The sequence below is a fragment of the Plectropomus leopardus genome, chromosome 7 (assembly GCF_026936395.1).
Source record: "Plectropomus leopardus strain MGB_pleo_1.0 chromosome 7, ASM2693639v1, whole genome shotgun sequence".
Classification (NCBI taxonomy): Eukaryota; Metazoa; Chordata; class Actinopteri; order Perciformes; family Serranidae; genus Plectropomus; species Plectropomus leopardus.
The window spans coordinates 21,635,844-21,924,201 of NC_142182.1; the positions used below are offsets into that span (position 1 = coordinate 21,635,844).

At 39.3% G+C, this 288,358-nt stretch overlaps 3 protein-coding genes and 1 long non-coding RNA gene across 8 annotated transcripts; 2 read left to right on the plus strand and 2 right to left on the minus strand.

Moving 5' to 3' along the window:
• The first annotated feature begins 53,123 nt into the window (after positions 1-53,123).
• On the plus strand, positions 53,124-184,029 carry LOC121950658 (alpha-1,3-mannosyl-glycoprotein 4-beta-N-acetylglucosaminyltransferase C-like). 3 transcript variants are annotated; one of them, XM_088080198.1, is made up of 7 exons: positions 53,126-53,699; positions 76,136-76,223; positions 108,807-108,877; positions 120,614-120,697; positions 175,214-175,365; positions 175,968-176,115; positions 177,730-184,029. In XM_088080198.1, exons 5-7 carry the CDS (start codon positions 175,237-175,239, stop codon positions 178,884-178,886), a joined length of 1,434 nt encoding a protein of 477 aa, XP_087936324.1. In that variant the 5' UTR covers positions 53,126-53,699; positions 76,136-76,223; positions 108,807-108,877; positions 120,614-120,697; positions 175,214-175,236; the 3' UTR covers positions 178,887-184,029. The 3 variants fall into 3 exon arrangements, with proteins under 3 accessions (XP_087936322.1, XP_087936324.1, XP_087936323.1); XM_088080196.1 differs by lacking the exon at positions 120,614-120,697 and having other exon boundaries at positions 53,124-53,699; XM_088080197.1 differs by lacking the exons at positions 53,126-53,699; positions 120,614-120,697 and adding an exon at positions 69,351-69,583.
• A 20,017-nt stretch (positions 184,030-204,046) lies between these two features.
• nts (neurotensin) lies at positions 204,047-211,613 on the minus strand. Its single transcript, XM_042495491.2, has 4 exons — positions 211,350-211,613; positions 209,927-209,988; positions 205,992-206,195; positions 204,047-204,422 (listed from the first exon to the last, which is right to left on the minus strand). Exons 1-4 carry the CDS (start codon positions 211,408-211,410, stop codon positions 204,279-204,281), a joined length of 471 nt encoding a protein of 156 aa, XP_042351425.1. The 5' UTR covers positions 211,411-211,613; the 3' UTR covers positions 204,047-204,278.
• A 2,593-nt stretch (positions 211,614-214,206) lies between these two features.
• rassf9 (Ras association domain family member 9) lies at positions 214,207-229,177 on the plus strand. The gene is made up of 2 exons (XM_042496728.2): positions 214,207-214,441; positions 226,078-229,177. Exons 1-2 carry the CDS (start codon positions 214,395-214,397, stop codon positions 227,330-227,332), a joined length of 1,302 nt encoding a protein of 433 aa, XP_042352662.2. The 5' UTR covers positions 214,207-214,394; the 3' UTR covers positions 227,333-229,177.
• A 22,644-nt stretch (positions 229,178-251,821) lies between these two features.
• On the minus strand, positions 251,822-285,506 carry LOC148189182 (uncharacterized). Of its 3 annotated transcripts, none has more exons than XR_015777011.1 (5): positions 285,430-285,506; positions 283,922-284,067; positions 281,218-281,372; positions 277,367-277,452; positions 251,822-252,520 (listed from the first exon to the last, which is right to left on the minus strand). It is a non-coding gene; the product is annotated as an uncharacterized LOC148189182 (long non-coding RNA). The 3 variants fall into 3 exon arrangements; XR_015777009.1 differs by lacking the exon at positions 251,822-252,520 and adding an exon at positions 275,866-276,287; XR_015777010.1 differs by lacking the exon at positions 251,822-252,520 and adding an exon at positions 275,866-276,287 and having other exon boundaries at positions 283,922-284,064; positions 285,430-285,477.
• Positions 285,507-288,358: the final 2,852 nt, after the last annotated feature.

Here is a 288,358-nt window from a genome sequence, read left to right on the forward strand (position 1 = left end):
TCATAGGGACTCCTTTCAATTATTTTGGCAGCATTTGAAGAAGGAAGCTGCCATGCTGTCTAGTCTCTGCCTGTGCTTAGAGATTGTTCTCATACTGCGTTGTTACACAGCCACCATGGCACATTTGAATTTCAAAGTTTGCTCTTCCCAGGGAAAGTTTCCAGAGTGACTTTCACAAAAAAGCTGTGGAAAGGTATCTCTTTTTTTTTTTTTTTATTATTATTCACTCTTTGAATCTCAAGAGACATTGTTTGTCAGTGCCAATTTAGAGTGAGTCCCCTCACATATGGTGCTTTAAAGCAGCAGAGAACTATTCAAACTGATCTACCATCCAACAGAAAACGATTTTGCAATAACACTTCCATACTGTACAGATGCAGCACACTACCATACATTGCCGAATATATCAATTAATCAGTCATAAGAACATATTGGCATTGTACATGTCTGCAAACCACGAAAACATCACATTTGTATGTTTTATACATTTATCAGCATTTCCAAAGTGATGTAATTACATGAATATGAGCAGACTTTGTCATCAGGAGGTGGGGTGGGGGAACGAGGGCGGGGGATGGTTGATGGCATGATACCCAAGACCAACTGCTGTCAAGCTGCAGACTTCTATTTGAGAACAACAAACAACACTTGTTGATTTTCAATTAGCCATTGCTGCATTTTCAGCAGCAACTGTAGCACCAAATCCAGGTGTTTTAAGCCACACGTTAACCACAGCATGGTGAAACCTCAAGAAACTTAAAAGTCAACATATTTGAACATTGAAAGCATTGTCAAAGTGGCGGTATTTTATGAGTTCATAATAAAAATGGGCTGTAAATGCTGTGGTTTGCCAAAACATACATATTCTGGTGATTGGGTTGAATTAATACACACCATTTCACTGTTAGCAATACATTATGTGTGTAATAATGCTTTCATTTTAGTTCAAAGACAGTTTTCACCATGTAATTTAAGTTTAAATGAAATGAAATTATATATCAGTCTTTCTCATGCATATTGGTAATCATGTTGGTAATAACATTTAAGTTGATTTGACATTTTTGAGTTGTATGAGTCATTTTTATATGGATGTGAGAGTGATGCTCTTTAAATGTTTTTCTTTTGAGATTATTTTTATTAAATAATGAGCTATTAAAAAATGTTAGTGTTAGTTTAAATTGTCCAAAGCTAAACTGAAATTAATTGAACAGCGACTGCAAAAAGGGGTTTTTGATTCACATTTTGTTAAATCTGAGGATGGCACTGAATCTGCTATTGAGGCCCAACCCAGACCTGGCAACATCAAAAGCCTTGTGTTGAATGTCAGCGGCTAAGCAAAGGGCTTATATGCACCACTGACTAGGAGCAACATTTGGCGTAATTGGGAAAATAGCCCTGCATCCTCACACCATGAAGCCCCATTGATTTTCTATTTATTCATCCCTCTGTTCCTGAAATTCAGCATCTGCAGAGGAGAAGCAGCTTTGAGAATCCCTCAGCTCCTGTGGGAGCAGCTGTGTTCTGAGGAGGCGATGTTTCCAATGTGAGGCTGGTGTGGATGCGTGTTTATTAGTGCGTACTTGTATATATGTACCCTGGCTTCATCTGTCTTGCTCTTCATGTTAAGGGCAATGACTCACGCTACGGCAGGGGACAAAAGACAAACATGGCCTAAGTTGGAGACCACCTGCTATGGAAAGCAGGGCGAAGGGGAAGTGGCTCCCTCTGACATCCATCTCGGCTCTGATTCATTATTGTCTTTATATGAGCAAAAGGTTGCCGTCTGTGGATTCTGTGGAAAGAGTATGTGATGCATTTGTCCGTCTACTATTCCCCCAAGGCTCAGCAACCCTTCCCTTCCTCGCTGCCAACTCTAAGCACTGTTATTTAGAGTGATGCATCTCCCTCTGCCTTCCTGCTGGAGTAGACTCTCCATCACCAACACAAACACAAACTCATACACACCAACAGGAGGGTTGCACAAAAACACACACACACACACACACACACACACACACACACACACACACACACACACACACACACACACACACACACACACACACACGGATGCTAACACAAACGGACACACTAACACACACACTTCTGCCACTAGTGTTTAGCGCAGGAATTGGAGCGGATACGTCACAGTATCCAGGGGCAGCAGATCCTCTCCTGTGCAGCACAACTTTATTTTCGACAGGCTGCCACTTTGCCGAGGCAAAAAAGCAGAATTCTGCCACTCTGACTCTGACTCTCTCAGGCTGTGTTCACACTGAAGCAGAAAATGTTGCAATTCAGATTTTACGCAAATCTGATAAATAAATTGCATGGGAATAACTTGTTTTTTCAATTTTCACTCCAAATACACGGGTATGTAAAATTAAATCAGACTCTGATGTATTTTAGTATGGTAGCAATATAATAGTACACTCATATTGTTCTGTGGTGCATGGTTAACTTCTAATGCTAGTGACTATTGCCAGTGCAGGAAGTAATCTCTTTGATGTTGCAGAATGGGAAGTATGGTTAATCTTGGCTCTTTTTTAAAACCATTACAACAATATTTCCCCAATTGCTTAACCAAACCATAGATATAAATTATTTTCCATGTGCAGAGATAAATATTTTTAAAAGGTTGACTTTGAACATTCCAAAATATTGTGAACATAATCCAGGTTTTCACAGAATCCTCCACTATCAATTTAATGTGACAGCAACATTTGTAATAATGAAACTAGGATTTGGCTGTAATAAAACTCAAAAAAGTTGCTCCTGATGCACCTATGGGCTGACACTGTCTTCCCTGAGGACGACCGATCTACAGTGGAAATATGCTGCAGTCATGATATTAATCTTTAAGTTTTTGTCCATAAAAATGTCAGTGTCTTTAAGTTTTGGTGAAATACATGTTTTTTTAAGTGGACACTGATGAAACTCTATCTATGTAATAACTATGTATATTTACTTTTCTTAACATATTGTAACAACACACAAAATAGAGCACAATATCAAACAATCTGAAAGAGCATCAGATAAAGGAGAGGAAAATGATGATAAGGACCAAGGGGAACCTCCATGGCTGAAAAACTAATCCAACACTTAAGTGTCAAAAACTGCAAGTTCCTTTGATGTCCACATGAGGCTGGCTTCATGAGAGAGTCAATCCCCATAGAGCCCCATGTTAAAAAAACAATTTAACAGCAGAAATAAACAAGTTTACAGTTTTGGCCCTTGAGTTAATTTCCTGTTTTATGACAACTGCTCTGGGGTGAATTTTAATATAACTCACCCATTTACATTATATTAAGCCTATATAAGAAGCACATAATTAAGAGGGTGGCCACGTTGAGCAACAGGTGGGCTCTGTCTGTTGAGAAGTGCTAAAAACAATGGTTAGGTAACATAATTCACCGGCCTAGCTGTTGCTATTTTAGTGTATTTTCAGTTCATGAAAGTTAACTGTAACATTTGGGTTGTCCAAAAGATTCTTTTTCAGCCTTTGGTTGTACTAAATGACTTTCTAAGAAGTTGGATACTCAGTTTTTTTTTGTACATTTACATTAATAATTTTCCTTTTTTTTGTACAAGTACATTTTGTTTAAATTGTTTGAAGTCTGTTTTTGCTAGTGAAAACTAACATCAGCAATATCAGAGTTTACTATAGCTGTCATGCTATGTGCTAACCAAGCTTGCAGCTAGTGTTAGGGTTAGTTCCACCCTGTCATCCAAATATGGTTACTTTTGACACCAAACATTCAAGATGGTGATGGCTAGAAAGCTAAATTTGTCCACAAACCAGGGGGTGATGTCACAGTGGCTCCATACATAATTTAATATAGTCTATCACCCTGTTTAGACCTGGCATCAACATATGTCTCAGGGGATCTGATCACAGCTGGATAGTGCTTAATACAGGTATAAATGGCCACCAAGACGCATCTCTGATGCAATTACTGAAGGCACTTGCTGAGGTGGTCTTGGACTTGCAGATGCTAACTTGATACTTGATACAGCGCACCAACACTCTGTAACAGATCAGATCACCAAAATGCATGCTAATACCAGGTCTAAACAAGCTCTTTGGGTTAACCTGACACTTTAGTTTGGAGATTCCCAACTTTGGGACCCTTCAGAAAGCTGTGGTCACCCCAAATCAGCATGAAAGTTGGAGGAATAACATGGACACCAGGTTGTAAGAAACTAAGACTGATTTTCACCTGAAATTGTTTGTTATTATTTGGTGTTTTGGTCGAGGTGAGCTTATGAGCTCTGTAACAAGAAGCAGTGACAGAGTGGAAATACTTCAGTTCAACTAAATCTCAAGAGTACACAGAGAAACCAAAGTGTGCTTGAAAACAGCAGTAAGAAGTGTGGGTCCAAAAACAAATATGACATCTTTGATTAGTGTCTCTCTCAGCCTTTTCAACATTGCTGTCAGCTCATATTGGTCTCGGCTATGGTTTGCATCCTAAAAAAGAAATGGACAGTCACAGAAAGAATTCAAATACGAGTGGGAATTTGGAGCTGAGCATGAAGTCCTGCAGACTGAATGTCTGTGTATTTGTTCCACTCTCACACTTTTCCGTTACCCATCCTTCCAACATGTCCTGAGGATCCTCACATCTCCTCAGCAGGCTCTCCTAACCATATGGACTCATCTGCATTTCAGGGTCTCTGGCAGCCAGTGAGACACTCTGAGGATCCTCCTTTAATGTTTCAGCGTTCAGCAGTCCGGCTCCGTAATTTCTCAGCTGGCGTGGCCAGGGGAGCTAAAGCGCTAAATTGCTGTCTGGAGATACTCGGCTCAGCTCTTAAAAAAAGCAACCCACTAAAATGTTCTTGTGCAGGACTGCACAACCCAGTGCATATTTAATCCCTGGTTAATCAGTGGGGGTGATAGCGCGTGTAAGCAGATTAGTCCGACCCTTATTCATTCATAACAGGGCAGATCAATGTCCATCCATTTTGTTTGAGGAGACCATTGACGTGTGACTGGCTATATAGTCATTTAAATGCCAAGAAGATAAAAACAATTAAGTCCTGTGTACTTTAATTCTATTCTGCCATTATTGAAAGTCTCACTTACAGCTGCAGACTTGGTGCATGCCACCTGATTCATTTTAAGACATCCTTTCTGTCTCAAGGGCACATTGTTTCTCCAAAATCTTTTCAGACATGATAATAAAGAAGTAGTCTGACCTCTTTTTTCACCTTTGACAAAACCTTGTTGGTCCTGAAATGGTTTCAAAAGAGCACCAGGTAAACACCATCCAAAAATCCATCATAGGAGCTGAAACCGAAGGGTTTTCACACAATGCCAATGATATGAATGGTGACAGCAAGGCTGTTGTCTCATCTATGTCCTAGACTGTCCTCTTTTGTCTCGCTGTCCGTGTGTCATGTTCAGCAGTGTGTCTTTGATGTCACTTTGACTCCACATTGAAAAATAACAAGACTGGGACTGTTCAAAAGAACACTTCAACAGAGGAACTTTGCCCTCTGTCCACACAGTCTCTGTTACATCATACACATTTTGGTATCTTGTCTTTGTTCATTTTCTGTCATTGTGATAACTGGTTTCTCACAGTTTTTATATATAGACAGAAAACCATGACCTGAGGCATGAAACTGTCAATAAAATTAGTCTGTGTGTAATTATTCAAGCTCTGGCAATATTAAAACAAAAAAACTTTAGTCTTCTTGGTGTTGTTTTACGCAGTATCATTACGCATAACACTTGAAAAACTTGTTACATCTTTTACTCCAGCGTCCAGAAGTCAAGGATGTACAAAAGCTTTAAATCCTGTTTATTCCCAAAGTTGATCCATTCGATATGATATAATTTCAAAAGTCTAGAAGTGCTTTACATTATGATCATTTTATCCCTAATTAAGTAATTAAGTAAATGGAATGACAAACTGGAGGTTTAACCGTTTGGCCAGCAGAAGTTACCCACTCAGCCACATTTGACAGTCGGTTGGCCACAGTAAATCTCCAGTGTGCTTGTTCGATGGGCTGCACAGTACAGCAGAGGTGGCGCTCATACCCGGATCTTTCGGATAATTTTATACAAGGCAGTTTGTCTTCATGCCCCATGCTCTTACAGGAATTAACAGTTTTCTGCATTCAACACATCCAGTTCTTCAAATACATCCATGGACTTTAGCCTAATGTTTTCACTTGTGATTGCATTCATGCTTTAAAAAAATCACAAAATTATCTTTTTTGTCTAAGTTTCATATACTTTTTTGTTTACCATCAAGGTTATTTTCTGTAGTAATTCAAAACCCCATGGAAAAATCCCATGGGAGTTTTGGTGAGAAAACCAGGGTTTCACCAACTTCTGCATCAGCCTACAGTAAAACGTCAGCCTACAAAACCTGTCACGTTCATTGTTTGAATATTTGAGTAACAGTTTTGCAGGTATAAATGAAATGAGTCATTTCGTTTGTGTTGTCTTTGGATGATTAGGTGCCCTGAGACAATCAGTCAGTCCATCACTGAAGATAATTAGATTTAAAGCAACAGAGCTAAACAAAACATTTAAACAAATTAAGCAATAAGCATTTCATACATGTTACAAATGTATACATTTTCAGGGCATTTTACGCCGTTATATGACAGTAGAGAGATGGCAGGAAATGAGGGGGAAAAGAGCTGTGTATTTCCTTGTCCCCATTTTATTGAAAAGGTGTTTTTTGTCCACAGTTGCTACAATTTCTGATTGCAGTACAGTTAAGCACAATGCTATGATATGTGAAAATAAGGGTTGTTGTTTTAAAATGTGTTTCCAATGAAGAACCCCTGTCAAAGAAAAGAAGGGGCAAGTGAATATGTGTATGTCACTGACATTACCGGATAATTCACTGTCAGTTTTTTTTTAATGGAGCTCATAAAACACACATAATGGTTGGCATCTGGTTAAAGAGCCATTTGTCTGGTCTCTCAGAGACTTGGATACTCTTATTTGTTTCTCCCAAAGCCTCCAGGGTCCTCAGACCACACGGAGCAGACGATGAATGTGCAGAATGCTGCCAAGTTCCTTTATTCCACTCTCATGCCTCTTTTGTTTCACTGTTACCAAAAATAGAGCCGCTACATTTCTATATTTGGATGTTTTCATCCTGTAAAACAGACCAACATGTTTCACAAATAAAAAGAGCAACCTTGAGTGGTGTGACGCCACTCCGCAGAGATTATAACCGGCGGATGAAGCGCAATATGCAGGAATATGATTAAAACCAATGCAAGTAGCCGGGGTCAGAAGTCGTTTCACTTGGCAACTGAATATTCATCAATTTCACCCTTAAACCGTGCAATGATTAATTGAACCTCCAGTGTGATTAAAATATGAATGAGCTCCTTTCAAAGCCTTAACTCTCAGGGACGGCACATCCAAACTGAGCGCTTCATGTTTAATGCATGAATCACTTATTGGTTTATCTTGGTAAGACCACTTTCTGCTGCCAGGTATTATTTCCTCACTGCACGCCTTTGTGAACGCTCAGCTTTAAGAGCTCCAAGAATTTTTTTGAGACAAACATCCAAGCTTTTAAAGGAGGTTGCTGTTTCTGTTTGGTCATACCATTACTTAAGCCCCTTTTACGCCACCTGTTCCATGCAGGAATATCCCAGCTCCGAACATATTATATAACAGCTCCGAAAAGGGTGTCTATGTAAAAAAGGGACAGCTGGCAGGATGAGGCTATGGGCGGGACATGTGTGACGTTTTGATGGCGTGTTGTGTATGCCACACATTGGGGGATTTAAAAAGCAGTTGATAGCAGTTAGTAGGTAACTCAGAGCAGAAGAAAGGGCTGTGAATGTCCGCAATTTGGAAAAACAATGAGATCTTGGAGATCTTTACTTTCCGTGCAGAAGACCGGTTCTGTCTGGCCGTGTTCTCAACTGACGTCTTCCTGCTGGTTTAATGTGGACATGAAAGTTGCGATGTTATGCCAAAAACACTGTGAAAGTGGCAGTATTTTAAGAACAGGCTGTTTATTTCGACCGCCCGCCAGGATTAATCTTGGAACACAACTAAAGCCGAGTGGGTGACTGCCCATGCAGCTGGAGCAGCAACTTACACTCATGTCTTTCCCCAAAACAGGGAAATTTGGGCTTCAAAAAAATACACAGATATATAACGAAAGAAAGAAAGCAAGGGGAAAGAAAAGAAAGTAAACTCACTTTGAAAAGTAAAAAAGGTGTGTCACAGAGACAAAAATCAAGAGAGGAAGAGTGGGGCAAAGCCCAGAAATTGGTGCTGCGCCCCTGGAGATGTGCCGCCATAAAACAGGGATGGTAAATTATTAATGCCAAGTTATGCCATTGTTATGGTTTATAAAGCTCTGCTGATGCATATATTATATGTCACACTAGAAGCCAACGGTGTGCTTCCGCGATGCTGGCATGCTGTCTAAAATCAGCATGCCAGTGGCATGATGCCACTGTTGTTTGGATCTATGTAAAAATACAAGGAGACATAAAGATGGGACTTCGTAGTGGCCCTGTAGTGTGATCTATGTGTGTAAAAGGCTTCCATTTCTGCCCTGGTCTTTTCAAAAGAAAAAAAACAAGAGAATTAGTGATGCTAATGAGAGCAACAGCATGCCATTTTCGCAAGAGCACAGACTCTCCTTCATTGCCCTGGGCGTTGTGTCTCAGCCCAGTTGTGCAGCCAACCAACCTGTGGTTCTGACCCACTTTCTGGCCTCATCCGTCACACTGAGACTCCTGGAGACTCTGATTCATTTCCTATGAATTCCATTTATTCCTCCCAGGCCGTTATGTCATCATTACAGACTTACCTGCTCCATCGTGCTGGAAGCAGGCAGCCCGCATTTGAATATTTCATTATAGCAGGATAATACTTTAAATATGCCACAGGATATGATTTATACAGGTCAGAGAAGACGTTCACACACTTCTGTACCTGAGTATAATTGCTGCAGGTTGTGATCAATGCCTTGACATGTGAATGTATCTTTATATGATGAATTATCAACAGCTAGGAAAGGGTAAATTCGACAAAACAGCCTGTTCTTTTTGCAGACAGCTGGAGTAGAATATGTGTGGATGTTTTAAACTCTCAAACCTGCAGCTTTAATTTGGATTTAGTTAGTAAAAATGGGCCTTGTGTTAGTTTTTCCTCCTTTTCCAAATTGATTAGTGGATCAGGGGGCTAATTCGGCCCTTAAGGAGCCACACTTAGACACAGACTCCCCGAGAGCCCCAGACTAAGTCATCCATAAACCACACATCACCCAGCGGTTAGCCAGCCTTTCCCCTCGCTCTGTTCACGTCAGCTGCAGCCCGCTGTGGAAAGAAATGGACCTTGAGGTAATTGAATGCTCTTAAATTCCTCAGAAGCTGGACAGAAAAAGAGGGAAAGATGAAGTAAAAGATGATAATAAGCAAAATCCAATTAAATACTTTGTTGTTTCAAAAAAAAGATATGTTTGTTGAATTGACTTTTTCTTTAAAAGTAAAATTATTGATTTTACCTCAAAAAAAGCAAATCTGGATGTCGAGTGCGCTGTCGAGTGTGGCTAACTTCCGCTGTTGCTACATTTACTTTAGTAAAAGATCTGAGTACTTCTTCCACAGCTGTATGTTTGTATATTGGAATTTTAAATGGGTTTTCTTTCACTCATACACAATTTTCAGACACAGCTCATGCAGTGTAGTGCGTGCACTGACTGTTCACCTCTCCATCATCTCTCTCTCTCTCTCTCTCTCTCTCTCTCTCTCTCTAGTAAATTTAATATATTCTGTACTAGGTTAGTTTGTTTTGTTTTGGATCGTAACATTATGCAACGTGACTTCTGACAGAAAAGTTAGTTAATTCTATGTGTTTGGGTCATAATTTAAACAGAAGAGTTAATACACTCCTGTGAGAATTGACCAGAATCCCTTTGAAAAACATGTAGTTTTGTGAGTTGTTGAGTTAGGGGAAACTTTAAAAATGTTCCCAAGTGCTGTCAAAAAATTCAAAATTTTGTATCTCCTGTTGTATATTCAATATACCTGCGGTACAATTCCACTTCTGGCCACTCTGTAAAATTTGCTTCACAGCCTGGGGGCTTGGGTTAAAAAGGTTGCTGTAAATTGACTGTTGTTATACTGCACATATATATATACTATATATAGAAATATCTCTGAAATATCTTCCATTATTGTGAATAAACCCTTAAGTCAACTGTTCAACTGCTACCACAGCCTCCAGGTTGACTTAAAATGATGATAGGGAGATGGATACATTGTTGGCTACTGATTAGTTGGGGCAAAACAAAAGAAAATACCCCCTCCTGTATCCCCCAACACGAACACCATCCTGCTGTACAGCAAGTTGGAAGTAATGCACACCCATCCTTCGATCATTTTTCACAAATAAAACAAGAGAATACTTCCGTCCCCAACTAAAAGATTATACAGAACGGACACCAAATTTTAAAGCCAAAAAGTTCAAACAAATGCTTCAAAATTTAATTACTGATGCTTTAATTTAGTCAAATAAACAAATGGCTGTAATATTTTTTTGTATGAGAAATACTATTATTTACTATCATTTCCAATTGCAAACATTTAAACTGAGATGTGTATTTAGCATCAGACTTAGCACGTACATCGTGTCATTTTTTAATACACAACTCAAAAGATGCACTCCCCCATCAGCTTGCTCAGAAGTGTAATTTTTTAACATTAAGGCCAATAATGTCCATTTAAATCTTCTAAAGAAGAGAATTTGACCAGCTGTATAATAATGTCTGAGTCGATATTCTCTCTTGCTCATTAACTTGACTCACTTGGAGTCGAAATGTGTTGACCGTTAAGCAACTGGTGATAGAAGGAGCTGGGACCCTGAGGGAAACTTGGGGCATCAGCTCAGCGAGCAGGAGAAGGTTCATTGGTCTCGCTCAAGGACACTTCAACATGACAAATGGCTGCTGATAGATGGATTATTGGTTTTTGTGCGGGCCAAACCTGAAACATTTGGGTTACCGAGGCTCGGTCTGGCTGAGGTTCCAGGCTTGAAAATTAACTGCTTTTTCCAATCAAAAGTATCAGATGATTAAAAGGAATGATTCCCTATTGATTTCCTGTTGGAAGCACTCAAAGACATGTTTTGTTTATTGCTGTTCTGCAAATCAGCGGAGCACAGCGGGAAGAGAGAGCAATTACAAATGCAAATTCCCAATAAGTGCCTGGAAGGTATGTTGAAAGGTCCTCCGAAGGATATAATTACAGCCTGGCTTGATTACATTTAAAGGGAGATGAGGAGGAAATCTATCTAAATTATTCAAGCAAACAAAAAACACCCTGCAAGCATGCGAGGAGCAAAAATTAGTATCAATCTGATGAGATTCTCGCTCCATCTTCACTCAAGAGATTGACATCACAGGGGGCCAAAAAAGAAAAAAAATGTTTTGTTTGCCTGCCTAAAGCATTATGAGTGATTTCTCTAAAAACATTTGCAGTTCTTCATCAAAATCCTATTTCCACTATGTGACAATAATATCCCTTTTTTCCACTTAATGAAGCGGAGAATGGAGATTGTGTGAGGGCAGCGAAGCACATTATACATTTTTGATTAGCAGCCTCTCTGACATTAGCTGAGATTAATGTGGAGTGGAGTCATTGATTAAACTGCATTCTAACTGGTCAGATGTCACCGTGAACCTGCTGCGCCGCTCTTTCAACAACTGGATCAAGTGAGATGGTGAGACGGGATGAGAAGTGATGCATTTACCATCGCAAGGAAAATCCACTTTCGCGTAACCTGAACCACTCACAGCACCTGACAGAAACGTTAGCTGTTTCAAGGGGTGGAATTTAAATTTTCAGTGTGTAGGAGACAGTTAGTAGAGGTACAAATCTTCAAAAGGACTTTAACAACCATGTTCTTTTACCATAATTTTAATATCTCCTTCATGAAATGGATGGTCATGACAAAAATATTTTATACAAAAAAGTTATTAAATTGAATTATATATGAACTTGTCCCATAGATGAAAAAGTGCAGAATAAAAGCACTCTTAAAATGGTCGGGGTACCTAATCTCATGCAATTTATTACCTATTGCTTTGATTCTGTTCCAGTTTGCACCATTTGCCCTGATATCTGCCCCACACCTCAAAGAAATGTGAATATCAAATCATGTATTTATTATGAAACTAAAGTCTAGAGGTGTACAAGTTTGGCAGAAATATTACCCAGACTTTTTTTCAGTTAACTTGTGCTTAAGCTGTTGCACTAAAACAGTAAAGCTGTGTCTTAAGTGAGGAGTAAAATGGATTTAAAAAAAAAAAAAATAAAAAAAAAAGATATTTGACAAAGTATGCACAACTATTTTGATCTTTTATTCCTTTGGAAATAAAACAAATATTTAAAAGACATGCTCCATGCTCCACCATAGTAAATACTGTTACCGCTTTTAGAGATTTTAAACAGACTTTTGAAATTGTAAGTTATTCTCATTTCCGTACTCTCTGCTCATTCTCTGTGTAATTTTCTACAACTTATAGGACACACACAAACACCATTCCAAATTCCACATCTTATTTTATTGAAAAAAAAAAAAAACAACTCAAACAGAAGTAATCACTCTCAAATCCCACTTGACCCACTAAAAATGTGTGTGGGTAAAATTTTCCCTTTATTTTCTTATTTTCTGTGCATGGGACTTTTAAGGGCATGTACCCCCACAACACTCAAGTGAGGTCAGGATTTATAAAAATGTAGTGACCAGGTGCCAGACCATATGCAGCAGGCATCCAAGAGACACAACGCAGAGACGAAATGCAAACATAATGAGGTGAACCACTGAACAAGAATGAATCTGTGATTGGTATTCACTTGCACTTTTGCTTGTGAACAACAAATTATGCATTACACAGCTTTTATTGTAAAAAGTTGGGGTTCCAATTTACATGTCCCCTGTAAATTAAGCCATTTTATCATCTTAATAGTATAGCCCGCATTTCAAAATCAGTAAAAATGTAGTATGTGAAATTTAATCACATAAAAACTGCCTGCAGAAACCCTGCAGAGCACAGATGAAAAAAGGTGCCGAAATATGTCATCCTTAACCAAAACTGCTCTAACTTTTTGCAGAAATGTGTGTGAACATGCTTCTTACTGTTATTCATAACACTCAAACCCTGATGGGTACCTAAAGACAACACAACTGTATACAGAGAGGAGGGGAATGAGGACCTTCTAGAGGTCTACAGTAATCCAGCTCTGTCCCTCGGGTTTCTGTTGTGACCCCTTTGGAGGATCTTGATCCCCAGTTTGTGAATGACTGTAGCAGTTATGTGTAAAAATCTAAAGTATGTAAAATGCATATAAATGTAACAGTAAACAGTTGTTTTGTGTTTAGTCTGAAAGGCTCACAGCAGATTGTCAGCGTGTTAGAAAACAGTTTTAAAAAAAAGGTATTTTGACCTGCAGTTAGTCCTGAAATCTCTGCATGAAAGAAATGAGAGGTGACATAAAGTCATATATTCCCAAGTGTTTTACTCATTCATCTTTAAGAAAATGCCTAAAAACACGTGCTCGAAAACATCTTAATCAGGATTTCGAAAAAATCAGTGATAAGAGTTACAAAGTACCTGCTGAGTTGTGAACTGTAACATTTTAAACATTTTATATTTATCACACCAAAAGTGGAGCTCTGATCGCTTCTTTGAACCAGAGGAAAGATGACACGGCCCTTCTTTTATACCCATTTTCCTTTGACACTGTCACCAGTGTTGACAGAGGAATCAAAGCCGTGGTTTAAAGGACTTTGACTGCCCAGGGGAAATTCAATTACAGAGAAAAAACTAACCACCTTCCAGTTATATTGCAGAGCGGGAGATAGCTGCCTTTAATTTCTGCTCTTCACTTGTGCTCAACAAAAGGAGGCATCCAACACTGATGAGGAAGTGGGAAAAGATTAATCTCTGTGACTGTGTGACCCATTTGGAGTAGTGTGTCTGTCTACACGTAACTGGAGAAATCAGTGTGACCTTTGACGTAACAATATGAATGCAGATAATGATACTCAGCGGGGAGCCTGCAGTGTAAATTAGGGCTGTTTTTCACTTTGTTATGGAGCATAATCAAGACTCGGCTTTGACGCTCTGGATGGAAATTAGCTGGAAGGAAGCAGTGAACCGTGAAGGGCTGGGGCATTACGAGGACAGGTGCTTGCTCATACAGATAAACTAACTCACTGATAGACTTCCCATGTGCACGCAGACACGCTTTTTCTAGTTAAAATATGCACATATGCACTTGACCTCTTTTGTGCGGCAGATGTGTTCATCCAAAGTACCTTCCAGTCCTTCTCTGTGCAAATATGTTAAGTATGGTGCAAGATTAAAGCAATAACCAGGGCAGCGTTTGTGTCTCTCTACACACTGAACTATACAGGCGTACGGTCACCTCTAACCAGCTCTATTCAGTTATCAGCACAACACAACATGTCAAAGACATCTGCACACAGAATAAATCATAATCAGTTTCCATGAGGAACAGCAACCAGCAGTGACCTCCCAACTGGAGAATCACTCCTGCCAATTCAATACTGCAAAATCTGTTCAGCTTCTGTACGTTGTCTCTTTTCTTCAGCAAGAGGAAAGTGAAATGATGCTTGTTCAACAACAAAGATGGCAGAGCACCTAGAGAATGGAGGCTTTTAGAGAGCTGGATACAATGTGGCAGGGTCAGCCAAGGCCCTCAAGACCGCCCCTCAACCTTGCTTCCCATTTTTCCCAATGGACTCAGTGTTAAAAAAATCTCCTGCAGCCCAAAAAGCAATTTCTCTATAGACTAAAATAATAAAAGAGACATCTGTTAAACTGTTGAGGACACTTAAAAACTGCAAACAATGTAAATTATGACTCTATTATGAGCTTTTGCTCCATCGAGGTTTTGTATTTGTCAAAATTTCCTCAAGCAGAGAAATACGATTTAAAACTGTGATGTCATCACAATGTAAGGTCTATAGAGAACCCCAGGAACCAGTCCTAAAACCTGAAATTCAGCTCGCATTTCAGCACCTTCGGTTCCCTTAGCTAAAAGTCAATGGGTTTTTTGAATGTGTTTTTGGCTAGAAGCCTGAAATAAGGTCTGTGGTCAACACAAGCTGACGAGATCTTCACTTGTCTGAAGACGTAAAATATGTCAGTAAATACCCCATTCCTGGACTCTGAAGCTTTTATGTGTCTTAAAAAGGCAGTTGCCAACAAGTGGCTAAATGAGACTACAAAACGTTATCAAGCCAAACTGCACTGAACACAACTTTACAGCCTGGTAGTGGTGGAGCGCTTTAAACCTGAGCGCTGCCTTTGATACGTGGATCACAGGATCCTTTACCGTGTGGGAATTAAAGGTAGAGCCCATAAATGGTTCTCAGTTCGCCTCGGGGAACACTCCTCAGATGGGGCCGAATTTACTCCTGGGGTTCCTCAAGGCTCCATTTTGGGTCTTAATAGACACGACATTCCTTTTCATTGCTTTGCCAATGGTGTACAAATGTATTTGCCTATAAGAACAGTTAGTTAGATTCTGTTCACCCTTTGCTAAAATGTTTATACGTACAATGTCAAAACACAGATGATATTCTCAATCTAAATAAAAATAAGACAGAGATTGTCATGTTTGGACAACCCAACCTATTGGATGATATTGATATCCTTGGTTCTTTAGCATTGTACAGCAAACCTTTGGTAAAAAAAACAACTTTGGTGTGATTTTTGACAACTCCTTAAAATTTTACAGAAAAAAAAATCGATATTTGATCAATTTAAAAAAATTGATAATGTGATAATGGAGTTTGAGAGTTTCAGTGAGATACAAAAAAAAACAGGGACCAAGTTATAAATCAACCACCAAATAACTTTTTTTTGCTGTTCTCTCCCACCTCAGGTACTTGGCAGTGGACTGTTTGTCAGCTTCTCGTTTGCAGCCAAACTAATACATGCACCTTACTCACAGGTGATGGACCAATGACATTTACACAAGCATCTCTCCGACTCTACATTAAATTGAACAAATTCCAGGGACCTTCTCTAGCTTCTCTCCAGGCTGTTATTCAGCTTACTCAAATTTCTCTTGGAGAATGTTACAAAGGTCAAGGCCATCTTACTACAATTTATATGGTCTTTGAGAGGATGTAATCCTCCTTTGGGTTTTCGATTATGCTGCTGTTGAAAAGGAAGATTAATGTTTAGAAATTACAAACAGGTTATGTAAACCTGGTTCAGCTGCATAAACACATAACTGACTTAAATTGGTTTCTTGGACTCTAGAGGCCCGAAACTGTCTCTGTTTTAAATGTCCGAGTAAACTGTCAGTACACATTAAATGTGTGTATCCCAGGTGTGGAAATGCTGAATCATATGAATATGAAGCAGGGCATCACCAGTTGAGACCACGTATGCTCAGCTGACTTTTAAAAGGATAAATAAAGCTTAAGAGTACCACAGACAGGATGATAAACCAACAGAATTAAATACAACACAGTCACTCACACACATCACTTCCTTCTTATCAGCTGCCAGTCAAGCGCCTAACCCCCCTCCTTGATCTGACACAGCCTTGCCAAGGATCAAATGTGCTTACAAGCTGTCCTGCTTTCAGCACCCATCATGTCTGCGTATGTCTCAGCATCTGACACCAGACCTCCAACCCCCTGAGCTTCTGTTTTTACACGGCACACGTCTACACCACACCAACCGCCAACCCCCATATCCCCCATTCCAATTCAAACCTGTTATATTGCTAATTCGGTCAACTGCTAACTGAGCTTGAAAAAATTTCTGTTGCAGGGTCACAAATGCCCATCTGCACCATTTTGTCATTCACATGCAAGAGGGCTGATTGAGAATAAGGAGGTGCACTCTGCTGATGTTCACTCATACTCAGCATTCTGGTCTCAAGCAGTGGACATGGTTTATCTGCCTGCCCTGCAGCGTGTTTCTCAACGAGGACCTTGGGATGTTGTGTCGCCTAAAGTTGTGTATGAAGCAGTTTCCAAAAAAACAAAAAGACAGTTCTTTTGTTTTGGCTATATTCTTAATCTCTTGTAGAGATAGTAAAGCAGAACAAGACACAGAGCAAAAGGAGTGAATGTTAATAGAATTTGCCAGCATGTGGGTCCAAAGGTGGAGATATTACATAGGCTAGTGGATTAAGAAAAGGCCCACATGCTGCCTAGCAAAAAGGTTAAATATAAACACCTGTATGTAACGCAATGCGATAGAATGACCCATTAAATGATGTTTTACCTAAAATGTCTCCCCTATGACCCGTGCTGTAGGGAAATTCCAGCCCTGTATTATGTTGTCAACAGCTGTTTTTGAAAGTGACGCCCTCCAGTGGCATAAAATACTGCCACGAAAGGTGCCTTTTTGCGGCGGTGTCTGACACTGAAATCACAGAACAAGCGGCGGTTGTTGACAGGTTTGAGATGAGATTGGACTGGTGTGACCCGCGATTTGTGTAGCTTCCTCTTTGATGTGGTTATTTGGCACCTGGTTGCTACATTTTATAAAGTCCTGACCTCATTTGTGCACTGTGCCGAAGAACGTCCCGAGCACAGCAGTATGAGAAGATAGTAAGAATAGAGAGGCTGAGGGTTCATAAGTGATGTCTGAGAAGACTCAGTTTTCTATCAGTCCATATTTTGGTTTAAGGAAAATACTGCATTGCCTTTTCAAATCAGAGTTCTTCATTTGCCAGGTTTGCCACTTCCCTTTATCTTTCAACCAGTGTGATTATTTGTCCTGAGCAGAGCTGCCTCAAGAAATGTTATCTAAACCTCCATTTAATCCTCCAGCAACACTCCTACACTCTCCTAATGTGGAAACTCTGGACAGGAGAGCCTTCCTCCCCTGACATCCTCAGCTCCATCATAGTGTTCCTTCCTAACACCACTTCGAAGCATTAGCATTTTCATTTAATGGAATAATTACTGAGTACATTTTACAGAGCTGACAGCATAATACATTTACAACAAAATGGTCTTGTAGAAAAATTAGTGAAAATGAAAAGCTTTAATTAAACACAAAAACAGAGTTGTTTGGTGTATTGAATCAAATTTGTTAATGAGAGCACTGATGTGGAAGTGATTGAATAGATGGTTAGCATTCACTGTGACTTAATTGTAAAGCCCTCCTTATACGCACTGACTTATTTACCTATATCCATCTTATTCTGTAACCTTTACAAGATTTCACAGAATTAGAATTTACATCAAAGAACACAAGTGTCAGACAATTATTTCTTAGCCTCAGAGGCTAATGACTTGTTTTTCTGTCTGGGCCAAATGCAGCATATTTATCTTCCATTGTAGAAATGTCCTCGATCCATTAATTACAGGTGGCCATAAAGTGTATTTGTTATGTGACACATTCATTAGTATGTGCAGTGCAATCTCCAGTTTTCAGACAAAAGACTCGCCCTCGAGTGGAAGGAGGACAAATAAACAAAGTTGCTCAAAACACTGCAGACTTACATTCACACATGCAAGTTGTAGCACATGTAAACACTGAAACGTGACGTACAACTGCAGGCTAAACACACAAACACAAGTATATCTACCTGCTTACGCGTACGTTTCTCTCTCTCTCTCCAAAACACACACTTCAGTGAAGGGAGCTGTGAAGTGTGAGCAGATTTGGAGGAACGGGTCATGGGTCAATGGGTCGGGAGAGATTGCTTCTTAGCTTGAGGTGAGCTGAGATTTTGACTGTGACTGTCAACACTGCAGCCATCACAAAAATATCTGAGTCACACTGCAGCGCTCCGGTCGACCGGCAACATTTTTATTCTGGGGTAGAAGTTGTGTTACTGTATGGACACTTATATATACTTATATAGGTTTAAATTCTATACTTAAAATGTGAAGGTAAGATCTTGTATTTTAATGTATCTTGTATCCTTCAAAATAAAAGCACAAATATTTAGAACTTGGAAAATGGGCCTGTTGCTACAATTGCAGATCAACTCCTGTGCATTGTTAAAGGAAGGATTTGAAATCCTACAACTACACACAAGACACAGTGGGTTTTTAAGGCTAAGAGCCAAAATACATGGGGCATGGTTGCGATATGTCGTGTAGGCAGGGCAGAGCAGGTTTTTTCACGTGCTACAAGGACTTTGGCTTTGTGTGGTCGCTGCCAGCTTCACTGTGGGTGTATTAACTTCTGCCAAGCGATCATGCAATTGGTTATGCAGAGTTTGCAAGTGTAGGCTACATCAACTGGTACTGCATGAATTTACTGGATTGTTTAAACCACATGATGCATTGATTTGATTGATTATTTTGATGTGAAGTGTAAACACACCAACCCAACAGCCAGAAAAAATGTGAGTGTGGTTAGATTTAGGCACAAAAACCACTTGGTCATGGTTAGGAAAAAATCAAATATGTTCTCATCACAACTCTTCACATGTTGCTTTTTTGCAGTGGACTTCTGCGTCTACATGTAATGTTTTTTGGTAACCCTCTGCATCTGCTATATAAAATTATGGGATGCTGCTACTGAGATGTCACCAAACACACATGGTGGGATGACATTGCATGTGGTTATATTTAAACAACACGAGCACATGGCAACCAACTCGATGTGCATACAACAGATTCCATCAGGCTGCGTTCTCATTTGATGCGTCCAGCAGCGTTTCATGCGCTAGCGAGAGGTGCCTTTTGGTGTTTCACACTTTTGCCAAAAGCACTGTCAAAGTGGTGCTATTTTCCACAATTGCAACAAACAAACAACAAAACAACCAACCAAACAAACAACAACAACAACAACAACAACAACAACAACAACAACAACAACAACAACAACAACAACAACAACAACAAAAACAACACATTTTGTGCATTAAAATCTGCCGGAAACACAGCAGTTACTAGCTAAATAACAACTAGTTTTGTTGTTTGTTGGTCTTGTGCAGTGGTCCATCCACCATCCCTTTCTCCTCCTGATGACAAAGTCAACTTATATACTACATCAGTTTAGAAACTTTTATATGATACATATGAAACATGCAAATGTGATGCATTTGTGGTCTGCGTGCCTACATTTTTTCTGGCAATTGGGCAAAAGAAAAGCCCTACAAGGTTGCTCCTCTGCATCACATTGCCTCTGGTAGAACTGCAATAATTTTTAAGCAGACTGCTATTAATCTTTTACAGTTTAATGTAGATTTCACCTGAGTTAGGGCAAACTTAGAGCCAGGTGATGCCTGCACAGGTTTATGCAGCTGGCCAGCGTAGCTCCTTCAGCTGAGCATAATAGATGCAATCTGCTGCAGGCATGCTGTGGCAGATGTGTCCGTGCCCCATCTATTTTGGTCATCCTTATAACTTAATATCTTCAATTTTTACAGTTTGAGTGTGGCTAAGTCTTTGAGACCAGCATGTAGGGAGACAGAAATAACAGAAAATAAAACTGAAAATTGAATGAATAGAACAGATAAAATAAGGAACCTTTTGTTTATTGTGCCGTCCATGGGAGTTACAGTATTTCAAAAATTGTGATCATGGTTCTAATTACACAAAATTTTACCACAGTGACAAATGTAGGTAGCTGATGGGTTCGAAAAAACACTTTACAGAGTTGTTTAGGCATGAATGACAAATAAAAAATGTCTCTTTTCTCATTTGTTAAAACGATACTTCTCTTATTAAGATTATGTGTTGTAATATTTAAGGGATGTTGGACACATAAGTAAGCTGCTGTGATAATACGCAAGATAACTTACTGGAGCAGAAATTGGAATTGGATCAAACCAAACCTCATAATCACCTGCCATTATCATGTGTTTGCATTCCCAAAATGAGGCCATGTTCTTTTTTCTAAATTTGAAACCCTTCTGCAAAATACAGTATTTTCTTTGATTCAAACACAGTATGTGCAATTTGTTTTAAGGGAATGGGATGCTGCTACAAAGAGTGCAGATAAAGTTTTCTTGTCTTGCACAGTACACAATGGAGATCTGCTGTCTGTGTCAATTGGTTTTAACATGAGCATTTATATAACATGACTACACTCTAACCTTTAAATAATTTGTTTTAACAGTCACAGCTATTTCTCCATGGTATGATGAGGGACATGTTGTGGGGTTATATATGTGCGCAGACATCTGTGTGCATGCGTGTGCGCAAGGGAAACACCCTCATATGCTATTGGCCTCGACAACTCTGGAGCAGAGCCCAGCCGTGAGCCACGTTAACCGATGTGTCAGGTGTTGGCATCATTTTCGGACTGTCTTGCCTTGGTTCAGATCAGCAGATAAGTCAAGCCACACCGAGTCATGCCGGACCAGGCCTTTTCCGCTCTACTGCTTTCAGCACACCAGCTGCTGAACTAGCTCTTTGTCAGAGCAACGACTGTTCTCAACAGCTTATGTTTTGGGCCTGCCAGTAGAGCTCAGGGGAGAGCTAAAAATGGCAACAAGTTGGACAAGTTTCACTCAGCTGCTGAGTGAAAGATTGGATAGAAACAATGTTAATTCAGCCCTGCGCATCAGATTGATTGTTGGATGTTTGATAAATCATTTGGAAATTAACATTTACAGCCAAATATGGAGAATATAGAAATAACAAAATGGTCAATCAAAACTGACTGATTCTAACCCTTAGTTACTGTTAAATCAGATAAGTTTGATAAAGAGAAACATGTCAATGCCAATTCTGCTTAACTAGGTGCAGCCACAAATATTAGTGTTTCCTCGGGTGTGTCAGTATGACACAGCCAACAGCAATGACTACTGTATGCGATGAAAGTAAAAAAAATCACAATGTTAACTTTCATGTAGCAAAACAGTGCAAAACAGTGAAGCGTCCTGTCTCAACAAAAAATGAAGAAAGAGAGACTGGCAATGACAACATTCAGTCAACATTGCTCTGAAACTGCTGGTGATTTGTCCCACTTTGAAGGGGCACAGTAATGTCCTTTTATGTAGGGGAGAGTGGGGTCATTTGGGACAGTGGCTTTTTTTGCAAAATAGAAAGCAACTATGTCATTCAGTATGCTCATACTCAGCTACACCCTATTCACTTTTAACCCCAAAGTGGAGGCCTTCTGAATTTTCATCACATTTTTTTTTCAGTTTTAAAACCTACAGCATGCAAGTAATTTTTTCTCTTGTTATTTTTAGTTTTCTGTACAGGTATGTCACATGCTAAAAAACCAGCCCATTCTCATTCCGCACTCATAAAATCATACCGCTTTTTCAGTGTTTTTGGCGTAAGTGCACAGCGCCAAAAGGCATATTTTGCATGCGCATGATACCCCGATGGATGGCGTCAGCAGAGGAAGCAGCAAGTCAGAACCAGTCACGGTGTGTAATTATACACAAGTGGGCGGCCGAATGGCACCTGCTGTATCCACATCGTGCATGGGTGCTGTCACTTAAGACCGAGGCTGAGTGGAACCTGTCATGTGTGCATGAAACACGTCAGGATGGCGCCAGGTTTTAATGCTGCCATTAACAACGTAATGGGTGCCTACAGAGTGGGTGAGGAATGGATCCAACAAACCCTGGACTTCTGTGCAAAAGTCCAGTGTTGCCCCCCTGCGTGAAGGCAATGCTTTTTTCTACATCTTACCACGTGCATCCCTCTCAAAGTCCCTTGCCAGCATGCGCTGTTGTTGATGTTCTGGCATTGGTTGCTGTGTGCTTTTGTTGCCTAAACACAACCCCACCATGTGCTTGTGTGGATGTCACGGTAGCGTTATACTGTGTGTCAACAGCATATACAGGAGGACACCTATGGCATAAGCAAAAGATCGTGAATGTTTATTGCATGAACTTAATATTGGCCTACATTTCATCCCCCGAGCACAGATCTTTATCTTTAGTTGTTGTTACTGGCTTTTTTATTGTTTGTTGTCGCAAAAACCAACTCAATGGCCTGCATAAAACTGTTGCCTAGATGTAGCCTATGCTAACCACATTGTGCTGATAGGTGCCAGCAAAATGAAGACTTGAAAGATCAGCAAAATTCCATCTCAATTATTCATGAAAATAAGCAATTTTATTTTATTTTATTTTTTTTATTTATATTTTATTTATTTATTCTTGGAACCTTGGTGCTATCTAGCAAACCAAACAGATGAACTGTAATTAAGAATGCATAATCAATGGAAATGGACAATGGACAAAATTAAAAATACGTGTTTTTACCCAGAAAATAATCATGGGCCATTATTAATGAGACCACTGTACACTCATTTTTCCTGATGATTTCTTACTTGACTTGACTCCATTGTTAATTTCTTTGTCCTCTCTTGCCAACCTGTAGAATATGACACATCCACTGATGTAATGGTTCAAACTTCAGGCCAAGGAAAAATAAAAAAACATAAAGAAATTTTAAAAAAGGGAATTCTTTGGTTACAGCTGAGAACTTTAGGGATCTGAACCAATTTATTTTGGTTGAAATGCTCTGGTACAAAATTAGGTGCAGGAACCAGAACAGAACCGGTTCCATGCTGGTGGAAAATGGGTGTATGTGATTAACTTAACTGCTGGTTATTAAAAAAACAAAGTGTTCCATTTCTACACAAACAGAAGCACTCTCATTTTAGTGTGGAGTGTTTGATTGGATTGTAAGTGCAACAGGAAAGGGGAAAGTTAATGAAGGTTCGTATTTCAGATTCCTTTTTAAAAAAAAAAATTTCATGTCGTTTTCATTACACTTCCATACACAAAGAAAAACTAAATTATGTTTCCCCCAAAAGACTGCTGTGTACCAGGCTTGCTCAATTGTTATTCGAGCCCAGAATGAAAAGCAGTGGGACTTAAGGGGGCTAATTGATTCACTCATTGGATTTTTTCCCCAAGTACAGCCACAGCTCAAACAGACAGGGCTGATTTTATTGCTGTACAAAGACAAATCTAGATCCTGTACATGTAGCATCCATTACAGCTGTATCAAGTGACTGCAGTCTTGAAACGATCAGTATAACAGCATCATTCAGGAGCATTCAGGAAGGACAATTCCACTCTATTGTATGGCTCTAACTACAGCATTGCCACACCACGGTCCAGTGCTTTCTTTCCATTCATAAATGGATGAACAATTGTAATATTCAGCTGCTTTGCACACAAATTGCAGCGGAAAGAATCCTGTTTCACAAAAGGTTGATTGGCTGCAAGCTGCAAATATGTTCCAACACTGCAGGTTATCACACTTCTTTCATAGGTGCAGTGAAAAAATGATTAGGAAGAGGTAATGAGGAGGAAGAGAAGGAGACTGCCTGCCTGAATTTTTACATGGCAAAGGGTGTTTGAAGTATTTCAAAAATCCAAGCTAAAAATAATTGCTGCCATGTGCATGTCAGCTCTGCTGGCATCATAAATACTGTAATAATAGACCCAGTTGGTGCAAGTTAAATGGCTCCCGGACCTTCACAACTCCCCCACCTCACCACCTCAGCATGGTAACCATATATGACAGGCCCATAAGCACACCTACTCACTGAGTCAGCTTTTATTTGAAGTTGTTTATATTCACATGGATGAACAGTGTATGAATTATGTCCTTTTTTCTAATAAAGTCCCAAAATGTTGGCAACAGAAAGTAATTGGACAAGTTGATGCTTTTTCATTTTTGCTTCTTGCTTGGCTCTGATTTTGAGCAGTAAAACCGTGTGATTTGTGAAGTTTCTGGTAAAAGTAGCTTGGACTAAAAAGCATAGGGGTGAAGCAAGATAAAGCTTCTTTGGTTTTTTATTAGAAAACAAGTCGGCAAGAGAAACCACGAGCAGGCAGAGAGACAGAACAGAGACGTGAAGTGAAAGAGACAATCTGGCAAATGGCTGCAAGTGCTAAGAGGCAGGCTTATATACACACTGCGGTTGACTAAAGGCAGGTGTTGACCTAATTTGGGAATGAGAAGAAGGTGTGTAGGTGGGTGTGGAGATCAGGTGATTGGGAAAGGCAGGGAAGTTCAAGAAAATGTGCCCTTGTGACATAACATGATTCAGGTCAGCCGAGTGACCTTTTTTGACCATGTGGCTATGAAAAACTCCTTGGTTAACTCATCTATAGGTTTAGCATAACTATTCCGCTTCTTCATCATAACCACTGAAGAACTATGCAGCAGCTTCTCACTTATTAATGTACCAAGCAAACACTAAAAACGTTTTATGTAACACATTTCACTCCGGATGGAAACACGGCGTACTGCACAGAGTGCCAGGTACATGTTCGAGGCATAAAACAAAGACCCCAGCTGACAATAGAAGTGAATCAGATCTATTAAAACTAAAAAAGAAAAACTCTAATGATTAACAAGAAGAATAAACTGATAAAAAATACAAAGACTTGTGAGTTAGAACTGAAACATTTTTTCATTTTTGCTTCTTGCAGGGTGGTGCTCAGGATTGCTCTGATTTTGGGCAGTAAACCGTGTGATTTGTGAAGTTTCTGGTGAATGTGGCTTGGAATGAAAAGCATAAGGGTTAAGCAAGATAAAGCTTGGTCAGTTATTTTAAGAAAACAAATCAGCAACAGGCAGCTGCTGAGCAACACAAACCACAAGCAGGCAGAGAGACGGAACAGAGATGTGAAGTGCAAGAAACAATCTGGCAAATGGCAATAAGTGCTGAGAGGCAGGTTTATATACACACTGGGGTTGATTAGAGGCAGGTGTTGGCCTAATTTGGGAATGAGAGGCAGGTGTGTAGGTAGGTGTGGCGATCAGGTGATTGGGAAAGGCAAGAAACTGTACCCTCGTGACTTAATATGTATGATTTTGGTCAGCTGAGTGACCTTTTTTGACCATGTGGCTATGAAAAACTCTTTGCTTAACTCATCTATATGTTTAGTATGAATGCTCTGATACTTTGTTCTGATAGCTTGTCATAAACACTGAGGAACTATGCAGCGGCTTTGCACCTCTCACTAAATATACCGAGCAAGCAGAGGTACAAGTTTCAGAAAAAACAGAATAAAACAGAGCTGTCAACTGACTATAAAGGCAAATTGAATCCATTAAAACTAAAAAGAAAAACTCATAGAATAATAATTAAGATGAAGAATAAACCAGTAAAAGATACAAAGACACATGAGTGTTAAAATAAAATAAAACTACAAGTAGACCATTGGAAGAGGGTAATACATAATTAAAATTAATAAAAGAACTAAAACTAAAATAAAATCAATAAATACACCAATAAAAAATTGTAACACACGAGTGAGACCAAAAAAATAAGACCACATAATAAACCAGTAAAAGTAAAAACACGCCTAAGTTAAAACCAATAAAATAAATAAAATAAAGTAAAAATAAGAGCTGAAATAGTCAAAAAAGACTTCTAGACCAGATATGGATGTGAGCTCACTCAATTACATGTGAACGTCAGTATTTTAAATCATATAGTCTTTTTGTCATATCAAGTGTGCAGGAAGACAATAAAAAATGTATTACTACTAAAACTGCACCGAATATATTGTGTACATGTACTCTCATTGTGCTTCCCAATATGCAACTGTTTCTGCTAAAAGTGTGTTAAGACTGAAGCACATTTTAGAGGCAGTATGATTGCATATGAACTCAATGCAAAGACCAGAGTGGATGCAAACAGACACACCTCCTTTTTAAACTTGGTAACAAACTTGGTAGCTTAGGATACATTGTATGTTTAATTTTTTTATTCATTCATTCATTCATTTTCCGTAACCACTTATCCTCACAAGGGTTGCGGGGGGCAGGAGCCAATCCCAACTATCATCGGGCAGAAGGCGGGGTACACCCTGGACAGGTCACCAGACTATCGCAGGGCCGACAAATAAAGACAGACAACCTTTCACGCTCACAGTCACACCTACCGGCAATTTAGAGTCACCAATCAACCTGACCTGCATGTCTTTGGACTGTGGGAGGAAGCCGGAGACCCCGGAGAAAACCCACGCAGACACGTGGAGAACATGCAAACTATCTTTTTGTTTTTATTTTTAAATTATTTTTTTTTAAATGCTTTTGGAATATACATGTTGTTGTACAAATCTTGCCAACCTATGCTATTCTTAACTCCAAGATCCTTCAGTCTTACCTTTATGGTAATTTTGGTTGTAGTTATTATTTTAATTATTAATCAGAGTTTCAAACTAAGAGTTTAGTATTGATTTTGCAAAAAAAAAGCACCCTACAATATGAAGAAGCAAAAACAGAGTAAATTGCAATGCACAAGTTGAAGGAGCTTACAGGATCATATTTCACTGGAGCTGAACCCTGTATGATTTTATGTTGCAAATAAATGATTGATTTATAGTGTATTTAATGAGACTAAATTTATTAATTGGCCATCATTTCCCTTTTTGAAGGACAGTGCCCCAAGGAACTTTAATATTAATTAGTTTTATTCAATTTCATTTTTCATCATTTCGGCTAGCCATTAGTGCTTTTAAGCTCTTGCGTAAAAGCATTAAAATGAAGGAAAATAACTGAAAGAACTGGAGTTCCTGGGAAATTTTGAGATCAGAATCAATAAGCAAACACTGCAAAAAAACCCCCCAAAACTCCAGCACTCACAAGGCCAAATTGTGCTTTTTGATCAAACTGAGGTGATTAGACTGTCAGATTACTCAACAAGGCATCAGCTGTCAAAACCTGAAGCATTTTCTTTTCCACTGATGATCCATTTCCAAAGTGCACATGCATGTACCTACACACACAGACTCTCAAACACCCAGCAAACACTCAGACCCACAGACCCGAACGCGCCCCCTCATTAATCTTTCACCATCATGAATACAGAATGCGAACACAAGCACGCTGACACACACTCATTTACAGTCCCGCCGTTCTTGTAGATGATTCGATGTCCTGAGAGCCTATCATTAGATACACAGCTTCATCTGAACACAGTCCTGGGGATGAATAATGATGCAGCAGAGCGAGCACTTGCTGCTCAGAGCAGCAGCAGCAGCTCGGCTTACTTTCAGAGAGCGTGTTAGGGTAGTCAGCATTTATCTTGTCACTGGACCACCCTGCTCTTAACACACACCAACACTTGTTTGCATTAGTATACATGCGGGGACCTTTCCTGACTCCATTCACTCCTTAAATGCTAACCCCTTAATGTTTCTCTTCATCAGTGCATTCCCAAACCTAACTATTGTGCTAGACTTTGTCCATCGATTGTTTTCATTGTTTATCTGCCAGACTTTTAACAGTTTGTTTCAAAAATTGGCAGGAAGTCTGTTTCTTGCTGGTAAACTTAGACAACTTCAAGGTGCAAAGTTAAGCTTTAGTGTCACATTTTGCAAAATAAAATGGAGAAGCAGATGCCTTCATGCTACGCATACAGATACAAAGACGATTAAGATATTAGAATAGATGGGAATTTATGGGCAATTAAATGATGTAGATATATATTAAATAACAACAGCAATTATGAAGCAAAGTTTGAGGAAGCTATCCTCGTTCATAAACTACTTCTTAGGTTCTCTGATTGTTAAATATCCTGTGTTAGCAAACGGCAAAGACAAATTTTTGTTGCTTTTTGTTTAAACAGCTCATTCTCATTATTTGGTCTGTTTTTTATATCAAATCTAGCCAAGTTGTTTTGCTGCCTAAACCTAACTGCCACCCTCTGACAACTTCACCACATATAACGAGTTTCATTCAGGAAACAGCTGTGCATCACAGAGAGATGTTCCAGGGTGCATGTCTTAGAGATACATAGGAGGATGCCGTTTGCATCAGTATCACAAGCAAGCCACTCTTGGATGAGAACACGTTGGTTTTAACCAAAACTACACAATTTAGGTAAATTGGAGCAGTGATTCACAATGGGCAGGCCTTGACCCAGTACCTGGTTGCCCACTGCTTTGGGCTACAAAATTGTTATCAGACAAAAACACACATCGTTTATCTATATTCAGCATGTACAGAATCACCCAGGTGTTTTCTGGCTGAGCCATTTCCTCACTGGCTTCCTCATTTCTCCACATTTAAAGGTTTTAAGCGGTTAGCTGCAATTGTTGGGGTGAAGGGTGAGACTGAAGTATAGGATCTGACTCAACATGTGTTTTTTGGTCAGGCAAACCTTAATGGAAAGAGAACGGCATGACAGCGAGACTGAATTTTCATTTTGTGGTGGAGTATACCTTAACTTTCACTCTACCCATAACCTTCACATATCCTTATTCTGTCCAAACTGATCTCACTTTAAAGGTTGAAAACTTAAGTAGGTTCTCAAAGGGTACTGAGCAATTACACACACACACACACACACACACACACACACACACACACAAACACACACACACACACACACACACACACACACACACACACACACACACACACACACACACACACACAAACACACACTGTGTCTGTCTAACCTGGACTCAGTGGGAGCCAGGTTTTGAAGATTTCTTATTTGTATTTCAAGGTTGCGCCCTGCTCACATTGCTGGAGGGCAATGTCTTTGTGTTGACGACACAGCGGAGCTCACCGTGGAAACAGTGGAGCCACTCTGGTGCAAAATGAACGCCAACATGAAAAGCAGCTGTTAGTAATGGATGTCTACTGTGAAATGCAGATAATTCTTGACACTTCTGTAATGAGCGAAGGACATCTGCTACAGAGGACTTCACCACAAAGTTTGCTGCTTAAATTAAAAGTTAAGCCACGTTATTACCTGGGAGATGTGGGATGGTTTCCAGTTATTGCAGTCAGTTTCATTTTCAATATTTTTTTAGTCTTTAGAAAATCTTCCCAGGCAATAATTCAAGCAATGATTTTATTATTACTTCCCACATTGAGGATAAACGTTGGTTGGTAACTCGGTAAAGTTGCTGTTTTTGCCACTTTTTTTTACATTTTCATATTCTCCTTTAGGCAACAGAAACAGCTGCTGTGGTTGAGGCTATAGATGAAAGACAAACTTCAAGTTTTAATTTGGCAAAACAGGAAGTGACAAATGTTTTCGGGGCAGCAAATTTCATTATCTTGTACAAACAAAACATCATGGTTTGAGGGTAATTCATTAATTCCATTATGATACTTGTCTGCAAATAGAGCTTTATTAAACTTTTCAGTTATGCCAACTTTTCTAATATTGTAGAAATGTTCCAGATGCAGTAAACAACATCAATCTTGTCTCTCCAAGCAGGTTAAAGAAAAAAAACAAACATCTGAGGCCAGTAACAGCAACAATCATGTCTGCATCCAGTGAAACAAAAACAAAAGAGAGAAGTCTGGATGTTTCACTGTGTGGTGCATCATCTGGTTCATTCTGCTACGGGTATTTGCTCAAGTTACTTTGTAACTTTTAAATGTGCCACAGCTGTTGAAGCTAACAAAACTCTTCAAGTGTGTAAAGAGGTGATTAAATACACTTGTCTTCTTTATAAGGCTCTCCAACATGAGACTAAGTTCATCTTCATTCATTGATCCCTGGGGTCGTTTAAATGAAAATGTTGAAAATGGGTCATTATGGCAGCAGAGACATGAATAACAAACTGAGGAGGAATAAAATGCGATTTAAGGAAAAGGGTTTCTATGATGTTAATAAAACGTTAAAGGTCTTTCTAATGGAGAAATGACTATTGCTGTATGTTCTACTTATTTAATCACCAAGAATGTATTAGAACTTATTATTTGAACTTAAAGTTACAATTTTTAATGATACTAGAACTGTGCAAGAGGCATATGTGGAGAGTGTATATCAATGTGTGGGGCAGGGGCATAATAATGATTTCAATAGAGCAGTTTGTGTGCAGTTAGTGCAGAGTTGCAACTAGTGCAAGTTGTCATATGTATATATACGTATATAGTAAATGATGGTTACGTGAAGAAAGGGCATAAGCAGACCTTTTCCTCTGCAAACACAGAACACAGTTGGAATGAGAACCACAGCACCTGCAGGCTGACTTTCAGATCTGGCTGAGGTTTAGTTGAGATTTTGTCAGAGGAAACAGTCTCTTAATGAACTTGAATTGAGATGGTGATGTCAGCAATTGAGCTTTTATAAACAGAAAGGGAATTAATGCTGTTAGGACAATAAAAAATATGTTTTATTCACACCCTCCAATTACATAATGAAGAAAAAAAAATCTTGTTCTTAGAAAGTTCTTAGACTCTATGTTGCATTGTTAAATGTAGTCAATGATAATTTGTCAAGATTGTTTTAGGAATGAAATCGCATTGTGACAGAGTGCTCAAAAAGACTTTGTAACTGAAATAAAAGTCACTCCCTTCGTATTTGCCGCACGTCTTAGTGAGCCTCACAGTCTGCCAGCTACAGATAGTGAGACTTTTTAATTGTTTTCTCTGTGTTTAATTGGCACAACTTATTGGAATTTTGTGCTGAGAAGAAGAAAACAAACATTAGTCCACAATCAATTACAAAGGGGTGTAGGTTTTGAAGCCCAGTGAAAGTGACAAAATTACATTTTTAATACCTTCACAAGAATCTTTCCCCAGTCCAACATGAGCGTATTTCTGCACTGCTTGGCTGTATCTGTCATGCAGCAGCCAGCCAAAGTCATGGCTGACTTCTCTTTTTGACACAGGTCAACCAGAGGTCACTGGAGCAGCAGCATTGCCATAGTAACTCATTCTGCATGATATGAAACAAACATGGCCACCCTGGCCATCCATCATCTCTCTAGTGAGGCCCATCCATCATCGCAGAGGCATGCTGACATCCACTTTGCTCTGGTTCCTCTCGGCTGGACTGTGATTGGTCGGTGATAGGGAGCCCAGTTGCCTAAGCACAGGGGTGCTTTCACGCTTGCAGAGCAGAGAAACGCCCAAACTGTACAACCTGACAGAAACACATTGATTTCAAAATCTATAGAGATGGGATTCATCAAGCTTTAGGCTCGGTTCATGAGAAGGTTTTCTTTCCCCTTCAAATAGAGAGCAACATAAGGAGCATCAAGGTGGACAAAAAAAGGCCAGAGGCATCTGTTAAAGTGTTGTGGTCTGATACACAGCAAGGTGTTGTCAAAAGGAATTGAGAAGTTGGTCTGACTGCACTTCAGGTGAGAAACCTTAAAAGACTAGTTTAGTCTCGCAGGTCATGGCAGGTTTTGGCTCAAAGGAACACTCCAGTGAAAATCTTTTGCGTGTCTTTTGAGAATTCCCGGAGAGTCATCCCTGAGAAACATGTCAAAATGTATCTAAACGCTCATAACTTCTCAAAGCACTTAAGCAGCCTAATGCACTTCTCTGCCCTTGAGCTATATGTTCTTGGGAGTATGCTGGAAAAAAAGTAGTTTGTGTGTCAACTGACCATGTCAAAAGGCTTAATGGCTGATCTGAGTAGCCACATTTATAAGCCCGCTGCAAAGACATGCTTTCATCATTTAAAGTATGGAGATAATGCACACACTTTTTGATCTTTCCTGGAAGGTATTCACAATGATGCACTGGGTTGTTTACAGAAAAAGTGCCAGAAATAGTCTTGTAAAGAATAAAAAAAGAGGGTTAGAGAGAGAAGAAGCTTTCTCACTTTGTCACCTGCACATAGTTTTCCAGTCACTCCTTGAGGTGGGGGTGATTGTCAAATTGTCAGTCACAGAAACTTTTTTGTTCAAGGATAAAATGTTGGCATTTCCTGTTCCTGCAAACAGCAGATACATCACATTCGTATGTGTCATATGTATCATATTAACATTTCTAAAATGACATAGTAAATGAGCTGATTTTGTCCAATAAATAGCTTCAGTGCTATGAGGAGGCAACAGCATGACACGGAAGTATGTGAGCTAATAGATAAATGGATGATGCAGAGTGGTTTGATCCATTTCTACCCATTTGGACACTTTTTTTCCATGATTGAATTTCAGTGGGTATTCCTTTAAAATATATCAATCTAACGCCACTGACGACGGGAGTTGAAAGGCTGGTATTAACTTAGACGTTACAATTAAAATGAAACATTGTCAGCTGCAGATCCAGGGCCAAAATTTAATGTAGTTGTCACCAGACATCTATTGCTGTCTCACAGCTGGCTCCATGAGCAACTTACATTATTCATCTGGACCATTTCTGGTAAAAAAAATAAAAATACTGATGCTGACATTTCCTCATCCGACAACAGCGCAAAGTGCTTTTACTTTTCAACTTTCAAATACAGTCTTTTTCATCCGAGATGAAAGCAGCATGACTGGACCAGAACCCATCGAGAGATCCAGATAAGATCCAGCAGGAGATAAGTCGCAGCTGAGCCCTTCACACAGTACTGAAAGGAGAGAAAAGCTTCAGTTTCTAAGGTCTTTCTTTGAGATTCTGCAGAATAAAATGACATTTGAATAACATAGTAGTTATCTGCAGCTTTGAGTAGGCTGGATTGTGAAGTCAGTTTTATCATGCTTCATTGTTAAAACTACCTCAGTGAGATGAATACACAATACAGAAAGCTTGCTATGTGAAAAAGGCATCTGTCTTAAATGAAACGGTATCCTGATGGTGCGTTGTTTAAAACCATGAGAGAGAAACTGTTCAATGGGGAGATAAGATGAGAGGGCCTCTGTGTTTGTGATGTAGAGCGCCAATCAATTAAGTGGATAAGATGCAAATGATTACTCTTACAGAGTGGCAACTTAATAGCGACATAGATTTCTGGCAATTACGTTAATTACTTCATTTAATTTACAATGGTTTGTTGCAGACGCTGCATTGTCATCATGGCTAACCAACTGGAATGGAGGACAGGCAGTGAAGTGAAGAAAACATGATCAGACCCTTTTTGATCTGAAACTTTGTGGATGAAAGTGAACACAGTGTATGATGGGTGAATTTGCTTTTTTACACATCCTCTACATCTTTGCTAAATTCAGCTTAGACTCTGTAGAAAATTAAGGGGTGTGAGATGCACAATTGGAAGGTAACGAGTGGCATTTTTAACCCCTGGTTCCTTTATGGGGCACTTTTTCTATAAAAGGGTTTGTGTTCAAAATTGCATATGGACATCCTATTCATATACCCATGTGGGATGGGTCATACAAATAACCAGACATGTTGATCAAAATATTCATTCATTCATTCATTCATATAAAGTATGACATAAAAGTGAGTATGCAGTGTGTTAAAACTGTGTAGTTTATGGGAAAACAAGACAAATTCACCATTGTATACTAGAATTAGACAAATGAGATGTGAGCTTCCTGGACATACTCGACTCCCTAAAATGCATTGCGGTTTTTCAGACTGCCCAATGGTGGACTGCCAGGCAGACGGTTTGAATGAACAACTGCTGGATAAAATAATTGGCCTTAAAATAATACTGGAAAAAAAATTTAAGGTATGCTATGCAGGATTATCGGCTACTATTTATAAACACTCTCACCAGCGAAAGTGAAAGTAAACGCCAACCCCAGATTCTAACCCATTCTCATTCCGAAGTCATGAAATACTGCAGCTTTTGCATTGATTTCAGCATAAGATCACGACTCCAAAAGCCAGTTTTTGCATCTGCCTGATAGCCACTGGACAGCATCAACTAAAATACAGCAGGACAGAACCATTTGCGGTATTATAGGCTGCTGGCTGGATGGCCAAACAGCTGGCCAGCTGGATGGCACTTGCAGTGGCAGCATGATATGCAGACGGGCAACATCAGTTGAGAATGCAGCCGTATTGAACCTGTCACATACGCCGCAGGATGGCATCAGGTTAAAATGCTGCCGGTAACGACATACTATAAAGACAATGGTCAATGGCGGGAGGAGAAGTGGCTCAAATGAACAAATGTGATGGTTTTTTTTCCCTTGCTGCCTAATCCTAACCATATGTGCAAGCATGTGTTTGTTGAAGTCCTGGCATTGGTCGCCATGTGCTTTTGTTGCCTAAACACAATCGCATGCAGCATCATCCCACCATGAGCTTGTGTTGACATCACAGTAGCAGCACCAGGGAACGTTATCAGCACACACAACAGGATAACTGGAGCGTGATGTGGACGTCCACTGCAAAGTGGCAATATGTGATGACTTGGGATGAAAGCGTGTTGGTTGATCTTGTGACTTTGACCGAGACAACACAGGCTTAAGCCCACTCTAAAACCACAGCTAAACTAAAGACAGATCAACAGTCCTTCTCAGTCTGTCTCTTCCTCTAATGGACTCAGGGATGACCTCAAAGCTTTGACAAAATCAGGATTATTGCCATGTGTTGGAATAAATTGCTCATACAAACCCTGATAGCATCATTGTCAAGGCCCTTAAGTACAGAGAACATCTTTGCTGTTTTTCTTTTCTTTTCAATCATAGGTCTGGTTTATCCATTCCCCTTTTGCAATATATTTAAAGTGTTCACACATAAATCTTGTAGTGGTCTGTAGAAAACTTGTTAAAAGGTTACCTATCACATTAAACAGATGTGTTTGAAGGTCGCCGTCCTTGCAATCATAATCATCATCACCTTAATTATTATCCCATTATCATAGTCTTCAGCATCATTATCACTATAACCTCAGCCTCCCCGTCATCATCGATCTAATCTCTCCAGTCAAAGCTTTAAGGAACTGTACTTCGTATCCTGTGCACTTCCCAAGTCAAGTCATAAATATTTAATGGATTTCATGGTCTGTCTTACTTGCCTAATTTGCTGTGGAAGTTGTTCGGGAAAAAAACTTTTGCAATTTGCAGATTGTGTAGTTTAACACATATAGCAGCTGTGGAGGGGTAATGACTAGTTCTTATCACACCTCAGGGGCTGCACTCAGGACATTTTGTAGGGGCTTAACTGTGCTAATACAGATAAAAGATCCCGCATACATCCTAAATCCCATTAAGCTATACTGTAATGAGGGTGCCAAATATCAGCTATAGGTAGTGCAAGACAAGATTTGAGTACATTCAGTCACAGGTGTTTAATGCATTTCAGTCGATTTACCACATGAATGTGTATTTCTTCATGCACCCACTTGCCATTTTGTTGCTTGTGGTCCAAAGCACACCTGCTTTTCAAATGTTTTTTAAAAATGTTTGTAACACCACAAGCTGAGTGCTACCTAGTACAATAATATTGGAGAGAAAGCAGACATCTCTACCAGCGATGTCTCCAACAATTGGCAACTCTCACCAACACTGATTTATAAATAGCACTACAGGTAAGAGAAAAACTTTCAACACATTCGCATCCGAACTCATCAAATACCGCTGCTTTGTCAGTGGACCTACAGTACATACCAGAAAAATATGCACTGGGTACCCCCCTGCTTCAATTTTGGATGTTCACCGATGGTATGTCAAATTATGCTAGTTAACTGTATTGTGTCCTTTCAAAATGCACTTCCCATTTTTACAGGAAGTGTAAAGTTTTTGCTTGTCAATGAATACAGTCTTTTTCTAAAAAAAAACTAACAACATAGGTAAATACTTTACTTTTTCAATCTACTTCCTTAAATCCAGGCAAAAAAAGCAGTTTAGTTAGGTAAGGAAAAAAGCATCATGGTTTTGCTTAAACTAAGTAGGTGGTTACCTACACAATGTAATGTGATGTGGCATATGTCACCAGTGTATCTGCTACACATACTAGCACACTGCGTTGTTGTTAACACAACTCCACTGACTTTTGATTCCACACAGGAAACAAACAGTGGGCTGGTGGGTGACAGTCCAGCGTTTGTTTGACCCATTCACCTATCCTCGCACCTATTACTGTATATAAGGACTTTCTTTCCCTTTATGGTATAGTCACCGGGAGCAACACAAGCTGCTGCCACCCGGTGACTATCAGATGGCCACAAAGAGTGCCTCTGTGCATCATTGTCTAGTGTTCACTGCTTAAGTGGCAATATTTGATGCTTCAGGTTTTGCCTGCTGTGTTAGAAATGGCCACCGCCCATTGTATATCACACCACCGCAAAGGTTCCTCTGTGGATGGGTGTCTGATGCCAAGACTGACAAAACTGTGCTATTTGAAAAGTTGGGTGTGGGAACTGGTTAAAAATATTTAGTTTTGATTTTGTGGTGCTGTCCCTATTATAGAGTCATGATAGTTCTTCTGTTAATACGTTTTGGACTAAGACAGGTTACAGACAGTGTTAAAGCCAACTAGTCAGTTCCAGGAAAAATTGCTTTGATTTTACAAGAAAGACAAGTTAATTGCAGTCTGCATCAGGTCTCCCTGCTGAAAGATAATGAAGGCTTAGACAATAATGATACCTCTATCACCACCGGGTCAGCCAATGCACTTGGTTTAAAATTGCTCATTTGAGTCTTATTGTGATTGACAGAACAGAGATTGATTTACCCCACTCTCAGGCAGTGAACTTTAACACTGGCACAGACAGTCCACCACAGTGTGATGCAAATGCACGCCTGCACAGTGTCACCCCAGTGGACAAGCGTCAACATTTTCAGCAGGTATTGATCTTGTGGTGACACTGGATTTAATATGCTTTAGACTTGTCAACAACCACAAGGGACGCAGGTCTCCTCTTGGCTCTCTGTCTGTGATTTGACGAACGTTTGGCCTTAAAGTGAGGATAGAAAATCCTGCAGAGGATTTTTAGGGATGCAGAATGCAATCGCATCGCCTGAGCTCACATTGAAATGACATTTTTCATTTTCGTTATTTCAAGCAGAGATACGCTGATGCCACTTTTCCTCTCATGATACTGATTCTGAAACATAAGTTAAGGGGTTTGGCCAATAGCAGCCGTTTTTTCCTTTTTCAGTTTAATATAAGTATGTGTGGGACTGATAGGATCACTCCTCTAAATGAAAGGTAACATAAAGCTGTAATCAGGCAACAGCTCTGAACTATAAGTGGAGATGTTTATACACCGTCCTTTTCAGATTTTTAAAAGTTAATTGTGTTATGAAAATGACACTGACTCATAAATAACATTTTATATCGATCAGCCATGTCTGGTCAATACTAGTGCCTCTAATAAGGTCACTATTGGCGCCATTACTGGTGCAATATATTGGACTTGTGTATTACTATTTTCAAGGTAAAAAATGTGACATTTTCAGATGTCAAAGTCAATTTTGTTATTCTATATCTGTCTTTAGCCTGTCCATTAAAAATGTACCCTTGTAGGTCATCTTACTTCATCAACAACATGCATTGGTTGTATGAATACAAATGTAAATGAAATTATACATTCTTTGTATTCATTAGTACCATGTCAAAGAAAAGGAAAAACTGACTTTTTTGTTTAAAAAACAAAAAACCTAAGCACCCCCTAAGCTGTAGGCCAGCAAGTTTACCAGGTAGATGCAAGATCTCATCCCAGCTCATCAAATACTCTGGCTATGACTCCCTGGGTACTCCTTACATCAGGTTTGAATATATGGGGATGGCATGTTACATGCGCTGTGTCTTTTCAAAATAGCATACATATTTCGGTTCCTTTGTTTTTAAGTTGGTTTCCTTTGGTTTAGACACAAAAGTCTGTGGTTAGGTTTAGAAAAAAATCATGGTTTAGCTTAAAATTAGTACGGTTTTTACCAACGTAATGTCACGTCATGTGACATGCGTCATGAACATAGCATGTCACACATACTCGGACACTATATTATTATTAAAATATTATTATTAAATAGACATCTTTGGAACAGTAAAGTTTCATTTCAATCACGTCATGTAACACCACTTTCTAAACCAAACAGCTGAGTAGTGGCTTGATACAGTTCATGACACAGCTCGCCTTCTGCACAGGAATACTGAAGTTGAGAAAATGTAGTGCCAAAAGAAAGGGCCGTGTGATGGTGAGGTAAAGTGGTGAAAACACTCTAAATATACCGTCCACTGATAGTTTTTTTTAGGTAGACCATTTTTTAAATAGGTTTTCATATCAGCCCCACACCACAGCAGTGTAATGCCGAGCTTTGGGGTGTTTCTGCAAACAGGGAGCGCATTGACTGCTATCTACTGTATGTAACACACTGACATCAATCAGTCATCATCAATCAATACATCAATTTCTAATACAACCCTACTTCAAATATCCCGAAGTATCACTTTAAGGGACAGATGTTGGTCTCAAGAGCTGATGGAGAGAAGAGAAGAGCGAACATTGTCATGATATCCATCAGGCGGACAGAAACATGGCTCTAAATCAATGCTAATGTTGCTCCGTGTCAGGTGGATGTGAGTGTTTGTTAGCATGTTAGTGTTATGGCACTGTGTGCCTGCTGTTGCCTCGAAGTTTCTGGGCTAAAACATGAATTCATAGAGCTTTAGAAAAAATGACACTTTCATGGATTCAAAAAGACACACACAGACGCAGTATAGCTGATGCCTAATCAGTTCTACTGTGTAGCTGCAGCAGGTAAATATCCTTTTTTCAGCTGCTTCGAGCATAAATGACCAACATGTGCTCCTTTTTCTTTCCTCTGCTTTGTCTCTGTCTCACTCACTCTGCCTGTACACAGTTGTTGAAAGCGCCTTCTTTGTTTCAGCGTATTATATATTCATGTGCAAATGCCTCTCTCTCTCAGTGCGAGCAAGTTAATGTGAATCTACATTATTTATCCCTGAGCTTAATGAACAGTCCTAGCCTTCCCAAATCACTGGAATATTATACATCTGAAAGTGTCAACACAAGCTGGGCTGTCAACATAATTACACCATGTGATGTGACAGCCTTACTTCAAGCCTCATTCATAGTTTCCACTTCGCTTTCCTTTCTGTCATTGTATCAAACAGCAAATGTGAATATCCTCTCTATATGCTGGTGGCAGCAACTGATGCTTATCTAAAGTTGTCCCCTTACATGCTGAAGGATTTCTATTTATTTATAGCACCTCCCAAACCAACAGTTACTGCTGCGGGTGGTGGTAAAATTAACCAAGCATGGTGGGTGGTGATTGTTGGCCGCATTGCTAATCAGAAGTAAAAATCTCCACAGATTAAAGCGAACACTCGCAGCGGCCTCGCTGTGTCGATGCGCTGTCAGCTCAGCGTGATGATAAATGTTTACGGCACTACATTAAGAGGAAATTACCTCTTTTTGCTAGAGGCCAGATCATTCATTCACAGGCGTAGCATGCCCATCGTCGGCCCTGTCGTAAATTAGTCTGCACCTTTCAGTGGGAAGAAAGGTGGGGAGGATTAGGGAAATCAATCTTTTAGACGGGCAGTTAAAATCATTATTTGGCTTCCTGCAGGACACAGGTTGTGCTACAGAGTGACAAATTGTCCCACGCTGTTCTAAACATCCATGCGGTATGGTGGCTTTGTGTCTCTCTGTATGGAGATGACCAGACTGACAGACGAGAAGAGAGCATGCTGAGTTAGTGAGGTTATTAAGGCTGCAGGACCTCTACAATTATTCATAAGAAGCCACCATAACAAGCCCACAGTGACTTTCGCCAAAGATTCACGGTGTGCTCAAAAAAAAAAAAATCCAGCATAGAGTCTATTATTTTCACTCCCTCTCCTCCATCAAGGTTCAGAGCTGAAAGCAAGAAAAGTAGAAAGCAGAATCCTTCCTCAGGCGTGGCATCCACGCAAAGTATCCGCTTTGTGTGTCAAAACTGTCCAAAAATAATCACAGATTGTCTCATTTCAGGGATGTAAAATGCCCTTGTCATGCTGTGACTGACATTGTTTACATCTGTGCTCTAACGTAAGGAGAGATTTGCATTTTTAACAAGAAGAGATCTAAACAGAGTTTTCACAGCGACATGATTCAGACCCACAGCAATCAGCGCTCGACCGCATCATCTGCTGCTAATCCAGTTAATCTTTCCAGTGGCGACTGTTCCAGGATGGCTGTTTCCCTGTTATTTTAGGAGAACGATTACGCATTGTGGAATTAACAATGGTTTAACCTCTTCACAAGATTTCTTTACATCCTGCCTGCAGAGAGCTTGGGCAAAAAAAGATTCAATGGGGAGCTCTGCTGCTCTTGCCTCCTGTGGAAAACACAATGTGAACCAAGATGTTCGCATCAATTATTAGATATCATTCATTGCATAAATGATACTATGAGAAAGAGGTACCTGCTTCCTCATTTGTGAAAGCCTTGAATTTTTGCTCATCATTTCAGTGGGATGATGTGAACTACCCGACTGTCTTCTGAGCAGATAATACCCCCTGTTACCTGCCCTGTGAGATTTTAATGAGGCAGAGGATTCCTGTAAAAAAAATCACTTTTTAATTACCGGTAGGACCCATTTCCTTCTTTCTAGTCCAGTAATGTCCAACTACAGGAAATCAATTTAGTGCTGTACTGCAAGAGGGAGTAGCCACATTTACTCTTTGGGCTGAAAAATGACCAGAAACTGTGCAAATTTTGCATAAAAGCCTAAAGTCATAAATTCAAAATATTGCATGGGAGCTGCTCAAAACTTTTCTTAAAAAAGTGTGCAGATAAAACTGACACAGTCTTCATTCATTTCATTTTGTTCTGTGCCAGTTAGGTTATAGATCTTTGGCTGCTGAATATGTACAGTTTATGATGGCTCACACTGTATGAGAGACACTGCTGTCTTTTCCACATGTTGCCTGGATACCATATTATGCCTGGATACCCTTTGTCTCAGGTTAATGTGATTATTTTTCACAATCTGTGACCTTTACACAATTTCTTTCTTTCTTTTTTTTTTTTGCAGATTCCTCTTTTCCGCTGACTTCCACTATAGCCAATTTGTAACAATATGTACTGTATATTTTAATCAAATTTGGTGACTTTCATGTGGTGTTCTGATACATTTACAATTCACTGGAAGTATAAATCAGCAATAATTATTTAGGATTAAAAGGCATATTGCTGCTCTGCTATTTTCACATGATTTATGTCTTAAATAAATGTTTTGTAGATATTTTTCTTCCATGTTAATCCTTTGTATACATCACAAAATACAAAATTAAGTTGACAAAATGAAGTTGACTTGACTGAGTTAGTCAAAAGTAGTGCTATTTTATACAGAAATGTTGCCATATTATTTTTAGTAAATTGAAAAGGTTTTTATTATGCTATTTATTCCATGCACTTATTTTCTATATGTATATGTAATTATCAAAATAAGCTTAATTCAAAACAAATGATATAGAAAATGGTGTTGAGTGTATTTAATATAACTGAGTAAATTAGGGCTGCAGCTAACGATTATTTTGATAATCGATTAATATAATAATCGGTTGATTATTTTTTCGATTCATTGAATAATCAGTTTTTTAAAAATAAAAATAATAGTAAAATAAGCATTTTTTTTCTCCCATCACTTTGCTCAAACACAGATTATCACTGACAACAATGCAAAAAGTGCAGTGCATAAACAGATGGTTGCTTCAACATCCCTGAGCTGTCAAAATAATATCAAATTAAAAATAATAAATAACTCAAACATGAAACAATTCAAAAAATAAATGTTGACAGTTTTACAACATACCGTTACGTTTCCTTACGTTAAAACTGTACGTGCGTCGTTTTTTGTCAACTTACCTGCTGTTCAGCTCTCCTCCTCCTCCTCCTCCTCCTCCTCCTCCTCTTTCGCTTTTGTTTTAGATGTTGCATCATAACCGTCGTGCTCGCGTGCCATGTCACTTTTGGATATTTTGCAGCTAACACACTTCTTTGTTTTGCATAACGTGAAGTGCTCCCAAACTTTTGAAGTTTTCGTAGGAAACGTCCTCGTCAGTACCCGATCTGTTCCGCCTGCCTGATCCGTTCCCGCATGCGCAATCACTTCGCCATCGTGGCTACCTACGGCAGCCTTACTTTGACAAACAGGTGCGTCAGTACCTGATCCCTGCCTCATAACTGCGAAGTTTATGTGGTGAGAAATAATGCTTAAAAACTGGTTTCCATGCTTAGAGAGCTTGTCTCTGCAAAAACATGAAGAGTACGAAAAGCAAAATGTGCATAGAATATAACTGATAATTAATAGATGAAAACAACTTATGATTAAAAAGATGTTTGCAAGTGAGGAGTTTCACAACAAATATTTTATAATGACGAAATGAATATAATAACATACAGTAATTACATATATATAATTATTATTAGGCCTATATTATCAGCGACTGCATGGCCAATTTTGACATTTTATGGGTGCGTTTGGAGGTTATTGAGGATGCGGAATCCATTTCTGATATTTTCAAAATGTATGTTTTAAACTAGAAGTCTGCATATTCTAACTGTTGGGATGTATTTTGATTCAATTTAGACATTTTAGAAAACATAATGAATTGCCAGCATGAGACAGGTAGCTTACTCTGTATTATGTATTTGAAATAACTGAAATAACTTTGAATCAGTTATAAATTGTACTATATTTATTTATAAACACATGAATAGAACATCTTTAAGTCTTCTTCTTCCTCTGCCTCTGTGTCTCTACAAGTGACATTTTTTTCTCAAAACTTTATTTATACCAAAGAGGCATAACAATAATAATTCATGCGAAATATACAAAACGGTAGTACAACCTTTGAACAAGTCAGGGGTCTGATGTCCATAGTTCTTCCTCTGTCTCCGCAAAAGTTGCTAGTTTGACCGAGCATGCTTACATCTGATGTGGCAGCGTATAAAACATGATAAAACACCTGTTTGTCTAAGTGAGGCTGCCATAGGTAGCTGTCCAAGATGGCGGACTGCTTGTGCATGCAGGGAACGGATTGGGCAGATGTAACGGTTCAGGTACTGACATTTCTCTATGCCTCCGCCACGCCTCAAAACGTCTGCATGTGACGTAAACAGTCCCGCGACACAGCGAATGACGAAATAATAGCGCGACACAACGAATCGATAATTTTGTTCTTTGCCAAAACATTCAATAATCAATTATAATCAATTTTATCAATTTGTTGTTGCAGCCCTAGAGTAAATACTTACTTACTCAGTTTAGGTGATTCACTTGCATTACCAATTTAATTAACCCATACTTAAATTTAGTACATTTAAATAGGCTTTATAAATAGAATTCATTTAATCTAAAAAAAGGATACATTGATTCAAATCAATGAAATTCATGCAAAATGTTCCCATTTTTTTTAAGAAAGTAGTTTTCACACTGTATAGTGTCAAGATGTTTGAGTTTCTTTGTAACATTATTGTTCAGTGCTTACTAATAATTCATTAGATTTTCCACTCTTGTGATTTTCTTATTATTTTTTAGCCTACTTTCTGCAAATTAGACAACATTCCTCAACATCTTGGGCTGAAACTGTTTTCTGTCTAACACACAGTCTGTATGAGTTCAATAAAATGAGACTGAATTGTTGTTTGAAACAGTATCAACACTCACAACATGTTTGTTATTAGTTTTTCAGCACTGTCTATGCACTCCCAAAAGTAAGAAGCCAAAGAAAACCAACAACAACAAAAAAAATCGATCATTATCAACTATAAAGTTATGGTGGGGCAATTTGACATTTTTTCTGTTTTGGATGTATGCCCATTACCATTGTCATGAATTCAAGAATTCAAAAATTATTGCCAGAATAAATGCTGGCATTGCACATTTCTGCTGACCATGAAAATGTTAAATTTGTGTGTTTCATAAGTAGCTGATATGTTGATGATATGTTTATTTACATTTCAGTTTTCAATTCCATGTTGTGACGATGCTGTGGTTAGGTTTAGGTGCAAAAACCACTTGGTTAGGGTTATGAAAACAACGTGTTATGAGATAAAATACCCAGTTTTGTTGCTTCAAACATGGCTGAACATGTCGGTGGTCTCAAACAGTGGTCTGTAGCTTCACAGCATCTCACCAAAGAGTCCCATCATTCACCATCCTCTCCTCCTTCGGATGACAAACTCTGCTCTTATACATTTCTACATCACCTTAGAAATGTTTATATTATACATGTAAAATGTAACATGTCTGTGGTTTGCAGCAATGCAATATGCCAATATTTTATTCTGGCTCCTCGGCTGAATAATTAAACTTAAACGCAAGATCATATAGTGTTCGGGATATGAAGCCTCCTCAGTAGTCTGCAATGAATTTTAAAGCTGTTTAATCATGACAAGCTGTAAAAACTTGGCAGCCTGTTGTAGCATGGTGGGTAGTAAAGCTGTCATAGGTAACACTAAATTAGTCTATTTAATTAAAGTTAACTTTAATCAAGAAGAACCAAATAAATCCACAACTTTTGAAGCTAAGAACAAATGACACTGGCTTTTTTCTATACAAAGATATATTCATCACATATAGTTGTTATTCTCAGTGATGGAAGTACTTCTGTTTCTGTTTCAGTAACATACAGTATAAAAGTACAGTCTCATTATTGATCCTCTGTAACCATTCATCCAACAAGCCTCATGCTAGCCCAGGTTTAAAAACACTGTTGTGGCTACTCCTCAGAGAAATGGGATTAATTCACAATTGGAATTCTGTCACTTTCAACTTTGCAAGGCGTAAACGAGATGCTGATTGGACAAAACTTTGCAGGTGACCTCTTTGAGGCAAAATTGTGGTGTGGTTCAACCAGACACACAGCTGCACGCTTGAGATGAATCACATCCCCAACAGGGTCAAACAATGTATCAATAGATTGTTCAAGCGTGGAGCCGAGAGTCTTCAAATGTTCATTTCCATACATGTTCAGAGGCCGACTGAGACCCATCAGAAGAGCTGTGATCAATATTATGCATTCGTCTCTAAGGAGGCGTAAAGCTGATGAGGCCAGTTTGTGTTGAGTGCTTCCTGCATAGCAATTTACTAACTGTGTGTGTGTGTGTGTGTGTGTGTGTGTGTGTGTGTGTGTGTGTGTGTGTGTGTGTGTGTGTGTGATGTTAAGGGCAGGTCTCTATGTATGCATGCTCATATGTAATATATACATCTATCCATCTAAGTAAGACAAATAATGGCAATTCCCTGCAAGGAAAATAGGAAGGTTGCAGCAACGAAGGTAAAATGAGGCCCAAAGAAACACAAGCAAAGGGCTAGAATACATCAGAAATAAATGCAATAGAAAATAAAAAGGTATATCAGTTAAAGTAAAAATTAAACCAAGTAAATGGCCAATAATAGATTTATTTCACAGTTTTTACCACTTAGACAGTCAGCCCAGTCACCAGAAGACATTGTTGGCAATGTACATTTCGGCAAACGACAAATGCATTTGTATTTATATATGTCACATCAACTTTTCTAAGATGACCTAACATATGAGCTGACTTTGTCATCAGAGGTTGGAGGAGATGGTGGATGGCATGAAACCTACACAAGAGACCACTGCAGACTGCTGTTTGAGACCAAAGATCAACATAACTGCATATTTTTCAGTCATTGCTGCATTTCTGGCAGCTTTCAGCCCCTAAACATGTTTTTTTTAGTAACCCTTGGCTCTTTTTTAGCGACCCATGGCTTATTTTCCTTCTGCTTTTTGGTTCCCAAATGTGGTTATTGTTTAGCAACCCATAGCCGTCTTTCCAGTGGCTTTTTAGCCCCTAAATGTGGATGTTTTTAGTCACCTGTGACTCTTTCTTCTGGTGGCTTTTTAGCCCCCTGACATGGGTGTTTTTAGTGACCCATGGCTGTTTCTCCAGTGGCTATTTGGCCCCCAAACTTGGGTGTTTTTTAAGAGATCACGACTTTTTTTTTCACCTGGTTTTCAGCCCCCCCAAAAGTGTGTGTTTTTTTAGCAGCCATCAGCTTTTTTTTCAGCGGCTTTTCAGCTTCCAAAAGTGGGTGGTTTTTAGCAACCTGTGGCTCTCTTTCCAGTGACTATTCAGCCCCCAAACATTTGTTTTTAGCATCCACTGGTTGTTTTTGTTGTGGCTTTTCAGCCCCCAAACAGGTGTTTTTAGTGGCCTGTGGCTCTTTTTCCAGCTGCTTTTTAGCCCCCAAACATGGTTATTTTTGAGCGACCACTGGCTCTATATTCAGCAGCTTATCAGCCCCTAAACATGGGTGTTTTTTGTGGTTTATATCTGTGGTTTACAGAAATGTAAAATGGCAACATTTTCTCTAGCTATTGTGTTATGACTGAAACGAATATGACAAAGGAAACATCTGTTGTATATGTCTGTATACTGTGAATGGATGAATAGTTAAAAAAGATAAATTTTTACATATAATCTTGGCAATGTATATTTTTACCAATCATATAGTATATCAGCATATACAATGTCGAGAGCAGTGAGCAGGAAATGGAAATTTTAGGATACTTAAGAGAAAAATCTAACTTAAAATGACAGGATAAATGTAGCCATGAAAATCCCCACTTTTTGAGTTTGAGTAACCTTTGGTCCCTGTAATTCATCCCTTTGATGCAAACCCTCAAATGTCATCTTTGGACCTTCTGACACTCTCATTTGAATAAGGAGGACAAACAAATACTGTAAGGATCTTAAAATAATCTAAACATCCATCCTTGTTTACTTCTACCAGTCTGCACACAGTGGCATGCTCGCAGTGTGACGGTCGCCCAGGGGATCTGCCTTGTATTTTATGCATTCAAACAAACCTGTTGCTGCTCCTTTACAGCAGCCTCTTACATAATAAATGTGGAACATAGCAGAGGGAATAACACTAACCCTAACAACAGTAGTAGCAACAGTCAACCGCAACAACAACATCACCATATATAATAAATGTGCTGAAAAAGAGATTAAAATTATTCATCCATTCATTTGAAATTAGGATCTAGATCAAGATCCTAGTAAAATAAAAATAAACAACACAAATTAAACATAATTTGGTGCATCAAAAATGTTTTTCTCCTTCTAATCCATCTTGTTAATCTTCTCGCCACCCCTTGAATTTATTATGTGACCACATTTATGATCCAATATTTTGTTTTTCATGTAAATATTAGTATGGCATCCTTTCTAATGCTGTTTTCAAGAGCAGTGGGAGGGCTTACATAAAAATTCCAGACATATTTCAATACTATTTAATTTTGTTTTGCTCACAAATATACAGAGCAAATCCAAAACATCAATCCCAGAAATCTCTTGCAAACTCGCCTAGGGGTCCCAATGCTAAGGATGAGGTTTAACTGAGGGATAAACTTCAGAAAATTACTCTTTTCCCACTAGATAAACATTTACTGTAAATCAAATTCACTAGCAGAGGTAGAGACGTCCCACAGAGTGACAGAGAATGAACTACATGTTCCCTCAGAGCTGCCAGGCTCATGAATACACACTGTATATCCAGGATGTGTTTGTTCACTGCTCAGAGATACTGTTCCAGGTTAGGATGGAAAAACAAAGCAGAGTTGACACAAGCGTTGGACTGTTCTGTTGCTGGGGCTGGGATGGCTATTTCTGGACAGGCCCCTATGATTCATCAGTGGCTGTTAGGAGGTCTGACGTGTCAAGATGTGTCATTCCACTAATTGCCACTCTGACTTATCCTAAGCCCTCTTTCCATCCCCTGAGCTCTCTTCTGACCTGAGATAATTCCAGTACAAAACTAAGCAGAGAGAGCAGGTTTTATACACCACAGGGAAGGAGAATGTGCTTTGGCTCTCCAGAGGTTAGTGTACAAAGCAGTGACGCCCCGAGAAAGTTTACATAGGGGTGGCTTGATGGGGGCCAGTGAAAATCTTTGGGTGGCACACCAAACCAAAAGTAAGAACAGAACCTAACATGAACAGAGATATTGTTATGCTGTTTGTTAGAAGATTTATTGTTCTTCAAATAGCCTGGTTTTCCTTTTCCTTAAATATACAAATATCCAGCTTTAATTTGAAATAGTACAAAACAAAACATATGCTGGGGTAAAAAGGGTTAAGTTCAGAAGAGACCAAGCAGCAAGCCCCAGGGCTGAAAAAAAAAGCCAATGCAGAAGTGCCAAAATCTGCAGATCCTCAAATGCTCACTTGAGGCTAGATCCAAGGGTGAGTCAATCCCAGAGACCTCCATGTTAAAATGTCCAATTTTACAGCAGAAACAAACTTGTTTACAGCCTGGTACAAAACCCCCAAACAGCTTTTGTCTCTATAGTTCATTTCAACATTAATGAACTGTACAGGATTAATGTAACTCACTCATTTATGTAGGTGTTAAGATACGCATATTTAATGGTTTGACTGCTTGAGTGACAGGCCGTCTGTGGGACGTCGCTACAGTCTATGATTCAGATGCACTCCTCATTCTTCCACTGTTGGAATAGAAATACTTCAATTCTTTTCGGAAGGATGGAATAACAATCCATCAAAACTAATCCTCCTGCATTTCTCTGTTAGTAGTAAATAAGTAATTATACATGATCAGTTGTCTTGATATAACAGACATATTCTGCGTCATTATGGCGATATCTTTACCAAATCGTTTTTATTATTTTTGCACTGAATTTTTGTTATTCTTATATATCTACATGTCCCACTCACTTATCAAAATTCTATTTTTATGCCATTGCTGTTATAGTTTTTTCATCATTTTCTTGTTCTCTCTGAATGTTGTTCACTTTTTGTTGTGCTATCATACTTCAGATGAGAGAAGATCTGAGTTGACAAAAAAGACTCATCTGAGTCATGCTCAGTTATTCTTGTGCACACTAAGCATTAAGATTAAGGAACAACAAGAGGGTTTTTTGGCAACATACAAGCTGCTGTACCTAATTGATAAAGCTTGTTGGGGATGAGCCTGAGAGGAATACCTGCTGAATTGAAGTATGGTTTTGCCAACACCAGTTTTGTGTCTAATATTCTTTTATTTGTTCATTTAAACTATATTTAAACTGGAGTAAAACACATTGAGATTTAAAGTCTCTTTTTCAAGTGTATTGACCGAGACAGGCAAATGACACGGTTGCAGACATTAAAAAAAAAGAAGAGAAAGAAGAAAAGAATAACAATTTAAAATGATAACAAAAAACAATTGACAAAATAATAGAATAAAAGATATCATAAAAAAGATATCAAAAAACATTCTTAAGTCAGATGCACCAGTTTGAGAGACCAGGACTGAACATCTGTCAAAGACAAGACAGCGTACAGGCCTCTTTGGGGTAAATGCTAATAGAACAATATATCTATAAAGGAAACTAAATATGATATAGGTTAAATGCATTAAAAGCACAAAGGTTAGACATTATTTGTTACTGTATACATTAATATGAAAAGTATGTTAACAAACTTTATCCTTATCATTTGCTAGATTGTTTTAATGTATATATACTGTATGCCGGAAAAAAACATGAAATATATTCTAGAAAATCGATAAAGTTAATCTTAGTTTAGTTTATCTGAAATCAGGCGCATGTGTGCACCATGTCTATTTGAATTAATGTAGTGAAATAACAATCTAGTAAACTGAAAATAGGTCTGCTCAAAGCACCAAACTGAACTATAGTGCAGTTCTTGAGTAAATGTTGTCCTCCACCAGATGTCTACTGGGAATGAGCAGGATAAGGAATATATGAAGTCTTTCCCAAAAGCCCAAATATTCAGGCCTGCACTGTCGTCACTCTAAACTTTTCACAGCTTCTCCACCACTGGCAGTCCGGATTTGATTTATGGAACTAAATTTAATGGACAACAGTGAGCAACAAAGCCTGTTTTGCTTTGTGTTTCATCAGTACTGAAAATAAGTGTTCACTTTTTATGCATATTTATGTCCCAGTATTATTCAGGAAGATCAACATTTCCATTTGGGGCATGAAAACACCATTTCCCATCTGGTATAAGCCCCCATCATGATTATGTGCTGGGATAGGCTCATATTACCCAGGGTATCCTATTTAATGTTTTTTTTTCATGGTCACACTGAGTTCTCTTTTCATAATAATATCCACAGTATTCAGCTTAATTATGTATGCTGGGGTATTTGTGATTAGGATATGAATATGCATATAAACAGCTTAGCCCAAATATGACCTCAACTGGAGCATGAGCTGCTATCCTCAGTATCCTCTCTGTGTTAAGGCGCTCAGTGGTGCAATGTCATTTTCACTGAAATTTTGTAATAAGCTTGACTTAATAGGCCCACCATGGATACTTGTGATTAGAAACAGACTGACATTTTTTCCACATTGCATATTTCTTCACTGATTAATGCCTTGATTTTAGTGCTCACAATATTAAAGTGCAATTTATGGCGGTTTAAGTGTATTTTTACACCTGCCTCGTTCTGTTTAGCTGAATCGAACTTTGGAGTGTTTACCCCCTTGGTGAGGTTTGTTTGGGCGTGTGCAGCAACTCCACTTTGTGCCGACCAAAACAATTGGACCCAGACCTTATTGAAAAGGTGGACTTACTCCAATTACAAATGAACTATGGTAAGTTTAGTACAGTTTGTTCATGGTGAGAACATGATTCAACCCATCTGGGAGAAGCACTACAACTTTTGTGGATTAAACCATTTCCCATAGCCAGCTGTGCTGTGCTTACCTAGTAGATCTTTGGAAATATTTTCAGCTAATGAGCATTTTCAGGAGTATTAATGTGAGCCTCCCCCTGAACTGTCCAGATATGCAGCTATGGTGACTCCAGTGCGTCAAAACATTATTTTCTAGCTGCAGACGCAACTCATTTTCAACAACTATTGGCTAAAATCAAACTGCATACACCTAACATTGTGAAATTAGAAAGAAATATGTCAAAACTATTACTGGAGCAGAAAACAAGTCTTCTCTGTTTCAACCCATTGTTTACTTCTAAAATTAGTGTGTGTATGCAGGTTTTTTAAACTTAAGAAAAACTAAATAAAAAAGGTCGATAGACAGCGTTCGCGTTGCCAGTAGATTCTGCGGCAGACGAGCAAGTGTGTCACATTCTATCTCACCAATGGCCTGCAAAGCAGGTTTGGAAAATGTAGAAAGCAGCATGGAGGCCAGTGAAAATGTTTCAGTCTCTTGTCCTTTCCCATTAAATACAAAAGCCAGATGTTAGTGGGTGTTTATGATTTTTTTATCCAGTGGAAAAGAGGCTTGTGAAATTGGTCCCTGTTTCAGACCAGACAAAATGAACAGCCAAGTACACTGGGCACAGACACAACACAACACATCTACTGCAGCATGTCCACAGCAACATGCTTCCCTTACTTTCAGCTGAAGCTATACTACTCTGACTAAGGAAGCCCCATTCACCTGTGCGGGCATTGCATTGTTTTTCTCTATTTTTGTGCATTTTTTTTTTTCATTTTTAATTGCACTCTACAACAGGTAAAAACTGCACCAAACTGGGTAAAAAAAAAAAAAAATCTGTTTGAACAAAATTAAAATGAATAGCTCATTGTACTAGAGACAATATGATGAAGCAGAGCATCTGTCCTGGTGTTTTTACATTTTACATAAAAATAAAACGATCAAATCAATGTCGTTACAAAAGGCAGTATAGTTAATTGACAGTTCCAAACCCTGCATGCATTATTATTTGGCAAAACTCAACATGCACACAGTCTGGCCCATGACCCCACGCAACAAAGCAGGAATTTGTGTAGTAAATACAAAACTCCATACACTGCCCTAGCTACAAGAAGTGTCATGTTCATACCCCATGTATCTTAGCCATTTAGTCTGTTGTCATACAATTTACACATTTAACATTTTTCTACACATATTTTTGAATCGCATATCGTGCAATGCATAAGGCCTCATAAGATTTATACAATGCTTTGTATGTAAGATCTTTATTCTAACCAGCAACTATGGAAGTAAAATAAACAAAAATACAATTTAGTGGAGTAAAAAGTAGCTTAAAACAGAAAACCTAAATATACTCAATCACCTTGGGTTTTTTTTTTTTTTTACCACCTTTATTGTAATACAGTTTATTTTGTATTTTCCAGTAACATGTCTCCTTGATATAAAAGCAAAAATATCTTTCTCAGAACAGAAATAAGAACCGAGTGAGGCCGGTGCTCTCTAATCTGAGGTCCAGGGTCGTGGAGAGGTTTTCTGAGAGGTCCCTGTCAAAATGAAGGTTGGTTCAATTTCACTCTCCCTGTTATCTCCCCTTCAACAGTACGGAAAGGCAACAAAAGCCTTTGAAAGGCTCCGTGGGATGAAACCTCTATTAAGTCCTCCAGACCTCTATTAGGTCTGGATTGATTTTTTTTGACATGAAAGTTTGGGCTGCTATCTTCCAACTTTACATTTTTTTCTGACTTCTTCCAGAACCGGAACATCCTAAATAATAGTCAGTTTTTTTAAACTTTTTATTTTACTTTTTTAAAATCTCCCAGAGGGGTCCCTTGGACAAATGTGCACCCCAGAAATGTGTTCCCCTAAAGTCTTATCAGCACCCCTGGGTTTGAGGGTTACCGCCAGTCTTATCTTAGGCTGTATTTTAAATAGGATGCACTTTGTCTTGTGATGACAGGTGAATCCAGGGATCTGACCGTCCGTGCCACGCATGCACCGCTGGAACGCACGAATTCAGTCGCACCGCCCTCCCGTCCGCCTGCTGCCGGGAGGAGCGGAGGAGAGAGCAGACCGGAGCGCAGCATCAACAGTCACGGTACCTTAGGGATGTGGCGGCAGTCTCGACAGCTAGAAAATGCTCCGTGAAATTCTCAAAGTTTGTCTTCTGTGAGAGCTGAAGACAAAGACGAAAACGCGCGAGAGAGAAAGAGAGAGAGAAAGAGAGAGAGAGAGAGAAAGAGAAAGAGAGAGAGAGAGGGAGGGAGGGAGGAAAACAAATCGCGCGGAGGTGCATCCGCCGCCGCAGAAATTTCCAGCGGTGCCTACCCGCCTGCTACCCGGGCTCAGTCATCCGAGATCGCGAAGCGCGTCGGAGCCAGTGTCCGAGCCAATCTACCCATCAGGAGACAAGAGAGGGAGAGAGAGAAAGCAGTCTACTTCAGATATTACCCCCCTGCGTTTGGCCCCCAGCAGTGTGTGCCGATGTGGAGGTGAGTGTCGATGTGCTGATTGTGTGATATTGGTCGCTTTGACAGCGAGTTGAGGTGATGATTGCTGAAGGACTCGCAGGTAAGGGCCACGTGGTTAGACTGTTAACTGTACCAGCACGCGTGTTCGGGTTCTTATCGAGCTCCGCAGTGTGTCACCGAGATGGACCCCGAGTCACAACTTTAATAACACCCTCCCTCACTGCACAGGCGTCACAGCATGTGGGGCAGTGTGTCTGATAACATCAAATATGCAATAAGTCACACTAAGAGAGCATGCATCCAATTTTATATCCGACCCAGCAACTAGGCAGAATCAGAAGGGAGAGTCTAGATCTTAAACTCTGTCTTTAAGCACATTATAGCTCCACTGAAGACACATAAACAGCAGGAGGCTTTGTGTATCTAAATGAAATCTTCGCCTAATGGATCATGGCAGAATAAATACACACGAGGTCACAGTGGGTAGGCCTATAACTTTTAGGGAAATAACAAGAGGCACGACAATACAATAATATTGCATTATTTAAGTAATGATACAATATTATTATTATTATTTTTTTTAAAAATGTTTTGCTATATGCTGAGTATTGAATCAACATATATAGCAATAAAATTTGTCAAGTCTTTAGTCTGCTCATCTTACTTTATGTATCAAATTGCTTTATATTTTGCAATGAAATTGAGGAGTGTTAACTGTTGCGATCACAACATCGCAACATCCTGGAGGGACTGAATATTAATAATTAATAGAATAAAAAAAGGCTACTTGGTGTTTGTTAGAGTTGAGAATCACTAGAGGCTCTGCGATTCGACATTTTCAAGATACGTTAGTGATTATACAATATTATTGCAATTTTAAATGTTTTGCAATGTGCTGAGTATTGTGATAAGATATATTGAAATATATAGCTGATTTTATCTATTAAGATGACATTTTCAGTCTGTTCATCTCCCATCAATATTTTTTACTGCAAAAAACTATCTATTGAACTGAAAAAAACAATTGCTTTAGTTATTTGAGTAGGCTACCAAAAGTTCAATTTGTACTTGCAACATTAATAATTTATATAATAAAATAGTGATACTTGTATTTTGTGTAGATATATATACAATATTGCCACCTAAAATACCACTGTACTATTGTATCTATTTTTGTCACCACTGATAACTTTGGGCATAAGTGATATGTTATAGCCAATGTGACAAGTGTTTATATATGGTTAACTAATGCTGAGACTAATATTTGATAAACCAACTAGAAAAGTGAATTTTAAAAACACTACAGAAATGTGAGAAAGTGCTTGTTTGTTGTCATAATTAACTTTGAGTTTTGCACTGTTGGTTGGACAAAACAAGCAATTTGGAGAGTGTCACGCTAAGCTGTTAGACCTTTTAAGTGTTCTCTCTTTTTTTTTTTACTTTTTATAGACTAAATAAGAAAATGTAAAATTGAAGCAACATTAAATTAATTAAGAAACACAACATTTGTAAGTTGCAACTCCATGGTAAGCCAAAATAGTATCTATCCCACAAGCATAAATCTGTAGGGCCCATCCTGGAGTCTGGAGTCACTGGCTGACTCCTGACTATCACAAGTGCAACTGTTAGAAAGTGCATCACATCACAACTGCACAAAAACAGAAGTCAAGAGCTTACTTGCAAACTGTTATATCCACAATATGAAAACACATGAAACAATAACTAAAACAGTCCTATCTTATGAACACTGAATCGAAACTGTAACAGTAACGTACCACCAAAGGCACGCACTGTCCTTAAAGTCGCCAAAGAATTGCATCATCTGCCGGAGCGGCTCGTGTCCTGCAGTGCCAGTGACAGCTCCATGGCTCATCTGAAAGGCCTGTAGCAAAACAGCAGCTCATTACAAGTGCAGCGGCTTGGGCTTCCTCTGGCAGGAGGCTGCTGGCTCATTAAGGGTCACCGAGGGGCGAGTCTCCCCCTATGAGCCGCAGCTTGTTACCAGAGCTCTCTGTGAAACCACTGTTAATTGGAATTAATTTATTTTCTCTGACAGATTTACTTCAATCTGTACAGTGGAAAGCTCACAGTTGTGATGATGATTTATAATAAGATATATATTGAATTATGGCAGTGAGGTCTTGAATTAGATAGAATGCTTCTCCACACTAGATCCCCACAACAGAAAATAATTATGACACCTCATCGGTTTCATTAAGGAACACATTTATGCTTCCTGTCAGCAGGGGGTGCTGCTTCTGGCTGCCTCTCATCTTCAGTGTTTGTCTTAAAAAAGATGACACAATGTGTTATATTACAGTCCATAACAAATACTGGTACCAGCTCTCTGTTGTTACATGATCAAAATATACTACAGTGGTCAGCTATTTGTTAGGCTAATGATTTGCTAGATTGCCATCGATGTTTTGATTTATTTGTGAAATAATATCAGGATTCACTTCTAATGAAGCTTGGACAGTATGTAATAATTCATACTTTCATATCTTCCTGAAATTTCATTGGGAGATACAATATATGATGGTGATGCTTTTCAGACTAATAAATACACAATAGAAACCCACAACATTTTAAGAAAAATAATATTCTCACACGTGTTTTTCTTAATTTAAACTTTCTATCAGTCACAGAAGACTGACAAGGCTTTATTGTTTCTGTCATCCAAACCGTCTTGGTTACTCTTGCTTGTAATCTTGTTAATTGACTGTTCCAACAATCACCAGCTCTGGTTTAGTCGAAATAAATTCTCATTTTCTAAGTTAGATGTAAGAAAAATGCCCTTATTCCCCAAGGTCTCTCTCCACTGCTGCTGTCCGCTGGCTGTTTACAGTCCTGTAACTTCTCCCTCCACCACTAGATGTCGTGGTATCTATCAGCTCAGCTGCCTTTTCCACTAGCAGAGACCAGAGACTGTGCTCTGGTGGTGCGTGCTATGCACTAGATACAATGAGTTTAATAGAAAGAGGAGTGCCTGTATGTATTTAAATACTGAAAAACATACATTTGGGATTTCTAAATACCCTGGTATACCATAATACTGTGATACCACCCAAGCCTAGTCTTGACAGTTTAGTGCTAAACACTAACTTTTAATAGTAGTTGGCAACAAGGCATCAGCTTTCAGTTGCAAAAACTGTTAATTTACTTAAATAAATATACTATAAGTCAGCTTAACAATAAAAATGTGGCATACAAGAATGTTTAAAAGCTTTAGTACAGTAACCGCACAAATTGTTCAGCGGCTCATCAGTGGGTGTGCCAGCTCTTGCAGCCTGCACCCCATTCTGTCATTGAGCCGCCTGCTCATGTTGCTTCGAGCGCCAGTGCTCGTCCAACCCTGTGGTTACCGTGTGCTTCCATGAACTATTGAACCTGATGTGTCACTTATCGAGGAATATGTTGAACATGCTTTGTATAATTTAAGATCCAGCTCAAACATGCCAGGATACTTTGGCTCTGGGTAGATTAAGAGACGGTGGGCCTCATTGGCACAGAAACGCAAAGGGCCATACCACCCCTCTAACATAGAAGCAAGGCACACGGACCTTGTGGTTATTTTAGATTGATAGACATTTATTAGTCCTTTTGGAAATATAATGTGTGATGTACAGCAGTCGTCAGATAAAGAAAAAGACAACTATAATACCACCAAAACCAAAAGACAAAACCATCAACAGATTAAAGAGCTCCACATATCAGAAGATGCTGAATCCTCACATACACATTGGTTCAATAATTTTTTGATGGTTTGTTCAACAGAGCATCTCTTTGCCATGATTATTAACATTTATATGGTTTTGTATCTCTTTTAGGTAATTTTTGTCTTTTTTGTGTATCTATGTGGTCATTTTGAGTCTCTTTGTGGTCAATGAATTTTAATTTGACTTTTAAATTTTGCAAGTAAATATTAAGAATATATTTTAGCATTGTTCCCACAGCAAATATGTAGGTTAATTGGTGACTCTAAATTGGCCATAGATGTGAATGTTAGCATTAGTGGTTGTCTGTCTCTATGTGTCAGTCCTGTGTTATTCTGGCAACCTGTCCAGGGTGTACCCTGCATCTCGCCCAATGTCAGCTGGGATATAGGCTCAGGCTCCCTGCAGCTGCTAACAGGATAAGCAGTAACGGATAACGAATAATTGAATGACGACCAGAGCCTGAAACTTTGGGCCCCTGTGCCTCTGCCCGGTGGGGTTGTTCTGTAATCCATCTATAATATTGATGGGTTAGTCCAAATTTTTACCCCACAGTCACAACTTAATCTTCTTTGTCACTGTCTCTAAAAAGATTCCTGTGCGCATGTGAATACATGCACCAACGCACACGCATTACCATTTCTGCTTGTAAAAGTAACACTTAAAAATCACTGATGAAACAAATATTTAAAATCTATTCATTTTGGGGTGCGTGCTTTGCTGTTTGTCCATATTTTTATATGTTAAAAAGTGTTTGCCAGTTTCTCAAAATGGTTGCCAATGGCAACCTGGCAACCATAACTGTCATGCCCTGCATTGGAAAGAAGCCTCCCCACAGGCGAGTGACTCCTTTGTATGGATAGAGATTTTTTCTATCAGAAGCTGCATGAATAGAAATATGGCTGGTGGTAAATTGAATAGTCACGTTCAGCAACCTGACAACAGCGGCACTCATGGCTTTTCTCTCTGAGCACAGACTAAGACATGGTCCCTCACTGGCTTCCCATCTGCGTTGCAGCCAGCTGTGTTCATTGGTACATTTCTGCCTTTTCTGTGAGACCAGGTTGCATTGTTGTGAAGTTACTGCCTTGTTTTGCATTAGCAAACCAAAAAAAGGGCTGCATGTAGACTGTAATCATGAATAGCTGTCTTTAACACATGAAAGCTATGATTAAATATTACAGTTATTTACATACAATACATTCATGTATGAACTGCCGCTCCAGAGAGGCAAGCCAGCAATAACAGACCAGGTGTGTGAAGACACTGGAGCAGAAAAAAATTGAGTCCAGTGGACATTGATGCATTGAGTAGAATCCCAACTGCTCCATATGGCCACTCTTCTGGACATAAGGGGCTATGCTGTGTAGTCTAGCTGTGGTAATACTGGACTGATCCCTGGACAGGCTGGTGCTGAGAAAGGCCTGTGTACATAATCTTTCTAGGCTAAAAAAAAGGGACTAGACTCTTAAATAAAATGAGTCATGCTTTTGCATCCATTCATACTGCACAAGTAATTTAAATAAAGTCATTTTTCTCAAATGGAAGGAAAGGCTTCCATTGACCCTGTGTGATCAGGCAGAACGTAAACCTCAAGAACTCTAATCCCTCTTACTTTTTGGATGGAATTACATGCAGGTTTTTTTTTTTCTGTTGTCACAGTTAACAAAGACATTTTATGCAGAGGAGATAAAAATGTTGATCCTAGTAAGACGTTTATGCCTATAATAGTCTGAAATCTTATTTATCTTCCAGACTTTATCAGTAGGGACTTAAAACTTCACTCTTACTTCATTTCAACTTGTTAAAATAGTGTTCAAGTATCTTTTTTTTTACAGATGTGTAAAATATAATCATTAGAACTGCTCTTAAAAATGCTAAAACAATCTTGTTTTGAGCAGATGCTTTTCAGTTGTTTAGAAAATGACATTTCTCGCAGTGTAAAATGCACTGAACTTTTAGCTCCGTAGAGACACTGATGATGGCAACAGCATCCACTCAGGTAGTCCAGGCAGCCACTCACTTGATTTTTCCGTGAAAGGTTAGACAAATGCCACAAATAATTGTCGGTCTGCCTCTTGACCCTACGTTTGCCCCCCAGTGTCTTACCACGTTGATTATCTAAGGTGGTGTGGGTCATGAATGTCTGGGCAGCTGGAGTCTATTGGGCAGCTGCTGAGCTTTGCTGTGACACAGAGGAAGTGAGGCGTAAGCGTCTGTGAATGAAGGCTGCTTCAGTGATAGCAGATCCGAAGCTCCGGTCTGTGTTCAGCCGCTGTGAGGAGAAGTCTTAATGCCAGCGCTGACTGAATGACTGAGTATATGACTGACTTCCTGCCTGGCTGAATGAGTGAAAGAATTGACCGTACTTACAGCATGCTTAGCACTGATGCCAAGTTTATCAGAGGAAGGAGTTGAAACACTCCAGGCATGAATCCAGACTATATTCATGCACTTGGAGATGCATTGATGTTGCCATCAAGTGCTTAGCTGCTTCAGTGAGCATCATGCAAAAGTTTGAATATCATGTTTATTAAGAGAGGGAAGAGAAGCCAGTCGCAGGCTTTGGGTGTAATATTCACTCCCATATGCTCAACATAATGTTTGCTTTTACTTCAGGAAGACAGAATCAGTTGTTGTCAGGCACCCAGCGTGTTTTAATCGAGTTCACATTGAATGCCAGCATCTGCTGTTGAAGTTCCTGCAGTTACTTTAATAACCTGAACTTTTTTAATGAGCCTTCCAACAAAAACTTAGAACCCACTTTGAAAGTTATTACTTGATTGAATAGTCATTATCATGGTTTAGAAGGGGCCTGCTACACCTACCAGTAGGTTTAGAAGGCTACGCTGGAAGAAATTCAGTTTGTTTGATGGGTCAAACAAACACAGGATTTAATCTAGGAGACCACTGTTTGTGTCCTTTCTGTTATCAACTTAATTTATGTCATGTCACGCCCAACTTGTTGTCATAACCAGCTCGTCAAATACTGACTCTTTGTCAAAAAGTGACACAAAAGGTACTCTTGAGCATCTCTGTGTCAGGCACAGCTGAAACACATCGTAACGTGGTTATTATGTGGTGAAACAGTCACAGATAATTTTGGGCATCAAAACTACTTTGCAAGTTTTGATAAAAGATCATGTTTTGCGTTATGCAACTATAATATAACGTGATGTGAATATGTAAGGTGGGTGAAGTCAGTTTGCAGCAACGGTATGTGAATTACTGTGGGTAACATAACTTTAGAAAACCTTTTGATAGCAGCCAACAACTGTGTCTGTCCTCGAAGATGTATTCACCTTGTGCTAAATGACAGCAAGAGTCTACTTACAGTCTCTAGATATATACCTTTTTCTTGGTGTTTATTATGTATTAAACTTCAAGCTTTCTGCACCTTGTGTATATGGTTAGTAATGGGAAAGTGAATACAAAATTGAATTAGGTTACTAAGAAAAAGTTAAATTCTTGTGTGTTTGTTACAGCATTAAAAAGTTATTAAAGTAAATTAATGTTTAGTTACAAATGTGTTCTTCCCAGCATCAACTTGATACTTAATACCTTTGGGAGTTTAATACTTTATTTGTTGAAAGAGACTATAAAGCTATCGCAGCCTCTGACCCAATATAGCAAAAATAAACCAATAAACAGCTCACCACTTACTGAGAAACTGTGGCTTGTTTCTACGTGACTAATTTGTCGCTGCATGGAAAAGGAATGTGAGGTTGTATCCGACATCCGGAAATGTTGTTTTTTGGCTGTTATAAAGGACAAACCTGCCTCACAAAGGTGTGCGTTGGGTAAAGGCAGTAAAGCCCTTTCTGCATGTTGATGGACAGAGGGGATACTCAGCTTTAATGCATGGCAGAAATGATGAGAGAGGCTGCTGAACTGAATGCACTAGCATGGCAATTACGCATAGGTGAGCAAAACAACATGTGAAAGCAGCCCATTAGCCATGATGCCTGAAAAAAACTGCACATGTCCTTATCAGCAACAATACACACATTTTTGACAGAACATCAAGTAAGCAGCACTCAGCAGGGCAGAGCTCTATATATATCTGAAATGACAGAGGACATGATTTAAATGTATTGTCATGCATTTCTCATATCTTTCAATGTAATATTAGAAATCCTGTTAATCAGGGGGTTTGAGCATATATTGAGTTTAACCTGGGATCAGTGTGAGATGTCTGATTTCACTGTTTTGGAGTGACTTTAATTTCAGTTAGCAGATTTTGCAGCGTGCAGAGGAGTGTTTTGTCCACATTTATGCATTACAGTCCAGTCATAGATTTTGTTTTTGTTGTGTCTGTTTTTTTGTTTTTTATTTCTTTAAAGAACAGCCTGTAGGTCTTGTTGATCAGACTTGAATGCTTAAATGGGAGGGGGAGATTGACAGAGAGAGACAGAAAAAATGGGGGCCTGGAGCAGGCTTGGAGTTTAGCTCAAAGGGAGACACTAATGTGAAAACACATGTTTTTGATGCATTAAATTTAAGAATTTTAGGCTGTTTTGTTTCCATAGCCTGTTTTTTCCAAACAAGTGGAAATAAAACTTTCAAAATACACATTTAAGGGGTTTATTTTAGGTTAGATTTCTGTTCTGGATCAATGCAGGCACATTTCTAATAAGATAATGCCTTACCTGCATATCTAAACATAAAATTTCAGAAAATTACAATCAAAAAACTAATGGTCGTAAGTAACCTACTGGGGTTTCATCCTGAAATCTATTATTATGACTATACCGTAGCCACCTGTAGCATCATATTTGTGCTCTCAACATTCATGAAATTTAACAAAACATCTTTAAAAGGTAATTTTCTCAAAATGTTTTTTTTTTATTTTATACTGAGTCAAATTTTCTTAGGGTTTTTATGGGGAGTTTGTTTATACAGTGTATTATTCATAGCCTGATAACATTATATTCTTAAAAACGTGGCAAATGCATTTTTTAATCACTGCTGATGGTATTATCTGAGTTAAAAAAAGAAATTTCCAAAATATCATTTGTAAAAACCTTTGACTCTGTTGATGACAAGGATTTTGAACCTGGCTTTATCAAATGTTCAGATTTTTGTTCTGGAAAGCCGTGCAAATTAGTTCATATTTCATTATATAATGCGCTACTTGTAAATTTATACACACATTTTTAGAAAACTTGCAATCCAAAAAATATTTCCATTAATCTTAGTAATAAACTGATGAAGTTTCATTGCCATACTTATTAAAAGTTCCCCTGTTCCCCTGTAGTGTCTCCCACAATGCACAAAGTTTAAAGAAAGATTGAGATAATTTTACACAACCTATTTGATAAAAAACTATCAAATTGCATCATATTACAATGCATTTTTTTTTGTTTAAACATTGGAGCCATTTTGGCCATTAAACTAAAAGCAGGCCCAGTATGACAACAGATAAAACTGTAGCTGTTGGAGGTATTTCAATCCCACACACTTTCTCGTGATTCATCTCTGCTTTAACAATTCCCTTTTACCCCCCGTGTTTGATTTGGCTCCTCACTTTGACTCCCTTTGAGAAGGGTTCAAAACCACATTCACAGCCTTTTTTTTAGGGGGAATTCTTTGTACCAATAGCTGAAAGAGAGGAGCTTTAACTCTCCTCCGGTGCTGCACGTATGTGTGAATCTCATGTGCTGTGGAGGTTTAGTTCAGCTGTCAGAGAGCAGATTGGAGGCCATTCGTACAGTGATTCATTCAACACTCAGTAGTTCACTCGCATTGTAGCTGGACAAAAGCCAAAGACAACTACTCAACATACTGCCAGTGAAGTCAAGAAGTTTGTCACGATGAGTTCGGCTGATTGTTTTGCCAATGTATTATTTAGAGTGGCTCTCCCCTGGCTGTTTGTATGTCAATAGTTTGGAGGTGAACCTGCAGTGAAGTGTGAAAAGCCAAATGTACCATCCTATTCAACGTAAAATTACTCCTAGATTTTTTTATTTTTACTCATACATAAATGTGTAAGTAGCATTTTAAAACCACAAATATGTTTTTTTTATGCTTTTGTACATTTCATACATATGACATAATTAAGTTTACATGTTTATGAGGAGAGGAGGGGATGGCGGGAAACACCTTAGCATCAGACTGCAGCAGATCACTTTTTGAGACCGACAAAAGTGGGTAATTATTTTAGTAAATGAACAGGACATGTCCAGCGATGTTTGTAGCAACAAAAGTGAGTATTTTTTAACAACAGCTCGGGACATTTCCAGCTGTGTTTGTACACTCGAAAGCTGGTGTTTTTTAATGAGAGTTTGGGAAATTTCAAGATGTATTTGTAGCGACAAAAGCAGGTGTTTTTTAACAACAGCTTGCGACATGTCCAGTTGTGTTTGCAGCTAAAAAAAAAAAGAAGGTATTTTTTAACAATACGCCAGGCCATGGTCAACCATGTTTGTAGCGACAAATGCGGGTGTTTTTTTTAAAAGAGTTTGGGACATTTCCAGTCATGTCAGCTTATAGACTGTCAACATATCCATTACAAATGAAATGTACAAATTAAACATGAAAACATACAAATGTAATTGTTAGAAAGGTACATTGCCAACATTTATTCTGGCAATTTGGTTGCATTTCAATGTTGTAACTGCCTAAAATAATACATCACATTTTAGAAGATGACCATGTACTGTGAGTAAAAAATAACTACAGACAAATAAATGTAGTCCAGTCTTTCAACTGAAACACAGTGGAGTTATTGCATAAGATATACATGACAAAACAGAGGTCATAAAGATGGCACTACAGTATCCTGATCAACAAGATGCACTCATAAATACTAAACCATAAACCTTCCATTCAGAGAGAAAACTGTTACAGCTCTGAGATATAAAAGGGCTCAAACAAGAACACTCAGCTCAGCAAAACTGCTGTCCATAACAGGGAAAAAGTTGCCTATATGGCAACATTAAGTCTGCTTGTGTTTTGAAGTGGAATGATCTTAACACTCACTGAAGTGCGCTTTGCCCGCTCCATCTTCCGTCTCTATGGCCATTTTCCCTCATCGTCTCCCCCTTCGCTGCTCATTTAGCATAATGTGACTTTCCACCCATTAGTAGCCAAGAAGGGCTGCACTCACACAGATTATTGCTGAGTTAAGATCCATTAAGACATACTTCTGTTCTTAAGGTTTCATCTTTTTGTGTACAATACATTCATTTATTAAGAGTTAAAGGGTTAGTTTACCCAAAGTACAAAGAAAACCCCACGTTTTTCTACAGGTCAGAGTGGTATCTACAAATATATTTTTGGTTTTATTTGCTGAGTTTTTGACATATCTGCCTCCACCCCAATCCAGTGGATATGATGGTGACAGTTTCCATTTGAAATACTTCCTACTACAGGGATAATCCCAATGAAAGCAGCCTGCATTGAGCTTTTAAACTTTTGTCAGAGCTTTGAGAAACACAAACAAAATTGCTTTAATCTCCTTTATATTGGTGTGAAGTTTCAGCAGAAGATACTTTACAATCTTAAAACAAAATCAATTGGCAAAGCTTGATATGTAAATTACAGACTTTTCTCTCCTGATGTTAACACTGATTTCCCAACTCAATTTATCTCTTATAACATTTCCTTGTAAAGTAGTGTTAGGACAGGGATTTCTGAGGAACTAAAAGCAGCCCACTGTGATTCAGTTTTATAGTGACATTAATAAAGAAATGGTATTTAATGTTGTTTGTTTGTGTCTGGCTGGTAAGAAGTTTCACATTTAAAAAGTGTTTTTACTGGTTTAAATCACCGGGTCTATTTGTTTTGGAAAGAAAGACCTCTGTGGATAATTTGGCTTCCAGTAAAAGCCTGTAGAGCATCTGCATCTTAAGTTACTGCGTTCGAGAAACATTGATTTGTAATGTAAAACTGCTTTATTGAGTGTTTTTGCTGGTTTAAGGAGGTAGAGACCTGTGAGGTAAATTAGTCTCCTGGTAAAAACCTCCTGAACTATAAACACTGAAGGAATTATAACTGGGGAAGTTTCAGCTGGTTGCAATCTGCAGTTCTCACCACTAGATGCCAGCTAAATCTCACAAACTCTTCTATAAAAACGTATTTGAAAAATAAAATACAGCCAGGTTAAACAATTACAAGTACATGTTATATTACAACAAAAGCCAAACAAATATATATTTTCAGACATTAATAGACTTTTTAAGGACCTACAGACACCTTGTGGAAAATCGTGATGGTTAATAGCAATTCACAAATTTAAAAGTTGTAGACAAACTTCTGAAAATAGTTCTTATACTATTTTTGGATGTTTTCTGCGGCTGAGCTCCAGACATCCGGTGAATCAGCTCCTCCAGCAGTAATCTCGAGACCTCTATACACTGTCTGAGCACCTGTGTTGCCTGAAATTCCAGTGATAAATTAGTGACGACAATGAGCAGCTTCAGTCGCAGGTGCATCAACTGTGCTATTTGAATTTCCTTCCCAGGGCACCTTGTACAAATGCTGACTTTTGGAGTTTGCACTTTTGTCAATCTGAGTTTCCAGTGAGCAGAATTCAACGGCTCACTGAGAGCCGTTAACTGTGGGACTGTGGAGGAGTAAATATCAGCGCAGACAGTCTAATATTCAGTCGTTTATTGGTAATCCTGGTGCCTCCATCAGGGGGAACAATTGAGAGCAATTATTCATGAAGGTTTCATTGTTTACCAGAGTCTGTTAGAGTTTGATGTACTGCTTTGCGCGGCACTATGCTGTTCTACATTTACCACCTGCACATACTGCTGGGATTTCTTTACAAATATGATCAGATTTTTTAAAGAATGAGCCAGCACACAATAAAGGAATCCCACCTGGACAATCACATCCATTAGTTTTTCTAAAATCTGATATGGCAAAGCTAGTTTTTGCAGACAAAGCTCCAATGTAACTGTAAAAAATCATGACTTTTTTAAAAAAATTTCCCTAACAGAAGCTTCAGAAAATAAAACTCTCGAATGATAAATTAATAAATAAAACAAGCACGCAGGTATCCTCAGTCGCCTTCAGGTCCACATCTGTAACGTCAACCTCAGCACACCTCCTCGTGCTGATCAAAGCTGCTTTGTGCCTTCGTCAACAGCTGGTGTGCATGTTTAAAGGAAAGGGAAAAAAAGATGGAATGGCAATATGGCATGGTTACGCAACCTTTTTCAACCCACCCTCCACCCCATTCTCCAAACAAACACAGCTTGCTTTTGGTCTTTATTTCACTGTCATTGATGCATATTTCATAAGGGAATTCACTGTCCTCCTTTGATTCTTTGGCACTTTGGTGCTGCTGTCTAGCAATCCATTAGCTCCCATTATCATCTCAACAGTCCTAATTACAGACAACAAGGAGACTTTCACAACTCTAATGGACTGTAAAGACCTACTCAATCCTCCTATATAGAACTATTTTAACAGGTAAGATGAAGTACAGTTAATACTACTCTGATTGACAAAATATGTATTGTTTAGTAATTGGCATAAATAATAAATTGCTGATCAAACAGCTACTGATTCATTTTCTGTTGGTTGAATAACTAAATAATGGACTGATAATGATGATAATGGACTGTAAACATGCGACACATGTCGGTTAACTTATCATTCAACCCCAGACTTAAGTCATTAAAATCATAAATGTTCCTCTCTGAAAAGATGTTTAACTTGAACCCTTCGCTCTTTCAGCAGTTTGAATTTGTTCCATCTCTTTTGTTTGGTTTCATTCATTATAAATGGTGCTGCATGCCTGCAGTGAGGCTCATCCAGTGCACTGCGTTTCTGACAGCAGGGTTTGATGTGGAAAAAATGACACTGGTATTGGCTCGAGCACGATATGCCAGGAGTTACACAACCTACTGTGACAAGCCCGCTACAGAAGTGAAAATCAACTCACTGCTGTCTGTCAACCAAGAACTGGACTCTGCATTCAGGGAGATTACAAAGTCAGTGTCCAACTGATTCAGCTCTGCTGCCTCTGGTTATAAAACTTTATGACATCAAAGATTACTCCTTTGGCTCTCCACATTCAGGAGTTGGCTCTAAATTGTCACAGATTCAGGACACCAGACCAGCGTCACATGGCAGCAGAGGAGAACTGCACTGATTCTACTTGGTAATTTGTAGTTTTCTGCAGGATATACAGAAAGTAAAACGTGTCAAAACTGCTGTTATGCCTAGCTTGTTCAAGAGCATAACAAAGAAGGGAGGACCACACAGTAACCATTTAAATTAACAAAGGTATTAAAAATAACACAACAAAAGGAAACCAAGATGTAGGTCGGTAGTCAGTGGTGAGGTGTGGGTGCTAACTCAAACCATAAGGAAAGAAAAAAAAACCAAAACCAAACACACCAAACAAAACCATGTCAGGGTGCCTGAGAGGCACCAGCCTTCCAGGAGCAAGGAAGAGAGCCATCTTGGAAGTGGCCAAGCTTAAATAGACTTGTGGCAGGTGGGTTGAATCCCAACAACGAGGTGGGAGGAGCCGAGCAGGGAGGGAGATCCTGGAACAAAGAGCACAGGCGGGCCAAACAGGCACTGACAAGCGTCCCTGAGGCCTCATGCTGCTTATAGGAATCTGACTCTCCATAGCATAAAAATACATACTGTATCTATATGTTGAAAGGTTGTTTTAACCCCTTAAAGAGCAAATTGGTTTCCTTTCTCTCAAAAACATTGGAAGAAGGCATTGAGCAAGTTAACAAGACATTGCCCAAAAGTTAGTAAAAAAAAAGAAATACTTATAATAATACTGATAGTTAAAAATAATAAAATAGGTGGTTTGCTATAAAAAAAAGCAAACCACCTAAATGTCATAAAAAAAAGTTTAAAGCAAAAACAAATAGGAGAAAACAACTAAGAAAAAGTAGGAAAAGTTATTGATTTTCTATATTTTAGGTAACATAGTTTTGAACATAAAATTGTTATAGGTATAGTTTTTGGGATTTTTTCTCTATTTTTTGGATAATTCCTAATAACCATACCGAGCTAATTTTTAGGTAATTTCTTTGTCACCTTTCAGTAATTTCTGGCAATTTGTGGGACATTTCATGCCCAGTTGGTCATGATGTTTTTGACAGAAATCAAACCAATTTGATTAAGGTTTCAAAGGACCAATAGCTTTGAAAGCTTTGGACGCAGCACAAGAAAACATATGGATCCAGGATTATGACTTCTGGATGCTGGTTTATGCTGGTTTGTGCATTCAGAGATCATTGTGGTCACTCTCAAACCAAATCACAAGCATTACTATTACTGAAATGTTTTCATGGTGATGCATCACATAAACAACAGAGCTTTTGGTCGTATCTCTTCTCTGTTTGACCAGCTTACTCTCATTTGTCAAAAAAAATAGGAATATCCTGTTGGTGCCACTTACAGGCCGTGCACCTCACGGCGTACCAGAGACCTGTTGATGTTGTCGCATTTCCTCATCTGCTGAGAGAGATCGATAAATGTCAGGGATGATCTAATATCCTGTTATTTTGGCCACCTCTATCCTTAGATACACACAAGTACACAACGTAAACAAGGTGTCTCAGAGAAAATCAAATTCAGCTGCTTCTGCGAGCTCTGTTCATTCAGGTACACATCTGCCGTCACCCTTTAACTTGAGCTCATGAATTTTTGAAGTCTGTCCTGCTGCGCTGACCCTAAACTGTAATTAGTTTCGCTCAACATTTCTCATCATGATACACTTTTTGAGCTGCAGAGGAGATGGGGGGATAGGGTCGAGGGTGTGGGAATACATTGTTCCTTTAAGACGGGAAAACTGAGTAAGTGGAGGAGAAGCAGGAAAGAAGGAGCCAATGAGAAGGCAGGTTTGCAGAAACTGTTAGTGGCACCTTGTTCAGGGGAGCTTTGGGGGATAAAGGGGGGAGTGTGGTGGGATTGCGAGGAGTTGGGGGGGACTCTTGAGAGAGTCAGCGAACGAGTCTGTAAAGAGGAGGGGGAAGAGAGAGAGGGGAAAAGAACAACCATGCAACAAAAAAATCCTCATTGCCAGGCACTGCCTTTACAATGAGTGTTTATCCCACTTTTCTGAGAGCCAATTATCTGCTCCCGCATGAGTCATGGAGATTATTTAGACTGGTGGCGTACACAGAGCATCAGCAGAGCTCCTTCACGATACTCCCACCGTAAAAAAGGACTGAGCGCAGAGATGCGTTTACAGGCGTTACACAGGTGAGTGTGCTGATTTTTGTCATAACGGTGCTGCTGTGCGATGCAAGGCTTTCCTCCTCCACTGTTAAGCGGTTTGATTTGTACTCCCCGTGCATGCAACGCCATCTGCTTATTTCCAGACTGATGTCTTAGAGGAGTAATATCTGACTCTCTGGCTGCATGTATCTCGCACTCTGTTCCTCGCTTTCACATTAATCCTTTGAAACCTGATCAAATAGTATTGATTTAAAAAAAAAAAAAAACATTGGAAAAAGGCAATGAGCACCGAAAGAAAAAAATTACCTTAAAATTAGCAGAAAAAAATGCAAGAAAATTACGTGAAATTTAGTTTTAAAAATATAAAACAAGTAAACGACTTGGGAAAAGGCTGCTGCTTAAAAAATATAATAATTTTGTAACAGAATTTTAAATATATGATTATGATAATTCTGAATCAGTTTTCCCTACCTTTCTTATTTTTTCTAATCTACTTATTTCCTGCAATTTATGGTACATTTCTTACCAAGTTGCTCATTGCCTTTTTTCCCATGTGCTTTGAAAGAAATAGCAACAATTTGCTCAAGGTTCAAAGGTTTAAATACTTATAAAAGGCATCTGAAAGCAGCGCAAGAAAAGAGCTGTCGCTCCAGGTTTCAAAGGGTTACAATTTGTTTTTGCTTTTCTTGCCGTTTTCTGCTTGTGCTCCCCCATCTTTCTTTCCTTGTTTTATAATATTTTGCCACAGACTGGCACATGTCACCGGGTATGATCTGGACAAAATAAATCAAATGTCAGATGTACAGTGCTTTCCCTGCTGCAGCAGCTCACCTGCTGAGCAGAGCTGCAGTCTGCAGTGTTTTCTTGAGTCTTTGCGGTCGAGTTTTTTCTTTATCACACCAACTAATGTGTCTCATAATTAGTCTGGCATTTAGCCCTTTCTACATGCCTGCAGGCATAAACACAAACTATATCATTGTGTCCTGTTTCATTTCAGTGAATTGTCTCCTTACAAGTCCTCCTTACTTATAGTGGCTGTTTTCAAACAACTTTATTTGACTTTTTAGGAAAACATTCCCTCTGAACAGAAACAGGTATACAGGTAAGCAGGCTGTCCCGTTTGAGCGCTTTAGCAATAGCATGAACCGCCTGCCCGTCCCCACCTGGCTCTATTTCATACTATTGTCTGCTCACTGTGATTAACTGCCTGCGCTTGTGGCTCGGATGATTTCTGCTTTGTGTTGAGAGCTCGGCCGGCGAACGGGACTGTACAAAGCGAAGGGGGGGGGGGCAGGATTGGAGGGTCAGCTGATCAGCTCTGAGGTGCCAGAGATTTATGACCCCCCAGAACAAAGCTGTGTCTGCTGAGGGACCATAAACCATAAATCAGGGAGAAGTGGGTCAGATCGGGTCATCTGCTCACTGCAGATCTGCTCTCTTTTTTCCTAAAGGTGCACTTTTTTCTTCCTTTTTGCGCCTGACTATGTGACACTTCAAGTGACTTTTCTGCTGGACAAGCAGACCTGTTGTTGAATAAATTTATCCATCGCAAGCGGTTTCTTTTCTGTGCTTTTAAACTTAGCGACATTCAGCTGCCAATCACATGTGCTAATGAATTCCTGTTTTTATATTTTAAAAAGCCATTAGGCTACCTTCTGTAAGTGAATCACCTCTAATCCTTTTATTATCTGCAGCTATGTTAACACTGCTGGCCTTTATTTTGTGCTCGTCTTAATCATCCGTATTATGTAATGTTTGTCTTTTTAAGAGGCTGATGAGAATGAAATGGCATGTTCTTATTCTGGCAGCGACTTGTTACTGATTGTACACGAGGCATTACACTCTGCTTCGTCTGATTCCAGTCTCTTTGATTCTGATCGCCGGTTTGACTAGTTTTGTGGTTTGTCTTCCTAAGGGCAGCTGAAGCCAACGTGAGAAATTGATTTTCTGCAGAAGGATTAGTGGCGGGGTTACAGCTATAGGCATGCATTACATTACAGTGATTCATTCGGCATCTGCACACCAAAGTAGGCTAAACAAATTCTTTATTAGCTGTTGTATAAGACTGATATTTTCCTAAAACATGCACAGACGTGCAGCAGACTGCTGTCTATACTGTCAGGGTAGTGGGTGATGGGTATGGGAATAGCAATGAATAACTTGAAGCTGTGTTTTCGAAGTTCAGACAGCTTGAGTAGAGAGATAAATAATCTCTGCCAGGAAGGATGGATCTTAATTTATTTGTGTCTGTATTGTTGCACAAAGAGGCATCGCATACTGCTGCTGGAAATCAAACAAATGCAAATGACGGTCTGTGGAATGGAAATGACTGTGAAACATCAGAAGTCTCTCAGTATGACTGCCATAACAGCAGGGATTTGTACTTGTGTTTACGACAACACTGATAATATTTTCTCTCATTTGAGAGTGAGCAGAAATTAAGCAGGAGCGTGAAGCATGTTGCATTAATGTTCCTGCCTTTATTTTGCTAATACGTTGCAGGTTTACAGTGTGTAAGCTTCGTATGGAATTGTCACATGCATGCTTAGGTATTGCGGGGAGAGAAATATGCACAAGAAATGCACTGCAAGTTTTCTCAAAGACGTTTCAATCAAATGTTTCCAAACACCTTCGCAGACATTTGCTTTTTATTATGGAAAGTGAAAAACACCACAGCTTGAAAAGGTAAAAGTGACCTTTTCTGAGCTAAATGTTAATTTATACACTGTGTGAAAATGGTTTGAAATTGAAATAATTCTAGAGCATTTTGTCTGCTGTTTGTGGCTTTTCACACATTTAGGTTACATGTTGTTCGCAGTCACAGAGAGTCATTACGCCAAAGTTCTGTTGCTATGATGGTTTTTACTGTCAGGGCTGCTATAATGGGTTACACAAACTGCATAATCAAGTCTCCAGGGTCAGCTATTAGGCCTGCGTTTGCTTTATGACTACAGTCCAGTCTTATTGTTGCATTAGTTTGGAAGCAGCCCAGGACTTTGCTCGAAAACTGTTGTTTTGCCCATTAAAATGATTCCCACAGCAGTTTAGTGGCATTATATGATAATGTACAGCACACAGCGGCGGCACTGTTTATATGGCCATCTCACAATGAAGAGTAAATGAGGAAAAACATAATGGTGTAACATATGCAACTGGATATGTATCATCTTTAAATTGCATTCAACAGCATTTTTGGCTTGTCCCAGGCCAACACTTTTAGGCTTTAATTTTGGCTTTGGAAGGCAGAAAAATGGACTTCCTTAGCTGTTTTACATATTAATGGTGGGTGAAACCTTTACATTGTCAAAATGAAATAAACTTCCCTGAGGCTAATAGAAGCTAGTTCTGCATTTGAGTTTATTAGATGTTAGAATTTTTTTTATAACAGTAAAAGACTTTCACACATTGATGGTGTAAAAAATGAATGACACAAAAATGCAAAATACTCACCTGTAAATATTATGCCTATTCTTATTCCGTAAAATAACGTTACTTGACAGTGCTTTTGGCGCAAGATCATAACTCCAAAACCACGTTTGGCGTCTGCATGAAACACGGCAGGGCGGTGTCAGCTGAGAACATAGCCAAAACTAGTCGAAGTGTTTATTATTTGTTATTATATGCTGGCAGATGGCTGGATGCACTTGCCGTGTCACTTTAAGACACAGCTGGACGGAACCTGTCGTGTCCACATGAAATGCGGCGGGACTTCGTAAAAAAGCTGCTCGTTAATAAGGAGCGTGGGGGCACCTGTAAGGTGGGTAGGGTGTTGGTTGATGGGTCCTCCAAATCCCTGACTTTCATGCAGAAGTCTGGTATTTGCTTCCTGTCTAAATGTAATGTTTCTTTTCTACACCTAACCACGTGCCTCTTTGCCCTTAACCTCACCATCTGTACCCTTGTTTCCTGTGCCAATGTCAGTTTGACAGAGTACTAACAGCAGATAATACTCGTGTTTTGTCTGTTTTATGTGAAGTAACCAGAATCCAATGTCTTCTGGATGTCTCATGCTAATGTCATCTTGATGTAGGCAAATGGCATTTAATCCTAAGGCATGCAGAACAAACACAAAGTCTGTAAAACAATGTGATGTTAACCGCCACACAACATGAAATTTTTTCATTGTTTAACTTTTAAAGCACTGTCCACGCAATTTTCATTTCAACCAAAATTTAACGTCTGTCCAACATCTTTGTGAAATTATATTCGCTCCAGGTGTCAGTTGGGGTAACGACATTTCTTTTTCCTTGCATATTATAAGTTTTCTGTGTAAAAGTACTAATAACAAGAACAGTTCAAAAAATGTATCGATGTTCAAATTATTCACCAAGAAAAAAAATGCCCCAGTGTATAGAGGCCTCAAGGGTGATGAGAACTGAAAACATAAAATAGTGGAGGTGTTTGTTTTCACATGTTATGTCAGCAGTGTAGCTTGGACAATATGTAATTGAAATTCCTGTTTAATAGATTCCTCTGAATTATAGAAGATTTCCAGAATTCAGCAGAGCACTGCTCTGTACCTTCAGCGGTTCGTCTCTGGAGAGCCCGCTGTGCTTTGAAGTGAAATATTTCATTGTGCTTTGAATTCCGCATCAGGCGTGCATCTGTTCTATGGGTTTAACTCATCGACATCATCCAGCATGATAATTTCTCCCCAGACAGCCTTGAACGAGCCGTAATGTCATACACGGCAATTGATGGCCTTATGCTTAGTGGGAAATAAATCATTGTGCCATACAGAGTAAGATTTTAAAATGATGGCATAAAACACGTCTGCGGGAAATCATGTTTCTTAAAGTATTTTAGGCGTTTTTTGGCACATTACAGCCATGCTTTACTGAGGGAATGTGACTGTGTTGTATATTTTTGGTGAGTAGCTGATGAATTGAAGTTACTTTTACCACAATTTGTTCTCAGCTGATGAATTAGATTGGCAGGTCAGATATTAGACACAGCACAGGGGCTTTAATGACCCATACAGGAATAAGAAGATATGACAAATGGCCATCAAAATCTCATGTTAGCGCGTTTAACAATCAAACTGGAACATGGTGCTAGATTTTATTGTAAAGCATGGCCTCTGACATTCAAACATGCAGCCAAAAACAGTAAACCAGAAAAAAGGGAAGTATATTTCAATATTTTTAACTTTTATGATCCTGCAGATGTTCACATTCTGTGTGATTTATGTATCTAATTTAGTTTCATATTTAAATGGAAAGCATTAGCCAAACATTCCAACACTATAATGATGTTAAAAAGAGTAGTGATATTGTTATTCATAATATGATAAATGTAGAATCACAATGAAAACTTCGACAGTTAATTTTGTTAGCTTTTAAATACAGTTTACTTTTGTGAAAAAATACCACAGTATGAGAAATTCATTCAAACTAGGGATATGCGTGATTAGTCGTCTTGTCAATTAAATGTTGCCACCCTCCCTAGATGGCACCAGAAATACTAGTCGGTTTAACTTATCCCTCTCCCAACAACACAAGTGCAAGAGTCACCTTTTATGTCACGGATGGGCCGTTGTGTCAAAATGTGCTCCACTGTCAAATAGTGTTTCCCCCTGCTAGTGGTGATTTTTATTTTGAAATTTTTAAAAATAATTTAGTGAGTGATTTTACCTTTTATAGCTTCTCTTTACTCTTTTATTGTAAATCTGTATCCTTTATTATGATTTACATTTTTGCTCTGTAAAGCACTTTGAATTGGCATGTTTTATTAAATGAGCTATATGAATAAAGCTGCCTTGCCTAATACATAATGCCCCGCTTGGTTCTTGGGGTGAAGGATAAGCATTAAGGTTAAGGGGAAACAGATATTGACATAATAGTTGAAAATATGTCAGTTAACAGTAGAATGCAGTGTGGGGGCCAGTAAAAATCCTACGGTGGTTACTTCATATTTATATCTGTTAATTACGACGTATCTGTCACACACAAAAAAACACCTGTGACTACTGCAGAGTCAGTTGGCCCTGGGATGAATGTTACGTTTCGCATTTAATAAAAAAAAAGCTAGATATTAGTGTTTGTTAGTGGGTTTTGTTTTTGTGTAGGGGGCAAGGGGCTTTAAAATTATTTAATTATTATTTAAATTCAAATGTCTCATAAAATATGCAATACATGCTAAAACCTTATGTGTTAAATGGGCTCAATTTTGAATGTTTGCTTAATTTTAGAGTAATTAACTTGTCGCATAATCATGACAATGCTCCATGATTATTGCCAAAATTTCACCAGATTGTATCCTAGATGTGGTTCCAGATCATCATGCTCGCTTAATCAAAAACACAAATGTTTTAATTTAAGTCAATCTGGTCTATGACCAAGTATCAAAAATCACAAATTTGCCTAAAGGGGCTCCACAATATGTACAGCATATGACATCCTGTGTCCTTTGAGGCTTGCTTCATATAAAAAATAAAAAGTCATTAAAAAGGAGAAAAAAAGAAAAGAAAGAAACCCCAGGAAGAATTGACTGAAGTCATTTCTAAATTCTGTATTTTTCAGATCACATTACATTTTGTCATGTTGTTTGACTCTGTGCCCTCTTTGTGTTTTGTAGCTGACACAGTGGAGGGAGTCTGGACGCATGATGCCCAAGTTTCTATAGATCTCAAAGGAATGCAGCAAGACACATTATTAATGTCAAGGTGAGAATGAAAGAATGCACACACACAATAACACACACATTCTTTATGCCTTCCTCTGCTGTCTTTTTTACTTAGTACAAATGCAGCTTTTCGATGTTGCTCTATTTAATGGCACAACAAAACTTAATACTAAAGGATGATTCCATTTTTGGGGGAAAAACACATTTTCGGCTGTAGTGCCCAGAGTTAGATGAGAAGGATGATACAACTCATGTCTGTATCCTAAATATGAAGGTCACCAGCAGCCCGTCACCTTAGCTTAGCATAAACTACAAAAAAAAAAAAAGTAGAGTAACAGTTAGAATGTCTCTGTCCAGCACTGACAAAAACACATATACCCCCACCTGTAAAGCTTACTCATTAACACCTTATACCATTTTTTCTAAGCCAAAGTCTACCACAGTGTTTGAGAACCCCTGAAAGAGACCTTCGAAAATGCTGCTGACCCCAATTTTAGTTAGACTCCAGGGTTGTGTTTTAGTCTGGACTGGTGGAAATGATAATGCAGACATTCACATTCACTTCCACATTGAGTATTATCAGTCACAGATACGTACATTTTATGATTTCATCGTTTTTTTACATGTTCTTTTCACACCGCCATGGCTTCCTCCAGCAAAGGATAATACTCTAGGTACCGCTCGGATATGTTGCCGTTTTTGCTTTTCAATGACTCCCAATCTGTTTTCTGCCACCCTGATCAGCTCATACTCATGTGTTACTAACAGTAACAGTTTGACTTCATTGTTGGTCCAAGCAACAAAATCTTACTTATCGCCATCTCCATATGTTTGTATGTTGCAAACAACTAGCTACAGAGTTTGCTTCCTCTTCACACCAGCACACACATGCCCAGTGTCTGTGAATGTTCATGTAATGTGTTTTCAGAATTGACAGTATGAACTGGGATTATTTCTGTAATGGTGCATCAACGCTCGTGCACAGAGATAATTTTTTGTTTTAAAATGCTATTTTAAGATGAAAACGTATTAGTGCAGATGTGGCCTGTGATAATAAGACAGAGGCTGGCCAGCTGTTTCCCCCTGTTCCTGGTCTTCTCGCTGAGCTTAGCAAACAGACTGCTGTTGTGGCTCCATATTTATTGTACAGACGTGAGAGTGGTTTTAAAAAGCTAATGAGGGTACTATATTCCAAAATGTCCAATTATTGGTTACTACCCTTTAGCTTCATGCAGCCCCCCACATTCACTGCTCTGGCGGAGAGGGCTGAATAAGTGTTATGTCCTAGATTTCCCAAAATGTTGGACAAAGCCGGTTTCATATGTAATCAGTAGCATGTTAATGTCGTAATGACTAACATATATGTAGCACTTAACTGAATCTCTTGGCCTCAGAAGTTCTGGGGGGTATATTATTATCTACACTTAAAGCACCGTTCTGGTTGTTTTCAGTCCACCCACAGAGACAAACCCCCCCAGAGTCAGAGCAAAAAGAGATCTAATGTTCTTGCTGATATATCATGTAACCTCACTGTTCTGTATGTTTACGCAAAAAATGTCATGAAGGCGTCATTGAAGTTGGAGCTTATTTTGTCGGAAATGTGTCAACACATATACAATCCATTAAGAAATCATAAGATTCAATATTATATTTGAATATGGGAGCTCCCAAAACTGCAACAGACTTTCTGTCAAGCTGCAGTATCAAAATCAGGCCTCATCTGATAGGACAGAACGCAGCAGGAAGCAACCCAAAAAAGAAAGCGCGAGATCAGCATTAGAAATGCAAAAAAAGTTTCATTCTGAAAATAACTAGAATCGTATTCAAACACCTGCAGCTCTGGGGATGTTCCAACTTTTCATTTCTCACTGGTAAAGTTTGAATGTCATCCTTTGAAATCTGAAGCTAATGTAAGTCAATGCCTTCATTTAGTTTTCTGCAAAATTATTTTAATTAAGTGATATTGTAATTTTATTGGCCAGGAGGCTCTGCAGTGTGCCAGCGTCCGCCAGTAATGAGCAGAGAACACGGGCTTTCTTAATGTAGCCTAAATTTGCATTTTGCTCACTGCAGAACTTAAGGCAAATTACACCTCTCTGCCTGCCAAATTCTCGTCTGGTGCTGAAATAAATACTTCCTTTTTTCTTGAGTAATGTTGGTTTTTGACACTGTTAAAATAGCGCCTTAGCTATTGGAAGCCAGAGTAATAAATTTGGAACAAAACGCTTTTCTTTCTCTATTGATTAGCAGTTTATTCCTCCTTTGTGTTTGAGTCTTAGAGTGTTGGATGTCACTGTAGCTGAACAGCTCATGGTCACTGACTGTGAGGGAGACTCCATCTATGGATTCATTATGCCTCATTAGATATTATATTACACAATATTATCACACACATGAATTTATTCCTTGTTATTTAGTCCTTGTCAACTTGGTGTACATCGTTTTTAAACATGAAAAAATTCAAACAATGTTTTTTAAAAATGCATTTTTAAAGAAAAACACAAAAAGCGATAACCTTTGGAACCAAAAATGAGCAACTTCTGTTCTCTCAGCTCGACTCTCCTGCTGCCAAAATATATCAGCATAAAAGAAGGATGCAACCAAACACTAAAAATAGAACTATTTATTCTGCAGACGCACAGTCCATCGTTATATTGATGATTATCAATTGTCCTTTCCTTTTTTCCAGTAATGATTAGAGTTTTACTAAAAAAAATATTTATTGAGAAATGAAACAGGAAAAAACAACAACACTGACATGATACCTCACCAACAAATAAGCAGGTTTTCATATTTTAAACACTTGAGGCTTTTTTCTTCCCAGGAAACAAAATATTCAGTATGTTCAGTCAATTATTTTTTGGAGTAAATTGTGATTACCATTGTTGTGGTCTGACTTGTGGAAAGGGTCTTTGGGACTTTGTGCCGTTGTTAGGATGCAGCCAGCACACTACTCTTTGGCTGTGTATCCACGCTGCTGGATGCACACGCAGGGTCACACTGCGGCATCAGCTACCACAGATGCATTTCCTACCCCATCGGCTTCCCGTTGCCTTTGTTTCCTACGCGGAACAGTGCGAGCAGGTAGAGACAGAGCAGCAGAATGAATGGGCGGCGGAGGCAGCGGCGAGGTGGACCAGAGAGATTAGCTGGGAAATTGACACTGACAAATCTCATACATTAAGGCTTCCTGGGAGGCAGCTATCGGTAGAAGAGGCGGCAGGTACCATATCCCGTAAATGGCACTGGGTTTCTTTAATACTCTGCTTGCAGCACGTTGGAAAGCCGAACCACCCTGTCGTCTTACAGTGCAGAAGATAAGGAAGCCAGGTGTGCTCAGAGGCATTTCATTTGACTAATGTGTTTACAGCTAGAATAATGAATAGAGTGAGGAAGATGAGAGTAATTAATTTGAGCTGTTCTAGCTAAATAACAAAGCAAATATGGGCAAAACTGTTTCATTTCCCTTTGGAACCAGAGCTTTTTTCCCCCTGTTTCTCTCCTGCTTTAATGAGATAAAGCCAGTCTTTGATAAGGAGTCCTAGTTACTGTTGTTAGTAGCCTAGTAGCCTTTTGATCTGTTCTGAGGGTGTTTGCTCACAATTTCTTTATGAAGTACAAAGCCGCATACAGCATTTACATATATTTTAGTCTAAAAATATCTCTGAAGTGATAAACAGAAATTCATAATTTTCTTTAAATAATACAACATTTAATTAACGAGCCACAATTTTCTCTTCATTAGGTCTTGGTATGGCTTTTATTAGCCTATTCTCTTGCACTAAACCTTTTGAAGATCGTACATATGCTGTGTGTTCCTCTGCATCTAATGCAGAGAGTCTAATTACCAAACATAAACAGCTCTTTGGCCCTTGCAGCCACACTACCTGATGTTTGCTTAGTGCTATTCCCAGTGACTTAACCCCCGCTCAAGAGGTTCATGGTGTGTTTCTTCTATCTTTATTTATTTTGGACAGTGAAGTTGTTTTCCTGAAAAAAAAAAAAAAAAGCTGGTGCCCTTGCTGTTGCCTAGCAACAAAGTGAGTCCGTGGGACTTAGCATCTTACAGGATCTCTTCCAGACTACCTTGAAACTTGTCCTCTTTAGACGTGTAGAGAAAGTTTATTTACGTATCCATCATTGTTCATAAATAATGAATGCCATTTGCAATGATGGAGACATGAAGATAGGTTTAAAAGTAGGATCTGATTTGTTTTTAATCTGCCATTTGGTCACAATAAAAACTGTTTTACCTATGTATGAATTGTCACAGTATGCTGTCATGTCTGAAACCCCTAACTACTCATTATATAGTCCACTATATAGCAAATTTGCCATTTTGTAGTTTTGTGTTCTGGGTAAAGTGAGAAGGGTTTCTCACACGTTCAGTTATTGGTGGCAGCATGACATGTTTAAAGCATCTGCCACCACAACTTGATTTTATATTTTTGGATGTGGACTATTTATTAGGCACGATGTTGAAATATATGCACAGATTGTTTCTGATTACACCAGGTTGTTGGAATGCAAAGCGTATTGAAAAACCATCCAAATTTAGAGAGGGGACACAGAAGGATTAAAAAGGGGCACAGATTTAATAAATAATGTGTAGAGATTAAGAATAAATTATCAACTGATATTTCTCTAGTGCTTAATGTTAGGGTTAACGCAAGCTAATGCGAGAGCCGCTGCTAGCTGTGATTTGTGTCATAATGGCTTAATACATAACGTTAAGCATTAAATTCACAACTTATTACATGACTAACTGGTACAACAATCAGCAATCACGCTTCTTTCTCCTCTTGCATTTCTGACAGCATGATGTTAATAATCTGTTTATTATGAGCAGAGCAGAGTACCACAACACAACGGTCACAAAGTAGCTTAATTTGTAAATTTAGGGTAAATACACTAATATTATGTATTCATCACAGATATGCATGTTGGTATTCGTTACGGATGGTCCACCAGCCAACATTTATATGGTTCATTTAACTGTGTGTACTGCTGCTTTGGTTACATTTTAAAAAAGGATCAATTCAGCATCAATCTTGCAATATTACAAAATTCAGGGATTTATACCAAGAATAATGACTGTGTAATACTGTACTGTACAGAAGCATCTTGGCAGCAGCAGGATTATTTATTTATTTATTTTTTTTACAGAGAATGGTGAATTCATCAGACTTTTTATTTTGGTGGTTCATCAAGGAGACAAGCTGTTAAATATTCATGACTGCGTTGTGTTCTTAAAATAAGGCTCATTAGCACTCCCTGCCTCTTTTTAAGGTCCGCCTTTCTCTTGTCACTCTCAAGTGCAACACAAACATGTTGTTCATCTCTCTCAATCTCGGTGCTCAAAGTGGGTTCCAATATTATTACAAAGAATGATGCCTTTGTTTTCAAGTCAGACCGACTCTAATACTATTATATTCTGATTCCTGTTCAAGCGCCTGCAAGAGTATTGATTGAATCAGTTAAAGTGTTGTAAAAAATGTTGGTGCTGTAAAAACAGAATTGATTTCTTAAAATAATGGGAACATGTGCTCCTAACAGGATTACAAATATTTTATTTGCCCCCAAAAGTAAATAAATGGCACACCGGTTAAACTCTGAACCTCCTTGTTTGAATCTGGGTTCTTTCTGTGTAGAATTTTCATGATCTCTCCATGTCCGTAAGCATTTCCTCTGGGTGCAGAAATGGAAACACTAAATGTGTTATCTGTCTGGTCTGTGTATGTTACTCCTGTGATTGACAGCCAACGTGTCCAGGGATTGACCTGCTAGAGTGCACACTATAGGTTACAGGGGTGTTGTAAATCAATTAAATATTGTTAGATGGATGGGTAAATTTTCATGACATTTAATTTACATTCAGGGCTAATCCAGTTCTCTTCATACTCTATTGTCAACAATTCTGGGATATGGCGTGCTAAACTACAGTTGCTGTAGTGAGAAACTGCAGGAATATAGGCTTCAGTTAACAATTGTTACGATTAGTCATTCATTTTTTCCAACTATCAAGTAATTTTTCAGCCCACAAAATGTCAGAAAACAGTGAATATTGCCCAACTGAAGCTCCCACAACACAAATGATGTCTTCAAATCACTTGCTTTACTAAACCCAGAATCCAGAATCCAAAGATATTTACATTTAAAATAATATAAAACAGAGAAACCGATTTGAAGCAAGCGGCAACCCTAAAAATGAAGCCAATGTGGAAGTGCCAAAAACTAGTTCCTCTACTGGCCACTTGATGCTGGCTCCAAAACAATAGCAGAAATAAACATGTGTACAGCCTGGTACAAAACATGGTTTTGGCCTCTGTAGCTAAATTCAACATTCATTACAACTGTACGAGGTGGATTGTTTTTTTTACAACTCACATTTTTACATTGCATCAAGGCAAACAGTTACATATATTTAAGGGCATGGCTGCTGGAGTGACAGACTGTCTGTGAGGCATCATTGCAGTTAATGAGTCAGATCCACTCCTTGCTCCTACCCATCTCCAACCTCTCATCCAACTATGGTAACTTTTGGCGCCAAAAAAGATGTCGACGGCCAAATGCCAAACTTGAGGCCTTAAAAATGGCAGTCCACAAACCAACTGGGACATCATAAAAGCTACATCGATTATTCTATACAGTCTGTGATTTGAAGCAGTAAATATTTGACATTTTTTGCTTGATACATTACTTAAATGACTATTACCAATCAACTCATCTTTGATAAACTAATCATTTCAGCAGTACGGTGGGTGAATCAGTTGGATGGAATCCATATGAAGTAATAGCCATGTCAGCTTGGATCCAACCATTTCCAGATTTTCTTTAATTCTTCTTAGTTTAGCTGAGATTTAAAAAAAATGCATCAACAGTAGTTTTATACACTCTTCATTAGGAGATTCAGATTGAAAAACAGCTTTGGGAGCTTAATTTCAGCACCATGGACAGCTCTTGCATTAAATGTGATCCATGACTTCTTCATTGTAGATGAAGAACCTACTTTGCAAAATCCCATAATTTGAGTCTTTAGTAAATAAATTTTTTGTGGTGAATATATAATTAGAACTGTGTATTTTTGCATCTGTGACTTTGGCATCCTTGTTGAGTGTTATGTCTGTAATGTGACTTTGGAGTGCTTTATTGAATATAAAACTGTTTAATAGGTAAGTGGATAATGACTACTCATTTTTACTAATCCATCTGTTGCATTCTGTGCAAACAGTAAAAATCCTATTTGGTTTCATCATGAGTAGCTCCAGCATTCTTACACACACATGCACACTCACACACATAAACGCATACTTGTGTTTTTAATAAGTCGTTTCTGCAGGAGGGAGGTTCACCTCACTTACAGGCTCGGTCCACCCATAGGCAACCTATTAACATCCACTTTATCAGTGCTTTCATATTTCATGACCTAGTTCATCAAATTTTAATGCAGTCCTGCTTCTACACGTTTGTGTTTTTAGTGTAAAGTCGTGTCTGAATTGAAAGCTTTACCTATAGGGCTCTTGCTGGAATCTGAACTGCAGCCTGAAACAGACTTATTCAATAGCAACGTATTTAGGGCCTTGACGCATTTATGCTCCCTGTGGCTATCCAAAAGATCTTGGATGGATCATGGCTTGCAAAAAGGACATCATTAGTGGTGCAAATGATTTAACAGAGCCAAAAACCTGCTGAAAGCAGACAATGGGCCAAACGCCAGTGGTTTCTTTCCCTCCCTCTCTGTGGACATGGCATTCAGGCTGCTGTGCCACACTAAAGTACGTCTGGGGTAATGTGCTGCCCTCAGATTGCTGGAGTCCCACTGAGCCTGTGGGACGCACGATTAGCCTGTGCCCAGACCTGATATGCAGTGACCAGAGCCAAGCACCAACAGATGACTAGAAAGTAGAAACCTGGAGGAGATTGGAGAGGTAAAGGATAGGCCCTATACAGAGGTGTATGTCCATAATGTGCAGAGAACAGTTAGTGTCTGAGGGGTTTTATGTGCTAAGACAGAATGCATTTGCCAGTGAATTGTTGGAACCCAAATGTTTTCCAAAAAGACCTATGCCAGCATGGCTGCCAGTCTGAGAGAGAGCTCCAAAAAGATTTTAAAAGGGGTGACTCTGAATGTGGCAATCAATCTTAAAAAGCCAAAATGGCAGCACTGATGCACAAAGTGTTTGCAGCACTACTGAGTCCACCGGTGGTTATTTCAATCCAACCTCGGTTCAATGTGCCACATTTTGGATGGCTTTTCTATGGTAACACAGTGCGAATTGATACTTAGCCTGCGAGCCACTGCTCTTGGATTGTGCTCCCTGCATTCTGATTGCCTCCTGATAGCACCAAAGATATTTTTTAGTTTAAATCCTATTGCAGAAGAAACTAGAAAAAATCCACCCCATTTGGGGTTTAAAGCTCAAACAAAAGCTCGGTCTCCAAACTGTAGTCAATGGTAGCTAAAGGCTATTCCTTTTGATGACATCACATATTAGAGTCTTGGTTACTGGGCTCAGCGAGAGTTGCTCATCTTTACAAATATTGGTTGAAACGAGTCCAAAAGGAAAAACATGTGAGTCAGAGGAAGGAGTAGAAATCCATTTGTATGTTCAGACTGGATAAATCTGAATTATCTTCCCAGATTTTTCAAGGAGAGAGAAATGTGTGCCTTTGGCTGCATAACAAAAAATACAAAAGTCACATCTGTCCTGAAGGCACAATACTGTGACGGTCTAAAAGTCAGTGCCATGAGTTAACATAAAATATAGCACTGGGATGTATGTTTCATGTATGACGTACTCCCTAGACCTTTAATGTTGTGTATAGCCTGAAATAACATGAAAGGTTGTGATAATAAATTAAAATCTATCTCAACACATCAGGCAAGACTGAATGTAGGATTTAGGGGGATATATTGGCAGAGATGGAAAATAATTTAATAAGTATGTTTTTTTTTGTGTATAATTACATGAAAATAAGAATCATATTTTCATTAGAGTAAGCTGGTTATATCTACATAGGGACCGGGTCCTTATCTATGGTGTCTAGGCCAAACTGGCTCGAAGACACAGTCATTTGCAGTTTTTTTGTCAGCCACTTTAGTTAGCAGCCCTTTTGCAACAAACAGTATGAGAAAAATAGATTTTTATTTTTATTTTTTTCTACTTTATTTGAGAAAAAAAACTTTTTTAAACATGAAATAGCTTTTTCAGTGTTTTTACTGATTTAAATCACTGGCTCTGTTTGTTTTGGAGAGGAAGAGGCCTCTGCAGATCACTTGGCTTCCAGCTTAAATCTCCTGAGCTTTTTGATCTTAAGTTAACAAGGAAAAAAAGTTGAGCACACATTAGCAGGTGGTGGGCTAGTGGCTTGTCTGCAATGGGCCAAACACATCAGACAAACACTAATTTGTAACCAGTAACTGCTTTATTTAGCATTTTAAAGATTTTTTTTATCACCAGGTCTGTTGGTTTTTAGCTCCCAGTAAAAACCTCACATGGGAGAAGTGTCAGTGTTTGCAATCTGCAATGCTAACTGTTTGATGCCACTAAATCATGCACACAGCTCCTTTAAATCTCTCTTGCTCTTTGCATGGTTTCAACTAGCAGCTATTTTCATTTTTGATTAATCCCCTGATTTTTTATTCATCTTTTTGCTCATTAAATATCAGAAAATTGTGAAAAATTGGACATATTTGATAAGCAAGTGATTTGCTTGAAGAACTGCATTTAATGACTATTATTATAAACTATTAAATAATTTTCTGTTCATCGATCAAACAATCTATGAACTGACATTTTTTAAATACAAGTTGTCTATAGATGCTTACTACTTTGTTTTTGAGTTCAGATTTCACTCAGTGATGTATGAAATTTTCACTTCATGGTCATGTTGCATATTTGTTTTTTGTATGTAGTGCAGCAGCTCTAAAGGGCAGTAAATGTTGGTTGGGACTGGAAAACATAAAGGGCATATTAAAAAAGGCAGCAGAAAGAGGGTGGTGTTTATTAAAAAAAATATTAATAAAATAGGAAAACAAAACTCCCAGAAAGAACCCCAGCTTGATATTGAAAAGAAGCAAAACCAAACAAAAACATTTAAGAGCTAAAAATCACAGCCTTGTGGTAAGCTGCAATCTGCTCTGCTTCTACTTTTAGTGCCTCCTCAGCCTCACCTAGCCGGAGCGTACCATCTGCCCAGGTAACCACAGGGTGAGCTGGACTAATGAAATGCTTCCAACCGACACAGAATAACAAACAAAAGCACTCATTTAAGACCCTTCTGTTATTACTGAAAATGAAAATTCATCTATGGACGCCCGTGCACACCAAATGTAGCATAATGTAATTTAGTGCAGCACAGTGTTACCCTTTCTTCACATCTTGGCACTGCCCAGTCACTCCTGCTCAGAGGACCTAATCATGCACACCTGTTTTTACTTATCACTGATTGAGCAAATGATCTCCACCTGCAGCACAAACTGAACATCAAAAAGCAAAACCTTTCCATCACTCCTTTAACTACAATTTAAACCTTGTGCACCAGGAATAAAACCACACATCTTAAAGTTGTGTTGGTTTATTTGTTTAAAATGATAAAATATGCTTCATCCCCCCCAAAATGCTTGTTTTTATATTGATTACTCACTCCATCTTAATTTGAATTTGTGAAGAAAGCTTTAATTTTCTTGGCATGTCTCTATGGTGAACAAATGGAGAACATTAATATATGAAAGTCATAGGGACCTGTGTTTAACAACAGCAAAACTTTTCAAAAACATCCTTTCACAAACTCTCATACAACTTGTGCAGTATAATCCAAGTCTCATTTATCCAGTTTTATGCTCAGTACTTTCCAGATGGACAACCCTTTCTGATTTTAAAAAGGAAACTAAAACCTGAATAGATGTTAGTCTTCTTATTGTGTATTCAAAAGCCTTTCGAAAGCATTTGAACCTCTGGAACTTGAGAAAAATTGTTGGATTTCTCTGAAAAACTTTGGAAACATAAGGAGAAACTTGGCAGGAAATGTCCCGCAAACTGCAAAAAATAAGTAAAAGGTGACAGAAAATAATTACCCAAATTACCTGGGGATTATAAGATATTATTAAAAAAAAACTAGGGCGAAAAAGGAAAACTATCCTTGTAATTCTTTTAATTTAATATTTAAAATTACATTAGAGAAAAGTAGCAGTAAACCAGCAGCTCCTGTGTTAAGCAAGGTGAAAAAATTATTTTTGTAAATTGAATCAGGCTTTGGAGAGAGCTTAAATATGTTTCATTTTCACTTAGTTCCCTGTCAAAAGGGTTTTATCTTTGGGAAATACTAAACATAATTGGATAAATGAGACTTGGATTATACCCCATGAGGTGTGTAAGATGTTATAAACTGAGGTGTTAATGCTTCGAAAGCTCAGCACTTTGGCTTGATTTATTTCAAAAACAAGAAAATTAAAAAAGGATTAAAAAAACAACCCAAAAACATTAACCCACAAACAAACAAACAAAAAACCAAACAAAAGATAACTACATATAAAATAGTTGCCCATTCGCTTTTTAGCCATGTTTTCAAACAAATTTGATTTCTTTCTTCACCCCCAAATGTTTGTTTTTTATATTGATTACTATCCCCGTGTTAGGTTAAATTTGTGAAGAAACTTAGTTTTTCTTAGCAAGTCTTCATGGTGAACAAAGTATCCAAAAACAGAAAAAAATCTTAATATATTAAAGTCTTTTGGGTTCAGTGTTTAACAACAGTAAAACTATGTCAAAACATCCTTTCACAAACTCTCATACAACTTGTGCAGTATAATCCAAGCCTGTAATGTATATACGGTGCTGTTGTAAAACCAATATTTATTCATCGTATAGTTTCAAATCAGAGGCTTCAGTGCTGTAATGAGTAAGAATAGGTTTAGTAAGTTTAGGCCCACGTTTTGGCCATGTTGACTACTCCATTTCTTTATTTTTTCTGCACAATTTCTCATCAGCTGCTACAAAAGTTGGCTCCTGTGTAGACATGACCCTCTTAACACTGCAATCATGCCCTAATTCCCTGCCATATTTCTCACTGTCACTCTGCAGCTTGTGGTATGTTTGTGTTATCATCACAACATCCCTCTGTAGACTTCACCCATAAATATCATTTACGGGCTGTATACACAATGAGGCGGACAGAACACACAAAAAAAGAGCTCCCATAGGGACCTGAAGAGAATAGCAGTTAAATGATCTGGCCTCCTTCAGGACAAGGCAGCATTCAATCACTGAAGACAGTCCGGCCCCGAGGAATACAGACAAACACATCATGTTATTGAGAGGAATAAGGTGAAATACATGAGGTTTTACAGCGCTCCCGTGGTACCCCCCTACTGCCATCGTCACCCATTAATTATCAGTGTGGACCCGATAACATGGTTGATTACGGTCTTAAATTGTGTCTACAGCCGTGGATCCACAGCCATTTTCACAGGGAAATTATGAACTCAATGAAAAGTGTGACAATCATGATGATTGATGGTGTTTGTTTTATGGGAGTCTGTTCATCTGCTCTGGGCACGGGCAGGGTCCTTGGAGAGGGCCATCAGTGTGATGGCTGCAGTGTACACATCTCGTGACTCACGGACTCACAGACTGTGCAATTATTGATAAAAAAAAAGCAATATAATAAAAAGACATTAAACCTTAGAATGGAGGCCCTGACGCAGATATAGTTTTGCCTCCATTTTGTGCAGCAGACCATTTAAACACCATATTTTGTGTACACAGAAACCAAAAAGTGCAGATTCTAACTCATTTCTTTCATTTGTTAACTTCCTTACCCAGCCTTATCTGTGACACCAGAGTTTCAAAATAAACTTCTCTTAACTCACTTAGGCTGATGCTGCAGTTTGATGAGCCTAGCTTCTGCTGCGGCACGTCTTTCCGCACCACCGGCCGCAACCTTCTGAGTGCCTCCTCACGCCTCATTGCCCTCTGGTGGTCCACAGTGTGGCGACTGGAGCGCCACGCTCCTCATCCCCATATCCACCTGTGGGGTGATTGAAACAAGAGTGAGCTCTTGTCGGGGCCTCGGCCACCATGTAATTGAATTCTACCTTGTTTCACAGAGCGCAACAAAGCATAGCACTGGATAGAGGGTAAATATACTCAGCACTTAGAGACAAACCCAGGCCACGACTGCTCAACAACAAACACAGGTGCAGGGCATTGCTTGGTATCATTTCCAGACACAGTGCTGCCATCAAAGTAAAGTACTGGAGCTGCTGTCTGCGGGGTTACTTTGGGGCAGCGAGGAGGACTTTTGCTGTGTTTCAGTGAACATTTTAACCTGGATGGTAAACTTATGCTTCCAAATTTTCCATAAGAAATTATTTTAAAATGTGTAATGGTAACTTTCTGCAGGCTGTCCATTCACTTTTCTCTTGTATACCTATGCACCAGAATTAGTATGTAACCCACATAATCGTGAAGGCTGCTGCTCACTGGGTCAAGAAGGAAGTTTTAGAGAGTGAAAGTCCACATAGTGAGGCAGGCTGGGGTGGTGGATAGGTCAAACACAGGACTGTCCCCCAAGAGACTAGTGTTTGTGTCCCATGTAGGTATTGATCCTTGCAACATCAGATCTCATCCATCTTACTTTGACATTGCAGACACTAACGTTGGCCCAATATTCAATATTGGTTTACTTTATTTATGATGATAATCTTCCTGTAGCCTAGACCTCGTTGTAGTTGCCTAAAAAAATTTAAGGTATATGGCATCCCCTTGGCAAGAAAAAAAATGTTGGCATTGTATGTTTGTGCAAACCACAGATCGATTACATTTGCATGTTATTATGTAGCAGATATGTGCATTGAAACTTGTGGGTTGTGGGTCATGCATGGTTAGGTTTAGGTATAAAAATCACCTAGTTATGGTTAGGAAAAGATCATGTTTTGGCTTTAAACATCCACTTCTGGGGGCACAATCCCAACAGGAAAGCCCTCATGTCACAGTAATAAATAAAGACATGGAAACAATGGCGCCATCCACACCAGTAGTTCACTGCAAAACACTCAGTTTGGAGCATAAAAAACAATTAAAACAGCAATGACCTGCTAAAACAAAACCAAGATGACATACCATCCCCCCTGCTGTACTACATTACTTTAGAAATGTAATGTTATCACAAAAATTGTGCAATTGTAATTTTATTCTTCTTTTGGCGACTGGGATGGGGCTGGATATACAAACGTGCTCCCCTTCTATAAAGACTATTTACTGTAAATCAATAGCATTAGCTAGATTTTTTTCTACATGCAGTACATGATGCATAGCTCTAAAGCTAATGTTCACTATAAACCATGCAGCAGCCAAGTCACACATACACAAAAAAAAGAATAATGCTTTTCCACACATTTCATATCATACTCATTTGGGAGAAAAGTAATTATATAGCTGACAGGTGTCCTTGTAATGGGACTGAAATGCTTCCTGTTTATACAAGGCTGCAACTGCAAATCAGTTATGAAAGGAATGTGTCAGTTTGGTTCAGAGCATAAAAGAAAAAAGGCTTTTGCTGTGTAATTATTGGTTCAGTCTTGTCCTTTGCAATTTCCTCTCCACATTGGTGGGAAGGTATGTGTGTGTTCGTTAGATTTTTTATTTTAAAAAAAGGATCAAAGAGGCACAAGCCCTTTCTTTGGAGGGCAAATGGGATGACATTGTTGAGGCTGCCTCAAGGCATCACAGTCGCACTTGACTGAGGCAGGCTTCAGCTGGTGGCCTGTTTGCTGTCGGCTAATCTAAGGAGATGGATTCTCAGTGCAGGGCGCTCCCTCTCCAGTACACTTACTGTGCTTAATGGGTTTGACTCCCCAGGACATTGTTTCAATCTAAAGGTCATCATGGTCTTAGCTCAAGCCAAGCGCCTCTCAACCCAGGCTGATTTGCTCCACAACCACCCTTGCATAGTGTACTTCAGAGGACATTTTTCTGTTAGCACTCCTATATTAATTACCGGGGAAGAACAGGCATTTACTTTGTCAATTTCCACACATGGGTAGCATAACTAAACATGCTGCTCAAAGGGATATAGAAACACATCATCTGTTTATGCTGCAGGGACTTTTCCAGGAACCTATTTAGGTACTTTGGAACTTTAAATGTGTTTCAATCACAGGAAACTAGTTGATATTTTGGTGACTATGCTGCTTTTGCAGCCCCCCTGTTTGGTCAAAGGAACCCTGAGAATAACATGCAGTTCAGACTCCATATTGTTTCTGTTCCTAGGGATGACCATATTAAAATTCAAAGTTGTCGGTTTTGTTTTTGAGTTATCAGTGTAAAAATAACATACATCACAATTCCCCAAATTACTCAAATGAACTTAGAAACATGTAAGCTAACCCTTTAGAACGACATCTTTTGTGCTGCGTTCAGATGCCTGTCACAAATATAATATTTCAACCAACTGAACCTGAGAAATTGGTTTGATTTTTTTTTTTAAAAACATGGGGGAAAAGCAATGAGGAACTAGGCTAAGAATTGTCTAGAAAACTAAAAAAAGCATACTCTATTTAAAACACTTTATACAGGACAGTCTCAAACTCAAATCAAAACTATACAAATGCACCCTAAACCTGTTCATTTCACATTTAGTAAAAACACTTTTTGTCCAAACTTCACAGGAGGAAACTTGTTCCAATTACTGATATGAGCACTGGAACTGGATAAGTAGTGACGCCCAGCTGGTAACTGTCATCAGAACATCACATATGCCAGCTGTGATTCAGTCACAAATAGTCACAAATTACAATTTAGGTAGCACCACGAAGTTCATTACACACACACACACACACACACACACACACACACACACACACAAACACACCAGAAGAAAAAAAAACTCAAATATGATGATTATAATTCATATAAATTGTCACATAACAAAATAAAGAGGGTCAACACAACCCCTCAAGTTACACAGGAATCCATTCTTATAAGGACTTTAGAAAGGGCCAGAAATAATTGGGGTTATTGATGCTGAACATCACTAATGTTAACACTGCAACAACATGTGTACAGTGTTAATTCATCCAGCACTGTCATATCTATCATTATCAGGAGATGTACATTTTCCGTAGCATGTCTAACCAGGGTCAAAATAAGAGAGTGAGTTAATGAGGGAGCAAAGAAATTCATTTTACTCTATTTTTATATTTGCTAATTAGCAGATACAAAGCTGGCTTACCAACTACCAGCATAGTGAGCAACTGCCCTCAGGCTCCAGACCCACAGGCACTAATTGTGTGGTAATTTGATTAACTGCCAAAGTTTTTGGTCATGTGCACTGACACTAAAATAGAAATATCCCTAATGTCGTCCCTGAAGTATTATTATTTTTTTTTTTACCTAACTTTGAGGCCTGTCTTATAGAGGGGTCCAGCAAGGGTTTTTTTATTGAATGAGGTATGACATGGAAATGTTCCATGGCTGAAACTGAACTGGGGACATTGCGGCCACACAACATGTCCAATAACCATGTGGCTGTCAAGGCACTCCAGGGCTTGTCAAGTTTACCTTTAATACTTCAGTTTATATTATGCTTTCATGGATCATATTATCATATTATATGGATCATATTCAGAAACAGTTTTGTGTCCAAATGATAAACTAAATACCCTTTCCCAATGGACAAAAAGAAGACAACAACAAAAAACACTAATACCCACTAACATCTGGTTTTTGTCAGATTTTACAATTTTACAGTCTCCATTTTTTTCCGGGACAAAAGACTGTAGTATTTATGGGTATTTATCTGCTCCAGCTCCAGCTTCCATCAGTAGTGATGAGAATATGACACTCAGGTGGAAGCACTAATTTATGTCCGTTTTCCAATGCAATGGTCCGTTAACCTCTGCAACACTTTGTCTTCTTGGCCACAAATTCTGTCCATCTCTGTCCAAGCGGCGCTCAAACATTGTTCCAGAATAATCAACGGTAAGTTTTAAAGAGCGACTGAATTAGTAACATATCACAAAAAATAAAAAAAATCACTGGCCTCCATGCTGCCTCTTATTGTTTACTAACCCTGTTTCCCATCAATTTTCGTAACATCGAACATTATTCATCAGAAAAAAAATGGAAAGGCATACTTGACTACTGGCAATGGGAAAGAAGTCTTTTGTGTATTTATAGCAGGTGTTCACACATTTGAAACCCCTTATATAAACCCTAACTTTGGTGGAGAAAAATATGGTATAACAGGGTTTGTACAGACAGGGAAAAGTCACATTCAAGGACTTCCTAGTTTGTTTTCAAACATTTATTTTTATTTTCAAGGATTAAATAATCTTCTCCACAACCAGGTGAATTACAGTTTAAAACTTGTGCTAACAGGTATTACTGCTCTGGTGTGAGTGTTTTGCGGGCTAGAGAAAAGTCCTAACACCGTCTTTTTCTGTTGTTTACCAACTCATTTAGTGTTTCTCAGTGCAATTCAGTGTAATTCAAATTTTCCTTAACACACTGAATGGTGCTCTGAGTTTAAACCACTTAAAGCGCATGAGAAAGTAAATGAAAGCACAACTATTCTTGGCCGCCTTACAATGTTTTTCTAATGCATTCATAAAATAATTTAACATTCAATTCTCTCAATTATGTTCCAGTACTTTTTAAAGGAGTAAATTAATAAATGTCTTTTGTTCAAGGTATTCCAGGACTTACATTTTTGAGAGTGAAATTCAGGTACTTCAAGCACCTCTAATGCACAGCAAACAAGGGGCAGTTTCCACTGTAGGAACTTAAGGTAGGTTGGTTGAGGGGCAAAATGGGATAGGTCACTTTGCAATTTGGACTCATTTTTTTGCCAGGGGGCTACCTGCCGGGTAAATCCAGTCTTGTTACAGACTGAAGTACCGAGAAAAAAAAAAAAAAAACCCAGACAACAGAGAACACTCAGGGGAGTGTTGCTTCATTGCAGACAGGATTCTTGCCTTTCTGGCTGTTTACCTGATGTGCTGTAGTTCTGGTGCTAACTGGTCCAAAGAGCTAATAGTCAAAAAATGAGCATTCTGAAATCTCTGAGATTGAGTGTGCTTTAACTTCAGTGTACTTTACAGCTCTCCACTTGGCGCCCTGCTATTCAAACACAACGCTGGACTGCAGGTGCACCGCTCTTTTCCCAGCAGTTACCCACCACGGGCAACCTAGTGCCTGCGGCTCAATGACAGAGTTTGACTGCTTTCTGCTATGCTGTGGTTTCACATCACCTCTAAGGTGACAGGAGGCTCGTCAGGCCTCAGATAAGGCTCTTAAAGAGTCTGCTCGCCTGCTCTAATTTATCTAAGGGATTTCTTGTGCTGCATACATTTTGTTCTTTGAGCAGCCAAGCATTAAATTGCTTTCCATTGGGAACAGCTCATATGCTGGGGTCGCCAAAGCTGTGGCTCGTTTCCAATGAGATGGTTTGGCAGCAAAGCCAACGCTGTAATTAGGGTCACCCAGCGCTGGAGCTGTTGGTGGGCCAAAGGGTCGTCACGGTTGCATAGTGCGTTTGAAAGTCACAACAGAGCTGGAGGATGGTAACACATGACTTCTTAGATCATAAATCAACAGAACACTAAGGAGGCATATCATCAAAAAAGTGGCATTTTTCTTAAGGCACCAGCCTTCAAAAATATGGTTATTTATAAATAATATTCATGGAATTCTTTACATTGCTCCAGTGATTATATAGGCAAACAGCTATAAAATGCAGCCTATTGTGACTCTGAGAAATAGAAGACAAAGGAAGATATAAAGAGATAGTAGCAGGGCATGGGTAGTGAAAGCCCTGCGTATAACGAGTTGTCAGCTTTGTCTCATCGTGCCAGCAGCTGACTTCAGCAGCCTTCGCTGTTTCAGCTTTCAGTAAAGCCTCCTGCCCGTACAGTGGGCCTCCCCAAACGTAGCCTGTAGTGTTTTCATGAGGAGACTGCTCAGCATGTGTCCATCTGCAAAGAGCTCTCCAAAGTGTCCAGTGGTGGAGGGAAGAAAAAAAACAACTCTTTTTAAGCTCACAGTATTCTCTTTGGCATCGCAGAGAGGAAACGCCTCAGAGAAAAGTGCAGAGAAGAAACATTTGGACAGCTGCTCAGCAGTATTTACTAATGTCTCGGGTGTGTTGTGACGTGTGCTTTTTGTGTAAAAACATGAGAGCTTGACCATTAAGGCTACTGAAACTCTTTCTAGACATACTGCAAGTCTGCATTAACATGAGCTTTCCAGTGAAATTTGCCTTTAATCTATGATGAAGTAAACTGAAGGGAGCTCTATTGCTCATGAGCTATTTTTGCCTCTTATGAGGCTAAATCTCTGGTAGAAACATGCAGGGCTAGAAGTTGTTTCATTACTGATTAATTAGATTTCATTTGTGGAGCAGAAATTGCATTGAGTTTGGTACAAAACTCGGCACAGCATACTATCGGAGACTGACAAGCCATTTATTGCAATAAGGACTCCCTATCCATTATATGCTCAGGCATGACAATTTTCCTTGTGCATTATGGTAGGCAATTTCACTCCCTTTTTAGCCCATATTTAACTAGAAAGGTTGGCAAAAAAATCTTTTCTTTTTCAAGCTTCAGGGTGGAGAGGTGCATACAGGAGCAGTCACTGCTACACTGGAGCAGCTTTGGTCTTTTAACTGCTCTTCTCAAAAGCACTTTAGCAGTAATTATTTAAGGTGATTCGGTCTCACAGAATCTATTGGAATGAGTACAGTGTTTTTGGATAAACTCCAAGGCTCAAACATTTGTAAAAAAAAAACCTCAAAATTTCCACTCAAACAACATTCAGGTCATATCGAGCCCTTTGTCATTCCAGAGTCATCAAATACTGCCACTTTTGCGGTTCTTTCGGGGTAAGATCCCAACACCAAAAGCCACCTTTCATGTCCACATGATACGCCCTTGAATATGCTAAGCCAAGAACACGGCTGGACAGAACCGTTTGCGGTGTTATTGTACACCGAAAAGAAGTGGTAGTGTGAAAGCAAAGAGAAAAAAGCCCTCGATGATATGTAGTTCTTGGGAAGCTCCCCAGTGGACCATTTCTCTAAAAGAGTAACGTTACCCCAACAACACCATTACACCACAGTCAACCAGGATAACGTTATCAGCACTAACATGTGCTGCCAGACCATCTACCACCGAAACTTTATAATTGAGGGCCAGATTAGATTATGTAAAATACCTGGGGGGCATCTTCTTCTCACATCATATGGGATATTAAAAAAAAAAAACAGTTTCATCTTTCAGTGAAAAATACTCAGCTTTCCATCACTCCTGAAAGCGATGGTCGTAATATTTTTTACTTTATGCTTCTTTGCTATGGCCTTGTTTGCTACCTAGCAGGACATTTTTGCTGCTAGGTAACTGTTTTTTTGCTTGTGTGCTGTCTGCTTATGAAAAACTCACAGGTTCTCATTAGTGTAATTCCTTCTTGGTGCATGTCTACAAACTATATGATAGTCCTGCCATCGTGAGGTGAACAGAAAAAAATGCTTGGTTGAACAAAAAAAGTTACAGCCAGTAGCACCTACAAACCCCTCAAAATGAGATGAAAGACCCACGCCTCAGTTCTACAGTGGTTGTGCTGAGGGACTGAGCTTAAAACAAGTGTATTTATTGTGTCTGAAAAGAAACACAACCCTGCAGTCCAGAGTTTATTTGAAACCTATGTGTTTTCTCTGGCAGTTCTTGATGAATTTTTATCCATTTGTTTGCAAAGACAAAAGCCAATGTTGAGAATTGAGATTAAGTGCATCTGCTTCTCCTACAATATTTGAAAAATTAAATGACGCCAAAAAAATATATAAATCACTGCTTATCTTACCGTAAACAGTATATGTGGTGCTAGATGGTAAATAGGTGCTTATATAAAGCATCCCATTCTGAGTGGTTTGCTAAAATTAAGCAGCATCAAGGGAGTAGCTGTTTATTTTGCTTTCGTGCTCACACATCTACACACCCACGCACATATGTCCTTGTAATACACGGTGACAGTAATGGAGAATTTAATTGTCGGGGGAAACAGATAAACAAAAAAGATTGCTTTGCATTACTGGTGAGTTTATAAAGGTGGCAAGTATGTTACCTCGGGCTCCTAGAACTTGTGATCTTCAACAATTTTTAACGGCTATATGGAACATTTCATGATGAAACACCATATAAATTAAGTCTGCTGGCCAAGTCTCCACCCCCTCATTGCTCTGTTTAAAAACAAGCATCCATTAATGTGGATCTGTTGAAATGCTTCATGTGAAAGGGTAACTTCAGTATTTTCAACCTGGATCCTATTTTTCCATGTTTTTGTGTCTACATGACTAATGAGAACAACAATTTATGATACTGGTCCAGTATTGAGTAATAGTTATGAGGCCGGCAGCCACAAAACAGGCTGTAATGTAACCACCCAGGGCAATTTTGCACTGTAAGTTTACATCGACTTGTAAGTGCTTGTTTTTGCCACTGACAGATTTAAATTATTATTTTAAGTGTCTGATAACATTATGAGAAGGAGCCCTACAGAGATAGACCTTTTCACTAAAATGAAAGTTTTTTTTTGTTGCCCAGAAATTGCTATCGCTAAACTTAGGCTCCATATAAATAAACAATTATTTTATCATAATAAAATTCACTTAATTCAAAGTGACAAACAAAATAAAACATATAAAACCTGTCTTGAATCATCTTTTTATTGTTCCAACAATGTCAGACTCTGGTTTGGTTTAAATAAGCCCTTAATTCACCCAGTGAAATGTGAAAATACTGACTCTATACATCCTAAAATGACAGTTTATTTTAATGGAGTCTGGTGAGGTTCGCGATGATGATTTCACGGCTGTTTCTGTTTAAACAAAAATTATCTCACTCTCTTAAAAAAACGCTGGTATATCTCTGTAGGGATCTTTTTCAGAATTTTGTCAATTATACCCCTCTCCCACCAAAATTAGTGCATGCAAGTGGGTTTTTGTAAACCAAAAATAGGCTATGGACTGGTTTCCCATTGTCAGTAGAGCAGGGCTGTGTACAGTGCTTTGCAGCAGACAAGCTTATGTGTGTGTGTGTGTGTGTGTGTGTGTGTGTGTGTGTGTGTGTGTGTGTGTGTGTGTGTGTGTGTGTGTGTGTGTGTGTGTGTACAGGTAAACAGTAGACAGCAGCATGAACAGAGCCTGATGTTTTAGAGCTGCTCAGGTGGGGAGATGGATGGTAATTGATGGTGGCGTGTCATTGCATCTCGCTGGTTAAGGAGCTGAAATTAGTTCATTCACCCGGATGTTGTGTTTTCATTAATGCCAGTTGGAGCTGGAGGTGATAAATACCCATGAGTACTGCAAGGTCAATTTACCTGGGTGTTCTTATTGCGTTAAAAATCCGGGTGTTAGCAAGATTTTTTGTGTAGCGGGAAAGAAGTTTTAGTGTAATAATCTGACCCTGTCAGTGGTGAAAAACAAGCACTTTTAGTGGACATAAATTGACAGTGCTCACATGTTCCAAGTGGTTACATTGCATCTGGTTTTGTGGCTGCAGTGCTCTTGCTCAATACTGGACCAGGTTAAAAAAATGTTGTTACCGTTAGTCATTAAGGCACTAAAATGTGAGAAAATAGGATCCAGGTTGAAAAAACCTAAGTTGCCATTTAAAGGAGAAAAAATTATAACTTTTTGCCAAACTTAATAAAAAACAAGACTATCATTGTAGGAGTTGGATTTCATGATGTACAAATGTTGAAGGTAAAGCTTGATACTCAGGAAGTATTGATTCATGCTTGTGAGCAAAACTCCTCTCTGGATTGATTGAATCTTAGTTCAGAACATAAATGTGACAAGCTCCCTGGGATGTCTTAAGATGCTAAATATCTGTCAAGACTGTCTGGTGCAGCAATCTGTTAAAGGACTTGCTTTTTTCATCATGTTGCACAGACTGTCTCATATAAAGAAGGAGCTGTCAGGCCTGTCTCAGTCCCCTGCTCTCCTCTACCAGCACTGGTCACATGATGGTTCGCTGCTGCAGACGTGAGATATGTTATTTATCTCTTCCATATTTAATGAGGAGTCGCCCTGGGAAGCAGATGGTACATTAGCTGTAATAAACCAGAGCTGACTTCAGTGGTTTTTGTGAGGGAATACAGAATTGAGCGGTTAAGGCCTCGCTGTTTCACGCCTGACATTGTTGGAGGGTCGAAAGGTGTCTGGTGTGTTCGCTTGGCCTCGCACAAACAGATCCCTTTTATAACTCTGGACAGGTTCTCATTGCCCTCAGTGAAGCATCATATATTGATGTGCGGAGAACAAAAATTACTGTAAGCTCTGACCCTTTGTTCGCGGAGCCAGCATTAAAGTTGCTGAGTGAGGGCTTCACATTGAGCTATGTTTTATTGTTACACTCAGCAGAAGTGATTACAGTGTGCACACATATTCTTGCATGCTTCTTGAGACTCCCTGACGGGACACCAACACACATGCATCCTCTCATACACCTTTACATGTACTGGGGGGAAAAAATCCCTCAAAAAATCCAAGTCGGTTTCTAGAGAGGGGATGTGTTGTGGTCATCAGAAAACAACATTTTAACACGTTAACAGGCACACTAAGAAATAGATTTGGAAAAAAAATAATAAATTTGAGGGGTAAAATTGTGTGTTCCTGACTCCACATTTAACATTTTTAATTTTTTTCTTTTTTCCCAGATGACCCATTCAGGCAGCAGAAACGCAACTCAACCAGCCGTTTGATGTGCCCACTTAGAGTATTTCTAGCATGAACTAGCACATATTAGGCATCAATGTTTTGTTGTTGTTGTTGTTGTTTTTTTATAAACACATTTCACACTATAGCATGTTAATAAAATATAAATTTATTAAGAAAAAAACATTTTCTTAGGATGCCTTTAAAAAATGCAACAGTTAATGTAATATAATAGAAATCTGAAAACAGTAACTTAATAAAATACATTAATAATATAAATTAATACTAATAAATCTAGTAACAAAATCTGTTGGTGTAAATCAAGTTTACTGTGCTAAATAAAAACCAAGCCATACCTTTAAGTAAGGAGTAAATGGCTTTATATATGTGCCAATTGTAAGTTAAAACATACATAATTCAGTCTAAAAAGGATGTTGGTGATTATGATCTTATCTAATCCAAGTGAAGATAGCATCAGCTTTCATTTGCTGTAATTGGGCAACTCAGCTGAGCGGTCGCACACTTTTCCTCGGTAAAATAAAAATACATCACATTGTCATGTTTTATGATATTCAACAAAAAAAAAATCATCAGTGCAGAACATAAAATTGGATATGACTTTTTAACTTCAAATTTCAGTGTCGCATGAGGCAAAGACAGGAGGAGCAACTTTCCTGCAACCAACTTTTTTTTCCTCATCTTTCAGACTTTGATATCTTTTTACAATATTATCACCCATAATAGTCATAATAATCATATAATTGTCATTACATATTGTAATCACTGAGAGAAATGAGGACAAACAGCCAAAAATCTGTTAAAGGGTTAAAAAATCTTTACTTTTCAAGTGCAAGAACTAACAGACAAATCTGGTAAGATGACACAGACTGAAGAACCAGTCAGCTGTCTAAAACAGGCACGTCAAGATGGAATTATTATCACAGCCAATTCGTGAAAACTACATCTGGTAACAACCATTTATCCCCTAAGGTCACTTCTGCAATCTGTAATTTTTTCGACTGCTTACCTCCCAGCTGGGGGTTTGTTGCTGTCTGTGATGTCTGAGTATGTTTCATGTTCTCCGTTCACGCTTTGGAGAGAGACCAGGAAATGGTGGCAGCTGCCTGAGAGCCTAAGCTCCCACGGTCTATGGCTAATTTTGATAATTAAGGGAAGTGAATAGTCATATTAACTATCTGCTGTGCAAGAGGTGCGGCTTAGAACCCCGCTGAGTCAAAGGGCACCTTGGAGGTAAACACAAGCAGGTTTTGGGGAGGGTGGAGAACAGTGGGTGGGCTGAAATAATTTCTCATCTCAACTGGGTGCTCTTATAAAGCGAGACTCAGGATGTGCGTGGAGAAATAATCATGCAGTGCAGCATATCAAATCATGGCCTGATGAGGAAAAAATAAACATGTCTGAGCTCATTGCTTGTGATGAAATCCGGCGAAGACAAACTCCATTGGTCTCAGGCTGCAGGGCTTGCTCTGTGCGCTCATTTTCAGACAAATGCCATTGTAAAAGAAGCAGAGTAGATCTTAACAAGTTAAAAGAACCTCCCAGGAGATGGACCAGGCGGGAGAAGGAGGGCTGTGGATCACTGCAGTGTGTTCATTGAGAAGAATGAATGAATAAATTGAAAGCGATGGCATTCCTGGCGATCTTCAAGGCAATGAGACATTATTGATTTCTAAGGAGAAAACGCATTCTTAATGTGTCCAGGGATCCAGGCTTTCTCTCTCTTTCTCATTCTTATACTGACTCGGTTTTTGCAGCTTTTAGCTACCAGACGTGAAGCTTGATATACAGCTAAAGCCCACTGTGGCTTAGGCATGCCAGTCTAGCTTTTGGAACAGCGAGCACTTCTCTCAATGGACTGCGAAGGTATGCTTCAACCATCTGTTCCCTTTTGACACAATGCAGTGAATCAGCACTTTAGTTTTTTTGAAGGAGTGCATCCTGAAAGCCTTTTATCTGCGAGGATAGCGGCAGAGAATTGCTGCGAAGATGGTAATCTGTGTTGATATTTAGAGGAAGGGAGCGATGCATTCTGTTATTGCTGCCGAGCCCATTTTCACACAAATTCTGTGAAGCAAACAAGCTGTCCTAAGCTTTTTTTTTTTTTTTTTTAAATTGCTTACAAAATGATGGTTCATTGGCATATGGGTACCACCTGCAAGATATTAAAAGTAAGCGTCAGTATTTTGGAAGTGTTAAGAAGTTTTTTCCAGTGAATATCTAATGTGAATGAACATTATCTGCCACAGTGTGTACACCTTTGTGTTGCTATGTGTCCCTGAATGTGGGCTATATGAAGCTGAGGTTGCCGTTTTAAGACACGTTGCCGTGGCACTGAGCAATAGTAGTGCAAAGTTATCAGCTCTTTTCATTTCTGGGCTGACACTCTGGGTGAAAGATTCGGGGGTGAGGTGAGGAGCCGTGGATTAAAGATCATATCAAAGCCAGCGAATAAGTATAGCGATTCAGGAACGATGGTAGAGATAGCAGATGAAGTTCGACTTTGTGGAGATATGGAGTGCAGCCCCAAGTTTATCATATAGAGTACGATAGGCAGAGGATAGCAATCAAGGGGATGGTGCAGTGTATGGTACAGTTGGCAAATGTTTGACTCTCATGTTCAAGGACACAATATAAAAGATTCCATGGTTATAGCATATTTGGAAATTATGCTTCTTTTAGCAAATGATTATTGTTTTATTCGATAAGATATATTTTTTATGATGTTGGCTAAAGTGTATTTTATTTCAGGCAAAGTAACCCATGTCCCTTGTAAAACACTGTAAGGGCACATAGGGTAAACTCTGGGCACTTGTAGGGGCACTTGGGCCGAAACAAAGAGCACTTGGGGAGGATTCAGCCAGACAGGCGAGGCACTTGGGTTACTTAAGCCGCATTCAGACTGACTTTATGCTCGTGTGAAAAAAACACAGCCCTTTCATTCATTTGAATGGAGTCATTCCAGCAACAAACTGTGGTTGCCAACATTAAGGGCAGTGGAAAAACAACACAAGGTCGTCTAGCAAAAAAAGTTGACCCAGTCTCAACTTTTGCTGCAAAGTCACATTATCCGACAAGGTGCAGCATTGGCCAGTCAAATACATGCAAGTGTACATTCTGATTAATCTGTAATGTGAACAGACATGCATTGTTTTAGCTCCTTTAAATGCATCAAGATGATGGAGTAAAGTTTTGTAACATTACCTTTGTTAAATGTTGCTATTGTTCCAGGCTTCAAATGAGTGGAGGGTAAGTCTGCTAGTTGCTAGGCTAACTTAGGCAATAAAACATGTTAGAAGCTTATGCTAATAAAGATAGCATTTTGTACTTGTGAAGAAAAAGTGTCTTGCAATGATAATTTTTTTCTGTGAACCTTGTGAGTAATAATGAAGACACTTGAAGTACTTTTGTTATCGTCCCCTCACTGAAGTTCACTGCACCTCACAGAAACTCAACACTGTGGCATAAAAACCCCACCGACAACTAGCATTTTGGAGGTGTAATTGCAGAGGGACACACAGTACTACTACATGATGGTAGGAAAAGAATTATTGTGTTAGTCTGACTAAAACAAGACTTTTAGTATACATGTGAACATGTTAGTCTGACTGAAATCGTACTAAACTGAATTTCAGACTAAAACACCTAGATAATACAGTTGGGGGTTGATTTACTCTTTTATATATAAGCTTCAGTTGGACCTGAACTGGCCTAGACTTGTGCACATGCTATATAGTCCCCTCATCTGGCAAGTACACTGGAGTCAAACAGCATATATTTTTAGAAGAAATCTGGGAAAAACAAAAGAAGAAGAGAAGAATGCAAAACAAGACCAAGGTATATTTTAACAGTTCGACATACAACCTGTTTTCCATTTGCTAACTTGTTTGGTATGTGACCTAAGAGGTCAACCAAAAGAAGGTCCAATAGTAACTGAAAGGGGCACATCGCCACGGTGGAGGCGGGCATACTTCTGTCAATAAATTGATTCCCCCCTTGTGCTTGTAAACTGGAACAAGGACAGTAGTCCAGTTAAACGGCCTAACTGAGCTATAACCATAGCTCAACTTAACCGTGCATGTAAACATACTGACAGACACACTGACTACATAAGTATAAATGCTCACAATCGTTTAGGCCACCTGTGTAGGCTAACTATACATCAGCCTTTAATTTAGTTGTCAAGCTTGACGTTCTGCATCATATTTGATTGTCTATCCAGTACCTTGAACATCACGCCCCCACCAGTGCAGAAACCCAACTCAGGTTCTCCTCTGACGTGACAACAAAACTAAGCATGGGATCGGCCCATGAGGGTAAAAACCTATGTCGGCATACAAGACATGCTTGTTCTGCTTTGGGTTTGTGAGTTTAAGAAAAGAGTATTCAGAAATGGCTAACATTTTTCTTTAAAATGTGTTGACCTTAGACCAATTCAGCCTAATATAATATAAAGTAACTGTACATCACTTTTGATGCCATCATGGAAGAAATGTCCTATCATGTTGTGTTTTGGAAGGTGGGGACATTTGTTCCCCTTGAATAGCTGTATATCCAAGAATCGCTTAGCAAAGAGAAGATTAAGTGCACACATTAATCCAGGAGTCAGAGCAATCTTGTAATCCACTCAGTATGCTAATTGCCTGTTCTTTCTCCAGCAAAGGGGTTTACAGGCCATTAAATGGCACTGAGCAGTTGACAAAGGATAGCCAGCATGCTCCCCCACCCACTCTCCCTCTCTCTATTTCTTACTTGGACAGGCGGTTGCACACCCACGCAACGCTCCTCTAAAGAAATATGCAAAATCTAAAAAAAAGTGTGGTGCTGTGATTTGCAAAGCAGTCATTTATTTTGCAGTATTAGGGTAGAAATAGCAAGCTGTGCCTCTGTTCAAAGTAGGCCCGACAGTGACAAAAGTGGATCTCTTGCTTCTTGAATGAACTTCTGATCTACTCAGCTCGAAGGGGGTTGCTTCAAACATTTTCCTGCGGCATACCAGGGTTTTCTTGTAACATCTGTCCATATGTGACAGTGGTACAAATTAATAATGAAAAGAGTTGAGTGCTATTGTCTACATCGCAGTCCCAGTCATGCACAACCCTCCTTGATCCCACTTTGCCCATACACAAGAGGATCACACCAAGGTAAAGTGCAATTCTTAGTGCGCTGCTGCCTGTGTATTTCCCCAAGTGGCCTTGGCAGCCGCAACATGATGGATGTTGTTTCAGATTGGGTGTCTCGCTACACTGATAAAAGCACCCTAGTCAAAACACATTCACTAGCAATGTAAGCAGATAAAGATGGTTGCAGATAATTAGAAGATTTGAGCTTTGCGTCATTTGTGGTGCCAACTGCCAAGGAACGGGACTGTGACGGATGACTCAAACAAGAGAATTCGGCATGAAGCCTGACTGCAAATGTAGCTGGTAATGACCAGAGTGTGTTTTTCAGATGCAGCTAATGAGCACGGCCATTAGACATAAATGACATTTTAAAATCCTGGGGAGTAAGGAAATGAAGAAGTACCCCAGATAGACTGCCTGTAGGCAGCAAATATGGCAAGAGCATCTGGAGGATGTGGCACTCAGTTCACATGGATGACCTCCACCCAGAGTGTTGAGGCTGTCAGTCATTTCACTGCTGTTAACCGTGCGGATGGAGGCTCATTACAGTGAAACTGTCAGAACCATTCGCCTCAATATCTACATGGCATCTCAGGGCTCTGTACAATTGGCACTCTTCCTCTATGCTTGACAGATAATCCTTTTATGGATATAATATTTTAATTTTCTTATGAGTCCATTTGAAGTTAGTTTTACCACTTTGGAAGCTTCTGCAAAGAGAAATCAGCTTTGACATCTCAGCTCATAGTTTGATGGGGTATGTTGACTCAATCTTAACTACATCTACAGTAGATAAAAAACCAGAATGGAAAAAATGTGCAATAGAATCCCCCAAATGGATTTGTTTCTTCTGTTTAAACAGTAGCTCTCAAACATGTGCCACTAAATCCCTAGAATCTGCAGGCTTATGTTGCAACCAATCGCTATGCACCCTGATTGATTAGTCACCCATCTCCAGTTGAATGTGTGCAGATCATGATGCAATCAGCTGCTGTAGTGTTTGGTTAGAGGTTGTAAATATAAAGTGGAAGTCAACCACTATGAAGAGCTTTAAACTATTTTTTTTTTACTATTTTTATTTTTTTATATTTTGAATTTTAACTTTAATAACTCTGTCTGTAGGCCACAGCACAAAAAAGGTAGAAAATAACAACAATAAACTATATAAAATATACAAAAAAGAAACCATTTCACTTGGTAGCTGACTGATCTAGGGTGGAGGCACAAATATTACAGTGAAAAAATTACCAAATCAACAAAATGTATAAGTCAACAAATCAGGCAGACTGTTATATGAACTAACAGTGTGCAGAAAAATGTTAGCGAGGTGTGTGTGTGTGTGCACTTGTATACAGAAACTTTTGCTAGCAGACAGCTGCAGTTTTGCGCTGAGTGGGTGACATTGTGATGTAATATTGGAATTACTTCAATTTTCCAGACTAATGTGTAATGTATCTGAAAGTTTCTGGTGCTATAAAGGAAAAAATCAAGGTTGCTATCATCATAAATGAAAATATTATGCTCACATCTCTCCTACAACTTCAAATTTGCCCCTTTTATACTTGTTCATTTTTAAGGTGTTCTGTTTGATGCATTTTATTTTTCTCATGAATAATTTCAGCTTTATGATAGTGGGTATGTGAGGGAAATGTGTTGGCATGGTGATAAGAAATTCATTTAAAAAATCCCCCAACATATAACTTGATTTTGAACAACAGAGAACATTACAATGTGAAAATAATGGAACATTTCAGACATTTTGTCTTTTTCTTGTGAGTGGGTGTGGGTGTTTGTTTTCTTGTTCATTGAACCCTGGTTAACGGATGTTTTCCTGGAACTGCTGTACAGTATGCTATGGTATGATGACCTTTATGTATTCTCTTGGTATCTCTGAAGGTATTCTGAGGTGATAGCTTTCTGTTGCTTTGAATATGAGGGGGAGCTGGGGGTTTGATAAAGTGCAGATGAGATGTTAGGTAAGGCTGTATGTGGGTGGTTGTCTCTCAGGTTGAGAATTTTCCTGGAAGCTATGGAGGTCACAGTGGGAGACGGGCTGCGATGAATATGCTCATATGTTGGCAGTGAAACCCCCCTGCTCACTCTAGGTGGAGAGTATTTATTGCATTAAGATATGTATAATCCACGCTACAATACAGCTAAAGAAACTCAAGGCCCAATTTACCAATGATTTTATATTATTCACTAACAAGATAAAACTCTTATTCTATACAATGTTAGTTTTATTTTTATAGTTCTTGGTCATCCTTCTTTTTAGTTTGACAAAGGGTTGCCGAAAGGTTGTAGCTGTTTCATATGTTTTTTTTAACTGAAGACTATAGTTACATCCTTTACAAAAGCTCCACTTATGATTTCATGCTTGTTGAGATTCTGCTGTATCACACAGAAGATTATTTGCTTGAAAAACTCAAATTTTTATCACTTTCCAGGCATAGGAAATAACAAGAAACAATCCAGTAAAGAGCTTTTTGAAGGGCATTAGAGGGTTTGAGTTAAAACTGCATTTGGCAACTTAGCACATGGACTTTGGCTCCAAATGGCAGCAGGGGGTAATTGCTTGAAGGATGAACTTCAGTGCCCTCAAGTTATGTAATGTGATGTTAGTAAACTGCACACAGTCTGTGTTCACTTCATAGCAGAAGACATGGAAGAGAAAAAGGACAAAAGATCTAACGTTGATGGGACTATTTTTTGTGTTAACCGTCCTCCAGTGAAGCCACATTTACAGTGAAATCGTTTTTTCCATGAAAATCTTTCCTTGTGTAGCTTAAAATCTACTAATGCATATCCACATAAGATGTTATTTGTAGAATTCTGTGTTGGAGAGCTGAAAGAAGATAAAAGCAGAAAGGGTAATCTCTATAAACAGATTCTGCATATGTATGCATCTGTAGGCAATGGGACAAGATTTTATCAGAAATATTCTGGTTTCTGTTGATAGTCTTGAGTGGTATTTACCCATCACATTTAAATGGCAGTTAAACATTTCGTGTGGAGCGGTGGAACACATTGACCAAAATGCAATTTTGGAACCCATCAGCTTTCATCTGATGACAAATTAGCTTTATATTGGATTTTTAGAAAACATATTTGCTTTCATGTGCAGATATCTACTAATAAAGATTAGCCAAAGTGACCGGTGCATGGAAGAGGAAGTTTTGGCTTGTTTATACTGGAGCCCTAATCAGCCAAAAATATTGCCCCCTGGCACCAAGAGGCTTTATTTTCGTCAGACGATGTGTTGCAAGATTACAAGAGAAGTAACTTGTGGCAAAACTTGTATCATATTAAACACTCACTTGACTGGATTCCCCCCACATCTGCCCACCCCAAAGCTCCCTTTTTAAACAGGGCCACAAAAACCAACGTAGAACCAACTAGCAAAATGAGGTCATCTCCACACATCCTCTGATCCCTCCATTCTTCATCTCGGAGGCAAGTGGCATATAAGAGGATCTATCTTTGTGAACGGTTTTGAGCCCCCAAAATTACAAACAAACTAAAGGCGGGGGATCGATGGAGTGTGTCTCACAGAATGATGAACTGGCACTTCTGAGGGGGAAAATCAATGTTGCGCTCCCTTTCTCTACCTCTCCTGCTCTCTCTATCTTTCTTTGGTCCTAAACTCTCTTCATAGTCCTCGTACTGCAGTGTTTAAGTGTGTACGTGTGTATGTGTGTGTTCACGTGTGTTGCCCGAAGCATGGTCTCTCATCGTGATTTAATGGTCCTTTGTTTCTTATTCTGTTTTAGCCTGGAAGACCCCTGCCACTTTGATGTGTGAGCACACCCACCAATAATGGCCTATAGGATACACAGTGGAAGTAAGTGCTTCTGGTCAGATTTACCGCTTTAGTGGTCCTCCTCCTCCCTCCGCTGCCCCAGTAAACCTCTGCTCATTTGATGCGGACATATTGATCATTGCAACATGGCAATCTTTAAATCATAACACAGCACTTAACACGAGGCTGCCAAAATGACACCATCTATTTATTGCAACTCATTCTTCGGACAGTCGACTGCATGGTGTTGCATTTTTATATCCCCAATATACACAGTACTGATAGAGGCAAAAAAAAACCCCTGAAAAATAAAAGGAAGTCCATGGTATATCTCAAACATAAAATAAATAAAATTCCCCAAGGGGAAAATTAAAATCAAGAGCTCTTTCTGCAGCTAGAAATTAACCGTTGTACTGTGGCTATCCTAAAGGATCAAATTCCCAAAAGAGAGAAGCATTTACTCATCTCAGTGTTTCGTGACTGTACTTAAAATATGATTTATAATAAGTAATCAAGGCATAATGTTTGAAAAAGTAAGATGATGAATCTAAAGTTGTGTTTTTGTTGCTCCAAAATCTGCCTCTTATAATGATACAATAGGTACAGTATTTGCTTCGAGATTGCTTCTCCCTGGAGAGATGAGGCTATTCGATAACTGGAGCGTGATCATTTCAGTAGCTGGGGCTTCCCTGAGCTGAGGCAGGTTGTGGCTTGGATACGTGTTCATTGTGTGCCTTTGGCTGAATGTGAAATTTAGATTTTCTGTGAAAGATAACTTTGTCTACCCTACCAGCATCAGTGACGAAACATTTTTTGGCAAGCTTCTGCAAATCTGTCCAGAAAATGTTTAGATTTAGGAATGGCTAATGACGCAGCTCAAGGGATGGCAATGTTGTTCTCTCAGTCCACCACTTCGGTCAGGACCAAACTGAGTTGAAAGGATTGCCATTAAATTCGGTGCAGACATTCATGCTCCCCAAAAAAGATGAAGCCTGCTGGCTTAACTGATCTTTTCAATGAGTGAAAACACGGACAGCGCCACTCTGCGTTTGCAACCAACATTGTGGTCGAAGGTAGAATTGCAGCTTGAATGACAGAAACAAAGCGCTATTTACTACATTCTTTCACAGTGTTTCAAAACCTGTGTTGTTACAAAGCAGATTTTATTAGCTTGTTCATTTGTATTTTTTGGCAAAGTTTGCAACAATATATAGGTCTTTCTGCACAAAGTTTTGGCGCACACATCCCCTGAAAGTCCGAATGTAGTTGTGGGTTCATATATCCGTGGGTATAGACTAGTTCAAAACTAAAGTAGAGATCATAGTTAAGATGAATAAATGCTCGACAGCAATGTAAGCATATTAGCATACTAATATTAGAATATAACTCCGCTACAGTCTAACAGAGCTGCAATGGGTGTTGTGTCTTTCTCATTTGTCCTTAATTTTCTTACCCTTGCATCAAAAAGGCAGTTTTCCTACCTGATGTGCACTCGTTGCATCACATTTCTCCATGTGTGCCCATAGGGTGCATGTAATTTGCATGAGTGAGCAAGTGTCTATCGGCCTGTCCTGGGCGTTACCTGCCGGTGTGATGTGGATGAGCTTTCAGACAGCCTGTGTTGGTGCTGGAAGGCAGCGCTGTCAGCTGTGGAGAGCTCCTCCTGTCAGCCCTGCCTCATGAAATTTAGGGCTGCGAGATGAAGCCTGACACAGGTATCCATGTGGGGTGAAGGGGGTGGTGGGCGAAAGGGGGGGGGGCAATCCATCCATCTGCCCAGCTATCTATCTATCTACCTACCTATCTATCTACCAGATCTATTTGTCTCTTTTTCTTTGTCTTTGTCTGTCTCCAGGGGTGCAGATTTGGGCTGGGAAGCTGCTGTGTGTCAGTAGTGAAATATTCATGGTACATGCAGGGAGTTTGACAAGCCGCTCTGACACCTCCATACTCACCACCCTCATTTTCATTTCCTCCCCGGCTCCAGAACGTTACCTTGCAGCTGCCCCAATCTGGCGTTAAGCACCATACTGTATGCTCAGTGCAGTCATCATGAAAAGGAAACCAAGGCACACTGCTTTAACATTTTCATACCTAAGAGAATGGGATGTCAAAAAAAAACCCAGAAAAAAAGCTGCTTATCGGCAGTAACATGTTCGCTGAAAATCTTAATATAGGCATTCATTACCAATCTGTTAAAGGCTTTCATGCTAAAAATGGCACCTTACTGTAAGCTCTTTAAGATCCTTTTTGTTGTTTTAATTGGAACATGCTCATTCGAAATGTGAATTTAGTGGAATCTTTGGTGCTATATGAGGCTTCCTATATCTCTCTGAGAACTGATCTGGACTTAATGCACCCAGCTGGATTTCATGTGTAAGAAAATGTTCCATATACCAATATACCATCAGGAAGAGAGGGAGCATTCTCGTGAGAAAACGCAAGAATCTGACATCTTACTAAGAATGCATTGTGCCTTGTGGCTGCATTGTAATGTGTGTATCTCAGCTGGTATCTGTGCCTCTTCTTCTGTGGATTTTCTTGTTGATATGAACATGGGTACCAATAATGGTGGCTCTGGAAAGAATTCAATGGCGCCACAACGTGTCAATTTTGTAAACATTTTCTTCTTTCAAACTCCATTGTAATACCTTGGACAAGTATACCTGGAAACCAAAACTGGTCCATAGATTCAAGATACAAAAACTATTTTCTTAAAGGAAGAATTCCAGCAAGAGCTTAGAGAAAAAACTGTGAATGGTTATTCTCATGACATGTCATATTTTTTGCTTTACATGCAGCAATATCAGCCCATCCCTATGAATGATGTCAACAATGGTCAATCCCTTGTGTATGTAGCAAAACATCATGTTATTTTTTTCTTGTGCTGCACACTGAATGAATATAACGTACATTGAAAAAAACATTGTATTTTATGTTCCCATCTGTTGGTGGGCCGTCATGATAAGAGTATGCATAATATGGCATTACACCACTATAGAAAATCACTAAACCTATACTGGTACCGATACCCAACAGTACCTTTTGTTTCCCTTGGCATTTTTACAAGCTGCAGGGTTCATATAGTGGCTAAAAATGTAATTCTGCTCCACTGCTCTTTCTAATCACGCACGGAGCCAGTCTTGTGTCTCTGTCTGTCTCCTTATGTGTGTGTAAGTGTTTAGATGACACTAGGTGATTACTAAAATGATATAGAAAAGAAAACAGACCAGACAGAAAATGTAGGGCAGATCAGTGCGGCAGCCACAGTTTTATAGTTTTTGGCCCACGGGGAAACTAAGGGAGTGGCCGAGGGAGCCGCCAAGGGAGCTCTGTGGCTGAATGCGTCAACTTGCTCTGTGGTGCTCTTGTCCAGGTATTTTCACCCAGATGCACTCTCAGATACTAGCATTTGGCACCAATGGATTTAACTTAAACTGATACTTGGTAGTACCAACATAATTTGGTACTCTGGAAATGACCAAGTAGGTACCCAACCCTGGTGAGTGTAGTTCTGTAGAAAGAAAATTGTTTCTACAAGATACTTTCTACCAAAAGGTCTGCGGATCATCTTAAGTGATATACAACTTCTGAAAAGACTCATTGCTGGTGAGTTTTTAAAAAATCGATTTTTTTGGTGCTTTAAGCAATAAAGGGCATGTGCCATCTAGTTCCATTATATTCACAAGAAAGCCAACATCTCAACAGCTGATACCTCTAACACTCTGCAACTCACACCAAAACAATCGAGATTGTTAAATAACATTATCCATTCTCATCATGTTGCCCGGTTTTAAAAAATATGGAATTAAGGTGAGCATACAGTTCATACATTTAAGCAGCTTAGTATTAGAACGTCCTCACATGTCAAAGCCAGAAAAGCTGCTGTATTGACAGCAGGCATGTTTACATCTGAGGCTCCAGCAATGAAACAGCATTGATCAGCTCCTTGCTCTCTGCATAATTCTCAGCATCATCCTGCAACAGAATGATTAGCCTCAGGGGAAAAAGTAAACAGGACCAGCTAAAAGTTGCAAATCATCTTTTCATTATATTTTTCTGCAGCCTCCCTCGTAAGTCATCATCACAGAGCCGAGGCCTCTATCTCCAAACTCTGCAGAAATATCAATATGGATTTAGGAGTCTCCCTGAAGCAAGGTCCTCAGCTAATTAAATCTGTAATCACTTTGTACTGTAAAAACACAAGCAGGGGAGGAGGGGAAAGGGAGTATGTGGCAGTTTAAATGAGGGCCAGTGGAGTTTTATTTAACAAAGACAGCTAATTGGGTCAGAGCTCTTTATCCTCCTAAAGCACAGAGGTTTCCTGCTATCCAATCGGACCGCTTACGGCTCTTTGCTCTCAAACAGAGTTTGACTGTTTTGGAGAGAGTGAGATGGGGGAGAGGGAGGTTACTGCAAAGTAAGAGCAGAGCCACAGTTGTCAAGGCTACAGCAAACAGGTATTTTCTATTGTCTTCAGGAATTGTCTTATATTGTCTTGAAGTCAGTTGTACGACGAGGGAAGTAATGGGATTCAGAGAGGCTCCGTGCTGAGAGTGAATTCTAATAGAGGAAGGTGCTACAGAGACGTACAAGTCCATGAACTCCTTCCATCTTTCATCTCAAGAGGAGGGTTCATTCGAGCAAGGTGTTGCGTGCTTCACTGGTGCCAAGCATCCTACAGCTGTCGTGTCAAACTCTCATCACACAACCTTTCTCTGCCTCTTCTCTATATATATTGTATAAAGATTCAGTGCCATGGGACTAGCAGAAGATAATGTTTCTTGAATATATTCTCGGATACTTGGATTGTTGTCGTGTAATATCACTTGTAATGTTGGACTTGCTAAATTGGGGGTGAAACACATGATCACTGATCACAGTCAGAGTGCATTATCAGTAAAAGTAATTCAATTATGTATTAAAACAGAGAGGGGCTTTTGGAGTGTGAGCTGGGATTTTAAATGTTTTTTTATTCAATGTCATTCTTCCATGTTTTTGCGTTTAGTGTAATCTGGCTTAACCAATTCTGAGCATGGCTCAGTGTATTTTTTGTAAATGTTACACTGAATAAATCCATTATCAGCAAAATTAGTTTAGTTCATGTTCCATATTTAAGCATTTTACTTAAAACTTGCACATTTTGTAAACACTATTGAGGACTTTTAGTGGTGGCTGTGAGAATATGTATATATATTTATATATTAGGGCCGGGAAAGTTATCATTATTGTATCCATCATGATATTAGTATCGCCTTAGAGTTTGGCTATTGTTGTATTGTTAGTTTTGTCTTTTCCTGGCTTTAAGGCTGCATAACAGTAAAATGATGAATTTGCCAGAGTGTTTTAGATTTCCTATTATTTTCCTTTACTCACTTAGTCATTATATCCACATTAGTGATGATTCTTCATCAAAAATGACATCAAGCACCGATAGTCAATCCTACAATATCAACACAAGACCAACATGCAAAATATCAGGTGTACGTAGTTTAGTGTTTGTAGGATTTGAGAATATTCAGGGGTTAACTTCTGTTGGGGGATCCGAGGCATTGCCCCCTGGCACTTTTTTTGATTAAAAATAAGCTTTACTTTGATGCTTTTTTATGCACTGGCACTCAGGGCCACACAGTACCACTGACCAAGCAATATAAGGATATATATATATATGTGTGTGTGTATTTATATATAAGTTGTGTAATATCATTTTGTGATTATTTGGAATAATCTAAGGTTTAAAATGTTAGGTCTGTTCACAAGTTCTTGTCTACATTGTTTCTGCATTTTTTCTTACATGTACAACCGTGAGCATCTTTGTCTTAAAAATGGATTATTATTGTCATGGGATTCAGAGCCGGTAGACCCAAATACAGAAGATGGCAGGCAATAGGAATTTAAAGAGCAAGATCAAGATCACCCTTAATGTCAAGGAAAGAGCAACTGAACATCACGCAATCAGATCAAGAAGCCAGCAAAGACTGAACTGAAAACCAGGACTTAAATACAAAGTAGACTGACGAGGTGATGAAGTGCAGCTGGAGAAAAAGGGGGGAGAAGCTCAGGTGAGGGGAATAAGGTGATGAGGCAGAAGAGCAGGTAGGGAGCTGATTGTCTGGGAGAAACTGAGGAGCAGGAAGGACAAACAAGGCTGATATAATACAGGTGTGACAGAAAAGAGGTGGAAATGCAGAAACTAACACAAGACACATGAGAAGTACAAAATAAGTCAGGGAGGAGACTGACCGAGTGAATACGTGAAACAAGGAAAAACAAACAGAAAACCCTAAAACAAAGTCCAAAAGACAACAGAATATTGAGGAAAAAAAAATCCAGCATCATGACAGTTATCAAACTCATCCATTTGCCAAACTAATATAGGTGAATATTTTGGCAAACATATTAATTTGTTTTGGTGTAGCTGTTAGTATGAAAGGTTAACAGTTTCTTACTGCAGTTAGTTACATTAACAAGCAGGTGAGGTTTTGGTCTTCAGGTTCATGCAAATAAATACCAATAAGGTTGTTTCACTTCAGTTAGTTTTATGGCTTGTTCAGATTTTTATACAGATTTAGTGTAATCTTCATATTTCTGTGTTGAAGCAGCAGCAACAGAATCAACTACTCTTCAGTATTCCCTGCAACTCTTTCAGTTGCTCCACATTAACAGCACTTACTGAATTAAAATGAAATAGAAACAGTGAGATCCAGAGCAGCATGTCGAGGCATGAGAAAAAAATTACAACAATATATAAGTCATTAAGATGTTTAACTTGTCGCGGGCGGTGCACATTACATCAACAAACACCCTCCATTTAGAGTAAATAGTGGCAGAGCGGACAAACACTTCATTAAAACTTCACACAGAAGACAAATGAACAAAAAAGGAGAGAACCTCGCCAGGGTTGCCTCATTACTCCCTCTCTTTTCCCTTTGAATCTTAAGCCAAAGGAGTCGCTGTGTATCTACGCTTTCTCTGTGAGCTGCGGCTCTGAGGTGGTGACCTCGTGCTGCCTCTATCCTCTGTGTTACTCACATTTGTGTCTGTCCCCGGGGCTCTTCGTCTAAAGAGCTCGGACTGAAGAGGCAGGCGGGCCAAGCACAGTATGGCGGGGTTAGCCTGGCCCTGGAGAAATCTTCACAGCGACCTGATTTTTCTTAGTTGTTACCCATATTCCCCAGATCTTGTGCTCATATTCACCTGATCCTCTGTCAGAGCCATTTTGTGGGGAAAAACTTCTTAAACAACAGTGAAACTAGAACAAGATTAGAGTCCAGTAGCTTAACCCTTTGAAACCTGAAGCAACGTCGCTTTTGTTGTGCTGCTTTCACATCCTTTTTACAAGTATTTAAACCTTCGAACCATGAGCAAATTGATGGCATTTCTTTCAAAAACATGGTAAAACACAATGAGCAACCTAAAAATGTCTCACAAATTGCAAGTAATAAGTAGTTTCAGAAGGACAAAAAGAAAGACTGGTAAAACAGTGTTTTGGCTGGACCATGTACAGTGGTTCACAACTGTTTTTCTTAAGGGATTTCTTTACTATCATTGAGTAAACTGATGGCTTATTTTAGGGATATTTCATATGATAAACTGTACAATTAACCCAAAAGCCTGACTGCACAAAGTTTGTGTTACATTAGCAATCATGACACATTTTGCGCTGATTATTTCCTGTGAATATTGCTTCAGAGGTGAGTTTTCCTGATATTTGTTGAAACCTTTTATAGGATTCTATAAACCTACAATCATACATTCTTTAAAGGCTTCTTTTTTAAGAAATTCCTTTTTCTTGGCCATCTTTTCTATGACAGGACAAGACTGTTTAGCAGAGTGAAGGCTCTGTGAGTACAGCTTGTGTTGCAAGATAAAAAAAAAGTACATCTTGAACATCTAATCTAATCTAAACTTTTTTTTAAAAAAAAAAAATACAGTTACATTTAGTTAGTTCATGGAAATTAATGAGATGCTGAGATAGGCCTACAGTTTATTTATTATTTTTTTTAACACTCCTTAAAATCAAGAAGGCCTCACGACCCCCTGGGAAGCTTTGGCGACCCATAGTGAGACCGGGACCGCCATGTTGGGAACCAAAGGTGTATGAAACATGTTGTTGAATATATTTACCTATTTAATGGGGGAGGCACCTCCATAGGCCATTTTTGGCTTCTAACCTCTCATGCACAGTGTTTAAATTTTCTTTTCTGTATATTCTATATGTGTATGTGCAAAAAAGCTAAACTAAACTTAATTATACTTAACATATTTGAAATTATGGTTTAAAATTATTAGATTTTTATGCAATTTTTCCAAGTCATTTTATGTTCTTTTATTGTTTGCTTTTTTCATGTTTTGTTTGCTTTTGTTTTTTTAGTGTGTGTGTGTGTGTGTATGTATGTGTGGGAGGGGTTCTTTTTTTATTTATTTATTTACTAATTTAATGGTTATTGTCTCTGTTTTTGAAAGAAATCAAGCCAGGTTTCAAAGGGTTAATAGTAGATTGCATTGCAGTCGCAGCCTTCGCACCAGGATGTCAGGTGTCCCCGCAAATTTTTGTTTCAATGTTTAATCTGGCAGATAATTGCATCCATTATTAGAAATGATGCAGAACGTCTGCCGGCGATCTGGTCGTGACTGTTTCCATGAATCCTCATCAAAATTGCATATTTCCAATATCAGTGGCACAGCGATGTGGTGAGAAGAATCTCTCATCGCAGCTTGTCACATTCATCTTGCCGAGATCTGAGTTAATATTAGTGATTGGTCCCCAAGTCACGTTCAGCCCCATCTTTTCATTCCGGCATCTGGATTTAATTGGTGCTACGCTGTAAAGCCACAGCTGCTCTGCCTGTTAGGACAATAAATTACCCCAATTAGGAGTTGCACAAAAGAGGCTGTCTGACACCACAGCCCGCTGCCATGCCTGGAGATTGGAATGCAATGGAATGAGGCTTCGCGCTGACGTGAAGCTGTACCAAAGCACTTGCCCCATCATCTTTCTGATCAAAACACAGTTCCAGTCCAGCGGATATATAGAGCAGGAGGAGATTGCTTTGCATGGCCTGCACCTTGCTATAGTCTCAGTCACAGGGAGCTCTTGGTGTGCAAATGAAATAGAAAAAGTGTCACAGTGTTTGAAATCAATAGAAGGTATGGTGGAAGGTGTGTAATTACTGGGCGGATGATTAATTGGTGTTTGGATGATGAGCTGTGGATACATCCAGGTTTTCTGGCAGCTGCCTGCCATATCGATGGCACTGGTAATGAAGGCAATAATGAGGGAAGGTTTAGGAGGATGTGGAATGGGAGGAACAATAGGAACATCTGTGCCTCTCTACAGTTAAAGTATAATTGAGACCATATTTCATTTTACTCTTTGAAAGCTAGCCCTACTATACTCACTCTCTGAAAGATGAGACATATTTATTTGCACACATTCAGCAGCTTAGGCATCTCAGGTGGTCTACCTTCTGAGAAGAATGTAGGGTAGCCGTCGTTGCGATGACGGCCTCCATCTCGATAAGCACTCCTTCCACGTCTCAGCCCAGACCACGCCATCCCTTTGTCTCACCACTTGCTGTGAACACGCCATTAAGCCAGCCAGAGTTTGACAAGAAAAATGAAGTGTGCTATTTCCTGTGGCCTCGAGTGTCTTCCTGAATAATGAGCGCATTGCCTGGACCCCCCTTGTCCCTCCCACTCACTGCCATTGGTTTGACTCTCCCCCTCCAAGTTCCAGTCTGCTGAGAGAGTGAAGGGGTCTTTAGGTTGGTGCTTGTCTCTGAAAAAAGCGGTCATGCAAGACCTGTCAAACTAAATCTGGAAAACCCAGAAAAAGAAAGAGGCTTAGATGAATGAAGTGGATTTTATTGATGAAATCCTCATCCCATGTCATGGTATTAGAGAAGCAGAATAGGCCATACTGTATCTGAGGAAAAATCCATTATGATAGAACATTATGAGATGGTGCAAACAGCTGCATTTGCCAAATTAACTGGCACTGTTTCCCATATCTCATACATTTCCGTGCTTTTTTAAACACGTCAAATGGCTCAGCGGCACCACTGGATCATAGCAAAAAATGCTGCCTCGCGCAGCACACCGCTGAGAAGAAAAGGAAGCTCCAATGCTATATCCTGGCCCAGCCTTATTTCTCCCAATTACCAGCGTGTGAGAAAACAGTCTGACACGACTGACCTCCTCTCGGAGAGCTGTGGTCATGACTGGAAGGCTCTCCTTGCTTATTATAACAGAATAGTTATGGTAATGGAAGGAAAGTCTGCACCGTGGCGATAGCACTGCAGGAACGGATAGCCTATTATCCACCACTGTGTGGTGGTAGTAATGGTGAGAGAGAGGGCATCCTATCTGTTATGGTGATGATGCATTTTAAATGGGTAGTGCCTATTATATATCAGTGGATGATAATGGCAGGAGAGAGCATCCTCTGGGTTATGGTCATGATGCCAAGGAAATGGTGGAAAGGTCTCTGAGAATAGTGTGCCGCTGTGGTTTTTATGGTGATGGATTGTATGACGGCGGTGACAGGGTTTTTCTGTTTCTGTTGCAGTGGTGGAATGTAACCAAGTACATGTACTCAAGAAGTGTACAAATTTTAGGTACTTGTACTTTACTTGAGTATTTTCTCTTCATGTCACTTTATTCTTTTACTACACTACATTTCATTGTACTTTTTACTTCACTACATTTATCTGACTGTATAAAATATGATTTGATATGACATAAATTACAGTTTATATATGTACAGCAAGTCTTTTTCTTAAAAAAAAAAAGAAAATTTTGCTATTTATTATTATTTATTTATTATTTTCAAAATATGTTTTAGTTTTTGTGATTTTTTTTCTATTATTTTTAAATAATTTTTAAGGGTTTGTTGGGTGGGGGATATAAAGTTTGAGTTTTGTTTTTTTGTTTTTTGGTTTTTTACACTAATTGTTTTTTGTTTGTTTGTTTTACATGTAATACTTTAAGTCCTTTTTCCTGACTGTACTTACTTACTTTTACTTACTTTTAAAATTTCAATGCAGCACTCAATCTTGTAATAGAGTATTTTTACAATGTGGAATGAGTACTTTTACTAAAATAAAGAATCTGAATACCTCTTCCACCACTGCTCTGTTGTAATAATGGGCCAGCCCATGTGTTCAAAGAGCGTGAATATCCAGGGAAGGCAACGTGTGAGTGTGGCTGCATTCATGTGCGTATGACAAACAAGAGCCACGCAGTAGAAAAAAGAGAGCCTTAGTTAGCTGTCTGCTTGGCGCTTCGCCGCCCCTGTGATGCATGTTTATGGCCCATCATCTCTAGCCAATTACCCTGCCTCAGTGTGGGAGCGCCGCGCCTTCCCATCACAGCCGTCAGTGTCTGAGTATGGAGAGAGACGGCGACAGTTAACGTTCCTGGACATCCCTGGCGAAGCGCTGTTTTCCTAGGGGGCTCTGGAGATTCATCTTCAAAAGTAAGCCACGGGGTAGCAAAGTCTGCCGAGTCCACAGCTGCTCTGGGAATTGGAGTCTTGTTGACTGTGTTTGTGTGAATGTGAGTGCAGTGTGGGTGCTATAAGTTAACACAGTATGTGTACAAACTTTGCAAAGCTCCGTTTCCCACACACTCTTGTGATTGCATCTATATGAGCTGCGTGGATCACTCACAGTTCGATACACTGATGCATGCAAATGATATGTGATCATCACGTTACACTGAAGAGCCTCGAAGCTGGGGATTAACCTTGGCATGTGCCTTCTCTTTGTTTCCCAGATACAGCTGAGGCAGACGTGTTCATGTATCCCGTTCAGGTCAACCTGCAGACTTTCTCCCACAAACACATCTGACTTTTAAAAGGTAATCTTTCTCTTACTCTTTTTGCTTTAGAAAAAAAATGTGTTTTGTGCTAAATTATACTTTTGTGCCTCTTTCACAGTAGTGGCTCAGATTGCTTTTCCATAAAACGTCCTCCTGCAGAGGAGTGACATTAGAAAAGGTAAACCAAATCAAAGTCGCAGCGTAGCAGCCATGAAGCCTAATTTAGTTTTACTGGGAGTCGTTTTTAACCCTGTTGACACTGACAAGGAGTACGACTTTATCTCAGGCAATCCTTAAACTTCACATTTGGATGATTCCTCTGTGAAACTGAGAATGCAGAGTGGCAAGACAAGGGTTTATATTTTTATTTTTTTTTCTTTCTGGCTCCATATTCACACACTGTGACAGATTGAAACTGCAAAGCTGTGTTTGTGTTGGCTAGATGAAGGAACGTTCCTGCCCAGAGGGTTTATCAGGGAGAGAAAATATTGACCGCCAACAGTTGCACTTTGGTGGTGTTATTGCTTTTCACACTTGTGCAATACAGACAGCAGTCGCCAAGCACAACAATTGTAAACCCGCAGCCATATTGACAGCCGCATTGCTCTTCTGTGCAGGGCAGCATATCCAGCTTATGGTGTTTACTTTTTAGCTTATTGCACCAAAGTGCTTTTTGAAGACAAATAATACAAAAATGCTGGAACAAGGTGACACTGAAAGAAAATACTTAACTCTAGGTGAGATGCGAAACCAAGAGGGGCCTCTAAATTTCCTTCTAAATTAAGACTACAAAACACACCAACAAAACAGCAGCAGAATGTGTGTGTGTGGGGGGTGTGTGTGTGTGCGTCTGACTTCAATATGCTGTAGCGTTCACTTGCTCAGCCAGCCTCTCTGATTATTGGTTTAGCTCATAGGTGAAGTCAATTCATCACCTCAGTGTTATTAAAGGTGTAGCTCTGAAATATTGGCTATCACTGCAGCTGTATGTGACCCTCTGTCATTGAAATTATAAACGCAACAATATCACACTTTAATCTTTATTATTTGGTTAAAGCATTAAATAGTTTTTGCCAGTCACCAATGAGCCAGCTAAACAGATTATTACCATATAATGAGTTGTATTGTGATGATATGATAATATTGTGTTATTGATTTACTAATATATGAATACTCAGAATTACTAAACATATATGGATTCCAAGCTAATTGTAGTTGAAAACAAAAGCCTCATTCACACTGGATTACAGACCCACTAACAACTACTAATATCTGTGTCTTGCCTTTAATGGAAAAGGAATTTTTCACACCATCTTCAATACCAAGGGTGAAAAACTGAAATCGAGGGCATTTTTTTAAATTAAATTTCTTCCTTCTAGAAGATCTCTTCTTATGGTATATGCAATTTTCACTCTCGCTTTGGCAATGTAAGCATATGTTTTCTTATTCCAAAGTTGTCAATCTACACCTTACCATGTGACTCTTTTGACTCAATCAAACCATCCGTGCCAGCTTGTGCTATTGTTGGCATCCTGACATTGGTTGCCATGTGCTTGTGTTGCCCAAACATAACCATGTTCAGCATCATCCCACAATGTGCTTTTGTTGACATCCCAATACAGAAGGATACCTAGTCCACTGCAAAGTCACAATATCTGACAACTTGGGATGAGAAAGTGTTGGTGACAATTATGCCCTTTTGAACTAAACTGAATTAAATTGAGAAGTGAAAGCAAGTGAGAGGAGCTGGAGCTATAGAGGGCACTGTAGCAGTGTTTGTGTGCGTCAACTTACTGTTAGTAAGAGGAAAAAAACAGAATCGCTTTGTATCAATAAATTCAAATTTTGACACCACTACACAGTAGTCATAGCAATTTATCCGCTTGAGCTATGGTTGTGTTGTGAGGGAAACCCTGGACAAATTGGGGGGCAAATTTGCACCTCTTTTTTGGCACAGCAGTCAAGTTAGTAGACATTAGAAAGAATCACGGAGAACAGTGAAAACTGTCATGACGGCCATCTCTTTTTTTTTTTTTAAATCTGTTACTTATTCAGTTTGTCTTTCAAACTTGGTACTGACCAGGTTGGAATAATGTTTGAGCACTGCTCAGATTGACAGAATTTGAGGCTGATGAAATGAGCAGTCATAAATCATGAAATGATAAAAAGTGGCAAAATGCAAATATGTGCATTTGGTGGAAAAAAAAGGACAAAGAGAATCAGTAATTGCATATTTTTGTTTCATTTCTCAAGACTTTTGTTTGATGTAAAGAATGACAGCGGCCCAGTATTTTAAATGAACAGGTGACAGTACTGGTCATACTACACATATTAATATCAGAAACAAATCTGTATACTACTAATATTGTGAAATTAATTTGAGCTTTATCACCCTTTATCATTTTTATATGTAGAAGTAAAGAGAAAGTTTTGTTCCTTTTGTTTCAACATTTTGAAAAGCAGTTTCTGTGTTTGACTTCTTTATATTCTCCCCAAAGTTCCATGCTGATAGAGGCATTGTCAACCGAAGTTGGCTAAACTGCTGTAGCTGTTGGCGTTTTTCTAACCTATAACATTTTTAAGTGGTGCACTCCAGTGAATGAGACGTTTGACATTCTGAAACAGCAGGGACTTGAAACAGCTTAAATCAGGGATCGAGGTGATCCTCCTCGTTCTCATCTGCTTCAGTGGCGTGCCAATGTGGGCATACATTAAAGATTCATGCAAACAGCTGTTTCTTCTACAGGACAGCATGGCTCAGAGCGAGACTGTGTGCTTAGATTTCAAATCAGGGGAGCCTCGAGGAGCTGGGTTTGACAGAATATGGCATACAGTGCATGCGACTGTATGAGGGCAGGAAATTAACACATGCTCGTCACAAAGAAAGGCATCTAGAAACTGATAACACGTCCCTGAAACTGGGAGTGGAAGTGCAAATACTTTGTGTAGAGCAGCTGACAGTGACATCTATAAAATTTATAAGACCTTCAGTAAAACTGATCAATTAACACATTTTTTAAGGGACCCCAAAATCATAAGTGCATATTTTGCCTCTTTCTTTGTAGTGCAATGTATCAATTTAAATTGTTTAGGTGTGAGTTGCTGATTATTTTAGATATCGGCTGTAGAGATGTCTGCTTTCTCTCCAATGATCAAAGCAACAAAGAAATACATTTGATAAACTCAACAGCAATGTCGTTTCACAGAAATCATGACCCGGTTACGCAAGAAAATCCACAGACCTTGTTGCTCCTTACAGCACAAGAAAAAAACATTAATGGCATCTTCCTCTGCTGAGCTGAAACAGCTAGCTCAGTAGATCTAGCTAAGCTGGCGCCACTAGCATGATTTCTGGAGAGGGACATTGCGGTCATCTTGTCCCAACTTGTCATCACCCCTTGGTCAGTGGATCACGTGTACATATGATGCTCTACGTACTCCCTTGTGTCTGTTTTGGACTCAATTTCAGTTTACGCCTATTTCACGCATTCTGTTTTTACAGAAAATGTACAGTTTCTGCTCATTACATGCATACAGTCTTTTTTAAAATAAATTTACAGAGGTAAAACACCTATACACACCTAACACAATTATGTTAATTTCCTTGTGCAATAAAAGCATGTGGTCAGGTTTAGAAAAATCATGCTTAGGCTCAAAATTCATACAGGAAATGAACAGCGGCCTCCTGGGTGAAAATACTGGGAGGGTTACCCATCCCCCGACAGCCCTATATGGACATTCCAGCTCATTTTGTTTTGTTGTTACCGTCTGCGTTATAAACTGGCGCCACACGGCTGCGTATCATATCACTGCAAAAGGTGCCTTTTGGCTTCAGTGTCTGATGCTGAAATAACAGACCACGCAAAGGTTTTTGACGAGTAGGGAATGACAACAGTCAGTTTTGTTTGGAAAAAAACGCAAGTTATATTAAGGAGAAGGCAGACATCTCTTTTACTGATATGTCCAACACTCCAACACACCAAAAATATCTACATTGATAAATATTACTCGATATTAATATTTGCTGTGAACTTTTCCTTTAGTACACAGTGAATCTGTTCAAAGCCAGGGTAAATCTTATCAGTGGAAATGGTTGATAAGAGTAAAATTAGTAATTTCCAGACACTTTGACATTTTCCTAAATACACGACTGTTATATTGTGAAGCACTGCCATCACAGAGAGCTTGAAAGAAAGGCGTGCTTTCATCTGAGCTGACATTTGTAAGATACTTCATGATAGATGCAGCGATAATGTATGCTAGTTCCTGACAGCTGTGCAGCCACTTAATGCAGAGGCTGAGTTATATGAGTTCTGTATGAGGCATGTAGCTGCCGTCATCCTCTCTCCCTCTTGCTATCGGCCCACATGCACTCTGATTCTTGTGTTGTGTGCTCACATTTGTTCTGTCTCATTTTCACCCGTTTCCCCTGAGGTATTGTTGCAAAAGAAAACTATAATAAATATCTACATCTGTGCTGCATTGAAATGGATTAAACACACAGATACCACTGAAATCACATGGTGTGTGAGCACTATTATATTCCCCACAAGAAAAACTGTAAATGATCTTTAAGAGTGTAACATAATAGCGTTCTCTCCTCCACTGAGACGGGCCATGACCTCCTCACAGGAGCTTTACAGTGACCATTTGAATGGTAATGTGACAGGCTGATTGCCAATTTACAGCTCACACAGAGCCACTGCCCCACTAAATCAAAGGACAGCTTTGTAATGACAAACACAAACAATACGGTGAGCCCCAACCCAAACGCTATCCGCTGTTTGTCCCTCTTTAAAATTATACTCTCAATCACAGCTTCTGAAAAACAAAATGATTGAAAACAGCAGTGGCTAAAACAGAAAAAGACAGTGTTTTCACCCATCAGCACAAGATTGCACCTCTCGTAAAGCTGCCTGCCATGCTGAATAATGCAATAGTGAGCTATTCCTGCTGGATATCGCAGTAATAAGCAGATGATCCCCTTTGGAAATAACAGCTGGTTGTGTTTTTCTAATGGTGAGGCTCCATCACCGCCCGTCACTGCTCGTTCATCAGCAGCTGTTAGCCATGCATCCCATGTAATTACTCTCACTCTCTGCCATAGTGTGCAATTTTTCACCTGCACGTAGTAGTTGCATAAATGCATCATGGGGTTGGGCATGTGAAAAAAAATCAAACTGGTTTGATTTTAAGCCAAACAATGGACCAGAAGGGTTTACCAAATTTTACCAGGTGTCCCACATGATTCAGCAGTCCATCCTGAGTGGACCATAATGACACTGTGTCCCAACGCAAAGTGAGTGTCTAACTATCTCTAACTAGCTCTCTGTCCACACTGAATGCATTAATGTGAAAATGCTACATAATGTAAACAAACCACGTAGGTATCAGCTGTGTGCTCAAGATCTGACTGGAGATTAAAAAAACACTTTAAAAAGCTATCTTGCTATGTTTGTATTGTTATTTTTTAAATCAAGAAACATACTTTATATTGTCATGTCTACTGGAAATTACCTACAACATATCCAATAACAAGTAATGTTAGCCTAGCTTGTTTATGGCAATGGCCATTTACCTTAGCAGAAACTTCCAGGTTCCTGGGGATCTCCCTCCAGCCAGCTGGCACTGTGTTTTGGTTTTTGTGGTGAAAAAAAGGAGGTTTTGTATGAATAATTCTGCATTTAAAACTCATGAATCAACCGGTCCTCTTCCACAGCAGCACTTTCAAAGCGGTACAAATTGAAACATAGCGTCCAACAAAGTTTCATCTCACAACAGCAGTACTTGTAGCCAGTAAAAAAAGGTATCTTTCAAATCCAAAATATTGTCAAATTGGCACAGTTTTACTCTATTTGTCTCCTGTTATAACCCCAAAACGAACATGGCATGCACTGCTCTACCCCATCCCTCCTCTGCTCAAATCTGAGCTCTCTCAAGTTGCCAACACCGGCCACCCCTGCTTGGCAGTAAGTTACACACAACTAGTGTGAGCAGTTGCTCCATTAGTAAGTTCACGCTGTCATATTGTTTATTACGAATGCGATATGAGCTAAATTAGCTCGCTGACATAAGTTACTTATAAAATTGACCAGAACTCTATGACGGACATAATAACAAATAATAACAAATGCCACTTCAGCTGGTTTTCATAAATCAAACTGGTTTAAGCTTGTAAACCAGACTGGACCATCAAAACCAGAAATTAATTAATTATTAAATATTAACTCTAATGCATCGTAATGCAAACATTATGGTAACTGAACACAATTTCTGCTTTGCGAGGAACTCAAACTATTTCTTTTGAAGTAATTTGAGGGAGTGAGAAAGCCGCCTGAGCAGAATATCTGTTTTTCACACTTCAGAGCAATATATATGTATGTGTGTATATATATATTCTATGAGGATTTTTACAAGATGCTAGTTAATGGAAGCATTTTTCCATCACCTGAAATGACGCTACCTTGACAGATCTCTTAACTTTTTATGCATCTTTAATTGCCAACGCATTTTTACATTTTTCCCAAACTTCAGTCACAGAACAAGATTTGTCAGATTGACTTTTTGTAAAGCTTTTCATTTTCTAATTAATTTTGAACTGCAGCAGGGGGATGTCTGGCTTACAATACAATATGCTCTGTGGTTTGGCAGCTTTGTCTATGGAACTCATCACGGCAAACCAAAATTGGATCCAAATCTTAAGATTTGAAGGGAAAAAAAGAGTTTTATAAAATATTACTTGCTGTCAGTGTGATACATTAACCCTTACTGTCAGTTTTTGGGGTCAGTGACTCAGATCAACAGACTAAGGGTTTCTGTCTAGACTTATCACCCACGTTCAGCAATCACACAGTGAGAAATCCATCATAGACAAAGTAGTATAAATAGTATAGATAGAAATGCAAACTGCAGTCTCAGTCTTTTCACAAGTAAGCGACACCTGCGTAACCGCTTGGATGGTATTTGATGTAAAAGGTCAACTAGAAGAACGATGAGAAACAACTTACTGAAAGGGGAAATATCACCACCTACTGTGGTGGAATCGGACATGCTTACATCAATAAACCGATTCTCCGTCGGTGCTTAAATGCTGGAAGAGCAGTAATCTCATCAAATGGCCTAATTGAGCTATGAGCGTAGCTTATTTGTGCATGTATATGTACTCATAGTGGCAGTCAGTCTTTAATGCCAACCACAGACTGTTATTGTTGACAGCTAAATTTAGTAAAATTAACAGTTGTAACTTTGCAGCACAGCTTAAGTTAAGACTATATGTAACGTTATCTGACACATCCAGTCTTGCAGCATTGCTCTGCCACACGCAAGTTCTCCTGTTAATGTTGCGATAACTGTCTAGAAAAAGCACATTTTTCACGGAAACTCGTAAACAATGACGACTAGTCTCTCATCCACTGATTTGCACTGCGCGTTGTGGAGAAAAGGGACAATTTCACTCTGTCAGTGGGCAGGCGTTTACCTGAGACAAGCACAACAGTGTCAGTTTCATGAGGTTTTGCTCGCTTGTCGCTCTGCCTGTCCATTTGCCTCTCATTGAAAATGCTCGGGGGCTCTCTATTTAAAGACCTTTGAAATCTGAACACCACATTTTTACTTTTCCTCACTTTCTCTCAACTAGAACAGATGCCATTTTCTTAAAACATGGTTATGTAAGATCATTTTACAAAATTCATCACTTTAAGAGAACTAGAAGAAAAAAGTTTACAGCAAGTGGGTACAACAAAAAATATTCTGCATCACTAAAAAACAAAAATATAATATCTCAGAGTGTGAGAATATTAAAGGCTCCTTCAAAACTTGGAGGTACACATCAGAGATGTGTAAAGCTTCCCCCTGGATTGTTGATATGGCACTATCTTTGGCTCACACCCACATAGTATTTTTTCTGCAAGCTGGAAACCCACTCAGCATTCTACATTCCTCCCATTTTGGTGTGAGAGGAGACTTGCAGCACCAACCCCACGGGATGTCGATTTCCACCAATGCTCGTGGACTTACAGTAACATTTTGCCCCAGTGTCAGGGAATAGGAGAGGAGAAGCAGAGCGAAAGAGAGAAGACTATGAGCTTAATGTAGATCTGTCATCAGCTGGCTGCAGATCAAAAGAGCAGCATTGGCAGGCGGAGCACAGAATCCACCAGAGCCTCCTCTCTATGCCAAGCTCCAGCTTCTCTGAGGTAGATGAGCACAGAGGGGCCTGGCTCCAGGCGGGGAGAGCGTGATTCTGCTTTCTATGTGTATGTATGTGTGTGTGTTTTTGGGGGCGTAGAGGTGTGGGCACATGCACAATGTCTCAAGGCAAAGATCTGGCACTTTGAAAATGTCACCAGAATCCCAGAAACAAAAAAAAAAAAGAGAAGAGGAGAATGGACAAAGTGTGATGAACAGACGCGTATGCTCTGGGAGGTGTGGGATTTAAAGACGATGGAAGGCAGAATCGTTCTCAGAGTGGGAGATTGGGAGGAATAAAGACGATGGCACAAAGACAGAGAGATGCAGGCTTTCTTGACTGCACACCTCTGCAGCATCAGTGTGCAACTGTTAAATAAGTCCAAGGACATATCTAAATTCCAGCCTTCTGAGGTTTGTAAGTGCTTCTTTCTTTCCACTTTTGATTAAGCATGAATATATTGATACACTGTACACTTGTGCAACTGTGAACATAACAAAAAGTCTTATTTTGAAATCAGCCAAGCCAGCACAATTATGTTTTGTGTCTGCATAATCTTAATTATCATGCTGAATATTAAACATTGAAGCATTTGTTGGAGGCCATTACTCAAATACAATAAAATACTGGTGAGTGCCTTTTAAGTCTACCCATCATGGTCCCTGTCTTATGCATTAAATGCACTTTTCTTGGTTAGCCTTGTGAAACAAACATGCTGGTGATATATCTTTACATCTGTTGACACAATGGTGTGGTCATTTTTTAAGGGAACCCTTGAACTCACATTTCAACATATTTGAATGAGAATGAGTCCTGCTGGTACTCAGGAGGCTCCCCTAAATTTTTTAAGGGTTGCACTAAGTAAATGTTTTGTTCCTTAGAATCAATGTACTCCATCATATTGAATCAGTATATTTGTCTTTTTAAGGAAAAGGACAACCTGCCTTTTTGAAGAATAATACATCAAATAACATAAAACACATTAAAGCAGAATTGTTTTGGAAGTGAAAATATTCACTGCACCAGTATTATTGTATGCACATCAGATAATTAGTAACATTCAGCATACGATTCCTTTTCTCTCACACTGGCATCGTTTTTAAATAGCCTACAAAGAGTGCCCCAGAAATGAGCTCTAAAACCTGGAATTAAGTTATTATATTAACACTCTTGGTTCCATGAAGTCAATGGTTTTTTTTTAATGAGTTTCTGGTTTAATGTCTGAAATAAGGTCTGCGGATAACACAAGACTAAAAGACAGTCCCGTTTTCTTCTCCAACATAAAGTACGTCAGTAAATACCCCACTTGTGAATTTTGAAGCTTCTATGTGCACTCACTAACTAGTCGCTAAATAAGACTAAAGAATGTCTTCACGCCAAATACGGCTTCACAGCTTCGTCGCAGTGGCAAAGCTACCTCATGCGTTTCGAGTATGACTAATAAATCTACCTTGTAGTGTAGTAGTTTACTGCCTAAAGTATGTTTTTTTTTTTTTAAACTTCTGGCATTTTCATTTAGGCTTAAAAAAAATCATAAAAGCTGCTGAACAATACCTGTAAGTATCATTAACATCTGTTTGCCACAGATCTTATTTTCTGCAATAATCCAAAATCCAACTGAAAAATGCCATAGGCTTTTGCAGTGGTAAAAGGAGAAATAATAAGCCAGGTTTAGAGTTGTTCTGTTGAAAACCTGTGTATCCCTATAGAAGGATTCATATGATATCTGATGAATTTATACCCCACAGATGACATTATATACACAACATAAAGTTGCATACTTAAAGTAAAGTTGCACAGGTTCGGTTAAGGAAAGGAATTTTGTGATGACGTACCTTAAAGTAACTCAAAGTTCAGTTGGTTTCACATGGTTCATAAAACCAGTCTCCAGGAGAAAAGTCCTGTATTATTTTACCAATCTACCAGCCGAACCTGCCTCCTTTCACAGACTTTCGGTCTTTTAGCTACTTCCTTCTTCACTCCTGTCAGTACATTTGTTGCGTGATCGCAGCTTTTTAAATTGGGTGGCTTTTACTATTGTAGAATACCTGGCTCATGTTTATGGTTATGGTTATATACAAATTGTGGTGCATTACTTTTTGTAGGTAGTCTATGTACTAGCAGTGCATGACAACAGACTGTGAAAACACATATGTTGGGTTAAAAAAAATCTTTGGGCAAATACAGCAGTAGGCAGCAGATACAAACACCTCCTCTGACAACAAAGGTGTAAGGAGTACACACTCGATATGTTTATCTCTACAGCCCAATGAGTTTCTAAAGAGAGGGACACTGTGTTAAGAAATCATGGCCTGACCCTGCCAATCTTGCCCAGTCTTAGTGTAGAAGTACAAAAAAAGCAGACACAGCAAAGATGCACAGCATCTCCCTTAAAGGGTGTTTTCTTTGTGTTTTCAGGTGTGTGTGTTTGTGACTGTGTGTGTTCTTACCCGAACTCAATGTCAAACCTATTTCCAAACCACTGATTCAGCTAGTTGTGGAGATATACAGTGGTGCTGCCAATGCTAACCTTTAGAGATTACGGTGACATTAAAAGCTGCATATGGCGAGTGGAGAGACCCAACCACTGCGAGCCTCATCTGATGCAAATGTCCTCTCTCACCTCTATCAGCAAAAGTAATTATGGCAAACCACTGTGACATCTCAGGCTGCGCAGGAGAGGGGGAAGAGTCCTGCGTATAGGTCATGGAAATACACCCATCTCTCTGGGTAAGGAGGAGACAATTATCTTTTCGTGCGGTGAGGCGGCATTGAGGGAGGAGTCCTCCACCCCGTAACCCCCTCCGCTCCTCAAAGTGAAGTGTCTTTTGTACCGGCAGCCTTGAGGGACTCAGTCAAGAAATTGACACTGCTGTTAGCAGGCTCGGGGCTAAAGAGATGCATCAGTATAGCGCCGCTGTCTCGCTTGACAAGTGGGGCTTCATTAATATGTTGGGAAACATGTGTTTGGTCTAGATTTTATAATGTATTTTTCCAGTGGCTGCGCTGATATGAAAATTACATGCATGTTGACAGTGTTTCTGCTACAGTCATAGGATGATTAAGTGCCTGGGTATAACACACACATATGTTCATGAATAACTCACACATTTGTTCCATAATAGAAATAATAATGATGATAAAACTTTTTTTCAGTTTGTATGGATTCTCATTTACAACACGTAACTGAACAACATCTTCGCAGTTAGTTTTACTAGTGATAAAACGAGAAAACTAAGGAACTGCAGTGTTTCCCACAGAGTCAGAATATGTGTGGCAGCACAATGAGGGAGGCTTTGGTGTGAGCAAGCTTCTGGGTTTTTCATTGATTTTGTTTGTGTCCCTTTAATCATTCTGTGGCCAATCTCTAAATTTGGACATATTTGCAGGTGAACGCAGCAGAGGCATTATTGTCATGAGACAGCAAAATGCAGGAGACAGCAGGCAAAAGGAACTCACAAAGATCACTCTCTACTCCAAGGACACAGTAACTGAACATCACAAGAACAAATCAAGGACCCAACAAAGACTGAACTGAAAAGCAGGACTTAAATACAAGCTAGACTGATGAGGGGATGAAGTGCAGCTGGAGAAAAAGGGCTGAGGAGCGCAGGTGAGGGGAATAAGGTGATGTGGCAGGAGAACAGGCAGGGAGCTGATTGGCTGGGAGAGACTGAGGAGCAGGAAGGACTAACGGGGCTGATGCAGGGCAGCTGTGTAGCTGGGTAGATGAGAGAAAGGCAGCACAGGAACATAGAAGGGGAAAAAACACAGTGAATTGAAACCCAAGAACCGAAAAACATAATCTTCCTAACAATAAGCCCACCAAGTGAAATCAAAGACAGACTAACCAATGAAGACAACTTAAATGAGTCTTAAACGTTTTTTCCCTTGAGCCTCCCTGAGTGACTGGGGGAAAATACATTACCTTTCCTTCACCAAAAACAAACATTATAAATGGTGCGATTTTGGAGATTTTTCAAGAAAACGTGCCCTTGAGCCCACTTGCAGGCTTTAGGGCTCTGACGGTGTTTAAAATACATTAAAAATAAAAGAATTTAAACCTTTGAAACCCGAGAGAATTCGCTTGATTTCTTTCAAAGGCATGGGAAGAAAGCAATGGGCAAGGTATGAAGAAATGACCCAAACATTAGAAACAACATTAGGTTCAAGAAAATTACCTATGACGAAAGAAAGAGAAAAAGGCTATAAAAACAAACACGGAAATGAAATGGAAATTGAAAACTGATTTTCCAACATAATTTTTAATGTTTAATTATAATAGTTATACGTAAGGTTATAATTATCAAAATTTCAGTACACATTTTCCCTATCTTTTTTAAATAATTTTCTAAATCTTTCTTACCAAGTTACATTACATTTCGTACCAAGTTGCTCATTGCCTTTTTTTCATGTTTTTGAAAGAAATCATACTGAACTGCTCAGGGTTCAAACGTTTAAATACTTGTGAAAGGCATCTGAAAGTACCACAAGAAAAGGCATGTTGCTCCAGGTTTCAAAAGATTCAAGTTAAATGTCCCTCTCCTAAGTAAAATCAAAAACATAACTCCCTCCAAAATGCTTATAAAATTATTTGAATTGCCTCCGCTGTTTTGCAATCTCCCCTCCCCTCTCATAAACAACAAACAGTCCCTAAGAGCATTTGCTTTTGATTACAAAAGATTCTAACAAACAAAGCATTCATTTGTGAAATAGCCCATCACGCCTCCAGAGAAAAACTGATCTCAGACAGACAGATATACCATAGCCACATGCCACATCAAGCACCCAGCTGCATTGTGCTTCTGAAAATCTACTTGTATGTTTAGGCTGTATGACTTAGATTAAATCCCACCCTGTTCTCCGTGCTGGAGGCAACCATAATCCTCATGAAGATGTTTTCCTATTTTTTTTTTTTTTATCATTTTCTTGTTATGTTTGTATAGTTGATGTGTTTTTGTGTGAGTGCTGTATCTTGCAGAGGGGTCCTGCAGCCCCACAGTTGACCCTGCTGTTCAGAGTCAGTGGGCTGCAGTGGCCCAGAGCGGCTTACTCTAACCTCTAACCCCCTGGCAGTCGCTGCTGGCTTAGCTCTGCTGAACAAGTCAACTGGGCTTTGTGCCCGAAAGAGTCGACCTGCACGAGTGTCATCTGGCCCTGTAGTGAGATCCTCTGCACCTCAGGGTGAACCTCACCACATTATCCAACGCTCTCCTGAGACAAGAGGGCAGGGCACTTGCTAAGGCTGTCTCTTGTTGTTATAGACCTTTTTAGCAGTGGCTGCATTTAAATTTGTTTGTTTGTTTATTTATTTTGAACAACAAAAAAGACAAAAAGCATTTATTTGTATGGAACTGTTGGGTTTGCATTCATTTTCCGTGTACATATAAACATACCAATAACATGATGCAGTAATTTAGCTGCAGCAGTTCTTAAGGCGCTGCTGATGTCAACAGACACACCAAAATATATTGGTCAATTTACTCTTCAAACCGTGGATTACAACTTTAGTGTAATTAAAATAATCTGACTAACATCCTAATTCACCAAGATTGCCCCAATCTGACCAAGCACAGCTTGGTCTGACTTAGCTGCAGGGGCAAATTGCATCACCCTCTTCCTTAAAGTACTCAAATCCAGTGATTATACAACCTCACACCTTGTCACCTAGGCAAGACGCCTGCCAAACTGCAGACCATTGCAGTCCACTGTTTGAGACCAACAAGCAGCTGTTGAGCTACCAAATGTGTGTTTTTTGTGAAACACTGCTGCTTTTCCACTGGGATAAGGCCACAAAAAGCAGTTGTTTTTTAGCGTTTTTTTTGTTGCATTTCTCATTGGTGTGTTTGGTCCTGCCTGGTTTTATTTGATGGCTTTATGGGACACAATTGAAATTCCAGTTGAGGTTTTGCCATAATGAGATTAATATGGATTTATTAGTGTGGATTTCAGTGAATCCATGATGGACTACACCCACTTTGTCAGTGTCAGGAGAGAAATAAGTTTTCTCATGTTCATGTTGTCAGCTGTACACAAAAACCTTGCCATATTAATTTGGAGTGTGTAGGTGGGGTGGTGGGTGCGATCAGCTGGTCTGTGCAATTAGTTATTGCACTGAGGGGGGAAAAAAAAGAATCACATTCATTATGTGAAAATATGGCCACCACGAAGGAGCCTCTTGAATTGTAATGAAGGAGGCCCCTTGATAACCATGAATTCACCAATTAAGGCTCTCATATAACATTCAAATTATGTGCATTTTAACGACTAGTTTTGCCACAGAAATACCCGCAGTTTCCTTTGGTTTCAAGGAGCTTCCTTGCTTGCAAATGTAGGAGTAATTAAGATAATTAAAGCTTTTGATGTTCCACATATAATCCAATGTGCAGCAATAGAGGGGAAAATGCAAAGAAGTTGTAATGAATTTCAAGGCTTTGTCCTCCCCTGTTCCCACCCATTACAACAGCTCTCATTGTCGGAGATTCCATTTATTTTAAGTGAATTGGTTCTTACACTACTTGGGGAAGAAATTGGCTGCTTCACTTTGCAGAATTAATGACTTTGTCTCCTTGACATGTCAACTTTGTCAGAAGAATCTCAACAATAGGAAAGTTTTTCTCTTGAAAACTCTCAAATGGTTTTGCTGAGCACACATGCACTTTTCCAGCCCCCTTGACACACGGTAAACACATTTATTACTGAGAGCTGTCCAACTCCACTATTTGGCCACTGACAGGTGAAAAAAAGCAGAAAACTCAGCCATGAAAAAGAGACATTGTGTCTATACACGCAGAAAGCTAAAAACCACAGGTTTCTCTGTGTGTGCTTTTAACACTGCATCATTGTCCCTGAAATGTCCTTATTTCCATTTCTACAAAAGACTTTGAGACATGACAGCTATTTTAAAGCAAGAAGTAATATCTTCTTGAGATCAACCGAATGCATGTGCCTGCATTATGTATGATGTATGTGAGAGAAAGAAAAAGTAAGACAGCGGAAAGAGGCGGGAGAGCTCCCTGTCTGAGCTTTTATCATCCTTAAATGTACCAAAATGAGTCTTGGGGAAAAGGAAGCCGTGTGGCTTTTGAAGAATTAATAAGCCTGTCTCATTTGAATGTGTCTTGCGTCTCGGACAGCCTGTGAAAGCCCCAGTTCCACACTTTCCTGACAGTGCCTTTGATGATCACTGATAACGTACAGCGACTCCCAGAGAGCGAGGCATCCAACAATGAGGGTAGAGTCAGTGGAGACCGGCTTCACTGATCCTGACTGAGCTTTATTATCTGGCCTCTCTCCAGCAAAGCAGTGCATTAGGTATTCCTGAGACAAAGCATTTGGGACAAAGTGTGTTCCCATTGTTCTGTTCTTTTTGTCGAGGAAATCTCGCCCTTTGACAAAGGTTACTGGTTTACTCGCCTGCTAGGTGCAGACAGTGTTGTCTTTGCCTGGGTCAGTTTCAAAATGTTCTATGGTGTGTTTTAAGCTATATTTGCCAGTATTATTTGAGATGTTATTACATGTGCAGCTTTATTAGGAGTTATTTTGCCTTGAAACCACAATAGGTCAAGGATGTGTTTATATTAAGTGCATCTCACTTAACATGAATGCCATAGTGGATTTTTCCCATTTATATGCACAGGATGTTTTTTTCCCCCTCTTCTATCTACATTGTCCAAATTATAATTAACATCCATTTTCAGATTCCCCACCTGTCTTGTCATGTCCCTTTAATGTTGCATCACGGAAGCTAAAGGGAAGTAAGAGTGATTTGTGATAAAAGCTACTATCCAGAAAATTTGCTGGAGCCTGGTGAGTCAGAGGACCAGAAATGGGCTTTAGCAAACAAAATACTCGAGCAGAGGTGATACTGAAGCTGGTGCGTAACTAGAAACCAGTGCCAGACAATTTTCTACTCGGCTACTCATAACCTACAGGAAATGACAAAAAAGCCTTGGCTGCCTTTGTTGAGGACAATTTTGTGATTATGGGGTTGATAGCAGGCACATCCACCCTTTTCAGGGCTACTTTGGCGAGCTCTTTTTGCACTGATGTAACTCCCAAAATTGCCCCACATCCTTTCATACTGCAAATATGGTACCCCAATTATGGATTTCTGTATTTGGGGAGGTAAATGGTATTCAGAGGAAAAGGTGCAGTTTTAGAGCTGTATAAAGTCAGGACTCTAAATCAGGTTTATGAGGTTAGACTCATCGTGCATCCCCAGTGCGTGTTTATCTGTATTTCCATGAAACTACCCATTTCATTATTCTTCATCTACAGGGTTCCCACACATTTATTTGTGTCTGCTACCACTGATTGCTTTTTTATTTCGGGAACTAAAGCGTTAGTTAGGAGTGCTAGTGGTGGAGGAAAGAAAATTGATACAGCATAGTATCGCAATAGTGAGGCAATATTGTATCATACTCGGATGCGAAGTATGGATTTTTTAAATAATAATTTAACAATGCAAGTATAAATTAAACTTGTGGTAGCCTAGTAAGCAATTTAATCAATTGCTTTGTCAGTCCACTTAACACAGTCTGTGTAATGGACTGATATTGACCATTTTTCCTTTGGGGAGATAATTCACAATTTGAAAAAGGGAGTAACTTCCAGTATATCACAATATATGTTACTGTAATACTCAGCATGTCACAAAATAATAATTTTGTATAGTTAGGCCTTTGGTGATTCCCACTCCTAATATATACCATTGGATTGACTGCACAACACTTTCGAAGTGCAGAGTGTACCATTGTCTTCATCATTAATCTGATCAGCTCTGATTGGACTGATCATTTATCTACCCCGCCACTCAAATCCTTAAATTGCTGCTGAGGAGAATAATGGATTTTAATTTATTTTAATTGAGAAACAGCTGTTTCATGTCATCATGCCATACAAATTAATCAACTCTATGGAGTGGGCAGATTCCAAGGTCTGGACCCAGAGAAAAATAAATGACTAAATAAACAAATAAGTCATAACCTGCTGCTGTTTTTTATTGTTAACTAGTAAATGGCGCTTGTAAAACTTTTAAGAAAAGCAATAACACACTTAAGGTTGTCTATTGGTGTTGAGTATCAGAGCGTTATATCGTACAGAAGTTGCTGCAGTGCAGTTTCTAATTTTAATCTCACCTATTCCAATTAATCTGTACAATCTATGAATCTATACTTCAATAATTTACGACAAAAACACTAATCACTAATGTGGCATTTTATTTGGGGGGGAGGGGTCAGCTGAAATATTTTCTGTTAATTTAGTGATGCAAGTAGAATTTACCCAGTCATTTCTCATTCTGCAGAAACAGGAATTCCCTGCATACATTTCACCCTCACCTGAAACATACTTGTTACATCAAAACCAAAATTTGACAGGGAGCCCCAGAGAGAGTTAGCCTGTGACCCTGTTTTAATATGTTGCCAGAGGCAATTTCTCTGCTGCAATAACGTGCTCTCGCTCACTGACATTGGTAACCTGACAACTGATGCGAGGACCAAGAAAAAAATGCAACATACCAACAGAATGCCGCAAGACATCCATAAGAGATGAGCAGAAGGTATACAAAAGCCTTGAGGGACATTCTCCCTTGTCAATAGGACAAGGAATGTACAACTCAACAGATTACTCCTGACTAAAGCTAAATAGATTCTCACTCCATTTGAGAGGATGTTTGTTGAATAGATTGGTACACATGCCGTCCCAGCGCTTAATATCCACAGAGGTTGTTAACAAGTTAGCCAAAGTAACATAGCTAAAAGACTGGATGATGGGAAACAGCAAGTAAGCCTGAATGAAGGACAGCAATGAGCAGGATATCGACACAGAGAGCAAAATTAGAATTGATTTGCAGAGAAAAGGGGGTTGCTGTCTTGCAGAGGCAGCGGCTTCTGTGAATTCCTAATCCAGCAGTCTTTGAGGAAGTCTCTGTGGCAGAACCGGCCTTTCCCTTCTCTTACAGACAGGCCTGCAATCAGGCATTAGGCTGTATTAAGATTCAACCCCTTCGTGATGCTTGCAGACAACTCGCCTAACTTGATTCTGGATATTAGGCATTCTAAACAGAGGGGGCGGGGGGAATCGATCCAATCAACACACCATGAAAATCTGTCCACATGACTGATCAGGGATGCATATTTTCTCTGAGCTTGCGTTTGTCTTTGTCTGAATGTTATTTTCTGAATGTTTTCCAGCATGTTTGCTTAAATGACGTATTTCACCGACGTAATGCAGCCTGCCAATGTGACACAAAAGCAGCCAGCCAGACCTCATGTTATGGTTAAAAAGTAAGCTAAAAAATGTTCCTGAAAAGATTTGAGAAAAATATGCATCTCAGAAACATGATCTTGGTTTATATTTGATTGGCACTGCTTAGTTCTATCATCTGTTTTCACTATGCAGGAAGCAGTACGACGCACACACCCTGTTCACAAACTTTCGCCATTATGGCAAAAGCAGTCATTAAATTCATCTCTGAAAGCATTCTAGGCAAGAACTAGGCAGTGCAGTAACATAATCTTGATTTATATTTGATCAGCTAGTTTACTGCCTAGTTTTACTGTTTTAATGTGTTTCGGTCCCACTTTGAGCGACAAAGAAAGGGGTGGGTCTGTCTTTTGATCAGCTGTATACTGGAGCCATGGTGGCGGCAGCATGAGAACGAAAATGCAGATGTACAGCCTGTAGTTCGAGCAACAGCTCCAAGAGATAGGCAAAACACCACCAGATGATGTTAAACAAATTATTATCTATTATTTTCGCTGTGGGGGAAGGAGGGATATCTAGGCACTGGTTAGATGGAGGGAAGTTTACCACAGTTCATACACAACCTACCCACACTGTTTTAATACAAAGCTGGTTGAAAATCAGTGAAGTATCCCTTTAAGAACACATTTATAAAGGCTCAATGTGAAATCAGTTTTAACTGCTGTGTGTTGATGTAGGACACAGACGTAGGTCCAGTTACTGTGCAAGAAGCAAGTTGTTTTTAATTCCCTGTCCCCTACAGTTTTAATTGGACAGCAGGTCCACAACAGCAGACAGAAATCCCTCCACGGGAGCTTTAGTGCAAGGCTGCAGGGAGGCAGTGAAATCTAAACTGAAGTGACACTTACTGACTGGGCCAAGGGGAAGGGAAAATGAGCTTTTCCTGGGGAAAGGGGAAACCTTTCAATAGGCAGATTGACAGGTTGAGCAGTCAGAGGAGATGGAAGCACTTGTAGCTGCTCGGACGCGCCGTGGGGTCAGATGCCAGAGCTGGCAGCTTTGCCGGAGTGGCGGCGGGTTTTCCGTGTGACATTCTTGTCAAACGTTTGGCAGCATGATCTTTCACAACAAACACAGCGGGACGCTGACGGTTAATCTAATTTCAATGGCCCCAATCATGTGGTTGGCCTCAGGGGGGCTGTTTTGCCTCGACAACATGTTCGAGGGTATGTAGACAGAAGTCTTGGCTTCACTGCGTGCTTGGTAGGGGTTTCTTTGAGGAAAACCCTCAGAGTAATACAAAGAGGAGCAGAATGATAACTTCTCCTGTTATCATTCTTCTATGTCAGACTGAGTTGATACCACGGCGGAAATCGCTTTTATCATCGAAACACCACAAGTAACACAGTGCCGAGAACAAAGCAAAATCATGACAAATGTCACTTAGAGCAGAATACATTAGCAGCATACAGAAAATTACCATCAGTGCTTGTGGCAACCTGCACTCAGAGGATGAACCAGGTGCGACTACAGTCTGATCATTTCACAGCCTCAATCAGTACGTTTACATGCACAGTTAAGTGGAGCCAAGGTTATAGCTCGATTAGGCTCTTTAATTGCGATAGTGCCCTAGTCCCAGTATACAAGCACCAGCGGAAAAGGTTTATTGGCAGAAGTATGTCTAACTCTACCGCAGCAGGTGGAGATATGCCCTCTTTCAGCTAGTTGCTATAGACCTATACTATTTATCCAGTCTATGGTATTGACAGAATCACAGTCATAACTGTTTATTTACATTAACTTTGGGACAGGAAAAGGTACGTAAATATAATCAAATGGCCCTGAGTAAACTCTGCCTTCATTGATTCGTTTTAATTCCCCATAAAAAAATTAAAATCAGTTTAAGTGTAACCTACGCTATTTTCAGAATATTTTCACCGCTTTTCCCTCTCCATAAGATAGCTCTTATGGGTGGCAATTTAAGGCCGTGGGTAAGAGCTGTTGGTATTCAAATATAGTGTACACTTAAACCGGTACTGATTGTTTTTGTAGGCTAAAGTATGTTTTGCTGCCGCCCCATCCACAGCAGTCCATCACTTAGCTTCTGTGCCAGTGTTGTGGGACTGTATTTCATTCTTTAGACGAAGGGGTGGCTGGGGTGTGACTTTATTTAAAAACATTATAAAATGCTACCTTTTCAAGTTGTATGTCCCTCAATCAAGCTAAAATTAAAAACACATGCCCCAAAATTAAAAACACAAGTCCAATTTTAGTCTAACACAATAATTAAACTTTTTCTAACATCATGTAAAGGTACTGAATGTATAACACTCAAAACAATAATTGAAGGGAAAGTATTAGACATAACTATAGTATATTTTTTTGTGATTTTTTGAAAGGACTTAATGAACTGTTATTTTTCATGCTAATTATCACTCAACTCTACAGCTTTGAAGAGCCTCACAGCCTCTTTTAGCTTATTGTTTGGTTTGTTATGCATTCACTATGTGGTTCAAGCTCAACAACTAGTAATTTAGCAGCAACAGGTTTGTTTTTGCAAAAAAACAAAAAGATAAAACCAACTGTAGCACCATCAAACAGCAGCCAAACACACAAGAACAAAAGCTAGCAGCTAAATACCCAGTCAATTTCTGAGTAGATACAAAAAATAGCTGAAAGCAGTGTGAACATGGGATTATATTCAGTGAGCAAAAATAAGGCTCCAATGATGATGATACAACAACTACATGTCTTCTGCATAACAGCAGGCTACTCACTGCTAGCTCAGGCACTTTTATGTCAGAGCTGTGTGTCTGTTGGATGTTTTTTGAGCTCTTCTGCCTCCCATTGGCCCCCAACCAACAAATGAGGATCTACACTCACCATATAGTTTATTATCATTATCTGAGTTACTTAACACAGTTTAGTCTCATGGAAGCTATTAACTGAGTAAACTGTCACTCAGTTGTCATAATTGGGTCACATCTGCCCTTGGAGGCAGGGCAGAGGAAGTGCATAAACAAAGTAATTATGTTTTAGTTGACTTGATAGTCTGCTATTCCAGCAGACCTGCCAGGGGATGTTTGATAAACAGCAATGAGACGTCTGCTCCAGGTTCATTTGATACAGCTCTGCCTCACCAGCCTTCACTTTGAAATGAGCTGATAGCGCCAATGGGTGTCGTCCTCATAATTTATAAAGCCTCCATTAGGTTATGTTCTTGACAGGATATGCCTTGAAATTGTTCCCCTGGCACTGCTCCAGCAGCTGAAAACATATTTTTCAAATACTCCTAAATATGTAACTGTGTCTCTCCTACCTTTTTTTTATTATCTTTTGGTGTGCAGAGTTCAATGTTGAACACCAAATACTAAATAAACAGGAAGATAATGGAGGTAGGGAGAATGTTTTTCAATCTCAAAGTGAATTAGTGACCTGTTGATGCAAGAATCAAGGGCACTCACAGGAGGACGTCTTTATCTCTACTTAAGAGTAGTTGATTTATTTTTATCTTGTATGCAAATATCGGAGGAATATAAATGCGCATTAAAGTGCAGGTGTGCAAAGTCACTGATTTCTTTCTAAACACATATACAGGTTTGAAAATATTTGTTGAAAACATGTAAAAAGACTGTCAACTGTGGAGCACTGAGTTAGATTGTTAAACTGCTTTTCACCTTTTCTGTGTCTACGATTGTTTGGGTGGGCCTAAAAGCCTGCTTGCTAACTCAGCAGAGCCATCCTTAACATATTCCCTCAAATGAAGAACAAGCTGCTGTGAAGCAACAGTTTTACAAGCACGCACGTCCCCCATGCTGAATAGCGAGTCACAGCGCTTCTAACTCTCATTAGAAGCTTAAACAGTAGTACAGTAACATACACACATTGGCTCTGACTTGTATTCAACATCGAGGGGGTTAAAAGGTATTGGTAAAGTGTGATGATGTCATCATGCTATTAGTGCATTAGTTTCATTCAAATAGTGTGTTATACCTAAAAAATATATGGCGTTCCTGATACAATCATCACCTTGTATGATGAATTCATGTAAAATTGTCCTTTAACTAGCAGAGGATGTGCCCCGATGTGCCTGTATCACCTTAATCTAAAGCTGGCACACATTACCAAGTCCTGAGGAATGTGAGTCGACAACAAACTAAAAAATCTTATATAAATATAATATATAATTTTTCCTCAGACATTACTCTTACATTAACAAGCTGCACAGTTGAGCGCTTGTTTCATCACTGTTAACCTGATCAAAACAAGCAACAGGGCAACTATGCTCGCCAGCTGATTGAAGAATTTTTATCCATTCTTTCATTTGAAAGGAGCTGACAGAGACTTTGGATTATAATGAAAGCATTCAATTATTTAAGACCAAGCCCCACAGCTTTGTAATGTGATGCTTTTGTATAAAGCCTATCTGAGATTCCAATAGTTTATTCATTTTGTATAGAGACTGCCCTGTTAATATAATACAGGTGCATCTCTTCCTTTTGCACAGCAAACCAGAGAACAATAAACTTACAGACTGATTGAAAATGTTGTTTGTTAAGGGAAACTGCCAGAAATTATGGGTTGAAGCAGATATGTTTGTTAAATAAAGATAACTTGTGAATCGTGGTAATTATTTTATCCATATCTTTTCAATATTGACTTTTCAACATTGAAGTTATGGGACATGTTAGACCAAAACTGTTCGGCTTTGATGTTAGATACTTTGCAACCTTCATTAGCAGGGTGTGTGGCTACAAATGAATTGTAATGCATTATTAATTAAATTTGTCAGTGATTTTTTTTCCTAAATTACTGTCATGATAAAACAATATACTGAATACTTATTCAGTCTCTCTTCAAACTTGATGCAGACCAATTTTGACCGATGTTTGAGCACAGCTTGGACGGAGACGGGTGGCGTTTTGTATCCATGTCTACTACAGAGTCATCTGATGCAGTTATGAATTCTGATCCCATCACTTTAAAAAGCCAAATGTTTGCGGCTGTCAGCAGGTTTTTTGTGCAGTGGGAAAGGGGCTTAATACACAGTATAATATAATGTTATAAGCTCTTAGATCAGTAGTAACTACAACGTAGTTTCACCTCCTTCAGCAGATACGCTTTCAGTGTCTCAGAGCAGAGAATACTGCACATTTTTTAACAATTTTGAAATCTAATTTTGTTTATCTTTTCTTTAATATTTCAACTTCATATTCATTTTTCTGTAGCATGACAGACATAATGTTACATTATGTTAGACATTATGTTACACATAATTATTTTTGCTTTACCTGGACAAATGACTTTGGATTGCAAAAAAATAACTGCTGAGAGCATATTTTCCATCTACCCTACAACACATAGCCTACTGTTGAGGAATATAAGAATTAATGTGCATAACTGATGTACTCACAAAATCCCAGATTGGCATTTTAATGTTCCCATTATCTGCTGAGGAGAGACAGCCCCCCCCCCCATATGCAGCTGATCTTGATTACTTCTGTATATCTACCAAAGCAAAGACCTGATGGAAATCTGCAGGGAAACAAGCTCAATTATTAGAAAGTGCTTAATTGATAAATTAAAGATGTTGGTACTATGACAGTTTTCAACTTAAAAAACTAACTATTATTTAGAAGCGCTGATGCACACGGTGTCAAATCTGAGACAACTCTTTGCAACAGTTCGCAAATTTTAGTAGTCGTCTGGGAGCCAAACAGTTTTTCCATTCATTCCAAGTCAAATGAGCTATTACAAAAGCACGGGCTACAACTGAGGCGTTTAACAGCACAATTAAATTCCAATGGCCTAGTATCTATTGAGCAATTAACCTTTGGTAAACCAATTATTATTTAGTACGTGATGACAAAAGTTAGGTCCTAGAGGAGCCATGTCCTGTTTTAATAGACGGTCTCATGCCCTATAAAAGATGGAGATGTGGACCCATTTTAGTGCCCTATTAGCTTAGCTCCGCTGAAACACTGCCAACTTGCTTCAGCCGCGAGTATTGATTAATTGGCACGGAACAGTCTCACCGTCTGGGTTGGCGAGAAGGAGAGAACAAATGGATGAAAACGGATTAGGCTGACGGAGGAAAAGTCAGGGTGTCCAATCCGTCGAGAGCTGGTGTAATGAACAGGATGCAGACCTTGGTCTCTCAGCTGGTCCACATGGAGCCTGTAGCAAAGCCTCAGGACCTCTCTCACCTGTTAGGTCTGTAAACCAGCTGCTCCAGTGCCCATCGGATGTCATCGTGTTGCTATCATTATCCAAGGCAGCTTCCATCAAGTCAATCAAATCAGCTCTGAACTGTATTCTCTTCCTCACAATCATTCTAGAGTTTTGACAGCCGACTGTACAGCCCGTCTATTCATGCAGCATTGTGTAAATATATAATGCCTCAATTGCCATTATACCACACTTAGTCATTTGAATGGCATCGTAAATGACGTTGTTGATTTGTCACTGGAGGGTCATTTGTCATTTTAGCTGTGACTTCAACAATCTGGACAATTCCCAGCGCGTTATATCCCTCATGGAACACGGAGCAGCCCAGCCATAAATTTATCACAGGCAATGCCATTACCTTTAGCTTGACGGCCCTCAAGCAACAGCAGTGCAATAATAGAGAATAGATTTTATCCCGTATGGAGCCGAGGCTTTTGCTTGTGCTTTATTTCCTCCTTCCAGCCTCTGAGATAAAGGAGAAAATAAGTTAGCCACTGAAGTGTTATACCTACCTTAATGAAAGGTTTTAAACTGATACTGGTATTGACTGCAGAGGCCCCAGGAGCACGCCTGTATATCAGATGCCGTGTCATAAATGAAGATCAACAATCCTGTTAACTTTCCCTTACACTAACCTGAAGGAAAACCAAATCAAGCACCGCATTGATGAGCCTCATAATTACATTTTCCGTTGCAATATAATGAAATCACAGAAGAGATGATGAAACACCTCAGATGATGAAAATGTCGAATCTTACGATGGTCTTTGGCAGCTCACACCATCTCTTGCAAGTATGGGATTTTTTGATATAAAGTGATAGAGTTAAGCAGTGGTTGATTTTGATCTCCGCCAAATTCCGCTTGTCGATCGATAATGATAATGCAAACTGATCAATAGCTCCCCCCCCCGGGGACCACGTGGCAGAGTCAGTGTCTACTTGAGATGCATTGTGTGTGAGATGTCATCCGTAATATTGATATGGGTGCTCATTTCCTGGGTACCACCGAAGCTTTGGTGACGGTGTGAGCTGTTAATGAAAAAATCAGCGGGGCTTGTCAACTGTCATCACGACCAAATGAGGCAGAAAGGAGGGGTGGGCGGAGGGGACTTTATAATGCACGAATTTCTCTTTTCACAAACCTGATCAGAATGTTTGTTAAAAAAAATTCTTTCTTGAAGAATTAGCACCGCGCGCTGTCAGCACCAATAGGAAATCCTATCAGAATGCTAATGTGAAACTGCGAAGGCACATATTTTTCTGCCAACACAAATTATGACATCTAAGCCGGATTAGGACACATCCTTTCATTACTTTATTTGATTTTCTGACTTCCTTTTTTCCTCATGCTTACATTTTTAGGCTGGCTTGCTAAGGGGCTTTAGATATGGAGTGATTAGATGATGGGAGCCTAACAGACTTTTCCTGCGAGGACCATATTTTGATTATTTTCATAGGGAAACCTGCAACTATTTCCTCTAGCATAATAGTGTTTCTCTCATTGTTGTCTCTACCTTACTCCTATCCCTTCTACATAGCACAATTCAGCTGTATTCATCCGAAATTATCTAATCATGTATGTAGGCAGAAAAGAAGATGTTGCCCTCCCAGCCAGACCACAAAAAATTGCACTCTCCTTGTCACACTTCTAGCCACTTTATTAGCATAGACTCATTTGTTTCTTATTAATTATGCATTAATGTCAACCCACTAATGACGGCAAGGTCAAGGCATTGGAAAAAGATTCCAGGAGTGAATGCACCCAAAGGAGCTGCAGAGCTGCAAGAGAGTGAATGCTGAAATATTTCTGTGACTGGTCGGTGCATCCGAGTGCAGACGTCATGGGATGATGGGTGTGCTTGTTAAAGGTTGCACAGAGCTACTGGGCTCACCCTTATCACAGGGCCTATTCTTTCTTTCTTCCTTCAACCTCCCACTCTTTTTTCTCTCAGTCTCCCTGGTCCTGAACTCAGTGCGGAGCCTTTGCTGCCGAGCCCTAGCCGGAGAACAGCACGACTCCCCTCCTCCCTACACCTCTACACCCTCATTATCGGCCACCATCTGCCCGACCTTAGCCTCACATCACTCCTTTCCACCCAGCCAGCCCATCAACACTCCCCTCTCACTCTCCACTGGCACCTTGGCTCACAAGCCTGCCACAGCTGCCATCTCTGTCCGAGTTACACATTTGTCCTCTTTCGGCCATGTTTTATGCTCTGTAATCCCTCTGTCTTGAGTCCCTCTTACATGAACAAGCTGTGTGTGAGCCACTCAAACAGAAACACTGATCTCTGAAGTAGTCTCCAGACTTAGTCAACACACTTTGATTCTTCAGAAGAGGCATGTCCAAAGTCTTGCCTGGGGGCCAATCGTGGCTCACAGACTGATTACAAATGGCCCCTGGTTTGTTTTTGAAAATATACCAGGTAAATCAAACAAGACTGCTTTGCATTTTTTGTGTTTACTTTGTGTGTAGATATGCACCAAGTAGAAACTACACAACTAAAATGTTTTCATAATCAGATGGTAAACAAGAAAAATATTGGACCTATACTAGGCAGCAGATATTTCCTGCCAGGTAGCAGGAAATTTCAGGTGCAGTGGCAAGTTGAATACTTGTACACAAAAAAGATGAAACAGTTTTGTTTGTCCAGCCCATTCTCATTCCGAAATTGTCAAATACCACCAATTTGACAGTGCTTTTAGCCTTAGATCCAGACACCAAAAGCCACCTTTGGCATCTGCATAATACACTGCTGGACAGCGTCACAGAACCGGTTGTGGTGTTGTTATATGCCACCAGACGACAGAATGATACACGGACACATGTCACATCCACATGATACCTCAGCAGGACAGAGTCAGGTGATAACTCTGCCAGTATCTACATAATATAGGGAGTGTGAGGGTCTATAGGGCAGGTGGGAGGGGCGGTGGATGGGTCCAACAAACCCTGGATTTTCATGTGGGAGTCTGGTGTTGACTTCCTGTCTGAATGTGATGGTTTTTTTCTAAAAGGCACTATGTGCCTCCCTACCCTAATCCTAACCATCCGTGCCAGTATGTGCATTTGTTGACGCCCCCAGTGTTGGTTGCCATGTGCTTTTGTTGCCTTAATATAACCACGTGCACCATGATCCCACCATGTTCTTTTGTTGACATCATGGTAGTGGCATCCAGGAATGTCAACAGCAGATGCAGAAGGACACCTACAGCATAATATGTAGATGTGGAAGTCCACTGCAAAGCTGCAATATGTCAATATGGGACAACTCAGGATGAGAACATGTTGGTGTTTTTTACACTCTATAATCTGCCCCCCTCTCCATTCAAAACAGTTTGGACACCCCTGCTTTACAGCCTCTAAATGCTGCATGTACCCTTCCAGAGGTCAAATAAGGTGATGTAAAATCAATTGCCAGCTGCTGAAAAACAGAAATCTGTCTTCATTTGAAAGATGGTGTTACTTGGATAGCGAAGTGATACCCAAAACTTTCTTCAAATGCAGTTTGAAGTTTTGAGTATCTCAATTTATTATAGACAAAGAAGCCTGAGTTAACCCCAAGCACCTCTTTCAAAAGAACATGAAAGTCAAATCTAGTCTACTGAGTTTGAGCCTCTGCAGTCTCGGGTAAGCCACAACTGACCGAACTTCTTGGTGTCAGGAGTGTTGATGGCGCAGCCAGTATTGCTATCAGGCCTGTCTTTCTGTCTTCATGTTGTCTAAGACTTTGTCTGCCCAGAGAGCTTACAGGCAGAGCTGGGGAAGAATGGTGGGCTACAGCCGCTCGTCTTGACAGATAAACAGGATTTTGTGTCTGGCAAGCCGAAGATTGTCAGCTCCAATCTCTTGAGAGAATTACAACCAGCAGTCAATGCTGGGACACTGGCTCAACAGAAAGAGCATCAACACCCTGCGTATCGATGAGTGGGAGATGCCGGCTCCTTCATCACGATAGCGCTGCATGGTTTATTCATGGCCAACAGAGCCACGGGTGCAGTTCAAGGTTCCGAGAGCAGTGTTTTTCAGTGGCGAATCGGCCTCTTGGTAAACATGTCATGGAAAGACAGAATGTAAATGTCACTGGGTTTGTGTAAAAGCATAATAATTGTAGTTTGAATCCAAGAGCAGCTGTGTGACAAGGCATCTGAGCAAATGCTTTGTGATTTATGAGCTTTTCACATTCTCACCTTTCATCTAGAGATTGCCTCTTTATCTCTGGCATTCCCTGTGCCGCCTCTGTGTCTATACCACTGTGGCCATGGGAGAACAATGGCTTTAATTGCATAACTAGCATCAACATTTAGCAGATAGCATTAACAGTGAGCACTGTTCTCTCCCAGCTTGTGGGAGCTCAAGTCCAGCTTTTGACCTTTATGCTCTGAATGGAGCCCCGCAGGTCACATTGTTGTCTTTGTTAAATGTCAGCAGTTAGTGTCTCAAAGCGATGCCGGCAGTTTAAAGCATGTGGGCTGGATAAAAGCCACCTCTCTGCCACTGAGCACTTCAACCAGGTTGATATTTCCTTTTGTAAAAGGGGCGGGTCCCTTGTGCTCTCTAAATCAATTGGAATGAGTTGGCTGCGAGGCCCCTTTGGCGTTGAGCAGCATTACCCAGAGATAAGGGAGCTCAGACGTGACAAGCCATATTAACCAGCCAGCTCTCCCCCTGATTGGATCATTGCTGTGCTGCTTGCCTGCAGGAGGGAGCCCGCCGTCTAATTGAACGGTCTGCCTTTCTGTTGACAAGACTATAATTTCAACATATCACAGAGGAAAACACACGTCTTGTTTTTCGGCCTGTGTGTTGAGGTTCTGATGAATGTGGGCTAATTTCTCTTTTCGAGACAAGTCTCAATCGCATCAAGGTTTGGTTCATGATAATTATGTGGAGGAGAGGTTTGATGGGGAATGGGGGGTTGTGTAATAGTTGGAGGGGCACGGACGGGGTTAAGTGAATCAATGTCCATTTCTTTATGCCACACAAATCTCAGATGTTAATTTGATTTAACGTCTGGGGGGGTGCACAAAACAGAGAATGAATCACATTGGATGTCAAGGGGAACATGACTAAATAATTCAGTTACCTAAGTGTTGAATGACATGAATCTGATTGTGACTATTAATAGCATAAAGTCTGGGCTGACAGAAATGTCATCCTGATAGTTAATACCTGCATAAATTGGTCTAAATATTCACTACAAACTTTTCAGAAATATTTGCAGAAGGGTTATTTCTTGGCCAGTGGTTGGTGGTTCCCAACTTTTTTGTTTTATTTTAGTCTTTCATTTGTTTTTATTTTTCTTATCCTTTGCATTTAAAGTACTTTGAATGCCCTTTGTGTATGTCATGCAGTGCAGACCAGGTGGACCCAAATGCAGGACAAGGCAGGCAACAGGAACTCAAAAAGATCACTCTATTCCAAGGACAGTAACTGAACATCACACAAACAAATCAAGGATCCAACAAAGACTACATTGAAAACCAGCACTGAAATACAAACCAGACTGACGAGAGGACACAAGACATGACAAATAAATTGGGTAACAGACTGACCATCTGACCACGATGAATACATAAAACAAGGAAAAACACAAACAGTAAAAACTAAAACCCTAAACCCTAAAAGTCCAAAAGATAACAGAATATTGGCAAAAGTCCGGATCCTGACAGTATGATAAGGTGCTATATAAAGAAATGTATCTTGCTTTTACGGCTTGGGACCCCTTAAAAGAAGCAATGTTATCTTGTGATTATAGTTCATGATAATATCGGTATAATATTTAATATGATAAGAAAAACTGATACCATGATAAAGGCAAAATATTCCAACTTTTATTTATTTATATATATATATATATATATATATATATATATATATATATATACATAGTGTGTTCCATAAATGCTTTTTTCTTTTTTTTTCTGGCCTGATAAACTTTTTCTGACCTCAGATTTGAATATTGCAAACCCTCAGGGCTGGACAAAGAACTTACTCACAGTAAGTGATGAAGTGTAATGAAGTTCTTTTGCTTTTTACTGTTTCTGCTAATAATTAATTGAATTGTGACATTTATAACCCTTGTTTACGGACAGGTTTATTGAGTAATGAATCCCATTCCGAATGCTTTGTGATTATGGTAAACAGATAACTGTGACGTACTGTATTTCCATTTAATTGTCACTGATTACAGGTAAAACAATCAAGAAAGCCTAGTTAAGTTTCTCATCAAACAGGCCTCTGCTGGAAGCACTCACAGACTCTCTCCTGTCATCTTGCTGCCGCCTCCTTTATGTTGTTATTTATTCCAAGCCATTTTTCACTCTTAAAACGACCAGCCGAGCATATGTAACATCAAACTGATTGAATGACCTATTCATACAAGAGCTGAGCTAACAGAAAAAAATACAAGCGTACATTTATTTTAAAGCTGAAAGATTTGAGTTCTATTTTAAATAGTAATGGAAGGATCTGGAAGACGCATCATTTTCTGTCATCTAGTCCCGACTTTCACAAAGCTGTATACCCACAATTGATGTATTCAAAGAAATCCTTGCTTTGCTGCTGTCATAGTCGGGAATGAAAGCTATCAGCAGCATCAGACAACTGTGTCCAAAGCAATGTTTCAAAATTTTGCACGCTCTGGCTCCCATATGGTGTGTTACATTTCCGCCTTGAAGAGTCCACCATGCATATTATTGTCTTCTATTTTGAGAGAGTCCCTGCCGCGCAGTGTGTGGAGTGAAATGTTGGGGTTTCACCAAACGTCTGTGCCCACCAGGGCCATCCACACAGCAGCTGTGACTGATAAAGCGGATCCTTTTCCACAAGAGAGAAAACTTGTTCCCTGCTCCCTCTCGACTCTCAAGCCCACAGTTCCCGTCCTGTCCCTGGGCGCAAATGTCCAACTTCGAAATGCCAACTCAGTCAGGAGTTATCGCCACTATTTCCCCAGCGAAAAATGTCAGATGGATGGTGATTTTCTGCTTTATGATTTCACAGGAGTGGTGACCGTACAGTGTGAGAGAGATACTCTGTCCCAGTTTGATAAGTGGGGCATAATAATGAAAATGGCTTTTTGAAAACTAAGGTAAAGCCTCATTTCCACTCTGGTAGGTCAGCTGAAACTGCTAAGGACAATGTTTAGTACTTTGTTACAATCATTGTTATTCACTTTTCTTCATCCTTGTACTCATGATATTGTGTGCAAACTTAAGTTGTTTGCATCTTAGTGCTGGGTTGTTATAAATCTACTGGAGCCTTTCGTAAACATCCATCACAAGCTGAACTTTGCTGCCTCTCAAATCATTCATTTGGGGTGTATTTCACAGCCAGTGAGACACGGACGAGGGCGCGAGCAGGGCCCATGGCTCAGCGCCCATTGTCACTCTTCCTGAACACAAGGCAATAATCGCCCATGCATCTCCAATCTGAGCCGAGAATAAAACAAGGTGAGAAAATGAGCACCGCGGCACCACTGCAGGGGGAGAGAATGTGAAAGGACGCTCAATGACACGCCTAACACATTTAGCATCACAGCATATTAAAAAAAAAAAAAGGGTGTGTTTTATGGACAGTCGAGTCTGATGTTGGGCCACTAAAGACAACAGCACAGTTTCTTTCTGATGGCCACAGAGAGGGAGGTGGTCGCAGAGCTGGGAGATGAAGGAAGTGCGTACAGTGATTTGACTGTAGGTTGATGCAGAGTGTCAGTGTAAAAGCGATTTGAAGCTGTTACAGTGAGATTTGACTGCCATTTGTCATATTTCCTTTTGAGCCATGAATGGAGCAGAGAGAATAGGCTTACTGGATATTTTTAGACTCTCTTTGATGGCTTATTAGCTGGACTGGAATGCTTTGACTCTCTTAAAACCAAATATAAATATATCACAATGATGGCAAAGGACCAAGAACAAATCACTGTCTCCGTTACAAACAGTGACAGATTGAAAATTAATGGAAATAGATATCTCCAGTATAGATACATATTTAATATTGATCACCTCTGTCTACTGTGTCACACAAATATTACAGAAATCATTATTTAAGGCAGAACTGGTATTTTTTGCAACCAAGACTGAAACTTTCAAGAATTTTCTCATAATCTCTGTTCCATCTTTGATAAATGATAAAGATATCATTTTCACTCTTAAATGAATTACACAGTAAACGTTTTTTTTTTTTTTTTAATTATAGAAACATATTTTGGGAAATAAATGTTTCAGAAGATAAGAGTCATCTTTGCCAACATAGTGACTGAGGCTGCAGCTTTACAAGAGTTAGTTTATTCCACAGTCCTGATAAAACCATTTATATAACAAAAATGTGAAATTACAGATATATTCAAATTTATATGAGATCATAGCACCCTGAGTGTTAAACATCAGCACATGATGAAGCTACACAGAGTGGGTTAAGCTTCAGCTGAAAATAGTTTCACAGAATTGAGTCCATCTGTGAAACGTTTAATTTATGTATAATATATGAAGTCATCTAGTAACTACAAGCAATTTTAAAGGGAGATTTAAAATAGTTGGCAAATAGTTGGTGTTAATTACTTAATTCCGCACAGAGATATTGTATTTTCCAGGATATTGGTAGCTTGACACAAAGAAATACAGAGGACCCCATCTTTGGAACCACCGACTTCCTTTCCCAAAATCAACATTTTCATTATCGTAATAAAAAAAAAATCTGAAAATGGCTCCACTTTGCAAAGAATTTTAACATGTTGTGGATTTCTTCATAACACATCTCAAGTTATAAATATAAACATTTTGTAAACATAAACATTTCTGTAATTTTCACATTTCTATCAATTCTTTATTGCTGCTTTATGAGTTTTGTTTCTTTGATGAATTAATTTTGTTGTAAGGGGAGTTATCCTCGTAAGGCGTTTTTGGCCTTTAACCTCTCCTGCCCAATGCTCAAACTTTATCTAAAACGTGTTTTGTTTTTTTTTTTATTCACATCAATTCCAGTTGGACAATCAGTCTTCTCTGTTAAAAAAGCAAAACGATGTCTTCCAACACAATTTTAGTGTTTCTTATGGTATTAGGTATCAAATTATGGCTAAATGAGAAACATTGTTCTCACACTTAGGACACACAAAGGACACACCTGTACTCTGTTTTTTTGTGTATAGATTTGCTGATGTATTTTGATGTGTTTATCAGTGGATGCATACTTTCAGGTGTATTTGCGGTACTTGTGGATGTATAGCCTCCTGTGGACAGATGTTGAAAATTAGCATTTTGCTACAAACACTAAACACAGCGTATTTGGTTCTTGTGCTTAGATGTAAAATTCTATTGCTACTGTGATGTCCATATTAAATGAAATGAAATAAAATGAAACTTAAGACTAGAAGCGAAAGGAAACTGCCAGCCTGGCTCCATCAAAGCTGCCCCCAAGCTGTTTTTTACTCACCATCAGCAGCAGGATGCAGTGACTACAAGAAGAGTCATTCACTTAAGTCTTAGCTCTGAACAAAACAGATCACTCTCATATCCAGCACTGGCTTGCTAGATAGCAGGATGCATAATAGAAATGCGGCAGATCTTAATTCGACAGTGCTTCACACACTGACAGTTGGACACAATGACACTTGACATTTTCCCAATATAAACACTATCTCCTACTGTTGCTCCCACTGGGTGTCAAAGACAGCAGAAACAGGGAAGTGTTACCAGCTGGGCTGAGACTTGATCACACCCATTTTGCTAACCTTTAGCATCACCCATGATTTGTGTGATAGCAGTATGAACACTCAGGAAAACTCAGAGGCCTATTTTGTTTCAATCTATTAATTTCAATGCACAGTTTCCCCAGAACACTCTTATTACCTTTTATTCTGTGAGTGTCTCTGCGAACACGAGACAATGCGAAGAACAGCAATACCCAACAGGCTTTGCTTGGGGGCCACTTTTGCAAAATGGCAGGAGACCAGGGGCCAGTTGCAGCAGCCCTATACATGTTTCTAAGTTTTTAGGAGGTTTCAGAAATTTGAGAGCGTTTTCAAGAATTTTAGGGTGTTTGTAGGATTTCAGAACATTTTTAGAATGTTTCAGCGATTTTAGGACATAACTTGGAATTGAGGATGTCTAGAGGATTTTAATGTTTCTAAGATTTTACAACATTTCTCAAATGATGGGACATTTCTTGGATTTCAGGACAATTTAAGAGCTTTTGGGACATTTCTAGCATTTCAGGACATTTCTAGGTTTTTGGCAAGTTTCTATGATTTTATAACATTGCTTGAATTTAAGGACATTTCTCAGATTTTAGGACACATCTAGGAATTGAGGATGTCTAGAGGATTGTAATGTTTCTAAGATTTTACAACATTTCTCAAATGATGGGACATTTCTTGGATTTCAGGACAATTTAAGAGCTTTTGGGACATTTCTAGCATTTCAGGACATTTCTAGGTTTTTGGCAAGTTTCTATGATTTTATAACATTGCTTGAATTTAAGGACATTTCTCAGATTTTAGGACACATCTAGGATTTAAGGACATATCCAGGAGTTTAGAATATTTATAGGATTTTATGACATTAGGAGTTTCGCTATGACCTTTATCAGGGATCCTCCACTTTCAGTTTTTTCATAAATAAGTTTTATTTTATGCTGTTTTATGCACTCTGGCACCTTATACACACTACAAGTACAAAACCAATTCCGAGTGTGAATTATTTTATTTTGATTGAGAATTAGAAAACGGTCGGGAGACCACCCAGAACCCTATTGGGGTTGAGTGTCTATGGTGTAAAGAGTACAGATCAGAGAGCATTACATGGGGCACCAAACCAACCAGAAACACTGAATGAGGTCTCTACCTCACATTTCTTTTTTCTCGGACAACCCCCACGGCCGATTTAACCTTCCACCTGCCCATCCTCCCCTTCTCTTTCTGCATGCCAGATGAGGATACAGCACCTGCACTGCCAAATATACTACAGATGCACATAGGTTGAAAAAGCCACATTAACTCCATGAGCCAAAGACAGCACACAAAGTAAGGGTCCTGAATATTTAACGAGGGCACCGCAAAGCTTGGAGATCTTTAGGCTCAACTCACTGGTCAACATGCATCTTTTATCGGGTCCGCCCCTCTTGTCCGACAGCAGGGAAAAGGACCCAGAGTTTGAGACAGTGGCTGGCCTGCTCCACCTTGATGAATAAGTAAACACATTCAACCAGGCACAGATCCAGTCAGCAGGCTTTGAGTCGATAACAAGTTGATTTGTTTTCTTCTGAAAGCAGGATTGTTTACAAGCTACTGATTGCCCCTCAAATTTGATCCATCTCTCAACACTTTCACTAGGCTTTGACACAGCCTGGCTCTCCATCCAACCAACACTCTGTTTCTCCTTCCAACGTGTCCAAGCAGCAACCTCTGGAAAGTGTGTTTCATGGTGCAATAAAAAAGAGATTAGGTTGTGCCTAGTCTGAGCTTCTGTTTATGAGGTTCCCATAAATATTTTCCATCTGAATTTCTGTCAATTATAGAGCAGCTTCCTCCTATGGAGACATTTCTTGAGATGTTGTTATATTCGTTGTATACACCTCAGCGTTCAAGGTCATTTTCAATAAGAAACTGTTTAATGTTAATGCAGCACTAACACTGACCTCCATGTGTACTGCACTACGAGTTAAAAGGCATGTTTTCTTTACTTCAAACATTAGTAAGTGTTTTTTATTATTATTATTTCTTACCAAATCCAATCCGTTCCATTGCCTGCATGTCATCAAACAAATAAACAATAATGTTTACCAAATGGCTTTGTTGTACAACATACCCGCTTATTAAAATGGCATCTCATTAGAAGCATTGAGCAGCCGTTTTACATGAGATTAATTGGGTTTTTGAAAGCACTTTCTCTTCATTATCATTCTGTCTTGCAAATGGATTCACTGCAAAGGCAATGCATATTCATTTTACAGGAAGCTTGAAAATTGTTCGGAAATGAGCCAAAGGTGGAGCCGGGCTGGTGTGCCGACTTTCGCTGAATAATAAACACAAGAGGCTCTGCACTAGAGGTGAAAGAGAACGACTGTGCCTGCAGAATACATTTGGAGACCTGCTCTCACCTTCAGAGAAGATATTCTAGTTAATGCGTTTAAGCCTTTAAAATGAATCAATGTTAGGCCTAACCAGTTTTTACAAATTTATTGTTTAAAACATGTAAGTATTACACATTTAAACATGTTCAGACTGGTGAGTGATGAACAGCAGGCATGTGTTGTTTTTTTTTCACCCACGCTGCCAGGTGAAGATTTGGATGCAAGGCATTCTCTTGGCTAGCTCTTTCACTCTAGTGGCATTAATAATGCACACAGACAAGCTTTTACTGGATTCTGATTTGCTATTTCAAAAGGTAGGAGGAAATGTGCAGCATACTCTCTTGATAGAGTGGTCTAGTTTCACTTCCATGAAATGAGTAGGGATGATTCTCTCTCTCTCTCTTTCTCTCTCCTTTTCTTTGACGTACTGTTTTGTATGTGTAATGTGTATATTTCAACATCAGAGGAGCCCACTTGGTTGAAAGCCTGCCTGAGGCTGGGAACCAAACAAAAAGTTTTCCTTTTTGCCAAGTTATGGACTCTTTTACCTGAGGCAAGATGAAGTACTTCAAAGGCAAAGGGCATCCTTTGTCAGCATCTCAAACTGACAGCAACAGATCCACCTCAAGAGTAATTGCAGACAACCGCTACTCAAAAGAAACAGTCCCTTTGGCTACACATCCAAAAACAAGAGATGCGATTTCACTGAGCTGCAGCACACAGACAGATCCTCCATTAACCTCAGCAGGGTTAATGGGGGATCTGTCATCAGTGGACAAAACAATAGTAAAGGTTATTTTCTTCACAAAGAGTAATTAGACGCATGTCTATATTTAACTGTAAAGTGGAATAATTAACATGTTGGAGTACCAGCATGTAACAGTCATTACACCAACCCGATCGCAAGAAAAACTGTGGGCATTGTTTCGGCAAACCATGAATACCTTATATTTGCAAGTTTTTATGTAGCAAATTGACAACTCTGGTTAAAATGTGGTCAGATTTGGGCAAAAAAACACTTGGTTATGGTTATGAAAAGATCATGTTTTAGCTTGAACCTGGTTCGAGGAGTACATCCCAGAAAGAAATGCAGCATTGTTTCTGCAAAAATTAAGCGCTTTTCAGGCCACTATCCCAGGCAGAAAAAGCCCTGATAAATCTGTAAAAAAAAAAACAAAAAAAACAACACTTTTGGTGTGAGAATCCTGGCAGGAAAAGGCGAAAATCATTTGGTAAAAAAAACACCTTTACATGCCACTATCTTGGCAAGAAACGCAGCAAAATCTGAGCAAAAAATAACCACTTTTCATGGCACTATCCCGACAGAAAAAGCAAGTGTCGCTCATAATTTTAACCGCTTTTCATGACTATGCTGGCAGGAAAAGCAGAAGCAAAGCATATCTGCAGAAAATGTTTTTTGTGCAACTATCCCAGCAGGAAAAGCAGCAATGTCTCGATAGAAAATAACCGCTCTTTGTGCCTCGCCGAGCAATAAAAACAGTGACGTCTCTGGAAAACATAATTGCTTTTTGTTCCACGATCCTGGCATGAAAAGCAGCAATGTCTCGCCAGAAAATAACTGCTCTTCATGCCACTATTCTAGTAGGAAATACAGCGAAGCCTGTAAAAAAAACAACCTCTCTTTGTGCCTACAAAGCTGATTGAATAACAACAACATGAAACAACAAAACATAATGTTGGTGCCTAAAAAGCTGCAGGAAACAGAGAAAATTACAACGGTTTTGTCATCTGTTATTTCTGAACAGTAGTCTGACACTAAGCAGGCATCTTGCCTAAGTAACACAACATCCGCCATCCCCTCCACCTCAAGATGACAAAATCAGCTCATATACTACATCACCTTAAAAACACCGATATGATACGTATGAAACATCCAAATATAAAGTATTTACAGAAACATACAATGCCAATATTCACTTCAAACAACTGGGCTTACTACACATATGTAATACTAGAAAGTATACAGTAGAATGTTACACCATTTGTCCTCACCGTGGGACAAGTTTGCCGTCCACCTGATTCTAATGGATTTCCTAGAGGACAAAAAGGAGGAGTGAGACCTGGGAAATTAGCCAATGTCATCTTTGTGGAGACATTCTTATAGTCTTTAGCTCTGAGCATAAATGTCACTGAACAGTAAAACACTCGTTAATTAAAGTGTAATTGTGTTACAGTTGGTTCGGTGCCTCATTTAGTTCCATCTGATTATAGCAATAAACTGCCACCACAGTTTCAAACACAGGTGACAAAAAAGAGCTATATAGACACTGACTGGAAGCCTTTGTGTTATTATGTAACCATAAATCAAACTGGCATCATTTTGCATCACAAAGGCCACCTGGCTGTGGCCCAGTTCAGCCACTATCCTTTACAGTTAGCCTCTGAGCAGCTGCACAAGAAGAGATGGAAGTTGAAGGTGCAATTAAAATACTTTTCTTGCCCCAGAGCACAGAATGGCTATAATACATCTGCAGGAGGTTGATAGAGTTGTTGATTTATAGCATAAACTCAACAATTTCATGCACTTGAACAAGTGCCTTAAAAGTCACTGCATTTCAGAGCAGAAATTCAACATTATAAACAGTTCTGATACTTTTGCAATCTCATTAGTTGGAGACAGAAGAGAAAAAACTGTAATAGTTGAAGTACAGAGAAGAAATCGCTGGATTGCAGCATCATTAAAAAGGTTGCACAATTGGAATAGCATTTTTATGAGGACCTGGGAGCTCATTTCTGTCATCACAAATGCCACAGTGTTTTGCATAACCAAGGTTATAAAATAATAGGCTGATGATGGAAAACTGAAGGTCTGAGCGATGACCGCAGGAATTTGCTGAACACTGTGTTACGTTGCTGTGGCACAAACGGGGTCGTTAAGGTTGAATAAGTACAGGCTTAACTCCCAGAATAGCTAATTAATATAGTGCATGTGCATGCGTGGAGACTCATGGGAGGCAAGACACAACAAGCACAGGCTGGTGAGATGTATGAAAAAACATAGGCTGCTTTTTATCATTTTGTTGATGGCGCTGGTGGAAAACGTAAATGTAAGATTATAAATGTAAGACCTTCAAAAAAAAAAAAAGGATGCATCTCATGGTTGTATCAGATTTTAAATCCTAATGCATTCTCAGCATGTAGCCGAGCTCATCTTCCATACATACATTACAGTGTTATCAATGATTCTTTTGAAAGGGCCCCATGAAATGTTTGTTTTTGATTACCAAAGGAGAAGCTCAGCAAAGGCTGCCCAGTCAGGGGTATCGGAGATAAATGTCTTTTAGTGATTGGCCGTCCCACACATCTCTCATCAAATATTCATGCTGGAGACTTGGGAGACTTCCGAGGATGCAGGGATGTAGAATATTCTACCATCAGTCCAGCACTGGGATAGGTAGTCAATGTCTGAGCAAAGAGCCGCCTCCAGAAGAACTCTATTCAAGGCTGGTGAGAAACTTCTCCTCTGAGGTATCGTGCTGTACATCTCAATTTCTGATTGTTGCTCGTTCTCCTGCATCTCAGAGGAAAGAATGTGTGATCTCTAGGATTGTGAAGGTTGCTTTTGAAGTAGAAAACTTTAAAGATTATGGATTTCTTGATTTAAATTTTTAACACTAAGGGATACACTGAAAGGTTGAGTCAGTAATGCTGTCTGGTTTTGCTTTCTCATGACTGTTGGCTTCCACAATCCATACAGGGATGTTAATGTTATCTAACAGCTCTTACAGATGTGTGTAACTTTTAATCTGAACTACCTTTTTCATTTAAGCATGACGTTAGTATTTAAAATGATTTTGTTTCTGATCTTAAAAGCATCTAAGGCTGATTTTGTTGTACTGACAAATAGCAATAGAATAGCAAATAGCAATAGAAGCCAGGTTTCTTTCCAGTCTGACGTTAATTTTTAGAATAGAAATAGAGTCACTTCTGGTCCCAAAAAACCAAGGTGGCCTGGGCCAAAATGCGAAACTCAGTTTTAAAACAGTAACTTCCTCCATTACTTTGATAAAGTCTGTGTGACTCTAGCTAGGACCAACAGTAGATGAAGTATAGTCAGTGATGTGTGTTGCAATTCTTACTTCACGAATCATAGACATGGCTGAGTCATATAATTGAAATACAGACATCCATCTGGAGTTATTATAAATCACAGTGGGACTCCTAGAGACACTAGACAGTGAGCAAACATGGCTTATATGTTATGAGCACATTGAATTACACCTGCAAAAGAAGTAATTTAGCAAATTTTTTATATAGAAAAAATGTATGAGCCCACAGTGTCAGTGGACCACCTCTAACAACTGCTACCTGATGATATCAGTTCAAGTTTTATTACTTTGATTTTCACCTCAGGAACATACTGTTCTTTTCGTTGTTGATATGTCTTCGCGTACATCCTTCTTGAGATTTCTGGAATACTTTGAATGAATTTGGCACAAATGTCCACTTGGACTCAACAAAGAACTGATAAGATTTTTGTGGTCAAAGTTTAAAATCACTGACCTTATCTTACTCATTTTTGTGAACATGATATCTAAAAAATACACCTTGACTTTTTTTCAAATTTTACAACCACTAATGCTCGAGGTTGAAAAGATAAGATTGATACGATTTTGATGGTCAAAGGTAGAGGTCAATGTGACACTGTATGTGTCTCATTCTCATTGACGAGATCTCTCAAAAACACCTTAAAGAAAATTTATGTTAAAAAAAAATGCCAAATTGGACTTAACAGTTAACTGATTAGAATTTGGTATTTAAAAAGGTCAAAGGTCACCATGCATCCATCTCATTCTCATGAACGCAATCCATTTGGACTCAAGATGAGATGATTAGAATTTGGTGGTAAAAGGTCAAAGGTCAAGGTCACTGTGACTTTACAAAACATGTTTTTGGTTTCATTCATATGCTAATTATGACAAAATTTCATGAAAGTGTCCAATAGTATAAAATGATAAAATTATGACAGTATATATCCAAAAGGTCAAAGTTCAATTTTACTGCAACATCATAACGTTCTGCAAAAACACTTTTCTGGCATCATAATTTAAGGAGGAGACATTTGTTCAGATACTAAATTGTTGACACTAATCTTGGGTGTCCACCTTAAAACTGTGCTCATTGTATAGATCTTCTGTCCTCCTCAGGAGAAGATGTATGTGAAGTGTCCGTGTTTTTACAGACACGGATGTAAACTGCAAATGCAATGATGACGCGGTAATTCTAATCTAGATATTGATTTTACATATACCATAGGATTAGCATAATCTCCATTCACTTTTAGGATACCGCTTCCCTAATGATGCTAATGATTCTTGACAAAAATAGAGGGTGCAACTTCAAATTTACCTGAGTACTTTCAGCCAAAATTGATTAAATGCAAAAACCAAGCTGTGTGAGCTCACATTCAGCTCCTTGGCTGTCCACTCTTTGCTTGACCAAAAAGCTCATTCCCTAAGAGCACTTGAATGTATGCGCTGTCATACTGGGTGAAACTGGGCCATCTTATTGTGTCTCCAGTCCTCATTTTAACGCGGAGCCTTTTGAAAAGCCTGCCAGTGCCCCGTCCCCCCCTGCACTAAATGTGTAGGGAGGAGATAGTGCATTCTCATGTTATCTGCCACCGGCCTCTTGCCCCTTCAGCCATTTTCTCATTTCACAGATTTGACCAGGAGGTGACCTTGGCTTTTTAAGTGCTTTTAAGGCAGAGCCAAGTCTCCTCTTCCTTTTTCCTGTCTCACAAATGGAGACAGAGAAAGAGAGAGAGAGGAGAGGGAGAGGGTAATTCTTTGCAGCCTTTTCTTCGATGGCCTTTTTTCCCTCCTTTCCTTTTCATCCTCTTACATGCCCCCAGCCACTGTCCAGTTTTGTTTTTTTTTTTCATGAAGTAGACATGATGACAGGCTGTTGTCTGCTAATTCAAGTGGGTCTGTGCTTTTAATGTAGAAAATGGCCTCAGGGAGAGCGGCAGCATATGTTTATGGCACATGACGTCAGGCACAAAGGGCAGCCGGGGAGTTTGAAGTCGGGGAGACACAAAGTCTATTAGCCAAATGTGATAAAACAAAGAACTAATTGAATATCTTTGCCCTAGAGAGTACTTCACAATATTCAAATACTAATCATCTTGTTTCTCAGATGTAGGCAATAATTTATATCACCGGCCGCATCTCTCACGAGGGATAGGGGAAGAAATGCAGACCATATGCATGTGTCTGCTTGTGCACAAAGGGTGTGCACGTGTCAAGTGTGTTTTCTAGTGGAAACAAGCAGGCAGCATTGCAGTCCTCCATTGCCATTCCTCCCAAGTGCACCCCTGGCAGAGTGCTAATCTGGGTCAAAGTGCTAAATGCTTAGAAGGGCCGTGGAGAGGCTCGGCCACATATGAATCATTTCTCACGCCCCCCCGTCCTCATTATGCTTACCACAGCTGGAATGGCATTCATATTTTCCTTTAACCTTAAACAGTCGGACAACAGTCTGAAGGCTTCACTCGCATCCACATCCTCAATCTCTCTCACGTCAAGACTGTCGGTGACTCTTCCCATCACCGCAGAGAGCCTCTCAGCAGTCCTCTGTGATGAAGCGAGTACTGTGCATGTTGCCACATCATCAGCACATTAAGCTCTTTGATTGCACTCAGTTTGTGTTTCATGATGAATGCGATCTCCGTTTCATATCGCTGATGCCGTTTTGTGGCACTGATGGCTATCCAGAGATGGCAGGAGTCCATCCACAGTTATGAGACCTTTTTCCTCTCCAGCCAAGTAAGTAGAAATCAAACAGGGGGGAAATATGGACCGATCTGAGGAAGCTCTTTACAATCACATTGCAATTATGGTCCGGGCTGGATGATCTGGCTGATTGTTGTGCAGTAGAGAAAGGGCCACAGCCGTTTGTTCTGAACGTTTTGATGCTTGATTGCTCTGAAGGTGGCATCAGCGGATGGCACATGCTTAGTATTTCATGAGAATGTACTCCAGCTCGTGCCACCTGTGCCAGTGCTGCTCTGGAAAAAACACAACCCTTAATGCTGATGAATTGAAAAGCTTTGTTGCTGTCTCCAACACATCCTGGAATGAGAACAAGGTACTGTCCTCTCACACATGAGCTTAGCAAGGCAAGGACACCAGGACCATCCGGGATAGAAAAAGGCTGTTTGGAGTTGCTTGGGAATATTGAGTATCAGAGTGGCTGACTGGCTGAGACCATTTGGGTGTTTTTTACGCTCCAAGGCTTGTTTTGCACACTGATATCTTATGGGAGAACAGCTGGAAGTGCCGTTGTCACCGGACTGCTTGTTTCTCCCTCGAGGGGCTATGGTGGTGGTTAGTGGTGGTGGGGGGATGGTGGCACACTTGGACAGTGTGTCCATGGGGAACACATCACATTCAGCACACACACACACACTTTCCCTTCTCCTCCCACCACCTCCACAACACCTCATCCTCCCATTAGAATGAGTGAGCTCAAGCTGCTGACAGCAGTGACAGCACAGGGAGCCGATTGGGGAGGATGTTGCTGCCGCTGTCGAGGGGTGGTACATCTGTTTGGGTCCTTGGTGCAACAGTCTGGCCCTGGAAGTTTGATAGAGCTGGGAGTGGAAAAGCACACGAGCTCTGGGACTATTTTATGATCAAAAAACCACTCGACAGCTCACAGACACAATGAAAGAAACAGAGCAAAATAGGGGTTTTGTTGTCGCCTTGGATGACTCCCTATGAAAGATTACCTTTGTGGATGACTGGTCATTAAAAGGGATATTTTGCTGATTTTCAAAATAATGTGGATAGTATGCATAGATGAACTGTGGTAATCTGAGCCTGTTTTTTTTTTTTTAAATTTCAGTGCCCGTGTTAACAGGTTAGTGCAACGCGTTGCCAGCATGAGCGACGGCACGAACAGCGGCGTGAGTAGCGCTGCACAGGCTGTGGCAACTTTGACCTATTTTTTCCACATGACATGTAATTTTCAGCAAAAATAGACAGTGAAAATGCTGTTTTGATAATTATATTGACTCTAAACCACCTTTTACTACAGTTCTGGCCACAGACATGCAGAAATACTATCAGTTTCACTCAACTTTTTCTGTTTCTATTTCAAAATAAGAGCCATCTGACTAGATTTATGTTGACAGATTCCAGTCAGTTGAGAGCACAAGGTTTTTTTATCATGAAGTATTTGCAGGACCGTGTTGCTGACAATGCAGCGGCTTGCATGGCTGAATAACAGAGTGGAATATCTGCTTTTAATTGTGGAAATGCAATAGTTACAACAGCTCTGTAACAGCAACACTGTCAGTTTGAACACCACACGTGTGCTAGCCACAGTATTGCAGTGAGACTGCCATCGCATGCTACTCACAGAGGCAATGTGGCATAACCAGTGCCTAGATCTCTGCTTTTGGAAACATATTTAAGTGCTGCGTTTAGCTTGGTTTAGCTATATGTAGCCCAAATCATAGGGTAAGGGTTCTATAAATCCACCACACAAAAGACAGTTATTCATTTTCAAGACCATTTGGCAAGTTCACTTAAATACTCAATAAACCACTTAAACAAAATAACAAACAATTGAATGAAATTCAAGTGACAGCCACAAATACACTGCTCAACTGGCACTTTAAACCTATGAATCGTGACTCCCAGTAATAGTTGCAGGCCAGTTATGCTGCTGGAGAGCCATAAATAATAACTGAATTACCACACATAGGATGGCGGTCGGTTGTGGTTGCTGCTTTGATGTGGACGGTGTGAATAATCATGGTCTACAGGAACTTGAGATCAGTGAAACACTTACAGGAACTTAAGGGGGGTTAAACACTTACAGGAACTTGAGAGCGGTGAAACACGTAAGACTCAATGGCGATTTCCCACGTCGGAAAACACTGGGTGCTCCTCTATAGTTAGCTGGATAAGCTAACAATAGCTACAACTGTATTCACTGTGTTAGCGCATGCTAATGTCGGCGCGCACACGCAGCTCGCATGCCCGCATGGAAATGTCCACAGGTGTGTTAAAAACTGTCCGGTCACTACTCTGAACGCCACAATACACTACCTGCAACCAACCTGAACTAACTCTCTGTCCTTTCAAATCCGCCCACGTTCCCTGTCTGTCTTCGCCGTCCTTTCTCTCCTGTTCCCGTTTTTTTCCTACTACTTTTTTTATCCTGTCACGTCTTAATCAGTAAACAAGCTTACGCATGTCATACACATCACTTCCTGTGCTTACCAAAATAAAACCAGATATACAAAATCGTATACATTTTACAAAATAATATACATTTTTACAGAAACTCATTAAATGTTTTGAACCCTTTTACCATATTGTAGCACCGGACCCTGTGCACTAAAAGAGAGACATGTATCAGGGGCCATGTTATAGACCCCAGTGTGTGTTGTATCTATTGTTTCTAAGCATTGCTCTCCCAGCTGATTAAATGGTTGTAAAAACCCAAAGATGTATCTGTCTCATCTTCTCGTGAGAAGCTAGTAACAGTATTAGTGAAATATCTGTGTAACCACATTTATGAAATATTTTTAAACCATTTCACACATATTTATAACTTTATGTGAATGGTATTTTCCTTCAAAGGGTTTGTGAATTTTCAGCCTTGTTACATGTAATAGGACAGTCTGTGAACAGGAAGTGGGTGCCATACTGGATCCTGCAGAGTGAAAACAGAGGCTGAAAAAACTGAGATTAAACAGTGAAATTAAGCAGCGCTGATCAAATATGAACCGAGATTCTGTGATTGCATGAACTATTTCTGGCCTCAAATGTTTTCAGAAACATGTTGTAGCTAACTGTTTAATTGTAATGTGAGATAATTTCTTGCTGACAGGCTGTCATTGTTTCACACATGCAAGAAAACCTTACAGTACCAACCAGCAGGAGCATTTACTGGTCTGGTATGACACTGTGCATTCTGTTAGTTGTAGAATTTCTGCCTCTTAAGCAAAAGTGTCCTTTTTCTCTGTTTTATCTGGTTATGGAGCACCAATATGAGTAGTATTTGCATCTTACTTCTGAACAGACATCCTACTTTTATTTTAAGGCCATCTTTCCAGCAGTAAAATGCTGGGAAAAAAAGCTCAAACATGAATGGCTGTTGTGACACACATGGTTTACAGGAATTACAGTGCGAATCTCACAGAAACACAGCCTGTGAGCTTCAATTTACAATACCGTGCATTGATTACACCCTCATTGACAATTCCCTATTGCACCCGATAATTAAGATAATTTCCGTGTTCCTATAAGGGGTGTGGATGTGTGACAAGGGTCGCTCAGTCTTTGTAGATGACAGATTCCTTTGTCTGACAGGCTGTAAGAATGTAGTAATTGGTAAACTTTCTGACCAATTTGAATTATTAACAAAACAGCCATTTTAGAATAAAGGGATTTATTATTCTGCCCTGCGCCACAATTTTGTTATCAACAAAAGCCTTTGTTACTCTCGGCTTTTTATCGAGAAAGAAAATCCATTGAAAGTGGCTAAAGGCCTGACACAAAGCAACTGCTGAATCCCCGCAAATCTGCAGGCTTAATTGATTATTTGTGCAGAGCTGTATATCTGCAAGGTGCAGGATACCCAGGGGAAATAATGTAAAACAGATAACAAGATGAAATGAGGGAGAATTGCTTTCTGCTACCCATTTTATTAATCTTTTCCCCTTTTTCTTATTCACAATGAGTTTCCCATCTAGGTTTTCCTATTACAGAGACGCAGCTTCACATTTTGAAAGCAGCGTGGCCTAAATAGAAAGTTGAGAGTTGATTCAAACAGGCAAGAAAAAGGGTTTGTTAAGAGGTTATTTTGATTTCTGAATAACACATGGAGGAACTCAATGTTGTGTGTACCTGAAACTCCCACAGGGGAACATTTTATTTTCAAATCTTTTCTTCATTATTCTGCCTTTCTCAGTTCCCTGCCGGCATTCAAAGGGATGAATTCATTATGCTGATACTGTACACAAACATTTTTTTAAAGCAATCTATTCAGATTTTTTTTTCTGATTTAGGCTTGCAGGTGCTATTCCTCAGCCAAGCCACGTGTTTTCTGAGGCATCCTTTCACCTTTGCGGAAATAACTTTAAAGAAACAACCTTGGGAAGATGGGATGTCAAATTACTGTTGAGTTCTACTCATATCTGTGGCACGTCTGCACAATCCATACCTTTTTTCCCATTTACTCTGCTTCTCGCCTCCCTTTCACAGCACTCGAAAAACAAATAGTGGTATTTTTGGCATGCAGGAGGATTGCTTCCACTCGGCAGCAATCAAGCCATTACGGATGGAGAGGGAATGGGAGGCCTTTTGTTTTGTTTTGTTTTTGTTTTTTTGGTTGTGATATAGAATTCTTGGCATTAGGTTGCACATCAGGCCAGACCATAATTGCCTACTCCTCACTGGGGAGCTCCTTGTTTTCCATTTGAAGTCTGCCTCTGTCAGATTTCACCATTAGAGGGAGGGGGTGTAGCAGGGGAATGGAAGACAATTCCTGGATCAGTCATTTCACATGGGCTGCCAGAGAAGCATGGAGGACACTGAGGATGAATCCAGAGATAGCTTGCCAAGGTATTTTTTGCTTGGAACACAGAAAAACTTTGAATATTTCTAGCAAATTGTGCATAAAACTAGGTCCTACTTTATCAGATATACTGTACTGTGTATAGTGTTGAAACGATTACATGATTTATTGATTATTTGTTCATCAAATGTGTGTCTTTGCTGACTTTACGTATTGGTAAATAAAATATATTTTGGTGTTGGACTGTTAGTCAAGCAAACTGAGCAGTTTAAGACACCAAATGGGCTCTGGGATCTTGCAATGCACATTTTTACCAATTTCGGACATCATACCAATAAATTATTAAGCCAAAAAAACTTTGTGGAAACACTGGAACATTAATTTTTCATTCTCATCATGATTCCTAGTTTATACAGAGCTCTCCGTGTAATTTTCCACTTTCCTTGTTTCTTCTTTCCACTCCCTTGTGTATTCATCTTTCTGCACAGCAACATAATAACCTTCAGCTTGGTGTGACGTCAAGGATTGATGGGCAAAAGATTTCCAGCTGCGAGCCATTTCAAAACCCCAAGGCACTAGTCATGGTGTGATACAACCAGGTGATAGTTTCCTTAGAGGATTTTTGGAGGCTCTCTGGACACATTTTCTGGCTTATCTCTTCCAGGAGCAACTGTAGTAAAAATCAGAGGGAATTCTGGCTCCTGGCTAGGACTGTACCCAACTCAGAATTGTATCAATCAAATCAGGTTTGACTGCAGAGCCATGCCATCGTTCTGAAAGCCCAAAATTTCTAAGCCCAATCAGTCCAAAAAAAAGGCCATTTCTTCTGACAGCCAATTATCCAAAAACAAACACCCATTTCTCAGAAAATACACATTTTCTGTAGTTAGTGTCAGTTTTCCAGTGCTGTTTCAGTCACTAGTCCCTAGTGTTTTTGCAGAACCTTTGTGGTGTTTCCCAGTTGCATTTTAGTCAACAAACCAGTTTTAAGTAAGAACATGATATTTTCCTAACCATACCTAAGTTATTTTTGTGCCTAAGCTTAACCAAACATTCACCACAGTGTTGTTGGCAAATGTGACTAATCTGTGGTTTACAGAAAAGAGCATTTTTTTCTGTTGATTAGGTTGTCAAACTGCAAGGAATATGTATTTTTGAAGAAACAGGACTTCTATTTGAGTTTTGGGCTTTCCAAACAATGGAATCGCCTCACCTGTTCAATATGAATATTCAGCCATTCATTCCTTTACAGCAAAAATGTAAAAAAAATAAAAATTGCAGAGTATGTTGAAGTAAACCTGGAAGCTTTGAAAAATCTTGAATAAACTGAGCATTTAGCTACAGGAATGAAAATCTAATTGAATTTGGGAGGTCCCTTCAGTTAGCACGCTCTGCTTTTGCCACAGTTTCTGACAATCTAATGTGATTTAACCTATTACTGAAAGCACGCTTTTCAAAAAGAGTTCAGGACAGACAGCTGATACGAGTTAAGTGCACAGGGTGTTGCTGGGTAGACGCGAGCAGAGAGGCAGTGTTGTGGTTTATTTGGTCCAGTTCACACACACAGTGCATAATGGATATTTAACAGCCCCAGCCTGCTGGAAGTGTGCTGTGTTCTGAAATGGTGCTTGGGACATCTGACAGAGTATGTGTGACTGCCAGGATGACACACCCATTAAAACACACTTAGTCCATTTCACTGCTACAGTTCCACTCTGGATTCATGCCATAAGAATGACCACAACAACACACACACACACACACACACACACGCACACACACACACACACGCACACACACACACCTCCTTCTTGTTAATGGATGCTTGCAGTGAATCCATACCAGCATCCACATATCCATATATACCTATTCCATATCCTACATTCCAAAAATATACAGTAGAGTGGAGATAGGGATGGCGTTTTAGGTATTCTGCCGTGCATCTCAGTCACAGTTAAATCTGGGCTAGGAGCAATGAGCATGTTTCCCAGCTGCGCCTTTGGCAGGATGAGCATCTCATCCTCTTCCTGCTCTGAGCCCATACTGAATTATTGAAATAGAGAGGCGCCTCACTTTGTCTTGTATCATCAGGATAGACACCCAAAACTCCAATCTGAGAGATCAACTCCCTTCCAACATGAAGTAAAAGAAAAAGTTTAATTGTAGCTCTCCCACTGGATCACGCAACAAATACCGTTTAGTTTTATTGTAGGTCAGAAGTCTCAACATAGCTTATGTTTGTGCAAAAGGGAAAGAACTGCTGCTGAGTTTCCACCAAAGAAGATGAGACATGCTGGCACTGAGAAGCAAGAGCTACCTAACCATAGTGTCAGGAAGACTCTTGCACTTGTAGCCTTGCAGCTGAGATTTTTCCAAAGTGGCCCTAATGATTCTTCTCATCATCGTGCTGCACTCTTTCCAGCAGAACTCTAAAGTATACTGCAGACAAGCTACACATATAATGGATGCGTATTCTACTTTAGTTTGTACCATGGTATTCGTGCATTTTTGACACAATAGTAATACAATATATCACAAAGAAAAGGTAAATGGACCTGCACTTATATAGCTCTCTTCTAGTTGTTCGACCATTCAAAGTGCTTTCACATTACGAATCACATCCACCATTCACACACACATTCATATATTGGTGGCCAAGGCTACAACACAAGGTGCCACCTGCTGCTCAGTTAACCATTCATAGGCATTAACACACCAGTGGAACAGCCATTGGAAGCTTTCAGTAGGGTTCAGTATCCTACCCAAGGACACTTTAACATGTTGCCTTTGGATTAGAAAATGATGTGCTCTACCACCTGAGCCACAGCTGCCCTAGAAAGATGGCCTATATTGTTACAAATATGATTCAATATTTTGGACGAAACACTTGACCAGACTAGTGTTGACTCTAGCATGTTTTATTTGGAGAATATCAGCTTTTGCCATCTGATAGGAGATGTAGAGCCCCACAGGTTGAGGTGAGGTTCATCGCTCAGTCTGTCAAACTGTTAAAGTGGCCTTAGATCCCTTTTCAACATTTCCCCCCTAGCCTTTCGTGGTACAGTATGGCGCAGCTGTTGCAAAGAAAACTGGATCGCTTTCAGTTTTCCCTAGAGATTAACAACTACCAGTTTTCACAGTTATTTCAGGTTTTTCACTATCCATCATTTCTGCTACTAAGGAAAGCAACTGGAAAGAATTTGCAATGACTGCTTTTACATGCACAAAATATTCTGTTTTTTGCCCTTATTCCAAAAAATATTATCCCACTATTATATATAGTTTACTTGCAGCAGTGTGTACTCTGATTAATATGCCTTTACACATGTCAAAATATGGAAAGATGGAACTGGTGGAGCCCTATTGCAAATTTGCTTCCTTTGTTCAAAATAGTATTTCAAACAGTCTTCTTTTTTCATTCCTTCAACCACCAGGTCAGCATTGCAATATTTGTGCATATATGTAGCCTTGGCAACTGTTGGTTAGTTAACTTGTCTAAAACATATCCATGACAATACACAGAGCTGACTGAAACAGATAAGAGGCCGTGTGTCGCAAAACTGCAGGTGACCCGTATCAAATTCAGAATAATTTCATATTCTGAATAATAGTGGAATATTAGAGTAAAGGTAGTCACTGATATTCACTAGTAACTGGGTAACTGGGAATAGCTACCTATAGCTAAGAGGAAAATAAAAGTGCTATCCTCTATTTGTTTTTGTTCATGCACTCACTTTTTGTCATAAATCAAGCCCTCATTTTCTCGGGAGATCGTAAACAGAGAACCAATCAAAACGCCAATGGTGTCATTATTCTAAAGTCATTACATTGTACAATCTACATTTACTCAGTAATAAAGCAAAAACTTGTTTATTTCAACTTTAAATCAAAAGATGAGTTCATGTTAGGCCAAGGGAACATAAAGTTAGCAAATAAGACATATGATATAAACTGTTCTTATACTGGCTACATGTGCTTGTGTACATCAAACACTAAACGCCAGCCAATCAAATGTTTCTGATATTGTGCTCCTTTTTTGGGCGGTTTTGGGTTTCTATGCACAAATTTTCAGAGAATCTGTTGAAAAAGTGCAGTCTGATCATGCCAACGTTTAAACTTCAGAATGTTATATAAATATTATATAAATATTCAGACACATTTAAGATGTCTGTGGATATCATGTTTCAGAAAAATGCATTCAGCAGGAAAAAAATGCTAAACATTGTCTTTAATGATAATTGCTGGCCTCACTAACTCACAGAGAGTAGAAAGTAGCAAAGAACAGGCTGTAGTGGATGGATATGTTAAATTCAGTTTTCAAGTGTGCACAAAGAGGTATTGACTAGCTGAATCCCAGGTGAGGCTAACTCCTGGTGCGAGTGATCGATGTGTGTGTGGTCATTGAACTGAGCTTAGAGGTAGTTTGTATTCTATTAGGCATCTCTAGGGTTTTGCAGCAGTGGAACAAAAGCACATTCTGATGCGTAATTGCTGGCAAAGAAAAGACCAGCACCATTGTTACTTCTGTAGGCTGTGACTTCTGCTACTGCTGCTGATTATGGGCTTTTTCTTCCTCAGTCAGTCTCAGTTGTACAGTTGCTAGGAGAATTTGCCAATCCTGTCGTTGCTGAGCCGGAGACATAATTCTGTTCTCACTGAAAGCTTTCAGTGCTGCTGATAAGCCCGCTAATATACATGTTCATTTAGCTGTCAACATTGGATAGTCTTTGTGATTTCTTTGTTTTATCTGTGCTGGACAGATCATTTATTATAAGTTAAAGTTGTATGAATCAATTTACTGTATGACTTTATGAGTTTCTGTGCTGAGCTTCGAACAGCCAGGGAATGAAAGAGTTGTAACATTTATCCGTGACTTTGATAGCCCATATACATTACCTATAGGGGTATGGGAGCGAGAGAAAATGTGCATGTACCAATAGATTCTTACATCACATTAGCTAATACAGTAATACTTTTAAAAGGATCTTGAAACTGTAACACCCCGATGTTTTCACTTTTCTTGCCATTACTATCAAAAGTCTGGAAGACGAGACATTTGGTTAGATACTGGTTGATGGGTGACACTAATCTTGGGTGCCCACCTTGAAATTGTGTTAATTGTATAGATCCTGTCTGCTTTCGGATTGAAGATGTGTGTCCTCACACATCTTCAATCCAAAAGTCCTCACTACACAAAAGTACTCACTACACATGAGTCTGGACATACATGGATGTAAACTTCAGCTTGACATGTTGGCTGGGGCTTACAAACGTGAGACGGTTATTCTAACTTTAATCTGAACTGCTAAAACACTTGATATACAGTATTTATTGACATTGGGTGTAATAATTGATAAATCTTTGAAGCAAAAATGCCAAACTGATTCCAGCTTCTTTAATAAGAAAATCTGTTGCTTCGTTTTGCTGTGTAATTATTAAAAAGTTGGGGAAAAAAGAGTTTTGGACCGTTGGTCAGGAAAAACTAACAAACAAAAGAATAGACAATTTAAATATTAGTGGGCTCTGTCAAAGTGTTATGGGCATTTTCTAATTAAGTAAAAAAAATAAATGTTTGATGAATAAAAAAAGAGTTGATAAAATTAGTTATCTGTTTTATACTTGATTTTGGCACCTTTTCTTTCATCTTTTGCCTTTAATCTCTTTTATACTTTTCTTGTAGACCACATACGTATCTGAAATAAAATGAAAACTTAATTGGCTTTTCTTTTGAGTGATGGTGGCTTGTAACAGAAAAAGTCTCATTTTCACAACAAAGAGAAGTAAGCTGTCTGATAAGAGCAGACAGAAGCATCTCTTTTTGACCATTGCAGCACAAAGAATATGTTGAAATGCTGGCCGTTGACCATAGCACCACCTTTCATCACTGAACAGCTACAAATACCACTAGGGTGATGGATGTGGATGCAGCTACCAAGTTGTGTATATTTTTGTTGTTATTTGAAGAGAAAGGTTTAATTTGCATCGGTAATCCACTGTTTCTCAGTATTGTTTATGTACTGCCTTGCCTTTAGTTTTTCTCTCATTTGCCAATCAGTGTATTTGGGCCACGTCTTTCCCTGAAAAGGAAGTAAAACACCACTCTATCACACATTATTAGAAGTCTGCTGAAGGATAATTATGATGGAAGATAATCAAGTCATATGTGGCTCTGTGATCCTAAAATGAATTCTTCCCACAATCTATTGATGTTTGAAAAAAAGGCAAGTTATTGGCGCGCAACATCTCAGGCTGACGACATTCAAAGCAATTTGCTCTAACAAGTTGCTCCTCATGTTCTTCTCATGCAGATCCCAGTGAGAGCTTGTACAGCATGAGGCTAGTGTGGAAATCCCTGGACAAGATGAGGTGTCTGAGGAAACGCTCCACCATTCCCTTCCTGGGCTTCCTCATAACCTTCCTCCTCTTCCTGAACCTCTACATTGAAGACGGCTACGTCCTGGTTAGTACGTGTGTGTTGTGTGTGTCTTGAGCAAGCATTCCCTAAGCTTGACTTTTAGATGAAAAAACTTACTTTGTATGTGTATCCTATGAACAACAAATTTGACCAAATATGCTTTTGGAACCGAGTGTGTTCTCTCCGCCCTGTTGTCCTTTTTATGATTGCTTGTTTTTAAAAATAAACATGTTTAAATTTTCATAACATGGACCCAAGTTGAAATCATTGGCACGATATATTTCTTATTCATGATGCCATCAAAACTTAGTGATCACAGCACATTATCTGTGTTTGTTATTTAAATTATTAAGAGGTAGTTCGCATTTTCAGCTCTCTGGTGCTCTTCTCAAGTCCATTTGCTCAGCTACGCAATATGCCTGAAGGGGTTTTAAAATTCCTTTTGTCTCCAAACGTCAAGGGTTAGCTCCGCCACGTCAAAACACATATTGTCTCAAGTTTGTACAGGATGTTAGAGACAAGTTTAAGAAAACAAGAGTTGGGTCTGTGCCTTTCTTGCACCAGTTATGACAGCTTGTAAATGTTTTTCTTTCTCTCTCTTTTGTACATAAGTGAAGTAATGTTGTGTATTTTATGTTGTGTTGCAGGAAGGAGATAAAAGGCAGCTTAGGGAAACATCGGTTCACCCTTCGAGCTCAGAACGATACGTTCACACCTTCAGAGACCTGAGTAATTTCTCTGGAACCATTAATGTCACCTATCGTTATCTTGCTGGAACTCCTCTGAACCGCAAGAGTAAGTTTAGTGTTTGTTTAAACTGAAATTTACATTGACTGTTTTCAGGGGCTTGGGGGAGTTACAGTGAGTCATACAGGAGCTGTGAACATGAGCTGAGAACTAAAACTTAAAAATCTGTGATGTGGGGATTTAAAGTACAGCAATAAAAGGCAACTGCTCCACGGAGACTTTTTTTTTTGCCTCAAAATTAAGCACTACCCACTCTATTTCTCAAGTATACCATGATTTAGTCACCAAGTGTTTTTGACATTTTACCCACAATAAGTACAACAATCTAATTTGAGGTCTGAGCCAAAAGCGTAAACCAGGGCTGTTTACAGAAATTTATCACTGGTTACGAAACCGTAATAAAAGTTTAATCATAAATATTTCAGATGGAAAGAAATGCATGAACACTGAAACACTAGCTTCCTTTAAAGCTCTCAACTTATGCTTTTTCATGCAGTGTTGGAAGAAGGAGGGAAGTTTGGGTAGTTAATATGTCACAAAACACCAGAATCTCCCAACAAAAGATGGGTGCTTGGAAACTTTTGAACTTTTAGTCTTTTTAAGGTATATTGTTACCATGTTTCTTTTCCTAAACTGAACCACAGTAACAGTAACTCTGCTTGTTTAAACTTAACGTCCTTAACTTTACATTGAGTATGTTACTTCACATCAAGTGCGTAACGTCATTCGTGGGACACTAATTTGTTAGATATGAAGCGTTGTGTGTGCATTTTCATAGGATATCATACAACACGTTATATGAAGATATGTTGTTCAACTACATCTCACAATCTTCATTAGTGGGTACGCTTTGCTCAGTTGACATCACAACTATTTGGTGACCAAATTATGTGACTTTGGGCACTAAGTAGTTGTGTAGTGGACCTTGAGTCACGATTGTTTTGCCAGACAACTATTCCCAAAGTAAAGAATGAACATTCACTTTTAAATTACAAGCAAAGTTGGGGTTTTTTAAGTTTATGGACTGTCTTTTTGCACACAGGTGAGAAAGGTCACAATGCAGCATCTAGCTACTTATACCTATCCCTACAAAGTGCTATTAGGGATTTCACTGTGTGCTGTGATTGGTTAATACTTGTTATGTTAATGTGTAAGGTTGGTGTTTAGATTTAGGACATAGAGATCTTCTCAATCTCAGATATTCAAGTAGTAAATTTACATGAAAACAATTACAAATGTTCTGCCAGAAAGACAGGTGAGATATTATTAAGAGCAAAACAGTCCACAGAGATGTGGTGGTCTAGTGGGTCAAGCACAGGACTTAGACTTTCACACAGGAAACTGGGATTCATGTCGTGTGTGGGTCAACATCAGCAACAATTATTGTGTTTGGACCTGGTTGACTTATTATTTTTAATTTTTAGGATGTATTAAGCTGCTCAATGCTGTGTACATAAACTTAAGCAGAATCGCTGAATAGACCCGTTTGTGTTAATTTCATATGTAAATGTTACTAGGAAGCGATAAACAGTCAGCAGTCTAAGCAACAGTCTATTGCAAAACAGATTATTGAATGTCTGGATAAAATCTACTTAACACCGATCATTTTCAGCCATTTCTATTTCCATGATAATAATATAAAATACTCATGTATGTTCACAGAGTATCTCACCATTGGACTGTCTTCAGTCAAAAGAAAAAGAGGAAACTACCTCCTGGAGACAATCAAATCCATCTTTGATCAGTCCAGTTATGAGGAACTCAAAGAGATTGTGGTTGTGGTCCACCTTGCGGACTTTGACCTGGTCTGGTGTGAGAACCTGGTGCAGGAAATCACCAGGAAGTTTGCCCACCACATCATAGCCGGACGCCTCCTGGTGATCCAGGCCCCAGAGGAGTACTATCCATCTCTGGACGGGTTAAAAAGGAACTACAATGACCCGGAGGACAGGGTCCGTTTTCGCTCCAAGCAGAACGTGGACTACGCTTTCCTCCTCAACTTCTGCACGAACCTCTCTCACTTCTACATGATGTTAGAGGACGACGTGCGCTGCTCCAGGAACTTCCTGACGGCGCTCAAGAAGGTGATCACCTCCAGAGAGGGTTCGTACTGGGTGATGCTGGAGTTCTCCAAGCTGGGCTACATCGGGAAGCTGTACCATTCCAGAGACCTGCCGCGTCTGGCTCATTTCCTCCTCATGTTCTACCAGGAAATGCCCTGCGACTGGCTCCTCATCCACTTCAGGGGTCTGCTGGCCCAGAAAGACGTGATCCGCTTCAAGCCCTCACTGTTCCAGCACATGGGCTACTACTCCTCTTACAAAGGAGCGGAGAACAAGTTGAAGGACGACGATTTTGAGGAAGACTCCATAGACATTCCCGACAACCCTCCTGCCAGCCTTTACACAAACATCAACGTCTTTGAAAACTATGACGCCACCAAGGCTTACAGCACTGTTGATGAATATTTCTGGGGGAAGCCCCCTTCCACAGGGGACTTCTTTGTCATAGTCTTTAATAAATCTACTAAAATTAGTAAAATTAAGATTGCTACTGGTTCTGACGACCGTCAGAATGACATTCTTCACCACGGAGCTCTGGAGGTAGGAGAGAAACTAGTTGGGACTAAAAAAGGCAAACAGTGTTCCTCTTATATCACATTAGGGGAGTTTAAAAATGGCAACATAGAGGTTCAAGACGTAGACCACAAAATTGCCTTTGACATTGAGTGTGTTCGCATCGTGGTGACGGCCAGTCAGAAAGAATGGCTCATTATTAGAAGTATAAGTTTATGGACTACACAACCCCCCAGCCAATGAGGACTATACACAGAGACTCTTAGTATGTCATAGAGGCAAAGGTTTTTATTCTTATTATTTACTTATGTATGTATTTCCAGGTTTATTTATTCATTTTGTATGTATTTATTGATACTCATTTTGATTGCCAAATCAATCTATAGTTTTTATACCTGCAAGTTGTAACCTTAGTGGAGCATCTTTCCAGTCAGTCATTCTTAAGGACTGTTCAGCTGACCTCAGAGTATTCATGAACGTATGTTTTATTCAGTGTTCCATAAGCCTTTATTTATTTCAGATTTTGATAGCAATCCTTGACATAGGGCAGGGGGATAATCCAATGTTTTTCCAACTTTAAGTGATGTTATAGTGATATAAGCATATCATGTTATTGTTTTACAGCATTCTTCTGTCGGAGATGAGGTGTACACTATTCTATATTTTTCTTGCTGTAAACAAATCTAATGAAAAGACCAACAGTGAACTGATTCCACTAACAAGTATGTAGCCAAAGTTTGATATATCATATTCCTTTGTGCCATAGAGCTCCATTGTACAATACACAATATACTTGGGTGCTCTATGTCATTTTGAATCAATCCCACATACACCTTCCAACTGCTGTAAATACTCACTAGAGCACCAATGTGTATTAATACACAGTTGGAAACAGTTTTCAGTGGAAATTAACAGGGTTGAGGGTAGGACAGTCAGAAACTACTGAGAGATGAACTAACACATTTTTGGTTATGGTCTTTTCATTGGATTTGTGACAAAAACAAATATATATATAGAATCACACAAGCCTCATCCTTTGATGGTTCTAACCAAAATGTAATTGAACATTAAGAACATTTGTTAAAGCTTGGGTTGGCAGGAATTTGGAAAAGGCAAAATTTTAAAATACACCCTCCTCTGGCAGCTCTCCCCTCTCTGTCCTAAGCCCCTCCCTCTTGAGGACCTCATGAAGGCATATGCACACGCTTCACACAGTAACCTCATGATTCACATATATTAGTTTATTTAACCTTATTTCATTGTAGAGTTGTTCATTCAGCCACTCCTTGCCCTGCCCCTTCTCTCTGTTCATCAGACCACAAATGAAGAATTAGTTGGCTAGCCACCCTATGGTCCTTCTGCCTCACTCCCTGCTGCCATGGACTGCTTTTCCAGAAGGAGAGCGGGTACGGACTTGGGAGAAGGACCTTTGGTTGGTGACTGTAATGGCTCAAATTCAGCCAGTGCAAACCCCAAAACACTGGGTGTTACAGCGGGCTGGCGGCTAGCAGCAGTGCTGGGTGTAACCTGTGTCATGGCAGCCACAGAAAGTTTGCTGGTCTGGCTGTGAGTTTGGGCTGTCCTATCTCCTGGTGCTGGTTTTTGCACTGGCCAATTTTGGACTGCTGAAGCAGCTGAATGGGGGTGCGCTCTCCTCCCAGCAAGGTGTCCTATAGTGATGGGCAGTAAGGTGAGGGACACATTGTGATTCGAGGCTCGAGCTAATGTGAACTTGAAGCCTCAGCTGTGAGCCTTTGTCTCTGGTTAGCAGAAGGCATAACTATTAGCATCATTTTCTGACGTTTACTGGCTGTGTTTTATTTTGTTAACTGTCAGAATCCCTTTGAGACTCCTTTTGATGAGTCCCCTTTTTGAGTTGCTTTGCTTTGTAGGCAGTTCTTGCTAATGCTAGACAACCAACTTTCTCTGCAGGATTATTTGCTATTGAATCAGGCTTTTGCTACAGGGAAATGCATGTACAACTTAATCTGTGGAACAGCCAATAGAAACACCCACTCTCTCTGAAATGACCTGTGATTGGCCAAAGTCTCCCATCATGGTCGAGATTTTCTAAAGTGTGATAACAGAGCCAAAAGTAAGAGCAGAAATGTAGTGTTCTCTCAGTCCACTTGTTTTACAATATGCTCAAAGTTTGTGATGAAATTTTTGCCCACTGAAGGTCAAAATGAATCTGCCTACCCCAGCTTTAAGAAAGTCTAGTTTTATGGATTTAACCCTTTGAGAACTGGATTTTTTTTTTTCGGGGGGCGGGGGTGTTGTGTTGCGTTCAGAGGCCTTTCACATGTATTTAAACTTCTGAAATGTGGGCAAATTGGTTTAATTTCTTTCTAAAACATGGGGCACAAGAACGTCAGTAACTGAGCATGAATTGTCCAGCAGCTATAACAAAAATTTGTAAAAGGTGACAAGAAAATGACCTGAAAACTAGCTAGAGAGAGAGTGAGAGAATCATTGGAAAATTATCAAATAACTGGGGAAAAATAAAGAAAACTATATTTATTATTAATATATATTTAAAATGAGGCCAAAGAAAACATATTTCTTTTAATTATTTATATTTATTGTCTGATTATAGCACTTCTGTCTGGTCATTTTGTGTTTTTATTCTTTTTTATTCCTTTTTTTGTTCGTTTGTTTTTTGTTGTTGCTGTTTTCAGGGTAATTTTCTTTTAACTTTTTACTATTTTTTTTGGCTTATTTTGGGTAATTTCCTGTTGTGTTGTTCATTGCCTTCTTTCCATGTTGTTGAAAGAAATCAAGCCAATTTGCACAGATTTCAAAGGGTCAAACAGCATATCAGTGAAACATGTTTTATTGCACTGAACATCAATTTTATGTGTTTAAATCATGATACATCACTTTCAGTTTATCAATATGATGAAATTAAATTCAGGCGTATATCGCCTAGCCCTACAGTACCTTGACAACATATCTGTAAGTCATTAGCGGACGACGCAATGAGCCAATCATTTATGTGTGTTTTTGAAGGCTCTCCAGAAAGGTGCTTCAAGCGAGGAATGAAGACAGAACAGCATACCACTGAATTCCTTGAATTTACCGTCCAATTAAAGCCATTCTGTCTTCTGCAATTTTTCATGAGTGATATTAAGCCTGCAAGTCTAGCCCTGGGATTTCTCTCTGAGAATTTCCCCATTTGGCCCTTAATTAGTTTCCTCCTTGAAAACCCACCAAGAAAGTATCAGAGGTCATAATTGCCTTGAATATTCATCGTTTTGCACATAACTTTTTTTGCTTTCAGTTTCAAATATTCCTACCCAGTTTAATCATCTTCCTCATTGTGTTTGAGGCGGGGATTTGAGTGGGCTGAGCTCTTTTACTGGCGCTGTATGCTCCGTCAGGGCCACTGACAGGAGAACAATGTTTGTTTTCACCCATCTTCTCCAAGAGCTGAGATTAGATTGCACAGTGAAGAATGGGCCAGGTCTGCTCTTAGGTCTCTCTTTTTTTTCCACCACAGCACAATTTTCCCCCAGTAAATTGGTCTGTGTTTGCTTCACTCTCTACACCAGCAAAACAACATCTCCCCTGAAGCTATAGGATCTCAATTCGCTCTTTCCCCAATGTTGCACTCTCACAACTCCAATGTTTCTGCTCCTACATGGTTTCCTCTCTGTGATCTTTGCTCTCGCTTCATGCAGTCTGCTGGTGCTTTGGGGAAACTTGCTTCCTTTGAAGATCCTTTTTCAAATTTCACACCTTGCTTTATGTTGTTTTACAGCAAACATTTGCAAGAATTAACAAATGTTTAACACATCATTCCCTTGATGCCCAAAGCAGCTCAGAGTCACACTATAAATAACCTTGTAATTTTCCATGTTCATGTAATTATAACCTGTTGGTAACAGATTAGTTTCTACATTGAAATGACATTAAGAAACCACTCCACAATGCAATAAAGAGGTAAATGTTTACAGAGCACTGACGTTCTTTAAGAACATGAGGTGGAAGCAGATCGTCATTAAGCATGCTGCCACAGTTTTGTAAAGCTTTGTTCCGCTGTTGCGATAGCCACCTGTTCCATATTTTCCCTCAAGGTCTTGTTCAGTGTCACAGATCGAGACCTTTTGCAGATTGGCTTGTACCACCACTTTGAAATCCTTCCTCAGCAAATCCCCCATGTGCTATCCCAAATGAAATTAGAATGCCCACCACCGCCACCACAATATAGCTTATTGTTTTTCCTCAGCATTTCCCCCGGAAAGTCGCTATTCATTTTGGTGAATGATTTCCGTGACCCACATGGATCAGCTCCTCAGAGGGGATCTTGTGTGAATGGATGATGCTCAGGAACACAATCTACATTGTGCTGCGCGTGTGATATTCTTTATGATGCACACCGTGGTGCCAATTCAGCCTAGTATTACCTGCTTATGAGCTATAAACACATGATGTCACCGCAGGGCAGTTAGCTGTTTTACAAGTGTAATGGATGGCTTTGATACGCCTTATGCCCAAGTAGAGAAATCGTGTTGTGCGGCTGATTTTTCTGGAGGAGAAATTGCTGTCTGATCTTTATTTGAAATAAGATGCCAGCCAAAACTAGCTGCACGCTGCAGATTTATGGACAGATTTACATCTTGGGGATAACAACAAAAGCTGCATAAATTCCTCAACTGGATGTCAGCAAACTGCTGCGCGCAGCATTCTTTTGCTATTGGCAGCATGTTTGGAGACCACAATCCATACTCAGCCTTGAGTGTGCACAGGATCAGTTATACTGTACATTTCACTTGATACTAAAAGGATGTTTTCTCCTATTGTTGAGTCTTTATAGCTAATAAATGACCATCATCGCTGTCCATTTGTCAACACTAACTGCATCGGCAGATCTCTGCAAGAAAAAGGGCAGAGGTTTGTGAATCACTTGCAGGCAGCTAACTGTCTAAGTTTAATTATAGTGGCTATGAGGGTGTGATCCCCAAAGCTCCAAGTAAGTGATGAATGTGAATATGATGTTTGGATCCTGCGTTATTTGAAATGTGAGCTGTCTTCCAGTGGAGCATGTACAAAGTGCATGAACAAAAGAAATTTTCAGTGGATAAAACAACTCCTTTTATACGTCAGGATCTATGAATTATTGTTCCGCTTAATGAAATTGTACTGGGTTTGTACGTAGAAGCCTACCGATACTACCTTACAACAGGTTTGGAGTTCACATGTGCTGTATATTGTTAAGTGGAGCGAGTGCGTTAAGCTGTTGTTCCTGTGTCTGTTTTACTTTCCATCGTTCTCTAAATGGTACTGTATTGTAAGATGACATATATTTTTTTACACATATCATTTGAAATGTTGTATTGTATATATTGTATTTAAAATGAAATTAGATTAAACGAATGAATGCCGACTTTGTGGTGCATTGACTGTTGAGATGGAGCACTGTGTGAGAGAGCTCAAAAGAGTGCAAAATATTGAATATGTGTCTGCAGTGTTGGTGCTTGAATATTGGTTTGAACGCCTTGGGGAAAACAAAGCACTATTTACACGTCCCTGAATCAAAAATGTTGTTCCTCTGTCTTTGCCTCAACATGTTTTGTTCTGTTGAAAATGTTTTATGAATAAAAGTGGAAAATACAGCGTACATTTAAATAGAAAGGGAAAAAAAGACATAACTAACATTTGCAGTTCCTTGAAACTTGCAGCAAAAGCAAGCCTGTCCGACTCAGATCTTGCTGTAGCCAAAAGCAAAAGCCATACATTATTCATTTCAATATTCATATGCTTTCTGCTTTTTTTTAACTGCATACTTAATGAAGGTGTGGGGATGGTGCTTGGGGGGGATTCTGAACTGTTTAAAGCAACATGCTCTTTGTGTATTTCTCAAGATGGGTCATACATTTTCTCACATAAAGCACACTGTCAGACATCTGGAAACATGGCTGAGTGGGAGAACAGACAAAAAAGTTGTGCAGTGCAGATGAGAAGTTAGTTTATTGAATTCAGGTTACTGTATATGTTTTTATTGCCTCCGCAAAGAGACACATGGGGCTCAGTATGCTCAGTGTTTATTTAACCTCCAGTGCCTGCAACATTTTGTGTCGAAAATCATACCACTGTATGAGTGCCATTAATTAGTGAATGCACAGATGGTATTCACATACACAGTATGTGAAATTTAGGGCAACTTACTCTTCACAGTTAAAGCAGTATTTCCAACGTCCATGGAGCATAAACATCCATATATAAAATGAGAAAAAATCACTCAGGATTTCACAGCTGTTTTTGGGATTGTTGATTTCATGGCAGCTTTTCTAAAAAAAAAAAAAAATATTAAAAAAAATCTATCTTTTTATTTTTGGCTGTGAAAATGCACAGACAAGTGAAAATTTGAAAAAAAAAAAAAAAAAAAATAGTTGTCTCAGAGCCAAAGCCTATGAGCTAATTACATGCACTCAGTGTTTCCCACAGAATAAGAATCTATTTGTGAAGGCAGCAACAGCTGTTGTTAGACACAGCACTGAAGGGCTTTCACAATGAGCCACTGTCCTTACTACCTGATTTACCTGCTTAGCCCGTTGTCATTCTGAATTTGCAAAATAGCGGCATTTTTGGTTTCAGCATGAGTTAGCAACACCAAAAGGAACCTTTCATGTCAAACAACATGTAGGTGACTTACTTACAGAAAAAACTTAAAGTCCGACTCCTTAGAGGGTCTTTTAGTACAAAACATGCTGAACAAGACTTTTTAGAAAACCAAAATGTCACAATTTACTTCCATGCATTGAAAAACTAACGTTGTGGCCCTGGCACATACAACAGACTGCGCCCACCTGTCACTCAAAGCAGCCTCGCCATCATGTGTAGTTTTCAAGGGCAACTTCACTGACTGTCAACCAGCTTTGTATCATAACAATGTGGGTAGTATGTGTGGATGAACTGTGGTAAACTTCTCTCCATCACCAGTGCTTAGATCAAATATACTTTTGTGAACAGGAAGTGGGCGTCATACTGCTCCATGCACAGTGAAAACAAAGGCAGAGATTTAACGGTAAAACTAAGCAGAGCTGATAAAATGGAAACCAAGATTCCAGTGGCGTGTCTAGACTGCATAGACGACCTAATCTTATGAGAGGACTTGCTTAATATCAGTGAAATACTTCTTTAAGCCTTGATAACATTCAAATGTCTGAGTCATATAAAAATCCCCCCCTGCACAATGGGGATATTATCTATTTAGACCAAAACTGTCTTTTTTACCAGGTTGTAAACATGTTTATGTCTGCTGTTAAGTTGGGAATTTTAACATTTTTCAGCCCTGGAGGTTGCTGCTTGGCTACGACATGTATACCAAAAGCCTGTCAAAAAAGGTATAGGGGAGAAAAACAAGCAAAGCCAGCCTCAGGTTAAAGTATTTTTTATTCGCTTTTTTTGCAAAGAATTAGACAGAAACACAAGGGCAAGAATCCTTCCCAATGGTACTTCAATTATTCCAGCTCATTGTTGACAAGCAAAACTTGCTTTACTACAAAATTTACATTTCCCCAAACTATAAGGAACAATTTCATCCTCGCTGTAAGACGTCTCAGGGTTTCATTAAGAGAATTCATTTATACAATACTCTTAACCCATAGAGGAGCATAACTGAACATCATAGTGTTGTGATATTGCCAAATGGGTCTTTAACAAAGAGCTTTTGGCAGATTGTAATTAACAACAATGCTAATATATCAAAGAAATACAAAATGAAGAATAAAATGAAATTAATATGTGAAAAACTTTATCAAAACTTTGGTGAAAAAATAGTATAGTAGTTGTAAACAGAATCACGGTTATTAAAGGTTTTATGACAGTTTTGATAAAGGCTACTTTTGATAATGGAGTCAAGTCTCATTTAACACCTCCAGGCTTTCACAGTTTTAACACTATTTCGGAGACCTTGAACATTTTGTCACAGTCACCCCCACCTCTCTCCCTCTCCTGTCCTTCAAAGTCATCCAGAACCAAATGGAAGGTAAGCGTACACGACAGCCGGGCCCCTCAGAAACCACAGCTAATACATGCTATGAAGGAGTCTGGGTAGCAAGTAAAAAAAATGAATATCCCACAACAAGACCTGTGCTGTGCACAGCGGGGGACATCAGCCAATCAATTGCTGTGGTTGCCATGGTGCTGCCAGCATGTACGCACACAGGGAGCAAACCCCACACGATACACCTGGCTGATATGGATTGTGTGGATTTCCTCATGTGCCTTTTGATCTGCCCTGTGCCTCTGGGAATCCGCCTCTGTGCTGGGATTTTAATTTCACTCGATTAGGAAGCAGCAGCAATGTGTGCAGCAAAAAGAACAATGACCACGGTCCGTTTGATTCTCTTCTCTCATGGCACAAGCGAAATATGTTTTCAAGTGCACAACAGTGGAGCATCAAAGCCTGTCAATAGCTTTTGATTAGTACATTTTGTGCTGTGCATTTCCAGCACAGACCCGCATGAGCCAGATGCACTGGCTGAGGTGGGGCTAAGCTGGGGAAATGGAGGTGGGGAGATAAAAGGCATGTTGGAAAAGCTGAAAAGAAGTGCAATGAACAGATGAATGGGTAAGTACAGGGATTTAAAAGTATTGAAGTCGAAGCGAAGCTGAAGGCAAGGAAACATGAAGCGGGCACAGGTGATGAATGACTCGTAATAACCTGGCGAGGAACTTGTGATTGTGTGTCTACCGGTGATGGAGGGGCCTCTCAGCATTCAGGTGCTCTCGGGCTGATGAGCAGCCAGTTACGTCGGATACCGAGAGGCCTGAGCCAGCGTGCGCCGCTGGGTATTGAGCAGGTTTCGTGATGGGAGTGGGGGAAAAGGATGTATTCTTATCTGCCAAATCGGGGATGAAAATGGCTTAGGGTGAGGATGAAAGTGCGTCAAGCATTCAATCATCATTTGTTTCCAGGTGGTGGTGAATCAAAGCCATGTAAAGTGGAGGCTGCGCATGTGCAGAGTGGAGGATGGAGCTGTGCCACGTGGTAAAAAGGGACGAGGTATAACGGTGTAGGTCACAAGTTTAATTACAAGGGTTAAGCCGCACTCTTATGGCACTGGTGATCCATTGCAGTGGTGCAGACAACCTAAGGAATTCCTTTCATTTGCTGTCATGATGTTGAACATTAACAGTGAACCAGCCCAGCAGAACACTGCATGCTTCACTTTAACTACTCCCATGGCATTTACTGGGTCTTCATGAGGAGTGGAGATAAAAGGAACAGTGCTGCAGGCGTTGTTGGAGCCAGCTCCTTCCTCAGAGTGGGTAGTCCCTATGGCGAATGAAGGTTTAATCGCTCCCAATTGCTTTGCCTCAAAAAAGGTGTGACCCCCCCCGTCCTCCCCACACAACCACCCTCTGCCACCACCACCACCAGCCTCCCATCTGTCTTTCATTCTTGCCAGTGAACAAATCTTGCCACAGGGAGATGTGCTGCCAGTTTCCTCAGTCCCTTCTTCCCTAGACCTTCCACTTTCAGCTTTGTAATGCCTTCATCCTACTGGGAACAGGGGAAGGAGTAATCAAAACAATTACCTAAGTCCCATTTTGTTTCATAGGAGACTTGTCTTTTTTTCATGTGAATCTTCAGCCAGAATGAAACAGGTTGTGTCTTGGGGGCTTTTCGTGGAACATCACAAAGGCAGCAGCTGTCACAACACAAGAAAAGCTTCAGTTTCATGCTGCTTCTACCAGCAGGTTTATCACTTGGCTCTTTCAACAAGAGATCCACAACCAATTACCAAAAAAAAAAAAAGGGGGAGGGAGGGGGATGTGTGAACCAAAAGCAGTCACCTTGATATATTCACACAGAACACGTCCTCTCATCAGGAACTGTGGAATATACACCAATCTGGATCATCATGTAGAAAACAAAGCAGCCTCATTGCACATGTTCACTACCGCTAGCTCCAGGGATTGTTATCTATTTTCCCAAAAAGGAAAAGAAAAAAGCAGGAGCGTCTCAGCTTACCTTACAGTGTGTCTCATGATCCAAAGAGCTGAAAAGAAAAGCTACGTTTTTGCAGATCAACGGATCTTTGACTTTGATGAGACAAAATGAGCTCAGCATGAGATATAATATGTTGCCTGGCCCTCCCTACTGCCCACTGTTCATATCTATCCCCTACAGTAACTCTCATACTCCCGGGCATGTCGTCCGAAATTGTAAAGGCCTTAATTAAAGATTAATGTCAGGGCTTCTTGCATGCTCTGCTTAGATAACTCATTTCCCAGGGCGCATTGCTAAAAACCGCCCATGCTGGACACCAGATTTTTCAGCTTTCAGAACAAAAGCCCTCAGCTCTCTGGCCAACGCGATCCTTTTAGCTGAAGGACAAGCAATAACAGCTCTGCTGCTGCTGTCTTTGCGAAGCCACCACTGTGACTACAACAGGGGGAGGTTGAGTCATTTTAATTATCACAGGCAGGCAAAGAGACGCAATCAGCCGGCTGAAGGCCCACTGCACCGACTGCTTGTGCCTCCACCCCTCGCAACAATTACTGATGCTCGTCTTCCTTGTGAAGCCTGTTTATAATGTCAGGGCATGCCACAGAGTTGGGGATCTGTCGGTGGGAATCAGCCTCGTTTTAAGTGCTTCTTCACACAAACCGAGGTGTAGATGCATGGCGTGTTTGTACAGGCAGAGCCATTCAATCATGTGTATGCATGTGCGTTCATGTTTTGTCAGCAGTTTCAAATAGATATAGATGAGATCTGACCAACTCCATTGGCGTGCCAGCAGCGCTGTAACGGGGCTTGATGGTTTCTATGTCATGTAATTCCAGATCCGTCTTCCAGGATCTCAGGGCTGTTTTGAGTCAATCAGCAGAATAACTGTTAGCATTGTACATTTATGCAAACCACGGATATGTTACATTTGCACGTTTGTAGTGGATATGTGAAATTTTACGTTTCAACAATGCTTTGGTTAACATAGGTCTAGGCACAAAAAAACCATTCGGTTATGGTTAGGATAATATCATTTTTTGGCATAAAATACCCAGCTGTGAAGGCACAATCCCAGCAGTAAAAGAAGCTATGGCAACCACATTTCATGCCTATAAAGCTGCTCAAAACACAGCAACACAGCAACAGTGCTAAAAAGCACTTACATTTCGGGACTGAAAGGCAGTTGGAAAATAGAGATGGATCCCTAAAACACACATTTGGGGGTGGGAAGCTGCTGTTAAAGAACCCAGGTGACTGAAAAACACTGTTTGGGAGCTAAAAAGCCACTGAAAACACAGTACATTTACATTAAAGGAAAATTTACAAGTTAGAAAAAGTCAAATCATTGTGTTAGTCCGAATAAAACTGGACATTTTAAATACATTTACATTTACATGTCAGTCCAGTCCATTTTTATTCCCAGCTCTACAAATACTGCCGCTTTGTCAATGCTTTTGGCGCACTTGCAGGACTCCAAAAGGCACCCTTTGCATGCGAATGGAACACCACCTGATGGGGTCAGGCGAGAACACAGTCAGACAGAACCGGCCGTGTTGTTATTATACACTGGTGGACAGCACCTGACACATCCGCCCAATACATGCACAGGCGGCATCAGTTGAGAACATGACCAGATAGTCATGTGTGCATGAAACGCATCACAACGTCTTCAGGATGTAACACTGCCAGTAAAGTAGTAATATAAGAAGCACCATGGCATGTATGGGGCAAATGGAAGGAGTGGTGGAAGGGTCCCACAAACCCGGATTTTGATGCAGGAGATCATTGTCCACTTCCTATTTAAATGTGATAGGATCCCTTCCACTAAATCTAACCATCCATAAACACAACCACATGCCACACCATCGCACCATGTGCCTCTGTTGACATTATGGTGGCGGCATCTCATAGCGTAAACAACAGATGCAGAAGGATACCAAACTTGTGATATGTAGATGCAGAAGTAAACCGACATGTGGCGAGATATGATTAAAACGTATTGATTAGTCTGACTGAAATTGTACTAAGTCGAATTTCTCAAAGTCAGAGTAACACACCTAGATAATAAAAGGTAATGGCTGGAAGAATAAGCTGCATACACTCTGCCTTCCTCTGCATTTAAGGACTGCATTGTGACAGGACAGGTCCTTAAAAACATCACGGTAGGGGCTGACAAGCTGATGGAAACATATCATGACTCATTAAATCAAAAACACTTGTTTGCTGGTCTTGAACAGTGGTCTGCGGCTTGGCAAGTATCTCACCTAGGTAAGATGTAATCCACTATCCCCTTCACCTACCAGTGACAAAATCAGCTTATATATAAGGTCACTTTAAAAACATTGATATGGTTAGCGTGAAATGTACAGGTGTAATATATTTGTTCTTTGCAGAAATGTATGATCCAAACATTTCCTTCTAGCACTGGGTTATTCTAGCTTCTCCCATGAAAAATATGGGCTCCGCAGTAAGTGTCACAGACACGTCAGCTTTCATGTTTACAATCAATATGATAAAGCTCATAGTGACAGCGCATTGCAGAGGGGTGGAGGATACTTTGATGATGTGAGAGGCCTGTTATTTAGCTCTTTCTATACACCTCCACTGTAGGAGACTAAATATCAAATCTGAAGGAGCCTCATAGAGATGAAAAACAAGCACACCCTGCAATATCCAGCAGGCTGTCCAGGCCAGCAGATAACAGATACAGGCTTTCAAACAGTATATCTTCTTGGAGGGAATGCTATCTGATCACTACTTTATTTGCTTAGCAGATGCCAAAATGACTGTATCATTGCAACTGCTGCTGTGAGCAAATCTCAGTCCTGATATTGAGAGTGAATGGCAGTTCCAGTCATTGATTCAGTCTGGTTTTTGCCTTCTTGTTAGCCCTTTTCTGTGGCTGCAAGATCGATTTTTTCCTGGACTTGTCTGACGTCATTCCCAGTCAAAAATGAAGCTGTGGAAACTAGTGCATAGTTAGCATAACTTATACCCTAGTGCATAGAGATTGGCAGTCAAAATTCATCTTATGCCAAAAGCACTACAAAATCAGTGATATTAGGATGACTTTGTAATGAGAACAGGCTGGTGCCAAAATGGTTTATATTCATTTGATTAAACAATGTTTTTTGGAATCTGGTAACTTCATTTAGGACAATATCAATTATGATGAAGTCCATGTTTTGAAGAGGGTAAACTTTTTTTAAAACTCTGGTGCCAGATGGTCTTCCGCTGTTGCTACATGCAGTTCCCACTCTGTTGGCTATTTTTGAGTTTTTAATGAGGAACGTTTAGATTTTCTCTTATTTCACAGACAAAAATTTATTTCGGGACTGGAGACAGAAACACCCTAAAAGAACTCAGAGGATTTTGAATCATGATTTAATGTTTATTCAACAGAGACAATAGAGTACCCAAGGGATTTTTTTTTGAAGGCTGACGCAGAAGTTAATGTCACCCTGGAAAATAAACTGTGCTCAACACATTTGTGATATTTGCACATTTTGCCCAGCAAAGTAATCTCTCCAAATAACACCTCTTGATTTTTGAAGCCTAATGACATTGCCAGAAAAAAAATTGTAACATTAAGCTATAAAGAAAGAACACTACGGTTGCATGACGTAACATTACCACCACAGCAAGGCTGTAAAACTGTGTTTTGTGTGATGATGTTCTGTGGTTTCATTTAGCCATTTGTTAGCTTCAAAATTCAGGAGTGGGGTATTTACTTGCATATTTTACTTCATAGAACAAAGTGTGAAATTGTCTTAAACTTGTGTTGACTTCAGACCTAATGTAAGGCACCTTGTTCACTTTGAGAAACTAATCTGACAAGAACCTTCACAATGCAAATTGCCTCCCATACAATGATAACAAAAATTCCGCTTCCATAATAAGAGTTGTTTTAGTAATAAATGTGTTTATGGGGGAAGGGGTTATAATTGATCTCAATGAAATAAACCAAAAATTAAAATCGCTATATAAATCAGCCAACATTTGTTCTGTCAGTTAGGCTGAATACATACAAGGCTGTCAAAGCGTCAGTAATTAGACCACTGAAAGTCACAATGATGGTAACCAGTGAGCTTTTTGTCCAGTGCCTTGAGTGTTAATTTAGGGTTTGCCGTGGACTAAGGGTTGTTTTTGTGAAAGATTATTGAGTGCGTGTATAATTCCAGCATTTTCTCTGATTGGGAGGTCACCAGGGCAAAGCACAACCTCTTTGAATCAAAGACACAGCTGGAGATGTTTGTGGCATTTAGGGATATGAAACCAGGATATAATTTTTCATCATAACTGATGACATAGTAAACACTGATACTGGCCCATTTTGTAATAAAAACACTTTTTTTGTTGTATTTTGTCTTTATCTGCTGTTGTACTTTTAATAATCAGAAGGCCACTCCTCACCACTGACATTGACAGGCTTACCTGTGACATTAAACTGCTCAGTTGTGACTTCACTGCCATTGCTGAGGGCTTCAATAATGCTGTCCATATGTGAGGCCTAATTACTTTCTGAGCTGGCCCCTGCCACAAGGTCGCACTTGTTATGCCACTGTCCCATCCACACAATCAGATTTCTCACAAAGGGAGCTAATCTCATTCCTTCACAAGCCATTATCTTGATCGGACTGCCTTTTTACGCAATTTTCAACTCTGTCCAGATGAGAGAATGACTTTCCTTTAGCAGGAGAGAAGACGCTCATCAGCATCCCACTGAGAAGTTTCAAACTGTCAGCCAACATACACCAACTCCAAATTGGAGTTAAATTGAAGAGGCGTCCGGCTGGAGAAAGGCCAAGACAAGCAGGGCCGAGCAGCGCTGCAGCGGCAGATGTCGATGAAGGTTTTTAATGGAGTTGAATTAATTCACGCAGGGTGTAATTTGTCCTGTGGATGTGGGAGGCGTACTAAGCCTGAACTTTTTCAGGGTCACGAGAGTCGTTGTATTGATAGACATCTGCTGAGGCGGTCTGCAAATTGCAGAAACTGACAGATCTGCTCTGATGTGGAGATAATGATTAATTGCATTTCTCCAGTGTAAGGCCTGTTGTGAAGTCAGAGTTGTGTTCTCACACATTTGACTAACACTCTGCAAAGGGAAAGTGTTAAAGTGCTCAGCAAGTAAGTAACTACTTATACTGATCTGGTTCATTTTAGAAACATAAATTAGTTCAGTTATTGGAAATACACAAAGTACGCTGGTAGACATATGTCCAGATTTCTATAATTTCTACATACCTAACTTGTAACATTCTGGACCAATACGAATGCTAATACAGATGTTGAAGAAGCAATTGGCCAATAGCCGATAGAAATACCGTTTGTTTGGTTTTTTTTTTGTGATTACCTAATTCTTCCTTTGTACCAGGGAGACAAATCTTTATTTAAAAAAAATAACTTAAATGTTTTATAATCAATCAGTATTTCATCACATTATCTTTGAAAGTGCACAAATACAATCATATATATTTATGAAACAATCTTTAATATTATCTTTTTTTAACATGAAAACATTTTGTACATAATTGCTTCAAAAGCATTTTTACTAAATATATCATAATTCCCTCTCTAATACCTATTTTATTTTGCTGTGAAAACATAAATGTTCTCTGTCCAACAACAGTTATTCAAGTTTCTTGCTAAAAAATATATTTTACAAAATTACATTTAAACACATCATGAGAATATTATAATCTAACTGCAACCTCTGAGGCTGAAAATGAAGCCAACATGTCCATGTGGAAGTACCAAACATTGCAGTTCATGTTGAGGCCACTTGAGGCTGACTCCAAAACAGAGTCAATCCCCACAGACCTCCATGTTAAAATGCCCAACTTTACAGCAGAAATTAACATGTTTACAGCCCTGTACAAAAAAAAGTTTTTTGGTCTCTATAGCTGATTTCAACATTCATGCCACCCGTACGCAGAGTTGGCAGGGGTTGTAAACTCACGTTTGCATTTTATTAAGGCCCAAAGTAACTCATATTTAAGGGTGGGGTGGGGGCGCTCCACGGCTCCGCCCTCTCGTTCAAACATGGTCACTTCTGGCTCCAAAAAAAATCAAGACAGCTATGGCCAAATCGCTGAACTTCATAATGGCAGTCCACGAACCAATGGGTGACATCATGGAAACTATGTCCATTATTTATACTGTACTGAACTGTACTTTTTTCCCCCAATACTCATTTTACTCAGCTTTTTTTTCTTAGAGATTTAATGCATCATAATGTTACTTGTTGGTTCTGGCCAACACTTGCTAACTATTTGATTAATTATTTTATTTAACCTTTATTTAACCGGGAATAGTCCCACTGTAAAACAACTCACCACCTGCAAATTTTAACACAGACTCATTGTTCACGATGTAAAATCATCAGGGGAACAATGGGATGTGTCCCTTGATGTGTTGATAGTGAGTGTACGGCATCCTACGATTCTGGAATTGTTTTTACATTGACCGAAGGTTTATATATTGTATATTTGAGTTTGGATATAAAATTTAAATATTGGCATTTTTTTGTGTTTATCGGATAATAAAAACCTGTTTAACTCTTGGTTGGTTGTTTTTTGCAGGCAAACTTAAAACAAGATCAGATTAATCAATTTTGAATCTAAAGTATGAGAGGTGATTCAGTCTAAAGGGACTTTGTGTGCTTATTTATGGATCTGTCAGTCATTTGAGAGTGATGTATGAATGTATGTATGTGATTTATGTTGGTGGTGAAGGTTGCACATAATCATTAAAAATCCAAATCATCCCATCAGGTTTGTTTGTAGCATTTCGCCTGATGGCACTTTGCAAAATACATCTGTTTTAGAATTAGAGCAGCTGTCATTAACTGACTTCACCTGTATTTACTAGCAGAACTGTAAAAATGGTGGTTACTTTTTTGCCCAATATGGCTATTGTGGGGATTAAGCCTTTCAGTTACAGGATGATCATTGTAACCCTGTTTCTGCCTTCGACTGTATCATCACATTGAAGTGCCTGCAGCTCTTTTTAAGCAGCTCAATGCTCTGGGCCTGATTCTAAGCACAGTTGTAGTTCTCCTAACGTGGGCGGATTATGAGACACTGGGCCCCTGGGCACAGATATGTGAAAGGCCCAACCACTGCTGCTACACAGGCACAAGACACAGACTGTGTTGTGGTTATACCTCTTTTTTTATTGTTTTGCACCTTGTTGTAGTCATTATGTATTTTTCTGTTCTTTTTGTGTTTCTTTGTGGTCATTTTGTACCTTTTTTTGGTCCTCTTATGTCTCACTTTGGGATAATTATGTGTCTTCTATTTTTACATTTTTTGCTGTGTCTCTTTGTAGTTATTTTGTATCTTTTTGGTTGTTTTGTTCCCCTTTGTAGTCATTTATATGTTTTTGGTAGTTATGTCTCTCTTTTGTGTGTTGTGCTGTGTTTTTTTTTGGTAATTGTGTGTTTTGTTGGTAGCTTGGGGCCTCTTTTAGGTAATTTTATGTCTTTTTTTGTCATTTTGTTGTTTTGTGTCTCTCTCTGCAGTTGCTTGGCATTTTTTTTGGTCCATTTTTAGTCTCTTTCAGGTTCGTAGCTGTTCATTTGAAGGACATTTTGCAAGTGGATGTTCAGGGTTTGGGCCCCTGGGCCTGTGTCCAGTAGGCCTGTTCAATAATCCATTCATGCATTTTAACTAACCTGAGATAGCTTGAAGCCTCTTGCTCTCCCTTTATAGCTGGCAATCTAAGTATACAACATGGCAGATTGTGATTAAAATGAACTATTTGTGGGAAAGACTGGAACAGAAATAAGGCCTGATACAATTATCTATATTATGACTGGATATAATTTAGGCAAAATTCAGAGAAAAGTTTATTTTGGTGATGCAAAACCAGAAGATTTTTCTTAGAAGAGGAATGGTTGCCAAAGTCTGGATGAGCGTTGTACTGCACTGCCACCTGCTGGCACTGAGCCTGCATGGATACACCAAACAAAATGAGGAGTGAGATCAGAGCGAAGGGAAGCAAAGGGGTTAGGGTTGTAAGAAAAGGTCCCTTTCTCTAATGCTGAATTTTTATTAAAGCAGTATTTCACCACATGGCAGGGTGTTTTCTGTTCTAAACACACAGACACACACACACACACACACACACACACACACACACACACACACACACACACACACACACACACACACTCTCTCATAAGTATTCAGAAGACCTCCAGTATCTGCCTCCATGGGGATCTGCTGTCCCAACTGTGATTCAGTCCTTTTATTCTGAAGGCGAAGTGTTGGTTTTTCATTTGAAGGTGAGAAAAGGCATGATTACTTTATGAAAAGAAACTCCCAGGATAGAGAATGAAATAGCCAGATCTCTGTCTGCATCTGCCAAGTTTCATTGTGTTAAGATGAGATATTTTTTAGACCGTTCACCTTCAAGTATTCAAAGTCTTGAAGGCTTTTAAAGTTCATCAAATGTAACTTAATGACTTGGTCCCCCTGGGTGGTTCTCCATGGTACCTTGCCCTTCCTCCCTTGATTCCTGTCATGTACCTTTTTATTTTTTATGTCAGTTTGCTTTATTTCCCTTTCTTTTTTTCTCTTTTTGGGGACCCTAAATCCTATTTTGCCTTTAAGGAGTGAAGTTCAGTCTTTCAACTAATTTATTCAGCCATTTAATCTTTAATTTTTAATTACAAAAGAATTACCCCCATGGGGATGTATGAAGCTGCACTTACAGTTTACATCCATGTCTGTGAAAACATGGAGGCTTCACACACATTTTCCCCAGGGCAGCACAGAAGATCTATACAGCCAGCACAGTTTCATGTTTAGCACCCAAGGTACCCAAGGCTTTATCATATATCCTTTAAGATATCTGTGTGACATTTGAGGGAAGGAATTCTTTAGTTATGGCCAAAAGCATGCTTTATGAGGTCACTGTGACCTTGACCTTTCACTATGAGCAAAATCTAATCAGTTTGTCGAGTCCAAGTGGATATTTGTGTTAAATTCGAAGAAATTTCCTCAGGTTTCTTGAGATATCGTGTTCATAGGAATGGGTGAATGTGCAGATGGACAGACGCCTCCAGCCTTGGCTGTTGTCATTGGGGAGGCACAAAAAATTGCAATTAAAAGCAAACTTTTCATTCCAGGCTTTTCAGGGCCCCCTCTCCCATTGGGTAGTCAGTCCCACTCCTCCCCTCTACACGCCCCTGAGCCAAGGGCTTTCAATTGTCACTCGACCAGCAATGTGCACTTTGATTTCATTTTAACTGCTTTGAAAACAGAGGGAGGTTCAGAGCACTTTTTTTTTCCAAACAAATTAACCAATTAGCAACCAAACTTTTGGTTGTCGCTCCCCTCTCTTAAGAGCTCCAGTGCTCCGTGTCTGTGGACTGCCTATCATAATATAAATAACATTTGGACTAAATGTCCATGACAATGTGTCAGAACACTGTAGATTTTCTCATTGAACAAAGCAGATTTGTATAGAAAGAGAAAAAATTGCCAAAAGGTCTCAATCAGTCAACATGTTCTCAGCCAAAGGCCAAATAAATGTGTAGACATCATGCAGCTACAAATTACATCGACCTTTTCTTGAATTTGAAATCATCCTTGCAGGACGCTGATTGCTTCCTGGATGGATTCTTTGGTAGAGTTTGGAAAAAACAGAGGATAAGAAAAATCTCACTGTTATAGTTGACACTGGACCAAAGACAACATAAGAGTTCTCACACTGTTATTAGAGGACATCCTGTTGTCATTTTCTGCCCGTTTTCTTCTTTCAATAAACTACTCCTATGCCTCCCTGAAGGGATACTTGTATATCCATGACAATTTGCAGTCACTCACACTGTAAATCAAGTCATCAGACTAGTTAAACAACACTGCCATCCGCTGCCTGTGATGGGCACATACACCGTTGGTGGACACTGACATGAAAGGAATCATAATGCTGACTGCCCATGGTGTTTTTTTCCTTTATTTACGCAAAGTGTGCCGTTTTCCTGCTGCACACGAGCAATTTGACACATTCAAGTTCATCTGAAGCCAACTGCAGCAGGAGTGTTTAGTTACAAGTGTCTGACTCAAAGGCACCTCAGCAGTAATTGTTGAGGGGGAAATTTAAACAGCAGCTTTGCAATTCTATTTGTGGAACTCAAGTGGATAAATTTCTATCTGAAGTGGATAAAAAGCGAGAACAGTGATGGCTTCACATAATTTTATCCTATCAGTGTAATTTGAGTTTGGGGTCAGGCTGTGAAGACTGGATTAAATGAGATACAATTTATCCATAGACACTCACTGACCTGAGTGGTGCTTGTTGTGAATCTGAACTACATACTTTTTCCCACTGGACTATCTCTCTCTTAAGGTTATTTTATCTTTACATTCACAAGAAAATACAATTGATACAGTACTTACAAAAGCTTTCAACTTTCCATATGAGAGGACTGATTCAACTCATATCCTGTGGTACCAAGTTTTACCTGCAGTTGCTTTAAAGTATCTGTCTTTGAGATTTCACCCCGACACAATGGAGGTGAATGCAATTTTCTTTTCTGGTGAGCTGAAAAATTACATTTGCAGTTTTCATTGAAAAGCTTTTCTACCAAAAATAAAAATTCCCACTGAAATCTGTTCAAAGTGTGCTCTGTGGAATATTCACAGTAACTAGAACATTGTTTCTTGAGACATATAAAACCTCAGTACCCAGGCTGCAGGCACGACTTGATACCACTGTGAAATTGTCTTTTGGGATCTGCATGCACTGACCCTTTGAGATGAATGTATAATAGTAACTTTGGTGGGTAATTCAGCTGACTTTGATCTTTAAAAAACAAAGCATACCCCTAAATGTCCCCTTACTGAGGCTTCTGTGTCAGCTCTTCTGTTATGTGTTTCACCTCACAGATGGAAATGTGCATCTACCCATGAATGAGAGACCTGTGCTCATGTGAGCATTAAAGAAGTATCACTGCTGCAAAGATGGTCTTTTCATAAAACTGGTCCGTCTATTCAGTAGAAAGATGCCAGTGCTATTGAAATTGGTACTACATGACCAGAGAAAGATATGGTGGCCCTGTGGGTCAAAACATACAGAACGCAGCATTTTGAGACAGGAAATAATGTTGCTGCCAGCAGGCAACAAACGCTCTCGTATTGTACAGTAGTTAAGCAGTGAGCTAAAATATGTTTTTAAAGTAATTTCATGCAAGAAATAGGCAGCACAGTACCATAATCTTGGTTCTTTTTATATCTGCACCACTTTTACCATTTGATCTAATTTTTCATGTTTTTAAAATACAGGAAAACAGTAAGGTGCCTACTTGCTGTTCAGAAAGTTTCAAAGTACATTAGCCAATTAGGGCATTAAAAGATGCCTGAAGACAATTTATGCCAGAGATAAGCACAGGCTCTTTCTCGATATTTCTATTGCTCCCTCTGTGTCCATGGTGGGTATACAAAAGTGTGGAGGTACAATCTGTAGTTTGGGCAACAGCCCAAGAACAAGTGAAAGGATTTTTTTTTTTTTTGGTGCTTTGAGCACCACAAGCTGAGTGCCATCCAATTCCATTATATTGGAGAAAAGGCACACACCCCTATGGCAGATATCTCCCAACACTAAGCAACTCACACCAAAACAATCTAGGTTGTTGTTATAGCACTACCTGTTAAAGGAAAAGTATGCATTTTTGATTCGGGGGTGAACTATCCCTTAAAGTTGTTCTGAATTTGATAAAGTGAGGAAACAAAGGCATAAATATTTGATTCAAGGGGCATCAGTTTTAGTTTAAGGGGTCTGTGTACATACATTAAAAGATCATATAGAACAACAACAGTATAGAATATTTGATAGAAGCATTAGATTTTATTACTGTTAGGTTTGTCGGTTGTTATTTCACTGTGACTGAGCCTAAATCTGGTTTTGAACAGCTGATCTTCACATGAATTATATACAGTTTTTGTGTCTGATTTATCACTTAACTCATCTTGGCAGGTGTAGGTGTAACTTTATAGGTAGAATAAAAGGCATTTTGTAATCCTGTGGCTCCAATCATCTTGTTAGATGAGTGTGCTACAGGGAAAGATGAGCACACAGATATAATCAAAAAGGATGTATTGTTGTAATTAAACACAGTTAAGTGTCTGCTGAGGGAAATGATCCTGCTTTCCTTAAAAACTAGAATCAGCTATGTTGCCTCACTTCCTCAGTGAATGATGGTATAAACTGAGCAGGTACCCCGTGTGAAATGAAGTAAAACTAAAGATGTAGCAGAATGCTGCTATCGTTTTCATGTTTTTTTTTTCTCCAGCCAACCTTCTCTGAAGAAACCGAACAAGGCTGTTCAAAGTGTGTTTCTACATGTGCCACACTTCATTCAGGCTCTCTGGTCTCTGGCTTTCGGGGTTAAGAGCAGAGTTTCAAAAGGAGGACACCGAAGCACTTTCATTCGAAGATGAAACTGACATTTACTAAGGTCGAGACGCTCATCCACCACAGTCAAAGTCTGTTTTATCTGCTGAAGTCGAAGTGCCTCGTGGTCCCTTTGAAAAATGTTCAGCACAGCACGTACTAATAAGAACACACTGACCCAGTATGTACGGTGTTGAGATTAGCAGGTGCCATGTGCTGAATTTTAACAACCACAAAAGATTTTCACATTAATTTCTGTGACGTGACTGTAGTTTTAAAAAACATTAAAAGACTGGCAGCATCTACAGGCCTTTTTTGCCTGATTTTACAGTCAAATTTGTTCTTTGATAACTTCTAAACTGTAAATACTGTAAAAAAAATAAAATATTGTATACTAAACATAGACTTGTCTTCAATTATATCAAATTGCAAAAATGACATGAAATAACAGAAAGGCAAATTTGAACACTGTGATTTTTTTTTGCATATTTTTAAGTTAGAAATGTTTGTTTTTGAAACCTTTTTATGCTTATTTGTGAAAAGCATTGTCCCTTTGGGGCAATAAAGGTTTTAATCATTCATTACAAAAATTAATAAAATCTGATTTTATCATTTCAATTTGGAATATAGTCTGTTTTTGAAAGAAAAGACTTGGCCTTTTGCCAGGTTCAGAGTCAGACAAAATGACCATTAACATTGGCTAAAAGACACGTTACCAAAATCAGTCAAATAAATCCTGCTCAATTCCACCAATTACAGCAGCCAATATGAGGTCATCCCTCCCTCCACCACTGAGTATGGTGAGACCATTGAGTGCTCCCTAAAATTATATGGCATTTTGAGTAACCCTGGTTCCTACTCCTGCCTACAGAAACTTACTATGCTTAACTGTCTTCTGTGAGGCGTGCCGGGCTCGGGGCGACTTTGAACACTGAACTTCATGAACCACTGGCCTCAAACAAAGACCAAAGGTCCTGAAAAGTGTACCCCCAACAGAGACTGCTGTCTCCACCCAGGATTACCTCAAAACAAAAAAGGCAAAATAATAAAGTAGCAGGCCGATGGAAAAACTGAGGTAGTTTAGCTGGCCCACTCGTCGACTACCTTACCAGGGTTACCTTCTAACCACTCAAGACAAATTGCACTCAAATGATATGTTCTCACAAAATGTATAAAATATAAAATCAAGAGCAAACAAAGTGATGTGAGGAAAGAGTGTTCTGGCTGGCAGTGTGCTGAAGGAGTGCTGCTAGGTGGAGGAGGGGCTTTAAAACCCAGGTAATCGAACCAGGTGCCAGGCATTAGCAATCAGTGCTGGCAGATAGGGCTGCAGCCCTGATCCTGCAGCCAACAGAAAAAAGAGGAGGAGAAGATGTCCCAGGTCACAATAACATATTTAAGGCCCTATTTAAAGAAGTATTTCATCGATATAAAGAAGGCCCTTGTGTAAAACTAGGCTGTCTATGCAATAGAAAGCCTATTGCCCTATTATACTGACAAGATTTGGAATTTGATGTTCGAATAGCATATCCTGTTTAAATATTCCAAATTAATGTGGGATATGCTAGTATTATTCAAGTTTAAACTGCATTATGCGGGCGTGTACACAGTTAATTCAGAATATGCATCTCAACTAGGGTTTTTTTACTGCAATTTGCAACACATGGTCTGTTGTCTGTTTACAGTCGGTTCTGTGCATTGCCACTGATATGTTGTACACAAGCCAACTCTCCTGCTGAAAATAAACATCTTGACCACTGTAAGATGGTTAAGCTGGTTGACCAGCTTGTTTATCCAGCTTAAGGTATGTTTTCACACTATTTTTTGTGGTTTAGCTGGCTTGTGATGGTCTCTCTAGCTGGTTTATCCATTAAAGTTCATGTAAAATTGAAGCCAAATCATTGTCCTTGAGTATGGAGAAATAACAATGTCATGGGGGGAAAGTATAAAAAGCAAAGGACATTAATCAGTAAGTCTACTGGGATATGCATAAAGAGATTTATTTTTAATATGATGAAAACAATGAACTGGCAAATGACCATCACAGATCCCCTTGGCATGACCAGCTTGACTGACTGGTCACAGCAGCATGCCCGGGCTGGTGGTCAACCCAGCTAAATCATCTTCAACCAGCAAGAGCTGGGTCGGGACCACCTAAAGCCATTTTGGACCAGCTAAAACCAACTAAAACCAGCTACTAGCAAAAGCTGGGTTTTTTTTAGCTTTTTTTTCCAACAGGGTCACCAACAGTTTGCAAGGCTGGAGTAGAAATTCATGTAGAAAAGCCCTCATTTCTGGTCAGAAGAAGAAACACACCAGCTCTTAAAGATTATATAGGATATATCCATATCAACAGGTTTATGCACAAATATTGCAGGGCTGACCTTTTCAAGATGATGGTTGAAGGAATGAAAGATGGAGGTTGAGTTCATACAGTCCAACGAGCTCACCTCTGGTAGGTAACCTTCCTACCAGAGGTGAGCTCGTTGGACTATTTTGATGCAGAGAAGCAAAATGACAAGCAGCTCCAGCTTCTCTAATTTTCCATATTTTAAAGTGATAAATGACATATTAGGGCATGTTAATGAGAGTATTCAAGGCTGCATGTAAGTGGGAGTGTCAGAGGAACACACAGTTTCAAAAGCCATGTAAACAGCTTAGTATATTGTCTTTTACAGATCAAGGGCAAAAAGCGGAGTACTTTGTACATGTAAATGTATTCACTGTGAGCATTACCCCTGAAAATAACAACTGCATCTGAAAATAGCAATGACAGTTGTGCTCCACTTTGGGCAGGGTGTAAGATGGGGCCCTTGGTGTTCTGGCAGCTGGATGGTGCATACTGGTTAGCATGAAGTGGGTAGAAGGGTTCAGAGAGGTGGTAGCTAAACCAGCTACAGAAGCTGTTACATAAAAGAAATGATAGTCACATCACATTGGTTTCTTATCATGAATCCTTTAATCATATCCTAAAACAAAATAGACTTAGTGTGCAGTGAAGAAATAGAGTAAATAAATATAGTTTCTCAGAGATACACAATTTGCTTGATGCTCAGGATTTTATTTTCAAGACCTAGACTTGAAAGGAGCAGAATACAGGCAGGCCTTAATGCTGGACATACAATTGGTGGGTCTGACTGGATCAAAACAGCAACAGGAAAAGAAACAGACATTGCAGCTACAAAGAGAGAGAAAAAAATCCACAATCACATCTTCACAGAAAGTATGGTGTCTCGTCCCCTAAAACGTCACCTCGACCTCTGGGATGGTTGTCAGTAAATTGCACTTCGTTTTAAGATGTACGGCCTCCGGGACTTGGTGGTGTGCGCCACTTGCCTCTTAAGGATGTAGGGTGATTTTCGCTTCAGTGGAGTGTCACTGTTCTCCTCTAAATATTCTTGAGAGTTGTGGAGTAGCTGTTAGGGGCAGAGAGAGGCATGGCAGAGGATGAGTATTGTATGGTGAGGAGGAAATGGCAGGCAAACACATGTTTTGTTGCTAAGTGGTGGGAAAATGGGAGGCTGTGCTGGTGTAGCTGTGATTAAAGGAGCACTTCTCCCCTGTGCTTCCATGCATGGCAAAACAAGTGCTAATCTGCAGTCACTGTATTAAGATTGAAAAAAAGAGAGAGAAATGCTGCTGTGTAAGGCGCTGAGAGGGAAAGGAAAATGATGGAGGACAGCTGGAAGAGACAAGGAGGAGGTAAGAGAGATAGGCGTTTAATGATGTTTTTTTACTGTGAGGGAGGATGGATTGGCTCATGTGCATGTGTTTTTGAGATACGAATAAGATTTAGAATAAGCCTGTATATATGTGTCTGTGATTATGTGGATGTATGTGAATGTGTGCTGTTATTGGCTTCAATTAATTATTTTATTCTTTTGATGTTTTTTGCTAATAATTTAGAGGACTGCCTTTATTTCGGTATTTTATATTTTCTTTCTCTGATACATTCAAACCAGAAACTCACTTCCTCCTAATATAATTTCAAAAGGAAATATTGTGCTTTTATATCTAGTTGCTTTGCAGGTGTCCAGGATGAGATAAGCTCATAAAAATGTTGCAGCTGTCGATAAAAGAACTAGAAACTCGACCTTTATGGCACTATTGAAAAATGTATTAATTTGGCTGATTATGTATTTTTGAGTTTTAAAGAGTTTATAAAGCAACTTGTAGTCATGCAGCCAATCCGAGAGCACAAAAGTGTGGGCGTGTGCTTGATCCAAGATGTGTGTGGTCTCCAGTATAACACATCAACCATTTAAACCTCTAACACAAGTTAGTACTTTAGTACTTATACTACTGGAGTATATTTTACAGTAGGTAACATTTATCAAAAATAATTGTCATATTTGCTGAAACTGTCCCTGTATCCTGACAGTAGTGCATGAGGCAGATAATCTGTTAAAAATATCAGGTTCCTCTTCACTTCCTAGTGCTCCTAAAGGCCCAGACACACCAAATCCATGTCAGAGAACTTGTGGTCAGGAAGGTCAGCTGTTGCATTGCCTCTCATTGCCTCTGTCTCAGCCAAAAAGTTGCGCTTGAACACAACGCAAAGAAGGAAGGGTTCAGAAGGATGTGCATAAACAGGGGTGATCACTGAGAGACTCCTCTTGGTTCTGATTGGTTTTCATCAAGGACTGGAGAATTTTTGCAAATGCCACTAGGCAGAGCCAGAGGAACTTGATTTTTGTTCACAGATTATTTGTCTCATGCACTACTGTCAGGACGTAGTGATAATTTCAGAAAATATGACAAAAGTTATTTTAAGTTATGTGCTGTAGCTTATAGTTAGTTCTAAATTGAAAAATGTGAAACTTAATTAAATAGATGGCATATTTCCATTGAAGTAATGAAATTCTTTTTGTTGCAACAGACAGGATTCAATTTGCCACTACAACATTAAAAACACACAACACACACACCTTACAGTTAAATGACTACTTGTTCCACCTCTGTATGTGTGTGTCTGTGTGTCTCACCCTCTCCTCCCGGCTCTGCAGTGCTCGGCAGATGAGTTGCAGGTTGTACAGCTCTTCCAACAGCTGGAGGCTCCCCTCCCTCAGCTCGCTGCCCTCCTCCTCCTCCTCGCCACTCCATGCCTCCTGCCGCAGACTGCTCAATATCCTGCAGAGGTTGGCCAGTGACACATGCCAGTAGGGGGCACTCTGCTTATTCTGTTTCATCTGCAAAGAGAAAACAAGGGGGAAGGCGTGGGGGAGGAGTGGGAGATGTTAGTGTAAAAAGGATTTGGTTTCAAATTGATTACAGGAGGTGATTGGTTTTCAAGTCTTGGCAATAAATTGGATCCTCACCGCGAGGAGATGATTTAATTGAAGTTTCGATTAACGTTGAGGTGAAGTGAAAATCAATTTGAGTCCAAAGGGGATCAGACCACAGAGGATACAAACACTGTCTTTAAACAACCCAATATGGACACAATAACAAGAAAATCTACAGTTTAATGCATTCTAATCCCACAGTCCTGATTTAAGCTGTACATGTGTGTACATTATTATAATGCTCATATTTGGTTGCAAATATAGACTGTATAAATAATGGATGTAACAATGTCACCCATTGGTTTGTGAAGTGCTATTTTGAAGCCTTGAGTTTGACATTTTGGCTATCGCAGTCATCGTGTTTTGGAAGCGAGGAGTGACCATTCTTGGACAAGAGGATGGAGCTGTTTTTGGCACTTTCACATTGGCTTAATTTTTTCAGCCGGAACAGTTGCTGCGCAGTTTGACTGTGATAGGAATTTTTCGACTGAAGAAAATACTAACAGTGATGGTAAGGTTATTTTTGAAGTGTAATAGGTAACAGAATATTAGTTACCCTGCTAAAGTGTTAAAAGTAGTATTCTAATTAGTTCATCAAAATAATGTACTTCATAATCATTTTGGATAACTTTCTAATAAATGTGTTAGCTGTGCAAAAAAGCTGAAAAACTGTCAGTAAATGAGATATACCAACATAAGTCATTTCTGCACAGTGAAACACAAAGCAACAGAATGAATGTTACATTCTACAGATAACCCCTTTGCTGTTGCCAACATTTTGATTAATAACTGTAATTTATGTATTTATTTTTTGTCTGTAACTGTAAATGACGACATTTACACTTACAGTATTTAGTAATTTAATTACACATTACACATAACAAATTACCAGCAGTAACTATTAAGTAATGATTTTGTGGTTAGTGGTATTATTGCCTTATATTTTATATGTTTTTGCTGTTATTTCCTTCATCTCCCATATGTTTATACTTAGGATACACAATACTGGATTTCACTTGTTTTCCCCCATAATTTTAGTGATCATAAAATCTCTTCTGTATTGAAATTAACATCATATAATGCATACTCTTATTATGATGGCCCACCAGCAGATGGACACATAAAATACAATGCTTGTCAATGTATGTAATATTCATTGTGCAATATAAGAAAAATACTTCAACTAAGGTTTGAAGTTTTATATATGTTCACTTTGTAAATAAAAAAATTAAAAAAATTCCTTAGTGAGCTGCTAACTCTCCACATTTCATTAGTTCCACTAAATATGCTGTGGTCTAAAGGCTATTTTAGAGCTTTCCCACAGTGTTTTTACAGTTGCAGCAGTAAAAACTTTTGGCAGTTCCCTTTAAGAGCCACTGAGTTTCAGTGCATTTGAGGCTCTCACTTTACATTGAACACTGATGCAGACTGCCACATGTTAAAACAGCAGATATGATATGTGTGTACTCGTTCTTAAACAGTGTTAGGCACCAGACATTCTGAGTGATCTTTCAGTTGTACCTAACCTCATCTAGCTGCAGCCTGTTGTGTTAAAATCTAGTTTGAGTGCTTTAAAATGACAGAGGGCCCTGGGGCTGACAATCTCACACACATTGCCGCATGGATGTCACCAAGGATGATGGAGAGATTCAGGGGGCGAGAGAAAATTGTCACTTATAAGTTATCCCAAATAGCCACAAGCCTTCCGGGACTCACTCTGCTCACATCGTTTATGAGCACTGGAGGAATACAGTCTCCTCTGATGTTGTAAAACCAGGAGCCATATCCAACGCAGGTTCCTTTTGTTTGTGGCAGGGGCGGTAGACAGGTAATAAAAGACGTCAAAAGAACGACACACATGGGACTAACCTGACATTTACAGATCACTCATCAAGGATTTCAAGAGTTTTCATTTAGTTTTAAATAAGCAAGAGGCCCGGAGTGGTTTTAATTGTGCTGAAAGGTCACATGAAGGATTGTTTCCTTTGTAGCTTCTTCAGGATCATCTCATAATGATGTTAATCAATAACTTCAAATGGCAGCATGAAAAGTAAATGCAAAGGTCCAATATTTTAAGAATTCCCAGAAGACTTAGGTTAGGCTTGTCTCTGTAACAGTTTCATTTTTTGCCTGTGACTGAGCCACCAACATTAGCCCTCTGAAACCTGGAAACCTTTTCTTGTGCTGCATTCAAAAGCCCAACCTTTAAGTACGATGACTGTGCTTGATTGTGCTGCATCCAGGGGCAAATTTGGATGAGATGTTTGAGAAATTACAATTAATGAGCAAAAGGTGACAAAAAATGTACTAAAAATTATTTTTTTAAAGAGAGCGGGGTTAAGAGAAATTATTCAGTTAATGATCATATTAGAAAAACAAGGAAAATGTCCAGAAATCAATATTTATTTGATAATAATAACAATAATAATAATAATAATAATAATAATAATAATAACTGTAATAATATCTACGTATCTATATATTTTCTGTTTTCTTATGTTTTTTGTCTTTTCTAAATCTTTTCTCTTTTTTTTCAATTTTTCTTTTTCTTGTAACTTCAGTTTTCAAAAGAAATCAAGTCAAGTTGCTCAGGTTTCAAAGGGTTAGGCTACAGTCAGATATAATTTAACCTTCTTTGCTGCTTCTATAACATTTTTTATTTGACATTTTAAAAGCTCAATCTAAATTCAAATATTGCCAGCAACTAATCACAGAACGCCAAATTGCTCAGACTAACAGATGAACCCTGACTGTGGGATAATGCAATCACGTTCAGCAGGGAAATCCAGGAAATCTACATCCTGCATCTAATCAGATAAAAAGAAGAGCGAACAGGCAGGTCAATCAATTTAGCTGTCACAAAAAAAAGATCATGTATGCGGGCTAGTTAACATGGAGAGCCACAAGTGTTCTCTCCCATACGCACTTTCTAGCCTCTTGAGCACTCTATCAGTCTTCTGGGAAGTTATTATTACAATCATCACCCCTGAGCAACCCCCAAGCATCAGCAGCAATGAATCACATGGCTGATTTGTCACCATCACGTCTACGAGCGCCACGATTATTTATCAGAGAGAGAGAGAGAGGTTGAAGATGTGTCATTATGACGCTGTCAGGTCCATCTGAATCCCATTAGGCGGAGCTATCTGTCTCCCCGTGCCTCTACTTCCACTTTCGCCAGCTTCATCTCTCAGCTTTGCCTGGCCTTCAGCTCACAGCACCAGCTGATGGATGTGTTAAAACTCATGAAGTTACAACTGAATTACTACCCTCAGACTTGGCTCTTATTTTTGTCTCAGATGACAACTGGAGTGTTTGGATTTTATTCATTTTTGCCCTGTACATTTGAGCTGTATAAAAGAATTGAATTTCCAATCAAAACAAGGTGAGTCTGAATAAGTTGAACCCTCAGTGACTGAAAAAAAATTCTCATAGTAAATTATTTATCTCCAACTCAGCACAACCCAAAGGTGAGCTTGTGCCTGAAACATGGATATAGATGTTAGAAAAGAACACCTGGGCAGTCTGTGTGTTGGGTCAGCTGGAGAAAAATAAAGGGTCATAACCTGACCGGAGGGGTTGTAGCATTTTGGACAGTCTCTGATGTCACAGGTGCAAAAGGAGAAAGCCCGTACCTTAGAAGTGACGAGACTGCTGAGGAGCTCTTCTTCCAGCGTTCGCTGATCCTGGTCGATGTCTGAGGAGAAACAGGAATATATGCATCAACCACATCTAGTAAAGAGTTTAATGGATCCTGAGTGATTTGCTGCAATATAAATGTCTCTCAGATGTGGAAATAGCATGCCTGTTATCTGTTTGTCTTCTGGCATTTAGTGTTTCATCTTCTTTGTGAGCTAAGATTAAGCAACTTTTATATTTTAAGCACTATGCAAAGACAAATGAAGCTGAGCCAAAAGTCAGCCAACATTGTGATTTGTTGGTAGACACCTTGGAGCATTCAACAGGTGACCGCTACTGATCTACAGAAATCCCAGCAGCAAGACTGAAGCAAACACACATAACCTAATACAGTTTTGTTAATCTAACATGCATTATTGATTTTGAGGATTAAAATTTTTTCCATTTTACTGACTGAATGCTCATTTGGACTTGAAGTGACCTGTAGTGACTTGTAGTTTATTGATTACCTATGGATTTAGACTTGTAAACAGTTTAGTAGCCTACATTAATTTAATAATGTATTAGTTTTTAATGAATTAATAAATATAAAAAATGAAAATAAAAAACAATGACACCAAAATTAATAAATATTAGTAATACTAACAATAATTTTGGTTATTATTGGTTTAGAGGGTATTTTTTTGTATAAATGTGGGCCCAAAAAGGTTCTTAAGCATTTAAATTAGGAAGTTTTTCACTGGATCATTGATGAAAAAAGGATTTATAGGAACCTTTAAGAGGGCAAATCTTCAATGAATAAGTCATAGCTTTATATATTAAGAAGAAGAAAAGACAAAGATATTTTAATGCTATGAAGACAAAAAATTAGCAAAAGAATTCAAGAAAATTACCTGAAACTAAGCAAATGAATAGATAAAATAAAATAAAATAGAAAATTACCCACAAAAAGTGCTGTTAGTTTAATTTAAAAAATATTTTTTTTCTGAAACACAATTTTAAGCAAATAATTATAATAATTATAAACATAGTTTTTTTGTGCATTTTCCTCCCTTTTTGTATGTTTGTTTTGGTTTAGCAATTTTTTCTTAGCCAGTTTTCAGGTAATTTTTGTCATCCTTTACCAATTTCTTGCAATTTGTGAGACATTTCTTGCCATGTTGCTCATTGCCTTGCTCCATGTTTATGAAAGAAATCAAGCCATTTCAACATGCTAAATAGCTTGCAAAAGGAAAATAGAAATATTTACATGATTTAGATTTAGAATATGAAGCTTTTTAACACTTGCAAAGGCATCACAAAAGCGATGCAGATGCACCTGTTGCATACAGTAAGTTAGGTGAGAGGTAATTGCTACATTTGTTCAAATCTTTGAGTGCTGTGGCTTTTTGCCCTGTGTTTCAAAAACCTGTTGCTTACCTGTACAAAGTCCACCACATGTGAAACAGAGGAGAAGCATACACGCCACCTGTGCCTGCATCTTGATGACAAAAACAAAAACAGAAAGGATCCCAAACTGAAGAATTCACCTGAGGAGGAATTTAGTCCATAAGGTTAAAGGTCAGACACAGACAGCTAAAGAGGCTCAAGATGGGATTTGTAGTGATGCTGCGGTTCCCTCCTTCCTCTCTTTTAGCTTCAAACACGCTTCCCCTTGCTTGCAGTTTTCTGGTTGGTTGTGAAGTGCAGTGGGCTACATTCCCTCAGTTTATAAGAGCCAATGTGATGTCAGAGGATCAGTCTCTCTCTCTCCATCGCCACCCCCACCTTCCCACCCACTAACACAACCCCCTTCATACATCCATCCACCCATCAGTCTCTCCATATTGTTGCTTCCCTCCTGTCACCGTGTCATCGTTTTATCAGACGTCACATTCGCATCACAAGGCGAAAGGTTTTTGCGTCAAGCTTTGGGATATTTGGTTTATTCACCTCATGAATGCACACAGTCTGAGGTTTGTGCTGCACTTGTCTACCAGGGATGGCATGCAGGGGCGACGTGGGAGGATGTATGACAAACATTCAATCTTTCTTTCTCTGTTTGGAGAAGATGGGCTTTATCACACGTTTGCTTTTTGCAAATTATGTCTTTTCAAATCAACAGGTGATTGCTGAGAATGACAACTTAAGCACTTACTAAAGTCATGAATCATAGTGAAAAGTTGCCAGTTATGTCTAGAAAATGTATTCATGTGTAAAAGTCGAGTTCTAATCATTTTTAAACTTCTAAGTACAGAAGAAATAATACATCATCAGTTTGTCTAAAATGTACTTCTTTTTATCCTTGATCTATTATTGATGCTCTTAAATAAAGTGTTTTTTGGAAATAAGCCGCCATTTAAGAAATTTTACCCCACAATCATTAAGTATCCATTCTGGAACTTTAGATCATATTTTTGTGATCAGCTGATGCCCAGATCTGCTTTGTGAACCACTGGTGAGCATTTCTCTGATTGCAACAGAAAGATGAGAAATGTGAACAGATCTTCAAGAAAACACAAATGGAGAATGTGCTGCCATATCTGATACTCAATAATACTTAAACCTAAAAAGAAGGATAAACATTATGCCATATCTCCATAAAATAATACTACATCAGAGACTCAACCGTTGACTGCATATTCTGCTCTGTGGACTGCCTGCTTCAAGTGCTATTACTTTAGTGTGTACTTCCTATGAATAAAAATTAATCATGTAAGTCATATAAATAAAATATTAGCAGCATTCCTACTGGTAGCAAACTTTGCCAGGATACAATTAAATCATTTTTCTCTCTTCACTGTTAAAATTCAATTTAAAAAGCTTTATTTATCCCCATGAGGCAATTGTTCTTCTTTTTGTCTTTGTCAGGCCATACATAATTGATTATTACATATCAGCATCTAATCATTTTACTTAAAATTATCTCCAATTGCTGTTAATTACTAAACACAAAGGAAAGTAATCTGGCATCCTGTACTCAGATGCCAATAATAGTAATAACTTAAAGTTGTAGTGCTGCTATAGGAGGCTACGCTATCATATACAATAAAATCCACTTTGATTTAAATCCACAAAGTAAGTCGTGGCGTGCCAGTACACTGTAAATCTGCATTATTTTTATGTGTGATATTCACACTAATTGGTCCCCACAGAGAATTCTCTCCTTTTGATATTAAGTAAATATCCCATTTCAAACAGCTTCAAAACATGTGTGTTCTGCAAAAGATGCTTGAAATATATTCCAAGCATTGAAAAACAGCGTGGAGCAAAAGCAGGCTGCATTCCTCTCATGTCTGAATTTCATCTTTGTCATTTGAATCCAGCAGGGAGAGCCACTTACCAAACTTCAAGAGGTTACATTTCCCTCTGCCTACTGCAGCTCACAGAGACTGTAATCATTTTTTTCATTACTTTGTTTGGCCTCTTCACTTTTAGGTAGTATATTTGTAGAGTAATGAAAAAACATTATGCAGAGCTATATACTGCACAGTATAAAATGAGCAATATTTGGTATACTGTGTAAAATATTTTATCATATTTGCACATACAGTACGTTTTTTTCTGAATATCCTAATTTCATTTTTCATTTTGATTTTTAGCATGCTGTGGTGGATAAAGTATTCAGTTCCTCTACCTAAGTAAAAGGTACTAATACCAACTTGTTAAAATATTTTGTTACAATTAAAAGTCCTGCATTGAAACTGTTACTTATGTAAAAAGTAAGCATAATCAGGAAAAAATAATGTACTAAAACTATTAGAAGTACCCAATGCAGAAAATAAAGAAAAAAATAAACACCCAAAATACTCCTAATTGTAGACTAAAGAATGTATCAAAACAGTTCCTGGTTAATTTTTCTTGTCAGTCAGATAATTGTTGATTAACAATTAATTAACAAATCGTTTGTATAAAGTGCTGTGTAATGTATTTTCTAGCTAAACATAATATTTTATCTTTTTTTTCTCATGTTTTGTTATGCAAACAAAATTTTTTAAAAAATCTGAACTATAAAGTAACAAGTTACTATAGTTTTGTATAAAGCAGTGGATTAAAAAGCACAATATTTCCCTCCGAAATATGACAGAAGTATAAAGTGCCATAAAAACAAGAACCTCGTGTAAAGTACATGTACCTCATATTTGTACTTAAGAACAGTACATAAGTAAATAGTTACATTCCAGCACTGCTAATGTATTACTGTTTTCACGTAACACTGACTTTGTTTGAATAGCCTAAAGCACTTTTTCCGCCTTTATTCTTTTTCGGTGGTGGTTTCTCAGCTCGTTCCTGCAGGTGGAAGAGAAGTGTGTGAGTAAAGTCTGGGAAACACCTCCCTCCGTTTTTCGGATGGGACGGACAGAGTTGCAGTCGGAACACCCTTCAACTTTTCTCAAACACTTCACAAAGTGTCCGACGTCCTGCCATGCTGGGACTGTAACACTTTTTCGGATTGCTGGTGTGTTTTCCGCGCGCTCCTGAGACATGGCTCCGTTTGGAAAAAACTTCCTGAAGGCTCGACAGAAAAACAGGTAATTTGATAAGAAAGATAGAGAGATTTGCTGACGTGAAACCTGTTGAGTGTGTTGTTGATTTTTTCTTTTTTTCTGAATTCGGTCATTGGGAAGTTGAGGAGGGATAATTACGCACAACACAGACTGCGCATCGGATTTATGTGAACTGCACAAGAGGCAAAGCAGATTAATAAACCATTAAAGCGGTTTTGTTTTTACATCCTGCATTCAAGTGATATTGGAGGGACATTGCAGACTACTGTCTTAATGCAATCATAGTAAATAAAAAGCAACGTGGTGATACTGTGGGACATCAAATACACCAAGGGTAAGACACTGGTAAACAGCATTAAGAAACACAGTTACATTTTATAAACTTATCAAGAATATAAGGTTATTTTAGTTTTTATTTATTTTGTGTTAGTGTCATTAATAATGTCTAACACATACTGCAGGTATTGTTTTAAAGCAACATCAACCAGCAGCATTAGAAAATCTTAATGCACTGTGTTGCCATCATAGATACAGTATGTGGGAGTACTGTTGATGAACAGAGGTGGAGGAAGTATTCAGATCCTGTATAGAGTATAGAAATACTAATATTACATTGTAAATATACTCTGTTACAGGTAAAAGTCCTGTAGTGACAATATAACTTAAGTAAATGTAAGTACACTCACAATAACTAAGTTTTGCACACTCATAGTCACTCAGTCTAAGTATTGCACACTTACAATAAACAAGTTATCTTTCTTCAAAATCTCAAGATTACTTTACTTAAATTTTCACAGGCAATGAGTTTGCATATTTTTTAAGTAAACCCAATTTATTAGATTTTGCAGTGTGGGTACATTCAGGAAAATCTACTTAAAATAATAAAAGGAAAATCAGCAGATGTTTTTTATGAAAAAGATAAATATTTAAAAAGTTGGTAATTGGTTTTCTGTTCTTCAATCTGCTAATCGTTTTTTTTTTTTTGATAAGTGACTAGGTTTTAAATAGCAGGAGTCAAATGTACTGTATTTCCCTCTATAGTGTAGAGGAGTAGAGGTAGAAAGTGGCATGAGATTAAACAAGTGAAGTACAAGTACCTCAAATCTGCACTTAAGTCCTGCACTTTGAGTAAAGGTCCTAAATTTGATTGTACCAGAGTGTGCTTGTTCAAGGTGGTAATCTCGCCGCCTAGCTGTTCTGTATAAAAAATTGCAAGCATGGACTGAAAGGACCGAGTTGTCTTGCTGTTGAGCCAGCAGTGAAGGTAGTAACAGCGCCATATCGAGGTCAAGGGAAAGCCGGCAGGAAAAAAAACAGTTTGCAGAAGTTAGTAGCTAACTAAAGGAAGAAGAACAGCGGCCAAAAATGTCTGATGAGATAACAGTCTCTATTATCTGGCAGCAGATCTCTTCCTCTGCTAGAGGCTGAGATCAGCTGCCAGATAACAGAGACTGTAAATTACTGTTGCCATGTTATGCCTTTATTATTGTTTAAAAAGCACTGCCAACGAATGTTTAATGTCACACTAGAGGCCGACACTGCTATGTTTAACGTCACGCCCATCATGCCTCATTTGCCTCTGCAATTCCAGCATGCTATCTAAAATCACACACAGGAGCACACAGGACAATGTTACTATTGTTTGGTTCTGTGTAAAAATTAAAAGGCGTCCTAAAAAAGGCATCTTGTTGTGGCTCTATAGCACAATCTCTGTTTAATAAGGGCTTATGTGTGCATCAGAAGCAGAAGGGAGGATGTGACCTTTAAAACTTTTTTTTACTCCATAGTAATATTTAAGCCACATAATGTGACATTCCCACTGAATGAAACTGGTTTAAGAAGCTGAGAGAGAGGTATTATTCCTTTCTGCCTTAGTGCTTCTCTGTCAAAACTGCTCTGTACATTAACTTCCAAGAGCTTTCACCTTCTCTTGCTCTGTAATTACTACAGATGTTAACTTTTAATACATCTGAGACACCGGAGTCAAAGAAACTTCTGACTTTAGGTCGAGAGTGATCCTGTCATCAACACTCGTATAATTGCTCCAGCAATTTCCGTGAGTGGCTAGCTGGGCCATTTGATGTGCCCCTGGCTGCAGCTGGGTTCAGCCTTGGCTTTGAAAAAGTGGGAAAATTAGATTCACCGAGCCACAAGCGCCCCTCAAATTCAGTTTGGATTGTTGGCTGAAAACTTTTTGTTGCGCAGAGTTTGGTAAACAGAGTTTCTCTCTTGGAGTATCTAGGTCAGGAACCAATTCCTCACAGGGTGCAGACAGGATTCATGTTGCCAAATGTGGGATCAGGAGGGTTTTAACTGTGGGTAAAGAACTGCTTTCATTAGCTTTACTTATTAAGAGTAGTTTACCAACTCAGGGGAAGGGGTTTGGATTAAGTTCAGAAATAAAGCTGGCTTTTATATTAAATTACTGTAAAACTTTTTGACAGTGGCACCCGCAGCAGAATCACACAGAGCCGAGATGAATTATCTTTGATAACTTCAAACAGTCTGACTGAGGCTGTCTCCAGTGAATGTCTTTTTTTTCATGTTGTGTAGTAATTACCATTGTGGCACCTATAATTACCTCAAGTGTTTAGATCTATAGATATGTCAAACGCTTCATTTCAGAGACTCGCTTTTACTTGTGCAGAGCTGCTTGGTTGCTTAAGAATAAGATGATGTGGAGCTGAAGTCAGTTGAAACATCAAAACTTTGATTAACATTAAGAATAAATCAGTGTTGATTACAGCTGACAACATTTGTTTTAATATTAGTTATCATCAAAGATTCGCAGTGCGTCATCAGGGAGTCCTGTGCGTCAAACTGTGTCCTATATTGAACCAGCACGTACAGGCCTCAGAGGGTTTTCAATTAAGTGGTTGCCAGCCAGTGACATGTGTGACCAAAGCCATGCAGCAGCATGACAGCATTGTGCACAGGACCAATTAGGTGAAAACATTTTTCGCTTAATACCAATTTTCAGGCCACAACAAACCCAAAAAAAAGAGCAATTGTGTTGAGAATAACTCATTTATTTTCACTTAGCAACAGCTCATTAAGTGATTCACAGATCGGGGGGTTGGGGGGGCACAGGAAGGGAAGAGAAGGGAAGGGGTGTGTTGTGTCTCTGCTCACAGATGCCTATCAGAATGGGAGTCATCCCAGAGATCAACATACACAGATAGAAAAGTGATGTTTTTTCCTCTCTGGTCCCTCATCCTCTTTCAGATAAGAGAGAGGAAATGTCCCCTGTCCAGTATCTGCTCCACTGCATTCTCTGTGTACATTTTTACTATTAAACAAACCAGACACAGAGAACTCTGTACACACCTTCCTTATCCGATTAGGCTTGTCACAATACCAGATATTTAATAGTTGATTCCAGTACCAATTAAATTTCACAATTCTCAATACTCAATTAAATACCACAGTAAAAAAATAATTAATCCTATGCACATAAACATACACTCCTCTTTTAAAAATATTTGAATTATTTATTTTTTTTAATCCCTGATGTTCTGTACTAGTCTATGGGTTTTAGGCTTTGGTAGTATCAGTCTTGAAGGTATGCTTTTCAATATGGTCATAAATACAGGTGCTCCTCTTTCTCTTAAACTCATTGTATGTAATGCACCGCACAGTGGAACAGGCAGCTGAGCTAAAAGACACTGCAACATGTAGTGGTGTTTGGATAAGTTACAGTACTGTAAACAGCTGGCAGCCAGTAACGGCAGAGAGAAACCGTGGGGAATAATGACGTGTTTATTTACGTCAGACTTTGTGAATTAAGGATTTATTGTGTCCAAACCAGACCTGGTGATATCAGTGCACTTACCAGATTACTAGCAAGAGTAACCAAGATGGTTTGGCTGAGTTTAGTTTGTTCCTGTCAAGAGTGAGTGAAGTGTGTTTTATGATGATTGATGAATTAAGCCTTGTTTGTTTGCTAGGACTGAGAGAAAGTTGAATTCAAAAGGTGTACAGCTGTATTTCTCTGTTTTATAAGGAAACTAGGTGTGTAGCTTAGCACCGCACACCTATACTGTTACACTATATACTGTATACCACAGTGAAAATTGTTCTGGGATAAAGTGGCCCTCCCAGGATGAATTTTAACAACTTTGGTGATCCATTAACTTTCCATACAGCCATCATCAGCCTAAAATTTAAATTTTGTCCCATACTTTGATTAATGTGCAAATGGTAAATGGTGAGAGTAAACCGACAGTATAAATTCATCACCTACAGACTAATCAAAATACCTCCATAGCAAGAAATGTAAAGCCCAGTGGTGCTTGCAGGTTATACGGTATCTGCTGAAATGTTTTGTAGGAAATATCAACATCATCTTATCACATCACTATTGATCTGAGGAAACACGCTGAGACAGAAAGCTATAATTCTGTCATTTGTTACGACATGTTCAAACCACCAGCATGCAGTCCTCTGTGGTAACTTGTTGCACTTGCAAATTTATTACACAGAGGGAATTGTTCAAGGTTGTCATTATGAGTATTACAATGGAAGAGAGCTATGCCACCATGGTGGAGCTGTAACGTAATCGGCCCACGCAGAAACTTGTGCTGAAAATTCATATAATTTAACTGTGGTTTCCTCCTGCGTGTCTGAAGTCTGACTCGATATCTGAGCTTGTGAGTTCAAACTGAGGTCAAACGGGTGTGCTCAGGTTTCTTGGGTTCACCCAAGTGTGAAGTGTTGAGGTCTAACACATCCTCTGATACTGTAAGTCGCAACATCCATCCACACTATAACACTTTATATTTGAATATTTCTTTTAATCATCATACATCATAATTTCTATCTATTGGCATGTTCCCATCAGAAGCTGAGGGCACCCTCATTTGTTGCGTCTAGAGCCAAAGCTTAATCCCAAGCTATGAATATCAAATGGCACCCAAAGTGACAGCCCTTATGAACATATTAGCTGCGATGCAATCAGCCCAATGGTGCATGCAGTTTGTCCTGGCAAGGAGTTGACTAAGGGGAGTTAGGGATTTTGGTACTCCCAGAGACTGATACCACTAGTTCAAAATGTTTGTCCTTAGAAAATAACAATTGAAAATTATACAGTTTTGTAGTCTTGAATAAACTGACTACAACAGTTCAAGAGCAAAAAAATATTCTTATCTCTTTCTTAAATACAATCTTTTCTTCCCAAGAGTTCGAGATGTAATTTGTCTTTTTGGCAGTTATGTGAGTAAATGTTTCTTTAAAGGAGCTTTATGTGAAATTTAAAGGGCATGAGGCGTTCTGGACTCAGTTCTCTATATGGAGGTGGCTGAGCAGATGGCTAACAGCTAACGATGCTAACTTGATAAACAGCACTACACAGTAACAACGGTGGTGACAGAGGTAACAGTGTTGACCAGAGTGGGCACTACGCCTCCATTTCATCACCATCTGAATATCAGCAGTAACTGCCTTATGAGAGCAGTACAAAGTTGCAGTGTGAGCTAACCAATGGTATACACAAATGCATTTCCATGCACGTGCAGCTTTATCACAACAAACCACAAAGAAGCTACATTACAAAACACAGACAGAGCATGACTTAATTCGCTATAACTCCACTATATCTTTTCATATAGTAGTTTACTGTTTTAGTGATGCTCTGAATGTGACAAACACAACCTATGAAGAGGTGCTGAAGCTTAGAGAAAAATCTGCTAGGTTGTTTTTTGTTGATTGATGTGCATCTCAGCCTATCACAGCTGTTTTTGTTGCTCAGATACAACCAGACCTAATCTTATTCTCTGAAAACTCCAAGCTGTAAAATGTCAGTATCAGAAATATTATGTCCAAGTTTTATTTGTGTGCCACTCAACATTTGGCTATTTAGCATAATCCCATCAAATATTAATTCAACCACTGATATAATATTCGTCCCCAAAGCAGCTCAGCATCTAAGAAATGTTACAGCATTTCAACATGGACATGGGCTTTATTTTCGACATTTGGGACAATTCAGCAGATTTGTCAAAATGGCAGAATTTTAAACGTTAAATAAACTTTTGATAACACAGCAAAAAGAAAAAAAAAACCTTAGTATAGGATGATCTTTAAATTTAATTATTTATTTTAAATAAACACAGTTGCACATTATTGTTGGAGAGAGCCTTGGGATGAAAATATGACTAGATTTTTTTTTTTATTTTGGAACACATGGTTTTGAAAAAGTGTCATTGAAAACCCTAACTGTGAGGCATTAAATGTTTCAAACAGGCCTAGATTTGTCAATTTGTCAACACTTCACATTAGTTTAGCTGAAACCAGACTGCAGTGACCGCTATAGAACTCATTTTCCCCTTCCTCTCTCTGTCCATTGAACTGTGGTGGCAGGATGTTGTGTGAGCGTTGGGTGATTGTGGCCCAGGACAAATACAGGTGTTTCCCCGTCTTGCTATACCTTCTTCCTGCACAGCTGAGGGGCTTGGGTCACCCTCTCTGAAATATCCAATTGTCTGCAGAGCATGTTTATTCACCTGTATGTTCAGATGTGACCAAAGACACATGTTTTTTTTTTTTGCATGTTTAGGCCAGTGTTAGTGCATGTGGGAAATATCTGAAGGCTTAACAGGGTATTGGGAAATGTTCAGTAAATTTCTGCTGCACTGATTATGTTTTCCTTGTCTTTTCCCTTTTAGGTCTTCCCTTCTCTGCTGATCTTTATTGTGTCTTCTAGTTTTTCATTTATTGCAGTGTGGAACAACAATGGTTCCAAAACTTTTTGGCTCGTGACACCTTTAACCCTTTTAAACCTGGGCAAATAGGCTTGTTGTTTTAAAAACATGGGAAGAAGGCAATGAGCAACTTAAGAGGAAATGACCCTGAAATGAACAAGAAATTAGTAAAAAGTACAAGAAAATTACCTGATGGTTCAAAGGTTTACTCATATGTTCTTTATATATTTATTTATATTATCTTTACCCAATACTTGCTTGATTTAATACTTGCAAAAGGCATTTGAATGCAGCACAAGAAAAGTGATATTGATCCAGATTCCAAAGGTTTGAAGGCCGTTTCTACTTTTAATATTTTTCTTATTCTTTCAAGATCCTTCATTGTGTGTGTGAAGGCAGCTTTTAAATGCTGCATATCAGTCAGTATGCTATTAAAGACTTTTAAGACTTTATACACCACTCTGCAGTTTAATTTATCACAATTCACAATAGCTTACTTTATAAAAATGTTTTTGTATTTAAAATCTAAATCTGTTGATCTGCACTGTAACTAAGACCTACAGCTTTTGCACATTTGATGGACAGTAGAGTGCAAAACTGTATGCCAGTCTAAATGGAGTGGTAATCAGAATAAAATTAAATTACTGATCACCTCAAAACGGTATTCGAGCACTTAAATATTTTTCGAATACACCACTGCAGGTTATAGGTTACATATAGTTTATATAGAATATATCTTGCAACATTTTGTCAAAAATTGCTACTGACATTTTTTTTTTTAAAGAAAACCCTAATGGAGATGAGTTTGCTTTTAAATAGTGTGAGTTCTACTTCAAACACAGGCATATTTCAAAGGTGGCAATCTAAATTACTCGCAAAGGCCCATTTTCTGCCCAACATATTGAACGAGGGCCAACTGTCTCTATGGGCCCCCTTAATGAAAGGGCCCCAGCGCAACTACCCTGCTTACACTGATTAAAACCTATTGGATAAAACTATCCAGCTATTTCATGAAAAAGTCAAAGAGAAAAGGTCATTAAAAATAATATATTTCATGCTACATTTTTTGTTTGTTTTTTCTTCTGTCCTTTGGTCATCATCACTCAACCAGTTTTTCAATTCAGTTTTATCTTGTGACCTTTTTAGGGGGTTTAGATCCCCAGGTTGGGAATCACTGCAGAGCAACACCAAAAATATGACCTTAAACATGAAAGCTGAATTATTTTTGAATTTCCAGCACTGTACAGCTAATGTTATTTACTATTTGTTGAGATAAACATGTGTTGCATAGCTGTTGTTTTTGTTATATTTCACAGGTGTGGTCTTTACTGTGTCCTCCCGCTGTTTTCTCTTGAGCGGCAGTAGCATTTGCAGGGTTTCCTGAGTAGGTGATAGTCTGAAACTCTAAGGTCAAAGTCGCCGTGGTTGTTGTCTTTGATTGCCCGAGGCACTCTGGATTTGTTTGGCTTGTGCATAGCTCAGGTATTTGCTTTGCCCTGCTTGTCTCCAAGGGTCTCCATAACCATTAACCAGCCTGTCGCATTGTTGCATACGTATCGCATTCCTGAGACCTTATTCAGCGCCAGTTTACACAATGCTCCAGTTGTGTGTTTTCATGCCGTGTGGGAATCAAAACACAGCAGTATCAGACTCTAAAATCAGCAGAGATAATGCAGCATTTAAAGGTCTCCTATTTTGATAAGTCTTAATACATCTCACTTGTGTTGGCGTGCATGCGGGTAGTATCTGTATCATCCTCAGAGTTTGTGTATTTCTGTCCAGCCTCTTGTGCTGATTGGTGGTGAATGTGGGCTGTAGTCAGCCAAGGTTATGTCCGCAGATAAATACACAGCAATTACATGATGCAAGGTACAGACCTGAAACCTTTACTGCGTACCAAGGCCAAAAAACAACACAGAGCATTTGATAGACTCAACACAAATAGTGTTTGATTTTAATCAAAAAGTTTAGTTTTAGCAGTTCTGCAGATACATCCAATGTGCAGTTATTCAAGGATTTTCAGGTACTTTTTCAATCACTTTCTTTTTTAAGCACTTTATAAGAAGAAACTAATTTTATAAAACAATTTCTTATTAAACATTAATGATGTGATTGATGTCTCTCTGGGAATTCGGGGAAGAGAGGAGAGGGCACCACAATTGAGACAATGACATAAGAATATTCTTAAAAAGATATCAAAGTATTCAAGTTCTTGATTTCAATTTTCCAGTGCTTGGCCTGGTCTTATGTGAGGGCCTTCTTTTTATTGGTGAAATACTTCTTATGCAAAGGACCTTATGCAAACCCTGATCTAATGTGCACTAATCCTTGAATGCTGCTTTGTCTTTGAAATAGAAACTGAAAAAAAATGTTTTGAGGAAAATACTTCTTGAAAAACAATTGGTTACACACAATTTGTAACCTTGTGGTTTCTGTCCACCTATGTCAGATAACATGAACAAGTGTCAGCTAGAGTGTGCAGCTAAACTCCCTCAGTGATGTCAGAGCTTGCTATCTTACATCTCTTTTTGGACTGAAGATGAAATTAACCAGGATTACAAGCACACGGCTGTGATTTATTACTGCTGTTTGATTTTGATGGTGGAGGAATGTTGGTCTGTGGTTTTGCAATCAGTCTGCAGTTCACTGCTGTAAAGGAGGAGCTCTAGTTTTTGTCTCTTGGTGATATTATATAGATTATCTTTCTCTGATGTCTTTGAGATTGAACTGTGTGTAATTGCAGGAGTATTATATGTCTCTTGTTTTTTGCTTACAGAGTACTTTAACTTTAAATATGAGTATTTCGCTGAGACAGTAACTTGGCAGCCAGCTACAGTACATCAGCAAAAATGTAATTAATCACACGAATTGCAGAAGATTGCAAACATTTAATCTTTCATATAAATAATAACATGATACATCATTCTTTATCTTGAAATCAAATTTAGAAATGTCTGGCAATGTTATCTACTTATTTGATTACTTGTCCATGTTGTGGATGTCTGCATTGCCAGTGCCTATCATTTAACGACTGGATATTAGGTCCTGGATATTACCGGTTGGTCCATTAAGCATGTAAAAGATTGATATCGCCAGCCCATCAGAGGTCAATTTTTGAGCAAGTTTTACGGTCCAGACGAAAAGGTAATGAGGGCCTTGGGGTTAAATAGCTCAGAACTAAGCCATTAAGTGATCATCTGTGATGAGTAAGATGGTGAGTAACAGTCTAATAGAATCAAGGCAGGGAGCACAAAATGAGCGAATGTAGTTTTCTGCTCATTGACCTAATGGAAAACCATCAATGTACGGTCTTTTAAAGAAAATATACTGCTTGGAATAGTGAAAGGACTTCAGAAGCACAAGCAGGAGAGTAGTAGTATGTTCTTAAAACTGCAACTCTGTAACTGCTGGTGTAAAACTTGAATGGACTGCATTTATAGAGCTCTTTGCAGGTCTTCAAGACCACTCAAAGCGCTTTACAACTCAAGCACCACTCAAACAGTGGTGATCGAGGCTACCATACAAGGTACCACCTGCTCATCAGGAATGTATTCACACATACACACAGTTTCTTGCCCAAAGACACTTTTGACATGCAGAGTGCAGGAGCAAGGACTCAAACCACAGATCCTCTGATTAGTAAATGGCCCCTCCTGAGCCACAGACACCACCTGTGAAGCATTTTAACATAACTTTCTCTAAATTAAATTTTTCAAAAAAATCATCAGGTGTGGAGTCACGTGACTTGAAGTCAAGTTACCAGCATGATGACTTAAAATTTGATATAAAATCAAAAAAACGTGGAACTTGACTTGGACTTTAACACAATGACTTGTGAATTTTCTTAAACTTGTTGCTTTTGACTTTAAATCACGTGATACCTTCCACCAAGCTAATGTGGGGAGAGAAAGTTATATACATCTTCCCAATGGTGCTGCAGGGATGACATTTTTTAGTCAGCTGAGGCAGAAATTAGCACAGCCCTGGTTCCCTTGTAGAAGGCTAAGGGAATTATCATTGGATTTTGGCTTATGGCAGAAAATAAAATTTATGATACTCAAACATTTCTTTCTGCGAGATAATCTTCTCAAATGAACACCACCTTTGTTACTAACATAACCATTTAAAATGTAAAAATCTGACACAAATTTCTGTTTTTAGTTTCTGGCTATGATGTATGGTAGGCTAAAAAACGCGTGACTTACAAACTTACAGGTGGATTGCGGGGTTGAGAGTCAATTAGGCTGAATTCACAGGAGCACTCTGCTGATTTGAAAGATTTATTGTAGCAATTTGCATGCTTTTTTTTATTTTTTGCATTTTTAATTGTATTCATTCATTAACAGAACTGATCTGACTTCAATAGGTCTGATCTACAGGAAAACTACTGTCTGTTTTCAACTAAATGCTAAAGTCTAGTGGTCATGCTAACATAGTGATGTTTGGCATAATTAACATGTACCATGTTTACCATCCTTGTAGAGCTTGTTGGCATGCTAACATTTGCTTATTAGCACAAAACACAAAGTACAGTTCAGGCTGATGGAAATGTCAGTTTTTGAGCCATTAGGTAATAAAACCCAAGAATCTGGCAAATTGACATTTTGATCAGATGATGGCGCTCGATGAAAAGGACCAAATGATGGTGAACAAAAAATATTTGTACCACATTTTATGGCAATCATTCTGACAAAATCTTATGGGAGTCCATACAAAAGTAATTGATACACCAGTCTGGACCAGAGTGAGTGACCACCTGACTATCAGAGCAACATTACAGTTACCGGAGCCATATCAACAAATATAATTTTGATAAGCAATTAAATAAATTTAATTGTTTGTCTGTAAAAAAGTTGGTAATTCTGTGTGTTGTGGATATCTGTGTTATGATAAGGGGTTAGGACTGTTTCATTCCAGATTCATAATGGCCATTTAAGCTTTGTTTTTCTGTCTCTTTCTCAGGACAAAAGATGCCGAGCCTGTGGAAGGGAAGGAGATTCAGGTTACAGTCTGCAATGAGGAGAAGGTCGTCTGTGGAGTAACAAAGCACACAACATGTGCAGATATGATTCAGGCGTTGCTGGAGGATCACAAGTCAGTACCAGAGAGCAAGCGGCTCCTGCATGGGGAACCCAAAGACTTCTGTCTTGTGGAGCGGTGGAAGGGTTTTGAGAGAGCCTTGCCTCCTCTGACCAGAATCCTGAGACTCTGGTATGCCTGGGGTGACCAGAGACCTTTCATCCAGTTCACTCTTGTCAAAACCAGCGATTTTGTGCCTCAACCCACCAAGAAAGGTGGGAAGTCCAAGGGGGCTAAGCCAAAGCGATGGGAACATGGTCGTACCCAGTCTACCCAGTCGCTGCCGGTAGAAAGGCAGAAGCGCATGGTGAAGAAAGCTTTCCGGAAGCTGGAAAAGCTTCACAAGGAGAGTAAGAGCTCCCAGGGTGCTGAAGAGGTCGACCGGATGGTGCAGCTTATTCTCAACCAGGACCACACCATCCGGGAGCAGATCCAGCGTATGAGGGAGCTAGATTTCGACATCGAGCAGTTTGAGATGCAATTGCAGAAAGAAGCGGAGGCTGAGAGTTCACTAGCTCAGAGTTTGGAGGCGCACAGCGATGAGCAGCTGCAGAAGTACCTGTACACCAGTGATGGAGTCGAACAGCTTGAGCTGCAGGTTCAGAGGCATCAGGAGCTTATCCTCCAGCTGTCCCGGGACATTGATGCTGAGCTGAGAAGGGCCAACTTCCCTCTGAGCCAATATGCGGACAGTGAACAGGAAGGAGCCACCGCTGCTTCCTGGATCCCCTTGGAGACGAACGAATCATTCTACGCTGCTGAACTGGAGAGGTTGCAGGATGAAGTGAAACACAGCCTCTTCACTGGCGTGTCCCTTCACAGCCAAGCGGCAGAAATAGACAAGCAGCTAAAGTACTACGATGCTACGCTGGTCTCCAAGGATCAGGAGTGCTGGCAGCTGGCTGCCCAGCTGAGCTCATTGCAAATTGGGGACGGGGAAGAAGAGGAGAAGTCCAGTCCTGTCCCTTTGAAAAGTGAGACACTGTGCAGTGTTTCACAGACAGTGAAACTCAAACACAGCCTGTCCCCTCTAGACGTTACAGACACAGACTCAGACACTGGGATTAGCTCCACACACAGTCAGGACTCGCTGTCACCGTGTCTCGACTTCCCTCCTCCGCTGGACACAGACGTTTGAATAATCCAGCTGACCCTGCAATTTATTGTTCTGTATGCACTAACCTCAGTCTGTGCCTGGCATGAGTTATCATTACATTTAAGTCACAGAGGTAAGCATTGAAAACTAAATTCTTGGTGCACTTTTATGACACAAGAAGGTCATTTAACTGGAGCTGCAACAAGTAGTCGATTTACAGAAAATAGTCAGCAATAATTCCTAGTAAACTATTTGTTTTAGTGATTATTCTGAGCATTGGTTTCAGTAGGTTTAATCTAAGGTTTCTCTGTTTTTCTTTGTCAAATATGATTGTATAGTATATGATACTGAATATCTTTAGGTTTTAGACTAAAAAGTTGCGGTTGTCACTTTGGACTCTGAGAATTTATCAATAATGACATCAATTTGTTTTTTTTCAGTATTGAAGGTATTTCCTCAATCAAAAACAGAGATCATAGCTGGAAAAGAAATACCTCATTTCTCTATTTATAAGAAATGAAAATAAGTTATCATTGTGGGTAGTTATGCACAATATTATTTTCCATCATTATGCTTTTGGGTTATGTGTCAATCAGTCCCATTCTCATGAAGACAATAACTCAAGAAATCATTGAGGGAATATCTTCAAATTTGGCACAAATGTCCATTTGGACTCAAGAGTGAACTGATTAGAATTTAGTGGTCAAAGGTTACTGGGACCACAAAAAAAAAAAAGGATAAAAAGTCAAATGTCAACTTCATTGTGACATCATAACGTTTTCCAGCCATTTTTCTGTGTCATATCTCAGGAATAGAAGGGGAGACATTTGGTCAGATACCGAATTGGTGACACTGTGAAGATCTTCTGTGCTGCTGGGGGAAAGATGTATGTGATGTACCCGTGTCTTAGAATTGAGCTTTTTGCAGCAACAGTCATATCTGAAGCATTGTCAACAGTCATGGCTGGTTCACGGAGGCATATACAATCACAAGGAATTGTTTCTAGCTTTTGTATATTTTATACTTTAAACATTGTGAAATTAATCACAACTTGAGACATTTTTTGTACAGTAAACAAGGTTTTTTTTAATTCAGAAGGACCAAAGAATCTTTCAGTATTGTGTAACTACCATCAAAAGCAGCTGCACTTTCTAAATAATCTCCTGGGTTTCTGAAAAACTAATGGATGCTCACATCTGTGACTCAAATGAAATGATAAATCATGCAAGGCATAAAACTGTAGCGGTGTATGCACAAACTATATAGTCCATCACTGTTGACAGCTGGGTTTCGCGACTTTTAGGTGTTTTTGCCCCTAAAGGAGCAGAGAATATTCCCTTAGCACAACCATATCAAAGGTGTACCCTGCCTTGTTACTTAAAAGCATTTTTGTTGTTTAATTTCTTAATGATGAATGTATGTTTCTTTCCCTTCTTAAATTTGTCACAATATTTATGAAGCTGCACTTCTTTGTACACACTTTTAAGTATATTAACAATGTTTTATATTAAAACAGATAGCAAACTGTTTTGGATGTAGAATTTAAGATTTGTTAAAAACTTTAACACTTCTCTTGCCTACACTGTAAATAAACTGCTGTAACCACTGTAAATATTTTTTGACACAGGCACAATTTGTGAAGAGAATTTGATAAAATAACAGAGAAAACATATTTATTTATCACATAATTGTATATTACAGATGAGATTCTGTGACTGTTCCCCCACTGAGGCGATAATCTCTACATGCCACCAGTCTGTTCAAACACATCACATTCAGAGCCAAAATCACAAACATCTGGATCTGTGTAAACCATGCCTAAAAACAAAAATAAAATTTACATTTCAACTTTCTTAATAAACACTAATATTGTAAATGTCACAAAAAGTAATTGCTCTGTTGTTGAGTTTGTTGGTGCTGCTGTACGAGGAAGTGTTAATGGTAAAACCACGAGTAAAAAAACAACTCAGGTGCCAAATGTTACAGATTCCTCAAAGCTCTGAGTCACCAGAGAGAAATGACACAGCGAGCACAGAGCCCCCCCCCTGTCTCTGCAGCATATAATCAGACAAGATGGTCGCCAGGCAAGCACAAACAACAGCGAGCCGAGCACTCTCTTCTTGTCAAGGTACTGCTGACAGACTAACACTTTGTACTCGGGGCTGGCTGCTGGAAAAGCAGAGGATATCTATTTCACACACTAATTGCTTCACCCCCCTCCCTCATCCTCCTTCACCGCTTCAAGCCACTAAGTAACTCCACCAAGCATGAAAGGCCACAGATCTTACAATGTGAACAATCTTGCGCCGGTGCCTCACGCTTGTTGATGGAGTGGGGGCTTATTACGCTCCTCCTCGCATGCTTCAGCAACAGGTACGCATCAAGCTGAGATAAAGGAGCGTTTTGTATAATATAATCGCAAATCAGTCCTGTCTTGGTCGAATGTTGAATTACTGAATCTGTTAAAGGAAGGCTTTAAACACACTCAGTTCACCTCATTGTTTTATTGACAGACATGTTGAGGCACCTCAAATGGCAATACAAAATAAGAAATGAACAAATGAAGGACCTCCCTGTAGTTTCTCATATTAGTTGCTGTTAAGGGCCTGGAGGAAGTTTAACAAAGCACGGGGTGTAGATTTCCAACCCTTGGCAGAATGTAAAGCCGCACAAAAAGTACTTGGGCCAAGACAGGACAATACAATTCTCCACCATTACAGAGTCTTTGGAATAACTTTGGCCTTTAAAAAAAAAGTGTGTAAAATAGAATATAGAAACAAATGCTGCTTCTCTTTAGGTGCGCGGAAAACAACTGATTCAACACTTTTTTCAGCAATCAATTATGGAGACATTTCATACATGCATGCAAATTCATCATATTCGAAAATGCGCAGTGTACCGTTCTTCGAGATTTGTCTCTAATTCAGGTTTCCGTCATTGCAACATCATTGCAGTTTGTACGAGAAAGTGGGTTTGTCTTCTCTGTACAACCGTAGAATGGGACACTGGTACACTTCCATTTTACATGAAGTGCCTCCTTATTTATGTTCTCTACTGACTCCCTAAAACTTTAGGTAGCTGCAACCTTCAGTCACATGGAAAACTGATGTATGTCATTCCTCAAACCCACACTGTCTTTTGTGAAAGTCCTTTAAAAGTTTTTGCTCTCTCATGAAGATGTCAGCTGCAGAATTAGCTGACACTGTGATATTCTATGATCCAGATGCTCAGGAGGTTTTAACCAGAAGACAATTAAACCAGCAAAAAAAAAACAAAAAAACTTTTTTAAGATGTGTCTGTCAGGGAATGGGTATGGTGGTTGACATGAAAATGCAAGTGGCCCTATCTAGATCTAGTGTTTGGTTTGTCCATTCCAGGCTGCTGTAGAAACATGACAGGTTAACATGGCGATCTTCAAAGACAAGCACCCACTCCCTCTGTAGATAAAATTGTCTCATTGTAATGTAACAAAAACACGATTCTTATTTTCAGGTGAGTATACACTACAGAAAACATACTTATTATACTATATTCCATGCCAATATTTACCATTAAATCCTACACACTGGACATTTAATTGAAAGCTTAAAAAATGAATATTTAGTATTTGCATTACTTGTGTCTATACTTATAAACTGATGTTTCCCTGCGGCAGTGTGACTTCACTTCCTAGTTGCAGGGAGGCTGCAGGCTCAGGTAATGTTTACCTCTCCTCCCCTCTGCAGATCAGCAATTCAAAGACTTGCCAGCTCGCAAGTGTGTTTGCTGACAACAATAATTACACTGACCAAAATGGCAATTAGGCTGACTGCAAACCAGTCTCTGTTCAGCCCTCCCAGTTACAACGACTGGCCAGCTTCAGTAGATTTGTTTTCAACTGTGGCTTCAGTGCTGAAGACGAAAACTGAAATTTAAAACAGTGAATGTATTTCCCAAAAAATATTTTTAAATTGAAACACATATTGTTTGCTTACTTAAAGTGACTGACAGGTGTGTTTTGCTGTTTGATTTGCTTAACCTTCACTGTACCCATATCTCTTTGCACAGACCTGTTTTAGGGAATCAGTTTGATAAGAGTCAGGGAGACATGAAGTGAAGGCTATTGTAGTGTGTTTGATCTGGTTGGGAAGCTTTCACCATCACTGAAGAACAAGACTTAATTGGCAATTAACAAACACATTTCAACCACCTTTATTTAACACCATCCTGCACTGCTTGATCTTTTTATCATCTTATCAGCACTGAATAGGAAAAACGTTGCCTGAACTTATGGATGCTATGTCTTAAAACACATTAAATAAAACCATATAATCAGCTAGTTCACAGATTTAATCTACTTTAATTAGAACTACCAGTCATCACTATCAATGATCTTAGGAGGACAGTTGAAGAAAATGTAAAAAAAAAACTTTTCTCAGATGTTCCTCGACACTTCAGATGCAAAAAGAAACAACTGTGATTTTTTTGTTACTAACTTCCTGTAGGAGGCAAGTTGAGAAGGGACCCTTTTTAAAGAAAAACAGTGAAATCTAGAGGATTTCTTTAGCATAACATACCCAAACTAAATAGTAGAGATGGCTCAATCAGGTAGAGTGGAATTCAACACATTTTCCACAAGATATAGTGACTCAAAATGTGCTCTACCAAACAGATGAACAGGACATTAATAAGTTTTAACGCCTGAGGCTATATTTCCAATCTTTGAAAAATACATGGATCAACCAGTCACACTAGAGAGTTTAAAAAGCACTTTGCAAGCTCTGATGAGTAAATAAAGGTCTGATATTTGAATATATCTAGGATGCTTAAAGCAGCACAACATTTAAAAACCTACTTAAAACTGTCTTAAAGGTTTATGGTGACCATGACACAAGAGGCCAACAATTGTTCAAACTATTTCCAAAGTGTCACCCTGTATTTAGTGGCTTGCAGTGAAGTATGCAAACACTTCCTTTTTGTCTTCTCATGCTATGTTTCATCAGAGATATACATCACATTGTTAGCGTGCCAAAAATCCTGCACTGCGTCTGCATTCCCACAACACACCTGGCAGTAAACTTCATGTGATTATGTGTGATTATATTATTATTATGCCGAAAGCAAAACTCAATCTTTTCAATCCTTGTTGCATCAATTCTTGTAACCGTCATCTCTCCAAATTTTACTGCTTCACTCAGAATGAGGTTTGTAGAGACTGAATTGAGGATGACATGGGACGAAACAAAAAAAACAAACAAAAAAAGCTTTAAATGGCATTAAATGTTTTGCCGTGGTCCTGCAGCCAAGCTCAGTCACATTTGCGTTCAACTTGGACAAATCAGGACTTGTCAAAGCAGTTCAAAAGCCTTGGGCTTTATTGCCTCAATCAAAGCACATTTGGAGTGCCATCCCATCCAAGAGGCATGAATCATTTGATAAAAGAGCCCAAGGAGCAGTAAACTGTCCCTGCTGCCAGGCAGCGACAAGAGAGCAAATGAAGCGAGAGTGGGTGTGTGTAGGTATGTGTTTGTTGTACAAATAAATGGTGGGAAACCTGCTGGCTGTTGTTTTAAAGATAGGAAATTTAAGACATATGATCTGGCCTGGTGTGGTTTCTTACATTATTGTACATAAAAAAATGTGTTCGCCACTTCAGATTATATCCAGAAATGCTGTCTGTGCAAATACATGCACACTTCAAATGCTGGCTCTTAAATCCTCACCCTACCTCCATCCCTGCCAAACACATTTTTATTTTGGCATGGATGTTAATTTTCCTCTTTATTAACACTGCTGTCCTGGCTGAGGCTGTCTGCTTTTCTACAGGTGTTCTCTGATGCTCCTCGCTGCTCTCCGTCATGCAGCCTTTCATTACAAAAAGGTGGAGACACTTGTCGCCACTCACACAGACAGACGTAAGACAGAGAGAGACGGGAAAGATGATTGCAGTCTGTTCAGACAGAACAAGGTAGAAACAAAACAAGGAAAGACAGTTCTGCACAGACTGAAGTATATAAAATTATCTCTTAAAGACAAAACAGAGCCACAGTTTCTCTGGCTAATTAACTGTGAAAATTGCTAAAAAATAAAATAAAATAAAATAAAAAGGAAGCGTTTATAAGCCCTACCTCCAGCTAAGAGTACCAACAAAAGCATTGTCGAGCTATTTTTAAACGGAACTGACTGAAGTTGTTTTAAATGGGCTATTACCAGCTATAATGTTTGGCATTCAGTTGGTTTATCTTGTGAGAATGTGGCAGTGGTCTAATAGCAGTCAGTTGCTTAGTTGCTTAGCAGTCATGTTGCATAGATCTCACACCACACACTGCCCTCTTCTCCTACTGATGAGAGACTCATGCACATCACATCTAAACTCCATCGCCTCAGAAACATTGATCTTTCGGTGGATGAAACCATGTATCTGTGGTTTGCAGAAATGTACAATGCCAACATTTTTTGTGGCATCTGGGTTGAAAATTGATTGAATTGAATTTGTATTTTCAAGCAGGTGTACGCAAATGCAGGAGACAGCAAGCAAGAGGAACTCAAAAAGATCACTCTCTATTCCAAGGACACAGTAACTGAGCATCACACAAACAAACCAAGAATCCAACAAAGACTGAACTGAAAACCAGGACTTAAATATAAACTAGACTGATGAGGGGATGAAGTGCAGCTGGAGAAAAAGGGCTGAGGAGCTCAGGTGAGGGAGATGAGGAGAAGAGGCAGGAGAACAGGCAGGGAGCTGATTGGCTGGGAGAGACTGAGGAGCAGGAAGGACTAACAAGGCTGATGCAGGGCAGCTGTGTAGCTGGGTAGATGAGGGAAAGGCAGCACAGGAACACAAGAGGAGGAAAACACAGTAAACTGAATCCAGAAAACAAAAAAAACAAAAAAAAGAAAACACAATCTACCCAACAACAAGTTGACCAAGTGGGCAAATTAAATGAGTTTCAAACAGACACTAAGTCCCGTCTTCCCAAAAGTCTGAAGAAATCAGGACACAGCAGACTGTGAATCGTTTCAATATTGTCTAAATTTATCAGAAATATGGGTTTATGTTTTGATCTCTAAACTGGTAAAACTTTTTTTTAAAGCTGTGGATACCAATACAGGGAGTCATTTGTGTGGACTCCAAATTCCAATCAATAGCAACATGCCCTCCAGGTTTATAGGTTAACTATTTAGCACTGTTAACCTTTAAAGGTCTCTCTTGCTATGCCATCACTATTTACGTAATATATTTAGCTGTCTTACTGATAAAAAGGTAATGTAATTGCCATGGCGCCTAGGTGGAGCACGGCGGGGAGCGCTTACCCTGCATGAACCTTTGCATTGTCCACATACAGTTTGTAAAGACAAAAGGGGTACACTGACAGCCCAAACTGGGTAAAGATCCTGTTATTTTTTAGTACTCTTCTTTTCCAATGTCTGTCCTGCATAAGACTAGTTCCTAGACTCTCACACAGAATTAGGTATAAAGTTCAGTTGGGAATATTGGCTGATAACTTTCACTAGAATCACAATAAACATTATTTCTTCCTCTGCTTCATATAAGTTTACTTACATTTACAATAGGGACAAATGACTTGTATGGAATGATAGATAAAAACAATGTCTACCTCCTTGCCTCTATACACCAAATTACACCTTTCACTCATACAGTCAGCCTTTCTGAGATTCTCAAAGGGAACGTCAGCTTTACATGAATTTAATTGCGTTTATATGTCATGGGGCAACATACTTCCTGGTCAGCCTGCATTTACTCCACTATATTACAATGTTTAACTCCCCATCCCAAACCAATTCTCCTCTGTGACTTTTTCTGTCTTTTAAAACTTCTTGAGTTGTGATGATAGTATATTAACCCATGGACATGTACTTGTTCTGCACTCATGGATAAAAATAGTTAAAAAAAAAAAAAAGAAATTTCATAAGCCTTGGTTACAAGTAGGAGGTTTGGAGTTTGAAAGGCATGGGCGTCAAGCAGGCAGGGAGGGTCTTTCTACTGTTCGCAACATGTGTTTATGTGTAAGATCTCGACTCATATTTTGGGAACTCTGCTCCATTAATTTTGATTAATTGCATGCCTCATCACATTAAAAATTATTCCATTTTACTTTACCATTTTAATTCAATCAGCACAAAAGCTAGCATCAACATAAAGAAGTAAGGAACAACCTAGTCTACCTCCCAACTCATTAAGTACCGATACTTGGTCAGCAGCCTGTCGGCATCAGACACTAAAGCACAGAGGCACCGTAAGGCGGCAGTATGAGATGACTCGGGTGGTGGCATTTGCTCACAATCCAGGCAAATACCATAGTATAAAGAGCGAGAACGTCAACGGTGGACAGGAGTCGAGGTGAACATAATTCACACATAATTCACATAATTTCTGTACTTTCACTTTGAAGCATGCTGTTCAATGTGAAACCAAAGGTCAGTCTAGTTATTTTAATAACAGCGTAGTGTGTATGTTTGGCTAATGCTAGTGACATACGTCATGTTACTATCAGATATAACATTAGCTACAAGGGTAGTTATTTTAAGCAAAACCCTGATGTTTCTTCTACATCTAACCATGTTTTTGTGTTGGCTAAACCCATTTTCTTATTTTTTTAATAAGACTGTATTCTAAGTTTATGTTCATTTAAATATTTTTTGGAAAGACATAATGTAGGTAACAAGTGTAAAGCGTAAACCTGAGCATCCAAAACTGTCACGGGAGGGGTACCTAGCACATAATATTTTGATGGCACCTGCTACTGACCAACCGTCCATATTGACGAGTGAGTGGTGACTATGTGTTGGGTAGAAAGGAAAATCTCGTCAAATAAACCAAGAAAATGATTGCAAAAAAATACAAGGAGAGTAAAATGATTCAGATTGCAGTCCACAGTCCAACCTCTTTTAATTTTCCATGAAACACACAGGTACCCTTAAGTCTTTTTCATGCACAGCAGGCTGCATGAACATGATGGTATTTAAAAATAGCTGCTGTCCCTGAAGACGACAAAGACCCGACCGTTACCTCCCACTTCTCTCCAATTGCCTGACTGTGACGCTCTGATTAGCTACTTAAGTAAACATGGAATTTTATTTTTTATCTCCTCACCCAACGCATTCTCATCCCAGCTAATCACATAGCACGTTCTCAAATGACACAGTCTAGCATCATTCTATGTTGACACGAAAAGTGGCTTTTGGCATTGCATATTTACACCGAAATCACTGAAAGAACAGAAGTACTGGACGAGTTTGGAATAAGAACAGGCTCCCTCACCTCCTCATAAACCTGCCCCCTGATCTCTACCTCCTCAACACTTGCTCTGTGGTTTTCTCCACCCTCATCAACATTCTCCAGAGTGCCTGATTATGCCTGTTTTTGTGTGTTGAAGACTTTGTCATGTTGAAGACCATGTTTAAATTCACTTGGGGCACAATCCACCACCTGTAAGAGGAGGGTAAAACTGTCACATGCACATAGATTACACATGAAATCTGTCAGTTGTTTAAGTGTAAGTCCATGATGCAATTTGTGCCCTCTGGCAGATATTGGATTTTGTACTCAAAGGGTGATATAAAACCAGCATCAACCTCTTTTCCTTTCAAATCTTTCCTCTTTTGGAAACTGCTGTGAGGAGTCTACTCTATTTTTTATCATTCATGTTGGTTTTAGATGACAGCATCATTTGGTCATTTGAATTTGAAGAGTCTGTGCAGTCAGGATAATCTGGCTAATTAGATCAATGCAGTAAGTCTAGTCTATTTCCTGGTCATTTATTTAAAAAGCAGATCCTCAAAAGACAAAGAAAATAATGAATTGCCTGCAAGATCAACTCTAGAAATAGTTTGACCAAAATTACCAAAACACCAAAATTATAGCGCAAGAGTTAAATTGGCATTTTACATCAAATTCTTGACTAGTCATTAACTGTCTTTGCCGCCACTTTTGCTGTTGGGTATTGAAGCCTGAGTTTTTTTATTCACAGGGATAACTTTAATTAGTTTAGTTCATTATCTGAAACTTTGGCCATGTTTAATAAGAACATCTATCAATGTAATATCATATAAACTTATACAACAGAAAATAAAGAAAAGCACAAAAAGGTCCCCTTTAATGATTTTACTTTAACTCTTGTCTCCAAACTAAATTCTCCTCATGAAACAAAGTCAGACAATAAAACATTCAAAGTTATACTGAGTTCATGTGCAGAGGGCAACTGGAGACACTATTCAGAACATTCTTCATGAATGTTCTGAATAGTGTAATGTTTTCTTAAAATTTTGGCCCTTTTGGACTTTTATTTCTTCATCTTCTGCACATCCGCTATGCTCCCACAGCAATATGAGCAAAGACACTCTTTTCTTATTCTAGAAAATAAGATGCGGAAAAAAAAACTAAACATCTTAATGGCAACTTGGCCACAAAAATGCTCCAAGCACTGCTAGTCTTAAGCTCAGCAACACCGAGATATTTCCGTCATTGCATCTCTCAGGAGAAAGGAGACTTTAAAGAATAAGCTTGGCTCTGAGAAGGTTTGAAGTGGCAGACTACTGACGACCAATATGCTCTGTGTTAGATCTGCCGTGCCTTTGATGGTGGGCAAGAGGCTCTCTTGTTTCCTGTGCCATGTCGAGGCTAGATGACAACACTAATCTAAGGCACACTTCCCCCTCCCCAGAGCTGGCACTTTGAAGACCCCGTACTGTTTGTGAGATTAATGTGATTTGGGGGAAATTTCCTGGGAGGGGTCCTGTTATTGTCGCAAACACACCCAAATAACCTATGCATACTGTATGGTACTGTACACACATGCATATACTTAATGCACAAGCAATCCACTGCATGCATAAGTAAACACAAACACACACACACACACACACACACACACACATTTTTACAACCCTCAACCCACAGCCACTGTTTCTTTTACTGTGCATTGCCATGGGAACTGAAAGCACACTCAGCTTCTTGGCAGTTGTTCCCATTTCTGTATTTTAAAACGGTGCAAAGGTCCCCATGGAAAAATCTCAGCAAACTCTTGTTACATTCACTGCAGCCAAAGTTTCTCCGTGCTCCCCACTGTCAATCATAAGTTAGAAATTGGCCCTGAAATATAGCCCTGTTTATCATAAAGAAGCAATATTTTCTAGAGTGAATTTCTCAGAGATGAGATGTGCTGGAATTCATCTCAATTTCAAGTCCAGATAATCTGTTTTGTTTTGCTTTTCTGTCTCTTTATCTTGACAGGCAGGGAGGCTACATTGGATTTACAGCAGAGATTGACGTTGTGTTGACTCTGACACAAAGAGCTGCATTCCTCTGGCTCTGGACGTATGACTGAGCAGGGGCCCGGCGCAGCCTGGTGGGCTGGGCTCTCTTTCCAGTTGCTCCTGTGCAGTCATGGGCAGTGGTTTCTTGTGATGCTCCCAGTCAAAAAGGGCTTATGGGGAAGCAGCTATAGACTTGTGGGAGGAATGTAAAAGATACCAAATGAGTTAGCTTGAGACCTCACAGGTATTTATACAGAGTCATTTTTATGGCTTGTTATTGTCTGGAGATGTGCACAACCTCTGGGAATATGCAGTGAATGTCTGAGAGGAGTAAAGTTTTATCTATTACTCAAACAAAAGGTTTTCACTGTTTTACCCGGGAAGCACGGAAAGATGGTGACCGACATTCCTATTTGCAATAGCACAGTTGCACTGAGCATTTGAAAATACAGAAAGACCAAAGAAAAACACCACTTTATAACAGTTATTACGACAAATTAAGAGCGATTTGGACTCTGTCATTTTTGCCAACTGGGTGTAGTTGGTCTCTCAGATATAAAGCAATACATGTACAGTTATTTAACATTGTAGTTTGACCATCAGGTAGAGGAAGTGGTTTATTTTAGTTAAATGTCAGAGTCACCCTCCATTGCATTTCTTGTTGAAAGCATAATTCATATCGGTTTCAAATTTTGTTGTAATACAGTCAGTAGGTGGCACTTGAAGAAAATTCAGGGGATTACCAAAATCAGAGGGATTCATCCAGTGGCGGTCGTGAATCTACAAATTTCATGGCAGTCCATGGTTGGTGAGGTATTTAGTCTGTATGAAAATTTAAAAACAAACTGCAATTTTTCTGTGCAGCCGTATTCTGTTTCAGAGTTGGTGGGCAAACTCCTCCTGGCTGGTAGCAGGCAGCACAGGAAATGAGGGAAGTGGTGTGTTTGTGCAGGGAAAGAGGTCATTGCTTACAATGGATCCTGGCTGTATGTTGTCTGGAGTTGGGGGGGGGGCACTGTAAATCAGCAGTTGCTATAGAGACACTCACATACAGACATACAGTTTACACACACAAACTTACACTTAGACTTTTTTTTCTGTGAAACCATAAAACTTTTTCCCAGAGAAAGTGTGATATAGAGTGGTCATGTGTTTCTGCCCAAAGCAATTAGACAGACACTGTGAAGCAGTGATCTGTTGTATTTTTAGTGCTCCCTCACACAAACACACACACACACACACACACAACTTTCACTGAATGGTCTAAATAGCCTCTCAAGTGTCTCACGCCACGTGACTAATTTTGTAAATGCACAGTTCGGTTTAGACTAAACCGTTGGGTACAGGATGTATCCGCCAGAGGTAAAACTTCATTTTAGTTCACTTATTTAAAATGTAAACTAAAACTATTTGTAAAGTGGCTTTGCTCTCAAAATATATCTTGACATATGTGTCGAGAGAATGTTCATAAAAAAATGAAAAGCTACTTAACTGGAGGGATCCTGCCCCGAAAAGTTGTGCCTGTAGAGTATGATCAACAGCATTCACACATAATGAAACTCCATGTTTGATCATAATACAGTGCAGCTAATAATGCACTCACTAGGTACCTAATGGCTTTTTTTCCAGATTAGATACATGTCATGCAAATCCACACATGGCCTTTTTTTTAGCTTATATTCATTTTTTTTTTCATATTAAAAGTAGGGCTTCCCTGAGTGTCAGATAATTCACCAAAAGTAAAAAGCTTTTAAATCAATGATTCATATTTACTGACAACAGATACTGATGCAGACTGAGTGTAGTCACCAGCAGGAAGAATGGACGTTAACCTTTTAAGTGCCGTACATGCCATTATACAGGTCACGTCATTTCATCTCTCAGTCTGGCATGAATTAGATTAGTGATCACATGCTTGAGCACCATTCCACTATGTTCTCATATGCAGAACTGCCTTTGTCTGCGCTCCCCATTATATCATCATTAACCTCATTAGGAAATGTCTTAAAAGGCAGTGGGGAGATGAGAAGTAGGTTAATTTGTTAAGATGACCACATCTTTCAGAGTCTCTCTTCCCACTGTATCACTGTCAATATACAAGGCACACTTTGTGGCCTGTAGTGCGCTCCTACAGCAAATCACCTGATTCTATTGCTGTGGAAATCCCCTAAATAACCTTCTCATCCATGGTTTAGAAATATTCTTTCGTTAAACTGGAAATAATTAGGTGTACAATGAGATGTTCCTTGGCCAGATTTTAAAAAAGTCCCCAAAGATTCAACAATTCTAGAATAGAGACTTCTAAGACTCATCCTCATCAACCAAGTTATTCTGATACGTCCATTAAATTTCGTGATGATTCGCAGTAGCTACACATTTACTCTATTTGGTTATGGAGGAAATGGGACGCTGTAAAAATCCCCCTTAATGTTAACCTATTTCAGTCAGGCATTTCCTGCAACAGGCCTGTGACATTTCTCTCTGACACAATAGGCTGGACTGCACATTACCTTGGTACAGCAGGGAATTACCTCAGAACAAGAAGTTCAACTTTGAAAAGCTGGAAAATGAGAGATAAGCGGCTCAGGGTGGAGTTAAAGCTAAAAACAGTAGACCAAGGTAGAGATGTCATGCACTAGTGCCTAGTGCACGTCTTTTCCACTAGCCAACAGTTTTTCAAGCTTGATGTATCTTTCATCATTGAGCAGGATGACACAAAAGATCAGGATGAGCTTTTTGAGTCTCTGCAAGAGTTTCGGACACTGCCATCAAGACCTGGCACACCTTCACGTAGTACATCATATATTGCTTTCGGTCTCAAGTGATTAAATGAAAGAACAGTCCCAATAGCTGCTGACGAATCTCTTTCACCTGCCCCATCAATGGCCAGCAGGAAGACACAGAAGAGTCAAGTGCAAGGTAATGTCAGAATCAGATGAAAATACAAAATCTTGTTGTTTTGCCGCAGGTGGCAGGAACATCATGAATATGACCTATGGCACTCAGGAGACTAAAAGTAATCGATCCATCCCACCACATGCACTGAACACATTCCATACAAACAGGCCACAAATACAGTCCTTCCCTTAGTACATGTCGCGTCAAGGCTCTCGACCTCACAGCTTTTTCCAAACACAACTACTATCAAAGTGAAAGCCACTGAAAATCTATACTTCAGTTACATTAAGGATTATCAGCAAAAACAGCAGAAAGTCTTACAAGTTCCTCACTGAAGGTGAAAGTTCCTCACTGAAGGTGTAGGTTGTGTAAGTTCAGCCAGTTTTCATTCTGAAGTCATCATATATCACAGTTTTTGCAGTGATTTCAGCAAAAAAGCCACCTTTCGCGGCTGTATAATACACTGCCGGGCAGCATCAGCTGAGAACACGGCTGGACAGAACTATTCGGCAGTGTTATAATACGCCACCAGATGGCCAGATGGCACATGCTGGGGCAGCATGATACGTACATGGGTGGTGTCAGGTGATAACCTGTCACAACATGCCCCTTGATGGCGTCAGGTTGACACGCTGCCAGTAACAACATGAGATTAGGAGCACAATGTTCCCTATAGGGCGGGTGGGAGGAGTGGTGGATGGTTCCAACAAACAATTTTTAAAAGACCAATTAGCAATTCAAAACTACTTTATGTCTTTCAAGGGACAATTGTCATGATTGTGTTATAAGACTTTCATCGCCCTCATGACCATGACACCTGGTAAAAATCATTGCTGTATTCCTGGAAACTCTCTGCAGGAATGTAAGGTTTTTTTCCTTTTAAAAATGTAGTAATGTCCTCAGTGTTTCCATTAGCTCTGAGCATCCCATTAGCTCTCTCCAGGGAGACCTGGTATGTCGTAAACATCACCCCCTGCATGACCGATGATATCACCGTCTTTCTTATCTGTCCATTCCCTCCCTTGGACTTCAGTCAAAACCTCACATCTTAATTATTACTTTGCTGAAGCCATTTCACAGTGGAGATGAACACCCCCTGCAGACAGTAAACAAACAAGTGGGCTACTTCAATGATGCATCATCACAAAAGTTGATTGCTCCACAAAATTGGTCGCTGCCAACAGTAAACAGCAATTACTGCACCCACGGCTTTTTATCTCCTTCATACATATAATTCAAGAACTCCTTCCCCACAAAAGCTTCATTTCTATTAATGTGTCTGTAAATAGGAGTCTCAAGGGCCTTTGAGTAGTTTATTATTGATTTGATATTATTTTAGAATCATCATACCACTAAAGTGTCTTGGAGTTGTATAAACAGATCCGGAAAAGTAAGAAAAACCATCTATGGGAGACAAAGCCAACTGTCTAGGACATGTAAACACTTCCTCTGATGGCCTGTACAGAACACAAAGAGGGAATTTTAACTTTGGACAGACAATGCACAAACCTTTGACGGTAGAACAATATGAGCCAGCTGCCTACTGGTGAACAATAGCTTTAAAACATAACCCTTTCCTGTTGCCAAAAAATCTGCTTACAGTCCCCTGAAACCTGTTTGTCACAATAAGAGAGCAAAGAACTAAAGCTGGAATGTAATCAAACTCTCTGATAACGTGAGAAGGAAACAGATTAATCTAAAGGAACTCTCTGTCGCAGAATTTGTACAGAGAAGTTTGGTTTCAGGGTATAAACATTTGCTTTGTCACCATAACAGAATAATTCAAGAGACACAAACTGCATATATTGAGCATATGGCCATTGTGCAATGCTTTCTAGAACAAATGGCAGTTGAAGTTAGCCACAAACTACAAACATTTGGCAACCTTTAAAGGAAATACAGAATATCAAAATATATTAAAATTGTAGGCAAAATATGTAAGAGGATCTGGACGAAAAAAATTCAAAATGATGGATGATGTATTTAGGTGTAAAAGGAGAGGGGATTTATGGATGCCTTTTCTCCACCAAAATTAGTGCATGTACAGGATTCGTATAATAACAAATGAATTAGCGCCCCATGAAACCTCATGCTATGTACTCAACGTAAAGCTACATAGCTTTGGTTTAGGTATGCAAAGCTGTGATTTAGATAATAACAGTTTCTTTGCTTAGGTTTAGAGAAAGACACGTGGTTAGATGTCTTTATTTTTGGGCAAGTAAAGTTACATAGGTTAGGTTTAGGAAAAGAAACATGTTGATGACATACTATAAAATAACAATCACTTGGTTTCACACGGTTCTGAACACCAGTCTCTTGGAGGTAAGTCCTGTGTTGTTTGACCCATCCACCACCCCAACATGGCTCCTTAGACTTTTGGGCCTACTTCCTTCTTTTCTCCAGTCAGCTCATTGGTCACATGAACAAAGCAATCCAGATTATGTGGGTTATATGCACAAATATATACTGGCTCATGATAATGTGGGTTATTTATGTCATGCATTACTTTTCTGAGCCATATAAATACAGAAAGGGGGATCCGCTCTTACAAAAATTTTAATTTTATGACATATCAAACTGACTAATTAACTGACTGATTAATCTGTAAAGTCTTAGCCTTACTAAAACTGTTTTGGTAAAATAGAATTCACATTTTTTAAACATTTCATAAGACACCAGATAATGGGATGTCCATATTTACTCTCCTGAGTTTATAATAGAGGAACACGATCTCTTACTGGTAAGAGAAAGCATTGATGTTGGACAGATGCCAAAATACAGGGGATCTCTACATGCTCTCCGCTTTAATAGCTCAAAAAGTGTTGGCACTCTGCCTGCAAAATCATACTGCTAATGAGATTGTACACCACATGTGTGTTTTCACCTCTCACTCTCGCATTGTCTTTGCTCTGCTTTATTTGGCTGGAGTGCTGGGATATGACGTCATGGCAGACATAGGGAGCACCTGCCGATTTACGTACCAAGCCAGGGAGCGAGCTGATAGATTCATGACCCCTATCAGCCCTTATGTGGAAGCATCTGGATGCTGAGACGATCCTGCTGCCTCTTTAGGTACACACAACCCCTCCACGTAACCACTGTGGCGGTGTAAAGCACTTCTGTGCAGTGTTTGTCAATATATGAGTGGGGCTTCTGCAGTCCTCCTGCAGTCTATTTCACGCACTCAAACACTGCAGATACACTCCCTCAGCAATCAGAGGAAGCTGGTAGCAGAGGTGCTTTGATTCCAACAGGAAACACCCTCCATTGTTCTTCACTGGTAGCTGACCCACACCCACAGACTGGCCTCACATTAAAATGTCAGTTTTACACCATCTTTCATTATTATGACAGGCTCCAATGTTCTAATATAGCCTTCGTTTTCCCGTTTCACATTCCATTTCCATTCTGGGCATATAGCTATAAAACAGACAAGCTTTACAGAGATTGTACAGTACAAGTTTGGTGTCTTGGGACATTCAAAAATGTCTGCAGATTTGGCTGTGGTGGAATTAATATCTAAAACGTTTTTAGTTCAGACACATTATCCACAAATAGCAAATTGCAGTTTTTATTATTAATATGGTTTTTAAATGGGCTATAACGTTTATATTGTTCTTTTTCTTATCACGTTATGCCCTTTAATGTTCATGTTGTAGTGACAGCAGAGGATGGAAAAGAAAAGAAAAAATTCTGTTCCTCACAGAATTGTGGTGGTGAAAGCTTGGTGACAGTGATGTATGGGTGTAGTTTGCAAGCTACAAGTGAACTGTAAATGTTCTTGCACGAGCCAACCACAAGAGCCTGCTGAGCCAAAGGTGTCTATTGTTAACAATGTTGCTACTTCAAAGACTTTCTCACTGCCTTTGGCCTCTTGTTTAGCAACAAAAATCCAAATGCCAACTTAGAACCAATCATTAATCCCGATTGTTTTTCCGAGAAGCAAATTTGTGAATCCAAGGATAATGAAGGGAAGACCAGCCCTACTCGCCCTTATGAGTGGCTAGTACTCATTGCCTTTATTGGTTGAATTGGTAAAGTTTAGGCAAGAGGAATAGGGTTGGTTAGGGTAAGAACACTTTAGATCCACAGTCTACACATCAGTTTTTAATTTTTTTTTAATGAGGTAAATTTAGATGCTTGTTGATATTGATGAAAGCTGCTTGAAAATCATTGTAGCATGATAAAGCTAGCTGGAGTCAATTAGCCTTTAGCTAAATTCATATAAACAGATATCTGCATATTTATGCAGCATATGTAGCCAACTGTACAAGACTTTGGTATCCGAAGTGTTCCATTTGAAGTTCAAGTAACTATTGACCAATCACATTTGAGCGGGCCTTTGGTTGCTTACAGGCAAACTGTGACAATGCAATGCAATCTTGGAACCATAGATTATATATGACATCACCCACTGGTTTGTGGACTCCCATTTTGAAGCCTCAAAGTTTGGAATTGCAGCCAATGCCATCTTGTTGGGGTTTTGTTGGGTTTTTCTGGAGCCAAAAGTGACCATATATGGTAAGAGGTTGGAGCTGCGGAGCAAGGTGTGGATGTGACTGAGAAGTCAACTTCAGCCACAAAGGTTGCAACTCGCCTTGAACCTATTAACTAACGTCTGTCTACAATTTATCTTTATTGGATTTCGTTCTAATTTGTTTGCATTTAGATATGCATATATAAAGAACACCTGAAATGTTGTCTGGAAGTGTCTCAAGTCGCCAATCATGCTATAAACTATCTTTAACTTATATTTCAAAAAATCTTGTAGTTATATGTAATGAATTGAGTAATGACTCCACATAGGCCTGTATGTATGTTAGCACATATTAGCAACTCTTCAAGCAAGCTTTAGCTACTTTATTTTGAAAGCAGTTGGCATGCCTTACTGTCAGTTAACTACTACTAAGCAGCAGTTTACTGCTACTTGTGTCACTAAGTGGCCAGGTTGTTAACCATTTGTTTGAAGACATATTTGTACTATTGATTCCAGTCTCAAAAAAGGCTGCCAACCATGCCTCTTTAACGGCACAGTTTATTCTCCAGCAAAGCAAGATAACATGAAATTAATGTTGCAATACAGCCAAAATGAATGCTTTACTTTGGACTCCCTGTGCATCCCAAATTTTACTGACTGTTTGCATTTGGTCAACAGACAAATTCAGTGTTTCAAAAATAATTAATTTTCACAAGCTAAGCATGATTTAGACTAATTTGCCTCTTCAGGAAGATACAATTTTTGCACAAAGAGATCACAATAAGAAGATGCTAACTGATTTCAGTAGAAGACTTTGCTACAAATGTAGTTGTAACAATATGTATTTTTTGTGTTGGGGATATATTGTGTGTATTTTATAATGTTTAGCATAAAAAATATATAAAGAATACAGCGACATCACTCCAAGATTTCATTTTAAATAAATCAGGTAGCTGCCTTTATGCAAAAACACTACAATATTTCTCCAAATTTAATATACAGTAAAATGAATGTAGTCTTGAAAACACAGCACGTTCTCATTTGCATTCCACCCTTGTCTTTAGGCTAAGAATCAGTCATCTACATCTTGACAACATCCTTCAGAGGTATGGCCAATCAAGCAGCTTAACTCATCACGCTTAGATTGCAAGGGACAGAGTGCGTATGCTAGGCATTGATTCCCTACAAAAACCCTCTACAGTACATATACTGTAAGTGGGTAAGTACGCTTCATGGAAATTCTGCATTAGTAAAATCTTAATCCACTGGAGGTGGCAGTAGATTTAAAGAAGAAGACTTGATGATGATGCTCCTGGTTAACAGCTTTATTATTCAGTTTTGCCTTTTTGTCTTTAATTAGTTTTAAGCTTGTCAAGTCAACGTGGAGTTTTTGACAGTTGGACAAGTTAATTTTGCAAGAGAAAACGCCAAACTGACCGCTTGGATCAAAAAGGTGATGTCATCAAAGCAGAAATGCAAAGATGTGAAATTTTCTTCATGCCTAAAAAATCCTAATAGCTGCACAGTGGAATCCAAGTTGGGAGGTCGAACCATTTCATTGACGGTCAAATAGTACTTGGTGCAATACAGCGAGACAGTTATGGCTATCAGACTTTCTTTGCAAATAGAATTAGAGAGATTCAGAACTGCGCAAGGATCCAGGACTGGTGGCTGACTCCTTGTCCGCAAAATATTGCTGATGTCATCACCACAGGAGCCAACCATCAAGACCTGGGAGAGGATTCAGAGTGCCAAAATGAGCCAAAATTCTTGAGGTTACCAGTGAATGAGTGGCCAGTAAAATCAGCCAAGGACCTTGCTGCTACCCACGTCAGTAAGTTGAAAAAGAAGTCATCCATTGCTCCACTGTCAATGGCAAAGGCAAAGAACCAAGAACCAGAACAAAATCACAGCTAAGTCCAAATATAGCAAAGTAGACCCCCTGCTGGATCAAATGTCAGAGGCCTTCTGGATGTCAAGCTGCTCAGTGCTCTAACCCATCTCGTCAAAACAGTTGCATTGATCTGGAGAGTGGCAAAAAGTTCAGTGGACAAAATCAAGCCATGAACAGTCCAAAGTGGAAGGCAGTCTCTTCCGCAGGAGTCATTTCAGTAAGAGAACAAGAAGATGCCCATAAGAGACATTTTCCACGCATAAATACACGAGAGCAACCTTCTCCAGCATGACCACAGACAGGCTGTTGGTTTGTGATGGCCGAGTGGCAATCTTCAAAAGAAGATCAGGGTGGTGTCCCTATCTTGACCTATGACGCCTGGGTGTCCACACTGTGAGCTCAGGAGGCCCACAGAGTCATGAGGGAGTGGTAACAAGGGGAAGAGGAATTGCTCAAAAAGTGATTGATGGTTGCATGGCCTGCAGGAAAGCAAAAGCAAAGACATGTCATGTAATGGGTAACTTACTTACATGACAGTAGTACTCTTTGGACCTTACCAAGTAAAAGATGACATCAAGAGTTGAGTGACACTAAAAATCTGGGGAGTCATCTTTTACTGTATAGCCAGTAGAGCCACCTTCACAGAGTTGGTAAACGTCGGTCAACTGAAAGTTTCTTGATGACCTATCAAAGGTTTAAAGCCCTACAGGGACATCTGGGGAAAAACTGATCTGATCCAGGCATCAATTTCATTAGAGTAGAGTAAAACCTGTGTGGAGGAGCTGTACAGATTCCTGGATGGCCTTAACAAAGCAGCCCTGAGGGAGACAACTGCCAAAAATAGGATGAGGTAGATGTGAAAAATGCACCCAGTTGATTCTCCACACAGGAATGGAGCTGCAGAAGCTGCTGTGGGCATGAAAAGAGAGCACAGAATCTGAGCTCAGCTACAACGAGTTTCAAACAACTCTTCACATAGCAGCCAACCTTGCAAATGAGCACCCAATTGATGCCAGAGTTCAGAGCCGAGAAGACTGTATTCAGTATGTTACACCTAACAGTCTTCTACTCGGAATCTCAACATCTCAAACTGGAGATTTCAAAACCTTTAACTTTTCTAGCTACCTCTACAAAAGACTTCAAGCAATGCAATCAGAGGTGACCAAGTTCTGGAGACAATGTGGCCAACTTGCCGGTCCTAACCTGTTTGTAAGGCTACAACTTAACATTGTCTGGTTACGCGACCAGAATGCACTGCGAGGACAATTCAAGCTTGGCAGAGTTGTCAATATCAACCCAGATAACAAAGGCAAAGTGAAGGACGTCAGCGTCAGAATCTTCCCAAGCTACTGTGTTCCTCCGACAAAAGCCCTGACAGTGAAAGAAAGCTGTTCATGCTCTGATGTGAAATGAAACAGGATCCAGGCGACTATCCTTCACAGGGAGGCTGGTTGTCTTAAAACCTGCTGAGGAACAGATCAGTCAAGTCATGGACACATCTTAAGGTGACTGAGAACTGGGACCACCAAGTTTGCCTTGAAAACTGATAATCTCTCCCCAATATTTCCATGGGAAGATCGAGTGGGAGTTGTCAAGTCAAACAGGAGTTTCTGAATGCTGGATGAATTAATGGTGCAAGAGGAAAAGAGAAAAGGACATTCAGCGATCAGACCGGAACTCCAGAACCAATCAGTGCTGCCCGGAGCATTTAAAAGCAACAGACAGGAAAACTGTCCCAAAGCTAACAGCAGCAGTAACAATAACACTCCAGGAGAACATGCCATTTCTCACTGGTTGTGACCAGCTGATGAATCTACAAAGACTAGCTTGGCAGTGGGTTTTTCACATGCCAATTACCTGCTAACAACTTACTGCTAACTATAGCCAACTGCTGAAGCTGCTACCTATAACAAGCTGATGACTAAAACATAAGTGAAGAGATGGAACTAATTGTCTACTAACTGAATGGTCAACTTAAAACTGCTAAACCGGAGAAAAAAATCAAAGAAGAAAAAAGGAAAAGCCGTTTTAGTGGAACCCAGCTAAAAACTCTGGGTAGATGGACCTTTCAAGTGAAGAATCTGTACAAAATTTCAAAAATAACTCAACAAAACTTGTCAAGCTTTAAAAAAAAGCATCTTACAGTATTATACAAATTCTGTATCTTGTTTTAGTTTTTCATTGATAGTACGGAATATTCAAAACAAAGAGTAATTTTGGTGTTGTACCACTGCATCAAATGGAAATATTGAGTAATTTTGTCCCATTTCCCAAAAATTCAATGAAAAATGTTTGGCATCGTTGGAAACTCTGAGATGTCCCATAAAACATAAGACGCTTCTAAGGTGGTGATGAACATCTGAGTGCACAGGATGAGATTGAATAATGACTGACGCACAGACAGGTAGGGGATTTTTATCATTCACCTACACACCACATGATGTGCAGAAGGGGAATAAATTTGACCAAGGACTGCTGTGCTGTGAAAATGCTTTCCACACTCAAAGCTTCCTAACTGACGTGCCCTTGATCAACACATCAAAGGCCAATCCAAGCTAACTTTATTTGGGCAGTAAGAGTAAGCGCTTTTAGTTTTAGTGTTGAGGTTGCCCTTATGTTGACCTTCCAGCAAATGACTTTTTAAAGCAATTTCACTATTGCAGACAAATTTCAAATGTTAGGAGGTCCACAACAAGAGAAATGAGGGGGTGGCCAGAACTTTGCTCAAACGGGAGAAAAAAGGCATGGGTCATAAGGGGAACAGGAATTGCTCAAAAAGTGGTTGATGGTTGGATGGCCTGCAGGAAAGCAAAAGCAAAAACCTGTCATCAAGTAATGGGTGATTTACCTACATGACAGTAGATCAGCAGAGTCTGTTTTTAAATTGGCATGTATCTGGCCTACCAAAAAGCACTTATTTTAGTCTTCCATTAAAATGGTGCAGCTAACCAAAAGAAGCTGGTAGTGAACTCAAGACAACAAAATATAAAATGTAAAGTTTTTATGCAAATATATTTTTTTATGGATTGTACTGATGCTGAACTGACAAGACTACTGTCAACATATAATTCCTTGTGTGTGTTAGTCTTGTGTTTCTAGAGTTATGTGTTTTGTGGACAGATAAGGAAATTTTTTGAAGGGAGTTTGTCTTAATATTATCCGCCAGGAGCAGGCTGGGCAATAACCTCTCGAGGAGTTAGTGTTGCAGATTTTGACCCTTTAAGATCCCCAGTATTTGTACATGCTAATCTTATAGTTGGTGGCTAAAAATGCACACTGTCTTTAAATGTGAAAAGACATCAGACTTTAGTCTTTTTGAATTTGTTTAGTGTATGGTAGGCAGAAGCCGACTTTGTGAAAAAAAAAATACACCATAAAGTCATGGACTTTAGCTTCTGTCCTCTGACTTCTGTCAGTGCAAACAGAACTGTGGTCATGGGTCTCTTTTATAACTTTCTACCACTGATTGGCTCATAAGCCACACCTGGCAAACCCATTGGAGTTAAGTTACTGCCACACTAGGTTAATTGGAGCTGCAGGAGGAGTAAAACTTTAGAAAGTAAGGCGGTGGAACCGAGAGAGATGAAAAAAGTATAGATACCGAGAGAAAAACAACAACATTGTTTTTAAAAGATATATTTACAACAAATGCTTCCTTGGTGGCTTTCAACACAGGCTGTTCCACCTTCATTCTACATTTCCTATACCTCAACCTTGATTTTTTTTAGTTTTGTTTCTCAAAAACAAAATAAACAGCATGCAGTTGAATACTGTCATTTGTTGAACAACGCCTGTCTCTTGATTGAGAGCTGTATGTTTATCTCTGGTCGGCATGATCACTGTCGGATTTTTAGATGGCAATATAAAACATGAAGAAATGACTCGCATTAAATCTTGCTTAGAATGAGCTAAAACTGTAAATTTCCATTTTAAATTTACATTCACCTGTTTTTTTTTATTTAAGATTGTAGAACATGAAGTTGCAAAATACTTTTTTTCTGTTTGGCATGAAAGAGAAGTAAAGTTGTGTATTTGTTTTTGCATTGGCACAGTGGATGGACCAGTGGGTGGTTTGTCAAAATTATGTAATTATGCATTGTCAACCCTTTAACACCTGGATCAATATCAGTTTTCTTGTGCTGCAGTCAGGCACCTTTCACAAGTCTCTGAAACCTGAGAAAATTGTTTGATTTCTTTATTTTAAAAAAGACAAAAAAACATACTGAGCAATTTGGCAGGAAATTAACTGCAAACTGCAAAAGATTTGTAAAAGTTGACAAGGAATTTATCTGAAAATTAGCTGAGGCTGATTACTAGATATTATCAAAAACAAGAGAATAATGTTCAACTGTAGTTATAATTTTCTTAAAAATATATTTCAAATTATGTTCCAGATAAAAATATTATTTTCAAGTAATTTTCTGGTAACCTTTAATTAATTTCTTGCAATTTTTGGGCCATTTCTTGCATAAAAGATAACTCAGCATATTTATTATTCTTTTTGTTTGAGAGGACTTCCAAAATGCCAAACATCTCAGGCATTTGCCCAAAATTAAGAAACTCCAAAGAAACCTCCCCGACATGCCTGAAGGCCATGCCTGGTGCCAAAGCAGGCTGTGTGATAGTTTTGTCTAAAGAAGTCTCTGTTCCTAATCTCAGCACGGCTGAAGAGTATCTGGTGTCTGGTTCAAGGCCACAGCGTCTATAGGGGTGAAAAGGGAGGTCTTGTTTTGACACTGTGGGACAGCTTGCTTTGTTCTTACTTATCTCTCTCTTCTGTAGCTAACACCCCCTACATAGGCTTTCCCTGTGATGTCTGCTTGTAAGATAGAGCATTTTCAAAACACACTCTGTTCATCTGAGGGGGTTCCTCTGGGTAGTGATTTGTAAAAAAAAAAAAAAAAAAAAGCTGCTTGGTGTTTGTACCTGTTGGTCACCTCTAAGCTTTTTCACAGTCAGTGTCAAATGTGCCACTAATACAAAAAAAAGAAAAATATCCAACAGGAGGAGGAAAATGACCATAGATATATTCCAAGATATTTTGTTTTGCTTTGAATGTGCAAGAGAATCCTTGCAATAAGTCCTAAAACCCAGAAATCAGTTAGCATTTTCCCTTGTCTTAAATTGCGGTTGATTTACCCTAAAAAGGAACAGATGCCCGAGAGTCAAATCAGCTGGAGAAAAGCTATCTTAAGTTGCAAACCCAAGAAAATTGTCAAAAAAATGACACTCATAAACCACAGGCTAATTTGCTATATCATATTCAGCTGAAACTAATGTACATACATTTTTATGGTCTGTTGTCAGAAAGAGCTGCTTTCAGTAGCATTTGCAGGAAGCCATTACCCTGTAACAAATTCCACTTGATCCATGAGTATGCAATCCTTCCTTCCATTTCAAGGCTAATATGACGGAGTTGATATATTGTTTCAATCCTGAAATTGTCAAAAACCTTGCATGTATCTATTACAGTCCATACCATCCACTTTATCTTATTAGCATTGGTCCCTCCACCTTCTCCCCTCCATACAGTACCAAGGTGTATTGTTTCCCAAAGAGCCCAAGTGATTTGCTGTTCAGAGCTCAAGATTATATTTCAGCCTGAGGCTTTGGAGCAGCCATACGTCTTGGGAGAGCGAGAACTGGCTCCACGGGAGGACGGCCAAACAAGTAACCACCGACCGGTTCACCTTCTAATCCTATTGAATGGCAGTAAGAGGTGAGAAACTCTATCGCACATAAAAAGACAGAGGCCTCATTTTACACACTCTGCACCGAGATCCCAGCTTCCCACAGCCCGTCGACAACAGGAATTAATGGGTTTTGTAGCTTTGTGCAACAATGTTTGGCCACAACACCCTGAGACTTGCATGAAAGCCTTTAGTCAGAGAGATGGAGAGCACGACTTTGTACCCAATTTCCCTTGGCTGCGCCGAGCAGAGGATTAGTTCAGCACCTACTTTTATAATGGAGTTTGATACAGTTTGCTAGGCTTGACTCACAACAGCCACAACAATGTTCAAAGCTATGTCCCAATTCATTACTACATCATTCAAATGTGGTTTAGCTATACTGTGTTGTCAACTGACAAAATTAAGTATAAAGTTGCCTGATTTTTGAGTCTGCTGTTGATTGATATTTGTGCACATTGGAGAGGGAGGAGAGGCTCACAGCTGCAGTGAATTAAAAGTAATCATAGAAAGCAGTGAGACCTCCCAAGGATCATCTGACAACAAAAGAAATCAATTTAGACTAATTTTATTTCCTAAAAAGTACTGATTTGGTGATTTGCAGGTCAAAAGACATCTGCATATCTTCAAGTCAAAGCTTGGCCCAATTTGGCATAGTACACCTTTTAATCAGTCCATGGTGAAATGTAAGTTTTGCCTCATTACCTGGAGTTTGTTGATACTAAGTGACTGTGAGAGCTCCACACAGCGTCTCCATGATGCACGGGTGGCATGAATACTAAAATGGTATCAGGAGCTAAGTTTGTTTGATTTGAGTGTGCTATTAATGGACATTTTTCTTGCAACTACTCTCAGCTGCAAACATTTAATTAATTGTGGGAACAGGTGCAACAGTTCAAGGAACATCTAAGAAAAAAAACATTTGGAGACCTTTTTGAAAATTATTTTGGTTCCAAGAAACACATAATATAAGGAGTGAGAGAGCGCCTATAGGGCAGTGGATGGATCCAACAAATGCCAGACTTTTATGCGGTCCGGTGTTTGCTTACCATCTAACAGGGGTTTTTTTTCTACACCTTAACATGTGCCACCCTCCGCTAATCCTAACCATCAGTGCCAGCAAGGGCATTTGTTGACATCACAGTAGCCGCATCCCAGAACATAAAGACAGATGTAGAAGGATATCTAGAACATAATGTGTTGACGTGAAGTCCAAGTAGCCTCACTATTAAATATGTACAACTTTGGGCCATTTAATATTTTAAACGGGTTGGTAATATATAAAATCCCCCTGATGAGAATCCATTGAACAAATTGCAAAAAAAATTAAAATCTGAACATCTCCAATGTGCAAGGAAACATGGCAAATTCAAGAGATCATGAAGTAGACACAAAGACTTCTGATTGGCTACTTAATTAACTTTGTGTTGAGGCTGTTTTGCTCAACTACAGTTCTGTACATTAGGAATTTCCTTTCAATCTCAACAAAATGGCCCAGAAGTTAATGAAGGGCTCACAAATCTACAATTCAAGGACAACGGAGCAAATCAATCATCTGATGATGGTTTGGAACAGCTCCTAAATGGACCTTGTGACAAGGCAGTTCATTTCAGGATTAGTGTGGTATTGGTACATGTTATTGTGACAGGTAAGTGGTCATACTAAGTGTATTGTTGATGTAGCTCTACATAACTCCCAAACTTTACTGTTAATGTTAACATTTGTTTTGAACCTGGACTGCCTGAAATGACATAATTTCCTTGACTTTCACTGAGATTTGAACACATTACAACAATCATCATCCTACAATGGCTGAGCATCTCGAACTCCACTGAAAGGCACTGAGAACTGTCTTTCTCCTATATATCTCTTCACGCTCAAAGATCAGTGTGTTTTTCTAATTAGTCGACTGCGCAATATAAGTTTTAAAATTGCCTCTGCAAGTGGAGTTCTCAACTGCAGTCACTCTCTGTGCTTCTCAGAGATGTGATGCAGTGTGTCTTTATAACGCACGACTGGCACGCCAAAACTGTATCCAGGAGCTTATTATTTCCACCTTATTAGCAACCTGAGAAAGCGCAAGCAATTCTTGTAGGAGAAAATTGATACTAAGTGGTGGGATTAACTCGGTGTTATGGTGACAAATTAGTTTTGGCTTTGTCTTTATTCAACTCCATCCTCTCCGAATGAAGCCTGAGAAGCAGAAAATATGTTGGAGCTGTGTGAATGTGTGAAATGGGCATTGCCTTTGAAGCACATTGTGTGCTTTCCGATGTGAACATGCGTTGTGAATCAGCTGAGAATCGGCCCAAGCACATCATACAACTGGTGTACAGGTGCGGACATATTCAAGGATTCTGATTTGCCTTTGGGGAGTTGAACTAGTTGTTTATCACCGATGCCAACCAAGAGAGAATTTCTTCATTGCACTGCTCCACACAGCAGCTTTCAGGTCTTTCAAGGTTTACATCTCTTCTGACTGGCATGTGGTTTTTTAACTTTTTAACACCATACATCACCAACTGACATTCAGTCTGCCTGCAAGCAAGTGTCACAAACTGCTCAGACCTTAAAGGAATAGTTCGGATTTTTTTAAAATCTGGTTTGTATGAGGTACTTATCAACAGCTGGAACAACAACAATGTATTATCAACACGTTCTCATCCCAAATCTTCAAGTACGGCCACTTCGCAGTGGACTTCTGCATCTACGTTATGCTTTGGGTATCCTTTTGCATCTGCTATTGACATTCCTTGATGCCACTACCATGGTGTCAACACAAGCACATAGTAGGATTACCCTCCATGCAGTTATGTTTAGGCAACAAAAGCACACGGCAACCAATGCTGGGACATCAACAAAGTCCATGCCTAGGTAATGCTAAGTAACAAGGGCACAGATCATTAGGTTTAGGCAAAAGTGGCACATGATAAAGTGTTGAAAAAACATCATATTCAGACAGGAAGCTAACACCAGACTCCTACATGAAAGTCCGGGCTTGATGGATCCATTCATCGCTCCTCTCGTCCATCTCATAGGTGCCCTTGTGCTCCTTATATATTGTTGTTGCTGGCAGCATTTCAACCTGAAGCCAACCTGTGGCATATCATGCAGATATAACAGGTTACAGGTAACAGGTTCTGGATGCTGTCTCAAGTGATGCCATTCATCTGGGTATCGTGCTGCTTGAGAAGGTGCAGTCCAGACATCCGTCGGTGTATAATAACACCGCAAACAGCTCTGTCAGGCTACGCTCTCAGCTAACGCCGTCCAGCAGCATATTGTGCATATGCAAAAGGTGGCTTCTGGCATCAGGATCTCACGCAGGAAGCATTGCAAAAGAGGCAGTAGTTGATGACTTCATAATGAGAACAGGCTGGTATTACACTATGGTATTACACTCATTAGATGTCATTTGGCTCACAGCCATTTTGGAGAAGCAGGCTGGAAGCTAAGCAATCAACTGTTGTGGATGGGTCAGCAACATAATGTATTTTAGCTACCTAATAAAAGCCCCTAAAAAAATCAGTGTTCAAAATTATGTGTGTAGATAATGATTCACGGTGGAAAAGGGGTAAGCTATAACTGAGTTCTGTACTGCTCGTTGAGGGGTGCTGGCAGCGCTTACATTTACCAGGACGCACAGCAATACATTTCTAAGCTTCCCTGTTGGATTCCTGTCTGCTTTTCCAAACTGAGGGGCATAACGACTACCATCTACTGTATGTAATACACTGACTATGGATAAGTACCCGATATAAACCCCCTTCAAAAAACACGAACTACCCCTTTACCTGCCCATGTTTGCATGTGTTTGCAATGTACTGCACACATTTGTGGTTAATGGGTGTTGGTTGCAGAGACTGGAAGCCTGTAATTTGTTGCTGAGCACGACTGTGACTCAAAGAGCAACAGTGAGTACTCAATCCAAATGGCATTGTAATAGAATATGTTTTCATGCCCTTTATATTGTCCTAAGCTGTTAGCCTAAATGCCCACCTTTGTTATCTGAACAAAGGCTCAAGGTCTGATCATAAAAAAGGCTCAAATGACTCACTTTCTTCCCTGTGGATAAATGACAGTAATTTTTAATTTGTTTTTAGCTTGAATTTAGGAAGTTTTAGAGCACCAAGAAGCAAATCTGTCATGTATATAACAAAAGGTCTTTCTTTCTGGAAAGTAAGCTCTGCCCATGTCAAGTCAAGTTTCACTGAGAGGTGACTGACTACCAACAACAACCTCCACATTAAATCTAATCAAAAGACTGTCACCTGTGAGCAATCAACCTAAAGCACCAGGGGTAAACAATTAATGGGGGTGTTTTGTTTTTTAAGCTTCAGTGTCAGCTTCAGCTTCACATGACTGCACATTTCTTTCAGTGGTTACTTGGAGCTGTCTATGCATTAAATCACTGCAGTCCTGACCTGCATAGCTTTATTGTGCATTTTAGAAGTGCAGTTGGAATTCAGAAGTTAAAGGCACTTTCCTGGTGTTCTTCATTTGGGTTTGTTCAATCATTTACTCTAAATTAATTTTAGTGGGACCTGTATTTTTAATTCCCATCAGGAAGCATGACATCTTGCTATAATCTTTAATCAGTGTGGTCCCACGTAAAGAAGTATTTTACTGATATAAAGAGACTCCTCACATAAAACTAGGCCATCTATGCAGGAGACAGATGCAAACAGTTGAGAAATTGGTGCTAATGGGGTGCCCAGTAGCTCGCCTGGTAGAGAGGCTGTTTGACCCCACCCTGCGGTGCTTTGCTGCATGGCGTCCTCTTTCTCTCCCTTTTTCACGCTTAAGCTGTCTTATCTAAAGTAAAGGCAGAAGCCAAAAAAATCTTTTAAAAATAAATGGATGCTGCATAACCAGAGAAAAAAAACGCAAAAAGGGGCTGTGGCATTGGCTTTTGCTGAAAAGGTAGAAAATGCTGCTGATACGCCAGCAGCGTATCATACTGACACGAAAGGAAGCTTTTGGCATTGGGATCTTGCTCTGAAATCACTGCAAAATCAGCTGTATTTGACACCTTTGGAATGAGAAGAGGTTGTATCTTTAAAATGCTGAAGGTTTCCAGCACACCTCTGTCCAAGTGAGGAATAAAACTTTCATGCATAGTAACCTAAACATGTGCTCCCTCAAGGCAACAGCATCCAACAAAAAAACGCTCACGCTGACATTCACTGTAGCAGAATGATTCAGTTTCTATTGGCATCAGAGGGCAGTTAGACCAATGGCACCAACAGTCACTGTGTCTCTTGGCAGCTTAGGTGCTGAAGAGTTCCCACAGGCCATTTCCCCTTGCACAGCTTGGGCAGCCGCAGCCGTGGCTTCTTTCTGCTGCATTTCTTATAGGCCTTGTCTTGCTTGAAAATATATATACGGCTGATATCTGTGTCAGCCAAAACACTGTAAAATGTATCCTCGCCCATAACATCCTCTACACTCATATTTTGGGGTGCCGTCTTTGCTGTTGGAAATGTAATTAGTTTGCAATACAAGCGAAGATAACAAGAAAGTTCTAGTTTTGAGTGGCATCTAGACAACACTGCCTGGCTACCTGCAGACTAGAAATACAACATTATATAGCTTTTAGTTCTTCCTTGCCTCTGACTACCTCACTGTCACATATAATGGCAATGCTGATTGTGAGAAAAAGAACAGATTTTGCAGCTGCAAACTTATCTTCTCTGTCAATACAGCATTTACGGAGGACTTCATTACCTAAAGTGACTACATTTACTATAATACTGATTGCACATTCTCATAATTGTGGCATTTTTTCTCTTTTTTACTGAATTAGACTGTTTTATTCAAGGTTCTTTCTTTCTCAAGCAAATCCAGGAAATGTGCTTATTTCACCAAATTATATGAGATGAGCTGATGAATCACTATGAGTCAAGCTTAGTGCCTCTAAGCAGCTGCATAAAGATAACTGTTGGCAGTGGCCAACAAAAAGGCACATTTATTGTGATACCATTAACATCAGCAGCGATTGACATCTAAAACCAAAGTTGACTGGCAGTTTATGTTTTGTTTATTTAAAGATATTTGGGGAGAAAATATTCATGTTTTGGCCATAGGGAAATCTGTGGTCAGTTTGTCATAATCGGAGACAGGAGAAAGGAAACTATTTTGGTTGTTTATTTAAAAGCTGAGATTGACTTGGCGGTGAGGGATGTGTGCCTAATCAAATCCTAATTATGTAAATAGATTTAACAGGCCATCTCAAATCGATTGGAGGTTTTTAACAAAGAGCTTCAGAGCTCGCAGGTTTCTGTCCATGCTCATAATGGCCGTGAGTAAATCAGAGCAGCAATCAGGCAATGTGTTTCGACAGATATTAGGTTAATCAAAGCACACAGATGTGCGTTATGCAAAGCATTTCTGCTAATTAATTTAATTGTTTGCTGAGTAGTAAAGGCAGGGGAGGAAACACTTTATGTAATTACGTTGTAATTTTCAGTGTGTGTCAAGACTGAAAGTGTGATAATTCAAAGCTTGGTTACCATCATCGTTTCATCTCCTCTGCAGGAGCCTGTGTGTCATATAAGTCCTACTCAAAGAAGGGTTTTCACCAACAGTCCAAGTGCATGCACTCATGTCAAATCACCAGCATACCACTCCAACACAAACTAAAACTTGCCTTGGTGTTTTAATGCATAACAGTGAGAGAAAATAAAATATCAATGCAAGAACCAGGAAGCCACCAGCGTGGGCGAGTGACAGCAGAAGTCCTGGCCAATGAATGAGCCTGAAGGCGGGATTTCAGTGGAAAGTACAAGCAGAGTTTCAACATGTGGGCTACCATTGTTTATGCAATAGTGTTTTAAATAGTAATATTTTCGTGACAGTGCATGTGTTTGGAAAGTACTGAGCAAATGACTGGATAAATGAGATTCAGATAATACTGCACGAGTTGTTCAAAAGTCTAAAAAAAAAAAACATGTTTTGATATAGTTTCACAACACATTCTCATCCCAAGATGTCACATATTGCCATTTTGCAGTGCATTTACATGTCTCTATATTATGCTCTAGGTATCCTTCTGCATCTGCTGTTTACATTCTGGGATGGTGCTACCATGATGTCAACAAAAGCACATGGTGGGATTTTGCTGCAAATTCTTATGTTTAGGCAGCAAAAGCACATGGCACATAGGGATGTCAACAAAAGAAGCACATGGTAAAGTGTAGAAAAAAAAAACCCATCACATTCAGATGGTAAACAACAGACTTCCTATAAGGACCTTTTTGCCTCTGTATGTCGTTACCAGCATTGTTTCAACCTGACGCTATCTAGTGGCATTTCATGCACATGTGACAGGTTCAAGCTGTCTGGTGGTGTGTAGTAACACTGCGGAGGGTTCTGTCCGGCCGCATTTTCAACAATCATCATCTGGAGAATCATGCAAACGTGAAATGTGGCTTTTGGCATCGGGATCTCATGCCAAAAGCACTGCAACGGCAGCATTATTTGACAATTTGAAAACGGGCTGAGTTTTGCTGCTGTTAAACATGGCCCCTTTTCACTCCAATTCAACAAGAAGTTTCTCAGTTTAGGGATGCCCTACTATCTGAGGATTTCATTTGGTAATACTGGTTTAAAATACAATAATTACCTTGATCTCACAGTGTAAAAGTGTTTCCATTACAAACTCAACTCAGTCTAACTGTTGTCTTTAAGACGGCTTTGTAGGTTTTACAGTCTCTGTAAAGCATGAATTCAACTGCAGTTGGATATAGACTTCTTCTCACTCCAACATCCACTCTTTAAGATGCAATTGATATGTTTTGAAAACAGCGAGGTCAGCCAGAGGATCCTGAGATGAGATATAAACTACATAAACCCTTACACTCTCTCTCTCTCTCTCTCTCTCTCTCTCTCTCTCTGCCATCAGGTTTCAAAAGCTGCTCCTGAATGATTTCCAAGAGGTTTATAAAGCAGCTCTATAAATCTGTCACAGAGTGAAAGCACCGCTGAAGCAGCTGCGCAACAACGGCCACATTTATATTTTATTTTTCATGCTGGCATTCATTCGAGCCTGTCTGCTCCAACGTGGAGGTTACCATAAATCTTTTTAAATGCACTATTATCTATCTGCACAGAGGCTCCTGTGTAGAGTAAATTTAAACAATATAATTAAAGCTGATAACATAAGATTTCTGATGATTTTAGTCATTTGAATTTAAAGAAAAATTCCTCTTGTCAACAAATTCCACAAAAGACCCAAAACAACAGTCAGACTCTTTCCTTTTAGAAGTTAAATCAGAACTACGTCATTTAAAATCGTTGATATAATACTTTTAAAATGTAAATGTAATGTAGCCTTGGTGTGCAACATATAATGCCAAATTCTTCCTCTGGTGACTGGACTCATATTAGTTATGTATGTTGGATTGATGCAAAGCAAACTGTGTTGTGGTAGTTAAGGAACATGCCGTGTATGGCATCACAGACTGGAGCCCAACGTCACAGAGGAACACAAGCAAAACATAGTTGCTTTGATCTTTTTTGTGGCTTTGGAGGTGACCTTATAAATATACTGTGTGAGCTGTAAACATATTCAGATATTCAACATCAGAAAGAAGGCTGCCGCTGTCATCCTCTAAGAGCTCAAATGGTATAAAAATGTATATGTGACTGTGGATGAAGGGATATGAAATGCAGTGAAAATTCACTGTATTTATCATCCCTCAGTAGCATCTAAACCACAGGTTCCTCTGGACTAGTCAGTATTCATTAAAGCTGAATAAAGAAATTGCACAGCGTCAGCGAGCTCTCAGATAAAAAGATTACTACCAGCTGTCATATGGAGCTGATGATGAGCCCATTATGGGCGGCAAACAAATACGATAATTGTCTGACACAGAAATACTAGAAAACTGAGAGTCATTTTATTTTCAATAGAAATGCTAATTTCCACAGAAAAATCATCATGAAACAGATGGACAAGATTGAAAAAAAACTATTTCAATTTTTATGGTTGTCAGAGCTGTCATTCAGCGAAACCATTCAGTTGTGCTGACTGGCAGACAGCATGTGTTGTGTGATAATACACTCTGGACTTAAAACCTACAGATGGTCTCATTGTAGTCACATTGAAAGAGAAGTTTATGTTTTGACCAAGTTTTTGCAATGATAACACACGCTGGTAATAACTGCTAAATAGAATAAAACAGCTTTTTTTTAAAAATCACAAGCTGTTACTTGAAAATTTCTCTCTCTCTTTCTCGTGGTGATCAAATATAATTTAAGATTACACTACTGCACCATCTATTTCTCTCCTAAAATGTTTTCAGAAACCTATTGTAATGCCCTGTTTTGCTGTAATGCGGAAAGTTTGTAAACAGGAAGTGGCTGTCACACTGCGTCCTGCACATTAAAAACGGAGGCCAAAAAAACGGAGATCAAACATTAAAACTAAGCCCCGCTGATCAAAACCAAGATTATGTGACTGAGTTGCATGTTTGTTTTCAGAAACAATGATTTAGCTTACCATTTAACTGTAATACCAGATCTGGCCGGCCCCATTGTTTCACACGGGGCAGTCCACATTACGTCACCCACCAGCAGGAACACTTATTGGTCTGATAAGGTGCATAGCATTCTGGTAGTTGTAGGTTTTCTATCTCTTTAGAAAAAGTACCCTTTTTCTCTGTTTTCTCTGGTCATGCAGCACCAGTTCAACATCATTTGCGTCTTTCTACTGCTAATTTATGTAAGGGCCTTCTTTAAATGGGTGGAATACTTCTTTAAGAGGGTCGCTTTATAGTATTTATGTTTTATATATAGATCTTTGTATCTTTATTTTGCCATTGCCAGACCATCCTTTATACCTTTTGATGGCTAATAAGTGAATATAATGAGAATTACATTATATAATTTTAATTATATAAGTGAATATAATCAGCATTTGAACCATACAGCAGCAAAATATTTTTAGGACCATGACTTTGTTTGATCGAGTCCAATTCATGACTGACTTTTCTGCTCTGCTGTACTCTAGACAGTGGCTGCAACTGTGAATCATGCTCCCTGTGATCTTTTTCTGAGTAAAGTGGATCTATGAATCATCACAAATAGTGACGTCCACCAGTGACGGCAGGTCCATCTCAACGATGTCGCCCCCCATCCCCACCTCTATGTTTATGGCCACAAAATGTAGACTCACCTACACTAGAAAACAAACATCAGTGTTTTATAACACATTGTCACAGTCAGCATTATCATTTGTACAGTTATGTAATGTACAAGTAATACTCAGGTAAAGTGCAAACTCCTTAAAATTAATAATTTGAGGTATAAAAAAAAAATCACCAGGTTATATAATGTGATACATTGTTGTAGATTAAATACATTGATAAATTATAATAAATTACATTTAACACAATAATATATTATTATATACTAGAAAATAGTTATACTAGAAAATTTAGTTATAGGTTTTTGATATACTACAAATTGTATTGTATTAACAGTATTTTTTAAAATAAAATATTAGTATAATATTGGGTAATACATCTGCATTTTATGCATTTTTTGCATTGAGTTCTTAAATATATTTTAATAAACCTTTATCAATCCTATGTCCAATTTGACCTAATCCCCACTCATCATATTTTGCCACTTGGCAAAAGCCCTAAAATTACTAAAATGATACCTTTTGTGTTGTATTGTAACACAGAAGGAGTTGCCAATTAAGTTTGGGCCACAAAACTACTTTGTTATGGTTAGAAAAAAGATCACTGATGTTGTTACAAAACACCCCAGCTTTGAGCTGCACAAATGTTGCATTCGGTGTTAAAATCTGTTGGTCTGGAACACTGTTCCCCGGGTTAACGTCCAGTGTTTCTTCGACTCATCCAGCTCCACCCCCAGTTTCCAAGCTGCAGTGTAAATAGCTGTGTATCTTTGTTCAGTAAAGTAATACTGGTCCTCTTTTTTACGCAAGCAAGACCGCAAGCAACAACTCGTTACCTGAGGGGTCGGCCTCAGACAAGAATGGAGCTTTTCAAGGATCACTGCAAAGCCACTCAGATCAAGAAAGGCAACACAGCTACAGTAATTGTTGGAGGCTTTGAGTGTATCAAACACTGTTTCCTCAAGCAGTGAGAGGGGAGATTTCTTATAATGGGCTTTTTCTAAGCATTTGAGTCTGCATGTGAAGAGCAGAAGCAAATTTTAACTTTCCAAAGACAAGCCTTTAGTGTTAAAACAACAGGTTGAGCTCCTGAGCCTTTTGATGCATTGTATAAAAGTTCAAGTTCATTAAAAGTTAGTGCTCTGCTCTCTGACATGTCGATGCACATCGTGCTTTTATTTTCCATGTTTGGCATGCAACATCCCAACTGTCTCCTCAGTTATAAGTCTATAAATCATTTATTTGCATTAAATCGCAACTTGCCGAATTTTAAGAAGTATAACACTTTTTTCCCATCAAAAGATTTCTTTCATGATTTTGGACCAATCCCAATAACGCCCTTGCCCTTAACACTTAGCCTTTAGCCCTCCATTTTGCAGATTCACATCTAGCCTAAGGGTTGATGTGAAATTGTAAGGGCTATGGCCCTCCAAACAGATGTTTTTCAGATGCATATTTTAAACCAAGTTCATGAGAAATCATCAGCAAGATGGCTGCACAACAGCAAAAGAAGCCTACAAATATGTTTGCATAATTAATAAAGACTTAAAACTCAACAAGCACAACAAAAGAAACTGCTAGTATAAAGATTCCTTGGAAGCTAGCTGATGTTACATCGTTATTGCTGACTTGTGCATGACAGTCCCGCATATTGCAGTGTTATTATACACCGCTCGATGGCCGGACAGCACCTGCCGTAACAGCATGATACGCAGACGGGCAGCATCAGGTGATAACGTGGCTGGATGGATCCTGTCACATGTGTATGATACACCACTGGACTGAGTGAAGTTGAAACGCTGCCAGTAATGACGTCATATAAGAAGCACAAGGGTGACTATATGGTGGGTGAGTAGGGTTGGGGGATGGGATGAGTTTACAACTTCATGCACATGACTTCACATGTTGTGAACATGATCTAACAGGCTCCATTTGAATCCTGCAATATTCATAATGTCCGGCAATATTCATCCCATATGTTAACACAAATGCCATCATACCGATGATAAATCAGGGTCTTGAAGGGTTGAAATTATCAACCATCAACTTTAACTCTGCTCTGAAGAGCTGGGTAGCACTCGAAAACAAGAAATCAAAATCAAAAACATGAAATGGGATCAGGTCTTTTTCTCATAAATCTGGACTTTTGCTTGTTTTCTTTCTTTCACTTTTCCTTAAACCCTGTTTAGTTATTGGGTATTTCTACTTTAGACTTTGAAAGAAACACAATCAGTGCTGTTAGACTATCCAAGTTAATATCTCAACCCAGTCATAACACTGTGCTGTATCTCTGCTGCTCTCAGTAGCACTGTTTAAGTAACACATTCTGGGCATGCCATTTAAAAGTCAATTACTGTTCTCTCAAGTGTTGACGTATGGGAACAGTGAAATCAAAAGAAGGACATCTAATCTCTCACCTCTCACTTGAGGTTTCTGTTAACACGTCTAGTACCGGTTCCTGCATATCTCAAATTCCACAGACCTCAAAAGCCTCAGAACTATTTACCTCTGACCATTTTAGTGGCTAAATATTACCTCATTTTGGTAATCTTAACTGTGTTTTGACTGACAAAGATTTAAACAGGCTCTTGTAGGTACATTTCTTTGCTTCAGAGGGACCTTCTCTGTAATGGAACATTTTGATTGACTGCATGAAGAGAATATTTCTAGTTTTGAGATGACTGCAAGGTCAGCTCATCCTTGCAGACCTACTCAGTGCATCTAAGTGTGTTTTTTTCTTCTCTATAGCGTGAGAGCATTTAGTGGGTATTGAAGAGCTCATTCATTTCTTCCTGTGGCAACTAAGCTCACTCCTTACAAACTGAAAAGAAGCACTGAATGTGGTGGGAGAATGTTCAAGTGTTTATACCCACACATCCCCCCCTGGGCCTTCTTACAGTTCTTACCGCTAAATCTATTTCAAAAGCTTACGTAAGCCAAGCCGTAGCCACAGTGCCAAGTCCCATCAAACCTGTGGGGGTGCCTGGTGTGTGAATAAAATTTCAGAGAGGAGACGGTGAATATGTTTGACCTTTTGTGAGGCGCACGGTGAGGGACTGCCTTCTGAGCTCTCCAGGGCATTAACCTTATCTCAGAGACACATAATAGCCTATTGACTGCTGCCCGTATCTATCCTGTGGCCTCAAGTTCAATGCCTGCTGATGTCTTTTTCTCTGGGAGGACTTTTTTTGGTACAGAGTGGTAGCAACACCACCAAGATTGAGAGTTTATTTCTTGCCGGGGACACCACATTTTTGCATTTCATGATACTAAAATGAGCTGCAATTTGTTCTACTATGCAACGTGTTTTAATTTTCACTTCTGGTATTTGAACCTAAATAAAACATTCTCTCTCTTACAAAATAAACCTGGAATACTGGATTCAAAACACTGCAAGGGTTTGCAGATACAACCTTACTGGTGCGGCATGGTCACACATGTAGTAAACAACTCTAAACTCAACTCAACAAATACTGACACCTGGTCAGTAGCCCTAAAAGTCAGACTGTGATGCTCTAGGTTTACTTCCTCAGGTTTAGGCAAACCATGTAGGTAACTGGCTTAAAATAAATACATTTGTTAGTGATGTTATGTAGCCTACTATACACGTGAGATGCCTCACTAGCAGAGTATGCTACATATACTTTCACACTGTTGTCATGAAAATAACTCAATTAACTTTTGGTTTTACATGACACACGAACAGCGGGCTCCCAAGTGAAAGTCCAGAGTTTTGTGTGCCAGTATTTGATACTGAGGGCCACTGACAAGGCATCAGTATTTGCATGTTGGGAGTGAGACCTGGTTGTATTTGTATTAGATACCACCCATTTGTACATGTGCATTTGTGTTTCTTTTTTGAGCCTTGTCTGGGTTATCCTTGCAGCCCATACCTGTAGTAGTTTGGATGTCATCATGCACTTTAATATTGAGACTGTCTTCAAAAGTAAGACCATATAGGTCGCTTTTACAAGGAAAATTACTAGCCATATTTAGCATTTTTTGTTAAGTGGCGACCTCTAGCAGCTGTAGTAAATAAACATGAGCAAAATAGGCAGTCAGGCGGGGTAGTATAGAGAGGCACATGGGAGGGCTCTCTGCCAAAAGGGGAAAAATGCATTCATTCCAACCTAAATTACAAGCTTTTTCAAATCTAACCAAGAAAAGGATTCCCAGCAGAAAGCCATAAAGGCAAACTTTTCCCAACAGCTATGATGAGCAACAGGTCAGTTTGGATTGGATGGGTCAAACAAACACAGGACCAGGAAACTGGTGAGTGTGTCCTGTGTGCATCAAAAAGTCAAGAGTTACTTGACTTACGTGACATAACTTTAGTAACCAGTGAAATCAAGATGTTTTTAAACCCAACCAAGGAGTTCTGTTGTCGAAACTTAACAACCATTTCACAATGTTAACCATGTGTTCAAAACTGAAACCCTTAGCGGGCTTATACGAGGTATTCTGTTGTATATCTGTAGATGTGCTGAACTTGGGAAAGAATACTGTGGGTTGTATTCAGAGGAACATAGGGCCTATGTGGTCATATGGGCTGGAGGGCTTCTTTGCTCCTCTAGACTCAGCGAAGGTTTTGGGGAAGTAGATGCAATACCACTGTGGGCTATTGAAGCTAACTGGCAGCAGCTGAGTGGTGACGCTGTATTTATCCAGCTCTCATACATCCATGGGTATGACCAGTAAAGACAGATTTGGTTATGTAACTGACATCATCGTCAGTTTGTGCTCCATGCTACTGTCCTGATATGTCAGTTCCCAGTTGATTGAGGAAATCAGCTGGCTTAAGACTTTGCACATTTGACTGCCTCAACTTTCTGTGAAATATACATTAAAGGTATATCACAAGCCCTTTTGTTATCTTAATTGTGTATGTGAAAATGCTCTAAGATCCATATATTATCAGGCCTTTTTGAAAATCAAAACATTCAAGACATTGCTTTTTGCACGTTTCTGTCCTCCTGTCAGTGCCATAAAGAGTGCCCATCATGAGTTTGATGTTTTTTGTCAGTCAGTGTAATTTATCTTCCTTTTGATCAACTCATCTTCCCATCTGACATCTTCTGACATTTTCCTGGCTGCTCCTCATGTAATGTTATCTGCTCTACAACAAAGGAAAGTGCCACTTGAGCATAATAGTATGTTTATCTGTAATTGTGTTATAAAAGAGTGTAAATCCCAGAACCTGTTTGAGCCAATTTAGTTTGCCTCATGGCTACTGAACAATTTACCCCATAAAAACCATAAATACCCAATAATTGCCTGATCTTGCTCATGGGCTCATCTTTGCTCCACTACAGCAAAATGGCTTGGATTAAGGTTTCATTTGAGGTTTAATTCTTCACAGGCAGTGTCATTTCTAAGGCAGAGAAACATTCACATACAGTAGCCTATTCCCCCATATCTGATGACATATCAGTTAAAATGTTGCATCATGAAGAGTTAAATGCTGGTCAATGGGCAGCTTTGAGTCCATTGAAGTCATATTATTCTAAAGTTTTACATGACACCGCCGCTTGTCTTAATTTAAGATTCACGTTAACACCTTAATCCCAAAAGGCTTTCAATCCAAGAGAATAAAAAGGAAAGGGAAGCCTTGCTGCCATGAATCATGGGAAAGAAACTTTTTCAATTTGCTCAGGATACAATCTGAATGTATTAAATTGTTTGTGCAGATTCTTTTTAGTTGTACTAGGATTTACCTCATTCCCTACAGACATGCACAAACCTGTACCAGCTCAGGCAAATAAATATTTGAGATGTGTGAAGAAGTATTCTCTTTGTTTCACAGATTTTAAAAAACTGTAAAAACTAGGAAAAAACAATGTGGTTCACATGGGGTCAGGTTTAGGTACAAAAAATACCTAGCTATGGTTAGGAAAAAAAACATGGTTTGGCTTCAGCACAATCCAGGGTGGTAACACAGTAATTTGTTGGTAAAATCAAACAGCTTTTCATGACACTATCCCAACAGGGAACGGAGCAATGTGTCAGCAAAATCCCTTTTCATGGCACTTTGTCCAGTGTAAAAACTTTGATGGGCCACTAAAAAACACCCACATTTGGTGGCTAAAATGTTGCTTAAAAAGGAGAATTTGGTCAATAAAATATAACCCATTTTTTGTTTGTCTGGCTCAAACAGTGGTCTGCAGTTTGGTAGGCTTCTGGCCTAGATGTCACACCATTCACCATCTTCTTCACCTCGTGATGACAGCCAGCTCATATACTGCATCACTTTAGAAATGTTGATGTTGTAGATATGAAATGTAGAGATATAATGTAACTGTGGTTTGAAGAAAGCTACAATGCCACAATTGCTACAATGCTACAATTTATTTTGTCGACTGGGCTGCTGACGGATGATGGCTGTCTTTGCCATAATCATGGACATGAATTATTCTGACTGAATTGAATTTGAACTGACGCCATCCATGTGCTTTTTTCCCCCAAACACTTTATACTACTGCATTGCTAATGATCAATAATGTGTTGACATAATTGGGGGAGCTGACTGATCGTTTGTGAATCTCATGTTGAATCTTAATGGGCTGCTTTCTGCTGCTGTGGGTCCATGCAGAGGGGGATCCTCTGGAGACCAGCGCTCCAGCTGAGACCCAGCAGGCCTGGCATGGAATCAGTGCATATGAACATGTTTCAGGAAACAATCTTTGTGAAACAGCAGCCTTTAAGAGATGATCCACAACATCTTTTTCGTAAACTGATCATCAGTTGGAGTGCAGCTCAAGGGAAAAAACAATTCAAATAAAAGCCTTGTATGTCTTTGCTGGGAAAAACTATCTAGCGCACTGAAACTGATGATGAATGGTGTGCTGGGTTACAAAGCATGGGATTAAATGTGGAAAAATGTAAATTAAGAAAAAAATAAATGGCCCTATATAGTGCGTATGTATATTCACTTGGATTTTCTTTATTATTTCCAACAAAAAATCACATTTGTTGCAATCAGACTTTTTTTTTATACAATTAAAAGACAAACTGATACATTGATTGCAAGTGTTTGCCCAACTGTTGTCAATATTTATAACAGGCAACTTTTGCAGTTAGCAAATTCTACATCACTGTTAAATGAGTGTATGTAAGCTGGTATAGTATAAGTAATAATAATTCACTGGCAGTACTGCTAACAAACAGTACTGGACAATTCCTACATAGTGTACCTTTAAAAAAACACAGATAAAAAATAAATAAAGAAATTAAGAACAGAAGAGAAAACATTTCAAATCAGATTCAGAAAGAGTTTTGTTTGGTTGGGGGTTTTTTGCCTCTCAGATCTTGTATATGTTGGAGTCAACCTAACAAGGATGACACATATTAACACTTCCCATATCCTATGTGAAATCGTTACTGCTACAAAGAAGGTTTGCAGCTAAGGTTTATAAACTGTCATTACTCATTACATAACTCCTTAAAATATACCTCCACTCCAGTGATTACATATGGTCATATTCTACAAGAGAAATACTGGTAAATGCCCATTATCTATAGCATTTGGGCAGAAAAATTGAGAACTCTCTGTGGCTACCAGACACAGCTCCAAATGTGAAAAGTTATCCATCTTTCTGCTCCAGCTAGAAACAGAATACGATACTATGAGAGCTTAAACTGCCTCCTTACCGGAAAGAGTGCAGCCTTTATTAGCTTTAAGAAAAATGACACTTGTTATGCTATAAGCCTCCCGGCTGCTTTAAAATGTCATTTATGAATCATCAAACTGTATGATTGGCATGTTCCCTGTATCAGTCAAGTATCCTGCATCAATTTAATAAGCAGACAGGTTTAGGAATAAGTTTGCATGCCAAACAAGAGTTACAAGCTTCAGTATGTAGAGCTGTAGAGCGGGATGCACATTGACACCTGATAAAACCTGATTCTTCTGTATAAAGCTTTTTGTTCTGCAACATGATAGGAAGCAGATGTAGGCTACAGTACATGTTGTAAATAAGCATCCCAGGAAAATGTAGTAGGGAATGTAGACTATTGTTGTACGACATAAGATACAGCCCTGAGGATAAATCCTTTACTTCCTATTTGCAGTTCACACAGACGTGTTAGCATCCATATGGGACTGTGAGGTGATACCCTGACACCACTCTGTTGTGGACCACAAACCCGCTGGGAATGTTTCACATATAAAGGAGTGTTGGACAATGTACTTCAAGATTGTTCTCCACATGGGTGATAAGTGCTGCCCCTGTCCACAATGGAACAAGAAGTCCGTCTATCAAAATGACAAAATACATCATTTCTCATCCAAAACAAACCATACCACTGTTACAAAAACAATTTATGTAAAGATTGTGCCAGCACTATAGTTTTACAACAGCCTTCCATCCACTAAAGTTTTGTGACTCTACATTGCACTACTACTTTAGTCGATAAAATGTAGATATATATATAGAGAGAGAGATCAATAAAAATGCTTAAGCAGTTTTCCAGAGCCTAAAGTTGAGATTTTTTTAAAATGCCTTTTTAACCCTTTTAGATCACATCCCCAACCGCACTGTGCACATTTTTTTTTTACAATATATGCCAAAAATAAATTTAAAAAATAATAAAAAGTTTCTTTGCTTTCTTATTTTAAAATCCAATCATGTCCTCTTCTTGTAAATCAAAATGTGACATGTGCTTATGAAACCCGTACTAATCAGTTTGAACCAATAACATAACAACATCCACACAACAATCAATCTGCAACTTTTTGCCAAACAAAGTTAAGCTTACGTTATCTAGCTACATAGGTGTGTATTCGTTTCCCAAAAGCACCATAGATATGAGCCGGCTGGCTAGAAACTTTTTACTTTGAGGATCTGCAACAAATTCTCATCCAAAGTCTTCACCCACTGCCACTTTGCAATGGACTTCCTTGCCCACAAATTACGCTCTAGGTATCTTTCTGCGTCTGCTCTTTATGTTCTGCGATGCTGCTATTGTGATGTCAACAAAGGCATACACTGATTACACGGATTAAACTGCACGTGGTTATGTTTAGGCAACAAAAGAACATGGCAACCAACACCGTGGCTTCAACAAAAGCACATTATGGCACAGATGGTTAGGATTAGGTAAAAGAAGCACATGGGAAGGTGCACATGTTAAGCTTCCACTTTTGGACAAAGAAGCAAAGGGAGCTGATAGTGCACGGATGTTGGGCGAGTCATGTAGCTGGTGGGTGGGTTATGTAGCTGACTAGCTGCAGCTGTACCTACTTGTTTCATCTGGACAGCCTCACATGTCTTGTTCTGCCCAACCAACAATCCAAAACCAAAGATCTTTAATTTAAAACCACAAAAAAATGACGCATAGAGATGCCCGGTGGCTCAGTGGATGGAGCAAGCGTCTAACTTTTCATTGAGTATTCATTGAGTATTTGTTTCCATCATCTCATGCTTCAGGTTATTTTTATTCCTCCCCGGAGATCAGTTAATGTTTTCATCCCCCTTTGTTCATCTAAGCTGAAGATGCATTATGAAGGAGCCGCTCATCCAAGAAATGTACATCGATGATTCATCTTAACCTATTTTGCTGTACATCTCGGCTGCAAGCATGAAAACTAAATTCTTCAACAGAACAGAAGCGAAATACGAAGATGCCAAAGTGATTCAGTCAAATATGTCACACCATAAATAATACCCTGTGCACAGCTCCGTTTGTCATTTTCCTAGATGTTTTATATTATATAATTATTTGGCACTTGTACTCTTCACTGTTGGCTGCTTCCATAATGGAAATCTAGGAAATGCAACTTTTTGTGACTCTAGCAGTATAATAAAGAAGAAATTAGTGCATCTTTCTCAACAGGAAGTCAAGGTGCTCTGACCAACAACAGCCAGAATGAAGACGGTCTGGTTGGAGCCATGCAAGACCCATAATGAATAATAATTGGAACAAATACCATTTTTGGGGGCCAATACTGGGCCCAAAGATGACCTGAGTTTAGCCCACTTCCAAACCTGACCAGATTCTTCAAAAATTACCTACCCAGACAGCTTTAGCAAGAAAACTATCTTTGGCCCTGTTTGCACCTGGTATAAACATGCAACCGACTGGGTCACATATGGAAAGCTCAGGTGCACAGGCATGAATGCATCCAATCAGTGCGTCTTGAGATATGACATCTCAGACCACATTTGAAGGTGGTCTAGGCAGCATATGGTTACATTTTATATATATTGATGCTTCCTGGGCAATATTGAAAGGCTGACACCCTTGCTTATCCAATTTCTGACCGAATTGCTGTTGCTGCTGTCACACAGGTTAACCTCCTGGGCCTGGAACAACTGCCTGGTTAGCACAAGCTAACACAGCAGCAGCAGCAGTTGTTCAACAGTCCCAGACAAACTGAAACTACCACAAAAAGGGCTCCATTCTGACATTAAACCTGTTACCAACTGTTGGGTAACATTAGCCATGTGATAATGTATGTGCCCGTATTTGTTTTCTGAAATCTTATGAATATGGACAAAACTAAGCAGTCCCATCTTAAGTTGTAGGGGCAATGTGACATGGTTAAAGCAAAACACGGCAGTAGGACATGGCAAAGATATTTTTAAAATGGCGGTACAGAATGAACCAATAAGGGGCTATACACACGCCGCGCTTTTTGCGCGCTGATCTCTGTTGTGTTCAATAGAAACACACAGCAGACACGCTCATGAGCCACGCGGGGATGCACATGTGATCCTCAGCACCTATTTTTCAGGGCACAACAGCTATGCCCTGAGATAAATAGAGTTCAACTTTTGTAAAACAGCAGTGTTGACCGCATGTCATGTGACAAGGAACAACCAATCACAGCCCACAGATGTCTTTCCTGCCTCCCTAAATATCAGTCTGTGATAAATACAGAAGAGAAGTTGATCATTTTAATGCAGAGATAACCTGAGCTTTACAGCAGACCAACAGACTATATTTTAGGCCAAATACACACTAAAAAACAGCTGGGAGAAGATTCGCTCTGCACTCAGTATTTCTGGTAAGAGGACTCTGATATGCTGCTAGTTATGGTCACTTAGCACCCTCAGGCGCAACCTGCCTCCGCGCTCATGAAAGTTGGCACAAAACAAGCACAAGAGCAGCATCCAGTGAACTGCCCTCAAGTTTTCCAGGCGATTAAAGACACAGCATGTGTACGGCCCTAAAAGAATTCTCCATCCGCATGTATTTAATGGCCCCAGAGACCACTGCCATCTACAATGCTGCCTCCATTAAGAGCTTCATTATTACAACCTCCTGCAACGTCGCCATGTTTGTTGTGCCCTCTTGTGGATGTATTTGCCAACATAAAGAACACATAGAATTATGAGGGAAGTGAAAATTACAATGTTTAAAATAAACTCATCTGTTTTTGCACATAAAGGAATATAAAATAGCCTATACAAATGCAAACATTTTAAAGCACACTAATAAATGTAGTAATAAAAGTATTTATGATTTATGATTTGATTGATTACCACAGGCTTTAGAGAATCATATTGTAGTGGAGTGGTATTTTTTTAGGCCCTATTACTGCTTCTTGTTGTATATTTATTGATTTCAGGTTTAAATATTACTTTATGTCAAAATTCCCTATGTGGGACCTGTAACTTTCATTTTTTATTACCTGTTTATCTTTCTTTTTACATTGGTACATACTTTTCTGTTTAGCTTAACTCAAGAGGAAAATATAAGAAGTTTTGTTTTGTTTTGGGGGGTTTTAATTCTCCTGACACAACCTCACGGCAGAGGTAGATTTGTTTGCTCTCAGGGAGCAATGTGTTGTGAAGAAAAACTGCTAATTTGCCACCCAGTCTAACCTGGTGGTGAACATGCAGAACGGAGAGCTACAGAGGCTGTTAATTTGTCCCATCATTAGCCTTGTTTATTTATAGTAATTAATCTGATGCTTCTTCAAAACTAAATGTTGTTCATGAGTAATTGGTGTCCAATTGCTACATTATACCATTTAAGTCAATCAGGACAAGGTGGTCAAGACTAAAACATAAAGTGAACCATATACACTTCAAGCTGACCACTGTTCTGGGTGTGTGTGTGTGTGTGTGTGAGGGGGGTGTTTGTCAGACTGAAACTGGTGGCGTCACGCCAGGTGAGATTTTCACACGTTTAACAAGGCAACAGGACGAGGGCTGCATGGACGTACTGGTTTTCTCACCTCAGAATGATGAAGTGTCACACCTTCTATAGATCTAATTCTCATCTCAGCAAGTCGACCCAACAGTCCTGAAGCCCCTCTCTTACTTAATAATGTCTGAATCATACACTTCCTGATACAAATATTTTATAGAGTACTAACTTTTGGGGGAAATGACAGAAAAAGTTTCACCTAATTTAACCTGACACATGATAGAGACAGTTTAATCAGACATCTTTCTCATAAATCACAACTTTGGCTCATATTTGGTTTTGAGGTAAAACAAAATATGTGCAGAAGAAGCTTATAAAAAAGTGTCTCCAGCAAACTTCCCTCTCCATCTGATTTAATTTTCTTTTCTGGCAAGTATAGTTTTCCTAAAACATCAATATTTTACTGGAGTCCTTTGTCTTCTTTCTTAAGTAAAATATATGATTTATCTAGTACAATATTTCTGCAGTTTTGCAAGGCTCTGCGGAAAGAGCATAACATTGAAACCGTCAGGGTTTTAAAATCCCCTGAACATCTCCTTATATTAAAGATGTTTGCACTTTAAGCAGAAACATAAATCAATAAAAACATGTACCAGAAAATCCACTCAGTGTCACAATATTGAACTTAAGTGAGGAAAAGCCTGTGTTGCAGGATACGTGAAGTGCATTGTCAGTTTTCACCATTTTTGGGGCCAGGGGTAAAAGTATTTTGTGATACAACAAATATGAAATAAGTAAAACTGATCCTAAATCAAATGTTTATTCATGATATACTTGTTTCCTTTTTTATAGCTGCTTTAAACAATTTTCACAATAGGTTTATTGGACTGGCGGTTGGCTGGTTGGGTCAACACATTTCCTTACTGTTTGGCAGCCACAGTTTTTGATCTAGGACGCTGAAATTTGGCATTGAGGTTAACTGTATCTCTCTCTCTTTGTATGTGTGTGTGTGTGTGTGTGTGTGCTTAACTTGCAAATGGATTCAAAGACAGATTGATTATGAACCAAAGGACTTGAAATTCGCAAGTGTTTTTTAGCCATTGAAGGGCAGCAAAACAAGCTAATACCACAACTTCTACAGACACAGATGCTCAGATGACAATATTCACTTTTGCTCACATCGGCGTAGGCCACTTGCAAAGGCTGTGCAGAGCCTATGGACAACTATAAATCAGCCTTTAGTTTGTTGAAGAGCCATCATTATCCTCCAAAACAGCTTTAAGACTCCTTAGACTTAGCATTGACTTTCGAAGTCTCTGTAACTTTAAAAGAGGGATGAACACCCCTCTTCCAAAAGATATTCCTTAATTTAGTGTTTTGATGATGGTGCCTGAGAGGTGTTCACTTTGGTTCATACATATGATTTTCTATAATCATTAAGCATCTGTGTTTGCCATTTTCCACACTTGACATATAGGTGTATTTTAATATCTGTCTATGTTGTTACTGACAGTCTGACCTGTTTCTGATTATCTTGCCTACAAAAAAAACAAGTGATTTGGATAAAATGAGGTGAAGTGAGATTTCTCCTAAATCTCTAAACTGACAGATTTATTACCTTGAAGCGAGATCCTCTTAAGTGTCCCTGAGCAAGACACTGAATCCCAACCAGCCCAGAGGTTCCTGTCTTTAGACAACCATGACCTGCGGAGACGAGCAGGAGAAAAGAGAATTGTCCAACATAAATGAATAATGTATTCCCCTGAAAGCGTTTATGATTTTAGTTCAGGTCTGCTAGCATCTCAGTGTATCTTAAAGGCAGGATGATACACTGCATGGCTGATAAATACCATCTCTGTCTTGTGTTTCACCTCCCAGCCATTACTGCCACTCTTTCCTGTCGCCAAGTGTTGGCTATGAAGTGCATTCATCTTTCCTTTAATGTTTTGGCTCCGCCGACTAAGTGCCCCATCGTAACCCCTGTGCGCTGCCATCTTCCATCTTCACTGATGAAAAAGGTGAGAGTGCAGTCCCACCTGATGTCCCCCCCCCCATTGTCTTTAAGTGGTTTTAAAGCCACCTGTGCCATGTTTTAAAAGAAATATCACTCTGGCAGAAGAAAAAGGATGACAGTCCTGTTGTGTCCATCCTGAAGTCAACTGACATTTCTCACTTTAAAGCTACAAGGCAAGCATGCATGGCTGCATCTGTTGTACCCATGTTGGAAAAACAAGAAAAAACATCTATACTGATATTTTAACTTCTTGAAACTGATTTACCCCGAGTTTTCTGGGTAATGGCAGTATTTACATACAATATAATGTACATTCTGTGTTATTCCAAATGTGTATGCAGATTTGTGATACTTTAATGTAATCAGTAACACTTTGTCTGTTTGTCAAAATATTAAGTCAATAATTAATTAATAATAAAATTCACCCTTGTTACATGGATTGTCTCTTTTTAAGATAAAGTTCATTTTTCACAGGAAATGAACAGTTTATGCTTGTTCAATGTAAAAACTAGTTTTTAAAATAAACTTACAACATAGATATAAAAAATTAAATTACTTTGAGGTTTACCTCTACTTAGTTTTAGGTAAGGTTTAGAAAAAAAACACCATGGTTTGGCTTAAGCATGTTTGCAACTGATGTAATTCAATATCACATGACAAACATCACGACATACACGGCATGACATACATGATATACATTGCTAGCTAACAAACATTACCTCTGACCCACTCTACGCAGTCATTTTTTGTCTTTGTACTACAGTAGTTGCGCAAAGCATCAACAAATGCTGTCACCCGTTGCATCCCATACCTCTGCTAGAGGGTGCCAAGTGTTAGTATTTGGCAAACTGGAAGTGATACTGGGTTGCCTTTTCACCCTGCCATTATTGTTTTGGTGGCTCCGTTTTGGCAGTGCACTTTCTTCAGTGAGGGGTCAGCCTGGCAGTGTGAGCCTGTAAGCCTCTCCTTCAAGTGGAATTGATGAATTTGTGTGCCCCAGTAGCTCAACTGGTAGAGCACGTAGCATTAAGGCTCAGTCCTTAACACAATGGCCTGGGTTTGATTCCAGCTTGGGCCCTTTGCTGCATGTCATTCCTCCTCTCCCTTCCCATCTCTCTTTCCTTTTTCTCCTCAACTCCTCAACCTTAATAATCAAATAAAGGACCCCCCCCCAAAAAAGGAAAAGGTAGAATTGATGATTAGTCTGTTTTTCCAGCAGCTCTTGTAGCTGCAGTGAATACTTTGTATATAGATAAATATACCTCGGAAAACTTATTTATATTTATTTATATAGCCCATTTCATACCCAAAGGCAACCCAAAGTGCTTTGGGTATCCACAAAGGGTACCCATTACATAATGATTAAGGTATAGCAAATTTGCATATATTATTGCTTCATTAATACATGCAGTAGATAGCCAAAAATGAGCCCTGACCTTAGACCCATTCAGCACCCTCAGGGTGACCTGAAACAGCAACTGTGATAACGTCTCTGCAGCCACATCCAAAATCTTGTGGAAAGCCTTGATGGTTTTGGAGTGAGATATTTAACAGCCAATAGCTTTGACCATTTATTGTGCAGGGTACCATCACCCCTGAGTTTCAGTGTTAATTGCTAATTATCACCTTTGTTACGTAAGTGTCACATGTACAGCATGCCAGTTAAGATTCCTAAGGGTATATGATCCATACATGTGCAGCTTCTGTTATTTTCAAAGCATGTGTTTGTCTGAATGTGAAAGAAGTTGTCCAATTTTGATAGAAAGGTACTTTTTCTCAAGACTATTTTGCACTTTAACCAGCAGATGGCCAATGATCCAGCTCTTTTTATTCCTAATTTCCATTCCTCTGTAGAAAGTCTTCATACACAGAATATGTGGACTCACAACCAGCATTACATACATTTTAAAAGGTGTTGATGGGGTCAGGTTCAGCCCACTGTGCTGGCAAATCAAGTTCTTCTAAAGCAAACTTGTTTAAAGCTGGATTCAGATCATTGTCTACAGTATATTTTTATGCCATAGCATTTAGAGCTCCCTCAGCGTAGAAAGCGGTCTCCACATGCACTTGTGATATCTTATTTTAGCAGGAACAAGGATTTTTAATGTAATGTATAAAAAGATTTGAGTTTTATTTTGATTGAGTCATTATATGTGATAAATAAGTAAAGCATGTCTGTGCCTAAGTGTATTCTGTTTTCTCATTATGAAGTAAATGGTATTGAGCCTGTACTGCCATCTAGTGGACCAATGCAGAACTCCCTATTTTGAAATGTCTGGGTTTTTTATTTTATTTTACTAGATTATACTGAATAGAAGAAGAAGAGGAAGAAAAGCACAAGTATAAAACAGCACAGTACAAAAATACAAATTCATACATTAATAATTAAAATGTGGATGAGATAATTAAGCTCATTTACGCAAATAAAATTACAGTAAAAGAATAAGCAGCAAATATAGGAGATGATGTCATATAAGCGAGTAAAATGCCAATGAAAGACAAAACTTTTGAATTTAAAGCAGAAACGATGCAAAATATATGGAAGTGCATATGAACATAGCAGTATGGGGACACTGAAACAAGTGTCAAACCACTATAAAATGTAATGACAATAAGGTGAAAATATAACACCATTAAATAATAATGAAAAAGGTAGAATAATAATATTAAGGATGGGCCTTCTTGTAAAAGTGTGTTTTAGGGAGGCACTTAAAATCTCAGTGGAGTCTGGCGATCTCACACTGAGGGGAAGGCTGTTCCAAAGGCGAGAGGCCATCACCGAAAACACACCGTCACCCCTGGTTACGACTTCTTTAATATAATCTGGAGCCAAACCGTGGATGGTCATGTAGGTAATAAAATGTTGAAATGGATTCTAGATTTAATGGGACACCAGTGCAGTGATGCTAAAATTAAAGCGATGTGACAGAACTTTAGTTCACAATCTAGCTGCTGAGTTCTGCATAAGTTGTATTTAAACCTTTGAACCCTGAGAGAATTGTTGCAATTTCTTTCAAAAAACTGAGAAAAGGGAAATGAGCAGCTTGGTATAAAATGTTGTAGATCTAGAATTTAAAAAAAAAAAAAAAAAAAGACAGGGAAAAACTATTTATTATCATCATAATTCTATATTTAAAATCATTTTACAGAATTATTTTAATTTTCTAAGCATTTTTTTCAAGTCTTGTTTGCCTTGGAGTTTGTTTTTATACTTTATTTTCTTATTTTTGTTGTTGTTTGTTTGTTTGTTATTTTAGGAGTTTGAAGTGAGAGCAGGCTGGATCTCCCCATTATTTTATGTGAAAGTTAGAAATTACATGATTTATACATATTTTTTCTGTACAAGTCAGAAACAAGATTTTATTTTCATCCAAGTACCCCCTCCAAACCCCCACCCCCCTCCCTTAGCCTATGTGCATGTGCTCCCATGTATATTTATGGCGTATATGAACTACCTGGAGGTGTAAGCCAAACATCGTCTTGTCAGATATATGGCTCACTGCAGGGCCCGCCGGGGAGCCGGGAAGTGGGGCTGCAGTTTGGATTGGCCACCCCGCAGCAGGAGCCATCTCCCCTCCTGTCAGCTCTCGTGTGGAGGAGACATTCATCTCTGAGGAGGGAACAGGATTACAGCACGATGAATACTGTCTCTCTGCGGTCCCATCATGGGGCTGAAAAAATCTAGCTTTTCATATGTCAGGCTGCTTTTATGAGATTGTTCTTTGATGTCTAAGTGGATGCGACACCTTTGAAAAGCTGATTGTTTGGTCCAGGACAAAACAATTTGTGAGACATTTCAATGCAGACAAGTGTGCTATTGTCCTTTGACTTTATGTGAAACGGAGTCACAGTTTCATTATTTTTTGCTTTCATAAAAAGTCAATACAACTGAAATAAAAAACCTTTGATTGAACTTTTGATAATTTGAGACAAGCTAATTTGACTCAGTTTTAATCACTGATTTTGAAATTGCTCAAAAATCTTCACATCAGCATTGATTGATTTGCTCGTGCAATACTTTTTAAATAAGACATTTTAAAGTCCTGGTGTGTAGAATTTGGGGGGATTTATTGGTGGAAATGGACTAATGTGATTTATATCATATAAACACTGAATGAAGCAGTTTCACATTCAAAAAAAAAAAACATCTGTGTTTTTCCAATGCTTGTCGCTGAGGGGCAGCTAATGAAAATGCAAATGGCCCTTGAGCCAGTGTTTAGTTTGTCTGTTCTGGGCTACTATGGAAACACGGTGGTGCAACATGGTGATTTTCAAAGACAAGATCACACTCGTATGTTGATATAAAGGGCTCATTCTAAGGTAACAAACGCACAACAATCCTTATTTTCATGAGCTTAGAAACTAAAGAAAACATCATATTATATTCCATCTAAACCAATTTATCCTCCTAAATCCTACACCAGGACCTTTAAGCCAAAAACAAGATAAACATTTAAGACAGTTAATCAGAGATACTCAACCTGCTTTGCTTGGGGGCCACTCTCGCAAAATAACAGGAGGCCAGGGGCCAGTCATAGCAGCCCCATACATGTTTCTGGGAGTTCATGATGTTTCTGCAATTTTAGGACGTCTCTTGTACTTTAGTACATGTAGGATTTGGAGACAATTATCAGATTTAAGGAAGTTTACAAATTTCAGGGACGTTTCTCAAAATTTAGAAATTTTCTTGTACATGTCTCGGATATTTCTAGGATTTTAGGGCATTAGGGGCTTAGCTAGGACCTCAGAGTGTGTATGGGATCTTCCCCCTGGCACTTTTTTTGACACGCTCTATTTTGATGCTCTTTTATGCACTCTGTCACCCTACGTATACTAAAAGAACAAAGCAATTCCCGGGGTGAATCGCTTTATTTTTATTGTGAACTAGAAAATGTCTGGGGGGGCCACCCTGCACTCTATCGGTGACCAGATTTGGCCCGCAGGATGTAAGTTGAGTATCACTGTGTTAAATGCTTAAATTTGGCTAAAATAAAAATGCCATTCCACATTGCTATCTCTACCTAAACACTTATCCATAGTGATTTATATTTTCCCCCTGAGCCTCTGGGTAGAACTGAATGAAAAACAAGAAGAGAGTATCTATGTGGAAGTAATAACTGAGTACAATACTTAAGGTCTGCTTTGGAGAGTTCAAGACACTTATTTAAACTGCAGTATCCAAGTAGTTACTTTACTTAGTTACCTGCATACACTCACCTTAAGAGAGGGGTTCATTTTCAACATTCATTATGTCTTAATATTTAGAAGGTTTAAATCGCCAAACCAGAACTAGCTCCTTTCTTCACTTTTATCTTTGTTTGAGTTTCCACAAACACTTAAACACTAAAATCAGGCTGCATCTGATGCAGAGATGGGCAGAGCTGAAATGGTTAGTGGAAACCAGGTCTCTCTATTATATTTTAGGATGTGTCGACAAGCAAGGTCAACCTAACCGTTCCACTATCAGTCACATTAGTGTTGTCTGATGGCTTTGTTTGTTTGTAGCTAAAAACTGGCAAAATCCAGTCTGTGTAAACATCATTATTCTGCAGGGGTTCTGTCTCATCTGACTATTCATGAATGAAGCATCTGTCAGAGCCAACATGAGGCTTTTTTACAGACAGATGCCCCGCTGTGGGAGTGTGTGCAAGCATGTTTGTGTTTTTATTTTTAATAATACATGTATCATTTGGCACCTTTTCTGTAACTATACATATCCTTTTAAGATAATACAAATGTCATGAATTGGAGATGGAAATGGGGATTTACTGACCCTGCAGTGGTTTAAGAGCAATAATCGTTTAGAAATTTAATTATTTGTTATTGATTTTTATTAGTGATTATAACAGTTAGCCTCATATTATCAGATCACTCATTCAACTTTTCGCAATTACTGTGACAAAGACGGTTTCACTGATTAATAGCCGGACTGCACCCCACTGGGTGACACAAAAGCCTAAGACTTTGAACAAATACATTAACTTTCCTGCTAAAGTTTCCTTCTAATTTGACTTACAAGCATGAACACATGCCTTGTACTGCACTTTATCTCGCTGAATAAACACTCAGCAGGAAAAAGTACACTGCTATTGTCTGTTTGCAGGCTAGTCCACTAATTATCTGCTCAGCTGCAGCACATTGAACATCATGTAAACATACCTGCAAATGTTACTTTCCCTTCAGATGCTGGTGTGGTCCTTACTCCTTAATATCACCACCAAAACCACCTTGTCTTTACATGGCTTGTGCACTACAGCAAGTTTCTTTGTCTCTGGTTCCCCTGCTGAGGCTCAGCCAGCCAGCTGCTGTCAATTAAAGCACAGACACAAAACAGCTGGCTGAGAAGAAAAGGAGGAATTTGTGATATTTGTCCAAAGACCTTTTTTGCTCCATTTCATAATAAAAAACAGTATTAACAGTGCATTAAAAAACCATGGTGACATTATATAACCAAATAACTGTCTAGCACAGCATCCATAGTAGCTAGTGATAATTCCAGTTAACCACTGAGTGCACCCAGTTTGCTCTGCATTTAACAAACGTAGCCTACTCTCTTACAGCTTAAAATTCACCTTCAGACATTGTTAAAGTTTGTAAAAATACTAATTCATTTATTAATTGTTGTATTTGATATGTCAGGAATGTATGTTAATCAAATGATCACAAAAAATGTTGGGTTTTTTCATTGTTTTTTTTTTTTAAATCTCTATATATACACACATTTTTCATTGCAATTGGAACACTTCAGCTGTTTTTTGTCATTTTTTCCCTAACAGGAACCTTTTAACCACCTTTTAGTGCATTGCTGGGGCAAAAATAACTTTTTTTTTCTTATTCAGGTAAAGATGAACTTCATATTTCCCACAGAGGACATTAATAGGAAAGCCATCCATCATCTGTATGCCCAAGGTATACAGATGATGGATGGCTGTAAAGTTTCATGAGGCTGTAATTATCCTAGAGGTCACGATAGGTCATTTTATACAATGAGGTCAAGTTTTTTAAAAATGGCCTCGCTACAATTAAGTGGCTTCTATGGGGGCTAACATCATCACAAATGAACAAAATTTGGCTGTTTTAACCCACAAGAGTCTCAGCTTTCCAGTCAAATAGAATTTATGCATTTCTGAGGCTGTTTAGAGACGAGAGTATGTTTAAATAACACAAAATAACACATTCATACTGCATGCAAATAACAGTATGTTTTTTGCCTAAATCTGCATGGGATTGGCTTAAAGTGGGCATGCATGTAAAACAGAGACTCAGTACATAGAGAACCAATTTTTACTCAGATATCCTATCCTGAGGTCAGAAGGCACCACTGTGAAATGATCATGCAATTTTTCTCTCACCAAAGCTTAGACTAACTATGGGGCGTTTTTTCACCTCCTCAAGCTAGCATGACATGATTGGTACCAACAGTTGCTTGAGATTGTCTTGTTTCATATGATACTACTGCATTAACTCTAGTTTTTTTCACACATTAATGTCACCAGCTGTCCCACTGATCTCTTAAGATAAAATCTCTGGAGTATCACATTTGATACATATGTTTTCAATCCAATTTTACCATATAATAAGCTACAAAATATTGGGTAATTGTGAGTTCCTTCAATCATTAAATATCCGTAGTAAAGTACAAGTAACAACATAAAAGTTATTCTTACCATAACCTTTTCAAAATGAGCTAAGATTTCCTTACAAGAGCCTTGAAGGTCAGAGAAGGGGGGCAGCCATGTTTGTTTGTGGTATTTAAAGGGCCTGTACTGCCTGCAGTGCATCAATAGTCCATCAGGGAGCAGATGACATGTATCACATACCATACAACAGGCTTTCAGGAAAGTTTTGTTAATATGGATGACATGGAGATCACAGGAAGTAGTTGTGTATTGAATTTGATACAAGTGGTGTTATAGGGTTAGGCCTACTTTTTCTCCTCCGATGATAAATTCCAGATATGACCTTCGTTCTGCCCACCACTGCTGCCTGCAGTAGGTTTTAGTTTCTGCTTTCTTTAAGGATGTCACAGTGCTAAAATTAAGTGGGGAGAAAGTTCTAGACATATGCAAGTCTGGTAAGAGCAATACAGTACAGTGTATCAGGATGGCCAGTGTGGTCTCAGTTAAACCCAGACTCAGAGGTTGAGTCTGTTGTGAACTAAAATCATATCAGAATATCAAGTGTGGTTAGCATCTTTTATTTGTTTATGTTGTTTCTTAGCTTGTCGGCTAACTGGACGTGGCTGACACAGCCTAAGTGGATTTGAAACATACAATATTTGCTAAAATGTTACAATGTGTTCACACTGATCCACTTTGCATCCAAAAACTGTACATATTACCATGTTTGACGTCCAAACTTTCACTATACTAATGCTAACTCTGCTCTTACTGACAAGTCCTCTCTGTGCTTTGCAGGAGGTTTCAGGTGTCACTGCTAGTGCTGTTTCAAAGTCTCAGGCCACATATTGACCAACCTGTATTATCCAGAACTGTCTGCAGCACACAGGGAGTAAGTGGGAGAGGATGACAGTGTATTACAAAGACAGAGAGATGGTATTTGACTCTGGTAAAATGCTCTATCAAATAGGGGTGACAATGAAGTCCCATCTCAAGGATCCAGAGTCAGATCATTTCACCTCAGCTGGAGCTGTGTGTCCATCAGTAGAGCTTTATTACAAATCCACTTCAACTTCAATGTGAGAAACAAGTGAAGGAAAATAGTGAGGAACCCTTACCGTAAAGTGACATCAACAAAGAATGCAGTGGTGAATAATGATGAAAGCAGAGAAGAGGAGGAGAAGTACAGCAGCAAGGACAGTGTTACTGGCAATCCAGCATCTGATCATTTCTAGATGTTTTGTACCGTCTGCCTTCAGCCTGCTTAACCCAGGTCAACATTTCACCACAGATTCTAATTGGTCGAGGTACATCCGCACACATTACAAATGAAAATTTGGAGAGAAAAATATAATAATTTCTCAATACAAACATGGTAACCTTTTATGCAAAACAGCCGCAATCTGCCCTTGGGATTTGGGCTCCTAACTCTGCACATCCCAGATGAGTTTGCTTTCGGGAAATACTCCTGTGGATTCTCCACTTTTACTAAATTATCAGTACTTAATGGGGAGAGAACTGCTTTGAAAGGAAATTTGAGGAGCCATTGTGATTAGCTTGTTACCAGCCTCTACCATGCCCATTATCCGTGTCTGATTATAGATTTTTTTCCACATTCACTCCTTTGTTTCAGGTACATAATCTTAGAATTGAACATTTGTTATTAGGATCCGCAATGCAGACATCAGAGACAGGTGGTAGTTTAAAAGATTTAATGCTCAGTTTGTGATATTAAAACAGGTAGCAACAGGGGTTTCCAAAAACAAGGCAAAATCCAAAATCTTCACAAACACATTGATAAAGACAAAGGTCAAGGTGTTACCACCAAAGGGTTCACAATGAACTGGTGAAAACTGAATGGGAAGGTCGGGCTTAAATCAGGTAGCTGGCAATCAGAGTAAATGATCAGCAGGTGTGTGAGGAGCAGCAGGTGTGAGTTCAGCTGGGGAGCAGAGTGCCACGCCCCGACAGGGGTAACAAACTGGGGACAACATTCAATAAGAATGGAGGTGAGAACACTGGAGAAACACAGGAAAAATAGTCAAAGTACTACAGATCCTAACACATAATGCCCCTGCAGCCCTAAAAATAACAACAAAAAGTTTGTTGCGGCCCCCTTACTGAGCTGAACATGGAGCTTTACAAGTGAGTTATGGCATTGATGTCATAGTGAAGTTGTCCTTGGATATAGATGTTGTCACCACATCATTTTATCCTATTAGACATTTTTGTAAAATTCATGGTCAAAATCAAGTTTTGTGAGATCAGTGTGAACTTGACCTTTCACCACCAAAATCTAATCAGTTCAACCTTGAGTCTGAGTAGACATTTGTGCCAAATTTAAGCAAATTCCCTGAGATATCATGTTATGAGAACAATATGGATGTGAGGTCACACTGACTTCTACCTTCGACCACCAAAATCCAATTAGATGATCCTTGAGACCAAGTGGATGTTTGTGCCAAATTTGGGCAAACTCCCTCAAGGTGTTCCTAAGATATATCACATTTACTTGAATGAGGCCAATGTAAGGTCATATTGGCCTTGACCTTTGACATTCAACCACCAAAATCAAATTACTTCATCCATGAGACCAAGTGGATGTTTGTGCCAAATCACTCAGTCCAATGTTGAGTTTTAAAAAGGAGGCTGTCACATGGTTAATAGTTCAGTGAGTGATACTGTAACAGCAGTCGCTCTCTGACTTATTGACACTACTTAAGAGTGGCAGCCTCCAAGTGATGTCAGTCACAGCTCATATACAGCAGGGAGATGACATCAGTGATTAGGTAATAGTCAGTTAGATTCTCCATTGGTTACGGTGGATTGGACTACATTTACCAAGGGACCCAGCCTGCAGCTTTCTCATAGTAACACTGCTTACATATGCCCTGAACATGTTTGGGTATACACACACACTACTTAGAGTATTCGGTATGCAAACAAACACATGATGCACATTAAGACACTCCAGACA

What these genes read in the sequence shown, in the direction of transcription:
- LOC121950658 (XM_088080196.1), top strand. Translation starts at nt 108,853, where the DNA reads ATGGCCTATAGGATACACAGTGGAA. An exon ending in CTATAGGATACACAGTGGAA is followed by an intron (nt 108,878 to 175,213) that starts GTAAGTGCTTCT and finishes CTTCTCATGCAG; the next exon opens with ATCCCAGTGAGAGCTTGTAC. An exon ending in TTGAAGACGGCTACGTCCTG is followed by an intron (nt 175,366 to 175,967) that starts GTTAGTACGTGT and finishes GTTGTGTTGCAG; the next exon opens with GAAGGAGATAAAAGGCAGCT.
- nts (XM_042495491.2), bottom strand. Translation starts at nt 211,410, where the DNA reads ATGCAGGCACAGGTGGCGTGTATGCTTCTCCTCTGTTTCACATGTGGT. An exon ending in GCAGTCTCGTCACTTCTAAG is followed by an intron (nt 206,196 to 209,926) that starts GTACGGGCTTTC and finishes TTCTCTTTGCAG; the next exon opens with ATGAAACAGAATAAGCAGAG. An exon ending in TGCAGAGCCGGGAGGAGAGG is followed by an intron (nt 204,423 to 205,991) that starts GTGAGACACACA and finishes TGCCCCTAACAG; the next exon opens with CTACTCCACAACTCTCAAGA.
- rassf9 (XM_042496728.2), top strand. Translation starts at nt 214,395, where the DNA reads ATGGCTCCGTTTGGAAAAAACTTCCTGAAGGCTCGACAGAAAAACAG. An exon ending in AAGGCTCGACAGAAAAACAG is followed by an intron (nt 214,442 to 226,077) that starts GTAATTTGATAA and finishes TCTCTTTCTCAG; the next exon opens with GACAAAAGATGCCGAGCCTG.